Source organism: Panthera leo, chromosome A3 (assembly GCF_018350215.1).
Source record: "Panthera leo isolate Ple1 chromosome A3, P.leo_Ple1_pat1.1, whole genome shotgun sequence".
NCBI lineage: Eukaryota > Metazoa > Chordata > Mammalia > Carnivora > Felidae > Panthera > Panthera leo.
In genome coordinates, this window is record NC_056681.1 from 3,985,641 (window position 1) to 4,272,347 (window position 286,707).

At 51.7% G+C, this 286,707-nt stretch overlaps 2 protein-coding genes, 1 long non-coding RNA gene and 1 pseudogene across 14 annotated transcripts; 2 read left to right on the forward strand and 2 right to left on the reverse strand.

The window, feature by feature from the left end:
• Positions 1 to 59,295: 59,295 nt before the first annotated feature.
• EDN3 (endothelin 3) lies at positions 59,296 to 80,995 on the reverse strand. Of its 5 annotated transcripts, none has more exons than XR_006200330.1 (5): positions 80,727 to 80,920; positions 79,807 to 80,095; positions 64,239 to 64,412; positions 63,208 to 63,301; positions 59,296 to 60,909 (listed from the first exon to the last, which is right to left on the reverse strand). XR_006200330.1 is itself a non-coding variant. In XM_042930522.1 (5 exons), exons 1-5 carry the CDS (start codon positions 80,776 to 80,778, stop codon positions 60,869 to 60,871), a joined length of 630 nt encoding a protein of 209 aa, XP_042786456.1. In that variant the 5' UTR covers positions 80,779 to 80,995; the 3' UTR covers positions 59,296 to 60,868. The 5 variants fall into 5 exon arrangements, 3 of the variants coding, with proteins under 3 accessions (XP_042786456.1, XP_042786454.1, XP_042786455.1); XM_042930522.1 differs by having other exon boundaries at positions 59,296 to 60,905; positions 63,208 to 63,285; positions 80,727 to 80,995; XM_042930520.1 differs by having other exon boundaries at positions 63,208 to 63,285.
• A 331-nt stretch (positions 80,996 to 81,326) lies between these two features.
• On the forward strand, positions 81,327 to 98,192 carry LOC122215348. Its single transcript, XR_006200332.1, has 4 exons — positions 81,327 to 81,866; positions 85,194 to 85,313; positions 85,658 to 89,967; positions 90,721 to 98,192. It is a non-coding gene; the product is annotated as an uncharacterized LOC122215348 (long non-coding RNA).
• A 3,854-nt stretch (positions 98,193 to 102,046) lies between these two features.
• Positions 102,047 to 227,707, reverse strand: ZNF831 (zinc finger protein 831). 8 transcript variants are annotated; one of them, XM_042930525.1, is made up of 8 exons: positions 227,388 to 227,707; positions 226,563 to 226,704; positions 204,060 to 204,144; positions 182,357 to 186,037; positions 181,175 to 181,314; positions 165,124 to 165,275; positions 126,423 to 126,571; positions 121,674 to 125,694 (listed from the first exon to the last, which is right to left on the reverse strand). In XM_042930525.1, the coding sequence occupies exons 4-8, from the start codon at positions 185,999 to 186,001 to the stop codon at positions 124,864 to 124,866; spliced, it is 4,917 nt and encodes a 1,638-aa protein (XP_042786459.1). In that variant the 5' UTR covers positions 186,002 to 186,037; positions 204,060 to 204,144; positions 226,563 to 226,704; positions 227,388 to 227,707; the 3' UTR covers positions 121,674 to 124,863. The 8 variants fall into 8 exon arrangements, 6 of the variants coding, with proteins under 6 accessions (XP_042786459.1, XP_042786460.1, XP_042786458.1 ...); XR_006200333.1 differs by lacking the exons at positions 204,060 to 204,144; positions 226,563 to 226,704; positions 227,388 to 227,707 and adding exons at positions 102,047 to 102,303; positions 211,975 to 212,367 and having other exon boundaries at positions 124,464 to 125,694; XM_042930526.1 differs by lacking the exon at positions 204,060 to 204,144.
• On the forward strand, positions 201,589 to 202,129 carry LOC122215351 (annotated as a pseudogene).
• Positions 227,708 to 286,707: the final 59,000 nt, after the last annotated feature.

The following is a 286,707-nucleotide window of genomic DNA, read 5'->3' on the forward strand; positions in this document are numbered from 1 at the left end:
AGAAAGAGACAGAGAAAGACAGAGAAAGAGACAGAAAGACAAAGAAAGAGACAGAAACACAGAAACAGAGAAAGACAGAGACAGAAAGACAGGGACAGAGAGAGACAGAGACAGAGAAAGAGACAGAGAAAGAGACAGAAAGATAGAGACAGAGACAGAAAGACAGAAACAGAGAAAGACAGAGACAGAAAGACAGAGACAGAGAAAGAGACAGAGACAGAGAAAGAGACAGAGACAGAGAAAGACAAAGACAGAGAGAGACACAGAGAAAGAGACAGAAAGACAGAGACAGAGACAGAAAGACAGAAACAGAGAAAGACAGAGACAGAAAGACAGAGACAGAGAGAAAGACAGAGACAGAGAAAGAGACAGAGACAGAAAGACAGAAACAGAGAAAGACAGAGACAGAAAGACAGAGACAGAGAGAAAGACAGAGACAGAGAAAGAGACAGAGACAGAAAGACAGAAACAGAGAAAGACAGAGACAGAAAGACAGAGACAGAGACAGAAAGACAGAAACAGAGAAAGACAGAGACAGAAAGACAGAGACAGAGAAAGAGACAGAGACAGAGAAAGACAAAGACAGAGAGAGACAGAGACAGAGAAAGACAGAGAAAGAGACAGAAAGACAGAGAAAGAGACAGAGACAGAAAGACAGAAACAGAGAAAGACAGAGACAGAAAGACAGAGACAGAGAGAGACAGAGACAGAGAAAGAGACAGAAAGATAGAGACAGAGACAGAAAGACAGAAACAGAGAAAGACAGAGACAGAAAGACAGAGACAGAGAAAGAGAGACAGAGAAAGACAAAGACAGAGAGAGACAGAGACAGAGAAAGACAGAGAAAGAGACAGAAAGACAGAGACAGAGACAGAAAGACAGAAACAGAGAAAGACAGAGACAGAAAGAGACAGAGAAAGAGACAGAGACAGAGGAAGACAAAGACAAAGAGAGACAGAGACGGAGGAAGACAGAGACAGAGAAAGAGAAAGACAGAGACAGAGATAAAGAGAAAGAAAGAGAGATAGAGAGAGAAAGAGGAAAAGATAGAGAAAGAAAGGGACAAGACAGAGACGAAGACAGAGATATAGACAGAGATAAAGACAGAGACAGAAAAAGAGAGACAAAGAAAGAGACAATGAGAACGACAGAGATAAACAGAGAAATAAAAAGATACAGAAAGAGACACAGAAAGACAGAGATAGAGACACAGAGAAAAAAATAAAGACAGAGGCAGAGAAAGAGACAGAGACAGAGAGACAACAGAGGGACAGAGAGAACAGCAAAGACAGAGACAGAGATAGAGACAAGGAGACAGAGGCACAGATGGAAAGAGACAGAGACAGAGAGAGACAGAGACAGAAAGACAAAGAGAGACGGAGAGAAAAACAGAGACAAAGGCAGAGAAAGAGACAGAAATAAAAAGGCAGAGACAGAAAGAGACGGAGAGGCAGAGAGAGGGGTCTCGCCCGCAGACGGAAATGGACGCACTTCAGCTCGAGAGGGATGCCGGGGGCGGGCGCGAGTCAGGCCTGGTGACCCTCGCTGAGTCCCGCCCGGCCCAGCGCCTGGCTCGGTGTTACCCCCGGGGTTTCTCACGCCCCCCCTCACGGGTCGGAAGCAGGTGCACGCGCGCCAGTGCCTGTCCCCTCCCCCCTCCGTCCCTCGGACCCGGGTCAACGGCCTCTCGTCGCTCTGTCTCCTTCGGGTGGTCACCCCCCAGGAGCAGAGGGCCTGGATGTCCTCGGGGCCCCACGCCTGCACCATCCCCAGTCGAGAGGTCTCAAGTGCACGGAGCCTGAAGGGGACCCAGAGGAACAGTCGTCACCAGTCACTTTAAGGGCCCCGGGAGGGCGGCGAGAGGGCAGGATCCCGCGCCTGGCAATCACTGTTCCCGCCTGGAACATCATGTCGCCCTTAAAGTCCGCAATCGCGGGACAAGGGCGCACCTGCGGGACAAGGGCACCCCCCCACCCCCCCGCCCAGCCCCCTGGGCAGTGGCAGGTGGTTTCTGGCAGCTTCTCCCAGCGGACACACGGAATTCAGGAAGGGCGGTGGGCGCGTGGGGTCCCCAGCAGGCTGCCTGGTTTTCACCCCAGCCGGGGCCGGTGGGGCCGGGTCCGTGGGCCCTGCTCAGGGCTGAGCTCAGGGGCGCTCCCCTCCTTCCCTGGCCGACGGGAGTGAGACTCGGGACCTGTCGGGCCGGGCACAGGTTGTGAGAAACCAACAGAACTCGGCGACGGGCTCACAGCAAGCGCTCAACGAACGGAGGCTTTTTTCATCTGCAATTCTATCACAAGGTGCGGAAATACTGACCATCCACCCGGCACTCGTTCTCCTTTGTCCTTGTGAATAGAGCCCTGATTCTGTGTGACAGTGTGCCCAGCTCCTCAGAGAGAGCCCTGATTCATCTCAGCCGCTGAAAGCCCCTGTCCTTTTTTTTTTTTTTAAATCTTGATTGGTGTAGGGGTGGGCATACGACCTACTTCCAGACAAGGAAATGCAGAAGAACATCTACTAAGGGGCTTCCGGCAGAGAGCGTCACCCCCAGAATAAAGAGAAATTCACTAAAGAGAAGATTCTTTGGCGTCGACCCCCTTCTTTCCTGTTTGGAATATCTCGTAAGACCGTGATGCCTGGAGCTACGGCAGCCCTACTGCGACCATGAGGACGGCAAAGCAGGAAGACGGGCACAGCGTGAGCTGTTGGTTACATCACTGGGCTGCTGCCCATCTCCAGGCGGCCAGTTCTACACAATTCGTCGGTTCCCGCTGTTTGAGTCCCCCCTTGTATCTCCCACGCTTCTGTTCCACTCATGCCACCGCCTACGTGGCCTCTGTGCTGGGCGACCCCCACTTTACACATGAGCAGCGTGGGATGTGATGTGAGAGGCAGAGCCACCCACCCAAGGCCACACTGTCCACAAAATGCAGGACCTCCCCTTGAACCCAGATGTGTCTGTGAGCTTGGGCTTGGGGCTGCCAGGTTTAATGGGGAGGGAAAACGAGGAAAACAGGACAGCCAGTTCAATTAGAATTTCAGATCATAATGTTTTAGTGTAAGTATGTCTCGTGTCGTATTTGGGACACACTCGCACTGTAAAATTATGGTTGTTTTTCTGAAATTCTGATGGAACTATGCCTCCCGCATTCTGCTTGTGAGCCCTACGCACGCTGAACCCGCCACTCTCCTGGAGCGTGATGACAGGAGGGGTCTTGAACATGTTTATCAGCATCAACCAGACGTGGGGAAGAGACCCTTCCCTTCCCGTTGCCTAATTGTATGAGAAGTATTGGAAGCTGGAGGGGACACGTGGGACAGAGGCGGCCTGGGCTGGGAAGAGGGGTGGGCTTCCCGTCTCGTCGCTTGTCGTTTGGACAAGGCTCTGCTCCTCTTGGCCTCAGTTTCTTCATCTGTAAAATGCGGGAGTAGCTCTGACCCAGGGCTGATAGTCACGTGGGCGCGCACGGGAGGTGGTCGAGTGGGGTGTGGGGAGTGCCGCTTCTATGGGTCGCGTGTACACACACATGCACACAAGCCGGCACTCTGCCTTCAGAGCCGAGCCACATGTAGCATGCCTATACCAGTCTCCCTTCCTCCTCTGTCTCCTTTTCCATGCCTGCAAACTGGTGGCTCCTTGGACACTTGACATCCTTTTTGCCAGCTCCTCCAGCCAAGGTCCAGGGCTCCTTCCTCTGCAACCCCCGGCCTCTCCGTTTGCCTCATCCCGGCACCTACCATATTGAATTGGGATCCTGCTCACCTCCCTTCCTCCCAAACCAGACTCTGAGCTCCACAAGAGAGGGACTGTGTCTTAGTCCTCTTTACCCCAGTACCTGACACATGGCAGGTGTCCTATGGGCTTTTCTACTTGAATGAATGAATGAATGAATGACCCAGGGTTCTTGCTGTTGGGGGTATCCAAGCTTCCCAAACTTTTTAAATATCATGGACAACCACCGTCATTGTGCCGGATCCTGTGGGATAAGAGAAGACAAATCCAAGAGATTCCTTTTCTGGAAGAGGAAGCAAGACCCACATCTAAGAAGTGAGAGAGTATCAAGTACTATGTGGTGAAGTCTCGCCTATAGGAGCAGGTGAAATTGGGGATTTGAAGGAGAGAGGCATTGGTGTATGTTGAAGCAGGCAAAGGAAGCCATGTGGAAGGGATGAGAAGACCTAGGACAATGGGCTTTATCTAATAGGGAAGGGTGACCTATCTTTCACAGAGTAGGTGCTCAATAAATAGGAGTTGGTTTGATCCAAAGACCATGTGGATCTGTGCCCAGGAAAATAGTTACTGATATCCTGTTGTCAGCACTTATTTATGGGATAGATGAATGATTGGAGGGATGGATGGATGGATGGATGGATGGATGGATGGATGATTGGATGGATATGTGGATGGATGCATGGATGGATGGATGGATGGATGGATGGATATGTAGATGGATGGATGATTGGATGGATGGATATGTAGATGGATGGATATGTGGATGGATGGATGGATGGATGGATGGATGGATGGATGGATATGTAGATGGATGGATGGATGGATATGTAGATGGATGGATGATTGGATGGATGGATATGTAGATGGATGGATATGTGGATGGATGGATGGATGGATGGATGCATGGATGGATGGATGGATGGATGGATGGATATGTAGATGGATGCATGGACTTGGGATGAAGAGAGGGCATTACAAGTCAGTCCCAGCAAGTCATGGGACAAGGCAAGAGTAGGGAATGTTAGAAGCAAGAGAACGTGGCTCTTCTGGGCTGTCCAAAAAGGAGGGGCCACATAACTCCCTCCCCATATCTCTGTGTCTGGATGGATTGGTGCGGCTAGTGACGTATAGTTCTCTCCCTGATGTAACCAAGTCAGAAGATACCAATCGTTGCCTCGCTGAGGGTTTAGAGCAACCTCCAGCCTGGAGTTAGTTCTCCAGGGGACTCAGATCCATAGAGTCTCTGAATTTCCCCCTTGCAAGTTCTGGGAGCAGGGGCAGGAGTGCTGGCTGCTGGCAGAGTTTTAAGAAGCTTCAGCAAAGCAGAGAAGCATTAATGGACTTTATCACTTTGTCAAGAACTTAAAATTGCAGTCATTTACACGACTTCATTTTAATTGCTGCAATAAATAATTTTTGGTTAATTAGGATGCATAAACTTATATATCATTTATTAACAAAATTAATTCTCAGTAAAAATTGATGTGTTTTGCCTTTGGGCACACTCTGTAGTCTTTGGAAACTCTAAAGAATAAACAATGACACAAATACCAAGAGGAGGCAGCCTACAGACACAACTGAACAGTGTTTCTAACTGAACAGGTGCCTAAGTCTGGCACCGTGTTGGTGCAAAGGAGCCACAAACAGGGGAGAGCAGAGACCCAATGACAGCAAGAACTCTCTTTGGGAGTAACGCAAGGGACCTTGCAGCTGCGTTTGTGTCTTCTTATCATTTGCCAACTGTGTGCCTTTGTGCAAGCTACTTAACCTCTCTGTGCCTCACTTCCTCATCTGCAACACGTGTCCTGATAGGACCTCCCTCATGAAGGTGTTGTTAGGATTTGCAAGAAAAGGACCCCAAGGGACACAAGGGCCTTTCGGTGACTTGGCATCGATTTCTTTCTTCTAGTAACCCAAACCTGCTGTTCCTGGAGGATCTGATTCCCTTTTCTCGGTCTGACTGGGGCTGAGAGCCCAGATCTTTAGGAAGGGGTACCTCTCAACCCTAAATCAGTCAGCATAACCCTGACCACAGTGACCGGCTGAGGGATGACCACGGGACCCAGGCTGCCCAATCAGAGCTAATTCCAAGAATTGCTGGGGAGACAGGGGACATTCTTTTCCACCGGGAGCCTGGGACGTCGGGAGCCACCAGGAGCAGAGTCTCGGCACCAGCGTAAGAAGCAGAGCCAAGAGAGTCCTCCTAGCTCCATGATGACGCTGGAGGTACTGGATCCAGCCACGCCTGAAGGTGGAATGCCCCTCGGTCTTCCAGATATTCGAGCCAGTGACATCCAATCTGGGCTTAAGCTGGTCTGAAGTTTTCTTTCCATGGGCAACCGAAATACTCTTAACCAATAAAAAATACTTAGAACGATGCCAGGTTCGTGGTAGGACTCGATCACTGTCAACTAACCCTACAGGAGGCAAAACAAGCCAACCGTGACTCTTAAAGTAGCTTCCTGTCTATGTAACCTGATGATTCCAGAAGGAGGGAGTGGCCCTGCAGTTCAGGGGGTTTGTGTCAGTTCAGAGCAGTGAAAGGAACGTGAAATAGATGATAATTCAAGGCCCAGTAAAATCAAATGCTGAGCGTGTTGGAAGGTGCCTCCCGAGAGTTATTATTAACAATAATAGTAAACTGATCCAGAGAAAGGAGAGGTTAGAATTGGCTAAGGTGACTGTGGGGACCTTCCTGAAGACGGTGGGCTTCTCGTTCCCTCAGTCAACCATTGCGGTTAAACTTCGTGCTTGGAGCCCCCTGCCTACATACCGCATCCCCAAAACATCGTGGGGAAGAACAATCCCATAAAATAGGTGCCATTTTTTTAATTCCCATTTTATAGATTCAGACACCGAGGCTCCGAGAGGTTAAGTAACCACCATGGGAGTCTACGGGTTGCAAGTAACAGAAAGTCAACTTCAGGGGAGAAATCCATGGCCTCGTGTAACGGAAAAGTCCCTGACACAGAAGTGCCCTGGCTGCAGGCACGTGTGACCCAGCCCTGAACGTCATCGGAACTGGGTCTCTCCACCTTACAGCTCCACTGTCCTCTCTGAGACCTCGTGCCCAGAGGCCACGAGGGCCACCAGAGCTCCAGGTTCGGGCCCTTCGGTGAGTGGCCGGGGAAAGAGGGTTTCTTATACAAGGTTCCCTGAGAGTCCAGGGCGTGAGTCTCAGTGGCCTGGGTGGGGCCAAGGGTCCCCGCTGCCCCCATTACTCCACCTGGGTCTCGTGCCCTCCCGGTTCCAGCTGGTGCCATCAGGCCCATAGCCTGAACCCCATGGATGGAAAGCAGGGGAGAAATAGATCCCAAAGGAAAGCCGAGGAAACGTGGCTGGAAACGTGGCTGGAAGCAGGAAGAGTAGACGTGGGCACCTGTGCCAGCTCAACGCCAGTTCACGCGTGGGGAGGGCCGTGCCCTCTGCTGCTCAGTTGTGCTTGGTCCCCGTGAAGAAGCAAGGGCCGGTCACTGCTTTGCCCCCACAACCGTGCGTCGAGGGACCCCTCCTTAGGTTCAGGCCAGCCTTTCCACTAACAGTGGGGCGCCAAGTCCAATTTGGGTCAGAGGGATGAGGCCATCTCTGGCTCTGACACCCACGGCGGGGAGGAGGTGACGGAAGACGTGGCCCCTCTAACCCCTAACGGCACCGACTGGCAGTGACCTCCGAGATGCCAGCCCTGGCCTGTCTCCTTAGCCCTGAAGTCCACATTCTCAGCATCTGGCTTCCCCTCCCCAGTTCAGGGATTAGGCAAAGCTACTCCCCGGGGCTCTCCCCCGCTGGGGGTCCTAGGGGCTCTCAGACCCAGAAACGGCTCTCAGCGAGGGTGGTGGGAGGTGATGGATGAAGTCCCAGTTTCCTTGTCCCTCTGGGGGCGGCTCTGGGGACCCACTATGACCATCTGCCAGAGTTTCACCTCCCGAGAATGAGTTTTGGCCGCTCACTGCCATGACCTTTCTGCTCTCCTTCCCACTGCTTGTCCATCTGGCTTCTTCCCTTCCCTTTCCTCCCCTTTCCCCTACCCCTCCCCTTCCCCTCCCCCTTCCCTTCCCTTCTCCTGGGGTGATCTCCTGGGGTCACCTTCCAGTCTGGCTGCTCAGCTCAAAGCCTCATCTCCAGATCTGCTCCTGGGAGGTCCCAGTCTCAAGCAGCCAGCTCGTTACTCCCTCCATAGCGAGCTGAACGGTGCCCCCAAAAGATATGCCCACGTTTGAATCCCCGGAATCTGTGAATGTGACATTGTTTGGGAAAAGCATCTTTGCTGATGTAACTAAGCTAATTATCTTGACGTGAGGTCATCCTAGATTATCTGAGTGAACCCTAAACCCCCTGGCAAGTGGCCTCATTAGAGAGAGGCAGAGGGAGGTCCGACGCATGCCAGAGAGGAGAAAGGGATGTGCACAGGGTCACAGCTGCAAACCAAGTGGCCCCTGGGGCCACAGAAGCTGGGGGAGGCAGGAAGGTCCTCCCCTAGAGCCTCCAGAAGGAGCATGGCCCTTCTGACACCTTGGCTTCAGACTTCTGACCTCCCTACTGTGCAAGAATAACTATCTGTTATAAGCTCCTCAGTGTGTGGTCATATGTTGAGGCCGCCCCAGGAAACGAATCTACCTGTCTTGCGGGAGGCTCTACCTCCCCGCCTCCTGGGATAAGGGTCCTGGGGTTACACTGAACTCAGGAGCCTGGACTTTATACTGAGGGGGAGCCCGTGAGCCACTGAGAGGTTGCCAGCAAAGGAGTGATACAGCTGATTGTGCCTTTAAAGGGCCCCTGGTCATTGCGTGGGACGCAGGCTGGGGCTGGGGTGAGCGTGGGCTTTCCGGCTAGGAGCCTAGAACACGGAGTGGTCCCTGACACCCTCGAGCCCTGAAGGCGCACCTCTTGGAGGCAGGCTTTGATGACCCTGTGTCCCAAGCCGCATCTACAGAGTTGGGCACCTGTTCTGGGCCAGCCAGAAGCTTGAGGTAACTGGAATGTTGGCCCCCAGTGGCCCTGAGCAGCCCCTGATAATGACCCCTGTCAAGGAGATGATCTACCCCCACAACTGCTTTGGGGCAGAAGGGCCTGGGGGACAGTTTCCAGAAAACCTGAAACCAAAATGCAAATTCCTTCCCTCACCTTCATCCTGCCCATCATACTTCCCAAGTGATGATCCTTCCGTTGCCCCGGTTCCTGACCCGACTTGCCCGAACCTGGGTGATAGGTCCCCGCCCCACGTGTGCAACTGGGGAGAAAGACAGCACGTCCTTTGTGATGCTGGCACATGTCCTTTTCGTGGAATGTATGGCCTTCCTGTGACCGCCAAGGTGGCCCAACCAACCGGAATGTATCCTTCTTTTACTATTTCAGCCAAGGACTGGTTTCTTTATGTTCCTTATTGTCTTTGATGAAGTTCTTAAGGGATTAGCTCTATCTTCCACCAACTTCAGTGCTTTCCCACCAGAGAAAGAAAAGGAAGGGGTGCCAATGACCTCATTTCCATGGCATTAGTAACTTCGGGGTCGTTTATCAGCTATCCCCGACCTCCCCTTTCCCACCTTCCTATCCCCACCCTCAAGACCCATTAGCGGGAGGGTGGCGCCTGGATGGCTCACTCGGTTGAGAGTCTGACTCTTGATTTGGGCTCAGGTCATGATCTCACAGTTCATAAGTTGGAGCCCCGCATCGAGCTCTGTGATGACAGCACGGAGCCTGCTTGGGATCATCTCTCCCCCTCTCTCTCTCTGCTCCTCCCCTGCTTGCACTCGCTCTCTTGCTCTCTCTCTGTCTCAAAATAAATAAACAAACGTTAAAAAAAAAAAGACCCACTAGGGCAACAGAGGTACCCATGGGCTTCCCCACCGTGTGCCTGGGGTGGAATGAGGGGGTGAGTGGCTGTTGATGGCAGATGTTGTCACGATCTTCTAGAATGCTTCCCCACAGAACTTGGAGCTCTTGGAGCCTCCTTGGTTGCCCCCCCCCCCACCCCACCGAGGTGATGAGCCACTACACGGGGCACACGAACGTTCACCAGATGGGAGGACAGCCCAGCGAGGGAGAGAGAAAAGGGAAACCGTCCATGCAGCAAAGAAGCCAGGCCCAACGAGACTTGCATTCCCAATGGCCGCCACTCCCTCCATCCCCCAGGTCACCTCCAGCTTAAACATCCCTGCTGGTTTTCCAGGAGGAATTAGGAAGATGCATCCTCCTTTTCCACCGACATCAGGCGTCTGGGGACACGACTGCTGTGGGTTTCTTCGGCAGACAAGTGGAGAGAGCCACAGTCAGGCAGCGGAAGAGGCCAGAGGGGCCCGGGGCCAGCATGGAGCTGAGGGTGGGGCTTAGCGCTCTTCTCTGACGCCTGACCCACTGAGGCTGGGTCCAGGCAAAAGAGAGAAAATTGGGGCACGGGGGGTGGAGAATGAAGTAGAAAGGGGTGGACTCCCCCTTTGACCCAGGGCCTGTCCCTGGGCCACTTGCTGCCTCAGTTTCCCCTCTGGGGCTTGAAGGGCCGCCCTTGGTCTGGGTCTGCTAAAGGGTGCTGTTGCATCCGGAAATCGCATACGGAAAACTTGTATTTCCCTTCCAATTCTCTGTCATCTTTCTGATTACGTCCAGAAAAATCTCAGCCTAAAAAATCCTGTGACCCCCCCCAAGGCCCCTAAACCTCCCTTTGGAACAAAGCAGGCCTTAGGCTCAGAGTATTCTTTAGGCGAGGCCTCTAGACAGTTTTAGTAATATTTTTGTTTCCATTTTCTTTCTTTTCATGGTTACCGTCAATTTAATATGGCAAGGAGTAATGATTTTCCACTTCTGTCCCTTTGTAAAGAGATCTATCAGACTTCTTCTAAAAGGGTGAATTGATTTAGGGGCGCCTGGGTGGCTCAGTCGGTTAAGTGTCCCACTTCAGCTCGAGTCACGATCTCGTGGTTCGTGAGTTCAAGCCCCGCGTCGGGCTCTGTGCTGACAGCTCGGAACCTGGAGCCTGTTCGGGTTCTGTGTCTCCTCTCTCTGCCCCTCCCCTGCTCACGCTCTGTCTCTGTCTCTCAAAAATAAATAAATGTAAAAAAAATTTTTTTTAAAGGGTGAATTGATTTGGAAACAAGTTTCAGGAAATCAAATCTCTGGGTGTCAGGGAACAAGGTCAAAAAGTGGGCGCACTTGGGTCCAGTTAGGCGGGCACGGGAGCATGTCTTCCCTAATCTCGGCTCTGGAAATCAGTTCCGGGTCCCAGACGAACACGTGAAGTTGCATAATGGGTGAGCGGGGAGAGATTTTTCAGGTAGACGCCCTCGTAAGGGTGGGGTCAGGAAGAAACACCACATGGTTGAAACAAGACAGGGACTAAGTAACACCACCAGCCTGGAAGAGGGGCCTCAGACCTGGGCTCTGGGCAGGCAAGGACAGGGCTGGTCACATAGCAGGGGGCAATGCTTGCCGGTCCTTAGAAGAAAACTGCCCATCTCTTTGGGTTTTGTCTGCAGCTGCCCCAGGAGTTTGCGCCCAGCCCTCCTTCCTCCGTCCACACAGGCCCTTCTAGAAAGGGAGCCTGCCCTTGGTTCCAGGGTGGCCCATGGCCGTTCCTGTGCCCCTCGTCTCCGCTCCTTACCCCACCACGTTAACACCTCCCTGGACGAGGCAAGCCTGGAGCTGGGTCTGGAGGCCCATAGGGCAGACATCCTAACTGGGGGCAACAGCCTCAGGAAGAGCGCGGGTGTGGCCCCAAGGATGGGGCGGTCTTCAGATTGGAGACAAGATCCTGACTCAAGACGGCCCCTTGGCCAGCCTTCGAGAACCCTCTTGTACCTTCCAATCAATCTTCACGTGGCGGGGACACAGGGGCTGGAGAAGCACGGCCAGTGGCTGGTCAGATTCGCAAACCCACCTTGGCCAAAAGCCTAAGTCCACCTGGAGGCGGATGGAGAGTAGTTTGTGCAGACAAACGTCCACACGCAGACGCACAAACACCCCCCAAGCCCACAGCCCCGTACAGCTGCCCCGAGGGCCCCGGAGTGGAGGACGTTTGGAAAGCAGCCAAGTCAGCGTAGTCCCCTGTTCTTTCTAGAAACTTCAACCACTCACTTCTGCAACCCAGGCGTCTGGTCCATCATTCCGTGCCCTGTGCACGGGCTCTGCTTCCAGAAAGGACCACTTCTGAGCCCTTGATCATCAAACCCCGACCCCCTTGTGCCAGGTTTTTTGATGCAGAGGGCCAGTTACTTGACAAAACATTTAGCAATTAATTTCGTGCCCAAAATGCTGGTCAGTAAATCACGGGGAAGATGGTTCCCAGAACCGTCTGCTTCTCGCCCAGAGAAGGACCAGAACAGCCCCAGCCTTCGGAGCCAAAGCAAGCACGCGGGGAGCTCGATGTCTGTGCTGTGCAACTGTTCCAGACCGCTGTTCCAGCTGCATTCAACCACCCTTCCGTGCAGATACGCACGCACGCACACGTACACACACTTTTTTTTTTTTTCCTCGAAAGAACAGACCATTTACCTCAGAAAATGTTGCAAACCTAATGTGTAACTCCGGGCTGCGGCTGAGCCGGCGGGCACCTGCCGGGAAGGGGCCGGGTGAACAGCTTCGTCCCTCATCGCTTGACTTGATCATTGACTCTCTTAGTGCACTTGGCCATTTGCAGGCCCATCCTCCCTGGGAAGGTGACGCCTGAGCTGTCAGAACTGGGGCCGGAGCGGGGACGGGACGGTGACGGCCCCGCCCGCCGAGCCCCCTCCCTTGCAGGGGACGGAGGGGGGTCCTGGAGCAGAGGTGGGAGGTGGGATCGTTTGCTCTCTGGTCTCTGTCCTGCTCCTAGCTCTGCCCGTGGGGGCTTGTGCCCCCATTCTCGCCCCGTAGCGAGCCTCTCCTCAGAGCCCTGGCCGGTCGCCTGTCCCTGGAACGTCTTCCCAGCGGCAGACGCAGGCCAACCCCCAGGAGCCGGCTACAGACTCAGCCATCTCCGGTTTCCAGGTCCTCAGCCCACAGGCCAGGAGCCAGGAGGGGACCAGAGCGATGGGTGAGGAAGGGGCTATTTCCTCGGGCCGCACGGACACGACCCTGTGCTCAGGTCACAGGGTGCACCCTCTCCACTCCGCTTGGCCTGCCCAGGAAGTGGGCGGGGCAGACACGACCCCTCGTCTCACACAGGGGCCCGGAGACCACCTGGTTAGGGCTCAGCCAGCCTGGAATCTAGCCCAGGCCCCACCCAGAGCACGGGCTCCCAGCCTCCCCGCAAGCTGCCCGCCGTCCCTCATGCTTCCTGTGTCTTGCCCACTCACCCGAATCACAGGTGTGTCCCATGGGCCCCCGTCCTAGTGGGGCTGGATGCCCAGGGAGCAGAGAAGGGTGAGGGAGCACCAGGGGGCCTGAGGCACGAAGGAAGGACCGGCCACGTCTCCCGAACAGAGGGAGCTCCGGTGCCGAGACCCAAGAAGGAAGGGAGCTCAGGGATGTACGGCTCCAGCTCTGGACTCAGCCGGAAGGCTGGGCTAGAAACAGCCTCTCGGGGACGGTGCGCTCCGAACCTGCAGGAGCCCCCACATCTCCCAAACTTGGCTGCCTGCACGCTGCCTCTCCGATCTTACCCCTCCCCTCACTGCGCCCAGGCTGCAATCCACGGGGTCTGTTCCTTCCAATCAGCTCCGGACGAACGGCCTTCCAAAAATGTGACCTGCTCCCAAAAGCAATACTATCCGTGAGACCCCAAGGTGGACACGCCGTAAACATTTTCTAATGCCCACGAAGATCAGGAAACCCACAGCCGCTAAAATAATCGACTTCCGCAGCTTTCCCCTGGAAGTGTCCCCCACCCTGGGGTGTGCAGACCTCGGTGGGTGGTGCCTCTGAAGCCCTTAGCCCAACAGCGGCCGCAGTAGGCGCTTAATAAAGGCGAGTCTTTGCCGTGAGCTTGGCTCCGCGTGGGAAATGTCTTCTCTGGAAGTCTCCCTGTTAGCACATCAGCACTAACGTCAGAGGAAAGAACAGCACCCGGGGCATAGGAGGCACTTGGTAAATACCCGCGGGAAGGAGGGGTGGAGGAGGGAGGCAGAGAGGGAGGACTCCTGTGCGTGGCTGCTCCCGGGTCTGAGTCCACCAGACAGCCCTGGTGAAGGCTGTGTAGGCTCTTCCCGAGGATGCTGAAAAGTGCTTCCCTGCTTTGAGAAGGTCGGATGAGACCATTCGCGTCTCCCGAAGTCATACTAGTATTCTAGAACTCTGGGAAGCGCGAGGTTGGCAGTCTGCATTAATAATGGATGCTGTTAACAGGACCCTGAGTCATTAAGAAAAGGTTAAGCGATGCTGCGCGTGTTCTGTTAAGCAGGGCAGGGGCGCAGCCAGGGAACCTGCAATGTCGTCTGTCGAGCGTGGCTGTGAGGGGGGCGCCCGGGGGCTCGGTCGGTGGAGCGTCCGACTTCGGCTCCGGTCACGATCTCACGGTCCGTGGGTTCGAGCCCCACGTCGGGCTCTGCGCCGACAGCTCGGAGCCCGGAGCCGGCTTCGGATTCTGTGTCTCCCTGTCTCTCTGCCCCTCCCCTGCTCACGCTCTGTCTCTCTCTCTCTCAAAAATAAAAAAACATTTTTAAAAATTAAAAAAAAAAAGAGTGGCTGTGAGGAAGGAAGTCTGGGTGTTCAGTATGGTTTCTGCCGCCCTTAACCGGGAGGCTCCCTTATCCAGAACACTCTGCACCCCAGGAATGCCGTCGCAGAGCCTCTGGACGGTTCTGCCGAGTTCTGACACTCTTTAACCGTGCTTGCTTGAACTATTGATCAAAATCTGCCGCTCCCCTTGTAGTGCATTTTCTCAATAATGCTAATTTTAGTAATTCATTAAGTTAGGCCTGACAATGTGCCTGCATCTAACGTGTGTAATGAGCCAAATCATGAAATTAGATAAAGCATGAGCTCCACGGCGAAACAGGTAATTGGCCAAGCGTCGCCAATCGACTTGGCACAGGGCTGTGAGGACGCGAAACCCCCGCACGTTGAAACCCGCAAAGACCTCGAGCTGCTCCCAACCCGCGTCTCAGAGCCAGAACGAAACTTTCACCATTAGGACAAATGAGTCATCTTGTTTTTGAAGCTCTTTGTGTTAGAAAGACATTCTGCCCCAGACCATCATTATTCATTGCAGAGTTTAATATCCTGAGACATCAGGAGGCTTTCCACAGTATCTAAATGAAATTCTTTCTTCTGAAGCTCAGCTCCATTTCCTTCTGAGCAGATAGCAACCTGCCAGCCACAACTGTCTGTGATAACCGGAGATTCATAGATTTTTCAGGACTATCTGATCCAGACCCCAATTTCTGAAGGAAACCGTGTGCGTAGGTGGGCAGTTGTCTTGTGCAAGGCCACACGGACAGCTGGGCGCAATGCCACCCGTCACCCGCTCCCGCCCCGGATCCGCCCCGTCGCCCACGAGAGGGGATCAGAGGAGTGGGATGGGAGAAAGCCACGGGTGTGTCCTTTGAAGGACCAGAGCAGCTAAGTCACAGGGAAGGAAATGACAGTTGGTGTTGAAAGTATATGAAAGGCTGTCTGGCCTCACTCATAACAAGAGCCAAGCAAACAAGGCGTCGATCAGATTGATGCCATCACAGGTTTTGGCAACGTCTCGCTCTGCTTGGCATGGGGACGTCTGACGCCCTCGGAGGCTGCAACGTCTCAGGCGCCACTGGCAATATCCCTGCAGATTAAAACTGGACACGCTTTTGGGACTTCGTCCCGCGGGCATTGTCCCGCCTCATCCGAAGTCACGAGGAGACCCCAAAACTACAGGTGGGCGGCGATGAGGGGACAGCCGACGAGCGGCGGCTCACTGCACACGGCTCTGAGCCACCCGGGAATGGGTCAGTCCCTCCGCACAGATGTGGAACTGTCTCCCGAACAACTGCTCATGGAGAAAAGCGACGACGAAGGGAAAGTGCATGTGAGACGCAGCTATTTGCATAAAAAGTCAAAGGAGGGTCATTATGCATAAATATGCATGGCATCTGCATATGCATGGAATGTCCCCGGAAGGGTACGCAGGAAAGTGTTGCCCACTGTTGCTTCCGAAGAGGCAGCTGGAGAGCCAGGAGGGGACGGAGACTGATCCTCCTTTGCTCCTTCTGTTGCTTGGAGGCGTGTCTGTGTGTGTGTTGCCTTCTCACGCCTGCAGTATGCACCTCTGTGTGTGTTGACACGTTGTAACGACCAGCGGATCACAGCCTCTAACGCCAGCCAGGCCTGGCTTGCGGGCCAGCTCCACCATTTCACCCTCCTAGCGTCTAGGACTCAGTTTCTCCATCCGTACAATGGGGGGAGCCCCGATCTTGAGAGGCTGCCAAGGCAGGGACACAGCTCCTCGGGGAGCACGTGGGAGCTATGGCTTCCGCAGCCCCCTCTGGAACGACGAGGGGTGATTTTCTTTGCCTGCACAGAGTGTTCCCAGGCAGCTGAGACGCCCCGCACGATCTGATTTCAAGAGGTCAGAAGCAGAACACGCAGCTCTGGTGTGGCCGTGCCTGCTGGACCCGTGGCGCAGGACCTCGGCTGCGCCCCAGGGGCCTCCCGCTCCCCTTTGCCGGCCCCTGAGCTCACCCAGAGACCCCCCTGTCCACATCCCGCTCTTGTTTTCCATGCCCCGACGTTCTTCCCTCTCCGTCTCACGTCTCGCTAGAGACTGGTGCCAGGTTACGGGACACGTAGGAATTCTCGGAAAACCACTGACGGCGGTGGGCAAGGGCACAACCGCTTTGGAAATTCTGACGCCTCCTGATAAAGTTGAACACCCAGGTATCACACGACAGAGCGATTCCGCTCCTAGGAATTTACCCAAGAGGAACGAAAACATCGTTACAACAGGGTTCAGAGCGGCTTTATCCGTAAAAGCCCCAGACTGGAAATGACCCAAATATCTATCAATAGGAACGGGGTAAACAGATCGAGAGACATCCAAGCAATAAAATATATTCACGCAAGAAAAAAAGAACTTCTGATACACACAGCAACACGGACGAGCCTCAAAGCATGATGTCTTGCGAAAGAAGCCGGACGTGAATGCGTACATCTGTGTCATCCCACAAGTCCGAGAACAGCCAAAACACTGATCTCTGGTCCTAGAAATTTGAATATTGTTGCCTCTGGGTCACCAGGGTGGACGTGGGGGGACAGCAATTACCTGGGAGGAGGGAGGGTCACGTTCCGGAATGAAGGAGACGCCCTATGGCTTGATAAGGAAGGTGGCTACGTGGGTGCATACCTATGGGAATTTGGGCTGCTGTACCCTGAAAATGTGAACGTTTTTCTGCGGGTGAATCTACCTCAAACAAGCCAAAAAGATGGGACAAAAAAAAAAAAAAAAAGAAAAGAAAACACAACTCCACATTTCCCAGGGCCGGATTTCTAGCCGGTTTCTCCCTCAGCGTCTCAAGTTTTAAACTGTCCTAACTCCGGATGCAAACACCCTCCCGGCAGGGCCCTCCTGGACCCCAAACGCACACACGTGAGAAGCACATCTCTTAAGCACTCTGCCGCACGAAGAAAGCTGAGAATAATTTAGAGCCATTTCGACGGCGTGCTTGACATGCGTGGAGCTGTTCTGTGCACGTTAACACTTCTGGGTATTTTACGGCCTAATAAGGAGAAAGTTGCGCGTGCCACTTCTTGGCCTCGGAATTGTTGGAGCATTCTGTGAGGCCAAGGAAGATCTGTGTTATCAGCGGTGGAACTTTGTTTGGGGGGGAGAGAGGCACCCCGGAGCCCGCCCGCTGGTCTCATGTTGGGAACAGCCAACCCACCTGGTGGTGATGGCCTAACCAGCTTTCTTGCTCGCACAGCTGCTGTGCTGGGGCCGGGCCTCCGGACAGAGACTCCTCTGCGGACCTGCTGTGTTTGGTCCCCATTTCCGCCAGGAAATGTTGACTTACCCTGCCCCCCTCAGTCTGGCCCAACTCTACGCTGTGTCCCCTCCTTCCCGACAATTCCAAAGGAGCTTCGCAAGCCCTTGCTTTATTAGGCCCTCACGACAGCCCAGGGAGAAGGGGGTCATGAGCTCCTTACGCAGGAAAGAAGGAGGATGCCCTGGAGGTTTCTGTGAGACCCCGCGGTGTTCACAGGCGAGGGCCCTCTGCCTGTCACCTCCCGCCTCATCTCTCTCCGGCCCACTCCCTCTGGCTCTGCGCCCCCAGAAGTCTGCTCAAGTGTCTGCCCCCACATTCTACACTGGCAGAGCCTGTCCAATGTCCTGGACGGTCCACCCTTCAGTGTGAGTGAGTCTCATTACCCCTGCGAGATGCTCACCTCTTTGGACACCGGAGCCTCTGTGTGAGTGATGCAGGCATGTAGTTCAGGGCCGAACCGATCCAGGGGAGGGAGATGATAATACGGATTGACAGACTGATGGCTCGCACCCCATTGGCAATCCGTTTTACAAGACCCCGGGGGCACACACTCTTCCTGATTAGATTTTTGCTCTGTCAATTAAGGATGCTGTGTGTGAGCCTGCTTGTCAGCTAAAGATCAAACTCTAAATAATGTCTAGTGCCTGCCCGGGAACCATGGTTGCTGAGCCCGGATCCCAGGCTGGAGAGGCAAGACTGTGAAATGTCAAACACCCCGTGCAATGCAAACACACTGGGGAGGCTGTGCGTAAATCAGTGAAAAGGACAACCATTAGCATTTGGGTGAAGATAGCATACTCCCGATGTGTGATGGGCTACGAGGTTTCTGCTCAACTGCAAGGTCATTGTGCCTTCATCAATCTATCGACTGTCTCCCCCCACCCCTTCCCCCCCACCCAGAATCAAACAGTCGCATGTGTTACCAAACCGAAAATGCCACAGTAAAATATCTCTAGCACTCAAGTATAACTGCCCAGCTGTCGGCCGGGACGGTTTTGGGGGAGAGGGGGAGGCAGGTGGCTCTGGGATTGTTCCAGGACCCAGTTGTTCCTTGGGTCCTGACCCTGCGCAGAAAGTTTCCAGCAGGTGCTTAGATTGTGAAGTTCAGGGGTTGACAGCCGTCCCCAGGGAGGCCACTTGGCTGGCCACGCCGAGCTGGGACAGCAGACGTGCCCCAGCCAGCTGGGCCTGTCTGCACAGGCAGGGGCGAACCCTCGCTGGGCCACCAGCCCCTGGGGAGGGGTTGTTTGTTATTTTTCTTTCTTGGTCCCTCAAAAGATCCGTATGCTTTGGGGCCCCTGCTGCAGCTGAGCAGAGCAGCCCTTTGAATGGGAAATGAGCCTGGTAGGTTGACGATCAGCCCAGCCCTGCCCCAGACCTGGCTCCCCGCTCATTCCAGCCCAACATCAACCTGAGACCGGGGCAGCCCCAGCCGGTCTATCTGGGCGGGCGCGTCTTTGCCATCACACTAGGCTGGAGCTGCCAGACCCACAGAGGAGCAACAAGAACGTGGCCTTCAAGCAGCCAACATCATTAAGTGATCGAAGGAGTAAATTGGATTCCTGACATGATAAATTAAAAATTATGCTAACTTTTATTTCACAATGCCGACCGTACGAGCAAAACCACATTACAATGCACGGGAGGACGGCGAGGGAGAGGCTGGTCATGAGGTGGGACCCAGTGAGGGAGAGGCAGCAGCTCTCTCCACCCCTCCCCCATGCTGGAAGAAGATTCCAGAAAGTTCTTACCATGCAAATTTCTGACACCGAATGGAAGAGCTAATGTCGACAATGAAACAGAATCTGACTATAAATAACATAAGCTTGTGGGGTGCCTCTCTGGGCTGGAGCTGGAGGCATCTGCCAGGTGGGGGAACATCTGATTGGGATTTCCTGAGTCTCTGGTCCCGGGTGGCGATGTTGGTTGCTCCCTCCCAAATTCTCCCAGAGCCCCCCCCAGTTCCAGGTGGCTGTCTCATGCTCAGAAGTTAGCCTGGGGGGATCCCTGGGGCCCCAAATGATTTCTAAAATAACTTTAATTTGAATTTCTTCCCTACAGGGGTGCCTGGGTGGCTCAGTCGGTTCAGCGTCCGACTTGGGCTCAGGTCATGATCTCGCGGTCCGTGGGTTCGAGCCCCGCGTCGGGCTCTGTGCTGACAGTTCGGAGCCTGGACCCTGCTTCGGATTCCGTGTCTCCCTCTCTCTCTGCCCCTACCCCGCTTGCACTCTGTCTCTGTCTCTCAAAAATGAATAAATATTTAAAAAAAAATTTTTTTAACGAATTTCTTCCCTACATTCCCAGGGTCTTCAATCCGTGGGGATCCGTGGGGATCTCCGGGGTTCCCGCCACCCTTGCTTCCTGCTCTCAAGCCTCGGGGGCTCAGTCCTGGCGGCTGCAGGCTTTCTCGGGAACCCCTGCACCACCGATTGACCTGGCTTTAAGACGGGGTGGCCAGTCGGGGGGTGTGGGCAGGGGGCAGAGACGTGGGGGCAGCCCAGGGGTGAGACAGCCAGCCCTATAGGAACAGAGGGCTCAACTTGGCCGCAGGGCGTGGGGGAAACGGGGCAGGGGCAGCCCAGTTCCAGCCTCGGAGGACGTCTCTGCTTCTCAGAGTAACCGGGCTTTCCTCTTTAAAGTCTTCACCACCATATCGTGTGCACAGAGAGGCACACGCTCCACAGGGTCTCATGCTGCCCCGCCCTGTTCACCAACACCCCCCCCCCCCCCCCCCATCATGAAACCAAACGGCAGAGATCTCAGGAGCCATCTGTCACCAGCCCCTCAGGAAGGGCAGCCACGTCTGACCGAATAGCATCGATTCGCGTTCCCCTTTGGGCGAATTTGTTAAGTGGAACCATTTGGAAAGTTGCTTCTTGAATCTGACTTCTCTCACTCACCGCGGCTGTGGGATCGCTATGTCACGGAAGCCGCAGTGACCGCGTTCCTGTGCGGGATCCCGTCGTGCAGGTGAACCACACCTCATTCATCCAGACCCGTGGGTACCTCCAGGTTGGAGCTCCTGGGGACAATGCTGCTACGAGCATTTAGCGCTCAACCCGTGACAAATGTATGAAGTCACTTCTCTCGGGCGTGGGATACCCGGCCTTGACATTGGGCCGTCCACTGGGCATGTGTGCAGCCGGGAAGATACTCTGGAAGGCTGGCTGGCTCTCATCGTTCAGCCTCCACGTCAACGCCACGTCCCCCACCACCCTCCCCCAGAAGGCCCTCCTCGTCTTGCAGAGCCCTGGGCACAACGTGTGCGCGTACATTTGCCTCCGTGTATTTGTTCGAGGCCCGTCTCCCTCCTGCGTCTTAAGCACCGTGAGGTCAGGAAGCTGGCTCAGCCTTGTTCTCTGCGTTCATCCGCTCCATCCACATTTATTAAGTGCCGGCTGCATGCACGCATGTGCCAGCATCTGTGACTCAGCCCTGAGCAAGACCAAGCCCTCATCCTCATGCAACTTGGATCCCGGTGGTGGAGGGAGATTTTAAGCAGATGGAGACTGTGTCTGTATAGGGAAGGGGGGGAGGGACAGGACCAGGGGTGGGGGCTGGGGTGCAAGAGAAGGAAGGCCAGAGCTGCCACAGTCAGAGAGGGTGAGGGCATGGGACGGAATGAGGGCAGAGATGGGGGTGCTGGTAATGCAGACTCTACAGGCATGTCAGGAGTGCCACTCAGAGGCTGGGGAGGCCCGGAGCCCAGTCCAGTGCTCAGCAGGAGTTTGCTGAGTGAGTGAGCGAGCGAATGAACGAACGAACGAATGAACGAACGCATGCACAAATGAGAAAATGCCCTCCACATTGCCGTATACCCAGGATCTCTTCCCACCTGCCACTCTTGTCCCTTCTGGCAGCTGCAGATTTCGTGGCTTCACCAAAGACATTTGCACGTGGAGGGTCTCTGACCGCCCCTCCCTGCCGCACGGCCCGCCCCACCCCTGCCAACACCTGGCGACAGCCACACGGAGCGGCACTTCCCAGGACGGTGGCACTGATGAGCTCTGCCGGGGACACGCGGAAACGTGTGACTTAGCAGGCACCGCCCCGTGAGGCCGCTGCCCGGGCAAGCCCCTTCCTTTCCAGAGGCCGCCGGGGTCGCCGGGCTCTCGGTCCTCACCATCTATTTTCACTTTCTAAAAACATGTCTGGCACGGCAGCAGGACAGATCCCTGCCGTCAGCACTGAGCCGGCGGCCGTGGCGCTGGGGAGGAGCCCGTGGGTGCCGGGCCTGTGCAAACGGCCACTTTCCATGGGAAAGAGCCCTACAGATTAAACAAAGATGGCTTGTTTTGGCCAAGCAAACTTGGGAGGTGAGGTCTCAGGGTAGCGTACGTCAGGCTTCACAGCTCCAAAACCGAGTTTGTCTCCAGCTAGCTGAGGAAATCCAGGCAGAGGTCAAAATTTGCTTGTTCAGCTGTCTGCAGGCACAGGAGGGAAGGGCTCGGCGCCCTGGGATGGGAGCCAGGGGAGACCAATTTCCCTGCACTGTGGCTTTTCAACGTGGGGATTGAAAACCAGCCCGACGGTTGGTGAGCTGGGAACAAAGGTAGTGTCGTGGGGTGGGGGTGGGGGGGGTCCTCTCTCTTCCTCCAACCAGCTTGTCTCTCTCTTTTTCTTTCAAGAAACAAGCCAGTGGGGAGCATCCCATTCATCAGAGCTTTTACACTTTTAACCAGCCATCTGATCATCTAAACCTCTATCCCGATAACTAGCATTGTGTCTGTCCACGTTTTCAACTTTCCGGAACGTTAGCCACTCGTGCATTTAACCGTCTGTCTGACCACCTGCTGATCCGTCCGCCCCTCCCTCCATCCGTCCGACAGCCGACCGTCCACCGAGACGTGTAACCACCCACACGGCCACCCAGGCCTGCTTCCTACCACTCATCCACCCTACAAACATGTATCTTGCGCCCGTTGTGGACCAGACGCTATTTTAGGGGGTGCAGGGGTGCACAGTACAGACCCGGCCCTCCTGGAGCTTATTTGCTCGTGACAAAATCCAGCGAATATTCAATGACTGCCTATTTCGTGGCTAGGCCTGGACGCACAAAGACAAAAGACCCAGTCTCAGCCCACAGTCCCCGCTCTGGAGGGAGAGACTCAGACGCACAACCGGCAGTCGTCTCGAGGTGCCCAGGGGGCACAGAAACTGTGAGCGTGTCACAGAGGCCGCCTGGCTCCGGCTGGCACGTTCCGGAAAGGCTGCTCGGGCGAAACGATACACAGCTTCCGGATGGTGAGCGGTAGTGACCGCCAGAGAAACCTAGCCTGGCCTGGCTCCCCCACTGCCCGGAACGGCACGTGACACACAGTAGGGGCTCTGTATTCACTCGGGTTGTTCAGTGAAAGTGAGAAAGATGCAGGCTTTTCGGCAACTTTGCCGTCGAGTCACATTTTTAATGGAATGCGAGAATGTTCAGAGGCACCACAGAGGCGCCTGGGTGGCTCAGTCGGTTAAGGGTCCGACTTCGACTCAGGCCATGATCTCACGGTTCGTGAGTTCGAGCCCCGCGTCGGGCTCTGTGCTGACAGCTCGGAGCCTGGAGCCTGCTTCGGATTCCGTGTCTCCCCCTCTCTCTGCGCCTCCCCCTTTTGCACCTGTGTGCTCTCTAAATAAATAAATAAGTAAATAAATAAATAAATAAATAAACAAATAAATAACACTTTTTCAAAAAAGAAAGCACGACAGTTTGTCCCTCTGTAAGATGGGGATGACCATGGCACCTGCCTCGTAGGCTCATGACTAGAATCACAGGTGTCAACCTGGGGATCGTCGGGCACCTTAACAGTGTCCTCGATGCTACTTAATCATTAAGGTTAATGATATTTGGTCACGAATAATATAATTCAGTAATACGACACAATAACGGGCAGTAATACTTGCTCTATTACAAGCACACGGCTGTTCTATTTTATTACCGTCGTGATACACAGCCGTTTATTCCACGATGCTTTTCTGTGCCCAGCTCTGCCAAAGGGGGTTTGCTCAGGGAGCCCGGGGGACGCCCGTGTGCTGCCTTCGGACCATCTCTCCCTCCAGGAGCCTGTCCGACGTGAGGGGGCCCGCGTGGGCCTGGCGCCATGCCCCCGGCAGGTGGGAGGCTGCAGCAGGTGCCTGCCCTTGCCTGCCCACGCGCCTCGGCCCTCGGCCACGGCCACGGCTGCGGGGGGCGGGGGGGTCCTGCTCTCACCTGATGATGCCATCATGCCCGTCGCCCACGCATTTTGCTAAAACCTTCCGGGAAATTGTACTTTTAGCTGAATGACGTCTTGGGGTTAAGAGTTTCCATAACGACTAATGGGCGGCCAGCATGCCTCCGCCGCTGGGCGCCGCCTGCTCTGGACGCGCATGGGCTGCGTTGACCGCAGTTCCCGCGGGCCACTCCGTGCCGGTGGGGACGCGGGGGCAGGCAGGGCTCCGCAGCACCCGGGCGCGTGAGCCTGTCCCCGCTGGGGGGCTGGAAGCCTACAGAGAGCATTCCTGGACCCAAGGTGGAAGGACCACCCGGCTGTCCCTTCATTAGGCGAACAGTGGGGGAAGTTGACAGCACGGGACACAAGTGCATAAATCAATGTGTCAGCACCCCCGCTGGCGTCTCCCTCCGCCCCGCGTTCCACAGTGGGGCGAGGTGGAGAGGTGTCACAAGCAGTGGGAGCCATCGTGTAGGAGAGGGGACCGGCTGTGACCGACGTAGACAGGCCCCCGGCGACCTAGGCTGGTGGTAGTGGCCGGAGGGGGGGGGGGGCGCGGTTCTGGCCAGTTTGGGTCTAGTGTCCTTCACGGAGCCCTCCTGAGCTCGGCTCCCGCCAGAGGGGAGAAGTGTCCCTAAAGTATTTCAAATGCCAGAGATGAACTGGGGGCGGTTCTAAGGGAAGGACTAAGGGCACATCTAAGCCTGGGAAGCGCCCGGCAGATTTCCACGGCCACCGCATGGCCACTCTGCCTGTGACCTCCTCTGTCTTGGGAGCTGCGTGGCCCCAGCCGGAGGAACCAGGCTCTGAGCACGGGTCTCAGCTCCTCGCTCTGGGGCTGTGGTCACCACCCAGGCCAGGTGGCCCCGTCCCTGGACTCAGAGGCCATCCAGCACCTTCCTTTCAGGTCCCGCAGAGGAGAGGGGACACCTGGTGGCACTCCCGCAGGGGAGAGGGGACAGCCTGAGGACCCCACTAATAGCTACGAGAGAACCCTCCCGTGATGATCAACCCCTCGGAGACCTCTGCTCCCTCGTGTGTAAAACGAGGAGCTTGAGAGAGATGAACCCAGACTCACAAAATGTCCCAGCTGCGAAAGGCCCTTCGTGAGCGTCTGGCTCTGCTCCAGTGATCACAAACGCATTTACTCGCTCAGCTGACGTTTCCGAGCACCTACTACGCGCCAGCCAGGGGACTGGGTGTGGCCGTGCAGGAGCGAAGGAGCGTGTCCTAGTCAGGCAGGAGGATCTCACGCAAGTAAACGGAAAGGACAAAACTGCAGACCAGGATAAGGGCCGGGAGGAAAGTGAGGCAGGCAACGCCACGGAAGGGGCCTGTTTCAGACGCTGTGAAGGATGGAAGAAGACGACCGGGTCGGCCGTGGACAGATTCAAGGCAGAGGAAACAGCACGGGCAAAGGCCCTGGGGTGGGAACCGGCTAGGAGAGTACCACCAATTGAAAGAAGGCCAGGGTGGCCTGGCAGGGTCAGGAGGGGGCAGGCAGAGACGAAGGAGGGACGACACTGTGGCCACGGTCCCAGCCCTGGTTTCTCTCCAAGTGAGGTGGGAGCCCCGGAGGAATTCTGAACCTGGTTTAGACTTTAAAGTAGATGTGGGGGCCAGGGAGGCATTGACCCCTGGAGATTGTGAGTCAGTCGGCCCGGGCAGAGACAGGGGTGGACATTTCTGTGGGGTGCGGTGTTTGAGCAAAGGGGACAATTCTGCGGCCTCCAGCCCCTCAGCCGTGGCGATGGGGAAACCGAGGCCCTGGAGGGTCAGCGGCTTTCCCCAAGGCGAGCCGGGGCTGCCGACTTTTCCGCATGTCTTTCAGCACAGCAGCAAACCTGTGCCGACAAGGGCGAGAAACCAGAAGCCAGAAACTTTCTGATCCTCTGCTAATTGTCCCTCGGGCAGAATGGAAGAAAGGAGCTCAGGAAAGGTCGGAGCGGCTGTCAATGAGCAGCACAAAATTGGGCTTATAAAAGGAAAATCAATTTGTGCTCCTTCTCAGGAAGAAGGCCGCATGTGGCCTGAATTACTCCTCTGGCTTATTTGGTTTTGCCTTCAGATCAGAAAATTGTAGTTATTACACCCCCAGGATTGATTGGCGTGGAGGCAGCTTGGGGTCCGCACCTCTGTCTTTGTCTGTCCCGATCCGAATGGTCTCATTTCCTCCCTGGTGGGCCGGGGCATCTCCAGGGTGGTAGGCAGAGAGGGCAAAGGGTTGGGGCCTTCGAGGGGCGGATGGCCCGGCAAATGGCTTTCCTAATGCATCTGTGCCATGATTCTCCGGCCTGACAGGTGCCGACGCACTGCGCGCACAGGGTGTTCAAAGCGGTGTGATCAGAGCGGCCGCTGGCTTCCTGCCCCCGAGGCTGCAGAAAGCTGGCCCCCACCCTCCACCGTGGCGGTAATTGCCCATTGATCCCCTCAAGCCTCAGCAAATAACCCCTAATTCACAATCACCTGAAATGCTATTGATTTTTTTTTTTTTTAATTTAACTTGCAGGAAGTTTCCACCCACGCTGCCACGCAGAGGGAAAGGAACGATTTCAGACTCCCTCCCCAGGGCCATTAAAACACCCCCCAGCCCCCCTCTCCAAAAACATCCCTATCTCCCAAGCACCAAACAAGCATTTTAGTATTATTATTACTATTATTTATTGTAGCTCAATGACCTTTGAAATTCCTAACAACTCCACAAACAAAGGCAAGTCCCTCGCGGGCATTCGTCTTGTTATTAACTTGAAGTCCCGGGACGTGAACAACCACTTTCCTTTCTGTGTGTTGTGGGGACGTGGGCCACGTGGGCCCGATGGCCAGCCGGCCTCCCCCCCACCCCGACTGGATCAGGCAGCCACATGCTTTTGTCCACATGCCCAGACTAGAGACACACGTGGAAATCTCCACCTGTCCCGTCACATCAAGGGCCACGCACAGACAGCAAGAGACGCGGCACCAGGCTTTTTATTAAATCTCCCCCCCCCGCCCCCCCCAGTGCATCAGCTTCAGGGGAGATGAATTAGCAAGGAGATGTTTTACCACCAGCTGCGCACCGGCGGTGTAGTTTTTCAAGGGCTAAATTCACCCACAAGTGAAATCTTCCCTTGTCAGTTATTTCCGCAGTCGGGGGGCACCGGAAGGCCTCGCGGGGCGGGGGTAGGGACGTCGTTTTGGAATCTGATTCTGAGGCATCGTGGCTCAGCCACGGACTAGCTGTTCCACGTCGGGCCAGGCCCTTCAGCCCCTCGACGGTGTGCTTTCCTCACCTCTGAAACAGACGCAACAGCCACAATACTGCGTAAAATCACACACACACACACACACACACACACACAAGCCACACTCACATACACATACATCCACTCACCACTCACACATATACATACACACTGCACACACACACACACGCGCGCAGACACACACATGAACGCACGCACAGATGGAATGTGTAAAACCAGTGACATCTCAGTAAGGGCTGTGGCTTGAACCCGTGTGCCCATGAGATGTCACCACCTGGGAGAAGCGGGGCGAACGGTACCTGGGTCCTTCTCTGTACTATGTTTGCAGTTTCCTGTGAATCCATAATTATTTCAAAAGGCAAAAGCTGTTTTTCTTGAGGCCACAACAATGCCTGCTTCACCAGGTTTGGGACGGGATTCAGAGGGCTAAGTCAGCGCTGGGCACTTAGTGCCGAATCTGGCATCGGTATGTGTTTAACACACGGGATTCACCTTTGACCTATTGATCTATGTATTCAAACCACCAGCAGCTCCTTTTGCCGGAAAATCAGTGGTGTTTGTTGAAAGGGTGTCTGCCGAGCTTGGCGAGAGGGAACCTTTTTTCTCCCGTGACGGCTCATTATCCTCAAGGTTAACTGTCGCTAATCGCACTATTGGATTGCTGGTGGAAGTGTCAACGCAATCCGATCGGCTGTGCTGCATGGTGATTGGCTCCTGGGACGTGGGCTGGATGCGGACCCGCAAAACCAGACCCGAGAAAACTCGGGGCGGTGGGGGGCCGGGGGAGGGGCGGGGGAGGCTGGACCGCTGGTTGGCGTGGTGCTCAGAGTCGTCCGTTTCCCCACCTGCCCTCTAGGACTTGACGTCTCCTCCGAGTTTTTGTAAGGCAAAGTCCCTCCTGGACGCAAATGAGGCTCTGACTTCATTCTGGTTCTTAGGCACAGACATCGCCTGTGGGAAAGACCTCCAGCCTTGCTCCCGGTTCAGTGGTCAGCTGGGGTGTCACAGGCAATGCTATAAACCCTGATCTGGGTGCCAGTCCCGCCACTGCTGTGTGACCTCGTACAGGTTCCTGAACCTCTCTGGGCCTCGGCTTTCTCTTCCACTGACCTTAAAAACACTTGCATGTTAACGCAAGGGGAGACTGGGTGAGGGTTTGACAGAACCCCTCTAGACTAGTTTTATACCTCTCTGTAAGTCGACAATTATCTAAAAATCAAAAGTAAAAATGAACCCAAACCCTTCCTTCAGTCATCCGAGGACTGGAGACGGCAAATGCAAAGTGCTTGGCATGTGCTTGGTGTTCCCCGGCCTCGGTGTGGAAGGAAACGGCCCAGCCATGGCATCTTTTTCCCTTTTTTTCCTATCATCCCCGTGCTGTGACCTATGTCTCAGCTAACCAGACAGATCCAGCTCTGAGGCGGTGATAGCAATGAAGGGAATCGTGGAGGGAAGCACATCCTCGATCCCCTGGCGTTGGGGGGTGGGGGGTCCTCCCCTTGAGATTACAGTCACAACCTTAAAAGCAAGTTCCGGGGCCCCGGGTCCGCAGGCTGGACATACAGCTGCTTCTCACTCTCACCAAGGGTTAGCGGCCACCTTCTCCCCAGCGCCATACAAGGCCAGCTGGCTTAGGACCCATCCTAAGGGCCAGCGAGAATAAAGGAAGGCCCTCCATCTTCCTGTGGCCGATCCTGCAAATCCTCTTTGGCAAGCTCGTCGCGTTGTGTCATTCTGGGAGGCGGGAGAAGGGGAAAACTACCTTCCGTCCATTTCTGCTATTGAAGCAGGGGTCCCTGCTTCTATTTACGGGGAGACTTGGCAATGCAGAGGCAATTCAATTAAACAAAAGCAGGGCACAGGGGAAGTTTGGAAGGAGGGTCGATGGCCAGAATGCTTCGTCCAAATAGAATTCCGTCCCCCACCTGGAGACTGCAGAGAAGCTACGTCCAGCAGGAGATTTACAGCCCCGAGCGTTGCCTCCGCCGGGTAATAAACTGTGTCCTCTAATCAATACAGGCGCTGGGCTGCCCGCCTGCAGCATGGCCGCCCATTCAGCAAAGTCACTGAGTAATGGAAAACGCAATCAAGTTGTATAATGAATCTGGGTAATTGGACGGACTAGGCAGAATGATCCAGCTAAATATATTCAGTCCGGCACATTAATTAAAAGCCTGACACTCCCAGCAGTATCCAAAGCGCCTCATTAATGCTCTTCTGAATCCAAAGGTCAGACACGGTGGATGAGCAACAAAACAGTGCTACCATTGTTCAACTCGGGGGCCTTTGTGATGGGCGCGTCCGTGGGGGCTTGGAGTTACCTGGAGGTCTCGTCTCAGGGGTGCTCCTGGGCACCGTTGGGCCGGCTCAAGAGGTGGGGGGGTGGGGGGCAGGGTGAGTCCTCCTAAGTCAGAGGTCAGCAGGTAAGGGGTCAGATCTAGGCCGTCTGGCTCAGGGCCATAACAAAGTTCTCATTTCATGGAAAAAGAAACAAAGGCATTTTGTGTAAAGCAAAAAAAAAAAAAAAAACAACAAAAAACAAAAAACAAAACAGAAGTGGGGCCCTATAGGAAGGCGAGAAGCTGTGTGTCCTTGGGCAGGTTGCTTTGCCTCTCCGGGCCCCGTTTGCCTGTCTGTTACTGAACAGACCGCCCATGTCTGAGATTCGAAACTGCTTGAGAGAGAAGGCCGTCAAGAGCAGTGGTCCGGCACAGCACCCCTCAACGATTCCGAGGGAACGCGTGCCCAGACGTGACCATTGGGCCTCTGTCCGGAATCTAATAAACTCGCACGTCAAAGATGGCACTTTGCTTCCCTTGACCTTCCTGGAGTAGAGAGCCCTCAGAACTGCTTGCTTCAGTGGGCACGTGGGCACCCTGGGGGCCGGGAGGTGGGCATCGTTTGGATAATTTTTGACATTTGACCCCGGGGTCTTTGGTCCCACCTGTCCCTCCTTGAAGACACGGACAGGTGCTCCTGGGGCTTACCTCATCCCCAGAGAGCCCGGGACTCAGGACCAGCAGAGTCCCACTGCCAGCTGGCCCCAGTGCTTCCCGCCTGGGGGGCCCCGGATCAGCCCCCAGAGTGACCCCATTGCCCAGTGCCACCAGTGACCCCATTGCCCAGATGGGGGGGTCAGAGGCTCAGTCGCGGCAGACAGCAGGACGGCCCATTCCTCCCTGCCAGCCCCGCTCTAGGGGCCCCCACCTTCTCTGGACTCTGTGCCTCCAGGCCCTGAGAGGGCCGCACGCAAAGAATGTACAAGAAATTCCGTTTTTCGGAGAAAAACGGAAGCGAAACGGAAGCCGTGCCAAGAGTCAAGGACCGGCCATCTCCTCTGACGGGTCAGCGATTTAACGCTCTCCTTAACAATCACTGACCTCGCACCCTCTGACTTAGGGACTGCATTCCTAGGAATTCACCCTCCCAACACAGTACGTGTCCACACTGCAAGACTCTTCCCCTGCAGATCTGTCACCGCCATCCACACTCCCAGCTCGGGGGGACCCTGAGAGAAACGAAGGGGTGTGCCACCGTGAGAACTCCACACAAGGGGGCTGATCTGTACTCCTTCGTGCAATGTGCACGTTTCCTGGGTGTGAGCTACAGGCCAGGTGCCGAGCTGGTGACCAGGGCAGAGGGACCTCACCCCGCTAATCCGGACTAATATGGAAAGACGTCTCAGTGGATCCATAGGAGAAAAATCTAGTGACTGGCACACGAGGGGATCTACTTTAGTTGCTATCATGTAAGATACACGTATGTGTGAGTGTATCTGGAAAATGTAACCCTGGGGTAAAGGAGGTGGGAACATGTTTTCTTGTTATTGTGTCTCCTTAATTTGTTTTTGCAGCATCATGAACAGACATTATTCTATAATAAAAAAAAAAGTGAATTTCAGGGCACCTGGGTAGCTCAGTCGGTTAAGCCTCTAACTCTCGGTTTCGGCTCAGGTCATGATCTCACAGTTCATGGGTTCGAGGCCCACATCAGACTCCACGCTGACAGTGCAGAGTCTGCTTGGGATTCTCTCTCTCCCTCTCTCTCTCTCTAGTGTCCCTTCCCCGCTTGCTCTGCCTCTCTCAAAATAAATAAATAAAATTTAAAAAATTAAAAACTTTTTACAAGAGTTTGAATTTCCAACTTCTATGGCCAACTCTGAAGTCAGTGGATGAGGTAGAGTTCTTCCTTGTTCTGGAACAGCCCCCTACCCTCTGGAGCTCTGAGTGAACCACACTCACATCAAAGTTCAGCAGTTGACAAACGGCATCGTTGAGCAGCAAGGGGCTGTTCTGAGCCTGGCTGGCCCTGGAACCCGGACATGTATGACTGACAGGAACATCACACACCTTGCCAAGACCCCGGGGCTGCCTTTTTCCCTCCTTCAGCCTGTTTTGGCCACACGGGCACCCTTTCTGTGTCTGGCTTTGTTCCCTCAACAAATGTTCACTAGGTAAACCAGTGAATTCTGTTTCCATGAGGCTTTGACATGGCTTTGGCTTTGACAAGCTAATGCCATGGGGGAAGTACTGAGTGTCCCTGACATGTAGTACAAGAATGCATGCATGTATGCATCCATCCTTCCACGCACCCATCCATCCATCCATGCATGCATCCTTCCACCCACCTATCCATCCATCCATCCATCCACCCACCCACCTATCCATCCATCCATCCATCCATCCATCCATCCATCCATCCATCCCCCCACCTATCCATCCACCCATCCATCCCTACACCTATCCATCCATCCATCCATCCATCCATCCATCCACCCACCTATCCATCTATCCATCCACCCACCCACCTATCCATCCATCCATCCATCCATCCATCCATCCACCCACCTATCCATCCATCCATCCATCCATCCATCCATCCCTCCACCTATCCATCCACCCATCCATCCCTCCACCTATCCATTCATCCATCCATCCTTCCATCCATCCATCCACCTATCCATCCATCCATCCATCCATCCATCCACCTATCCATCCATCTACCCACCCACCTACCATCCATCCATCTACCCACCTATCCATCCATCCATCCATCTATCCATCCCTCCACTCATCCATCCATCCATCCATCCCTCCACCTATCCATCCATCCACCCACCTACCATCCATCCATCCACCCACCTATCTATCCATCCATCCATCCATCCATCCATATGTATGAAGCTCTTGCTGAGTGCTGGGCACCATGCTGGGTTTAGAGGGCCTGGGCAATTAGTCCATCGCATGGGACTCTCCCCACAGGCTTAAGTTCGACAATGTTGCCAGTCATCAGGAAAGGGGAAGGCTTTCCAAGTACGGTGGGCATTCAGGGAGGGACCCTACCCCCACCTGGCACAAAATAGGCAGGGTTTGAAGGCAAAGGAAGACTGCCAAGGAGCCTGTGGATTTTCATCAGCTTCTTGGGACTGGAATGTAGACTCTGGAGCTGCCTGGATGTCAGTGGGGTTTTCTATCACTGTTTCTGTAGCTTCTCTGCTAACACTGAGTGCGATTCTCCCGGGGAGTGTGGCCCACTCCCTTCTGCCCCGCACAGGCCTTCCGTGCTCCTGACCCCCTGGGCCTCCAGGGCCTCATCTCTACACTGGGGATGGAACAGCTACCGCTTTTGAGCATCACGCGTGTAAGCTGTCTCCTAATCCCGGCCCTACTTTTCCACTGTGGCTCCACCAAGGGGCCCCTGCACAGCCTTCGGGTTTGACCCTCCAGCCCCAGTAAGGAAACTCAGACTCAAAGAAGTCCACGACCGGTCCACGGCCACGCAGCAGCCAAGTGGTAGAGCTGGGATCTGAACGCGGCCCCGTTCGACTTGGACGCCATGCCCTTGACCATCCGCTTCCTCCCGGGACGAGGTGAGGATGTGCTGAGCTGCTGTGCGTGAAGCCAGGGCTTGGGCCAGCCAGGCTCAATTACGGCTTCCTTCCTTCCCTCTGAGGTCCGGCCGGGGGACATGCCTGCCCATGTCCGGTCCGCGTGAAATATGCCACGGACGGCCTCACCCCCAGCTCTGGCCATATCCAGGATGTGACCTCGGGGAACGTGCCCAGAGGGGACCCCCTCCCAAGTTCCACCATAACCCTGGGCAGCGGGTTCCCTGTATTTTCACAAGGGCCCCTGGGGGACCCCACCAGGCAGATGCAGGAGTCACCCCCACTTTTGGAGAATACTCGTAGTATTCCATCACAATCTTATTCCTTAGAGGCTGGGCCCTGGTCCCTGAGAGCAGATGGAGGGAGGGAGAGAGGGAGAGGGAGAAAGGGGGCCGGGACCACGATTGTCCCAAAGATAATGGGAAGTGGAACAGAGGAAGCCTGGTCCTGACTGTGCGCCCCCGACTCTGACTTCCACAGTAGCTGAGTGGGGTTGGGGAGCCCGGCAGGGGTCAAAAAGGCCAAGGCGTATTTCCCTTCTGCTTTCCTGAATCCCAGGAGCCACTTGGCAAATGGCCCTGAGGTTCTCCTGGGCCCATCCCCGAGGCCCTGCAGCCGAGCGATAAACCCGTGACAATGGATGTCCCCTGAGGCCTCCTTCCTTCTTCCCCACATGGACTATTAATAATAATAACACCGAGCATATTACAAATAGTCACTTCCTGAGCTTCTCGTGCCCTGGGTACGGTAATTACTGCACTGAACGCTCACATCAGCCCCGCGGGAGGGGCGATAGGGTCACGTGCACTTTCAGATGTGCAAACTGAGGCTGCTGGCGACCAGGAGTCCGCTGTCCAAGGGCGTCCGCCAGCCGGAGGTGGCAGAGCTGTTGTTCTGGGGCGCAGGGACCCACGGTCTTGCGGCCACTCAGTTCATGCACCTGTTTCAGTTACGTTATTCACCTGACTCCTCCAAGGTGCCAGGTGCGGGCAATGCGGGGGGTTGTCTAAGCTCTCAGCCACGGAAAACCAGCTCCAGTGACCATGGAAAGAAATGACCAGCTATGCTATCAGGGAGGCCACCCATAAGAAGCAAAGGTGTGTGTGGCGGGGGAGGGGGGGGCCCAAGGAGACCTCCGGAGCCTCTAAACCGACCTTGCAAACAAATAGAACCATCCAGAATCCAGTGGGCCAGAGTGAGGTGCAGAGCGACGTCTGCTCTGGGGGAGGGAAAGGAGAAATCTTCCCATCATGTGCGGTTCTATCAGCCCTGCCCTCTTCTCCCGGGAACAAATTATTGATTGCCGACATTATCCCAGCGATACTAGCCCCGAATTCCTTTGCGGATTCAATACTGATGTCACGGTTCAGGGAGATAAACAGCCCTGTCCTTGGGGAGAAAGGCACAGAGCATCAGCCTCTCTTCCGAGGAAAGACTTCCAGACACGTGCCATACTGTTATTGCCACGCTCCGTTAGAGAAAGCAAGTTTAGACGATTCCAGGCCCTCGGGATTATGGAATGCCGCCATAGTTTCGGGGTGAGATAAAGTCATTTTTCTTTTGTTTGTTTCTTTTTTACTCTTAAAATTTCATTTCACACTAGAGTTTCCCACTAGCAGGCTGGATCCAAACTCAACCAGCTGGCACACAGCCCCACCCCACTGCCCCTCTCCCACCCGCCTCCCTCTGCCTCTGCCTCCCACCGTACTTGGGGAATGGGCCCTCTCTCCCCTGCGCCCCCTATGCCCTCTGTTACCACCCTTAATCTGACTGGGTTGAAATGTAGGTATTTATCTTTTCCTACTGTGATTAACAAAGGACTTCTAGAACGATCCCTCTTTTATTCCTAAGGGCTTCGTACAGAGCCTTGTACCATGGTGTTACTCAGTGAACGCAGAATGGCCAGAAGGAAGGATGGAAGGAGAGAAGGCCTGCCGATAATTAAAGCAAAATGCTTATGTCCTAGTGGGCAGATTCCGCATCTCGAAAGTGAAAGCAAGAGTCATATTTTTATTGGGTCTGTTATTACCTCCACTTCACAGATAAGGAGGCTGGGGGCCTGGGGAAGTGAAGTAAAATGGCCCAGTCCCCACAGAGGCTGTCTCCTGAAGGCCAGAGCCCCCAGCCTCGGCCACCTACACGGTGAACAAGAAAGACACTCTGTGTGGTGCTCACATCTCGATGGGGACAGAGGTGGGCCCCAAAGATCCAAGCACATGACTTTCTCACCCGCGAACTATCACTGGGTGAGGACCCCAAAGACCCACGCGCATGACCGCCGCATCGGCCAACTGTCTCTGGGTAAGGGCAACAGAATGGTTAAAGAGTAGCTCGCTGTGGCCGGGGTGCAGGAGAGGACTAGACAGTTCTGGATTCCACTCTCATGATGAGTATTTGCTTTGATTGGCTCAGGGTCACTCTAATAGCTGTGAAACAGTGACCGAGCCCAGTGACTCTGTCAACACTATCCTCCCTTGAAAGGACAGCCCGGATAAGGAATTCCTGTACGAGAACCAAAGACAACTCTGACGTTGCCTCTCTCTCTGCGTCTCCCCGTTCTAGCGGACGTCCGCAGGAGCTGGGTGGTGGCCCGGGTGGCCCGCTGGAGCCACCGGCCCGGAGCCACCAGCCTTGCTCCCCCAACAAAGGGGCTCCCCCAACAAAGTGGTTGTGTCAGCCACGCAGCCGGCGACAAGCCGCCGCGGGGCCCCGGGCGCGCTGCATTACATTTTCATGCCATGATGCCTGGGTTTTGCTACCGACAGCTTTGTTTAGTGACAACGTAGACCCTGGAAAAGGTAAAAGATTCCTCCAGGGCACAATTTTAAGACCCACTAGGAAAAATCTGCAGTGTTTCAATGAAACAAACAGGACCTGGCTTAGTCAACTGCTTATTCACGTTTGTTTTTAACTTGGCGTCCTAGGGCGTCGGGCCCGGTTGGCCGTCTCTTCTTCCAAGCCGCGTGCTTTACAGATGGGGAAGCTGAGGCCGCCCCGGAGCAGCTCTCTCACGGGGAGAACAGGAGAAGCAGAGGAAGGAGGCTAAGGTGGTCCATGCTGATGGGTCACAGTTGGAGGCATCGGGATGAACTCACGTAGAGCCGAATACAGATACACGTGGTTGCGTCTAAACATTTTTCAGACGCGTGTGTGTGCACGCATTGGTCTGCTGTCAGCTGTTACAGCCTAGAAGCCCCACAGCCGGGAGCACACACGCCCAGCACCCAGGGCTCAGTTTCTATCACCATTCTCCAGCAAAAGGACCCGGGGCTTTTTGCAGGAGTAGCTCATTCTGTCAAATGCCCATCGATGGATGAACGGATAAAGAAGATGTGGTCTGTACGTACAATGGAGTATTCCTCGGCAACCGAAAAGAAGGAAATCTTGCCATTGGCAACTACGTGGATGGAAATGGAGGGTGTTATGCTCAGCAAAATTAGAGAAAGACAAGTATCTGAGGACTTCACTCATATGAGGACTTGAAGAGACAAAACAGAGGAACATAAGGGAAGGGGAACAAAAATCATATAAAAACAGGGAGGGGGACGAAACAGAAGAGACTCATAAATACGGGGAACAAACTGAGGGTTGCTGGAGGGGTTGTGGGAGGGGGGGATGGGCTAAAGGGGGAAGGGGCACTAAGGAATCTACTCCTGAAATCATTGTTGCACTAGACGCTTACTAACTTGGATGTCAATTAAACAATTAACTAATTAACTAAAAGAAAAAAAGAAGTAGCCTATTCTGCAAAGGAATATACAAGATGAGCTTGGGGCATCTCCTAGTGCCAGAAAGCAAGGGGATGGTTTAAAAAAACCAACAGGAATGATGACCAGCCGCCGCGACGGGGCCACATCAAAGTGACCCAGGAGCCAGTTTGAGAGCTCCCAGTGGTCGAAGCTGGAATCCGAGTGATAAAATAAATAAAGCGGTATTGGGTTATAACCCAAAGTTAGAATAAATATCCATGAGACCATGCTGATTAAATAGATTATGGGACAAATAAATAAACTGGGGAGGAGAGACAAATCTCCCATGAAGAAGATTCCCAAACGGTCTATGTACCTTCCAGCTTGCGGGAGGTGGAGTGCCCCTCCAGGCCCTACGTGTGGCTTCCACGGTGACTTCCTCCCCAAGAGGACAGCAGGGAAAGGGAGGAAGAACCAGGAGAAATGTCACAGTGGAAAAACCTGCCAAACAGGACCTGAGTCAGGGGGTCAAGGCCAACGTCAACAGCCATCCATCAGGTTGAGAGTGTGGACCCTTGATACAACGTGATGGGACGGGCACCTTCCGTGGACCCCCTGCTCCAAACACCCCCTCGGTCTGGCCACAAGCAGAACATCAGACAGCCCAAGTTGGGGGACATTCTAGAAAACAGCTCACAAGGGAAGTCTCAGCAAGTACCACGGAGAAGAGGTGCCTAAGGAGACGTGACGAGCCGACATCATAAGGTGTCCTAGGGCGCAGGGCGGAACCGGAGGGACCTGAAGGAAGCGTGGACGTCACTGCCTCTGCAAGTGTGATGCTAACAGGGGACACGGGGTGTGGGGTGCACGGGAACGCTCCATGTTTTCATCACGATGATCGTATAAACCTAAAACTGTTCTAAAATAAAAAGGTCATTTTTTAAAAAGTTCCTCCCCTCCCCGTTTTGAGCCAGGAAACTGTAGCATGCTGAATAATGGCCCCCCAAAGATGCCAGGTGCCAATCCCTGGAACCTGTGAATGTGACCTAATTTGGAAAAAAGGCCTCTGCAGAAGCCAGTCAGGAGCTGGAGATAACATCATCCCAGCTCACCCAGGCGGACCCTCGAGCCGTGACAGGCCCCCTCGCACATGGGAGACAGAGGCCAGACCCAGACAGAGGGGCCGTGTGGCCACCGAGGCAGAGGCTGCCGGGACACGAGCCCCAGGATGCCCGGAGCCCCCCCCCCAGAAGCTCAAAGAGGCAGGAAGCCTCCTCCCCTAGAGCCCCCTCGATTTTAAACTTCAGCCCCGGAACTGTGACGGAATCCAGCCCTCCCGATCTAGGCCACCCAGTTTGTGGGGCTTTGTTCCAGGAGCCACGACGAGAAACGGACCCAGCCGACCACCTTGTCCCGGAGCCCCGCCAGGTGACCGCCCTTCAACCCTGACCGTCACCGGGGCGGGGGGGCCCCAGGCGGCCAGCCGCCAGTCGTCTGTCGGTGGATCGGGAGAGGTCCCCAGGGTTCCCGGAGGGGGGTGCTCCGTCGTCGGGGTGCTCAGGGAAGCCGCTCCGTAACAACCAGCAGGGACAGGTTCCAGAGTCCCAGCCAGGCCCCTGCAGACCTGTCCCGTGAGAGGCCACACTTCGTGAGCCACCACTCGGCCCTGCTGTTGCGCCAGGAACACAGCAGCAACGACGTGTACATGAACGGCCGTGGCTGTGTTCCAGCAAAACTTCGTTTGTGGATGCGGAAACGGGGACTTCGTGTCGCCTTTCATGTCATGAAATATTCTTCTTTTTATTTTATTTTATGTTTTTAGTCAACCACTTGAAAGTGTGAAGTGTAGAGCTCACGAGCCTTACAAATACGGGGCAGGGGGCGGGTTTGGCCCGCGGGTTGCAGTTTGCAACCCCCTCCCCCGGCCTCCCCATCACCGCCCATAAAGCCAAGCCCCGTGTGCAAGGATCAGCCCTGAGGTTTGTGTGGCCACGAGAGGACAGAACCGGGAGGCCACCGAGGCGAGGCGGGGTTACAGGCCTCAGCAGTTACTGCCTGGAAACTGGCAAGTGTCCCCCTAAATCTGCCCTTGGGCTTTCTTTCCAGAAGCCCATAAACCAGCATGCAGAAGAATGAGACCCTTTCCGTGAGTCCCACCGCCTTGGACTGTTTGCTAAAAGGGGTGGCAGCAACAAGGGGCCTTTTGCTGTAAGGCTGTGGTTTTGCCCTTGAACTCAGACTCCATTAGGAAAGGCTCACGTCTAAAACCCCATCTGAGGGGCACCTGGGTGGCTCAGTCGGTTGAGCGTCCGACTTCGGCTCAGGTCACGATCTCACGGTTCGTGAGTTCGAGCCCCGCGTCGGGCTCTGCGCTGACAGCTCAGAGCCTGGAACTGCTTTGGATTCTGTGTCTCCCTCTCTCTCTGCTCCTCCCTCGCTCACACGCTGTCTCTCTCACACAAATAAATAAAAACATTAAAATACGAAAAAAGAATTTTAAGATCGTGATAGCAAAGCATTAAACCAAGCGTGGGGTCCTTCTAAGTGAGGTCCCCTGTCGGGGCACAGGTCACAGGCTCGTGCAGCAGCCCCTGCCGGAATGTCTTTGGGCAAGTCCATCTGCCTCCTGGGCCGTCGGTGTCCTCACCTGTGACGGGTGACGCACCGGTCACCTGTGCTGCGGCACAGCTTACCACAGACTGAGCGGCCTGGGGGAACGTGTGGGGTCCCCCCCCCACCGGCGGATCCGCAGCTCAGAAGCCCAGATTTCTCCAGGGTCTCGCCAGGCAGAGATGGAGGGGTCGGCCGGGCCGTGCTCCTTCTAGGAGGCTCCAGCGAGGAATCCGCCCCCACGCTCCTTCTGTTTCTCATGTTTGTAAGAACGAGGCTCCCGTTTCTGTGCTGGCTCTTGGCCCGGGGCCTCTCCCAGCATCCAGAGGCCACCCACGGTTCACGGCCGTGTGGCCCACTCCGTCTCCGAGGCCAGCACCAGAGAGTCTCTCGTGTCAGAACCGTCTCAGGCTTTGGATCCCTCTCACTTCTGTCTCTGACCTCTCGACACAGACTTATCAGGCCCACCAGACACTCTCCCTTGTAACCAACTTGGAGTCAGCGATGGATAGATAGCCTTTCTTATGTCTACAACGTCCCCATGCCAGTGACATCACCTAATCCTGGTGTGACGGATATTACATTCCTGGGTCCCGCCCACACTCAAGGGGAAGGAACTACAAAGAGTGCCATCACAGGGGTCGGGGGTGGGGGGGGGGCATCCTGGGGGCCATGCTAGAATTCGGCCTAGCCCAGGCCCATAAATACGGACTCATCAGGCAGGCGGTGAAGATTAGCGATAACGTATGCATGATGGCTCAATTTATGTGTCAACTTGGCCACGCCGTGGTGCCCAGCTGTTGGGTCAATGCTACCAGATGTTACTGGGAAGGCATATTATGGACACGATGAACATTGACAATCAGTTGATTTTAAGTCAAGGAGATAACCGTCAATAATGTGGGTGAGACTCATCAAATCGGTTGAAGGCCTTAAGAGCAAAAACTGACATTTTCTGAAGAAGGAGGAATTCTTTTTATTTTTTCGTGTTTTCTTTATTTTTGAGAGGCTCAGATGGTGAGCGGGGGAGGGGCAGAGAGAGAGGGAGACACAGAATCCAAAGCAGGCTCCAGGCTCTGAGCTGTCAGCCCAGAGCCCGACGCGGGGCTCGAACTCACAAGCTGCGAGATCATGACCTGAGTTGAAGTCGGATGCTGACAGACCGAGCCGCCCAGGCGCCCCCCGAAGAGGAAGGAATTCTGCCTCAAGACTAACATAGAAATCCTGAGTTTCCCTCCTGCCCTACAGATTTCAGACTTGCCAGTCTCCACAAATGCAGGAGTCAATTCCTTAAAATCTCTCTCTCAATAGATGATAGATAGATGATAGAGATATAGATGTTTCTCTGGAGAACCGTGATGGCACTTGGTACATCGTAGGTGTTCAGTGAATGACTACTACATTGTTTCTAGTGGATTCAGCCAGTATTTATCAAGAGCCTATCACACAACAGCCACTTTGCTAGGTGCCGGGAGGAGGAGGGCTTGGGGTTGACCAGGCCCAACATGGCCCCCATCCCTAACCTCTGCCCTCTGGCTCCCACGCTCGGATGTTCTTGTCTTCCTTCCACGATGGGGACACTAGAGCTGGAAAAGTTAAGTGGCAGCTGCTAGGGCCCCTACGTGACCTGAAGTCCACGGTCTCGGCTGCTATGCCACACTGTCTCCCTGTCATAACTTCCTCTCCCTTCTTCACCTCTCGGGTAAGCGCAGTAACTACCCCACGTCACAGAGGGGAGAGATTCGGACACGTCCCGCAGAGGACACCGGCTCCGGGCCAGGACCCGACTGGCCACACTTCCCCCGGGCCTCCCTCTGCTAAGTAGAGCCTCGGTTCCCGGCGGCAGAGCAGAGAGTCGGGGAAGAGCGTCCGTACCCATTCCACTGAGCCACGCCTTTCCAGAAGCGCGAGGTCCCCCCGGCCATGTGTTTTGCCAGATGAGCTAGAGATGCTCTTGGAATCATCGTCTCTGTTGTGTTCTTCTTGCCTTCCTACAGCCCAATATGCTCATTTCCATGAGCCGGGAGGCCCCCGGGGGTGCTGAGAACAGAGTCTGAGCTCCAAATATGTCTGGATGTTCTCTTGCTGCCCCGTCTGGGAGACGAGGGCCACTGCAGATTTTCTAGGCCACGTGCGGTCATGACACGACGCTTATTTCTCCTGGAAGGTTTTCTAGGTCATTGAGTCAAACCTCCCCTGTTGACTCTGGTTATGTTACTAGGGGACTGGCTCCGCTGGGGGCAGGGCCTGTGTCCCGATCCAACACGTGCCAGTAGCGATGACTTTGGGCAAATCAAGTCTTCTGTCTTGGCCTATTCATCATATGTCAGTAGGCCTCTGCTGCATAACAAAGAGGCCCAAAAGTCAATGGCTTGAAACAAGAAACACATATTATTGTTCATGAGTCTATGGATCAGCCAGTAGTTCTAGAGTCAGCCGGACTCACGGTCCAAGGTCAGCTGCAGTTAGATGGACAGCTTCCCTGATCTTGCCTGGGTTCTCTCACATGTTTGGGGTTGGCTGGCTGTCAGCTGGTCTAGGATGGCCTTGGCTGGGTAACTGGTCTCTCCCACATGGGGTTTCTTATCCCCCAGGGGCTATTCCAGGCTTATTCTACGGCAGCTGGGCAGGATTCCAAGAGAGAGCAGAATCGCACAAGGCCTCCAGATGCCTGGGGCTCCGGGTTGGGACGCCATTGTCACGCTCACTCAGTTGACCAAAGCAAGCCCCCCGCCAGCCCGTATTCAAGAGACAGGGAAGCCTATGTCTTTATGGGACAAGCCACCAAGTCACGTTGCTAATCCAACAAATACACGGTGGGGTTAAGAATTGCAGGGGCGCCTGGGTGGCTCAGTCAGTTAAGCTCAGATCACGATCTCACGGTCCATGAGTTCGAGCCCCGCGTCGGGCTCTGGGCCGACAGCTCGGAGCCTGGAGCCTGCTTCGGATTCTGTGTCTCCCTCTCTCTCTCTGCCCTTCTCTCACTCACGCTCTGTCTCTGTCTCTCAAAAAAAAAAAAATGAATAAACGTTAGAAAAAAATTTAAAAAAAACAACACAATTGCAGACTTTTCTGCAATCACTCCAACCTGGTGGCCACGGGTTTAGCTTGTCTTTTTTTTTTTTTACTATTCAGCATCCAATTCCTCTGCGTCACGTCATCCTTCTGGGGCAAGTCCCTATTTCCCGCCCTTGCACACCCTCAGGTCAGACTGTGAGTGCAGAGTGCTGAGGTCTCTAAGAAGAAGACTCGCGAGCAGGCTGGCTCCTCAGACCCTCCCTCCCCGGGTGACAGATCCCAGAGAGTAACAGAGACTGAAAATGGCTGGATTCACGGAGTCCGGCAGTGATGCTGGTCTAAGTGTTCCTGCTGCCAAGCTGTCCCCACACCTTTTCTGTGCCAGCCTTCGAAAGTGCCTCCCTCTGGCTCTGGGCCAACCCCAGGCCTGGTTGTTCGGCCTCCTCATCCAATCCTTGGGCCCCAATTCCTTAACAGACCTCCCGGGCCCTCTCACCCCACAGTCCGCTCCCCACCCTCCAGCCCACGCGGTCTTCCGGAAGCACAGATCCCGTGATGTTACTCCCCTGCTCTCAGCCCTCCGGCGGCTCCCAGCTCACCCGGAGTCCAGGGTCCTCCCCTTCGGCCTCCAGGCCCCCGTGATGCTGCTGCTGAGCCCCAGTGACCCCTGGCTCGGAGCCGCGGGCCTCCGGTCTCCCTCCCCTTCTCTGCTGAGAACGCCACGCCCCCGAATATTAACGCGCTTCTGGTTTCCGAAGGTGACCGGTGCCGGGGTGGCCTTGGGGTCTTCGTCACCCGTCCGCTGTGGCTGAGCATGCTGTTTTTTCCGGATCCTCAAAGGCTGGGATGAACGGCCCTCAGCAGATACACCTGCACTTCTGGGGGATTCTTCCCGGAACGACCCGCTCGATCCAAGAGCGCATCGACTTCGTGCCCTGGCGCCTGGCCACCCTCCAGAAAGGCGGCTGCCAACATGCCGCTAGGTCTGTGCACTCACCTCCTCACACATCTGCCTACGCCGTGCAGGTGACTCAAGATCCCTGGGATTCTGCCACGTGCTCGACCTTGGTCGCTTTGACCTGAGAGGGGCCTGAGGCTCGAGAAAGGGGCACGTGAAGGCCGCCAGGCTAAGACGGGCTCTGTTGGAGGTGTCGCCGGTGAAGCAAACAGACCCGAAAGGCCGGCCGCATCACCGCCCAGCAAGCGGCAAGGCCTGCGCTCGTGTCAGCAGCTGAGACCCACAGACGGCGCTGGTGCTGAGGCTGGGTTGGAAGGAAAGGGGGGGCTGGAGGCATTCTGAGGTCACCTTCACCCCTCCCTGAGGAATTAGTTCTGGGTCAAGTGCGGTCAGTTTCGCACATCTGGTCTGAGCATATCTTGGTTGTCACCACCAAGGGGTGACCAAACATCCCGTGAGGCCCAGGGCAGCCCCCACGAGGGAGAAAGATCCAGCACAAAATGTCAGTGGTGTCGAGGCTGGGAAACCCCGGTCTAGAAAGGTGGTGGAGAGGTTAAGACCGGGGGCTCAAAGGTCCAAAGTTCAAGTACAGCTTTGACCCCTTCCCTGCCTTTCCTATCTCCTCATCTGCGGGTCGGAGGTCAGCACGGTCCCCGGGATCGCAGTGAGAATTCCGGGGACCGCAGCCGAGGCCTTCACCCGGGGCTGACACGCGGCCCTCAGTAGACCCCGACCTCCATCACCAGAGGCGACGTCGCCAGGCGGAGTGACATCTTGGGGGCAGCGCGGAGCAGATGCCTCGGCTGCCGGCTGACACCCCCAGAGCACCTTGTTCTCATCCATCTGCTGGGGTGTGACTGGGCCCAGACGAGAAGATGCCACACGACACGTCCCAGGCACGGCCACCTGTCAGATGGTGGCCCGCTGGCCCCACGGCTGCCCAGCAGGGCCGTCTTTGACGTATGAACTTGGGCTGCACAACAGCTCAGCTCAGCCCAGAGGCTCCCGCGCTTTCCAGGAGAGAACCTGCATTCCACGTGAACCCCAGTTCAGTGGCGGCCAAGCTCTCCCCACGAGGGACAGGATGGGGTGGGAGACGTCACCGGTCATAAATGTCTCCTGGGGACCAGCTTCCTGGGAGCGTGCTGGTGGCACTGGGAGGGCCCAGCAGCTCCATCCAGCCCCCGGCACCCCTTGCCTAGCTGGGCAACAGTTCCAGTGCCCCAGGGTCTCCAGGGCCCCGTCTGACCCCCGTCCGTGCACCCCTCGTGGAGGACCCGAGTGCCCATTCCAAAGCGTGACCTTGATTGTCACCGTCCTTCAATGCGAAACCAGTCACGACTCCCCCAGGCCTCCAGGGGAAACCCCACCTGCTCTCACGGGGCCCTGCATGACCACAGCGCCTTATCCCCTGTTCCCGGCTGTTCTCAGGTTCCCAGGTTCCCCCGCCCCCCACCCTGCAGACCCGCACCCATGCACAGACACACGCTCACGTGCACTCGCTCACCTGCCCTCGGACACGTCCCTCACGTCCCGCCTCGGGGGCCTGGACGCTGGTCCACAACACACCGTCTGCTCTCACAGCCCCGCCCCTCCCTCTGTCTGAAATGAGCACACCGCCTGGGGCGCACCTTCTGGGGCGCTTTTACCCTTGAGGCCTCTCCAAAGGCCGCCTTCTCCGAGAAGTCTTCCCGATACCTTCCTGCGACACTGGGCTCACCACAGCAACGGGGAGTCTGTGCCGGTCTTCAAAACACTTAGACGGGTTTCCTCACTTGACTCCCGAAAACACCATAGGTGAGGAAATCAGGGCACAGAGAGGTTGAGTAACTTGCCCCAAGTCACAGAGCCAGGTAGCAGGGAGCCCGGATTCGCACCCCAGCCATCCAGCTCTGGGCCCGTAGACTTCACGGGTGCCCCGCACTGCAGTCTCCAGAACGGCCTCGCCCCCCTGGGGCCAGCTCCAGCGCCCCGAGCACCACGCCCTGGAAGGCTGGACCCAGAGGACCAGATTCTAGAAGGCAGGCACCGACCCCAGAGCTGCGCCCAGAGCCCCGTCCCCGCTAGGTTCTGAGTAATTGTTTCCACGTCTGGCCCGTGTGCTCTCCCGAGCTGTGTCAAGGGCCGGCTGGGAGACTCGCTTTTCGTCCGCACCCGTCCCTCCCAGCTGCTCCCCGGAAGACACCCCCAGCCTCGCCACACCAGGTGCAGATCACGCCCCCGCCGAGGCGGAGAGCGCCCCCGAGGGGGCTTCTACTGCAAGGGGTAGGGCGCTGAAGGGCCTCACTTCATAGCAGACCCGCAGAGACTGCAGACGTGGACCCTCCCTCCCCCGCTTCCCCTCTGTCCCCTCCTCGTCCCTTTTCCCGATAACACGTGCCCAGCACGCACTGCTCTGAGCACGTACACGCCTCACCTCCCGCGGCCCTCACAACCCCCCGACGAGAACGTGTCCTTACTGTCCTTACTTCACAGATGGGGAAACCGAGGCAGAGGGCGTCAAAGAGCTCGTGCGCAGTGATCTGGAGGAGTGGGACCAAGCCGCTGAGTCTGCAGAGAGACCACGGTCCTCATGGGCCCCCGGGCACCCTTGCCTTGCCAGTCCCCTGCCTCCATAAAAAGCTTCATTAAGTACATTTTACAACTGTGCTGTTAGTTACAAAGACTAATGTAATCCAGGCTGGGCTTGTTATTAGACATTCGTTATTATTGTGATACTCATGTTTCTTCCCATTTTGCAAGAAGTCATGACACTTTTGCAGGAGCCGGGAAGTGCCGTGGGCCCAGGCCCCGGGGATTCCCGTGTCCCACGGGCAAGCCGGCGCGAAGCTGGCCTTGCCGCCCGGGAGGGGAAGGAGCCCCCTTGAGCTGCCTGAGCACAGTCTCCACCATCTTGGGTGGGGTCAGCTCCTTCTGGCTCTTGCCTCTTTCCGTGGGGGCTGCTGTCCACGCTGCAGCGGGAAGGGAGAGGAGGGGACCCCACCGGGACCCCACCCGCCCTCCTGTACCGTGTCCTCCGGGAAGCCTCGCCGGAGACTCGGCCCCCAACCCAAGGGCGTCAAGCAGTCTGTGAATTCCAGCTGGGGCTTGGCCAGGCCACCATTCACCCACCTAACATTCCAGCAAACACCCGAGACTACCTTTGCAGATAGAAAGAGCCAGAAGGAGCACACCATATTTCTGGTGCCTGGCTGCCAGGCTGATCCCAAGCATTTCTGGACCTTTACGCCACCCCAGACGGTCAGGAGCCCCTCACTTTGGCCAGGACGGTATCCCTGACAGGTTACGCCGTAACAGCCATTTTGTCTGAATTCTGTGTGTTTCTTGAGACTTCAGTCTAACGCCCTGACTTCCAGGTTCACTGAGCTTTGGGAACTTGGTCAAGAATCAAGAATCGGGGGCGCCTGGGTGGCTCAGCCCGTCAAGCATCTAACTTCAGCTCAGGGCATGATCTCACGGTCGGTGAGTTCGAGCCCCGTGTCGGGCTCTGTGCCGACAGCTCGGAGCCTGGAGCCCGCTTCGGATTCTGTGTCTCCCCCTCTCTCTGTTCCTCCCCTGCTCACACTCTGTCTCTCAAAAATAAATACACGTTTAAAAAAAATTAAAGATAAAAAAAAGAATCAAGAGTTGGAGTTGATGGTCTGGGGCTGAGCTCTGAACCACTGCGGACACCCAGAGACGTGCCTGTGGCCGTGCAAGGTCACGTCCAAACTGCCTGTTCCCAGGCCGACCAGAGCCAAACCAGGAGACCACATTTTCTTATTTGTTTGTCACTCCACCAAAACCTAAATTTCCCGACAGCTGTCAGAGAATGTCTCACTTCTTGTTGGAAAACTTAAGGGAAATTTTCATATTATGAATATTATTTAAGCAATGGATTCCCTCCCCCCCCCCCCCCCAGCTATTTTGCTATTTTGAGTAACATTGTGAAGTACACTTTGGTCATCCGAGTTTGAGGTCTGAGCATTTTCAAGTTCCTCAAGAACTCTGACAAACTGTTTACGTGAGGACCTGCTCCGCTTACGCTTCGCCCAGGATGGGAAGAGAATGACAACGCCTCTGTACCGTTGCCAGGTTTGACGACTGCCAAAATGAGTGCTAGCCCTCAGAAACTGCTATTTTTATTTTTCAATTAGGGAATAAAAGGATAAACCACACCAGAGACAGACATCTGTTGGAATCTGAGGAAGTAAATCCCCTCGGTCTAGGATTACCAGATAAAGCACAGGACGTGTAGTTCAATTTGAATTTCAGATAAACAACAAGTAATTTTCAACACGCTGCGTCCCAACTATTGCACGGGATGGAGGTATACTAAAATTCTATTTATTGTTTATGTGGAAACCAAATGGAACTGGGTTTCCTATATTTGTATGCACTAAATCTGGCAACCTAGCCCCAAACTTGCCATCTCCGTTTGTGAGCACTTAGTGGATGCTGAGACCTTCTGAAGAGCTGTCTCTGGGGGCGCCTGGGGGGCTCAGTCGGTAGAGCGGCCGACTTCGGCTCAGGTCACGATCTCCCGGTTCGTGGGTTCGAGCCCCGCGTCGGGCTCTGGGCTGACAGCTCGGAGCCTGGAGCCTGCTTCCGATTCTGTGTCTGTCTGTCTCTCTCTCTCTCTCTCGAAAATAAATAAACATCAAAAAAAAAAAAAAAAAAAAAAAAAGAACTGTCCCTGCATTGACTCATTCCATCCTCAGAAAAACTCAGGACTATTATTGTCGGTATTATTTTACTTACAACAATAAACACTTATCTTAAAAGTTTCTGCGAGTCAGGAATGCAGTCGTGCTAGCTGGGTGGTTCCAGCTGGGGGTCTCAGACCATTGGGAGGAGGCCGCGGGCACGTCCACCGCCCCATTTTACCATTGGACAAACTGAGGCTCAGAGAGATTAAGGAACTGACCAGGGAAGCAGGCGGCAGAGCTGGGGCCGGGAGCCAGGCCGCGTGACTCGGGACCTAAGCCCTTAACTCCTTCTAGGCGTCGCTGTGGCCAAAAAGTATTCCACGGGCATGACAAAGGACCGGGCTGTAACGAGCCACTTGCAATGCCACTGTGAGTGACTTCAAGCCCAACAAAAACCAAGAGAATGTCACCCAGCAGAATTCCGGAAGACCTAGAAAAGGAACCATTGGTAATTACCCTATTAATTTATGGCATCGTAACAGATGTTCTGAAAGGGCACAGGGTTTGTTCCCAACCACAGGTTAGGCCACGTCCCATGCAATCAGGATTATGCTCTTAATTTGCTTTTTCATAGATAATTCGAAGAGAAGACCCAACCCACGCCCTGTCGGAACAATTATAAACTCTAAATTTATGAAGTCCACGTTACTGGGTGTTGACCACATAACTCTGCAGGTGCAGAAAATGTGACGTCAGGGGATGATTTAATTGAGGCATCAGTGAAAACAGCACAAATTCCGCTGTTCCGGGCCTTTTTGGTAATTAACCCCGAGCTTCTGGGAGGTTTCCAGGCTGACCGCCCATCTCTTTAATCCTTTCAACAAACAGCGTCTTTCCGTTTTCTTCCAAGTTCCCCGCAAGTCTGCAGTGAGACAGGGCGGGCCTCCGACGAGGGTGAGAAAATGTGCTAACTGGAACAGGTGGTACCACCTGGGGTTGGCCCCCGTCCCGGGCCCACAGCTGCCGCCCAGCTGCAGAGACCCAAATCCCAAAGTTTGGAGAGGATTTTCCCACCATCTGGGCTCAGGAATTCCCATGCCCGGAAGGTTCCTCCTGAGCCAAAGTGTCCCATTTCAAATGTGACCAGCGTCTAGAGAGGAGCCATTCATAGCCCCTTTCCCTGAGCACATTCTAATCCTCTCCCACCGATGCCCCCACCCCAAGCTGCAATCTGTCTTCTGGCAAAGACTGGCCGTCAGAAGAGGGCTTACAGTCAGTGCCTCATCTACACCCGGCTCAAGAGGCTTGGAACCTCTCCCATAATATTCTGTTGCCCTGTGCTGTCGTCACGTTTTTACCATCCTAACAGAGCAAAGGAACATTTCAAAGTTCTTAGAGAAAGCCTTCTTCCCATCCTTCAGGAGTCTTGGGCTGGTCACCTGTTAGCTATATAATCACCCAGGCATCGGACATGGGACAAGGGATCGGGGAGCTGTTTTGTTCCGAAAGAGATCCCAAGATCCTGGCCATCTTTCCCTTGCCTGCTCTCCATTTCTCTTCTCTTGGAAAAACTGGTCTCACATCATTAGCTTGTTCATCCAACAGACTCCCTGAATTCAGCAGACTTGGTGCCGGGCTCCAGATAGCCAGCCAGAAACCTCCTTGATGGAGGACGCTCAGTGCCGAGCCCTTGACATGTATGACCTCACGGAGACCTTGCGACCCTGTGGGAAGCTCACATCGGCATCTCCAGTTCACAAAGCAGTTAGGACTGGGAGGTTAATTCAAATCAGACAACGAGCAGACAGACAAGAGCGGAGTTACAGCTCCCAGAGCCCGGGCAATCATGCCCTCCGATGAAACTCCAGGCTCGGCCTGTATTCATGGACGCCCCATAGACCAAGGCTGGGAAAGACCATCTCAGCAAACGTGCATCTTGCATCTTTGTTCTTTGGCATGAGGTTGAGACGACTTTGCATTGTATGGCACAGACAGAATTTGGGTCGACCCAAGTATCGTTTCTCGCTAGGGCTAAATGTCTCCGTGAAATAAGAAACACAAATGACAGATTTGCTCTTCAGCTGTGATAAATACCAAACTGTCACCCCCACCCTCCACTTCTCTCTAGAGCCACACTCTTCGCAATGTGATTTTGCGGTCACTGCCTCAAGAAATAGAGTTTAGGGGCTCCTGGGTGGCTCAGTCAGTTAAGCGTCCGACTTCAGCTCAGGTCATGATCTTGCGGTTCGTGGGTTCAGGTCCCACGTTGGGCTCTGTGCTGACAGGTCAGAGCCTGGAGCCTGCTTTCAATTCCGTCTGTCTGTCTCTCTCTCTGCCCCTACCCCACTCATGCTCTTTCTCTCTCAAAAATGAGTAAAAAGAAAGAAAGAAAGAAAGAAAGAGAAAGAAAGAAAGAAAGAAAAAGAAAGAAAGAAAGAAAGAAAGAGAAAGAAGAAAGAAAGAAAGAAAGAAAGAGAAAGAAAAAGAAAAAGAAAGAAAGAAAGAAAGAAAGAAAGAAAGAAAGAAAGAAAGAAATAGAATTCATTGTCACACCCCTTGGATCTGGGCTGCCTTTGCTTTGCTTTGAACAGCAGGATGTGGAGGTGCCTGGGCTCAGGAACCCCACATGCCTGTCCCCTTACCTCCCCATTTTCCTGCTCTGCCACGAGATCAGGCCCAGGCTAGCCTGCTGGGAGACGACGCATCGCACAGGACAGAGCCCAGTGCCTCCAGGCACGGCCATGCCAGACCAGCCAGTCCTGAGCCAACCCTCAGCCGTTCCGCTACGGTCAGCCGCACCTGGCCTGGGGCAGCGGAACCACACAGGTGACCCACAGACCTATGGGAAAAATAAATGGCTACTTTTCGAAGCCACCAAATTTTGAGATGGTCCGCAACGAAGCAATGGCTGCCTGACAGAGAACTCACAAAATCGTCCGGCATGTTGCTTTGTCTCTCAAGACAGGTCACTTGAATTTAGGCAGTACTTGGACCCGTGATAGTCCAGAACCCTCCTGCCAGCTGGAGCCATCTCACCATCAAGGCCATTTTCCTTCCCTACAGGAACACGGCTGTGGCTTAGTAACCTTCCAAGGGCCTATATGTGAGGGTTGAAAAAATCGTCTCTTGGCTGCAAAATAGAGACCAAGGACAAAAACTTGCGAAACGAAATGACAAATACTTTACTAAACGCCTTCCAAACAAACATTATGTCAGCTAGTCAACTGCGACCCTACCATATAAATACGTAATCATGTGAACGATGGTTAACACAACCGAGCAAATGAATGATTTCTTCTTAATGGAGTCCAAACTTTTTTAAAAATCACAAGACAATTCAGATGACCTTTTCCACTTTCCCTGAGCCGGATCGAACATAAATTTCTCAAGCAAAAAAATAATAATAAGCCTCCCAGAAACTTTCACAGAAGAGTCTGGCCCGGGGTGGGCGTGCACTGTTACGTACTCAGGGCACTGCGACCGGAGATCTCTGAAAATCCCAGCGGCCGGGGCCTGCAGGGGGTCTGCAAACAGCTCAGGGACAGCATCCTCACTGCTCAGGTGGACACGGCGAGGACGCCGAGGTGGGCACTCCCCTACGGGCACGGGTCGCACCGTCCTGGGTCGGGGCAGGGGAAGGTAGTGACTCACTGAGATCAGTGCAGGAGCCCCATCCTTGACAGCCCCGTCCTGGAGAGGGACCCTGTTCCCCTTTGCTCCCGCAGTGCCCCCACGTGTCACTGAACTCCTGGGCCAGTGACAGTGGGTGCGCTTGCTTGTCCGATAGACCGCGAGACCCTGGCATGCTCGCTGCGTCTTCGTTCACAGGATGGATGTTTGCCAAATGCAGCCGAGGGCTAGGTGCTTGGCTAAGTACTGAGATTACAGCAGTAAACACGACAGACACCCACACCCTCACGAGGGAGGCGAAGGGAGGAACGGGCACTAAGCAAAAATGACTAAGTTATGGGCAGGACAAGCTATTTACGAATTAACAGTGAGGTCTCGAGCCTTGACCTTCGCCCCCCCTCCGGCTTCTGGTTCTACCAGCTCTGAGGAGGAACCTCCGCCTCTGGGAGGCAGAAAGTGGGGGTAGAGGCTGAGGACAAGAGGCTCTCGGGGCTGAGGGGCGGGGGGCAGCTGGGCTGGTGTCGAGAGAGAAGGTGTCTGGTAAATAGTAGGTTCTTAGGAACTGGTTTTGTGTGTGTGTGTTTAACGCTGACTTAATGTTTATATAAACCAGGACGAAGGGTAAATAAAGCCCCTTAGAACTCATCCTACCCCGTTTCTAAGCTAGGGTCACATTTAAAATGCCTGAGGCAGCATTAGTTACTGAATAACTTTGGAGAAGACTCAATGGCAATTCTGATGTATCCTGGGGTTCCCTTATCTCTAACCTATACCTATAATTAGGGCTCCTTGACCCCAAGGTTAGTCACTTAATTCGTAGGAAAATGTTCCCCCTGGTTTTTGATCCAAGCAACTAAATGCATGAATACTTAAGATATTGAAGGTTCAACTTTGAAACTCTGGACGCCCCGAGCCTGAGTCTGACTGGGATATGGCTGTGGGCGGAGGTTTCCCAGGCGTCCTAGGATGACCCTGACACTCGTCGGCCTTGAACTTGTACTTGCATTGCAATGTGGGAGGCAAGCTCTTCTAACACCGTTTCTGAAAGAACGCACGTTTTCCCTTTGAGTGGTCTCCTTCCCTTATGCTGGACGCTAGGGGTTTCTTGGGCCACGGGGCACGGAGAGAAATAAAGATGCCAGCACGTCTCCTCCAGTGAGAAACACGGGCGGCGTGTGCTGGGAACGAAGTCTCTGAGCAAGCCGGTCAAGACGCCTTTCCTACTGGCAGGCTGGAAATTGATGAAAAGTGATGGTTCCACTTAATTCACTTAATTCAAGGCAGGCATGATGTCTTCATCAACACCCTTGGACTGCCAGGCACCTGAGGTACTTGCTTGTGGGGTTTGCGGCCCAACATCCATTTTCCCTGCTTCTGGGAAGGGCGTCCACACTCCCTTTGGTCCAAGAGCTTTGTGCGTATCTAAGCCCGGGCCCATCCTTGCCCTGTATCGTCCTGGCCCCGTGATTGGTTGGGGGGGAGGTCATGTGACCCAGGTTGGCCCAATCACCATAGAGCCAGGATTTGGTACAGGAGCAACCAGGGACAGAGCTCTGGCTTTTCCCTTGGACTTGAAGCAAAAGAGCTGGTCATTACTAGATTCCTGCTGCTAAGTTAGAAGACAGTGCCCACGGGAGAATTTTTATCCCACGACATGAGCTTCCGGAACGGGAGGGATTTTGCTGAAAGGAAGATGTCTGATTGCGTGAAATCCACGTACAGCCAGTCCTCCCAAGAAGCTGGACCAGAGACAAGGCTCTGTGGGGGTGAGCTCTTCTAGAAGCACAGCTTCCCTGCTCCTCTGTCTCTAGAGTCTGACTTTCTTCAGTGCTCTTTGCAGAAGGGAGAAGAGGGAGCCCTTTCTGAGGTCCTTCACCCCCAACATGTGACCAGCTTGCTCATACCATTCCACTCCTGGGCTCCCGGTGGACAGTCTGTTCCCTACCGAGTCCTGGTCCATCAGATTGGCAGGGCAGTGGGGTCATGTGCTGCCAAATTTGCCACAGCGATCTCATCGGGAGGTGGGATCAAGTTTTTTAAACGGCCTTACAGACCCCCCCCCCCCCCCCCAAGACGCCTGGTGTGCATGGTACAGACCTTGTGTTTCGCATTCTCAGGGAGGAAAAGATTCTCCTCTTGGTAAAAAGATACAAAAGCTATTTTTGTGAGATGGGGCCCCTGAGCTTCCAGAAAATGGCTGCTGTCCTCGACAACCAACCAAAGCAGCCCATGCTGAGAGTAGCTTTGACAGTGACGACAAAGGAACGAACGTATTGCGTTTTTAATGGTTCCCACTGCGCTTCCCAGGGTCAACAAAATTCCCCAAAGAAATCAGTCACCTCCCGGGACCTGATGAGGAGGGGGACTGACCTTTCTCGACAACCTTCGATGGCTCCTGCCTCCTTCCGTTCCAATCTTCCTCCCAGTTGCTGTTTTCCTAATGTCCCAACTCATAAAACCTCTTTATCTCACTTTTTCCCCCCTGGCAGCGTTTCCCACCCTAGTCCCCTCGCTTCTCCAACCCCTGAATAAGTTGTGTCCTTCCTACCTCCTTATTGGCTGTCAACTTTGGGGAAGTCACTTCTCCTTTTTGAGCCTCGGGCAGATTACTTATCTAGCGGTGGAGAAAATAACAACACATTCCTCAAACGTGAGGATTATCTACCACTTTCACACAGCAATCTCCCTTCTAGGAATTATTCCAAGGACAGAGGTGCACGCACTGTGGCCTTGTCCACTGTAGCATCGCTGGTCACAACAAAATATAGAAAGTGACCCAGTTGTCCACCATGGGTGCCCGTTGAATACATCATGGTATGCTCATCTCCTAGACATATTAAGCCAAATAGCAAGGTCAAAAAGAGTGTGGCTTCATGGCATAGTAGAAAATAAATGTTTGGTCTTTGTCCCCAGTGCCTGGAACAGAGCTCCTAAAACTTGAAATTTACTATCTTTTGTATGTTAATGAGAGGACTCATGGGAGGAGGGGAAGACTTCTTCCGGACGGAGGCCCAAGGGCAAGAAAGACCAAGCCAGGATGAAAGGGGGGGAACTTTCAGCTGCACCCCTTGACCTCCAAAGGGAGAGGAGCTGGAGACAGCTCAGTCACCAGCGGGCAGTGATCGAATCACTTGTGTCTACACAATGAACCCTCAATGAAACCCCCTAGGGGGGTCTGGAAGCTTCCGGGTTGGTGACTACATTGATGTGCTGGGCAGGTGTCGGGCTCAGAAAGGGCATGGAAACTCTGTGCCACTCTGCCACCACCTTCCCCTACAACCCACCCCCCCCCCCATCTCGTCCACGTGGCTGTTCCGGAGTTGTGTCCTTGATGAACAAAGCTGTAACGGTAACAGGAGAGCTTTCCTGAGTGCTGGGAATCACTCTACCAAATTATCAAGCCTGATGGGGGGCAAGGATTGTGTGAACCCTCAAACTTGTAGTCAGCGGGGCCGAAGCGTGGGTCACCAGGGGACCCCGCTCGCCCTGGTGTCTGAAGGGGGGGGCAGTCTCATGGGACTGATGGGAGCTCTGACGCTCACTCTGGGTAGAGAGTGTCAGAACTGAATTGGATTGTTGGATATCCAGCTGGTGTTACAGAGTTGGAGAATTGGTGTCAAAAAATGACGCATAGGTGGTATCAGAAAAAAAAAACAAAACAATCACGGTGTGTCGGATGCTAACTTTTGCGGAAGAAAGCAGAGAGAAGCAAGACTGGGTGCTCGTTTTCGCCTGTGTCTTCACAATGAAACGGTGGCAGGTAGACCAGAAAGTAGCCCATGTGACTTTCTAGAGCAGGGTGGGCAGGAAAAGGGGCGGGGGTGATTTGGGGGGTAGTTTTCATTTTTGAATCATGTAAGGGTACCACTTATTAAATGCTTTAATTGTAAAAATCTTCATACAATGATCACGAGCCTTACTTTCGCACTGTGCCTTGCCACTAACTAATTATATACTCGCACAAGTGGGCGCTGTGCACAGAGCTGAGGACTAATGACCAGCGACGTGACCGTGGGCCAGTGACCTCTCTGGGCCTCGCTTTTCTCGATCATCTGTAACATGAGAACGACGACAAGGCCCGCGTCACGGAATGATCGTGAAGATGTAAAACGGGGGCACTTACTTTGGGGCGCCTGGGTGGCTCGGTCGGTTAAGCGTCCGACTCTTGATCTCGGCTCAGGTCACCATCTCGTGGTTCGTGGGGGCCGAGCCCCAAGTCGGGCTCGGTGCTGACAGTGCGGAGCCTGCTTGGGATTCTCTCTCTCTACCTCTCTCTCTGCCCCTCCCCTGCTCATGTTCTCTCCCTCTCAAAATAAATAAATTAAATTAAATTAAATTTTTAAAAAGGTGGCACAGACTTTGAACAAATGGGAGAACGTAGTGTTCGCTGGGGCTCCTCAAGGCACCTTGCACTAGCAGAGTCCCTTAGCAACATCTGCTGAGTCACAGGCAGCCGGTCAGCTTTACGGGATAACGTGCTCTCCGGACGACCTAAAATATAGTCTAATGATAGGTCTGGATTTTCAAAACTACACTCAGACTCACATTAAGAAAGAAAAGAAGAATATCTGATACGCAGGGAAGGGAGAAGCGGAGAAAGGATGTACTTTAAATGCAGTACATATTTTAGCACATACGTGGGTGCCCCGGAGAAGGCAGGACAAGGCAGAGAAGTGGCGTTGGGGAGCAAGCGTTAAAAGGAAGGTTCGGGGGCGCTTGGGTGGCTCCGTCGGTTGGGCGTCCGACTCCGGCTCAGGTCATGATCTCACAGCACGTGGGTTCGAGCCCCGCGTCGGGCTCTGTGCTTAGGATTCTCTCTCCGTCTCTGCCCTTCTCCACCTGCACGCCCGCCCGCGCTCTCTCTCAAAATAAGTGAAGACTTTCAAAAGTACATAAATAAAAGGATTGGGGGATGGCGGTCCCCAGATAGAAGAGTCCGGGCAGCTACTGCTAACTGCTATAAACCGGAGGAAACAAACACGCCCACGGAGACACTTGTTCCGGAAACCGCAAGGCATCGAGGATAAAGAGGAAAAGTCCTGAAGGCCCCAGAGAGAAAAGACGAAGGCCCGGCTCCGGGAGAGCAGTGGGTCTTAGCGAAGACGGCTAGCCGGCCGTGCCTGACCTCAGGAGAGAATGTGTCCCCCAACAGCCGAGGGGACACAGCAGTCAACCTGATACCCTAGCCAAACGAGCACCTAGAAACACCAACATAAAGACACTTGCAGGACGGGGACACAGAAAATGCACGACTCACAGAACTGTCTGTTCTGGGGCCGGGAAGGGAGGAGCCCACTGGCCGAATCCGCCCACCGGCTGTTCCTGGCGTGAAGTTTTTCTGGAACGCGGCCGCGCCCTTCTCTATGGATTACCGATCGTGGTCGTCGCGGTGGCGGAGTGGCGGCCCCAGACGCGTGCGGCCCACAAAGCCAGAGACAGGTACTCTCCAGCCCTCTGGGCCTCGATATTTCCACGGGTGTTTACTCATTCGGATGTACTCCGCGAACACCCACCGTGTGTGCGCCAGACCCGACCCACGGGGAGGCGCACAATGTCCGGTTCCAGCTCCGGGCCCCTCTTTCCTGGGACCCTTTCCTGGGTGTTGGGCAGTTGTGAGCTAGGGGTGTGTCTAAAAACAACAAAGCACAAACCTTCTCCACACTGACACAGTACTGCGTTACGAGACGGTCACCTGTTTCGGAGAGGGGGCTTGTTTGGGACACCTTGGCCTCCTCCATTGATCACCTCACCTGTTGTCATTTACTCAGTACGTCGTTCTGGAACGCTGGGAGGATTAACGACACACGCCTGGCAGAAGCCTAGTTGCAGTCACTCGTTCTGGCCCCTGACGGTTACTAACTCTTAAATTTCCCTGCACTAAATACCACTCAGATCTCAATAATTCCGAGCATTCCTGCCAGCAAGGAAACAAGAAATTGCATGTTCACTGACTGAAGGACCCAAGTGGGTTTATAATGGTCTGAATAACAGGCAGGTGATTTGCTTAAGCTGTGAGATACTTAAGAATTCATATAAAAGAATTTGGAGATTTAGAGAATATATATCTTCTGGGGGTGGGGGGGGGGAATCAACTATCCTGACAATTTCTATAAATCAAATTCTATTACTTTGAGGAACAGTCTGAATTCAAAGATGTGCTTCCATGAGAAACTTTTGGTAAAAACTAGGAGCTAGGGATTAATTCAGGTCAAACGTTGAAGAATCGGAAACTGTATCTTAATGCCTCCTGTGAGTTTAGGATTAAAAAAATTTTTTTACAGGACACCTGGGCGGCTCAGTTAAACGTCCAACGCTTGATCTCAGCTCAGCTTATGAGCTCACAGTTCGTGGGATCAAGCCCCACGTCAGGGTCTGTGCTGACAGCTCGGAGCCTACCTGGGATTCTCCCTTCCTGGCTCTCTGCCCCTCCCCCACTCACGTGCGTGCTCTCGGTCTCTCTCTCTCTCTCTCTCTCTCAAAATAAATGCTCAAACATGTAAAAATGTAAAAACCTTTTTACATAGATTGTTTCTTTCCGTGGACCTCTGGATAAAGCAATGAGGTAGGCAGGCTGGTATTACCATACCCATTCGCTAGACAAGGAAACGGAGGCCCAGTTTAAGGCTGGGCCCTTTGATGATCTGGTGGCAAAGCCAGCTCTCCAGATGCCACCGCCCTCCCTGCTGGCCTCACGGGCGCACGACCTGGCGGGGACGGCCCACGCCTGGCCGGCGCTCCGCCGTCTCAATCTAGAAAAGTCCTCCACTCGTGACCCACGAGCCCGGCGTCTGCCTCCCGCCCTGGGCCCTGCCCACCCCTGGAGCTGGCCCCGCCCCCCACGTCCCGGACTCCCCTCCTCTTCCTCCACCCCGATCCCAGGAGCGCCGGGCAGGCCCGGGCCTCAACCGCTCCCGGCCGAGCTCTCTTCCTGCTTCCCGTGGCGTCTGCAGTCTGGCGGTGGCCAGCGCGACCTCGGGCCCTGCGCGTGCCTCCTGTGGACCCTGGCGGCCCCTCCCGAGCCGCTTCGCATCCTGCGGAAGAAAAATTAGTGCTGATGCCACCGGTTCATCCGAGTCAAAATTCTCCAAAATGAGCTTAATTAAAACGAGAGGCTCTTGGGTTTTCTCAGACTGGATGTGATCAAACCCGCTCAGAACAATGGGTTTCTCACTGCTCTTTAGCTGAGCGTCTGTCCCATTCCCTGCCCCTGGTAGGCGCCAATCCTTGAGGCAAGAGAAAGAGAGAGAGGAAACGGGAGGAAGGAGGGGAAGGGGACAAGAAAATGAAGAAAACCCAAATCCTTCCGGATGCTTCCAACCCCCTCCACCCAAGACGCCCTTGTCGTCCTCAAGGCTTAAAACCATTGCAACCTGGGAGGATATCGAACAAAACGTGGTCACTTGAGCCTACTCGTTCCCACAAACCGTGAGCAGCAAAGCAAAAGGCAATGCCCATCTGAAGGGCTGAGAAGGTCAACTGCAGGTTGCTGACCGTGACCGCTCTGTCCCCGGACTCCTGTGCTGGCATTCCCATGGCCTCTGCGGTGCCACCAAGGTGAACGGGACAGGTGCCAGAGGAAGGAGCCAGTTCTCTCCCTAAGTTTCTCTCTTCCGAAACCGCCTTGGGTTCTCTTCCTCGGATGGTCCCCAAATCCCGCTCCTTCCTTAAAATCCAAGCAGCTCTTGTTTGCCTCCCTCCATAATTGACTTTGGATGGGTTCTACTTCCTGGACTGTAACTCCCTCCATCCTCTCCAGAGGTCCATGAAAAGTTGATGTGTAAGCAGGCATATAACACCAGCGAGAAGAACCCACAAATCAGAGCAAACTTCTAGATTTTTTTTTTTTATTATGCATTTGACAGTTAGTATTTTCTGAGTGTTAGCACAACGGATGAATTTCTCTCCAAGATAGCATCCTGCCACAGAGCCAAACGGTGCCTATGCGTTTTAAAAATGTAACTCAAGCTCTAAGGAATATGCGTTTGGATCCAGAACACAATTTAAAATCTGTCTATATATACACAGCGGCTTTACTTTGAACAGATCCACATAAAGGAATCGAAATAAAGAGTTTCACAATAAATAGTTGCTTCTCTAAACTGTACACAGTCCTGCTAGCAAAGCACTGCCTCCTTTTCCGGGTGATAGGTACTCACTTTTCTATCCGTAAGAGCTCATGAAATAACGCACGCAGAATTTAGCATTTGGTCAAGGCCAACGCTCTGTCGTTCACCACCTTAAATTTCCCCGCGTGGTGACCTGGGCATGCCTCCCATGTGGGTTCTCATCTCTCTGCCAGCTGGGGGCGGGTGGGGTGGGGGGCATCTGCATCAATGACGTTGGCACCAAATACTTTGCCGGATATGCACGGTAATCTTGGGCCGGCCGTAAAAAGCACAGCGGAAACAGATCGCGACCTGCGGGGCGTTACAATCCCCAGTGGTTGCCAATTACACAGATAAATAGGAATTTACATAATTTACAAAGAGTTTGCATTTGTGGCTTATTTTGAAGCCGTTCCCCAAAGATCCACATTTGTTCATGAAAGCGAATATTCTCCCAAATGGCCTAGAGGGGAGGCCGGCGGCTTTTACTGCGGCTCTCTGGGAAGTGCCTGGCCTGCCTGTCCGCAGAGGGCTCAGAAGGTCACCTGATCGAGGACAGGCTCGCGGCCGCACGTGTCGGGGTTCAAAGCCCACACGTACTTGTGTTCTTCTTTCCTCGTCACAAACATCAAGGTTTCTTTTTTCTCTTGTCCTCTCTTTCTCAAAGATACATTCTTCTAGTGGGTACCGTGCACACCTGAAAATCGCTGTCTAAATCCTCCTAGAAGCTTCAAAGTCCTCAACTCCTGCAAAGCTACGCTCCGCATTCAAAATCGACGCCTGGCGCCCTCACTAGCCCACAGCGCGTGCCTTCTGGATGTCAGGACGGGAGCGTCGCATGCTCCCGCCGCATCGGTTATAAGGGGACGCGTGTTTACATTTGCAAAGTCAGCCTGGAGCCCACTTATACTCCAAGAGAAGTCAAAAGCCAGCAAGCGGCTGGATGTGCCACGGCGCTCCAAAAACAATTTCCTGCATGAAACCCGAGCCGCGGACGTCAGGCTCTGGGGCACATCTGGGATCATTTTACCCATTAGAGAAACCGGGTCGTTGGGGCTGGGGCATTCTTGGGTGAGGGGTGTAACTGTTAAGTGTGGACCTTCTGAGTGGGTTTTCCCCCCACCAGGCAAAACTCATTCCTGGTCCTCCAAGAGGCTGGGAACGGGAACTGGGAAGGAGCGGAAACTGAGGCCTCCCAGAAATGGGGTGCTGCTGGCCTGTGTCCGCAGGGGTTCCTGACACAGCAGAGGGGGAGGCAGAGCGCGGGGGGCCCGCCGCCGGGCAAGCACGTGATGCCAGAGGCCTAAGGCCTGCTCGCTTGGTCGGTCCCGGACTTCAGCCTATCTTGGAGAAAGGGGCAAAAGAGAAAAAGAGGTACGTTACGAAGGAGAGCGCTTACCGGCTGGAAAAGGGGACATCTCTCAGCTCCCTCTCCAGCCCTGTCCCCTGCTCTGAAGTGACCCTTCCCACCAGCAATTTCAGAGCCTGCCACCCACCCGGGAAGGTGTGAATGAATCACACCAGCAGAGGCGGCCGCTGGGAGGTGCCCCACAGCCTGGTCCCGTCTTTGATTATCACAAGCTCAGGACGGTGGCAGCTTCCAATCTGAGAATGCTTATCTGGGAATTATTAAGTCGAGTCTTGCAAGAAAGCAGGGACCATGGCTTATAAGAAAAGACTTTTCTTCCCACGTAAAAGCTTCTTATGGGAGCTTTACGTGAATCGTGAAAACCTGGGAAGAGTCTCCTTTCCAGGCCCCAGTGGGGACACGTGTGCGTGCTTCCTCACCTTCTGGACATTCAATGGAACAGTTAAGAGCAGCGACAGCAAAAGCAACTTCACGCTTTTTCCGTGCGGGGCTCTCTGGCCTTCCTTGAACAGACCCAGCATATTCCTACCACAGGACCTTTGCACTTACTGTTCTCCCTCCCTGAACTCTCCTCCCCTTCATCATCCCCCTGGCTCACCCCTTGACTTCCTGCAGATCATTCTGCCAAGGAGACCGCCCTGTCCACCCAATCCCAAACTGCAACCCCCAGCCCTGGCACTTCCTGTCCCGACCCTGCTTTCCTGAGTTACCCACAGTCAACCACGGCCCGGAAGTAGATGTTCCTCCTTCCGACACAGCGTCAGGAGGACAACAGTAACCTCGCGCTGTGTCACAGGCCTGTGTATTCAGCTCACTCACATCTTCACGCAGCATTTTACCACCTCTCCTCGTGACAAGGGGGGTGAGTACAAACCCAACGTTTTGGGAGAGAAAGAGAGACCACACTCACGTGACTTTTATTACAGGAGATTGCCATACTTGTCCTACTTTATGACCAGGTATCATAGTTACTCTCTCCCTGTGCCTGATTTATCAATGCGATGTCCTGATAGAGGTGTGTGTGTGTGTGTGTGTGTGTAGGGAAAAATGCAGGACCTGTGGGCGTGTCCGTGGTTCTGGCCTCCACTGAGGGCTCTAGAACAAAGCCGCCATGGGGGAGGGGGGACGAGTGTTTTTGTCTGCGGTCAGCTCCCCACATTCTGTAAGTTCCGCAAACGCAGCCCCTCCGCCTTGTCCCCTCCCGCGTCCCCGACTTCCAGAGCGCTGCCCGGCATGTCGCAGGTGCACCACACATCTTTGCTGAATGAATGCATGAGTGAATGAATAAATGATGTAAAGGATGGATGGTTTTAATCACAGCCCGTCCTCGCCGAGAGGAGCGTGGGTTTGGGGTGAGGGAGAGAGAACAAAGCAAGAAGAGGCAAAGCAGGGACCAGCTGGGGCCTGACTCACGCTCTCCCGGGGCCTCTCTCTGCCGCCTCGCCCGCCCCCCTCCTCTCCGTTCGTATTACAGATGCTGACGGATCTCTCCGGACGACTAGAAGCGACTGCCGCCGATTTGGAAAGCCTCCTGTATACTGAGCAGGGTTTAATCTCCCCTTGATCAGTCCCTGTAGGAACCCAAGCCACCTCCAGGCTATTATTATGGACATAAATTACTGTCCCATTGCACATGTGTAGGCGAGCCACTAATAACAATTTCTGATTGATAGAATGACAAGTAAACCGAGTCTGGCTGCAGGAAACCCTCAGAATCTCTCGTACAAAAAAGACAAGCAGGTTAAAAAAAAAAATCATAAGCCCGACTGGGGGACATAGACGGTATGCTGCCAGATTTCACCCCCCATCCAGAATCAGCTGCTGAAAACAAGAAATGATTTGGGTGGGGGGTGGGGGGCGGTAAAGACCACACGTTGCTTCGGGAAAAGTGAAACATGGGCCCAGGTAGTTGAGCCTGGGCAGGGAAGGCGGCGGGGCTGGGGGGGGCAGGGAGGTGTCTCCGAGCAGCAGGGGTCAGCAAGCTGTGTCCAGGCCCAGCGAAACCCAGAGCCGGATGTCACTGCTCTAGAGTTACAAGGGAGGCAAGGGGTCAACTCCTGTGACAAGAGCGGCTGGCCGGGGGCAGGGCAATGACAGTGACTGTCCACAGCTTCAGCCTGCTCTGTCCCCAGGGACAGTCTACCAGAGGCCCGGTTCTGTGGGTGCAGCGCCCCACGCGTGGTGGGGCTCCCACCGGCTGCCCTCACAGATCACTCGCCACCCTCACGTCCTCCTTGTCCCCAAGGGTGCGACGCCTCAGAAAGTATCTTCACCTCCTCGGACGCAGGCCTCCATCGGCACCGCCGGCTGGCTGTTCCTCTTCGTCAGGATTTTCTGCTGTCCTTGAGTTCCTGGGGGGAGAGAGAGCTGGTTTGGATGAATCGACCTGTACTTCTGTCTGGCTGGTTTTCGGTCGTCAGATCAGGACCTGCTCTTCCCCACCAACGGGCACGGTAGCACATTCCCCAAAGACCACATCTCAGGCACGGTTTCTGAAGGTTGAGCCCCCGGTGGGTGGATTTCTACCAAAGTAGAGCGTCTACTCCCTCAATTATTCATCAGATGTGAAGGAGTCAAGAAGAAGAACGCAGTTGGCCCCGGGGTTTCCGACAGCGAATCCTGGGTCCCTGACCACTAAGGCCACCACCTGCCTATTGAGCGGACGCCCGTGTCAACGGTCGTCCCACGTCAAACCCGCAGTCTGCCCATTTAGCCGGGTCCACGCCGATTCACAAACCTCTCTCCGGCAGCCAGAGTTAGGGCTACAGGGTCTCAAACTCAAGGAGTCCCCAGAGTGAGGTGATGTGCAAATACAGGTGAATGGGCGCAGCGCATCTCCCTCAGAGGTGAGTGGCTCCCTCAGTTCCAGCCTATACTGGCCAGGAGGGAACACGGGGCCCTCCTGCGACCAGATCGTCCCACCTGCGGCTCTTCGAGAAGCTAAAAATACGCGTGTGGCAAGGGTGGGTAATTCTTCAACGTTTAAATGTTGGCAACTCACTGAGATTTTGGCAAAGCTGCCGTGCGGTCCACAAGTGTGTCTGCAGACCAGACGCGGCCAGGGCCACGTTGCGGGTTCTGTTCTGAAAGGCAGCAAGGGGGCCGGATGCGGTACCCACCCGCCCCCACCCCCAGAGCCAAGGGCACCCACGTGCGGTGTGCAGCCCACTGGACCACACCAGCCAGGGCGCACCCAAGCCCTCCTGCCCCAGGCCCCGCGCCCCGCGCGGCAGTCAGACCCTCCCAGCCTGTTTTCGCCCGGAGCTGCAGCTCCACGGGGGTGAGCGTGACGGGGACGTCGTACCTGCTGACGGCCAGGGTGCGGGTACAGAAGTGCAGGCAGGCGCTGTCCCGACTCCGCACACAAGCGCAGCGCAGCGTCCGCTTGGACGGCTGTGGGCTCTGCGGGAACGGCCCCGCGGACCTCTTGCTCCGGAAGCTTCCTCTGGAGTTGGACAGTCCATAGGGCACGGTCCGTCTGCAAAGGACAGAGCAGCGTCAGGGCCGCGTGTGGACGAGCGCCATGGGCCTCCCCGCTCCGGGGGCATCCGTGGGGGCGGAGCTGGCCAGGGCTGGGAGACCGCGGATCCAGCAAGAGAGGTGGGGTCCAGCGACACCTTGAGAACTGGTGTCCCCGCGGTCCCCCATGCTCTGGGTCTCAGGAAACCTGTGCAGGGAACCTTTCAGCCGTCTTCCCCGAGCCCCCAGCAAGGGGGCTGGGGCCGAGGGGGTAGGGCGGTGGGGGGCGCTGGGGGAGGAGGTGTCGGCGCTCAAGGTGCGCCCCCAGGCCCGGGTCCTTCGAGGGCGGTTCTGGGCTGTCTTCCCGGGCCCGAACCCCAGACACTGACATTCTGGCTGACACACACGCTGGTCTGCCTCATCCTTGGGCGAGCGCCCGGGGCCGGTCATCCATACCAGTAAGAGGCCTGCCCAGCTCCCAGCCCGAGGCCGGCCGTGCCCTGCCCGCCAAACAGCCAATTTCTCGTGTGCACACATCGCCTCGCCGTCTGCATTAACGGGAATACACAAATGTAATTATGGCCATTATGGACACATCCTGGCCTCCAAACACGGGTTTCCTCGAATACACAAACATCAGAGGCAGGGATGGAACTGTCCTTGGGGAAAGGCTTATTTAAAAAATCTCATTTAGAAGTCTGAAAACGTTTACCAGTCTCACTTATGGCTGGAGCTGGACGAGGCTGTCGGTGTCATTTGGAACAATTAACATTTGTCTTTTTCTTATGCTCATCTACATCCAAACCGTCACTCTCCAGAGAAGGGGGAAGACAGCCAGGCGGCAGTGTGGTGGGAAAAATTAAAAGCACATGTTTAACTCATTAGCACCATTGAACGGGACTGGGGGACAAATTGCTAATAACCAGAGAAAGCTCATGTGGTGAAAAGTTACTTTTCCAACAGGGCCTGGTTTTCCAAGATGAGCCACCTTGGTTTCTGTGAGCCCCACAGAGCATCACCAATCACCTGCCTCAAAGGGGATTCTGACATCCTCTCTGGGTTCTCAAAATAAAATCAAATTGGATTTACTTTAATTTGAAACACACATCAACATCATGGAGTCTTTCGGGGTGGTGGGGGCGGAGCGGGGGTGGGAGCGCCCCCTCGCGACCTGATGCTTGGAACCCACATCCCCCCTCTGCTGGGTCGGAGGCCAGAGCAAAGGAGCGCCCCCTCCCCATTCATCTTCTTGTGTCTGTGCTCCGCGCTGTGGCGGGTTCCTTCCCAATGGGTAGAAGGTGGCTGCCTCCTGCCCTCGGTACTGGCTCACAAAATGGAGAAAGCCAGCAGAATCCAGCCCCGTTCTGAGCCGAACCTTTGCCAAAATCCCATTTCTTCTCGGGAGTGGGATGGCAGCACAGCAGAGACTGTCGTGAGGCGGGATCTGGCTAAAGGTATGTTCTTCCGGTAATAGGGCCGCCTTAAATCTCAAAGTGTTGACATTAAACCCGGTCCCCATTTCTTGGTGAAAATTACACACGAGGAATAACAACGCTCCCGTGTTTCCATCAACGGCAAGACTTCCGATTTTGAAATTGCCGTAAGCTGATGGTGCATTTGCGTGTGCACAGCCACTCGACTTCGGCGAAAACACTCCAAAGTGTTTTAAGTAAGGAAACAAGGCGACGCGGTATTTGTTAATAGAGCAAAGCTAAGCGCTTTCCCAGCAGTCAAGTGCAAGGAGCTCGTATGCAAATGAGTCCTTGCAATTTTCAAAGAATGTTCACAGAGAGACACTGCCCCCTCCTCTTCCCCCCGCCCCTATCCTGGGCCTAGAAACCCCTGCTCCAAGCCCTGGGGGTCCAAGCATGCTCCCCCTTCCTGGTTGGCTGGCTGAGCTCCAGGAGGGGTTGGGGAGGGTAGAGGCTGCAGAAACGAAGGGTTTAGAAGGCGGTCCAGACCCCAGAAAAGCCGGCCTCTAACAAGGCTCTAGTTCCAATGGAGGCATGGGCCGACAATCTGAAGGTTTTAAATTAACCTGATAAGCTCTTAAGTAAGACAGTTCTACCTTCCTACCTGAACAAACATGGCTTCAAAACACCCTGGACGTCCGGGCTTGAATTTAGAATCCTGGAGCTGTGTTGGAGCGTGGCCACCCAAGGAGGTTCACACCTTCTCTTCCATCCCGCTCAGTCCCACACCAAGGGGGCCTCATCCACCCCCTGGCCACACTGTGGACCTTGGGGGATGTGCCTGGAGCCCTGTGCCATCCCTGGGTGCCAGACTCCGGAAGATACCCGCACGGGCCCTGGAAGCGGGCTTGGGGACATTTGGGTAAAGGATTCCAGGATCCTGAATACCTGGAACACGGTCTAGAAGGGGTACACGCTTAGTCCCATAGACTCCTCGGATGGGGTAGGAGACATGGCCAGAGGAGGGCCAGAGGCAGCCCTGTAGCCCAGAGGGCCCAGCGCAGGGGACCTGAGGGTCCAGATCTAAAGGTGACTCACCAGCTCCTCAACAGGAGAAGTCTGGTCTCTTCTGCCGTACCTGCCATGGACCCAGCACGAGGCTGAGCAAATGGGAGGAGTTGTGAGAATCCAGTCTGATAAGACAGGATCCTCTCCAACCTAAAAGGTTCAATAACCACAAATTCATTACAAAGAATCTCCAAGATTTGCCAAGCATTATACAAATACGTGTATAATGTGTATGTATTATACATATATATTACGTATAGATATCATACATATATATACAAATTCATGAGAATCTCCAACATTTGTCAAGCATTACATATATACGCGTATAAAACATACGTACGTATATATATGTCCCTAGCATCATTCTAAGTGTGATGGGGATACAGGAAGGTCTTCAGGAGTTCACACGCTCCGGGGCTACGAAACCAGGTCAAGGAGACATTATAAGCCAATATATACGGGTACGTGCCAGGTACACAAAGCACAGAGAAAGCTGAGCTGGTGACTGCATTTTATGTCGTAAAGCACTTACATGATGATCACTCCGCCCTCTTGACAGTTTCCTGACCTACAAAAGGGCTGCTGGACAGACTGAGTGACACGCTGCACTACATAACGAAACAGTCAGCAAAAAGCTAGCAGTAAACTAACGATAGCTCTCATTGTTACTCATCTGGTCTGGGAATTCAAGTGAGTTGTTAGCAGGCAGGAAAATCCCACCCACCCCGCCTGCATTTGAGATGTGTGAGCAAGCAATAAAAACGGGTAAGTAAGGGGGCCAGAGCGCCATAAGGCGCAGCAATGCCGTCCTCTGCCATGCTTCCTTCCGGCCGCTCTGTCCTTCTACACGGCCCGTCCAACAAGCACTTGGGTTTCACTCGTCTCGGTGCCCGTTCGCACTTTTTAACGTTTCTCGAACAGCGAATTGGAAGCACCTAATGGTGGACCGATGAAAATGAAGTCCGCTCGGCTCAGAAACCCTGCCCAGCACCCTCTCTGGCCAATTGCTTTAGCCCACTGCTCAACAGTAGGGTTTGGAGAAGGCGGTTCTTTGCAAAAAGTAGGCAGCTCTTTCCTCTGTTCGGCTTTCGGTTAAAACACAAGAGCTCCACACAAAGGAGACGCAGACGAGAAGATCAATCCAAATGCTCTTAGACAAGACAGAACACCCTTCCGGCGTATCTTCACACGCGGCGTCTCACATGGTGTCTGTCTGTGCAATAAACTGTCCCGCCACCTACGTACATTCATTATTGATGGGGGACGGCGGTGCCAGTGTTATTTATCACGGTGTTCCTTATTTACCACTTTTTCCTAAATGTCATCTACGAATGTTGTCAAATATTAAACTTCCAAATCCCCTGTGCTCATCCTTCACCTGCATAGCGCACGGGAAGCGCTTGATTTTTCTCTGCAAGAAGTTTTTAAAATAAGGAAAATTGCCTTTTTTTTTTTTTTAAAGATTCTGTTTTTAAGTTCAGTGTTGCCTTCTCATATAAATGGATGTGTTATCTCCATCTTTCTGATTAGGAAACTGGCTTCTATACCTGAACTTTAAATTTTGTTTAATGTTTTATTATTTATTTTTTGAGAGAGAGAGAGAGACAGAGCACGAGCAGGGGACGGGCAGAGAGAGAGAGAGACACGGAATCCGAAGCGGGCTCCAGGCTCCGAGCTGTCGGCACAGAGCCCGACGCGGGACTCGAACCCACGAACCGCAAGATCATGACCTGAGCCGCAGTCAGATACTCAACTGACTGAGCCACCCAGGCGCCCCTATACCTGAACTTTAAAGGAGGGATAGAGACATTCGCAGGGGCCAGCCAGAAGCAGCAAAAAGAGATTCACTGACCAAATTCTAATCTCCCAGGAAAGTTTATCAAATTGTCGTTGAAAACCCAGTTTTTTCCCCCCACCCCACTGAGCAGCATTCAGCAAATATCAGACTGGACTGGACTCTGGGTGAACATCCATGAACAAGACAGACAAGACAAAGTGGCCCTGTTCACACACAGCTTTAATCCACCATAGGGGTTGGCAATTTGGCAATTTATGGGTTTCATCCAATCAACAGAGGGTTTTTCTTTTCATTTGACAATTTTTATGAAATTGAACATCCCGATTTCCAGCTTCTCTCAGATAACTAGAGGCTGTATCAACACCAACCCCAATCCCCAACATGGCTCAACCGTCATCACAAGCCTAGTGACAAAGTCAGAGATGGCATGAACGCTCTATTTTGCCCCAATCCCTGCAAACACCTTTCCTTCTGCTCATTTGTGTTACCTGTCCGGCCCTCGTGGGCATCTGAGTCTGGTGGCCTGTCCCATAGCACCGGGTCAGACAGGTCACAGGACACACATGTCACAGAGTGACAAGATCAGCCCTCGACACCATTTTTATAAATAGAGCTGTTTGCAATTTAAAAAGCCCACATTCCAGTCTCTGACACAAACAGATTGTTTTCACTTCCATCGGAATGTCGATTTGAGGCTCTACTTCCTCTGTTCCCATTCTTCCTTCTGAGAGGGGGAGCAAAGGCAGATTCACCCTTGGGCCCAGGGAACATACTGTACAGAAGGTGTGACCCCGCCGGCCGACCCTGCACGGTCATCAGATACCTCCCGCCACTCCCCGGAGAAACCACTTCTCAACCCCAGTGCGCCTTCTAACGACCGCCCTATCTCAGGTCTCCCGAACTTCCTTCCACAGAAGGCGAGTCCCGAGCTTAGGAATGTCTTCTTGGGCAAGGAAGAAAGTGTGACCTACCTTCGCTCACTGCCTTGGTCCCCCTAACCGGGGAGAACTGTGAAGAAAGAACTCTGGACCAGTAAGACAGGAGAGAGTAGCCACGGGCTATGGCCATTCTCGTCCACGAGCACCCAGTGCACCCGCTGAGCCCAAAGGTGAGAAGGCAGGGGGGACGCAAGCCCAGAGACAGGAGGACCCCTCTTAAAGGACTTGAAAGCCTGGAATCCTCTAGAGCCTGAGGCCAAGCTTGGTTGCGTCTGTCTCCTGGAATCTAAGCGCCTACCTTTCCTCTGGGGGATTATCCCTCCCTCCCGTGTGAGGTCTCCCCGAGACCGTCCATCAATGTGCCTCACCTGCCCCTGAGGACTCAGCAGGTGACCCGAGTTGGGCAAATGGGATCCTGTCTCTCCCAAGACGCCCGAGTGGGGCAACACGAGATCGGAAAGCTACCGTTTCCCAGGGGGCCCCACGCTGCCTCGTCCATCCCATTGAGCCCCTGGGCCCGCAGTCCCGGTCCCCCTCCTGCTTCTGACGCTTCTTCTCAGTCCGTGTCCTTCCAATAAATGTCCTTTATGCCACATTAGTCTAGACTAGGTTTCCGTGGCTGGTGACCAGTGACGGCCAGCCGATCCGGAACTCACTTTCTTGCGACTGAAGTGACCATGACCTCTTGGATTCAACAGGAAGACCCGGAGTGTCTCCAGCTGCCGGAAATTTTCTCCGTCGCAACAAAGCACAAACGAGTGGGTTCAGAGTCAGGACAAAACCCAGCAAACTAAGCTGGCTGGAGTCCTTTCCCTCCAGGTGTGCCCACTGTGAAATGTTTGCTTTGAATCACGCCGCGCTTTGGGCAGGTTAAAGCAGGCGGACCACTCACTCTCCTCCGTTTCAAGATGCCCGGAGCCGAGCCCCAGACTCCGCTGACCACCTCGGAAGCCTTCGCCTCCAGCGAATCGATCCCTCGTCCACCCGTCAAATGCTTGTGCAAGTCTGCTGCGGGCCAGGCCTCGTGCCAGACAACCCACAGGGGGCCCTTCCGGCCTCCAGGAAAGAAAACAGACCAGGAAATACAGCTCCTCAGCGACCCTGTTATACAAGCAGAAGATACACATCGTGCCTTCTGGTTCGAAAGGGGACGACACAAATCTTATGCTCACAAACAACGTGAAATGAACGGGCAATCTGTAGCTCTGCTTCCCCTGCAGAAAATCCTTGCATCTCAGCGTCGAAAGACCCCAAGGCGGACCGCCCGCCCGGCCACCAGCCCGTGTGGAGCTTCCTCCTCCCGCAGCCTCGAAAACAGCCAGTGATCCTCCAGTGTTTAGAAATATCAAAAGTCAGCAATGTGCTGTGTGTTGGTGGTTAACTATTTTTTAGGACACTCATCCACCCAAAAAAAAAAAAAAAAAAAAGGTTGAGCTTATCCAGGACTTGGCTGTTTGTTTGGGAGTATTACGAGAATAAGAGACATTTTCAGAGTCTGCGAAGGGCTGACCCCCATCACTAAGACCCAAGAATGATGGTCGATTCTACATCTCTCCTGGCTTCCTTCTTGTCCCTCCTGATCAGAATTAACTGGGCCTCTCCAACCGGAACCACTGATCATTTCTGTCTTGCTCACTTCCGCACACGCGTAGCATCTGGCTCAGCGTGGTGCTCGGTAACACCTCAATTATCTCAGTAATAGGTACGTGTTGAATGAACGGAGGAAGGAAGGCGTGACTTCTAAATGAGCCGTTATTTCTGGGCTACACCCCATCTCCCAAATGTACTGCCTTCTTGGCTGACTTATCGGACTTCTATTGTTGCCCTCAACTGGCCCCTCCTAGAGGGTTTTTTCCTGGAGAGAAGGGGTCTCCGGATTCCTCGAAGTGAAAGATCTATGTCTTGACAAGAGCTCCTGCTGGCCACACCAGTGGCACGATGGAAAAGCCAGTTGCATCAATGGCTGAGGCACCAGAGGGGACTCCAGAGGGTCGCTAGGCTGACCCAGGTTTCTGGTCCAAACGGAAGACTAGCTTACTGAGAGCCCCCGGGGAGTACCTTTCCTCTGAGCCTGAGAAAGGAGAGGGCTGGCTAGACCTCTGGAAATGTCTGTCCATCTCCATACTCCACCTAGAGATCCCCAAACACCTGCATCACCCCGTCTCCAAACAGCATTGGCCGAAGCAGTCCCGACCTTTCACTCCAGCAATAAAACCACAGCTAAATGGCGGGGCGGCAGGGGGGGTGTCCCTGTCCCCCAACAGACTCCAGGGTCTCACCACCACGCGTTGGCCTAGATTGTTTACATGCTCTTGTGTCCTCTTCCCATCTGAACAAGCTGAAAAATAACACCGAAGCCACAGACTTTATCACAGCACCCGCTCCCTGGGACACAGGCACATTCTTCCCAAACACAGCACACACCCACGGAAGGAGATCTGGAGGCACGAGGGGTCCAAGGAAAGGGGAGCAGAAAAATGCTCCGTGCTTATGGTGTGCTGTGAGGTTTTTGAGAGTTACGGCTCAAAACAGAAGTTGGGAAGACAAAGCCTTCCGCTATGTGGGGCACGAAGCCATCTACGGAACCCTGCAGATGTGTGTTTTCCCCTCCATCTCGTATGGCCCGAAAGCGTGCACGTGGGGTTTCCTTCCCCAGCCCCCCGTGACCCTAACGGATTCCGGGGCAAATGTGGGCAATTCCACGTCTGTCTGGCACGGCCTCATTATAAGTTTATGCAAAGCCACACAGATGTGGCTCAAAATAGTTCCCAGCAGTGGAAACAGTGGAGGTAACATAAGGAGCAGATCCTTTTTCAGGGATGGAGGGGTATTCGCAGAGGGATAAAAAAAGAAAATACAGACGCCATCACACATCCCTTTAAAGAATCCACAGTAAGAGAAGACGCTCTTGCTAATTTTCAGGAAACTTCACCGTAAGGATGGAAAATCCGACTGAACAAAGACCTACTCTCCAGCGCAACTACAATAAAGACTCGTTTTCCTCCTGATCTAGTTGTTTGCGTCCTTGGGTCATGTCCTTTTGGTAGCCCTGATCCATCGGCCAGTTATCACAAACTAAGAATAATTGAGTCCCTGTAGAGACACGGGCTTTACCGCCAACCGAGAGCTCAATGTTGGGGTCAGGGCAAGGCGAGTGGGGCAGGCCGGGTAAGCGATGTCCAGTCCTGCCTTTATTACAAATGCTGATACTCTGTTGATCATGAATTTCTTGCTTTGATTTTTTTTTTTTTTAAATACCGCATTAACATTCATTCATCTTTACGACGGACGTTTGGGCACACCTTCAGGGATGTCACCGGCCTCCCCCCATCCTCGACCCTGCTCAACACCCGTGGAAACAGTCCAGGAGAGATACACACACCTCTGCTTTCTCGCTGACTTGCTTCTGACCTTTGGCAGAACTTTTACGCTCCCCGAGGCGTGGGTGGAGCTGTCCCCACCCCCCGCCGGACACACACCCCACCATGGGCCATTTGCACCATTGCCACTTTGGCCTTCGTGCCTCTCAGGGACTCCTGAAATGAATGTTTCCTTCTGTAAACTGCTGGGCTGGGACACAGGGCTCCCCGGCTGCCCCGTTCTGGGGTTACTGTGTGTCGAGGCCTCCTGCCCGGTCGGGCCTGAGCAGCCCATAGAACAAGGGAAGGTCTGCACCTCCCAGCCCTTGGACAAGCTCTCCAAAAGCTCTGGCCTCCCCAGGGCTCCAAGCTGGGGCGGCTGAGAGAGGCAGACAGATACCCCGTCCCGCTGTCCGGACACGCAGCCCTCCCTTGGCAGTAAGACGGCTCTCCCTTCCTGTCCCAAGTAGGGGCAAGAGTGCGCGTGTCCCATTTCAAGGCACCACGTTTCCATCTGACAGGTGACGCAGAAATGAGAGATCATCTCCTGCCGAAGGCGGAGTGCCTCTCGCGCAGGGCCGCCTGGGGGTGTGCGCGGCGGTGCGGCGGGTCCCCGGGGGGCCCGGGCCTGGGCTCTGGAGCAGAAAAGCCGGGCGAGGCCCCAGCACAGCCACAGGGCCTCCTGAAGGAAAGCGCCTTTTGCTTCCCAGCTTCCTTTGTTTTAAATTCTTGCAGGAATAAACCAGACAGGAGATGTCAGAGCCTTTCACCTGCCTTCAGATTTAAGGCCAAGTTCCCAGCTGTGAGGTCCCTTTCATCTAGCAGAAACCCAAATTCGCCCCCCCGGGGTCACACGGGGTCACGCCTTTCCTTCCACACTTTCTTGCTGAAAAGCAAACTGCCCCTCGCCTCGAGCCCCTGTCATCGTGGGGATCTGCTGCGCTTTGACCAAGCCCGTCTCTGCCCCTGCACCCCACCCCCCGGCCTACTCACGCCCACCCCGGGGCACAGAAAGGGGCTCTGGGGCCCAGCGACCCCTACAGTGAGGTCACCCTCCGTGCACCGACCTCTCCAACAAACTGAGGCTTAGCCCCAAGGCCCTCAACTCCTAAAGACGTACCTTGCCGTGAAGTGTCCCCAGGGACACGGTACCTGAACTCAAAACTAGGATCTAAACATTTACCAGATTTCGAAGGAGACAGACACGGTTCCCACGGGGAGAAAGGCTCACAAAGTCAAGCAAAACCGTCAGCGGTTCAAACTCACGTCCAGTCTGGCCGACAGCATCTTCTCTCCCGTGTCCTTCTCGCAGGCGCAAGGCGAATTATTTTCTGTAAACCAGCGCGCAGAGTTACCCCTGGAATCGCTTCCTGGCAGAGCCCCTTCGGCTCCTGGGCAGGGTCGTCCCCGCGGATCAGAGGCCCGGCGTTTACTCGGGCGAGCACAGGAGAACGCGGACAGACCCCTTACGGAGACCTCGCCATGAGGCACTTAACAAACAGGTTCCAAACTGGCCGTTCACATTATCCTGAAATGACAGACCCCGGTGGCTGTCCCCACCTCCCCACTAACGGAGGGGAGCCCCAGGCCAACGCCTACACAGAATGCCAAGCCCCAAACGTTCCAATGATTTACCAAGGGGACAGGGAAGCGAGAGAAAGCAAGGAGGGGCCGAAAGGGCGGAACCAAGTCTCACGGAGCCTGGAATAACCTTTGGCCGGAGTGTCCTTATCAAGCCGCTTATCGGCAGCTGGAGGCAGCCAGGCACACCTTTACCCCCAGCTCTGTCAACCTCGTGCTAACGCAATGCCAGTTAGACCTTCTAGGAGCGCCACTGAGGGCTGGAGATGGTGTGGCTCGCTCAGTGCTAACCCCTCCCCACCCCCCATTCCTAGGCCAGGCAAGACCTGCGGCGGCCGGTCCAAGGAGGTGACCTCAGCCGTACTTGAGCAAGAAGTTTCTGCTCACGGGCGCCCCCCAACCGCAGCGTGGGGCATGGCAGGAGGCACTGGCCGCGGCCTAGAGGTGGTACCGTTATCTTTATGGCGGTGTCTTGGCGATATATTCACTGTATTCCGTGTCCCCTCTCCCTTCTGGCGTCACTGTCACACGTCTTTACACACAGGAGTCGGTCTCTGTCAACGCTGGCCGCCATCGTCGTCGTCTGTGTCGCTGTGATTATCACGACGGCCAGAGACACTCTGACCCTCCGCCTCACCAGCTGCATCCCCACAACAATACGCCCAGTCCCGACTCAGGGGGCGGGCGGTCGCACCGCGGGTGGACAGCGGGCCTCGCATCGGCAGGAGGCTGGGTCCCAAGTGCGTCCATTTCCCTGGGACGGTCTAACGCGTGGGATGCCCCTTCTTGCAAACGTGAACGTGACCTTCTTGAACGACAAAGGAGGCAACGACGAAGGCAGCGTTACCTTTTTGTGCTAAAATACATTAAAATACAAGTTCAAGTGTTTTTTTAATTACCGTCATCATTATCGTTTTTGTTCTACTTCTTTGGGAGAGGAAAAGAACCCAAAATAAACGTCATTCCCGCTAGGCCGAGTCAGCATGGCAGGCTTTGACGCAGCGAGGGTGGCGGGCGGGTCATCTTGTGAGGCCGCCACCCCAGGGTCCCACTGGCGCTGGCACCTTACCCAGGGGGCTCTCAGAGAGGGTCACCACACCCAAGTCAGTCCGCTAGCCAGCCAGGACACAGGGCAGAGTGCCTGCGTCTGGCGCCTTCCCACGAGCAGGGGCCGTAGATCCCAGATTTTCCGCCACAGTCGAGACTGCACACATCCGCACAACCCGCTTCATAAATGCGTTCCCCCTGGTCAGTTCACGCGGCCCAGAGCTGCGTCTGGAAAACACGCTCCCCATCACAGTACACAACGCCTCTCCCTCACTATGTCCTTGGAGCGATTAACAGACGGCAGGTGCCGTCAGTTCTCGGGAACAGAGTGGGAGGAACAGAGGGGTTAATTTTATGTGTCAACTTAGCCAGGCCACCGTACCCTGATACTTGGTCAGGTGCCAGTCTAGATGTTGCCGAGAAGGTATTTGTTTTAGATGTAAGGTTAAGATCCGCAGACTTTGAGCAAAGCAGATTACCCTCCATAATGTGGGTGGGCCTCAACTAATCAGTCGAAGGCCTTAGTGGAAAAAAAACAAAACAGAACAAAACCGGGGTGCCTGACGAGGAAAGAATTCTGCCTCCAGAATGCCTCCTGTGGGCGTACGTGCACGTACTTACACGGACATCTCTACGCACACACACACATGCACACACACACGTGTCCTATTAGTTCTTTCTCTCTGGCAACCCCAGTACAATCCCCCACTGGGCTCGAGGACACTTCTGTTTCTCAAGCACTCGCAGAGGACGGCCCCAGGTGTACATGTGTGTAAGCACACACGCCACTTGCTCACCACCTCTTCCCCCGTTATCTTATTCTTAGCAAGCTTTCCACGATCCTAAGATGGGACGTGTGTTTCTCTGATTTGGAGGTTTTTTTCCTGTTTTTGTGGGCGATGGTGGGATTGTTGGGGGAGGGGCGAAAGCTCCCCGACACGGCCAAGGGGAGTCACGAAGACCACCCTGTGCCGTGGCTCCGCGCCTCCACAAGCCCAGGAAGTGCACCTGCCCAGGACACATTTGGTTCCTCTTTGGGGCCGGCCACACGCTTCCTAGAGGCTGAATGCAAGTCACGGGCCACACCCCCCCGAGAAAATCCACGTTCCCGCACGCGTCTGCTGGGATGCACGGGCCTCTGGAGAGCGTGCACGCACGCTGGAACAAGAAGCCTTGTTTGTGGGAGGAAGCACGGCAGACCCGAACCTCAGTGACGGCGAAGACAGGAAGAAGCGCCAGGCGGCCGGACCTAAGCAAAGCCAACCGGCGGTCCCGAAGGTCTAGCACCCGGCAGAGAGCGCTCGCCGAGCTCGGTCTGCAAGAAGGAAGCCCGTAAAAGTCTGTGGCAGAGCCAGACACCCTCAGCAATTCCACCCGCGAGATGCTCCGCGAACCTGGTCTCTCGAGCCCTCACCGGACGTCGACTTTCCACCGAAGATGCAGAAGGGGCCTCGGCGGTACCTCGCACGGTCCACCTGCAGCTTTCAGGTCCTCGGACACGGCGCGAGCGACCACACTCACGGAACGCCTGCCCATGTCCTCCCGAGGCAGAGAAGGACTGTGGGGTCTGTCTTCGCACAACACGAGGGGCCGCAGGAAGGAAGCCGTCACGCGCCGCGACGTCACCCAAAGTCAAGACTCTCGACGTAGGCATGAAGATCAAGGCCCCCGCGGTTCCCAGCACAGGGGCGAGGCCAGAACGCACATCACACGCGGGAGAAGTTTCCACAGACCGGGAGGGTCTGCCACGGGAGGCGGGGGCAGGAACGGACAGGGACCCGGAAAAGACCTCGCTGCTCCCCACCGTCGCCCCTGTGGCTCAGCTCGGCGACGTGTCCTTCCTCCATCCTCCAAAGGCCCACGTCCCCTGTCCCTAGCCCATTTTCTCACGTTCCCGTCCTGTCCGAGATGTCTATGGACCTGTCTACCAATCTATAGAGTTTTGGAAGGAAAGAAGGGAAGAAAGGGAAGGACAGAGGCGGGCGAGGGGAGTGGTGGGGGAAAGAAGAAAGGACGCAGAGCATCTGGAGAAAGCTTCCCTATGAAAGCGATTTTGCTTGTCTTACTTCAGAGTGCCCATCTGTCTGCTGTCATTTTTTTTGTACACAGAGCTCTCAAACACCATAGTTCATCCTTCTTTCCTAGTGTTCAAAATGAATCGGGGTCAGGAAAGAGGGGAAGAGGTCAAACCGCGAGGGAGGACGCCAGCAAGGCGGCCGCCCTAAAAAATTAAACAAGTCAAAGGCCCACAGCTTCATACGAGACAACTCGGAATTTCGAGACACGGCTGCCAACAGACCAGAGGGCGTTTGCTGAGCCCCTTGGGCGCATTTCAAGCAATCAGGCCTCCAGCCGCGGCCAGGAGCCCGGTGACAAGCAGGGAACGGGGGGAGGTCTCCGAACCCGCTCCTGCCCCCCTCCCTCTCTCCTCTGCCCCAGGCCCGCTGCCCCTAATTCAGTCGACTCTCCTTTCTCCTTCTATATGCACAGCTTGGGCCCCTGGCTAAGGCAAGACGCAGTCCTGTGTTGACTGTCCCGAGTCCTTGATTCTACGAAGATACTCTGGTCACGACGCCAGGAGGGCAGGAATCAGAAAAGACAAGGGCGATGGGGACTGTGAGAAGACGTGACCCCGATCAGTGTCTGCGAACAGGAGGCAACCCGTGGCAGTCCCGTCGGGGACCTCCTCCCCCGCCGCACATCACCTCCAGGTTTCCCACGGGAGGGGGACTGTACAGGGGCCTGACCAGACACAGCCCACCAAGCCAACTCTACCGTTAGGCACGGCTACATGACATGTGGGGCCCAGGATAAAAATGCAAACTCTGGTTTGAACCTCTGGTTCAAAAAGTGTTAAGAATTTCCAGACGGCGTGAAACCGAGCGTGGGTCCTTCTGAGCCTGGGACCCCCGTGTGAGTGTCGAGGTGGTTCAGCGAAGCTGGCCCCGTCTGCCGCTCTGGCATAATGGGGTCACTTTCCAGACCTACCCCGGATGTGCTTAGAGATCCTGTCACCTGGTCTGAAAGCTATTTGACCCCTCAGGTGTACCCTCCTCAGTGCCTCCTTCTGCAGGGGCTCATGAAACGTGGCAGGTGAGCCCATCAAAGCTGTCACCCAGCGTGCTCAGAGGTTGGGGAGGAAGGAAGCCGTGGGGGACATGAATCAGGGTGGCCCCAAACACAGCAGCAAAGTCGCCTTTCCCAGCGAAAGGTCCCCATTCACCACCAGCTCCTCAACAGGAATCCCCAGTAGGGCACCAGCAAGGGTCCCAAGAGATCCCAAGAACACCTGGGGAATCGAACACGGAGTCCCAGATTTCAGAGCTCGGGGGAGACAAAGCCCAGAAGGCAGGTGACCAGAGCAAGGTCAAGCCCTCTTTACTGTCTGTAAGGCGATGTTTCTGCAGAAGGAGATTCCCAAATCGAGTAAGTGAATGGGGGACACTCAAATCCTCCCACGGCAGAGCGCACGCTCTACCCATGGCCTTGGAAGGTGGACTCCAGACCCCAGGACTCCAGGTGGCACTGCCCTGGTCCTACAGTAAGAGTCCCTAGGGGCTGGAGGGGAGACGGGGAGGCCGTCTGTGGCAGTAGGCGGCGGTGGGCGACACTGGGTGACGGAGGCCAGCTTGTGGCAGGACCAGTCAGCACTGCACCCCCAGGAAGAAAGGAGCCTGGTGCCCGTGGAATTTCACCCTGCCTGGGAAGTTTCCACCGGGCCCCGCCAGGCCCACCCCTGCGCTCTCTGGACAGCACGCTGCTTTCAAGGAATTTGAAACCCCTTGGAGCCTGGCAGGGTCGGGGGGCAGGGGCCCCACTTAGCCCCTGGGGCAGGAGATAACTTTCCTCAATCGAAGAAAGACTTCTCAGGTGTCTAATCCCTCTGGCCAGCTCACCTCTCGTGGAGGGAGGGCTCCCCCTTCCACCGGATCAGAAACTCTGAGATTGGGTTTCTTCCCGGCCAGGCCCTCAAAGGGGATAGGAGACACATCCCTGACCTGCAGACCCGGCCTGAGCCGGCGGCGTGGGGGGCAGGGTGGGGGGGCGGCGAGAGCTGGGGGCCGTGCCAGGGCAGGCTCCCGGCTGACCTGGCAGGAATGGGCTAAGGCGCTCCCGGGGGGGGGGGGGGGTGGCGAGGATGTGGGCCGGGCCTGGGAGCCCCCAGCCCTGTCATCACTTCCCACCACCCAGGACCGGGCGGACTCACTCAGGAGTGTTGATCCAGATGATGTCCAGGTGGCAATAGTAGACGCACTCCTTGTCCTTGTAGGTGAAACACGTGCAGCGCCTTGCTCGGCGGTGCACAGGACCCCCCTCGGGTGCCTGTTCCCCAAACCGCCCTGGCTCCTGCTCCTGCCCAGGGCTTCTGGGACTCGGACTCTGCACTGCTGTAGTGGCCACGGGGTCCTCGATGTCCCCCTCGGATCTGGCTGCAGGCGGGGCCCCAGGCACGCCGCTCCTGCCAGCGTCCCCAGGCTGGGGGCGAGGCACCAATCCTGCAGGAGGTAGACGGAGGGGCTCCTGAGCGTGCAGAACCCCCCACCCCCACCCCCGACACACACCCCCACCGTTCCCAAGAGCCTGGGGGAGAGGGACAACCAAACTTGCTGCACTTTCTGTAAAGCCTCCAAGCTCTGCCACATGTTCTGAAAAGTTTGCAAACGCTACGTGCAGTTTCGGAAAAGTTTACGAGTTGCGTGCATGACTCGGGGAAAAGCTTGCAAGCTATTTTCACTTTCCGCAAAGTCCGCAAGGTACTTGCGCCCGTTGAAAACTTTGCAATCGTCTTTGCACAGTTTCTGAACAGTTGGCAAACTTTTTTGAAAAGTTCCCAACTCCGTGGAAACTTCAACCCGGTCCGCGGGGCCGGCCGCATCTCTGGCTTTCCGGTGGGCCGCCACCTCCAGAGGCCCCCCCGGGGGGAGGGGGGGGTCGGTGCCCCGCTCGGCCCCCACCCCCAACCTCCGGCCCCAGCCCGCCCCCGGGCGCCTCCGGGGGTGGGGGGGCGAACCCAGGCAAGGGACCGCTCCCCACCACGCACCCTTCCGCGCGCCCCCCCCCCCACCCGGCCCGGGGGTCCTTTTGTGTGCGCTCGCGCCGGGAGTGGCCCGCGCCCCGCCCGCTTACCTGCGGCGGAGGTCACCGTGAGCCCGAACAGGAGCCACAGCCCCGGCTCCATGAACCCCGATCGGGCGCGGGGCACCGGGCCGGGGGCACGGACGCCTGTGGCCGAGAAAGGGCGCTGGGCCCGGCGCGGCGGCCTCGCCCTCCGGCCGCGGGGTCCGAGGCCGGCGCTCGCTCGCTCGCTGCGCCCCGCGCCCCGCGCCCCGGCCGGGAGTTGGCTGCGCCGCTCACACGCGTCAGAGCGCGCTGCCCATCGCCGCGCCGGGCCGGCTGTGGGCTCGGGCTTTTCTGGCGCCCGCACCACCCCCTCGCCTCCCCGCCCCCCGGAGGGGCTGGGGCTGCCGCGCGGGGCCTTTGAACCCGGGGCGCGCCGGGGGTCGCCTCCCAGCGCCGGGGCGGGGGGCGGGGAGGGGGGCAGCGGGCGGCGCGGCGGCCCGAGGCGCACCCAGCCGGCCGGGGGCGGGGGCGGGGGCGGGGGCGGCGCGCCGGGGGCGGGGGGGGGGGGGGCGCGGCGGGGCCGGGAGGCCGTGCGGCGCACGCTCGCGCACACGCGCGCGTGTGCACACGCACCCGCGCGCGCTCCCCCTGGCCCCCCGCCGCCTCGCTGTCCCGGGACCTGCAGCTCCCACCGCAGAGCGCTGCCGGCGATTAACGGCCGCGCCGGGAGTCTGTTATCTTTTATCTCAGGGTCTCCTGGAGAGCAGCATTTCTCCGTGGTGGCCCAATGACACCTTACCCTGGCACAGACCGTCCTGCCAAGGCCCCGGGTGCACTTTACACTCGTGACTCACGGGCACCGGCAGGCAGCGTCTCCCTGCCTCTCCCGGGAGCTCGGAGCCGGCGGGTGTGGGCGGTGGCAGGGGAGCAAAGTCAACCCAGAGGCAGGTTAGCGGGTCTGGGCGGCCCGGCCTCGCCGGAGGCTCGTCCTGGACCTCCTGCCCGGCGGAGGGCTCCCGGCTTCCCCTCCGTTTCCTCCGAGGGCGTCCAAGTGCAAAGTACTGAGGGCCCTTCCCGCTCACCTGGGCAGCACAGAAGACAGGGCTGCTTTATGTTGCTGTCGCGTACCACCTGCCTGAGACCCGTGCCTGGGCACCCGGGAAGCTCTGACGAAAGAGTCGGGGAGTGAACGAATGAACGGAGCGGGTGAGTGAATGAATGAACGCTTCCCAGGGATTTGGGCCCGACTGCTGACCTCTGAGAACACCTGGACGCCCTTGGAGCCCCTCCCTTACCAGCGTCCCCCCCCCCCCCCCCCCCCCCCCCGCTAGAGGGAGGGACGACACGCAGAGGCAGGGCTCTACCTGGCACTGGGCACCTGTGCTGGACTGGGGTGCCAGGGGACTCCCCGGGGACTCCCTGCATGGCCAGCTCACGGGCCAGGCCACACGGAGGGCACGGGTGGTCTACATAACACACATCCCAGGTCCTCTGACGTTCCCCCCTGGGACTACTCCCCTAACCAGCTGCAAAAGTCACAAGGGTGTCGCGACCTCCACCCGGTTCTCTCTCTCGGGGACACCAGTCCTCTGAACACGGCCACCGTGCTGGGAGGAAGCCCGAACGAGCCCGCACGCAGAGATCACACAGAGCAGCCAACGTGGAGAGAATCTGAGGCCTCACAGCCATGGCCAGTGCCAGCCACGGACACGTGAACGCACGAGCCGAGAGGTGCCCGGAGCCCCAGCCTCCCGGACTGGCCCCAGAGGACCGGCAGAGTGCTGACCCGCGGAACCCACGAGCGCCACAGATGGTCGGTTGTGTGCACCACTCAAAGCTGCAGAATCTGCTGAAGCCCCCAGAACTGAGCTGACACGGGAGCTTCTGGAGCCCACCCCCACCCCTTCCACGCTGCCCCGTCCTTGCGTCCCAGTCAAGGAGTGGGGCGTGGAAGACATCCTGGAGGGTCATTTGTCACCGAACAGGACAGATGCTTCGTGGGGGGCTCTGCTTCAGTGTTTGGGCCCCGTGCTTTGAAAATGAGGGAAACCCAAGGCTAGGGTTATCTTCTGTTCCTGCCGGGCTAGAACGTAGATCGTTTCAGCATCATCCTTTCCTTGGAATTAAAATATCCTTCGTGTACATGGTAAAATGGCTCGGACTGAGGGATGGCTGGAGAAAGGGAAACGAATCCACGAAGCAGCTAAAAAGAGAAAAGGGATAGAAGGTGGTTTCCAGGTGTGCCCGGACCCAGGAGGGGTCAGAGCTGCTCAGACCGCTGGCTGGGTCCACTGCCCTCGGCCGCATGGCCCAAAACCAACCACCGGGGTGGACGTACCAGGCACCCGCACTGTAGGAGACCAGCGTGGCTCCGGCCCTGCCCTTGGAGGCTTCTCATCTACTTGATGGCACAGGAAGTGCAGGGACAGAGAACCAAGGATACAGGGTGCTGAGGCCAGAAGATGCCACGTCAGCTGGATGGTCCGTAGAGGGAGAATTTTAACTGATCCTTAACCAGGTCAGCAACCTGAGCCCCACGATTTGAGCGGGGGCCCACCGTGACAGTCAACCACACATCTGCTCTCCCCAGGGAGAAAGTTCTCCCCTTTTCTGGCCTTCCTCAGCCTTTCTGACTAGTCCCAGGAGAGCACCTCGATCCGGAATGTCTATAACCACTCTCACACAGTCTTCCTTTTGGAGCTGAGAGGCAGAGGCCACAGGCTTAGAGCCCCGGGCAGGCCATAGAATCCACATAGGATCTCTTTCTCACTCTTCTTTTGTTACACCGTGGTAAAATATGTATAACATACGATTTCCCCTCGTAACCATTTTAAGTGCACAGTTCAGTGGTACTAAATGCATTCACATTCTTGTGCAGCTATGGGCTGGGCCCCTCTCCATAGCCCTTGCGTCACGTAAAACTGAAACTCTGTACCTATTAAACACTAACTCCCCGTGTTCTCTCCCCCACGGCAGACAAGCCTTTTGTGTCTGGCTTCTTTCACTTAGCACAATGTCCCCAACGTTCATTCATGCTGTAGCAGGTGTTAGAATGCCCCTCCCTCTGAAGGCTGGATAGTATTCCCTTGGAGGTATAGGCCACACTTGGCTTAGCACCTGTTGATGGACACTGGATTGCTTCCATGTTTTTTTAGCTGTTGGGAATAACGCTGCCATGGATGCGGCTGCGCGAACATCTCTTCCGGACCTTGCTTTCAACCCTTTTGGGCGTGTGCCCGTAGGCGGAGTCCCTGGATGAGATGGTAATTCTGTCTTTAGTGTCTTGAGGAACCTCCATACTGTTTTCCACACTGTCGGCACCGTTTTGCATTCCCACCAAAGCGCACGGGGGTTCCGGTTTCCCCCCGTCCTCGCCAACACTTGTTTCTTCGTTTTTGATTTTTTTTGATAGCAGCCATCCTGATGAGTGTGAGGCAAGGTGGTATCTCACTGTAGTTTTGATTTGCATTTTCCCACATGATGAATGATGTCGACTGAGCATCTCCTCGTGACGTGTCTATTGGCCTTTTGGATGTCTTCTTTGGAGACGTGTCTATCCAAGTTCCATGCCGATGCTTGAATCTGGTTGTTCCTGTTGTTGGACCTAGGATTCGGCGATGTCCTCATTGCACTTACCTTTACCTTTATCTTGTATTTGTGGCAAATGACGCTGGATTTTCCATGTGTGGTGGTGAAGAGAATTCCTTTTGAAATTAATTTACTTAAGTAAAAAAAAAAAGTAACCTGAATTAAAATATGAAGCAGTCATCGTAAAGGTGGTTTGGAGACTTGGCAAGATGATAAAACTGGTTTGCCGATGACTGAAGTCTGGAAAGATCTCATTAAACTAGACAAGGAGGAGGGGCAGGTTGGAGGGGAGAGGGCAGCAGGGGGAGGGCAGAGAGGACAGGGGAAGGAGGATGTGCCCTCGTGGTTTGACGGTGGCCGGGTGTGTGGAGGGAGGAGGGTTTGAGAAAATCAGGAGTGGTCTGTGAGTCAGTACTCTCAAGCTTCCTCATCCTGTTTCTGCTGGATTATCTGTCCACTTAATGGCGCGTTGGTGGATTCCTTAGCCGTAAGCTTGAAGGCCACTGTAGGAACCACTGGTTATTTTTGGCCACCCATCCTTCGTCCATGTGCTCGGTGGGCCTGGGACTCCCAACGCAGGCTTGTGACTGGGATCTGGCCGATCAATGGATCCTGTCTGCTTGGCCACCATGATCAGTTCAGGGCTGGGCAAGGTCAGACGAATCGGTCAATCTCAGGACTTTTGCCAAAACACTTGAGAGAGAAGTTCTCTATTCACTGGGATTGTGGAGGAGAAAGGAATGTACCCGAAGCTACGGGTAGCCACCTTTGCCACCTTGAAGAAAGACCTTGCCTGACGGTGGACCCAACACAGAGGAAAGGGGAGCCAAGAGCTGGAGAGACTGGGTTGGTGTCCTGTTTGGAGCTGGATCTGTCTGGGCCTGAAATCCATACTATCCCTACAGCTTTCACTTGTAACAGCTCATCATGTCTTTTTTGTTTCAGCTTACTTGGGATTCCGTCACTTTCAAAGGAAAAAATAATGCTGGCTGGAACACTACCAGTCCACCCGGACTTCAGGCTAAACAGTGTGCAAGGGAAACGGACAATTCACGTGACTCGATGGTGAGCTGATGGTGAGGGTTTTGATCATGGTGTTGCCCTTGTGACAGCTCAAAACACCTCATACTGTCATTATCCCCATTTTCTTTTTTTTTTTTTTTTTTTTTTTTTTTTTTTTTTTTTCATTATCCCCATTTTCTAGATAAAAAAGGCTCACGCTTACAGAGGCTCAAAAAGGTTAGAGTGACCGGCCCATGGTCACACAGCTATTAAAGTGGCAAAGTCAGGATTCAGATTCAGTATTATCCAATTCCAGGGACGGAGTTCATGGCCATCGGGCAACTGCCTCTCGAACTCCTACCCCGGGTCTATAATCATCCTCACTTTCTCCTGCGTATCGTTGACAGATCGTCACCTCGCCACGCGTCTAGCTTCGTATTCCCGGCCTCTCTGATGGCAGGTCACTCGAAGGACCCTGTTCCCTCTGCAGTGGACACTACTAAGTGGCCCCTCTCCTCCTCCAGTGTCTGCCAACCCTCCCTGGTGGTCTCCACCATGGAGCACGCCCCTGAGGGGAGCGGTGTATCAGGACGCTTCCGGGATCCCGCCAAGTGCAGGGCAGGGTCGTTCCGTTTACTTTCCATCCACTTCTTCCAAGCAGGCAGATACGCAGCTGGATCTTTGAGACTGTACCTCTCACTTGAACTTGGATTCAGAATCCAGCCGTTAAGAATACTGTGACTTATCTAGATAAGCATCGCCTCCAGTTAGCTCTTCATGTGCTTTATGACTCTTTTGAAGATTGTTTTCTTTTAAATTTAGGGGATTTAACTAAGAGTAGCGTAATACGTTATGTAGTTTTCCATTACCCTGGAGTTTCTTCCTCCTGACCAGCCTAACCAGCGGAAGCCTGGACTTGCTCAGAAACCAGATAATTAAGTGCCTTTCTAGAGCATCCAAGCCCTAGCTGGGCACCTCCTTGTCAGCATGGGGCTCATTGTAAGACACCCTGCAGGATGTACGCGGCTCCAACCAGCTTGTGTTAAGAGCGGCATTCATCGCGTATAAAGTTCCCCCTGAAATGAAATGCCCTGCCAACTTGCGCGCGTTGAAGGGCTAAAAGAAAGCGGTTGATCTCATGAAGGAATCTGACAGTGAGTCTAGCAGAACCCGTTTAAAGGAGCTCCCAAATTTTGCCTGCATTTTCCGTGGTGGACGTTTGCCGTTGTTACCCCTTCAACATCCTGTTCCGCCAGGTCTGGACTATATCTTCCCTTGAGAAACTACCTCTCCCCACACTCTGTGCAGCCTGTGTGGGGCTCCAGGGCTAGGCTTATGTCTGTGGACTAAACAGAGCATCACAACACCTTTGAGATAGGCAGACCTCCGGAATAATAAAAATAATACATTTGTGTTGTTTTAAGCCACTGAGTTTGTGGTAATTTGTTCTAGCAGCTAGAGGAAATCAACACAACCTTGAATACGATGATTGGTTGGAGGACGGGGCCGTGAGCCAAGCCCAGCCCCATCAGAGCCAATGAGATTCAGTTCTGGGACTTTGAATGTTTTTTTCCGTGGAGTTGCTGAGCGGACCAGAGGGAAGCCTGAAGGTGCTGGCAGCCATCTTGTCACCACGAGGAAAAAGTCTGTCCAACACAGAGAGAGCAGACGTAGAAAGTAGGAGTAGGGAGCTGAGACTATGGGTGGAGCCCCTGGGTCCAACATGGCACCCAGGACTCTTCAGCTACATCCACCAGTACATTCCCATCTTTGTTTAAGCCAGCTCAACCTAGGTTTCTGCTACCTGTAGCCAAAAGCATCCTGATATTTTGCCTCAACTTATCGCGACCCTGGATGGAGTAGCCTGTCGAGACAGCCGGTGCAGAGATGAGGGGGTCAACAGGTATCATCCGGCGACAGATGCAGCTGCCGATGGTTGTCTCCAGAACAGCAGCAGCACGGGCATGCTCGTTGACCTGGACAGGGGATGGGAAGTGTCACCAAAATAAAGATCTAAAACCTGTCCAGAAGATCTGAGGCTCCACGCTTCTAGCAAGCGAGACACGAGTGCTCATCCAAAACCATTTCTTGTGGCAGCAGAAATACACAGCGTGGAGGGGAGGGAGGGCCGCCCCAACCCTGAAACAGCACGTTGGACCGCCATCAAATGCAATGCCAGCCCGGAGCCCCATGCCACCTGGCACAACAACGTGCCCCAGAGGGACCATTTCCCGAGACAAAGACAGAGTCTCCACCTTCAACATCATCAGCCCTCGGCGGAGGCAGGTTTAGTTTGGGAACCCCCGTCCTACGCGTCGGGACCTGTTTTTCTTCAGCGACGCCTCCAACTCCTACCTCCCCGAGCCCCTCCCAGGAGCCCCCACCTGGACCGCTCACCCATACAAACACGCCCTCTCCACTTATCTCGACATGCGTGCTTTTAACAGGTGCCTTCAGTGCCTGCCGGAGGTGGGAATTTCAGGCATCCTAGTAGATTCGTGGGAGAGATGCTTTTGAGCAAGTTAAGTCAACATGCCACCACGCACCTGCCTGTTTCACCCACCTTGAAGTAGCCTTGACTCTTATCAGAGGAATTCATCGCAAACTGTATCCTTCCTAAGCTCGTAACGTGGTGAGTTCCTGTGTCTGCCCAACGCGGCCAGTCTCTGGATATGGGGAACTTGGTTCCAGCGGCTCTCCAACACCTTGATCCGTTTGCAGAAGAAAAATATTCACGCAAGCACTCTCCTCCGTTCCCTCCACCCCATTTGCATGAATCCTACCCAAAGCCACTTGAAAACCCAAATGCTGCCCCTTCTAGGAAGTTCTCCCTGATTTGCTTGCTTACAGGAAATACCTTCTGACCCTCTTACACCTGTTTATAGCCTCTGAAGACTTGTAGCAACACGTAACGGTAACACTCCTGGGCTCTGGGGCCAGACCTGGCTGGGTGGAAATCCTGGCTATCAGCCTTGCCAGCTGCATGACCTTGGCCAAGTCACTTCACCTCTTTGAGCCTCGGTTGCTTCACTTTTGAAATGGGGATAACCGTAAGAACTACCTAGTAGGGCCAATGCATGGATTAAATGAGGGGATGTAGGGAAACGATTGAATACGGGGCCTGACCCAAAATGAATAAGTATTTAATAAGGGTTACCCGGCTGTAGTAGCAGCTACGGTTAGAGTCGTATGCATAGTGTTCTCTCCTGGTAGATGAGACGTCCTTGGAGGACGATGTGTTTGTCGTCTGCGGCCACGACAGTGTATGTAACAAACATCCCCACACCATAATGATGGCGAGAAAGAGCGTTTGTCCACGAGGCGGCTCTGCGCTCCTGCTGGGCTCGCTGGCAACCAGCTGGCTGCCGGGAGATCCAGGTTGACTTTGGGTGGGAAAAAACTGATCACCGAGCTCTGCCCCGTTTGCTACTCATCCTCTAGCAGCCCAGCCCAGGCGTGTCCTTCCCACGGCAGAGAGAGGGGCCCCAGAGACAGCAAACCCGCCGCACAGACCCTTCGCAGGCCTCTGTCGGTACCACGTCTATGAACATCCCACTGGCCAAGGCAGCTCCCGCAGCCAAGCTCTTGTGACTCGGAGGACACGGCCAGGCTACGGGGTCAAGGGCATGGTAAGGGAGGTATGAAACCCACCACGGCAGGGACCGAAATCCTACAGTAGGCATAAAATGGCACCTCGATCCTGAGGAATCGGTAGGCAACGTTGGTTGACCTGAGCATGAGTTTGGGCCCCAAGGTGCAAAACGTGAGAATCAGCAGCAATTAAAAATAGAGGAATTCATAGAGTACAGGTGATTCATGGTCACTGGGGTCTGAGGAGGGCTTCCTCACCCGGCTAGCTGCATTGCCTTACATGGAAATATTTAAACTTCCACTCCGAGGGTCAGAGGAAAAAATACCTGTTGGATTTGCCTACGTTCTGTGCTGTGTCACACTCTTGCCCTCCTCACCTCGGTCTCCCTCACACCCAGGGACCGTCCGGGCTTGGGGAACAAGTACAGAAACCAAGGGTGAGAGGGACCTGAAAACAGGTAGGGTGAAGGAGCAGAGACGGCCTGGGAGCGGGGAAAGGCAGGACAGAATCTGAAGGCGCCCCCTGATTCCCGAACTTTCCAGAAGTTCAAATAAGGAAGGGATCCCTCAGAACTTCTGGAGTTGTAGCACAGACGCACTTCCTTCGGAAAGAAATTTCACAACCGGGTTTTTAATGAGCTCCACATTTCCTTGTGTAGGCAAGATTTCTTTCTAAAAGGACGAGAGAAGCCGCCTCTGCAGGACATCAGTTGAACAAAGGAGCAAAGCCGTCGAGTCTGGAAGTCATAACTCAAGTTCAGAAATGCAGTGAGGGCAGGATTTGACCTGATACCTTCCCAGAGCCGGAGAGCAGCGAGCAAGCTCTCCTGCCCGAACATGGTGATGGACTGGGGCAAGAGAGGGAAACAGTATGGCCTTTTTTTGTTTTGTTTTAACCGTAGGATGAAACTCTTAGTTTCCAGAGGATGTCAACTGGTGTCACAGTGAAAACACAGTCAAAAGGGTTCTAAGTTTGTTCCTTTCATCATTCAGCAACTATTTGTTAAGCCCCGACCAGGAGCCAGACGGTGCCCCGGACGGTGCCCCAGATGCTGCCGTTGGGACTGCAAACCAGGCGCGAGCTTCCGTGATGCCCACGTGCAATCGGCAGGAAAGACAGTAAACGGTAAAAACACAAATAATTAACTAATGCGATTTGGGGTTGGGACAAGTTCTGTAAGGAAACACGCGTGAAGGGAGAGCTAGAGAGTGACCAGGAGGGCAGGGCAAGGGACCCCACTTTGCACTGAGTGGAGAGGGTGGCACTCTGGGGACAGGCCGGTTAGCGGAAGAGCTGAAGGAGAAGGCCAGCCCCGGACAAAGATGGCGGAGTGTTCTGGACAAAGGGAACCGCGTGCGGGATGAACGTGGGGACAGTGACAAGGCCAGTCCACCGGTCACTCTTCACAGAGTCATCTGACCTCCCTCAGACCCCAGACCAAGACCGGTTGGCTCTCCTGGCCTCTCAGGACTGATCGTTTACAAGATTCTTCAGAACCGCGACAAAATGCCTACTTCCGGGATGGTCCGGTGACCATGATGTTGCTAGAGGGCACTGGCCACGTCTCCCTGTTCAGTGCTGTGACCCCGTACCTGACACTTAGTAGATGCTCCACAGGGACACTCATGCCTTCCCGACACTCTCTCACATCATCCCGACGGCACCCCTACCCAGTGGGTATCACCATTGTCACCATAGCACGGATGAGACCGAGGGAGGAGAAATGACTTGCCAGAGGTCACACAGCTGGGAGGGGGTGGGGTCAGAATTTTAATTCTGGCCTGTCTGACTCTGATTCGTCCAGGGATGGGCACAGGATCCCGTCAGAGCCAATGACATGCCAGGCAACATTTGCCTTCCACTTCATCTTTTTTCTAGAAAGATCTCCACTGGTTGCATCTCCTCTCGTGTTCTCCAATCTTCTCAGTTCCCCGTGGTAGAGAAGCCGTCCCCATTCCCTGCTGTGGCCACCACAGCCCAGAAAGAATGAGATGCCAGGAGACGCTTACAAGTAGGAAAATGATGAGTTGCGTTGGCCTTTTCCTCGAGTTTACGAATAAGTGATCACCTCATGCCAAACGCTCAAGGCAGGTACTGTCGTGTGATAGCTCAGCCCACGAGGGAACAATCCATGGACCACCAGGGACTAGGGAGCAGTGTGCCTGGTGCCTGGGGGTAAGCAGAAGTGAGACACTTGTTTGCACCTTAGAAGCGCGTGATCAGCAGGGGAGATGAGGAAAGGCGGGAAATCGCTAGACCACGATGCGGGGCGGGAGTGACGAGGGGCTCCCGGTGTCCGCGGTCTGTAGGCTGACGCACATCCTGAAGCCGCGAGGCCAAGTGTGAGCGTGGCCTGCGGACCGTGCGGCAGGACGTCACACACGCATCCTTGGGCCCATCGCCGGCACTCCTCTGCCACCACTCACTCAATATCTCTGACCCCACAACGTCTCTCCTCCAAATTTTTGCCTTAGAAAGAGACAATGTCCTTTACACAAACGGAAACCGGTTTCGCGTGCCCTACAGAGAAAGTAACTAGAAAATAACATAAATGCACGTGCAAAACAGCCTGATCAAATGTCTGACCAGAGAGGATTGTGTGCCAAAGGCTCTCAGCTCTTGGCTGGCCCTCTCTTTGTGCAAAAAAAAAAAAAAAAAAAAAAAGCAAACCATCATCAGGGAGGTGTTCAAGGTAAGCTGTCTGCAGAGGGAGCGGGTCCTGGAGGCAGAACCAGGGAGGGGCCTTATGATGGGATTAGTGTCAAGGCCTTGGCCCCATGGCCCCACGCCCCCGGAGCTATCTCCCACACGCACTGGAGCCTGCCTGCGGGAGCTGTGGGCAGGACATCCGTATCCGGTCGGCTTTCGACGCCACTCACCACGCTGGCTGTGAACACCCTGCTCAGCTCTCCAAATCTGTGTCCTCCTTGGAAAAACCGTGACGACAGTGACCCCCAGCCGGCTCACGGGGCTGCTGGGAAGAGTCTAAGTGAGGCGACAATGATACGTACATCTGAACAGCTCTATGCTGGTGACAACTTTGCTGCCATGCTGACGATGACAAGGGTGACCGTGGAGCCCCGCGAGGGGAGTGGCCCACGCTTGCTCTCGGCTTGTGTATCGGGCACTTGGCCTCAGATGCTATGCTTACCCTTTAGCAAGGGAGGCGGCACGAGCCCAACAAAACTAAGGGGACTGATGTGACAATGGCCACAACGTCGAGCTCAGGGTGTTGGGCCAGGACAGTCCAACGGAGCCTGGGAATCAGAGAAAGCCGCCAGAGAAGGAAGGGCCCTGGTGCCTGGGAGGGAAGAGCTGGGAAGAGGGAACATCCCGGCATGCAAATGAGCAGGGCCGGCCAGCCAATGGGAGAGCAGCTCCGAGCACCCGCCCGGGGATCTCCACCCAGCCTCCCTCTGGGCCAAGGCCAGTGGGCCTCCAGGCCTCCCAGCTCTGGTTGACCTGCTTGATCATGGCTGAGGGTGTGGCCAGACCGGGACCTGCGGGCCTTCATTCCAAAGGGCGGCCCCAGGCGCCCAGCGGCTGCCTCCACCCTCCATTCCCATCACCCAGTGAACCTTGCTCCCCCTCCTTGGGCTCCTCACTACCGCACAGCCACAGACCCTACCGCCAGGCACTCCCAGGCACGGACTCAAAAGCAACCCCAGGGTCACTTCTTCTGCAGAGTGTAGGAGTTATTGATAAAAGTTGAAAACTTTGATGTATCATGTCTGCCTCAGGGAGGCTTGGGGCACTTCAGGAGACAGTCTGAAGACAATTCCAGAAGACCGCCCATCTCAAAACCAAGAGCTCTACTTTGGCTCCCCAAATGCATTTGGGACCAGCTTTCCACCACAGTACCGAGTACGAAGCAAACACGGGAGGGATGCCGTTTGCGTGGCCAGAAATGAAACCCAATAGACGGGAGTCAACAGAGTTATCTACAAATCATTGGTTATGATTAATAGCGATCATTTATTGTCTCTGCTGTGTGCCAGGCACCACAGTAATGAGCTCTTTCCCTATCTCATTGCTCTGAACCTCCGGGTCAGCCACGGAGTAGATACCTTTATGATCCCTTTCACCATCTGGGGAACTGAGGCACAGAGATTAGGTAACTTGCCTTAGGTCCTAAAGCTCAAAACAAAGGGAGGCCCTAGGCCAGACTTGAGGTCTGTCTGACACCACACCCAGGCTTCTTATCACGTCCTCACGCTTCCTCGTCTGTGGCAGCACGTCCTTGATGGAAGGGGAGCCCCTTGAGGGTGAGGTCCACGTCATTATCACGTTCATATCCTTAGTGTCTCTCGGTACCTGGTGGGTGTGGACATCCATCCACAGCTCATCAAGCGAGTTTGCTGAACTGAGCTGGCATCCACAAATTGGGAATGAGGAGTGCCTGATTTTGAGATGTGTTCTAATATCTAGGATTCATGTTGAAGAAAGTGGACCCAGCCCCTTCTCTAGGGGAGAAGGCAGGAATCTTCCGGCCTTGCAGACCTGTGTGCCTGTTTCCACCAGGAGCTGACTTGTGTTCGCCATCTTGGGAGCAGAGCCTGGGAACGTGCAAGGCGGGATCGAGAGGACCCTCTGGCAATGCCACCAGACCTCACGAGGAATCTCCAGCTGCCGCCCCCTCCCCAACTCCCGTATTTTCTCAGAAGCAAGGCAGACCACCCAGGGGGAGCCCACAGGGAAAGCGGAGATGCCACTGGTTTCTACGCAGGCCTGAGGGTCCCTCAACTCCCCTGCAGACTGGAGTCTCTCCAGGAGACAGAAGGTGGGTGAGTCACAACTTTAGATCATTCAAAATAACCGTGTCATTTGCCATTGTCGATGGCCTGGTGGTTCATTCAACACCCACGTGTGTGTTCGGCACAGGTGCCCAACCTCGTGGCCCACCCACCTTGGAGTTCCACTGCCTGGGAGAGAATGGCCCTTTATCACTGTGGGCTCGTTAAGCAAGATGATCGGTACTCGAAAGAAGAGAAGAAAGAACAAAGAGAAGGGCCGGGGCCGGGGGTGGAGCGAGGAGCAGACTCGAACACCTGAGCTCGCCGGGCCAGCTGTCAGCATCCAGGCATTGGCGGGTGACGGGGGCACGGGAGAGCCCACGACCAAGCAAGATGGGAACCCCAGACCCCTGAAAAGAGTCTCCAGCCAGAAGAGGAAGGAACACAACAGCAAAGGGCAGAAGCCCTGCCAGCTGCCGGGGTCACGGGGTGCACCGTGAGCACCGTCACAGGCTTGCTGGTGGCCTTGGGCCCCCATGTTTGCCTCTGTAGACAAGGTGAGAAAACAGGAGCCTGCCAGACTGGGGTCTTCTCTGCCTCTTACCCATCCATCCATCCACTTAGCAAATCTACTTATGACCATCCATGACACAGGGACTGTCTCTGGCACTAAGGAACAAAGTCCCAGCCCTCAAGATGCTTACAGTTCTGTTGGGGGAAGATGGAGAATAAAGAACATGGAAGAACATAATTAGACTGTGGAATGAACTGGAAGGAATGGCGGGGCAACCCCGAACAGCCAGGGAGGCCGTTCACATTGGTGCTGGCGGAGACCGCTCTCGGTGGCTGATGTTGGAGTGGACCCCCAGATGGAAGGGTGCCAGATGTTGACGGGTCTGGGTGAAGGGTGTTCCCGGAAAGAAAACAGCCAGTCTGAAGATCCCAGAGGGGTGGAATCGAGCCTGGCACTTGACAAAGAGGAGGACGGAAAGGCTGAAGGATGTGCACTAGGTTTCTGTGGCTGCTGTAACCGATCGTCACAAAATTGGTGGCATGAAAGAAAAGGAATTCATTCTCTCACCATTAGAAGACTGAAATCAAGCTCTGAAGGCGGAGACTCCTTCTGGTGCTTTCTAGATTCTGGAGCTCTGGGTTGGGGTAGTGCAGCCCCCATCAGCCCTCACTCTGACCCCATCCCACCCCACAGCCTCTTCTTCCCCTCTCCTAAGGACAGGAGACATCAGATTTAGGGCCCGCCCTAATCCAGAATAATCTCATCTAACTTAATTATATCTGCAAAGATCCTCCAAATATGGTCTCATTCACGGGTTTCATGTGGACATACGGTTAGGGGAGGGTCACCATTCAACCCACTTACAGTCTGGCGTCTGGCTCCCCAAACTCACATCTGTCCCACGTGCCAAGCACACTCGCCCCACCCCAAATTCCCAAAAGTCTCAACCCATTATGGCTTCAACTCTATGTCCCAAACCTCATCTAAATACCATCTGTTCAAAAGTTCCAGATCTCGTGATCCACATGGTCTACACCAGGGAAGGGTGAGATGTTACCTGTGATCCATCCTGGGGCAAAACTACCTTCCATCTGTAGACGGTACACCGGGAGCCCAGTTACCTGCTCCCTGAATACATACAATGGCGGGACAGGCATGGGGCTGACGCCGCCATGTCACAAGAGAGAGACGGTAAGAAGTACACGGGTGGCTGACTCCACACGGGTTAGAAATCCAGCCGCACCAACCAGTGCCAAAGCAGGTTTCAAGGCCTGAAAATAACCCTCTGTGGATCTGCGTTTGGGCCCTTGAGTGCTCTAGCCGCATGTAGAGAACGGACTGTAAGGACCAAGGTCAGAAGCAGGGAGATCAGTCCGGAAGCTCGTACAGACCAAACAGAACATGCTGGTGGTTTAATCTGGGATCATGGTGGTGGGAACAAAGAATCGTGATCGGAGTTAGAAAATGTTTTGGGGGCAGAGCCGACTGGATTTGGTAGGTGCAGGACCCCCCCCCCCCACGCCTTATCAGTGGGGGATACGTTCCAAGACCCCCAGTGGATCCCTGAAACCACGGACACCCCCAAACCCTACGCCTGCTTTTTCCTACGCACACATACCTACGAGAAAGCGCAACTCACACACAGGCCTGGTCAGAGGTCAACGGCATCGATATGGAGATGGAACAATTACCACAATACCCTGTGATGCCGGTTATGTGAGTGTGGCTTCCCTCTCTCTCTCAGAACAGCCTCTTGTGCCATTCTCCCCTCTTCTTGTGAGGATGTAAGGCGATGAGCTGCCTCCATGGTGACGCGGAGTGAGGTGAGCGACACAGCCCGAGGTTGCGCCCGACCACCCGATGACTGGACGGGGGTTGACCACGAGTCACCGGCCCCGTGAAAAGCGAGACTGTGGATAGGGGGTCGCTGTCCTGAACTTGAGGGGAGACAGAAGACTGTTGGGAAGGAAAGGAAACACCTCCTAGGGTTCTGGCTTGAAACCCAGAGGGGACAGTGTGGGAGGGGTCTGAACCCAGGAAGTTCTGTCTGAGTGAGGGGGGTTCTTCATACACTCTTCGTAGCGGAAACCGGACGGCGGGTGGCCCGTGTGCCCCCAGCTGAGAAGGCCCTTCCCGCAGTGCTCAACTGCTTTGTCTCTCTTACCCCAGCCCTCACCTCTGCTTCCAACTCAAAGCACGCTTCCCACGCACAAGCGCCGGGATGAAAGGGAGAAAAGTTATTCTCGAAGGCTGACCGCGTAACCCAGAGTCCGGAGAGGGCCTCCCTCCAGCTCTAGGCGCCCCCACCCTCTGCACACCCACTGGCGGGAACGCTGCGCTAGGCCAGGGGTCGCGGCGGCCCGTCTCGGAAACCAACCCCCCCACCCCCGACACAGGGCCCAGGCATTGGCTCCGTGACTCCCTTGTTGTCACCAGCCACCATCTCTCAACACCACAGTCATTTACAGCTCGAAACAATCTTGGCATCTGTTAAGATCACTGCTCGGAACAGACTGAAGGACAAAAGGGAGCGACAAATGAAAACCTTTGGGAAAACGGATTAACGAGGCAAAGTACAAATAGTACACATACTTCACACTTTGAGGAGACCAGGAGGGGCTCTGAGCTGCCTGCCTTGCATGCACAACAGCCAGGAGAAGCTGGCATCTACCATATTTGATTTCTTGCTTTCAGTTTTTCCCCAAATGTTCCTCATTGGGGATGCCGGATCACGTAAGTGATCTCAGGGCCGTCCCACAGCAGAACCTTCATGAGATAAACTGAAAATAATGTTTATCACCTTCTGGGTACCTGCTGGGTGTCAGACATTGGCAAGCAGCTTCTCTAATACAGAGCAGTAAGGAAGGTCATTTTATCCCTGTTTACAGATGGGGAAACTGAGGCTCAGAAAGGCTCAGAGAATGAACCACGGTCTCACAAGGGGGATGGTTGGGTCTGGAGATTAGAACTGGGGAGTGGTCAGCTGATAGGTCGCATTTATAGCTTTAGGGATAAGCTCACTTCAGAAGTAAATGTGGATCGAGAAGACCTCTGGAGACTGAGATGTGAGGTGATCCAGGGTTTAGAGCTGGGAAGAGGAAGGCGATCCAGAAGAAGGGACTCAAAAGAGAACCCAGCTGTGTTCCCTACTGGACCACTGTCCCCCACCGATAATGGGGGGAGGGTCCAGAGACCAGTGATCGTCCCCACATTCCCAGCACCATGTGTCTACCAGGCTCACCTGTTTGCTCAACACTTGAGAAGTAATGGGTAGGTGTCTATGGGCCAGAGGAGGAGGCTGGCTATACAAGGTCATTAGAATATTGCATAGTCTGCCTGTCACATGTCCAAGGGCAGCCAGCATCAAGTAGCGATCAAGGTCGACCCACCTACCAGGTCACTCAGGTATATGCACACCTGACTACATCAGTCAGATAATGCCAATAAATAAAAAAAGCAAGGTCCCTAGGCAACACCAAGTTACAAAACACTAAAAAATCTGGGCACTGTCCTGAGAAAGTTTATAATCTAATGGAACAGCTAGACAAGAACCAAAATCACACAGATGCCGTGGAAATGTGGCAAATTCAAATAATGCATAAATACAGAAAAAGTTTCTAATGGCAAGCCTAGGGAAAAAAAACTATTGTATATATACTCAAATGACTTTTGGCAAGGGTGCTAAGACCATTGAACGAGGAAAAAAGTCTTTTCAACAACGCTGGAAAAACGGGATGCAAAAGAATAAAGTTGGACCCTTATGCAACACCATATAATTGTACAAAATTGCACCAAAAATTAACTCAAGATCGTCCAAGGATCCAAATGTAAGAGCTAAAAGTATAAAACTCTTAGAAGAAAACATAAAGGAGACGTTACATACCATTGGGTTTGGCAATGATTTCTTGGATATGACAGCAAAGGCTCGGGCAACAGAGGAAAACAGACAATTTGGACTTCATCAAAATAAAAAAAAAAAATCTGTGCATCAAAGGACACCACCAGCAGAGCAAAAAGGCAGATGCACAGAACACACAGCACAGAAGAAAGGGAGAAAATATTTGCAAGTCACATCTCTGGTTAGAGATTAATATCCAAAATATGCAGAGAATCCTCAACTCAACAATAAAAAAGCAAACAGATTCAAACATAGGCAAAGGACTTGAATAGACATTTCTCCAAAGAAAACATACAAATGACCAACAGGCACATGAAAAGATGCTCAACATTACTGATCACTAGGGAGATGCAAATCAAAATCACAAAATGTCAATCCGTGCCCGTTAGGATGGAAACTATCAGAAAAATACAAAAACAAAAACAAAAACAAAAAAACGGAAAATAAGCATCGAAAGCAGGGATACAAACCCACGTTCATAGTAGCACTTGTTCAGCCAAGGGGTGGAAACAACCCAACTGCCCACTGATGGCTGATGGATGAACAAAACGTGGTCTACACGTATGTACAAAGAAACATTACGCAGCCTAACAGGTGGGTTGGGGGCGTCCTCACACCTGCCACAATGGGGATGAACTATGGGGACGTGGGGCTGAGTGAAATGAGCTAGTCACATCAGGACAAACACCGTGCGATTCTATTCTCATGAATTACTTGGCGTCCTCAAATTCCTGGAGACAAAGAGGGGAATGGTGGGCGCCAGGGGTGGGGTATGGTGGGGGTGGGGTGCTGTGGGGGAAGGGGGTCAGTGTTTAAAGGGGACAGAGTTTCAGTCTGGCAAGTTGAAACAGTTCCAGAGACGGGTGGTGGGGACGGTCCAGTAATGGGAAGGTACTTAAGGCCATGAAACGGTGCACTTAAAAATGGTTCCAACGGTCAATGTTACGTTACGGAGTTCTTACCGCAGTTTAAAGGAATACGTTTTTTTTTAAAGGAGGGGAAAAAAGCTCCGGTCCCCCACAAAACAGCATTCCTGTCGTCACTGGTGGCCAAGCGAGGGGGTCAGAACCCTTTAGTCTACACCAGAAGGGCATAGAGGGAAATCCTGAGTCTTTGCAAAAAGTAATTAGGACACAGGGGTCCTTCCTTCTCTCAGCTCATCTACGACACATAGCTCGTCTGCAGTGACCAGCTCAGAGTCTTTCTCCCTCCCACACTTGACAGAGGCGACAGGGAGGGACAGCACGCGACCCAGGGAGGGGCCCTGAAACACGATCCGCGGCCTGCTGCTGCTATAACGTGGGCGCGAGGTGCCCGGCACAGTGCGGGGCACTTGAACTGTGACAATGACCACCGTTTGGGCGATGTGCGCGGTCAGCTGCGGATTCTCCAAAGGCACCTGCAGGGAGGGTGGAGGGCGGGGATTAAAGATAATAAAGTTTCAAGTGAAAGAGATGCTCTGACTCCCTGATTAAAACAAATAACAGGAGAAGGGACAGGGCAGAGAAGTCAGTGACAATGACATGGAAGGCACGAACCCCGATGTGGCTACAGGCTCAGGGCCAGGACGGGACAGCCAGCATCGGTGCTCCGTAAATGAGGGGCAGAGACAGTCCAGATGCGGCTGCGGCCCCGACGGTCCAGACCACACAATTTTTCTATAGAAGAAACTCTTTCTCTCTCCAGGTGGAACATTGGAAGCCTGGGTCCTGTTGTTTCAATGGCTTCTCAGAGGCCGGCTCCCTGGAGGGGTGATCACTACACAGGGGCGAGGAAGGACTCCCGTGCCCTCCCATGCCTCGGGTAGAGCATCACCCGTGCCAGTCTGTGACCGAGATTCTCGGGCACGGTGCGTCTCGGGTCACCCGAGTTACAATTTTCAAACTTGCCTGGACTTTGAAGACAACCACACTCTTTTTGACCAGTTTCTCTGTCAAAGGGAATTGTAATGTCAGATCCCTCCAGGTAGAGAAATGAAGGCCTCTGTTCCAGTCTGGCCTGTGTTTGGAAAGAGATACGTTATTTAATGACATTTTGGAAAATATTTCAAATTAAAGGATTCTTGTGATGTCCAGACAGAATAAAGAGTAAATTGCCCTACAGAGTTGTCAGTGACAGGAGACAAGTTTATTTGCTATTTGCACAGTGGGTTTGTTTGTTTGTTTGTTTGTCGGCCTTAAATATTTATTCGGCATCAGTCTCTTAGATTTTCTTGAAAAATCAGTTTTGAGATGTGTGTTTACACAGATTCATCCAGGCAGGACCTCTGGATCATCCATCGATTTGATCAAATCAGTTGAAAAACCAAGCACACGGGGCCACTGGCCTTGCTGGTTTTTTGTTTTTCCACATCGGCTAATTAAATTGGTTTCAATGCAATCTTTTTTCTGTGTCACTGAGGAACATATGATTGTCTCCTCTTTTTGCCTGACATATTCTCTTGACCACTGCCCTCCTCCTTCCCCAAAGCCCGTGTGTTTGGGAAAGAGGTGGGGGAAACCCCTAGGAGCTTGTCTCGGTGTGGGGGGGGGGGGTTAAAAACCAGCAAAGCAAGGGGTAATGAAATTAAAGGTGAAACCGAGGCAGAGCACCATCCGCTCTAAGATTTTTCAGTTTGGTGTTTGCCACGGTTACATTTCCCACAACAGAGTTGGGAACTCTGACACTTTTTGTGTGTCCCAGAAAAAGCATTGTGGAAAAAGGTTGTCCCAGGGCAGTGTTGCCTCTTACCTCTGACGAGGTCTTTGTCGACTGGCTGCCTTTGTTCTCCATCACAATAGACTTGTGAATGAGATTTCATGGTTACAAGTAGCCTTGGACACCCAGGGACGCAAGGCACGCAAGGCACGGTTGGGGCTCGGGAGAAAACCCTCACATAAACCGAAGGGGAAGCCAGACTTTGTCTAAATAAGCTTAGGGACAGAACAATTCGGAAACGAGGCGAGACCAATGGTGTAATGCAGAGTAATGAACGTTCAAAGCTGTCCAGATGCAAGAGAGGGGAAGACTGCGTCGTTCGGGGGCCTGGCTGAAGTCAGAGGCCAGTTAGGGGACCGGCCTACGAGGCCCGGTCCCCCCGTCCCCCCCGGCTAACGCGCGCAGAGGCTTTGCCTTCCGAGACCCGTTTCGGAGATTTTTTTCACACCTGCAAAGCAGAGGAAGGGAAAACACGCATTCTAGTGACAGAACCCAATTAATTACAGGATCTGCTACAAACACTCAGCTGCGTAACTTTGACAGAAAGCGAATTTGTCGTCTTGAGAGGAATCTGACATCGTAAATAAATAAGTGTGATTAGGATGATAAGCCAACTCCTACCTACTTGAAACCCCTTCATTATGAAGAGAGAGAAAGTCAGAGACAGGGTGTAAATTTGAGCAAGACGGGGAGTGTGTGGCAAGAAATTAAATGAGCCCCCACCAGGCCAGCGGGTGAGCGGCGGTGACAGGCCGCCTCGGGCCAACGACACAGATTTATCTCCCGGGGTCTCCTGGAGTGTAACCGGCTCGGCTTGGCTGTGGCACCTGCATTTGGAGACGCGAGCCTCGTCTAGACCGTGAGTAACACGGTTCAGTTCGGTTCACCTTATCTCGTTTGAGTTTGTGGCGTTCACCCAGTCCGGGTGCTACTTTTTATTGGAGACGGCCCAAAATTTCCAGAATGAGAAGAGTGTCGACGTCGGTGGTTCTCAGCCGGGGGTGATTTGCCCCCCACCCCGACCCCCAGGGAGCTCTTAGCAGTGTCTGGAGACTTTTGATGGCCGCAGCCTGGGAAAGGGATGTTGGGTGCCGGCCCCGAGTGGGTGTGGAGCCCAGGGATGCTGCTGACGGCCCACAGCGCACACAACAGCCCTCACGGAGACGCACCTAGCCCCAAATGTCAACGTGCCAACGTTGGAAAACCTTGAACCACCGGACGGTACATTCGAAAGCATTCGGTCGGTCTGACAACAAGCCTCTACGGTGCGTTGCTTTGCACACCAGCCTCTGTGTTTAGAAATCAGAGAACTCTTCCGATTACACGAGACAAAACCCAACTCAGATAAGCTCAGACCGGAACTTTCCAGCCCCCGCTGGAACTTTCCATGAACTGAGCACAGCGGGTACCTTCGCACAAACTCTGGCCACACGGACCGAGATGTCTGCAAACAAAACATCGGTACATGCTTTGTCCTTCCGAGGCCACCTGCCTGCCCCAGGCGGACCTTGTTTCTTGTCACTGGGGGTGGACGAGAGGGATTCTTCTGTTGATTCCTCTGTTGTCTTCCAGACTTCCTATAGGACTGGTCGGCATCTCTCCGGGGTTTGGACTCTTCCCTGGAAAAGAGTGATGAAAATAAAGGTCATTTAGACACAGCTGGAGCCTAAGCACGTGCATTGTGCCATATAATGCCACCTTGAGATGTTTCGTGCAGCCCTGCCCGCTGTCAGTGCTGAGACACGTCCGGTAAATTCTGGAGCAGGTACAAATCTAAGGGATTGGGCTGAGCCCAGTGCCGGGCTAGCATCTTCCCCTTGCCCTCAGAAATAAAAGCAATAACTTGTTTTCCCTGGCGTCCATTTTTCACCCATGATCCCAAATGTGCCGAGAGCTCTTTAACAATCAGGACAATACGGTCAAAATATTCTGATTGTTGCAAAAAGCAAACGGCGGACCACACACAAAGCCATCACGGCTTCTTCCTCGACCTAAAACTTACAAACTCATTTGGGGTCAGCGGGACATTCACGGTCACTAAAGAAGCCAAGAATTCCAGTGCCGGGGGAGTTTTTAGAGGTTTCTCCCTAAAGCCAGCAAGCTTTTAGACTTGAAACAAAATTGCTGAACTGTCTCCTGCAAGATGTGCAACAGGGAAGAGACGATGGGCTTAGTCTGGGGGTGTCACATTCACCAGCTTGTGTCCTGGCTGAAAGTTTGTCTTTTAAAACTTGCCTGTTTCTGGGGCGCCGGACGGGGGCTCAGTCGGTTAAGCATCCGACTTCAGCTCAGGTCACGATCTCACAGTTTGTGAGTTCGAGCCCCACACTGGGCTCTGTGCTGACATCACAGAGCCTGCTTCGGATCCTCTGTGCCCCCTTCTCTGCCCCTCCCCCACACTCTGTGTGTGTGTGTGTGTGTGTGTGTGTGTGTGTGTGTGTGCGTGCGCGCGTGCGCACGTGTGCTCGCTGTCTCTCTCAAAAATAAACATTAAAAAAACTGCCTGTTTCTGGTAAAAGATGGAGATTTTCCCTCATTCTGTGCAGCCAGCCACTGGGAGGCACGGGACTTCCATAGTGGTGTTTGTTTCCTGCCCAAAGAGGACGCTGGCCACGGTGTCCCCCGGCGGGCGGGGAGAAACAACAGAAGGACAGATGAGGTCCTTTCAGCCTCTACTTCAAGCCCCTCACTTGTGTTACGCTTCCCCTCTAACGGCACCCGGGATGGGGTTGGTACCTTCGAGTCTCACAACTTTCTAAGACTGAGCTTTTTGAGGACAGGGACATTTTTCGTCTTTGTATCTCTGTGTGCCCAAGGCCAATGGACTCCAATCGAGCACAGCCTGGTGAGAAAGGCCAGCCAACTGTTGCGGTCCCCATTTTACGTACGAGGAGGCCAACAGCGGGCCATCTTGGAGGGATTTCTGAGGCTCCGTGGGAAGTTCATGGAAAAGCTACCACAGTGTTCCTTTGGACACGGGGTTCCCCTGGGAGCTGTTCAGAAAGACTCTCCCCCTTCTCATGGCTCACTGTCCCCACTGCATGCTGAGACGTGGTTCTGTGAGCCTCTGTCCCTTTGTCTGTTGGGCTCTTCATCCCCAGCCAGACACGGCTGTGCTGGTTCATACTCTGGTTTTTCCCACAGAGCCCAGGCACCAGCAGCCACAGCCCTAATTCGGAAACAGCTGAACAAAGCAAAGTGAACAAAGCGTTATGGATTGGGGGTGGAGGCCACTGTCCACACTCTGGACTTGGGGGCCCAGAGGGCAGGCGTCAGGGCCGATTCATCTTTATCTGAAACAGACACACAACCCCACAGAGTGAAAATCCTCCACAACCACTGGCTCCGCTAATCCATCTGTCCAATCGTCGTGCACCTGCTGGGGGTCACGGTTTCTCCCACGCTTCCCGCGAGGGTGTCACCGGACCCTCACAGTGACCCGCGGTGGTCGAGGTCAGTGATGGCGCACGCTCTCGAAAGGATGTGAGGAGAAGAGAGCGCTTCGCCTCTGTGGTCTTCTTCCCCCAAAACCCCAACCGCAGCCTCGTCGGGAGGAAAACACCAGATGAGCCCAAGTGTAGGGACCTTCGCGAAACACCCAACGAGTCCCTCCACACTGTCAGGGTCACCAAAACCGAGGAGTGTCTGGGAAGCCGCACAGCCCTGGAGGAGGCTGGGGAGACATGACAACAAAGTGTCACGTGGTGTTCCGGGTGGGATCCTGGGCCTGAAAAGGGACATTCAGAGAAAAGCAGTGAAATCCGAGTGAACCATGGCGTTTAGTTCCCAGTAACGCACTGACATCGGTATTGCCGTTGCCACGGGCGCGTCGTGGAAAGGGAAGACGGTAAGAATCAGGGAAACCGGGCGACAGGTTTACAGGAATTTCTGCACGCTCTTTGCAGCTTTTCTGTAAATCTAAAACAATGTTCAAATTAAAACAAAAATTACTTACATTTAAAAACTTGCTTAAAAACATAACCCAAATCAGAGTCTCCCGACCTGATTCATCGTTCCGGCGACTCCTCAGACCCTGCTCTAGGCTCCCGTTTACATCACAGAGACCCTCCCAGGGCTCCTGAGAATTAGATCATGGGAGAGGATCTCGAAGGGATAATTTCTCTGCTTGGAAGCATGGGCAAGACCCGATCGCCCCGAGGGGGAGGCGGCCAATGCGTCTGCCAGGTCTGGGTGCTGGGGGCTCGCACAGTAATTGAATTGTTTGAGCGTTCCCAGGGAAAAACACTGCGAGATTGATTTAGAGGGATGTTCCGAGACCTCCTCGGAACCCCTGTAAGTCTCGGATGTCTGAGTAGGTTGAAAAATGGTTCCAATTCAGTGGGGCCCGGGCGGCAGGAAATCATCTGGAGTAACCTCTGACACCATCAAGACACCAAACTTTCTGCCTCTCTCCAGAGTCAAAGGCCCACAGCTGCTTCCAATCAGGAAAAGCAAACTTTCCGTCTCGGAACATCACGCTCTCGCACATTCCCGTTGCCGGCTTCCCCAAGCAAGGCTCCCGCGCCCCAGCGCCAGGGAGGAAACACACACCCTTTCGGGATCCAGACCCCGTGTTCCCTTCCTCCCGCTCTCCTAGCAAACACCACCGCCCTTCTGAGTCCTCGGTGGCCTCGGCATCCCCCACAGGGATTTCCAGGAAGGTATCCTTTCTTCTGGTATTTCCATCTGCCACCGAATTTCCCCCCTTCCGCTGAGGCACATGACTACCAGTGCTGCAAGCAGGCAGTGGGCTGCAAGGGCGCCTGCTGGTTCCACCTTCCCAGCATCCGCGCTCCCTCCCTCCCTTACGAGCTGGGCGCTATGTCCCCAAGCACTGGCTCTTGTCCCCAAGGTTCTGAAAGAAGAGATCCCACCTCCCTCGTCCAGGCCTGGCTTGGTCACGGGGGGGGGGGGGGGGGGCTCAGGGAAGGGAACACAAACTCAGTGAGCGCGACGTAGATTTTGTTCCCAGCAATGGAGAGTCAGTCCTGAGTGGTCTTCACCACAGAGGACGGCTCCTAGGTGGCGCTCCGGGTGGCCTGCACGGCTTTAGGCCAGCACCCCTTCCCCTCTCACAGTGCCCACGCTGGCCAATTAATCATACGACTACATCGCTTATGGTGCCACCTTCCCCCGAGCGAGTCACCGCCAGCTACTCGACACACGTTCCTTCCAGTATGTTCTTCTACGCCCAACTCTCCCACCGTGTTGCTTCTTGCTTATTCTTACAAAAACGCAGGCATCCATAAACACTGTTACATCCTTGCCTTGTAGGACACGGCCGCCCTTCCCTATCACATTTATCCGTCTACTCATTCTTTTCAACGCTGCAGAAATCCACTGAGCGGTTGTACTGTGACTTACTCCACATTGACCTGGTGATGGGCATGTATGTCGTTCCCACTATGTCACTGCTGCAAACAGTACTGCCTTCTCACAGAAATGTCTTGGTGCTCTCATAAACCTGTTTTTATAGGACAGACATCTAGCGGTGAACACGTGACTTGGATGGGAAAGCACGTGATGTCCACACTGGAGATCAACCTCAGTGGCTCCGCTGTGGCTCGCCGTGGCCCTGCTCTCGGTGGCCCCCGCTTGAGCGGGGGACTCATATTTAGTGAGCACCTTCTGGGTGCTGGTCTCCGGTGCACCTCTTAACGTTCAGAAGTTTCTGTGCATTTCATCCTGAGAAGCAGAAACAGTTACTACTTCCACTTCACAAATGAGAAAACGGAATCTTGGGGAAAGTAAGGAATTTGCCCCAAATTGCATAACTGATACACACACACACACGCACACACACACACACACTGGATTTGGCTGCAACCCTGCCTAACTCTGTCACCCTACCTGCTCCCACCCAGTGGCAGTGTCTCTTGCAACTGGGCACAGGTTCCTAGTCTGCTCTGCGTCCTGAACCCTGCTAATGCCATTTCCACAATAATCGATTAGAACTCAGAGCAGCTGGGGTGGGGCTGGATATAAAGCTCTCTTCATCTGGTTTGAATTATTATGAAATCAGGGTTATGTTGATATTTTTCATGCTACGTCCCGGAGGAGAGTGATTATTTTCTTTTATTCATTTATTTTCTGTGTCTATCAGCTTCAGCGACTAAATCCCCCTCAGCATAACCTTCCGGATCTTCCCAGAATTGCACAGGATGAGAAGGCTTTACTGTGTCCTAAGCGAGTCTGCCCAGTAGGGTGGGTCAGGTGGCCCCACAGGCAGAAGGGTGCTTCCAAGGTCTTTGTCTTTTAGGGCTATTTTGTCCATAAACTCTTGGTTTCCTCAGGGAAAACACATTTCTCCAATGCCCCCATTCACAAGCCTACACGGACTCTTTCACAAATGGAACACATCTGCAGCCAAATAAAAGCAAGCTGTGTCTTCCAGGGCTGTGGCCGCCATGTTTCTCAGCCACTGGTCTGACACTAACACACAGTCCGAAACGGCTGAGGACTCTCTCTGTGGATAAACCTGGCTCTTTCCACTCTCACCATTGTTTCCCTCCCCCGGCTTCCCCCAAAGACCTGGCTTAGAATTTCTGCACTGGTGAATGGGTGCAGCAGATGGCTGGGTCACACAGAATGACTGTGAGATCACCTCAATCACCCGTGTCTCTTTAGTGGCACTCAGGGGAGGAGGTGAGTCAGTTAGGGGGGTGAGGAGAGGAAGGTTCTACATCTAGAGAGATAGCCACATCTCCCAATAAATCCTTGCCTGCCGGGAGGGAGGCACTGACAAGTTTAGCAAAAGCATCAAGGACATAACACATAGAAAGGGTTCACCTGGTAAACCCTCCTCCTCCCACCCCCGGGTTTAAAACTTGACCTTCGAATGTATCAGCTAACTAGGAAAACCAGCACATTCCCATGCACAAATGCACTCGGAAACATTTACAGTGACAGCACTGGAAGGTGAGGCAACCTCGAGAGTGGGCAGGTATAGGCAGGTAGGGCCATCATATTAAGTAAACACGTGAGTTAAAAGTGATAGGTACTTTGAGCACTGGGTGTCCTATGTAAGCGATGAACCATGGGAATCTACCCCAAAAACCAAGAGCACACTTTACACACTGTATGTTAACCAATTTGACAATAAATTATATATTTTTTAAAAAAGTGATGGGTAAAGTGAACACCTAACAACATGGATGGATCTTAAGAACATAGGACTTCCTTTTAAAAGGATCAAGAAACAGAACAAGAAATATAACAAGATCATTTGTATAAACTGAAAATACATGCACAAAATTTATTGATGATAATAGAAGTTAGAATAGTGGTTCCCTTGGGGTGCAAGGTGGGGCAATAATTGACTGGGAGGAGAATGGGAGAGGCTTCTGGGTGCTGGAAGCCTTCTGTACCTTGATCTACATGGTGGTTGTAAGTACAGACATATGTGAAGTCCATTGAGCAATACACTTAAGATTTGTACTTACATGTGTATATCATACAAAGCAATAATACATATTTTGCAAATAATACAAAAAGATTAATATATTTGTATGTTGGTCAATGGAGTCGAAGGGAAGGGGAATGGAGTAGGCGGTCAAGGGGATGGATGGCTAGATGGATGGAGGGATGGGTGGGTGGATTAAGAGAAAGATACAGAGATGGATGGATAGATGGGTGGATAGATGAAAGGGAGGATTGATAGAGAAATAAAGGGATGAATGGATGGTGGGCAGATGGATGGACGGATACATAGGTGGATGGATGTGTGGATGGATGGATGGATGGATGGGTGGAAGGATAGGTGGATGTGTGGATGGATGGATGATGGATGGATGGATGGATGGATGATTGATGGGTGGATGGATGTGTGGATGGATGGATGGATGGATAGGTGGATGGATGTGTGGATGGATGGATGGATGAACTGACAGATAAAGCTAGCTGGTGGGAAGGTATAATGTTACCTTCCTTAATCCACCACAGTCGGCACAAGTAGCAGACATCAGAAGCTGACTCCAGCTAGCTTAAGCATTGAAGGAATTGGTCAGAAGGATGTGGGTTAGCTCACAGACCCAGGGAATTGGGCTCAGAAAGCAGGTCAGCCCAAAGGGAGCTAAGAAGCAGCAGAGGGCTAGCCACCGAGACGACCTGGATGCAGGGTCTCAAGCCGGCAGGCTCTAATGGTCCTGGAGACTTTGTGTGTTTCCTCCCAGACTCCAAGTCCCGACTGAGAGCATATGGTTGGTCAAGTGGGGACGTGTGCTGGAGCCAGAGTCGCATGGGGTGGGGAAAAGGACGCAGCATCTCCACTGTTTGCTCCTGAAGTGATGGGGACTTCCCCCAAAGAGAATGGCTGTTCCCGTTCGAAGCACCCACTCCTGTCTCACTGCTCTGACAGCAGAGGAGCAGGGAGAGGAGAAGAGCAGTTCTCCAGGTTCAGGCTAAAAAGGCAGTTCTGACTGGCAAGACCAAGGGCACTTGTGGAATATTAAGGTCTGAGCAAGCGGCAGCCAGGAGCAAAACCGCGGCAATGAAAAGGGCAGAGGCAGGTTCAGAGTGTGTGCTGTTATCTGAGGCTGTCAAACGTAGGATGACCAACCGAGCCGCTCCGCCCAGGACCGAGGGGGATTCTGGACTCTGGCCTTTCAGCTCTCCAACTGGGAAACAGCCAGGCGAACCCGGACACATTGGCCCCCACGGCAAATGGCGCCACCCAGTTGGGACTGGGAGGACGGGGCTCAGAGAAGGCTCAGACTGGACCACTCCCCAAGGTGGGACCTGGATCTCTTGGTTCTGGAAAGCAAGTTCTGACAAGTTTCAGAAGACAATAAAAGAAACGTTAACTATTACTGACTTCCCTCCCCCTCCCCTTACCCCTCCAGGCACTTCGATAGGATCTAGGGTGTTTATCCATGATTTGGGGCCTGACAGTAATGAAGTAAAGTCCCTGTGCTATTCTGCTGGTTCCACCCGGGGCAAAATCTCCATTCCGCGCAGCTATCAAAGTCAAGTCCCTGGGGTGTATGACAGGGCCTCGTAAATTGTAAAGCATTATGCAAATGTAAGTAAGATATTATTATTATCCTGGGTTGCGAAGGTCCCTTGTGGTATTGATGATTTTTTATATGACAAAGATCTATGCTTCTTCTGTGCTGAATTAATAATTCACTTATGCTAATAAAACACAGAAATCCAGTTGCCAGGGTCTCAAAAACAATCTTATTTCTTTCCATGAATTCTAATGTGGCTGGTTTTTTCCCCTCATCTTTTTTTTTTTTTTTTTTTTTTAACTGGCAAATGGAAACAGGTGACTTGCAAAATCTTTGGGGTATTTCGAGCCAAAAGAATAAATGGTCTGTGGATTTAAAGAAAAAGTAAAGAAGGGGAGGAGAAGCATTCCTCTCCACGTGCCTGGCCTCAGAGCATCCTCCGGCTGCCAGCCCTTTGATCAACGACCCACGCTTTTTGGTCAAAGCGCAAGAGAGCTGAGCTGATGTGATGTTTTTTGCCCCTGCCCGTAAATGTACCTGCCTCGTTTGTCCTCCACAAATGTGTGTGGTGGGCCGGCACCACCACCAGGTAAACCACGGACGGTGGGAGGGAACTGCTCCGTGGCTGTTTTCCAAGCTTTCCCCGTGAGCAGACAGACTCTTCCTCTGGGAGCAACTTCTGGCCGCTAGAGATGTTCTAGAAAGGATTCGGGTGTTTCAGGGATGGTCAGAATCTTACTATTCCCCAAAGCCTCGCATCTGGGTTCCAGTGGCCTCCCTCTGCCCATCCCCCTGCGCCCTTGGGGGAAGGGGTGGGGTCATCTGCACAACAGAAGGCCACCATGCTGCTTCGGGCTGTCCACGTGCTCCCGTTTACCTGGAGAACCCTGTGTGAGGCACTGCTATGGGTGCCCTGCCCGAGGAGTGGTAGTGGGAAGTCCCTGGGGGCAGACAGCTGGGTGTATGGAAATGCCAGCTGTGCTGCTCTAATTGTGTGGCCTTGACCTCTCAAGTCCCTTGACCTTCCTGTGCCTCAGTTTCCTCACCTGCAAAATGGGAATGAAAATCGTCCTTGCCCTAGAGGGCTGCAGTGAAAATCAAAGGACTTTCCACAGTGGTGCTCATGGTGTGGTTTGGGGGGCCCCCAGACCCTTTCAAGGGGTTGGACACTATTTTGACAACACAACTCACATTCTGTTGGGCCCACACAGGGGAGTTCTCTGCAGATTATGTGTGGCGTGATATTGCAACAGACGTTAACGGAGATGTGCAAGGGGCGCCCGGGTGGCTCAGTCGGTTGAGTCACAAGAGCCCGTGTGGCTCTTGATTCCAGCTCGGGTCATGATCTCATGGTCGTGGGACCGAGCCCCTGGTGGGCTCTGCACTGAGCGTGGAGCCTGCTTGAGATTCTCTCTCTCTCTCTCTCTCTCTCTCTCTCTCTCTGCCCCTCCCCTGATCATGCTCACTCAAAATAAATAAATACACATTAAAAAGAGAGATGCACAAAAATACAAAACAATGCGCCCCTTTTCCCTAAATACTCTGAAAAATATCACTGGTCTCCATTACAAACTGCATGATGGGTTTTATCATTGCTGTTTTAAAACGAGTTAATAAATAATTCTTCATGTGTCCACTGTTAATTTATCATACAATAAATACTGATTGGTACTGTGTAAAAGGGATCTTGTAACAAAAGCTCTTGAGGTTCTCTGTCATTGTTAAGGCTGTCAAGGAGTCCTGAGACCAGCACTGCAAACACCCGCGAGGCACTCGGCTAACGTAACCAGTCTGAGTGGTGCTTCATACTGTCCCGGTTTTATAGTAGGGGAGACTGAGGCACGGGGGCAGACTCCAAGCCAGACAGAGGTTCCGAGCAAAGGCAGACTCCAGCCCAGGTTTGTCTGAGCCCAAAGCCTGCGTGTTTGGCCAGATGGTGAGCACATTCTCATGCGATTTTCGGTGTTATTTAGCGACTAGTCGACAGTGGCTCTGCACGGAGCGGGCACCCTGGAAAGGCAGAGCGGATGAATGAATCCGTGAGCGAGCCTCCCGGCTTACACAGCATAATGGAACACATCTTGCTTTGAGCCCACCACATGCCAGCCGTGTAGGAGGGCTAAAGCACACTTCCCCAGAGCAGGATCGAGCCTGTCTTGATCTCTGCATCTCCAACGTCCCGCACAAGTGCAGGCGAATGTTGGGGGGGGTCTGTTCTCCACGGGAGGAAAAGACTTTCTTGTTCAAGGAAACCAGCATCCATACTAATAATCAACTCCATCACAAAAACCTTGGCTTTTGTTTGAATACCGGAGGAAAACTGGAAGCTGAAGAACTCGTATCGATTCCGAAAAGCCTTCCTGCGTGTCCCTCATTTTATCTCGACATTAGCGAACTCCTGAAATAATCATTTAAAGTCGAACACCATCTGCCTTTTGTCTCGCTGACTTTCAGGCTAGAAAATGGCTGAATGCATCCAGAGGTATTTCATATTCAAGGCAGATCTGAAATCTATTCAGGCCAGGGCCACTGCAAGGGCTCTGCAGGAAGGAAGAGAACGCGTGCTTCGACAGAGAGCTGACGAGGTGGGGCCCTTGCAGACCCGGGCTCTACAGCCCCAGGGTGCTCACCCCCAACACCCTAATTGCATCATTTTATGGGGTGGTGTGGTTCTTCTCAAGTGCGTCTGCACATGGCTTGCAGCTCCCCATCCACACGAATTCGTCCCTCTGGTACACCAGGCAGTCATTTGAAATTCATATGTATGTAATTGAAAGCTACATTTCCTCCTGCAGTGCAGGAACCCACCAAGCAGTGACCACAGTGGTGATTAATAATATAGCTCCCCCAGCCCCCAGCCCCTAGGTTCAGGGTGGAAGTCAATTAGATTTCCACCTCTAAGTTCTCTGCAGCTCCGAAGCATATTATTTTATTCAATCTGTCAGTAATTTCCAACAATCTGGTTATAAAATCAGAGTACAATCTGTGGGGCTTCCCCCCCCATCCTTCCTCCTATAGGTTCTTTCTCCCCCAGATGAAATAGTGATGAAATCTGCACAATGAGGCTCTGATCCTGGGTTGTGCGCTATCCTTTGCGTGTCCCCGTGTCTGCGGGCTTCTCCTGGCAGAGGGCTGGTCCTTCCCCAGCCCCGTTCACGTCTTGTGGCACACGTGCCCCCCCGGGAGGGGACGGCAGCTTTACTGTCTCTGCCACTGGTGCAGATTGACCTGTCACAGCGTGAGGAGCCTGTGATCCTCTGTAACTCCCCTGCCGGGAAGCATTTCGCTTTGGGTCACGGGCACAGGTCAGGGCGGGGACACGGACAGCGGGGACAACCAGCCCTACCCAGGGGCCCCGTGCCACCTGGAAGCCACCAGTGGTTTAAGAACTTCGATGTTCTTCATTCTCAACGGTTTCCTTAATTAAACACCAATACGCACCTTCTGTTCCCAGGCTCCCATCCCTGGCGCGTCATCTTCTGACACTCAGACGATGACACATTCTGAAGTGCTTCCCCATATCCGACGTGCCCCTTGGCAGATGTGGACCATCTTTGTGAGTGCCGACGACTCACCTACACTGACCCAGGCATTGGTTTTTTAATTGGATGATCTCTGTGGGGGGAGAGCTCAGCTCCTAATTGAAAAGGTTAAGCTTTTCCAACTTTAAAACCTGTGTTAAATAAGGACTCAGCCTGTAGAAGGAATAAAGCGGCCGAGGCAGGTGGGAGAACCCTGAGAAAGACCACAAACCCTCACAGACTGTTCCTCCTCAAGCCCAAAATAGGCTTGTTTTTCAAATGCTTCTCCGCAATTCTCAGTGAAAATGGAATGAGGGATAGAGAGAGAGAGACAGAGGGAGGGAGGGAGAGACAGAGGGAGGGAGGGAGAGACAGAGGGAGAGAGGGAGGGAGAGAGAGAGAAGGAGGGGGAGAGAGAGAAGGAGGGGGAGAGAGAGAAAGAGACGGAGACTCCAAATGTAAGTCCCTTCTGGAATCTTATCGGATTCCAAATGATCTAGACTCTGTTCCTACACAGGTAACACTCCACAAGACATGACACCGGACAGCAGACATTTGGAATCTTCTGGATGTCAGAGCCACCTTTTTCTTTCATCTTTCCAACCAGATGAATGCCAAACTTGCAAGGCGGGTCAAGGTATCCACTCCTTTGTTAGAAAGTTTATGGACGGCGGTTCTCAAATCCTGTGGTCGATTGACCCTTTAAGTATCTCATTCTACAGCCTAGGTTATCCCATGTAGATGGGCTGCTGTGAAAATGACAATGGCCAGGTTCAGTGGGATGACAAAAACCTAAATCAGTCTGTCTGGAACTTTGGGCAGTCCTGCCCGGTCCCCCTTAGGCCACACTGAAAGAAGCCAATTGAATCTTGGGTACCTCGCGTTCTCAAAAACAATACAAACTTTCAGAGCAGGATCGCCATTTACATTTTAAACCAATTTCTAGGGGCGCCTGGGTGGCTCCGTCGGTTAAGCGTCACCCTTCAGCTCAGGTCATGGTCTCGTGGTTGGTGAGTTCGAGCCCCGCGTCGGGCTCTGTGCTGACAGCTGGGAGCCTGGAGCCTGCTTCGGATTCCGTCTCCCTCGCTCTCTGCCCCTCCCCCGCTCGTACTCTTGACTCTCTCTCACTCAGAACAAACAAACATTAAACCAACTTCTAGTTTTCCAGTCCCAGAAGAACCTTCCTACATCCGCAAGCATGGCATGGATTTTCAGGTCATGCTGTTTCCGATCAAAGCACACTGCTTCACTCTGCCCATGGAATCCTCCAGATGCAGCCCTCACCCCACAGTTCCATCCCTGCTTCCCTGTGGCCCACGGGCCTCACCTCTCCTCCTAGTCTCCAGCTCAGAGCTTCCTCCCCCGGGAGCACCGTTCTCCCCATCCCAGGTCAGCCTTCTGGGTTCAGCCCAAAGGCTCCCTGATTCTTTCGGTTCCCCCAGATTCTTCTCTCTTTTCTCAGCTGGCATGGTCCCTTGTTAGCGTTTGTCAAGTTGTAAATAAATAATGGGTGATATTTTGTCTAATGACATCTTCTGTACCAGGCTGTGCTGGGCAGACGGCAGTGGCTCAGTACGTATTTGCTGGGTAGTAAGGAAGGGAGGAAAGGAGGGAGGGAAGGAAGGAGGGAGGACAGTAATGGAGCCTCACTGGAGTTGACACCGTGATGTGCTTCCTAGCCCCCCTCATGAAGGATACCACCCGGCTGCTGGGAGGGCTGTCTGCAGGCAGGGACTGTAGCTGTTGGTCCCTCCAAGGACTGCCTTGGCTCCAGAGAGCCGCCTCTCCCAGGGGCACACCCTTCTCCAGCGCACCCCATGGGTTGGCCAAGGCTCTCTTTGTATCAGAGCTCAGCCCCTCCCTCCGCCCCTTCTGCTTCCCCACACTCCTTTGCACAGGTGTCGCTCATCCCAAGGGCCCTCCCAAAGCGACCTCCAACACTGAACTCCGTTTCAGAGCCTGCTTCCAGGAAAACCGACGTGACACCCTCCTAAACCTCTCCTTGCAAATGGGTGCTCTCCAAAGCCTCGGTCGCCCCAAGCCCTAAAACTCAAGTTCCGGTGGGGAAAATGCCGAGTGATATTCCCCAGCTGTGCCTCGAAGCCGAACCATAAGTCTTGGCAAAAACCTTAGAAGAAATGGCCTTACTGGAACCACCACTGGAATCAGCAGTGAGGCATCTAGAAGTTTCTTTGCCATGACTGAAAGTTATTTTAGAAGTAGAAAAAGTCCCAGAAAGTGTAGCCAGGTACCTGGCAACGTACCAAAAACCCAAGAAATGGTTGTCGAAACAATGAAAGCTCCTTTTTTCCTTGTTCTCTGCTTCTCCCCTAAGAATTTAAAAACCAGAAAAAGATAATAAGACTCACACATTCAGCCCCATGCAGTTATCTCCTCCAAATCACTTGTTTTTAGCACAAAAGGGATAACTACTTATGATGTATTTTTCCATTATTTTCTTTGTGCAGGAGGTTTTTAAATTAATTTATTCTCTCTCTGCATCAGGTTGTCTTATAATCGAAGATGTGAAGTGTTTGTCTTCCAGAGGCTTTCTGGTGATGTCTTTCTCGCTGTTAACATCTTCTTTGTCTATGTTTGTGATCCCTGCCAGACTGCCCACGGAACAGCGACTCAAGTGCATAAATTATGAGACCACATAGGCACCGCTCACATCTCTTTGAGTCTAAATGTCTTAGGAGAGAAGTTTTCTTTTTGCAAAACAAACACAATCAAACCTTAATTAACTGGAATATTTGGGGAATGGGATAGTCTGGATAATTTAATTTTCTGAGTTATTTCCAGCTAACCAGAAATTCGTCAATAGTTTCAAACCCTGATGCAGAGGATCTTTAGAAAATGTATTGTTCTTTCTTTGTGCTTTTTAGTGAGGACGGCAGAACATAATGGAAAATTTTCAGAGGCAGAATGTGATCACGTCACGGCAAGGATGTTGGACGTCAGGGCCGAAGCCCAGGTGTTAGTCACAGCTAACTCTGACTCAAGCCAGGACAAAATCCTCCGGTTCTCAGTTTCCCCTAAAAAGAAGACAGCACGCACCGACAAACCTGCTCATCTTAGTCAAATCTGAAAGCTTCCTGGTGCCTAGATCAGCACCTATCTCTTACTTGCCTTTTGGCTCCGGAGGTCCAAGGGGACTGTTCTAGAGTTTGGGCTGCATTCATCCTCCCCGCGACATCCGAGCTTTTGCTCTAGAAATATTTTTTCAATGTCTACTCCATACTCAAAGATCTGTTCGTGTGGACCGACCTTCCCGTGTCCTGGTTCTTTTTCCTCAAGGTGGAATAAAGAGTAGAAAAAGCAGATGAGGTTTGCGATAAACCCGACCACAGGCGGCAGACGGCCTACTGTGCGCGGACTCTGGAAGCGCGTCCTCGTGTGCCCCTGAAGGTGCAGACGTGATGCTGTGGAAGGGGTGCCGGCCTGCGCCTGGGACACGGAGCCTGCACTCTGCTTCGGGCCCAGTCTCACCAGCACGAGGACCAAACTGTTCTCAGGCCTCTTACGGACTATGTAGCCTCACCGCCTGAGCCCCAGACTCTCAGCCTCGGTGCTCGTGGCTTGGTGGACCGGATGCCGCTCTGTGGGGCCGGCCTGTGCACTGCAGGGTGTCGAAGAGCATTCCCGGCCTCTGCCTACGGAGGCCAGAAGCACCCCTCACCCCAAGTTGTGAGATCAAAACTGGCTCAGACCTTGTCCGATGTTCCCCTCCCTTTGTCCAGCCACCCTCTTTTGAGAACCGCTGCCTTTAAGGGTGATCTCTCCACCTTTCCTGAGAAAAAGAACCCAGGACTGAGATCCCCAAGCGTCAAATGTTTGATGGCTTGTGTCAAGGAAACCGGGTCTAAAACAGTGTCCACCCGCTACCATGGGATCCGAGAAGCCTCCATCCAGAAGTGCTGGGGTACCTGCAAATCAGCGGGTCCGCGTAGCAGGCCCAAGTTGCCACATTCCGCCGGGGGGTCCGGCAACTACACTAACTGAAGCTATCAAGAAAGTGAGGAAACGTGTAAGCCTGAGACGCATGAGCTCACTCAGCAACACTCTGCTTCACGTGAGAACGAAGGTGGCTGCCGTGAAGCAGGGCACATCTTACTGCACAGGACCCCTCTCGCTTTGCTGAGGACGGTAGAAGGAAAACGTACGTTTGCAGGACATGGTTTGAATTAGGGGAAGATACTTTCTCACGCCCCCTTCCGTTTTCTCAGCCCTCAGCACCACCTGATATTACACGGTTTCCCTATTTATCTGTCTGGTTGGTTCATCCATCGACATTCCCTCCGCCCAAACAAAAGCTCCATGGATTCGGCCTGCATTTTTCAGTCCCATATCCTCATATGCCTACTACACGCTTAAGCACTCAATAAATGTTGGGTGAACAAGCAGGATGGAGCAGGTAATGGGAAAGCGTTGCTAAATTCTGAAATGGGGGGACAGAAAGTTCTCCATGTGCTCTCGTTCATCTCTGATAATGAGGCAAGGGGTGGGGCCAAATCACTCATCTTAGAATCTTTCTTTCGGGGTGCCTGGGGGGCTCCGTCGGTCGGGCGTCCGACTTCGGCTCAGGTCACGATCTCACCGTCCGGGGGTTCGAACCCCGCGTCGGGCTCTGTGCTGTCGGCTCGGAGCCTGGAGCCTGCTTCGGATTCTGTCTCCCTCTCTCTCTGCCCCTCCCCCCACTGAAGCTCTGTCCCTGTCTCTCTCAAAAATAAACAAACATTAAAAAAAAAATTAAAAATAAACTTTCTTTCCTCTCCTTGACCAGCAGTGAGCCACTTCATCCACTGACTTAACAAATGTGCACCAATACCCGCTACGAGCCATGCACTGTTCCAGCTACGGAGAACGCCAACATGAAGTCACCATGGGCCCTGCTCCAAGGCGATCCCTCCTGGGCTGTATATGTGGTTATCTCATTTCCTAGCTCACTGGCCCCACTCTACTCAGTTCTCGAACAAGAAGACAACTTTTTGAGTAGGTCCCCAACAAATGACCTCTACGTGAGTGGGGGGCATGGGAGACATAAGGGGAGCAGCCCTCAGAGCACAAACATGTCTGACTGGAACACTAGCCTATAGAAAAAACAAGCCTGAAGAGCCAGCCTTTCATTTGTAATGGTGTTGAGAGGCCTCATTTTTGCTGAATTATATACTCTATTTCACACTACGTACACACAGGACAACTAGATCTCCACTGTGGCCAGAGACAGGACTGGGTCACTCTGTCCCAGAGGCCACATGTACAAAGCCACCAACTTCTTATAGGAATCCATTCACTCATGCATTCATGCAGAAAAACAATTCACTTACTTCGGGGCAGAAATCGCCAAATGCTCAACCATAAAGGGTGTTGAATTTGCCTCTGGGAGGGAGACTGAAAGCAGATGTCCGTCACAGCTGGAGACAAAGGTCCGAGACGCCACAGAGCCAGTCCTTCTGCGTTCAAAGCCCAAACAGCAACAGGCTGCCACCAAGCAGGAGACTGGAAAGCTGCTCTCCTTGATTGCTGGAGCAGCCAAATTCATCTGCTTCAAATCCAGAAGTATGGAAGCAGGTCCTTGAGAGGAACGGATTAGTCCTGGCGGCTCAGCGTGAATCCCTAACTGTGCTTTCCCGTGTACCATTTGGTAGTCACCAACCAACCCATCGACCGACCGACCAACCACCACGACAAAAATGTGTTTATACCACAAGATATCACGTGACTCTTCCTTCGCGACTGAAGCATGGGCTAATCCCTTCCCTTGGAATGGTAGTTACTTACCTATAACGTTTGACTGAAGAAACTTGCGTGATTAACCTACAGTGCTACTTGTGGCCCCAGTTCTATAGGCTTGGAGAAAAAAAATGGGGAAAGAGTTGTGCGTCAGAGGAACTAGAATAACAAAAGTAACGAACGATGCGTGTACCTTTCAGATTCGCTCAATACTTCCCCGGGTGTGAGGGAGATACCGCTGCTGGTAAGAAGATAGTATGTCACGTGGAGGAACAATTTTTAATAGTTTAGTTTAATGCAGATCAGAAAATATACAATACTATCATGAGATTTCACAGATGTGATTATTTAGGGCAGTGATCCCTTCTTTAAGACAGAGGTGACAAAGAAGGTGTGGTATATACACCAGGGAATATTACTCGGCCATAAAAAAGAATGAGATCTTGCCATTTGCAGCAACATGGATGGCCCCAGAGGGCATTATGCTAAGTGAAATAAGTCAGACACAGAAAGACAAATACCTTATGACTTCACTTACATATGGAATCTAAAAAACAAAAATAAACTGACACTCTTAAATACAGAAAACAAACTGGTGGTTGCCAAAGGAGAAGTGGGTAGGGGGGTGGAAGAAAGAAGGGGATCAAGAGGTACAAACTTCCAGTTCGAAAATAGTCACTGACATGAAAAGTACGGCATCGGGAATAGAGTCCACAGGATGATTATAATGTTGTATGGTGACAGATGGGGACTGACTGAACACTGAGAAGTGTTTAAAACTGTTTAATCTCTATGTTGTACACCTAAAACTAACACCACGTTGCATGTCAACTACATTTCTATAAAAAAATTTTTTAATAATAAAGGCATGGGACAAAAAAGACAGATGATTTAAACAAAGGTATCAAGTAAATAATATACCCACATGTGGACACATATGGCAAAAAGCATTAAATGGTTCTCAAATGACTGAAGGTTGGAAATAATGGGCTAATTTATTACTGTTAGAGTCGGAGGAGTTAGAATAAAAGCTCTTCAGATCCATCAATAAGTGTATCTGTGCCTTCTATTTCTCCTTTCCTACTTTCCCTCCCAATCCCTGTGTCTCCGTGGACTTCAAGTGCCTTCAAGAGGTATAGATGTGGAAGACTAGGACTGTGTTGCTATGTAAAATAAGTCTACTTACTCCTGTGAAGAACACATAAACTATCTTCATAAGGAGGTACTGTTTTGACTTATGAATGTTTTCTGTGTTAATGAATACCATTAAATATCCAAGAGACATCAATTCTAAGGGGAAAAGTTCTGGATTATTGCACTGTGGATAGTGCCCTCATGTGGCTTCAAAACTTAGCTACATTTAAGAATTTAAAAACACATTTTTAAGTTAAGAAGTCTAAAATATGGCAGACTACGACAAATGAGCCATGTGGGAAAAGGAAGCAGCACAAGAAAATATGGGGATTCGCCATCACCTAATCCTTTTGTTGAGTGGAATGGGATACCAATATGGCGGACAGGATGTCTGGGTAACTACTTGGGAATAATCAGATATCGAATCCATACAGGATACTGCCTGTGTCGTTTGGGTTAAAATGTTAACAAATCACACGAGACGTTTTTCTTTTCAATTTTATTTTTATCAAAACAAAATAACTTAACCATATAAAGAAGAAGATAAATGTCAACAACCAACCAAGAAGCCAATAGCTTTCCTGATTACGAACAGTCAAAAAGAGTAGCAACTTCTGAACAACTGATTGCATGTAGAAGATTCTGAGTCATCCTCTAGGGCTCCAAGTGACAGAGACCATTTTTCCTGGCTCCTTTTCTTCCAGTGGTGAAGCACCACACTTGAATGTTCCTAGGCTTCTTCAGATCAAATTATACATATGCCCACAGAAGTACAAAGCATGGGAGAAGAGAACTGTACAGGTGCAAATCTAGCACACGAGATTTTCTGGGTCCTGACACCTACAGTTAATGAATTCTGCAAGATAAAGGCAGGAAATTTGTGCTTAAATATCCAGAAACGTAGTGTTTCAAAAGCCAAAGAGGCTCCCTCACAAGAACTATGGGAATCCCAACCGAAGCGAGGAAAAATCCACCAGTTCTGTTTGCTGCGGCTGCAGCAATGTGACCGCCACAGAGCCAGGCGGACCGTTTTCTCCTCACCATATTAAATTATGTCTGGAGAGTTGAGCAGCAGCACATTCCAATAATGATGACAGTTTCCATAACTATGAAAATCTGCTGCACCAGGCAGATTTTGTGCAAGATGCAAATTTCTATGCCGGGGAAAAAAATGAATAATGTGATCATTCTAAGTAATGAATGTAAATGCAAGGAAATTCTTTTTGGCATAAGGCTCCAAGTCGTTCATCTTTCATGCCAAGAACTGTGGTCGCAATGCTTTCTGGCAAGGCTACTCTTCTCAACTGAGCCTTAAAGGAGGGGTTTTAGGAAGGGGAAGTGTAACTCGCCCTCAGTGACCCATCATGCTATTGGCAAGGTTTGATGAGAATCTAAAGGCACCCCTCCGCCATCTTTTTTTTTAATCCCTTGGCAAATGAACCATAGGTTCTCCTGGGTTGTGAGTCAAAGGGATATTAGCTTCATCCAGAATCTCGAAGGTTATGAATGACAGGAGGCATGAGTCGTCCTCCATCGTGCCTTACAACAAGGAGCATCTGGGTTGCCTGTTAAACACCGGGTGACTTTAAGAGTCACTTAACAGTACCGGCTGCCGGGGGTGGGGGGGGGGTGGGGGTGGGGGGGTGGGGGGGGGTGGTGAAACCTCTTTCCTCCACGCATCTTTAACAAGGGGTGTCTGGCCGGGTGTAGGTGAAGCCGCAGAGGTAAGTCTGGTGGTGAGTCTTGAGTATCATGGGTCATGGCACTTGGATACCTTGCCCTGAGACAACAGCAAGGAGTTGAAGGTGCACTTGACTTTAGTCTCTGCCAGAGTCCCTAGAGTTATTCTCTGTGGAAGAAGCTGAGCACCGATTGACTTAAGACCCTGACCCAAAGGTACAATAAAAGTAACAGCCCTGGGGAGAGACAGGAATGCATCCCTGATCTGTAAACTCCAGTTTGCCTTGTTCTCAAGTCAATCTGTTTTACACAGTATGCACTTGAAGAGTAAAAACTGCAGCAGTTATCAATTAATAACATTGAAATTTTATTTTCAATAACCCAAAGCAGTGATACAGATCGCTGATGTTATCCCCAAAAGGTAGCCCCGGTGTTGCATTTCTCTTTATGAAAACCCCATAGGAAAGCTAAGACTTATAAAACCAGAGATTATTGGGGCTTTATAAAAGGATTCTTTATTTGAAAAAAATTGTGTTTTAGGATGATTTCCAATAGCCAATTCCGCTAGAGTCATTCAAAATACTTTGTTGTTGTTGTTTTTTAATCCACTGGAATGTAGCTTTTCACAAATTCAAGCTAACACAAAGTAAGGCGCACTCGCAAACACTGCCACCTGCCAGCTGAATGACCAGCTGACAGGATGGTTTGGCAACCGGCTCACCTTGGGAAGAGACACGAGGAGGCAGAGAGATGGAACCAGTGTTCCGCCATATTTGATCGAGGGTGGGACGTGGCAGCCGCCAATGGTGGCTCTTAGAAGGACAGGGCTTCCGTCACCAGCTGGAGGTCAGTGTGATTTGCAGCTGTGACTTTAATGAGTTAGAACAGCGATCCTGCAGATAGCTTAGCAGCCACCAGGAAAGAAGGATCTGGAAGATGGTTTTCTTCCCCTGACCAGTGCCTCCCCAGACAAAGTACTCAGGCCAGCCTCTAGACATGTTGTCTTCCCCTCACACAGCCGCGTTCTGGTTTTGCTTTTAATCTTTGAATCATCGGCCAGACTTGTACACTGAATGACTGCACCCCCAAAATCTGGAACTCCGGGGGAAAAAAATCGTACGGAGCTTCTCTGAGCTCACGTTCTTTAGGGCAACACTTGGCAGAAGGTGTTCGTGCTTCGGTTCTCCCCGGTCTCCACCCAAATGTCTTGTGTGTGGGACCCCTCCCCATGGGGGCTACCTCTGAGCCCCCGAACCCCCAGAGGTAAAGGAGAGAGAGCTCATCTCCCAAGGAGATCACATAAGCTGGAGATGCATCCAGTTCGTCTGGTCTAACCCTCATTCTCAGCTGGAGAAACTGAGGCACAGAGAGGGCACGTGTCTTACCCAAGATTTCCCAGCTCACTGAGGACAAGGTCAGGCCCTCACTCTCTCTCCCTCCAAGACTCAGACCACTCTCCTAGACCTCCTCTCTCATTACAGGAGCACGGGTAATTCAGAGGGTAGATAATCACCACATCACTTTTGTTTGGCTTAAAAAGTACACGACGAAGAAACAAATAGTACACAAAATGAATGCCTGGCATCCTTTCATCTCCCTTCTTATGTTTTTCCTGGCTGGGCTTGAAATCACTTGGATATTTATGAGCGCACCTGAAATGACCACAGACACGTGCTAAGCCACCAGGGGAAGCTGGTCCTGCATTGAAGTTTTCTATGAATAACCCTAAAATTGGAAAAGTCACATGACGGTCCTTGAAACGACCACCCTCAGGCCCAGGAAAGGACGCGTTAAAGCGTGTTCGCGCCTGTGTGCTGCCGCTTTGGATACGGGATGTCATACAAACATCGTCACAGCGCAGCTAAGCCAAAAGAGCTTGGCTGTGCGTTTCAAATGGTACAAAATCACACCAAAAGAAGGTATAAAATGTTATCGAAATGCAGCAGTATAAATCTCGGTTAAGTTTTTCCTCTCCTCTTTAAGGAGAAGGAGAGGAACACAGTAAAACACAGTAAATCCGAGGCTTTGCTCACTGAGTTGGCTGACGTAGATCAGCTATTCTGTTCTGCACAGGGGTGCGCTGGCTTGGAATACTGGGGAATTTTATCTGTACTGTTCTGACTTGCACAATACAGAGGCTGATTTAATTTGACAGCAAAGTAACACCAAGCCCCCAAAATAAAATTACCGAGATGTAAAACAGCGTCAAAACTCCAATTAGTTTTGTATCCTTGAAGCTTCTGGAGGAAATCTAAAAGGCTCCCGTCACGATGAGCAGGCATCAATTTAAGCTGTACAGATTACTAAAATGTACCCCTCTAATTGAAATTGCTCAGAGCACAATATGACAGAGAGAATCAGAGAAAAATAAGTGAATTTTTCCCCCTCAAAAAATGACTCATTCCAGAGACTGTTCTATCAACTTTTAACACGGCGTTCCTTTGCAAGAGCTAAAAACACCGAGGGTTTCGGAGGCCTCAGCACAAAAGGCACCGGGCCCGAAAGCATGACATACTTTTGCTGTAGGATCGTAGGTAAGCACTGACCACTTGGGTGACATTTAAGGACAATCGGCATTTCACCAGATCATAGGCATTTTGAAGGATATTTACAACTTCCACTAAGGACGCAAGTTATTCTAGCCCAACTTCAGTTTTTTTAATGCATCTCGATTTCGTTTCTAGAGTGAACAGAAGTATCTTGATGCCCACGTCATACCCCACCTCCTCTGCCAAGCTACCCCAGTGACCCAAGCATGCTTACCACCTTTGAAGCAAACCCTCAGCTTACTGATGGAGGAAGTCGGCCGACTCGAGTCTATGGGTTCACTTATACGTAAACGAGTCGACTGTGACTGTGGCTCTCCTGGTTAATGCCACGTGACTGGAAGAGGCAGCGGGGGCCAATGCAGAGGACGCGGCTGGGAGTCCAGCACAGTCACCGTGCGCCAGGCGTTCTTAGGCTCTGCTCCATTGCGACCCCTGCCCTGCCCGGCGCCTGGTATACCGCCGGGGGATCTGGGGAAGGGAGGCTGGAGCCGGCTGGGGATGTCTTGCAAAGATCCCCAAATGGCTCTCCTAACATGGAGGTGCTTGGCGAAACAGAATTCAGCCTTCCTGCCAGCCCGACAGCATGCGGTCTCTGACTGCAGACATCAGAAGCCTCACATCTCTATCACTAACCGGTCCTCATCATCGCTGCTGGTGTCGCTGACCTCCACTCGCGTCTGCTTCCTGAGTCCTTCCAGGCCCCGCCTCTTGACAGTTTTCGAAGGGGCTTCAGGGGATTCTCTGGGCTGCCCTGGCTTAGAAGGAACCACACACTCCTTTAGGGAAGTTAATCCAGAGACTTGACATTTCCCACTCTCATTTCCTAAAGGAGGGCAGGGGACCACCATTTCCCCACCCCCATACTGTCCCCCAGTGGGAAAAAATGTCTTGTGTTCTCCTTCCTCTTGGTATGAACTGGCTGAACCTGGTGCTGGCATTTCCAGATGAGTCTTTCCAGTTGACCCCAACAGAAGCAAACCTGACCTTCTTTGCCCACATGAAGGTTTCCCTGGCAAGACTGATGGTGACACGGCCGCGGCGATAGCCTTTCTATCTGGGGGACTTTGCGTCAGAGCCTCCCCTGCCGCTCTGTGGTCCTGTGGCTCCGCGCTGTGAAGTCCCAGGGTTGTGTGACCTACTCTCTCCCCCAGAGCACAGATGGCAGGCACAGAGGTAGCAACATCCTGGCGGAGAGGGGTTCCTCTGGACCCAAGGGAAGAAGGCTCTTGAGTATCTGAGAAAATGTACGGTTTCAGATCCACCGAGACTTGCTCCCGGGTGGGCGGAGGGCGTGTCTCCGGCGTTCCCACGCCAGGACCTCTGCCTTGAGACAGAAGGCTGTCAGTAGTCATGGCCACGCAGGAGTCAGAGCGCTCAGACGGTCCCGACCCGGAGGCAGTGTTCTGCGTGCAGCGGTCACCACGCCCACTGGGAGGTGCCGAAATCTGCAGGAAAGTGCAAAGGAAAACAAATGGGGGGGGGGGGGGGCGGTGGTTAATTGGTACAAACAAAAACAAAAGCTTGTGGTCAGAAACGTGGTCCTCAATGAAACTAGGTCCTGAGTTCCTAATGATTCTTTATCGAGCGTGAACTTCAATAGGATGTCCTCAATCAGTTCCCATTAATAACTAATTGGTGCAGTAACTCGAGTAAAACTCCCTGTTGACACAAAACAGGTCGCTGAGATTGCTGTGTGTTATCTGACTTTGTGAGAAACCACATCACTCCAGTCCCTCTCCAGTCCTGCACATCCAATTTTAAGCTACCACTGCTCGTGAGGTAGATGTGCTATTTCATAGCACCCTGTACTTAGGTTTTTCCACAGGAGCATTTCTAGAAGTGTGGTCTGGATTAGCATCTTTGTGCCTTGCAGCCCACGGCCCTCCCAACCTTGCCTGGCGGTGACGTCATGTCACGGAGATGCCCACAGCGCGACAGCTTCTCTACCCTCTTCAAGTACAAATTCAAAAGCATATTTAGGATTTTTAGTGATGGCCCCGTTCTTTCAGTGCCTGGTGTCTGGAGGTGTTTGTGTACCTGCCAGACTTTGTGTGCCGGGCAGCGGGGCGAGCTCTGCCACACGGGATGCCAGCAACCAGGGAAGGAGAGCCATTCATCGACACGACCGATGGACAGAGTGAGCTCAGAACCACGGTCCCCCCTTCACGGTTACCTGGTCCATTTCACTGCCGGCCCTCGAACTGGTGCTGGGAGAGAAGCTTCCGGAAGCTGGTCTGGGGACATCCTCCTCCTCCTCTCCGTGCCCACAACAAACAGGCGATTCTGAGGCGGTGCGAGATGGCTCCCCTCGCAGATTTAGACCTAAAATGGGGAGGTACATTTATAGACACCGGAAAACATCAGCGAATGGTGATTCCCCAGGACTCTGCCTTCATCACCCACTCTGATGAGCTCGTCAACCCTCATCCCCCACAATGTGTGCAGGAACGTTGACCTTGAGGCACTTCACACAAACAGAAGGTCTAAGCAATGGCAAAACCAACTCCCAAGGCAGAAAAATCCCCAAACTATATATATATGTATATATGTGTGTATATATATATACACACATATATACATATATATGTATTTCACGTGTCTTTCTTCTATCAGAGCCGTCTTCCTGGCCACGTTTGTTCAGGCTCACTTCAGACTGGCTTGAAGTCTCTGGCCATGCATCCGGGGTCAAGGGTAGAAATCTCCATCTATATGGTGTATGAGGTTCTGTGTCCATCTGAGCACTGGGCAGCAGGAAAGCAAGGTCGGTTTTGGTGCTGCTGTTGTCGTGAGATGGTTATTGCTGTGATCTGGGTGGGGAAAGGGGCACAAAGATGGGGCCTTGATAACATCTGCAAAACAGCAGCTCCCTTGCAAGGGCCTCACCCTTACTCTCTCCTCTGTCTGCTATGTTGGCCTGGGATACGGGTCAAAAGGACCACAGAATCGCAGGCAGGATGGCTTACAACATGAGACGAGATCAGAAAAAAATTCCAGAATGGCTGGGCCACCAGACAGAAACATGTGATTCACTTTCCAATTTGCTTCCATTTTATTTAAGTTATATAGGCACAGAGTTTCAAAAAGTTGAATCTGTCAACTTACTAAGAAAAACAGCAACGCCTGCCCACCCACTCACCTTTTCCCACTTTGCATTCTTCTGATATTTATCTCCCTCGCTTTTAACAACATGCTTCATAGCACCACTTCGTGATTTCTTTTTTCCAGTTTGGAGGACAGTCTGTGATTTCTCCCAGGGGGACAGGAGCGTCGATCCCTTCCTCCAGCCCCCTCGGTCCAGAACCTTCATGCCCCGCCACGTAGGCACACTTGCCACCCCGTCTCAACAGTTACATAACTATGACGTTATAGTTTCGTTTAGGAGAACATTCGGTGTTCACATGCTCGGGACCATGTCTCTCACTGCCGAGCCACGTCATGTACTGTGATGACAACGCCTTGCTGGCCAACACGGTTTTCCCTGGAGTCAATAATTACCTTGTTTTTTAAATTGTGCTCAGTTTTCTGTAGACCCACTACTAAAACCTTCCTCCTACCTCCTTCTCAATTGTCTACGGGTTTCATTTCCTTTCCTTGGAAAGATCTCTCTGGAAATTCTCTGAAATGCCTACAGGGGACTGCTGCTCCCCGGGCCCAATGTGTGGCTATGCCCCAGGACCCCCTTTCATGCCACTGTGGCAATTCTCCTCACCTCCTTGGTTCCTGGGGCCCCACACTTCTTTTTCCTTGCTTTCCTAATGCAACCCTCCCTGCATCTTCAGGAGAAAGGATGCGTGAAATAAAATTGTTTAGACTTTAATCTGCCACTTGTTTGGATACAGCATTTTGAATTAGAATTCATTATCTTTCAGAACCCAAGACACGGCTCCACTGAATTCTAGTCGTTAAGAAGTCTGGAGCCAACCTGATTTATGATTCATGATCCTTTGGGCAAAACCTTTTTGTTTTTCGTCTCTCTGGAAACTCCTAGACTCTTCTTTGTTCAGTGTCTCTATGGAACTGGCTCTATTTTCATTCATTGTTTGGGCATTCAACGTGACCTTTCATTCTGAATCCTGTCCTTCGGTTTGGGGAAAATGAGTTGCTATTTCTTTGATATTTATTCTCCTTCTGTTTCATCTTTTCTCTGTTTCTAGAACTGTTCTTGGTGAGTTATTGGGTTTCCTTGTCTAACCCTCCTTTCTCTTCTCTTTTCTCTCTTTCCTAGCTGTCTTTTTATTTTACTTTTGGGAGAATTCCTTCAACTTTCTATTCCAACTCATAATTTTCTATTTCGATCATGTTTTTTAATTTCTAAGAGCCCATCATGACTCCCTTCTGTAGATTTAATTTCTAAGAGCCCATTATGACTCCCTTCTGTAGAGAGCCCTGTTATCACTTCAGAGCTCCAGGGTCTTCCGTTGTATCACTGGCAAAATTAATGACGACTTGCTGTCCCTGCTGTTAATGCTGAAGTTTGCTTCTCCACACATAGTCTCTCTCTCCCAAGTTCCTTTTGTTCTCATTTGTTTTTATCTTTCTCTTTCACGTGAAAGACTTTCCTGAGGTATCCGGCAATCTTAATACCTGTCCACGTTCAGAAAACAGGCGCTCGACAACTGATTGGGAGCTCTTTACATGTGCAATTTGTCAGCTGGGGCCGCCCTGCAGGGTCATCTGGTCGCCGCATTCGAGCGGGAAACCCTAAAGGAATTCTCTGGGTCTTCCGAACTCTCGGGTTGGCTTCTATGCAGGGAGTCCTCCAAGCTCCTGCCTAAAAAGTACAGACCTACCTCTTCTATCTCGAGGGGTAGGCCACTAGATTATCAAGCACATTGATCCTGAGCAAATCAACTTGGAAAATCTATAGGAAAGTACAGCGGCTTGGGGAAGGAAGCAGTAATTTTTCCCGTAATACAATTTTCACGGGAGCACCCGACACAGAACCAGGCTTTTGGCATTCCATTCGTTTGCTCCACAAACACGTCTTGTGCCCATTCGATGAAGCGGGCACCACGCTGCTCAACCCCGAAGCACTGGAGAGCCGGGCCAAGGCGCCCTGGCCCCCAACAGCCTCCGCTCCGACGGGGAAGAGAAACGACAAGTCAACTGGTAATTTACAGTTGTGCCGGGGGGTCAGGAAAGAAATGAACACAGGGTGGGGATGTCACAGACAGTAAATACAACCAGGTGGCTGTGACAGTGACTGGCAGTAAACAGGGGAGGCAAGCACGTTCCAGAGAGTCACGGTAAACGGGGGTCTTACGGAGAGTCTCAGACAATGGCGGCACACTACAGACAGTGGTGGGCGGGTGACTGTTCCACGTGACTGCGGAAGGCCTCTCTGAAATGAAACCTGGGGACAAGGAAGAACCAGCCCTCGGAGGCCATGTGGGGTGAGGAAGGAAGCCCGAGGGATTAAGGAACCAGCTGGGAGGGCACCCTGGAGGAAGGGTGGTGGGCAGGGGGCAGGAGGCAAAGTGAGGGTGGGGAAGCCACCGGGGCTCAGGTCTCGTGGGGCGCAGGCAGCCGCGTGGAGGGGTTCAGATGTCATTCCACATCCGCCGTGAAGAAACCAACGTGGCTACTGTGCGGACAGTAGAGCTCGCTGGGGTAATCCAGCTGCCAGAAGAGATGGCTAGCAAAAGCAGTGGAAATTGAAGCGGAGAAGACGGATGGATCCAAGCTAGATTTTCATTCTCCCCCAAGAAGAATCACCGAAGGATAATAACGATGATAAACGTTCCTCTAGCCCTGTACTTTACCAAAGCATAAGCACCCCACCGTAAGTGGATTAAGCTGTGTCCCCACAGTGACAAAACAACGAGGCAATTCATTCAATTCAATGAAGAAGGAAAACCAATTAGTATAGAGAAAATAATCAGATTGGCCAAATGTCTTCTCAGCAGGTTGTGTGGGTTCTGAAGCTTAGCGGAAAGGCCGTGTGCGCGTTCGACCGATGCTTTCTGACTCATCCGAGAAAGCGAAGGAAGAAAATCCATTGATTTAATTTGCTTTTGACCTCCGGTCTACGGAGAAAAGTCGGTTATCTTTAATAATTGTGAAAAATGCCCAAATAATGTCACTGAAGTGTGTTAAACTAATTTGGATTATTGAAGAAGGAGGCTAACTTGCTTTTAAACGCATGGCCCTTTCCAAAAAGTAAGTAGCGCCCTGGCCAAATGTTAAAGCACAGAATGTAATCCTGTTGAGGGCACAGCGTCGCTCTGTGAATCACTTCCTCCATCTTCCGAAATTATGGACTCCTCTGTCTTAACGCAATCTTCAGAAACCCGACCGCTCTTGCACGATCACATGAATCTCCTTAAGAAACCACCTCTCATCTGAGCTCTGTGTGCCGTTCTGTTCTCCCCCTTGATTAAAGGCTGTGCTTTTAATAATTTCCCTCAGAAATAATTGCCAAGCCACGGTGAGAGGAAGAGACTGCTTAAAAACGTTGTAGCAAATTTAAATTTAGCCATCTTGAAAAGGCTACCAGAAACTGTAAAATAATTAGGAAGAAAATGGAGTGAAGCAGCCGGATGAAACTCACAACAGAAGCGTAGACCTCTTTAGTGCCAACCCTCTTCCCACTGCCTCAGTTCCTGGGCTTTATTAAAAAAATGCCAATAGACATATGACTTAAATATCATTATCTGAAAACGGAAGTAATTTGAGGCATTTCCTTCGGTTCCCCCAATACACCAAAAATTCCATTAATCTGGAGTCCAAAGGCTCTGAAATTGTACCTAAGGAAGGGCTGAAAATGCGTCTATCATGGTGGCCTTCTAAGCAAGCTAGATGCATCATCGAGAACACAGAAGTGATCTCCTAGACTATTAACTGATCTGAGATTGAACTGTCGAGAAGCGTACCTGCCACTGAAGGACGCACGATGCGTTAGCAATTAAAATTTGCAGTTACTGGACAAAAGCTGGGCAGAACTCTAAAAGCAATCACTAAATGGGCAGATACTTGCTCATTTATTCAAATATTTGTTGAGCCCACTTTTCTGGAGTCTGTATTTGTCAAGCCCATTTAGGAGCCCAAAATTTTAAGCCTAAATGGTCAGTGAGCCTGTGTTTACGGAGTCCCGAGTACAGCCAGTACTCTGTGCCAAGAACTGTGCCGAACACAGGCAATTAATCCAGTGGCAAACGAGGCGGACGCCTCGTGGAAATTACAGTCTGATGGGGGAGCAATTCAGCCAGCAAATAATGACACAGAAAATTCACCAAGAAAATGCAGTCAACACTATGAAGGGAAAAGTGGAAGGAGCCATGAGGTGGTGAAAACGGAGCCCTGACCCCACCCAGACCTATGGAGAAGACCAGAACCACACACACTGTGAGACTGTTGCGACAATGCACCTGCCGAGGCTGGTTTTCTCTCTACAAAGTCACAATCATTCACTCATGTAATTATTCGGCCACTATCTTCTAAGTCTCTATTTCATGCCGCACGCTGCACTAAAATTTTTTTGCAAGCAAATTCACCCGCTTCCGTCCATCCTACTACAATTTTGGTTTCTAAGGGAAAGAGAAGAGAAAAGATCTTGCCGAGGATGATGGAAGACAGGACTTCTTCCTCTCAGGCAGAGCCTGGAGGATGTCGATTCCAATCAGAAAATGATCATGAGCCCGTGGGCGGCGGGCGGCAGCCCGAGACCTCGGTTCCACAGGCAGGGGGATGGCGTGAGGGAGAACCACAGAAACATCTTCATCAAGTAGAGCCTTGGTATCTCTGCCATGCTAACGCAATCTGTTCAAAGTCTGCCTCTAACTAATCACAAACACATCTTTTATTTCAGAAACCACTTTTCTTCGTGGTTTTCATCTCTTTTCTATTTCTTTGATGAAAGGCAATCAGGGCGACAGTCCTTCCCACGCAGAAATTGTGGGAAATACACTAAAACTGTGTTCAGTGCAAAGTGAGGTTCAAAATCTTGCTTTCAGTTAAAAGTTCTGTGGTGTCCAGGTAAGAGCGTGACTTTAAGATGCCCGGCAAAAGCAGGATTATGAAATCACATAAGGAGAAAAGACGACTATGAAAGAAGTGCCACTGGAAATGTTACAAATGCCAAGGCCGCCCCTCACCAATCTACTTCATGTGTCATTATTCCAGAATCTTCTTGTGGCTAAATGAGAATTATCTACGCAGGTCTCTTCTCTAGGACATTCGCCAGATACGCCCTCAGCATCCTCTCTTTTCTTCTCCAGATTTACGCCTTAGAATGAAGGAGACACTCTTCTGTTTCCACGATTTCGGAGCGCTAAGACCTAACTAATAGCTTTCGGGAAAGAATTAATACGTCTCTATTAATTCTAATGGGAAAAGATGTAGAGAAGTCATTAGCTCCTGTCAGAGAAGGGGAGCGAAGGCATGGGGAGAAGGGCCCTGGAGAGACTCCTCCCCAGCCCTACCGTGTCTTCCTGACACGTTCGGAGGGGGACCCGGGTGAGGACGGGAGGGGGGGAGGTTAGCTGCCGAGGCCCCATGGTGAACCCACCGAGGGAAACTATCGCCGAGAGCCCGAGTGAACACAGGCAACAGCTACCTTCATTCCGGGGATCTGTGCAGCCTCTCCACACGCTGGTTAGAAATTGTACCTTTTATGTGTGTGTAATTAGGTAAAGCTTTTACTTCGGAAACTACCTGTAATCACAGTGTCTCTACATTTCTGTTCCTGAGATGAAAGCAATGTGTTTTGATCACTTGCTCCTCTCAGACATTTTCTCCAAACTCGGTGCATGGGGCTGGTATGAAACATTTCAGGGACTCTAAAGCTGGGTCGTGGGCAGAACTCAACAATGTGCCTTCACAGAGTAAGATGTTAGGCCCACGGAATATAGAAACGTAATGAAAATGGCCCGGGACCACTCTGAAAAGTTTACGTCAAAACTGCCCCAGGAAAATGGGTTTTGTGGACCTGTCTAAAGCAGTGATTCTCAACACGGCTGCTTAACGCTGGCCAGTGCACAGGATGGCCCCACAGGGAGGGACCTGGCCCACAGGTCAGCAGATTCACGGCACAGACACCCTGCTTTAAACCAAGGTCATGACCTCAAACGCTATAGGGGCCGGGCAAATAACATAAACGAGACAAGTTGTCAGGGGCCGGGGACCGTGGGGAACGGAGGGACGCCCAGGTTCCAGCACGCAGCCGACCCTGAGCTCCACCAACTGAGACCATGAAGAACCCAAGGATCCGGTCGGTCACATCTGTCCATTTTCCAAGAGAAACCAGAAATGTCGATTCCATGTGTTTTTAAACACGGATGATGAATCGCTTTCAAACAATAACACGGTGCTAACCGACGTGCCCGTAGCCTGAATTTGGCCAGGGAGGGGGTCAGTTTGTGACCCCCTGTTAGTTTATGAAGCTTAATAATCCGCCCACAGTGAGGGTTAAGACTTTAGGCCTTACCCAGGCCTCACTCTTACAGAAGCGAAGTTTCTGTTAAAAACAAAAAATGCCGTTGAAAACTATGGAAGAGTAAACATGTTTTTGCCAAGTGCTCTGGTGGTGTCTTACGCAGTGAAACATGTAATTATGAAACACGTTGATCCACGTTTTGGGAAACTGACCCAGAATGTCTCCTGCAGCAAAAGAGCTGGGGTAGAAAAACAATAGCAATCGACAGGAACACAGGAACATCCACGGACACAGCCAGGGCTGGAGAGAAAAAAATTGCGGTGCAGCTAAACCATGGGATTTTATGCCATTATTAAAATGATCTATCGCTCTTCTATCTGTCTTTCTACGACACTGGCCTAGAATTTTACACAACATATAAGAAGAGAAGTCGCAGATTTTTACATATGGGATGATTCTATTTGTGTAAAAAAAAAAAAACAAAAACAAAAACAAAACCAGAGACCAACACGGTCTGTTCATGCTTATATGCATGTGTAGGTGGGGGCGCAAGGAACATCAGCTGGCCTCTGGCTGCCGCCGGGGGTCATGAGGCTGGGGACCGTCAAACCTCCCTCGGACATGTGGACGTCGCTTTCTTTGTTGCAACAGGCATGGGATGGCTTTATTCATTTGAAAGAAAAATCAGAAACAAATAATGACACTGGCCCCCAAATTCAGGCTGAAAGTCATAAGGAAAAGCCCCCGGGTGTGCCCGGCGTGTCCAGGCAAAGCTAAGGGTCGGGTCGGTTCAGTCAGAACACCCCGCTTAGACGGGGATCTGAAGCCTCGCACTCTGGTATGTACTGAAAGTTCTGCTTCTCAGCCAGAGAACAGACGAGACTTGCCAAAGGAGAGAAAAATACATTTTTCCATCTCTAACCAAATCTGCAGCCTTTCTGTACTCTCCTAATTTTTTTCTGAAATCTTGCCTCTTCCGAGCAATCATTTCTCAAGTTTTTTTTTTTTTTTTTTTTTTTTCCAGAAACCACTTTTCTCTGTGGTTCAAATTTCTCTTCTCTTTCTCTGATGAGAGGCAATCAGTTTGAGAACACTTCACTTACCATTTTCTCCAGAAAAAAAAAAAACAAAAAAAAAACCAACACATTTAGTGGGAAAGTATGCTTAAAATCTTTTGGTAGGTTGAAACTTGAATCACGCTCAGACAATAAGAGAATGCTCTAAAATGAAGAGAGGACAAATTGTAGGGAGGAAGGAAAACTAAGTGGAGAACAAAAAAATTGCTAATGTTATTTGAATTATTTAGTGCCAAAATTTAGTCAAGAAAATTCACTTTACGGACCATTACCTTCAAAGTTTCTTAACTCTAAATGAAACTGTAGAGAAAGAAGTTCAGACTTGGGAATATAATTGATGTGTTTAAGCAATTGTCTTTTCATTTCTTAAGATTTACACCCCGGAGAAGGAGGTGTTATCCTGTTTCAAGCAATTCTGTAAGCAGTATTACTTAACTAATGGCTTTAGGAAAAGAATATCTCCCCATTAATTCTGACAGGAAAAATAATGGTACAGAGCCATTAGCTCCCGTCAGAGAGGCAGAGAGGGAGTTCGCGGATGAGGGAACCCTGGAGTTCAGGCTGCCATTTTGTTTCTCCGAGGAAAACACTCTGAGGTGATTTGTGACAGAGGGAGCAGGGCACGAGTGACACCACGGGAGCCCCACCCCTCCCACTCCACTCACGGCAGACTAACAAAAGTTTAAAGGCTAAAAGGGGGGCGGGAATCTACTCTACTTCATTTCAGAGAATTACATCACCATCCTCACATAATATTTAGCCATCTACCCCTCCAACATGATTAGGTAAACCTTTTATCTCACAAAGTACCTGTCAGAGAGGTTCTCTTTACCTTTTCCATTTTTTTTTTTCAACGAAAGACAGCTGCTTTGATAACCGTTACCCTCGGAGGCATTTTCCCTAAACTATGTCAGTGATTAAAAAAAAAAAAAAAAAAAAAAAAACTAGTTAAAATCTTTCAGTCACTTAAAAGCTTGGTTATGTGCAGAATTCAAAAGAAGAGATTCTGGTGAGAAAGGAAGTAGAGGAGACAAAGAGAATAGAGGGGCTCCCTCACCCTGCAATTAAATGCGGGTTTACTGTCAATGATTTAGAAGCTCAATTCTACCTAGTGGTTGCGACGTACGCAGAGCTGAAGAGAAGAAAATTAGGACATAATTACACAATGATTGGCATTGTGGTGAGTGCCAGAAAGGAGAGGAGTTCTGAATCATACCACAAGGACACCTCATCTGGCTTGAGACTCAGGAGTGACCGGCCGAAGGACCCACTAAAATGTCACCGCACAAAACCATCCAAGGAGCCAATGTGATCGAGAAGCCTCAGCCTGGTTCTTCAGACAGAATGTGGCTGGGGGATAGGAAAGCAGAGGGACACAAAGATACATTTATCGAAAATCTGACTACAAGCCCAAGTGTTTCCCTCTCCTAATGCAATTTTCTAAAAGTTTGCCTCTTCCAAGTAATCATATATTTTACTGCAGAAACTACTTTTCTTAGTGGTACTCATTTCTGTTTCTTTGATGAAAGGCAATCAATTTAAGATGTTCCTCTCAGAGAATGTTTCTTTCCCTGGAAGATGTTTAGCGGAAAGTCATGTTGAAAATCAATCCTTAAGTTGAAAGTTTATGCCCAGACCATAATCCCGTCCCTAAAATTCAGAGAGCAAATGTGGACAGTGAGGTGAAGTCGGGGGAAATACAATCACTGGAAATACCATTTGAAATCTATAACGCCAAGACTGAAAGTCAAGAGTATCTACTCTTCGAACTATGATTTTCAACACTTCTCATTACTAAATGAGTCCATAAAAGACAGTTCATTTCTCGAAATATAACTGAGGTATTTGAGAGCTCATTTTTCCCCAGGATTTGCATCCTTAAAAAGAAGAAACTGATCCATTTCGGTGATAATAGCTGGGAAGAAAAATCTTCCCTTTTCTACTTCATTAATCCTGAGAAGGCGGAAAAATGGACTAATGTCAAACTCGAAACAAAGACAAGAAAGAAAATACTGGAGTTGGCCTCATCGGCTTTGGCTTTCCAACCACCCTAGGAAAGAAAACGTTCTCGGCCCAGTCTCGGAGAAAAGATAAATGTCCAGGGAGAATCTAGCTCTTTCTTCAACCCTAAACTGTAGATGAGTAAAAGTCAACTGGACCAGAAACCCAGGAAAAGAGGAGGAGGGAACACTTCCCTGTTTTCCTCGCACAGTCAGATACTCTCTACCTCGTGTGGTGCTTAGGTAATTTCTTCCTTGGGAACACCTGTCAGTGTGGTTCTCTCTGCTTTCTTGAGGAAGGGTGGGTGTTTGTTTGGAAAGCTGGAAACCCTCTTCCACTCAGATACTTTTTCTAGACAACACTAGTGGAAGAGCCTGTTTAAGATACTCCAGTAACGTAAAATCTTGGAATTCAATAGCATTTCTTACATGCTATTTAAGAGTAAGAGGACCGGGAAAGAAGAACAGTGGCCCCCAAACACTCCTGAAAGACTTTCGTACCAAAATTTACTCAAGAAGGTGTGGTTTTCTTCACGATGGAAGAACCTGGGCCGGGTGGACTAGGCCGTCATTGCAAGACTTTCAATGTGGCTTCTCTTTTCTCAAGATCTCCACCTCCGAAGAAAGAGGACTTCTGTAACTGTGATCCTGTAGCAATGCGGCTCCAGTAGCGTTCTCTGAGCCAAAGCCTCTGCGTGATTTCTACGGATCATGACAGAGAAATAAAAGGGGATGAGTTCTTTCAGACCAAAGCGGGGAACGAAGGATGAAATGGGACCTGTCCTGCTTCTGAAGGCCACGGACACTGGCACTTAACTGTTCCCTGTGCCGCGGAAGCTCAGACGCAGGCAACAAAGGGAGGAGGAGGAAAAACAGGAAGACGTGGGCCAAATTCTCACAGAATTCTATGAAATCACTCTTTTGTCCTCATACCAGCTTTAGAAATCCTGCCTTTTGTGATGTGGAACTTGAGGTACAGGATTTTTTCTTTCTACTTCAGCAACTGCCTCCCAGACTCAGAGTAGCGTCTTTATCCTCTCTAAAACCTAATCAGTCTGCAAATTCAAAAGCTCCAGTACACAAGCAAGCAAAAGCTTACCTAAGAATACAGGTAAGACCCCCGAGGCGACAGTAAGGAAAGACAAGAGACTACAAAAGAGAGAATACTGCCTCAGAAGTCATTTTTAATCCCAACGAATCAAGAAATCAAATTTCTCGATTTTTTTTTTTTTTTCTGAGAGTAGCAGTTGACGTGTTGGAACCATCTAGAAGGTCCAAGCTTTTAGACATTTAAAAAAATCTTTACACCTTTCCTGAAGACTTCTACTCCACCACCCCCCAAAAGAGGCATCTATTTTGCAGTCCTAAAGCAACATCGGGAAGGAAATCCATGGTCTGACAGAAAATGGAAGGCGCCCTTTGACTCTCGTCTGGAAAAGAGTGCAAGCAACATCGCACCCAGACATTCCACCTGGAGGGGGGGTGGAGGGTGGAGTGGGAGATGAAGCTTGAGGCAGACACACAATTCCTCACAAACGACCTTACAGGGGCCGAGGGGGCGTGGGGCAAGAACGGAATTTAAGCCACGCAAACAATCTTTAGGAACCCTTGCCTTGGAGCAGCTCCCAGGATGCTCCCTGGTGGCGGTCTTGGGCAGGCTTGGGGTGGGGGCACCGGCGCCCCTTATCACACAGCTGTCCACTCGCTCATTTTCTCGGAGAAAAGTCAGCTAGGCTGGTTAAGAGCAGCTCTCCGGAATTTTCTCCCAATAGAAAACTCACTTACGTACGGAAAATGAAGGTCCCGCGACAGGAAACTCAAGGTGGGGGGGGGTGGGGGGCGCAGGGTGCAAACTGCCACCGAAGCCATTGCCATTAAAAAATCATTCAGGAACTCCTCTTGACTTGTCTTTAAAAATATGTTATTACCAAATTCAAATCAGAGACAGAGTAACACAGCTCAAATTATCATGGGGTAAACTAACATAATGGCTCTGAAATAAAGTAGTTTACACTGTTTCTGCGAATGCTGACAGGAAAATAATGAGAAAATTGCACGAGCGTCCATCAAAGACGGAGGGCGGGAAGCGCCGAGAGCGGGTTCTGGGAGACCTGCTCCCTCGGGCCCCTCGCGAGAAGTTGAGAAAAAGGGAGGAGAGAGCAGGACAAAGTGGCAAGTGGGCTTCAACCCCAAAGGATGCCGGTGCGCAGAAAGAGAGCGCCACGGCAGCCTGCCACGGAAAGAAATACTCATAATCATGGAATCCCACACACTCTCACCCTGAAGAGGGCTCAACTTCTCTACGCAAAGGCAACCTTGAAAACTTCTCTTTCGAGAGGTCATCGGCCCATTTGACCTCAAATATTCCTCTCCTACAGGAGAAAACAAGGCTATCTACCCATTTCCCTTGCAGAGTATCCTCCACTGCTGTATTCGTGGGGAGCGCCCGTGAACGAAGTACACTTCATTACTATGAAAGTTCTCTCGGGGAGAGGAATCCACACCCGGCCTCTAATAAACACGAGGGGGAGAGGACGAGACGAGGCGAAGCAGCATGAGGTGCGTAATAAAACTGAAAACAGGCTGTAGCGCGGAAGTGTACCCTGGACGTAAGATCGCAGCTCGCCGCCCATTACAGCTTCCCGATTACAGATTACAGCTTCTCCGAGCACATTTTCTCCGCCAGAATGCAGCAGCTCTGATGCTCTCTTCCTCACGAATTTCAAAGAGAAGAGAAAATGAACCCCTTTCCCTCCACGAGTTAGCTCTGAAAAGAAAAGGGAATGAAGGTGGCCTTTCACCACCGGTGAGGTAGTGGGCGAAGGCCCCGGCAAGCCCCTCCACCCGTCTGCCCTTCGGCTGTGGTGTGGGGCGGGGAGGCCTCAGGCCCCGGGAAGAAGGAAACCCCTCGCGTTTGAGCCAAGGGCCCAGAGGGAAGATGGGCAGGGACACTCGGAGGGACGCCGGCGGGTCCAGACGCCCGGTGACTGGAACCAGCCTCCCATCCCTCTGAAGAGACAATCCAGTGACGGTGTCACAGTCCGGAAATCAACCCGGCCACAAGAAGGGCCCCAGGGAAAACCGGGCAGGAATGAGCAGGAACCCCCAAAGTGATTTGAAAGAAAGTTCAGGGTAAATTTTGAAACACGTGGAGCCCCCCAGGGAGGTCTAAGCCAGAAAGGCTGCTCTGAGGGTCTTAGGGACAGTTGCCAGATAAAACGTGGCCGCCCGCTTAAGTTTAAATCTCAGGTCAGCAAGGAATCATTTTTAGCGTTAAGTATGTCTTCTACAACGTTTGGGGCACACTCAGCTGAAAAAGAAGATATCATTATCCGAAATTCAACTTCAACTGGGTGCCCCGTATTTCCATTGGCTCACTCTGGCCACCCCGCCTTAGGGTGCAGGGAAAGGGGGAGCTGGCGGGGGGGCCGGCTGTGCTCAGAAAAGTCGGACATCTGACTGAAGGTACCAGGTTGGGCAGGTGACCTCGGCCCCTGACCGGCTCCAGGCACCGCCCTGGAAGGCTGCGGGGTCTGGACGGGGCGATTGTTATCAAGCAAGACATCTCGTGACGGGGCCCCTCACAAAGGCCCTGACAGTCAGACGGCCCCGACTGGTCTTGATGGAGACACGGCTCACAGGCCCTCCAAAACACTCAGGAGCCAAGCCCACAGGCAAAGGGCAAAGCAGGGGCCGGCGTGGACAGCCAGCCAGCATCCTGCAGCCCATCCCCTGTTTTCAAGACATTTTTAACGCCACCATGAAGAGACGACCTTCAGGCTATTCTGGAAAATTATCAGGCTCTCTGATGTCATTAGTTCTCCCACTTCTGTGGATACAAGGACCCAAGGTTATTTGTTTTTCTCCCCAAAAGGTCCCCTAACCCATACCCACTAGAAAAGGCCTTCGGGTATAGTCTGTTATCAGGAAGGTTCTTTTCTGGGTGAGAAGCCTCAGCTAGCCTCTAACGGCAAGGACGCGCACCGCGGAAATGGCCTGATGCAGATAATAACACCGGAAAGGAGCATTAGGTGGAAATGCATTCTGAAGTTCCGCGTGAGGCGGCCACACTCCACCAATTGCAGGTTCGGGGACATTTTCTAGACGAGAGTTCTGTTATGCTCGTAACTTCTCCCTCAAGGGTTTTCACACACAGGGAGGGGAGAGAGAGACAAAGAATAAGCCCCTTTTTCTTCTCCTTTGAAGCCAGGAGGGAAAAAACTAGGGCAGACCCTCAGCCGTTACTGGTGGAGTCGCCAATGGCATCCACTTCAGAAAAGGACAAGGGTTGGCTTTGTTTCTGCCAAAAAAAACCCACGTCTCTTTCCCCCAGAGGGCAGAGGGCTCCTGAGAAAACGATCCCCTGTCCAGAGGAAGGGACTCTGCCCTCAAGGGGGGCTCCCTGAAGGGACAAGTCAACAGCCCGGGAAGATGCTTGTGTTTTCATTTCCCTTCTCCACCTGCCAGAGGACAGAGAAGAAAGAAAAAGGACAAAATGAAATGTTTGGTCCAAATGCTCACTTTTGGGTTCGTCGTCGGTTACGTACAGCAACGTCAGGAAAACGTCTGGGGGCTGCAGGGGACCTGGGACAGGCCCAGAAGGAGAAACGAATTTACGGGGACTTCAAGTGGACCCAGAAGGCCACAATACAGAGACAGAAAGTACCGGACTGACGGATGGCCAGGCCGAAAAATCAGTACCCTATATCCTTCCTGTCAGTTCAAGACATTTTTATTTAACCTCACTATGCAAAACCAGCCTTCAAAAATTCTGTTTCAGAAAATTATTAGTGTATTTACCTCAGAAATCTCTCTCCCCCATATATGAGGCCCCAAGGCTACCCATTTTTCTCACTGAACGTCGCCTTCCTTGCCTGCCTTGTGCTCCCTGCAAGAGAATCAGACGTGTGCTCCACGATCGGGAGGGTCACTGAGGCACAGAAGGCTCTGCCCACCTGCTCGTAAACTCAGGGAGCAGAGATGGGAGTCGGTGAAATAGCACAGGGTAAATGATAAAAGTTAAAGCAGGTTTCAGTGCAGAAACGTACCCCATGGTTCTCCGTTTTTTCTGGTTGGTGTCTCTCCTCTGATTACAGGCCTTGCATACATTTTCTCAGTGAGGGTTCTATGCAGTCCACACCACCCATTTTCAAGGAAAATAAAAGTAATTTACTTCTCCAGTAATGTTTGGGTTCAGGTAGAGACTGCACGAGTCTTGTAACTGAAGGAAAGCTGTGCAAGAGCAGGGGAGCAGAGGCTGGACGCTTGTGGGAGACAGAAGCCAAGTTCCTACAGGGAAGAAGTCAGAGGGTGGGCACACGGGTGACCTTGCCATGGAGGGCCTGCCAGACCTCAAGCCAGAGAGGGTCAAGGGCAACATCAACTGAGGTTAAGTCGGGCTGAGAGCCTGCATTCTTGGTACAATAGGTCAAAGAGGGCACTCTACCCCTGGAGTCTTGCTCCCCAAACCATTACCCCAAACTAATCACGGGGAAAACATCCGATAAATCCCAAAACAGGGACATCCTACTGTTAATACACCTGGCCGGTTCTCCTCCAAACTGTCAAGGTCATCACAGACAAGGAGAGTCTGGGAGACCGTCAGAGCCAAGGGGAGCCTAAGGAGACAGGATGATAAATGCCACGTGGTGTCCCGGGTGGGATTCTGGGCCTGAACAAGAACATGAGGGGGAAAACATAGGGAAATCTGAATAAACTGTAAAATTCAGTTATTAATTCTTTACCCATAGTTAATGTATGGTTAGCTGTAACAAATATGCCATATTAATATAAAAAATTAAAAACAGGGGAAACTGGGTGTGGGTTATATGGACCTCTCTGAGCTATCTTAACCACTTTTCTGTAAATCCAAAACTATTCTAAAATAAAAGGTTTACTGGGGGAGAAGGCCAATGGGCCAGGTGCTATTCGAAGGACTGTGCACACATGTCTCCTGGGGGCAGAGCTTTGTGGCTCTGTGGAAGCCCTTTGTGGAAGGGGGTGGTGTCCCCCTTCTGTTGCTCTAGATGTCTCAAGACCTAGACAAAATCTAAGAACCTTCTAGAAGCCTACACCTTCTCCCTTACTCTCCAGGACCCGTATGACACAATGCAGCTCTTCTGAGAGGTGACCGTGGGGCCTCTTTCCTCCCAGATGGGCCCTGAAGCAAACCTAGGCCTTGCCCCCCGTTCTCCTCTCCAACCACTTTCCTCGACGGAATTCGGGGTACTGTGTCATCCAGACAAACTGCCTCATTGGCAGGCCTCACGCAAATGAAAACGTGGGCTCTTGTGCAAAATGATGGAGACCTTCAAGCCTCACGGCAGAGCCTGGACCACGGCATGGGTCACGCATGGGTCCAGACCCCCGGATGAGCTCTACTCTCAGGAAGAAACACGAGAGCCCACGGTCGGGTCCACGTCCCTGCTATGCACATTCCCCCCACAGCACCAGACGGGCTCGAAGGCAAACGCTGGGAGGAGACCCCCCGGCCACGATGGCAGCTCACGGAGATGGACAGGCACGGCCTATGCCCGGGGGGGAGGGGAAGGCGACCGCCAGTGAGCCCCGCATGGCATAGCTGTGAGGACGGCCGTCCGCTCTCGCCTCCATGCAGAGGTCCTGCGCCTCTCTGTGCCCCAGTGTCCTCGCCTGTGCGATGGGATGATCCCAGCCCGTCCTGCGAGGGTGGCGGAGAGGCTTCAGCGAGCTGCTAACACGAGCGCCACGCTCAGGCTGCAAACGTGTGGGGTCCTACTGCCCTCAGCGCTGCCCCTACCGCCACCGCTGTGACGTCTGGGTGTCGACCGGCTCACTGCTCTGGCCTGGACCCATCCCCATTCCAGTACAGTCAGCTCCGTGAGGGACAGGCCCTGCTCTGTCCTGATTGTAGCTTTTTCTGGCACCTAAAACACTGTGAGTGGCGCATAATAGGTGCTCAAGAAACAATCTGTTGAATGAACTCAGTGAAGACCAGTCTGAGTCCAAACCCCAACCATATGCCGCTTTTCCACCTCACTCCTCGAGATCACAAATAACAATCTTTACAGAGCCTTTCCCCTTTGATGAGACTGCAGATCCCGGGGAGGCTCATCAAGGGTTAACTAAGTGTCCAACATCCTGGGGGGCTGGAAGGGGGGTCCTGCAGCGGGGGCGGACCCCAGGGAGAACTCACAGTTGGACAGGCTTTCCAGAAAATCTCTTCTGATTAATGTGCCATTCTTCCCTCCCACCCCCACGAGTGAGATCAATAATGATTTGACTCTGCTCTGCTATTCTCACTGATTATAATCATATTTAAAAACCCTGATCATTTTCTTAAACTCCATTTAGTGTCAATTTGCATTCATCAAGGGTTTTTCTTTAAAGGGGTAGTTCTCTTTAACGGCGAACTCTGAATTTCGAAGGTAACGGGCCCTGTGCCTGAAGGGAGTCTGAGGAAGGAGATGAAAGGCACCCATGTTTTCGGCCATGTCTCCGCAAGGAGCCTCACCCTGCAGGGATGCACAGTGTCCCGGGTTACGAGCCAGTGCACGTCTGCGTGTCCCACAGCGTTTCTCCCCTCCCAGTTACACAGATATCGATGCTCTTTTTAGGGGGCATATGGGTACAGCCATGAGCTGTCCCTGGGCCATCGGTGGAAGCCCCGGGAAGGGACAGGAGAATACGTACACACAATGGGACGCTGCGTGTAAATAGCTGCAAGGTATTTTTACCACTCTTAGCTACTGCGGAAGCTCACCATGTAATGTGAGATTTCTTCAGCGGGCGATGGTGGGAAGCAGCGAGGACCAAATGGAAATGACAAAGATGAAGCCAGCCACCATCGGTTGCGGTGCCTCGAATCTCGGGGACAAAGGAGGAAAATGTGTGCCTGGTTTTACCATCCGGGGGGGGGGGGGGGGCGGGGCACACAAAAGAGGTTCAAAACAGAAGCGTCTGAAAGTAGAAGGGCTCAGGAAAGAAAGACACATGCCCAAGCTTATCAACATGAATGTAGCTGTTTATTTAAAAAAAAAATTTTTTAATGTTTATTTATTTTTGAGACAGAGAGAGACAGAGCATGAACAGGGGAGGGTCACAGAGAGAGGGAGACACAGAATCTGAAACAGGCTCCGGGCTCTGAGCTGTCAGCACAGAGCCCGATGCGGGGCTCGAACCCATGGACTGCGAGATCATGACCTGAGCCGAAGTCGGACGCTCAACCGACTGAGCCACCCAGGCACCCCTTTTTTTTTTTTTTAATGTTTATTTATTTTTGAGACAGAGAGAGACAGAGCATGAACAGGGGAGGGTCAGAGAGAGAGGGAGTGAATGTAGCTGTTTAGTAACAAGACCCTTGAAGCGGGATCACCTGCCTTGTGCGGATAAACAGACAAAAATGTGCTCTTCTCCAATGAGGATTTCAAAGTTCTAGCTGTGTTTTTTTTTTCTAATTTGACTCATTTTTGCGACAGAGAATACAATCATGAACACGATTTTACTGCTGCCTAGAGAGGCACATGGTCAGGGCCCAGAGAGAAATCGAACCATGTGAACGGTATCTGGAAAAAGGCATTATTGCACGAATGCTAACTGAAATGTTTCCTTCTAAGGAAGAGATTTCTGGACTTCCAGCCTGTCTGCATCTCGAGCTCATGTGGCGGAGCGTGTGCGTCGCCTCCTTATTTCTGTTCCTTTTTCTCGGGAGTGAGAACCCACTTTCTAGCTGAGGCGTGTTACCACTCTGCTTAAAAACTCCATTTTTCAGTTTTTCTTGCAGACAAGTAGGACCAGGTAATTAAGTTCTGGCCAAAAAGATGTGAGAAGACATGATCTACGGAATGTGTAAACCATGTTCTTAAAGGGAGGGTGGATACTCTCTCCTTCCTCTCTCCCCTTTTCTCTTGGCTGGAATGCAGACCTAATGGCAGGAGTTAGAGCAGCCATCCTGTACTGCAGCAACAGGAAAACTGATGGCAAGGAGAGCAGAGCAACAGGACAGAAGGAACCTGGTCCCCACCACACTCCGGAGCCATCATACCAGACCAGGGTACCTACCCCGACAGCTGTCTGTAAGAGAAGTAAACTATGTCTCTTTGAAAGTCATGGCTACTTTCAGCATTCATGAGAGAAGCCAAAGCCTTATTGTGCCTGATACCATGGTAATGAAAACTACTATACTGCAAGAGTCTCAACTTCAGCCTCTTTTTTTTTTTTTAATTTTTTTTATGGATCAGCCTGTTTCTTAAAACTCTGATTATCCACACACGACCTTGCTCAGTACAAACGCCATGTCTGCTGACTGCTAAAAGTATTAAGCCTTTATCATTTTGCCATATTTGAAAATTACGTGGACCAGGAATCAGCAAGCTACAGCCTGCAGGCCAGTCCGGCCCTCCACCCATTTTTATAAATAAAGTTTTATCGGAACACAGCCATGCCCATTTTTTTACCTCCTACGTTTCACGGTACTTTCCAGATGTCACATCTGAATCAAGCGAGCCCGGTTGCTCGCACTTGAGCTCCTTGGCTGAACACTCAGAGGGTGTGCTATCTAAGGACCAAAGAAGTCACCTGAGTGTAAGAGGGGCTCCCCCAAATTCATCCTTCAGAGAAGATGGAGCTGCCTCATAATCAAATCCTTACCAAGAGTCCCATTTTAAGAGGAACTCTCCCAATTACTGCATTCTGAACTACAAAATACCGTTTAGGAAGGTACGCTGGCCTGAAAAGAGCCCAGTCTGTGCCCGTTTGGGTCCCTGACAGACATCACCTGATAAGATCAGTGTTAGAGGTGATGGGAGGGGGACTTTAATTCAGTCATCATTCTTGGGCACTTGGGACACAGTTATAAGCACTGACTGTTGTTGTAAATAAGTCTCTTGAGGACTGCCTCAAAAAGCGAAATAGGCCGCGACTCTTTGGTGCAAATTACAAACGGCCATCTACCAAGAGGAATGGAAGTGACAGTCTGAAAACAGCCGTGGGCAAACTGCTATGACAGCATTGCACTCAGACTCTAGAAATACTAAGTCTCCAAGAGCCGAGATGGAAGTGAAGGCACTGTGCTCTGAAAACTTGGATGACTCAGGCAGGTGGCTCTTGTGGTGACAAAGGCCATACAGAGGAGCACGCTGCAAGTCTGGCTAGAACGGCCTCGGGAAATGGAAGCCGGGAGCACAAGATTGCTAAATTAACAGTTGATGTGACGGGCGATTTTACAGGGTGGACGCCACTAGGTTTAAATTGAATATTGTCAGTAGACATTTGCCTACTTCATCCGTATCTCTGTTTATCGTATTTCGGGTTGGCCCCCAAACTCCTTCTGATCTTTGTGTTGAGAAGAGAGGGGTAGCCTTAGAGTAGGGGGGAAGGGGTGAGCAGCTCCATTACAGGGTTTGTAGGTAACCGTTATCTCGGGTTCTCGTGGAAGCGATTCATGGAGTTGGAGAAGTGGGCAGGAGTCAGACAGAAGTGGGATTTCTGGAGAAGTCCAGCCCTTGCCTGACCCCACGTGAGGCTCTGCAGTGAGTGCTGCTTTGCACAGTATGCCCCGGCCAGGGGTGAAGGACTGGGCGGGAGGAGGGGGGGGGGGTCCTACCCTGCATCGGTCAGTGTCGCGTGTTATGTTGATGGCGAGGGGGTCGCATCAGCCAAGGGCGATCCTTTGGAGAAGGGCACGGGTGAGGGCCGGAAGCAGCTGAAACCCACGACAGCTAGCACGGGGGTGCCTGGCCGGAAAGGGGATCTGGGCAGGGCACCGACAGCGCCCGCCTCAGCTGCGACACCGTCAACCTGCAGCAGCCCGCAGGGAGAACAAACCTGACCGCCAGGTTCTGAGTTCCCGCACCCAGGAGCAAGAGACGCCGTGACTGACATCTGTCGTTCGGAGCCAGTTCATCCACCTGGATTCTCCATCGGGGAACATCGCTTCTCGGCAGAAGTGGGCTGGCTTACGATCACCTGTCCCCTCCCCAGGTATGGGCACATTCTACCCATCTGACCGAACAGAAGGTTCAGGACTAGGCACATGACCCCAGGAACTGTGAGCCACGCCAAAACATTCTCCTGACTCGTGCAGACCTCCGCACCTTCCTCGTGCCCCAGAGAAAGAGAGGGGTGGGGGCCAGGAATACCTGCCCACCCTGAACTCCCCCTTAACCATATTGAAGGTGGGATTACAGATTTCCTTAACGTTACCTAACGACAGATTTAAAATTCAAACCTTGATTGTCTGCTCCCACCCCTGGAAAACCATCTAATGTGTTTGCATAAGAGACGCAATCATGGCTTTGATGAAAGAAGCCAGTCTTTTTCATAAAGAGACATTTCCAACAGACATTGATTAATCTAGTTTCCCATTCTTCTAAGCAAAATAATAGAGAAATCATCATTTTCTTCCTTATCTAACTACACAGATGACTGCTTCGTGACTCCTCAAATTTATTGAGTAGCAACACCGGAAGAAATATGAAGGAGAAATATGTCCTGTGTCCTCAGAAGCATCGAGATCCTCAAGGTGTCAGGACCAAAGCAAGCACTGCTAAGCCAGCTGAGGACCATCTAAGGAAAGGTGGGGATCGGTAAACACAAAATCAGAACGAGCCTCCTCCTCCTCAAGGAGACTTCCAGAACAAACGGAGGGAGCTAAGCAGGTTTTCTCAGCTTGAATGCAGAATGGCTTAAAACTCACTAAAAATGTTCCCCATTTGTTAATTAGACAAAGAAAAAAACGATATTTATGCACTGATCTAGAATGAAACATTACTTAAATGAATCCAAATTAGTGGAAATTAAAGACCATGCAGAATGTAAAAGGCAAAGCGGATCGAGATTAATAAATGGGAATGAAGTGCGCTCCTCCCCCCCCCCCCCCCCCCCACTGAGCGGGAGTGGGTCCGCAGAGGGGAAAAGCGGGGCGGGGACCCCACAGCAGACGCAGGAAGCAGTTTCAAAAGGGAAATCGTTGTTTTCACACGAAAACATACAAAACCAATTTCTTCTGAACCACTAACGTGGGGATTTGTAGAAATCAGTAACATAGTATATTTAATCCAGTTGAACGGAGATAAATGGGACTAGGGGTCTTCGGTTCTCAGGAGTCACCGCCAACGCTTTTTGGAATCGCTGTAGCATGTTTCTGTTGTTGTTTTCTCTATTAAACTGGGAAAAGCCTGAAAGTCTCAACACTCTCCCCACTTAGGAGACAGGGGGAACGCAGTGAAGCGTGTTGATCTGCCCTTGGGGAAACCATGTCGGATGCAGACGCTGTGGGTGCTCAGTAAACAGCCAGGATGGCACGGACGCCTGGGTGAAGGGAACTACGTCTGCCAGGGCTGGAACAGGCACAGAGCACAGTCGGACTGATCACAGCCACAGGGCAGCAAGAGCAGAGGGCAACTGGCCACACCATCAGGGCAGAAGGGCACGGTCTCAGGAAGGGACAAAGGAAACCCAGAGGGGACTACGGGCAGAAGCGCGGCCCCCGGCTCCCGCTCTCCTGGTGCAGGGGGGTGCCGCTCTGCCCCCCGCACCCAGAATACGGGAGAAGCCAGCCTGGGAGCAGATGGCAACAAACCACAGACAGAAGCCAAGGTGAGCCTCGGAGCACCGAGGCTGAAAGGTGTCTGGGCTGGTGAAAAGCACACACCTGTCGGGAGGGGAGCACAGGGTCTCCAGGGACAAGGACAGGAGGTCATGCCATCACATGTCCACTGTGGCTTCCGGAGATCTCATGTTCTTGTACTCACAGGGGGATGGGGGGGGGGGGGCACGTCTCCAGGATCCACTCACCCCAATGGAAGCGTGACCACAGGGGCTTCAGCATCTGGCTCAACCACCCTGGATGCGGGGGCAGTAGATGGCGGCCAGCACCCGCTCTTCCTCCTTCTTCTCCCTCTTCCTCCTAGCAGCCTGTACGGCAAAGGTCTCAAACTACCGGACTACGTTTGGGGTCCAGACCAGTGTGTGTGTGCATGGGTTTGAATGTGAATTCGCTACCATCAGGTAAAAATTGGGAGATTTTATTTAATGGGAAATTCTGTGTCTCTGTCTTCTCTACAGATTAATAATAAGGAGCTGGCATGCTCACCATACAACATGACGCTAAGCTCCATTTTAAATTATGGGGGATTAAGTTATATATTATAAGTACTAAATTTTAAATTCGAATACATGATACAAATGATAACCCAACAGCTAGCAAACAGCAACTGCTATTATCAGCTTCATGTTCCGGATGGGGAAACTGAGGTGTGGAGTTGCTGAGACCCAGCCCTGACACCACACAGCTCCGGGTGGTGGCCACCAATCGTGAGCCAGGGCGAGTCCCACCCCCCCCCCCCCCCGCCCCCAGGCTACCCTCCGGATGGCTGTGACCCGGTGGCCCCTGCCAGCCAGGCTGCTGCAGCCTCTCTTCTAGATGTTTGCCTTTAACATTTTTACATGTGCTTTTTAAAAACGTGGCCAATTCTGAACGAGAGGCTGGTGTGCTTCTTAGTTGGGGAGGAGAGAAATGTCTCCTCGTTGGCAGAGAGAGACCCGGAGGTCCTGCTCAGTATGGAGACAGGGAGCTTGACCCGGCAGAAGCCTGGGTTCTCCATCACATGCCTCAGGATGGTGCTTGAGCCTGGAAAAGGTCCTTGAGGGCCCCGCGTGGTCCTTCCCATCTCTTACCCCCATCTTCGCATGTTCCTCCTCCTCTCCTCCCCTCTCTGTCCCTCCTGTTCTCAGCCACGGCTTCCACCTCCTCTCCTCTGCAATCATTTCTCATGTGTGCAATCGTCTGCACACATGCACAGCACTTATGTGCGAGAAACACAACTAGGGGTCTTCCTGCTCTGACAAAGGCAGGGGTCCAGCCTGTTTCCGGAAGCAGCAGGGCTTCTGTCTCTAAACCCTGCTCTCCCTTCTTTTGGCTGCAGCCTTGCACATTTCAGCCACCTGAACCACTAAGAGCACAAGACAAACTTGTGCCCAGGGCCCCCCCTGGTATTCAGAGCAGCCCCCCGCGTGCCCAGGCCCCCAGGCGAGGTGAGGTCGGGTCCACGTCCAGACCCACATCCAGACCCACGTCCAGACCCGACATCAGGCGCCCAGGCAGAAGGGGACAGAGCTCAGCTGCTGGCGGTGCCTGCCTGCTCCTCGCAGACCAGCGCTAGGGGGCTCCCTTGAAGTTTGGAAGACGATTTCACATCAAATAAAAAGTCGTGCTTCGCTTTTTCCGGGTAATAAATTCGCAGAGCTTGTTTTTCACCCCCACCAGAGGTTAAAATAGTTTCATAAAAAGTTTTGGTAAATTCATGGGTAACTTTTGAGGTTATGTGAGGCTGTTGTCAAAAGAAAAAAAAAAAAGAAGGGAAAAGAAAAAAAAAAACAGAGCCTTTTCTCTCTGCTCATGTAAGAACCCGAATCACGGAGCCCGAGAGGGCGGATGTGAGGCGGGGGGGGGCTTTGGGCTTTCTTGCTCCCTCTAGAAGCGTCCACGCAGAGACATGGTGCCCCCTGCCCTCTAATGCCAATCAGTGAGGGGGGCGGGGGGGGGGTGTGGAGAGGCAGGAAATTAGCTGAGCTCATCCTGCACCGTGGCTCATGCTGCCGACAGCCCCTCCCTGCCCAGACTGCCCATCCGAGGCTACCCGTGCCACCTTCCTGATCTTTCCACTGCTCTCACCCACAGCCTGGGGTAAGGGCTGGCCGGGGCTTTTGCACCCATTTCTTCCTGGCAGGTAGTCAGGAGTAAAGCAAAAGTTCCAGTCCCTGAGTAGGGGTTAAAAAGAATAAGAACTTTATCGGATTCATGAGAAATCAAAGGAGACAAGAGGAGGCAGAAGGGAAACAGCGCAGTTAAGGGAGGGGGCGTCGCACATTAACTATGATTCAGAGACTCAAATGCACTGAGTTCATTTTTCAATCTGCCTTTAGCTAGGGGAAAAAAAATAAGGAAATTATAGAAAATTGAGAAACAAACATCTCCGAGAGTGCTGTGCACCCGGGGGTGCTTAATGAACACTTAATAATTTCAAACGCTGGTACTTAGAAAAATGGCTTTTGTCCATTCCCGGCACGCCAGGTGCCTCGTAGCAAAAAAGGGAGAGCTGGAAATGACTGAAAATGATCACTAATGTCTATGTGGAGGGGGCACAAAAATTACTTTTTCACATCTCTGGAAGTTAAGGAAATAAACAAGCCAAAATTTTAAGAGTTTTAGCAAAGGAAAAACCTCGGAATTGAATTTGCGTGTCTTTTTCTCAACGTGTGCACTTGGGCAGGACTCCTAATTGGGATGGAGAACAGCCACCACGTCCCCCTGCCGACCCCACAGGGCCGCATTGAAACTCAGATGGGGAAAAACACTCGGAGGAAACTCTCCAAAGGCTCGAGCAGAAAGCAGTGCTCGTTGTTGGAACAGATTTCCTATGCTCCCTGCCAGCATCCAACGTTGGGGTGAAGGCCAGATCCCTAAGCAGAACCTGGGGCTGCCAGGGAGGCCTGAGACGGGGTGGGGCTGGGGCATCGAGGATTATCCCCATCCTTCTACCTTCTCCGCCTTCAAGGGTCTTGCCGGGAGGTGGGGGGGGGGGGGTCACCTATGCAGCCACGTGGCACAAATTAAATTGCCCCCACGATCTCCCCAAAGGCCAGTGAAATTCACCATTCATGGACTCATTTCTTTGACTCGTAGATGTCTTCTCCAGACCTGGGGTGAAGAGTCAGCCCCCCACAGAGGCCCCCACTGTCAGTCGTGATAGCCACCACACCCACAAAGTCCTTTATGGTTGACAAAGCACTTTCTACTCATCATCTCAGGTAGCTTGAGCCTCTCAACTGCCCAATGGGAAGATTCCTAGACTGGCTCGAGGGGGATTTCAAGGGCCAGGTGAAATGAATCAGTATAGGTGAACGCCTCTGAGACCCATCTACACCCCCATTTTACAGATGAGGATGTGAAACAAAGACAAGGGATGACCCTTGCCCAAGAAGGTAGTAAGAGGGAAAGTCAGGACTCAAACAAATTCTTCTCAATCTAAAACCAAAATTTCTTCCCCAGTACCAGTCTTGGGCTAAAAAAAGGCTAAGAAGGGGGCAGTACTGGGATTACGGGCTTTCTAAGGTCTATTACAAGGTGGCTGGGCAAGACGAGATGTCTAATGTAAGAGGGTACCTGTACACATGGATCCAATGAAAACAGAACTGTGCTCTCAAATTCTAGCTAGATTTCAAACCTAACCTCTCTCTGCCTAAAAGGGAGATTAGGAAAGAGTGGTCAGGCAGGTGTTAAAGGCAGAGTAGCATCAAAACCAGACTTTCTCCATATGTAATCAAGAGCCTTAAAGGGGAATGAAGAACAGAATTACTTCCTCATTATGATCTGATACATTCTAATGTTAGTCTACATGTCACTCGTGATTACCTCTCCTCTAGGCTCACCGTTCGTGCCACCATTCTGCCTCAACTTGCCACTAACACCCTGGTTAGAATGAATCCCCCGGGCTCACCTGTCTCCAAAACCAAAACCTGTCTCCTGAAGACCAGGTGTGGAGGTGGGGAGGGGACGACCCACCAGGGTGAGCCCCAAATCCTTGCTGATTGTGCACCCCCTCTGGAGGTCTGCTGGACACCAACACCAGAGATCATCACTTCTCATTCTGCCTCAGCCTCTGATTCCATTTGGCTACTGGCTTCAGCATTACACGTAGAAAATTCTAGAACAAGACTCAGATTCCTTTTGGGGGCTCTTCCAACTCAAAGTTAAGAACGGTTTTCAGGAGGTCCTTCAAAAGCAGAACAGTCTCCATTTCAGGTTTGGGACTGAAGGTATGTCTATCTCTCTCTCTCTCTCAAACCCTTAGTATAAACACACGTTTACCTTGCAAATACCCATATTTCAACTTCTCTTTAAGTGACTCTGTCATCCTGCCCTCCCACCTCCCCAACGGAACCAGCCAGGAGTGCACTAGCCATTTTTGCCTTCCCACCTTCTGTTGGCGCAGAAATCAGAATTCAGAACGTGTCGCTCCGTTTCTACAGGAATCTATTAGTGACTGCCAAGGGAAACACTTAGCATTTTAGATAAATAAGTAAATAGTAGTTAAGTGCTGTGCACCTCCATTTCCAGCAGTTGAGTGTATATGGCAACATTTCTTTATGATGCAAGGAGGGGAAAAAAGGTCTGCCGTCCCTCCCCTCTGCAGTGGGGGCCCGGGGCCGAGGGGCCCTCGGGATGGGCGTCGGAAGCAACGCGGCCCCTCCTCGTCATGTTCCTGTTTATGCTAGCCTCCTCTCCCTTCTCGCTCCAGCCGGCCTTGTCAGAGTCCCTCATTTGGAAGCTTAATCATATCAGCGAGCTTACCGCATTGCATTTGTAATGACTTGTTTACCAGTCTGTGCCGGCTCCCTCTGCCAGACTGGGCTCTCCCTAAGGACAAGGGCCGCGTCATGCTATCTGCCTCTCTTCCTGCTCCCACACACTGCCTGGCACAGAGCAGGCCCCTGTAATCGCATGTGAACCCGAGGCTGCGTGACTCTAACCTATGCCACAAAGGTGTCTCCGTTCACCAGTCCCTAAGCTCCCCAAGAAGAGGGCACACGGCATCGCCTGCCTCTCCCCTCTCCAGGGGCACACGGGGGCTCCACTGCTCACAAACATACCCCGCGCTGCGTTAAACCATGAGTGAGATGGTATGATTCGGACGTCTGTAGAGTTTACCTGCCTTGCCCTCTCTTCTCTGGAGGAACCAGCTCCCCTTCACCCTTAGCTGCCCTGGCAAAGGAGGCCCTGCCCATCCCTCTGCACAAGGACAGGTGAATGATCCACACCTGAATCCCCAGTGATCGGTTCAGGAGACACAGGGCCCCAACCAGGCCAGCAAGATTCGGTCTGGGGACTCGGGCCGGGAGTGAGGCAGAGAACGTGGACAGGCCGGGCAGGGCCCAGAGGAGCCGATGCTGATGACCCAGAGAAAAGAGGGGCCGAGTGATGGAGAGAAACCGCGTCCTGATGGCAACGGCGGTACCTATGGACCCAGCCAGGCCTGCGGCCATTGTCTTACGTGACATGATGTTTTTGTCCAGGCCAGTTTCAACTGGGTCCCTTTTCCCTACATGCAGAGTCCTTCCTACAACCGAACGTGGAGAGAGCATGGAGGTCCGGTGGCCACATTTCAGAATAAGACAGCCGTGGTGCTGTCCGGGGATAACAGAAGCTTGCAAAGAGGAACTCTGCCACTATATTGGCAGGTGCAGCTCTGTGAGCCTTCTCATTTTATCCTGGGAGTCTGGTCTGTGGCCCAAATCCCACACCAAGCCAGAAAGGGCCGAGAAATCCGTCTCTCGGGCTCCTGTTTATAATGCAGCGCAAAGACGCTGCTCGGCCTCTCACCAAAGCCTCACATATTACTGTTTGCTCTCTTGAGCTCCCCGGCGGCCTGAGCTTTCTGGGAGGCAGCTGAGTAACGCTTAGGGCCCAGCAGCCTGCAAATCAATTAATCTCTTCTGCAAATTGCTAACCGGGTCTAATGAATTGGCGAGGCACAGAGGAAGTCCTGCGTGGCTCTGTGTCCTTTGCAGTGACAGAGCTCTCTTGGAGCAGACTGAGACGTCATGCCTTGACTGAGGAACAGATCTATTAATATTTGGAGAGAACATCAAATTGTACCCGGTGGACTTAAAGTTGAGTCAAGAGAAACTCACTTCTCTGTGATTTAAAACAAAAACAAAGACAGTCTTCTCATCCCTCCATGTTTTTCCCCATTGGATAAGGCCAGCCTTCCGTGTGGTCTGTCTGGGCAAGGCCCCCCCCACCCCCCGTCCCCCCAGTCCCCAGTGGGCTGCCGGGTGGGGTGGGAAGGCCATGCTGTCCACGGGCACCGGAGGCAGCATCTTTTATGCATCCGAGGCACTTTTTTAAAACTTGGAGAAGGTCAAGAAAAGAAGACAAACTCTAAAATGCTACAGGTGGGAATGTAAACTGGGAAGCAGCCCGGAAAGATCAAAAATGTGCCACGTGGCCCCCAGAGGCCCAGGGATTCCTCTTCTCAGCTCTCCCTAGAGAAACGCTCGGCTCGGGCTGAGGAACTAGGGACAGCACGTCCCAGGGGAGTGACGCAACAGTGAAATGCTGACCGTGCCAGACTCCCCCTGATTAGAGCGGCTCCGTAACTCTGAGTGCTCCCACCCAGAGAGGCTCTATCCCCATCTGCAAGGTTGAGATAGGTCTCTCTGGATTTACTAACAGTGTGGAAAGCTATGGAATGTGGCCGAGTAAAACAAGCAAGTTGCACAACGAGATACGCATGTGGCCGTTATGTCAACCACGCACACAGGCACACGCACGCCCAACGGTCTGGCAGATTCCCTCGGAACAGCCGTTTCATCCGCGGCGGAACTGGCAACGGGGGTGGTGGCCACAGTGCACACCAGCCTTTTCCACCACACTTTTTATGTGTTAAAGGAAGCATCAGACACATAACCAAAAACTAATAGTTCACTATTTCGTACCTCTAGGTGGAACATCGATTTTCCCCAGCTCTTTTTAAACACAAACGTGCCCAGCCCGTCTCCAGGGCCTTCCAGTCTGTTGTGTCCCAGTGTCCACTCCATCTGCCACAATCCTTGCTCCGCTCTGTGCCTGGAGCGATCTTTTTAGCACCCCCAGGGGACGGTCTCCCCACTGCCCTCCTCCCTGCACCCAAATCCTTCAGCAGCGCCCCATCTCCCTTGGAAGCAAGATCAAGCCCCTTCCCCAATGTCTGCAAAGCCCCGAAGAGTGCCCGGCCTCTCGCTGCACCTGGGCTCAGGGCCTTTCTCACCACCCCTTTCCTCGGCAGGTCGCGTGCCACAGCAGCTTCCGCGTCGCTGTCTGGGAGTCTCAGAAATGGAGTGTGAGGCTGCCCGGGAGGCCTCTGGCAACCCCTGTCCCCTACCCCCCAACGAGGAGGAGAAGGTAGAGGCTTCAAGGAAGGTCTGTGTAGGTGGGTCATCCCATGGCCTCTGCAGCCAACTCTGTCGAATGCAGAGTTTAAGTCTATACAAGTCAAGGCCTTGTAAAAGTTAAAGAAACACTAGACTAGGATGACACGAGTGGATGTTGGTGGGGGGGGGGGGGGGGGTCCTTCCCTTTGTCAAGAAAAGGGCATTGCAGCCCACAAAGTCCCAGGGAGGGGCGACTCACAGCTTGGAGACAAGTAAAACTGAATCACACAGTGAGAGAGCGGTGCCCTTATAATCTCTCTGACCAAGGAAGGAAGAAAGTCTCAACCGGGTGCTAATGTATTTCTAATGCCCCTCAAGACGTCACGGTCTCTTTCCAGCAGAGGGGCTCTTCCCAGGGCTCGTGGCCTTCTGCCCACAGCAGGCTGGAGCCGGGCTCTATTTACCATGACACATTAGTGTTTTCATTCTGCAGTGCTCTCTCAACGGCATACGATGTTGGCTTCCCAACGGTTTCTCTTCAAAAGGAACGTATTTGTGTTTCTTCTGAGTTTCAAGGACAACAAGAGCAAACGTTCACAGGGGTGATGTACAGACGTGACGTTTCTGAAGGTGGCACATGAGTTCTGAGACTTTAGGAGACACTGTTGACCACCAGCTTCACCATCCGGGCGGCCTTCCGCAGAAGGAGCCCCTTTTCACTAGTTTGCTGGAGGGATTAAAAGTGGCCGGGCCTCCGACGCTGAACGTGCCTTCTGGGTTTTCTCACTGGGATGGTTTCTGAAGTCTCGGTGTGAAACGCGGCCCCGAACTTCACCGTGCTTACGGCCATAGGCATGCTGGCTGCAGGAAACTGCAAAACCATAAACACCATGTAGTTCTTAGAGCTCAATAAAACATCTCCCTCCATCGATGTGACTTGGGATGTGTCACCCGGGCACAGGGCCACGCTCAGCTCCTCTTCGGTGTCCCAATTTTAGCCTGTGTTCCGGCAGGAGCAGCACCACTGCCAACACGCCCAGCAAAACCCAAAGAATTACCCTCAACCACATCAGCGTTCTCCATTCCAGCCCACAAAGTGCATTTCTCAGGAAATCTGCAAGAGCACTCGATAGCACGGGATGCTCTGATGTACCCCAGCTTCGGAGGAAACAGAACGGGTCTCAGTTAATGGAGCAGGCCCTCTGAACACAAAGGAGTCCAACAATAAATAATAATAACAAAGGCTGATATGTCGGCGGCTAGAGAGAAAGGGATGTGCATATAAACACAGAAACAGGGCGAACCTAATTATGAGATTCGTTTCTGCAACCCAGGGGCAGGAAGTGTGATATTAGAACAGTAATAGGGTGGCAGGCTCATGGGTTTTAAGCTCCCAGAGACTCCAAAGTCCCACTTGAGATGCAAACAGAATTCAATGATGTTGTGTTCGTCTCCACTGCAACCCCCCACCCCCCGCCCCGCTTCGCCAATTCTGAAAAGAAAAGTATTCATTTCAGGGCAGTGACCTCATCAGGAGAAACGTATCAGGAATTGTGTAACCACAACAAAAGAGAATCGGGAGCTGCTTTCACTCAGGTGGTGTCATCCATTCTGTAGGGACATGTGGGTTTTTCACCTGCTTTTTCTGATGGAAAAACAGCCTTCGAGTGCAAGCATGTGCACGCACCTGCAAAGCTTCTCTTCTTAAGTGAGACCCCAACGCGGGAGGCGAAGAGTAGAGAAGCCATTCTTGTGACAGGGGTCGGTGGCGAACCTCCCCCTACACGAGAAGAGATGGTCTCTTGCTGTCCTACACCATCGGGTTCACGGTGGCACGGAGTAACTGCCCCTCCCTAAGTCCCGAGCTGGCACCAGACAAAGGACACCACCCTCCGCCCCCACAGCAGGGCCCCGTCACACATTTCACCTACGCTCAGGATTGTGAAACACTGCTCCCCACACCGCCCAGAAGGCACAACGCCAGGATCTTAATCCCCACCACGACAAACCGACCCATGAAGATGTCATAGCGGTCTTAGAGGCTTAATGCTAAAACCAAACGGCGAACGCTGTGTGGCAAAGCAGGGACACCATATCCTCACCGGCTCCTTAGACAGCTGGCTGTTCATCTTCAAACAGCCCGTGCAGACAGCCTGCCTCTCTTCTCGCCTTCCTGGACCTCAGTGGTGCTCAAACACCTCGTGCGTGAGAACTTCTGCTCTGAGTTCCAGACAACAACACATTCTTGTAATTCATCTACAAAGTTTTCAAAGATAATTTTGACCACAGACTGTTTTGACCCAAGTGCTGGCTTTGGAAGTAAATCTCCCCGGTTAAGACTTAGTCCTATCTGTGGTGTCACAGAGGTTAAAAGACATCAAAGTGAACATCTTCAGGTTCAAAGTCACCATCCCTTCCTCTCCAGAGCTTTCATCTTGTACAAATGACGTGGCATCACACAGACAGATAATCCTTAAGGTTGAAGGCAGTGGTGCCACAAAACTGAGTCCAGCAAGGGTAGGGGAAGCTGGAAGTTGCTTTTTTAGATGAAAAGGTTTCTTTTATGAAGAAAATAACAAGTTTCCTTTGTTCCGCTTAGCTCACTGCCATCCAAACCAGACACCCTCTGGACTCTTCTGTTGTTGACGCCTCTCCAAAACACAATCAGACGTGAACTCTGCAGATTGCCTGCGCCTTCCTTCGTTCTCCAAGAAGTTTTGGGGGCTGATTTGGATCAACCTTTCAACGGGGCTGAGCCCCAAGGAGACCTCCTTCTGCTTGTTCGGTGGTTCGTTCAACAAACACCTACTAAGAACCCAACGCTACGTGAGGCACTGAGGCAAAGGCCGAGATGACCCATCAGCTTGGGAAACGGGGCCCCGATTAACTCCAGTCACTGCCACTGGGGAAAGATCACCTAAGATGAATTCATTCACCAAAGGGACGAAAACTTCATAGCAAATAGTGGGGAATTAAGGGCTTTGAGAATTTCTCTTGCAACCAAAAGCTATGAAGATAAGCTGATGAACCTACAAAGATAAAATAAAAATAAACCTTCAAGGTGAGGGGTTGTAACAGCAAACTGGGAGCTAACTGCTAAAATCAACTAAGGTTAATCAAGTGCTGATGGGGTCAGAGTACATTTTTACACAAAACTGTACAGCAGACCGATGGGCTAGTCTTGAGTTTACGTTTCCTCTCACAGGACGATCAAGAGGGCCTCCCCACCCCCCAAATGTTCTAGGGCTTCCTCCGTTTTCCCAAGGCCTTCTCTTCACTCCCTGGTATGTACCTCACTCTGTTGGAACTACCTCCTCGGTTTCCTCTTGCTCATTTGTCATCTAGTCAGATTCTGTCGGCGAGTTTCAACCAACCCAGTGGTCACTTCCATTGGCGTCATGAAAGGCTGCGTCCTGAGCGTGATGTGTGGTTTCACTTGGCAACCCATTCACGTTATATTGTGAAAATTCTTCTGAAGGGCAGGGATGAGAGCTAACGGTGAGGAGAGAGGGACAGAGAGAAAGTGGTGTTGACAAGGGGTCTAAGTTTATAAGCAATTTATTGGAGAAGGGTTTCATCCTGTGATAATGGTCGTCTCCCCAGGCAACCTCTGAACTGAGGCGTCCCATAAAGAAAGTTTGGATTACAAGGTCTTTCCTCAAGTAGATGTGCACTCTTCTTGGGATATTCGTGCAAATCCTTTCCATGAGGAGCCCTGAGTTTCTAAGATTAACCCCACCTAACATCACAGCTCCACCTTGATCCTGAAGTAAACGTGACTGAAGAAGTTCTCTGAGGAAAGCGTGAAACTCCTGCCCACTGACAGTCACGTTTAGCCGGGCTGTCTGGTAACCTGTTGCCACTTGGTATTTAAAAAGAAACTTCCAGCCTCCCCCGTCCCCTTGCTGGAAACCTGGATGGGACAGACCACTGAATTCAGGTTTCAAAAAAAGACTCCGTTCTCAGGAGGGTCTCAAAGACTCCAATCACTCTAAAAATTTATAAATTAGGTCTTTATCCTTCATAACTCCTCTGGCCTTCTGCTTGCAGATGACTTCACTGCCAAGCCATCTGTTAATTCCAGTGATTAGTACCAAGCTATCAGAATAGTTTACAGAGGAGGGAAATTAAGCATCCTTTAAAAAAATATTTTTCAAAAACATTCTCTTCCTCTCCTCTTCATAAGTTGTTGACAGGAAGATTCGCCAAAAATGAAGAAGAGGAAGAGTCAGTTACAGCATCTTATTTCAGCCCGTGGACACAAGTATTCTTGCCTACTTAATTTAAGAGGTTTCACTGATTCCAGTTGACCTACAAGGATCAGGACCAAAGATTTTCCCTACCTTTTAATTGGGAAATTCCGCCCCCCCCCCCCGCCCCAAAGACCCTTTCCAATTTCTTTGTTGGGTTTCATCAAGTCCCCCCAAGTTACAGCCCCTCAGGCACCCAAACTAGATGATTCTATCGCTGTCCCGCCACGGAAAACAGGTCCTCCTTCCCCCTGGACCCTGCAAAAACAAAAACCAAAACCACGTACACAGCTGCATGCATTCACGAGCACCACTGGTGCACACACACACGCACACACACGCACAGACATGGCGAGGTCAGCTCCCTCACTTAGAAGCCAGCCCTGATCTCTCCATGCGGGGCCTGCCAGGTCAAAGGATGGGAGAAAGCTATTTGTCCCTGGTGGACGACCTAGGCCCATCGTCAGGCTCCTATGAAGTCACGGTACTTTTCTTCAAACACCCAACACTCAGAGAGCCTGTCGCTCCTCTGTGAAATGCCGGTATGAGCAAGTGGTGGCAAAAAAATTCCCAAGCCCCTTTGATTTCCAGGAGGTATTGATTTTAGTGCACTCGCCACCCTCCAACTCAACGTTGTCCAGCACGACCTGTCCAGCCCACGCTTGCTGCTTTACCCAACCAGCCATCCCTGTTCACACTCTGACACTTCAATGAGGGACAGGGGGCGATTAATACTCCCTGGGCAAACGCTCAGCCCACATCCCGCAGACTCACACCTGCTCTTAACGGACATCCACCACATTCTTCCTAATTGCAGGGGAGGGAGCCCTCTGAAAACGGGCACCAGTGACCCAGGCCTCTGGCTCAATCCACTTCTCAAATAATAAACACGAAAGCATTTGTCACCACTCTGGGCTATCGCTGGGACATCATAATACCTCTGTGTGGGCTACGTCCCGGGGTGGGGGGGGTCTTAAATATGAATGGCCCCTCATTTCTTAGCTCCCCATTTAGACTTTGTTTCTGACGGTGTGTGTGTGTGTGTGTGTGTGTGTGTGTGTGTGTGTGTGTGTGCGCGCGCGCGCATGTGTGTTTACCCATCATTCATTGTGCCCCAGTTTGTTCTGAAGCTTTGGTATGAAAAGCTCACGCCGAGATAAGAAGTATACAGAAGTGGGATTTCTCCCAACATGGAGAGAGTCTCGAGATCCCCTCCGGGAGCCCATACGGATAGCAACAGACCCTTCCCCCCAGGATGAGAGAAGCTTTCAAAGGGAAGGAGGAGTAAAAGGGACAATGAAAGGTCAGACGCTTCCCAACTGGTGTCCCTGCTCACACTGGGGCCCCCAGGGTCACCATGAGCACGCTGGGTACGTGTGCAAATTAGGAGGAGGCACCCATTTCCGCTGGTGGACTATGACAGGGAGGGAGAGGGGAGCCGGGGCTCCCTGCTTTGGTCTGACAGCCCCACAGAGTGCAAGGCTGGGCAAACCGGGCAGCTGGACTGCTGGCCCTGCTGGCACAGTCCCCGCGGCCCTACACAGAGGGCCTGCCCGCGCCCTCCCCAGCCTGCCCCTGGGCTTCTCCCTAAAGAGGAGCCGATGGGTCCCCTGGCCCGACACACCCGTCCTGGTATTGAAGCCACTTGGAGCCGCTTGGACGACTGTTCCGCCAAGTGGGGAACAGGCCCGGCCGCTGGTGGGCTGCACGACTCCCTCTTCACGACTATGCGCCAGTTTGGTTTACAAAAGACCGTTCCTGCCTCAACTCTTCGCACACAATAAGAGCACAGTAGATGTGCGTCCCTCGACACCGAATGTCCACACGTGCCACTCCTTTTTTTTCACCTAGAAACACATTTTAAGGTCGCTTCCGTTGGCTCACAGACGGGGGGAGAATCGTAGAAGCCAAGCGGTTCAACGATGGCCCCCAAAATGGTACGTCCGAGCCCTAACTGCCCAACACGTGACTATGACCTGACTTGGACAGAGTCTTTGTGGGTATAATTAAATTGAGACTCTCAGAGTGAGATCACCCTGGATTTGGGAGCGGCCCTAAACCCCACAACAGGTATACTTACAGGGGGATGACACGGGCGGCGGGGGGGTGGGGAACCTGATCCACAGAAACGCAGGGGAGAAGCCCAGGTGTCGACAGAAGCAGAGGCTGGACAGACACAGCCAGGGGACGCCTGAGCCACCAGAAGCTGGAAGAGGCAGGAAGGCTCGTCCCCTCCAGCCTTTGGAGAGAGTGTGAGGCAACCGGCCTCCACAACCGTGAGAAAATTAATCTTTGTCGTTTTAAACCATCAAGTTTGTGGCGATTTTTTCAGGTGGTGCCCAAGTGAGGCACCGCCCCAGTGACCGTCTCCCGCCTCCCACCGGGGCCCGGCGCGCACTGGCCCATCTGGGCTGTCTACCCTCTCGGGAGTCTGCGTTCTTGCCCCCGAGCCCGTCCTCACCACCCGCCAGTCCAGAAAGCTTCTGTTCTACTCTCCCTACATCTGCGTTTCCGGACGAAACCCCTTGTCTCTCAAGAAAACTCCCCCAACGCTGACCTTGTCCTGTGCAGACAACGAAAACACCTATCACCGCATGCCCCACGCTCACTGGGCACTCAGCCCACGCCGGTTCTCACGGAGGTAGGCTTGTCGTGCCTGGCAGATAATGACAAGCGGCATTTATCAGCCGCCGTGGGAGCGGCACGGTGCCCAGTGGATCCTCGTGTGGAGCCACTGGGTAGGTAAAGCCTTCGTCGACGGCCTAGCTGTGCGGGCACAGACCCCCAGTGTGATCCGAGCGAAGGGCGAACAGCTAGTGTGTGTGTCGTCACCCGTCACCACGGCAGGGACCGCTGTCCTCTTCAGGGCAGCATGCGCGCACTGCTCAGCGGCATAAACGTGGCACCGGGTGTGAGTCTCCCGCGGCAGCCCGGTTTCGCCGTCTTTAAGGTGCTGGGAGACCGCTGGTGGGAACGTTCTGCAGTCTGGGATAACTGGCAGAGTTCCAGGGGGTTCTGGTGGGTTCTGCGGGGGGGGGTGGGGGGGGGGGGTGGAGTACCACACAACCAAATCCCTCCGGGCAGTTCCCCGGGCTGCATTGATGGAGGAGGAAAGTAATGGAGTTGGGGATGTGGACATCCACTGGAAGAAAGGGTAAAGCTGGGCAACCTGGGGCATTCCACCTACCGCCCCGCCCCCACCCCCTCCCACCCAGCCTTTCCCACCTGATTTTAACCCTTGATGTTCCATAGCAAAGACAATGTATTTCCTGGCCAACCGGTGGAACAAATACTTACCTCGATTTAAATTCTCACCAAGAAAAAAAAATAAATTCTCACCAAGAAACAAGCCACAAGGAACCCTTGTCCTGGCCTACGGGAGAGGACTTTGGGGTCTGGGGGGTGGGGAGGGGGGGTGGGGGGGAGGAGGGGAGCACGAAAGAGCCACCCGCCTGCAGGGGGCACTGGTGCTACACAAAGGTGGAGGGGGAGGTGCCCCAGCCAACTCTCCCCAGGGACCAAAACCTCAGCCATCAGACACAGCCCAGGGTCAGCCTTTGAGCCAAAGAGACAATAACCAGCCACAAAAGGATGGTAATTCAGTCACTGCTGGCCAGATGGGACCCTGCAACCTTTCCACAGACGACCTTCATTTTTCCCAGTCGACACCTTGCAAACAAGACTAAGGCCGGGCGCGTTATTGCTGGGGAGGGGGAGAGAGGAGGGGGAACGGAGGTCCAGAGAAGCCGAGTGATTTGCCCTGATTGCCCAGTGATTACGGCTTAAAATAGTCCTTTTTCCAGGAAGCACCGCCCATTAGTTCATCCTTGGTTTGTTTCTGGGCATGACGAGGCGCCTCTGACGGCTTGCGTGTGAGCAGCTCTCGTGCGTCGTCGCCGCTCATCTTTCTAGTTCACATGGCCGCGCAAGCCCCCCGTGGACCCACCGCAAAGAATCGAGTGGACTTCCGTCTCAAAGACGGGGTCCCCAAGAGTTCGGACTCACGTTTTCGAGGTCCCGGGAGAATCTGCACGCAGCGCAGGGCCCGGCACACCTGGCCAGCGCTGAAGGATGTGTGCCCACTTCTCAATATCTCAGTGTTCTCCCCGCTACTTTGGGGTCACGGTGACTACCCCCAGTTGTCACACTTGAGTCCTCACACCTTCAGGGCTCTCGAGGGCACAGCTGGCTGGCTGTTGCCCACCCTGCATCCCCAGCATCTGACGAGAGGCCTGGGCCCTTGCTGTGCCCAGTTGGGACTCACCTCCAAGGAGAACATTACCTGCCGTTTCTGAAGAAGGCTTCCTGGGGGTCCTGCGTGGGCCCAGGCCCTCGAGTGGGGGGAGGTGGCGGTCTTTCCTCAGCACCCTGGGTGGCCTGTGCAGTCCGCCTCCTCTCAGCTGAACGCGGCTCTGTAAGAAACCCCCTCTGCGCCTGTGGGACAGAGAAGCACACGTGTGGTGAACAGTCTTGAGACCGTGTGCCCGGAAGCCCACGCACAGACACTGATAAAGGCGACGCTCAGACAATGAACCCCAAGTCCCCGTGGGGCGCCTGGGAGAACACAAGGCCTCCACCTCTGAGCAGCCTGTCAGCTCGGAAACTCCTCGTCCTTCCTCCCACCGTCTCCCCCGCTATGACACGGGGCTAGATTGTTGTAGGGACTAAATGAGATAGTGCTTACGAAATTCTTTCCATGTGACTTAGCACAGAGCAAATGCTCAGCGAAGGTTAGCGGCTGTGTAATTAAACACCGAATCACATGGGCTTGACTGCCTAATAGGCAAGCTTCTCAATACAATTTCCTGCAATGACAGAAACGTTCTAGAATCCGCACTGACCAGTAGAGTGGCCACGCAGCACGGGCGGCTACTGAGCATTTGAAATGTAGTTAGTGTTTCTGAGGAACTCACGTTTACATTTTATTTCATTTTAATGAATTTAAATCACCACGTGTGGCAAACGGCTACTGCCTTGGACACTGTGGGCTCAGAGGGTCTACTTTGGAAACATGGGCATCGTAGACTTGCCATGCGGAGAAGCCCTTCCAGGGGTCTCATCCCCAGAAACAGTATTCACATCCCAGTGGGAGGACATGACAAGGGTTGAGAAAGAAAATACTAGGGCTTACACTTATTTGTATCTAGACTTTCTTGGATCTACAGCTGTATGCCCTTTTTAATATACATAATACATTAGTGGAGTAAAATGAACATGTAATTCCTAGGTAAACAATCGTGCATTTATTAGGCTACGCAACCAAAAGCAGACCAGCGAGCTGGTCCCGTGCCACCATTTTGCAGGCAAAAGAACCAAGACGCAGAGCAGCTGCCGTGTTGCCCTATGACACGCAAGACCGCGTAGCCAAGTGGGGCCAGACCCTTGACCCGGTGGCCCGCACCATTTCGCCCAGGCCGCCATCAGCGGTCAGCTCTTCGAAAAGACCTTCGCACTGCCTCTCCCTGCCCACTTAAGTAACAAGGACAGCCTCTCTTTTACAAGCCTCAGTTTACAAGAACCCTACTCCCAGACACTCTTCAGTCTGGGGCGAAGGTGAGGCGACCTGCTTGGCCATTTTCCTTTCTCATCTGTCTGAGCCGCTGCCAGCTTCCAGCTGCAATCCCCTAATCATCAGCGCCGCTCACAGAATTTTAAGTAAGATCTGCAGAATGCTGTATTCTCTTAGGAGCTGATTTTTATGGCACCAACAACGAGAAAGTGACTTTTTGTTCATCTTTCTGCAGTCTACGCGTTTGGGAGAGGCTCGGCTACCTCCCTGGCCTTGGACAGGAGCTGTCATCCCCCAGGGGGCCCTGCCTTGTTCTCTGAAGCAGTCGCCCCCGCTTGTCAAGACCACAGGCTCCTGGAAGAGCTATCTGAGCCAGGGTGGGGAGCTAATCACAAGCCCCAGGACCAGTCAGGGCTCCTGCTGGGCCCAGACAGAGAGTGATTTCAAAGTGTAGAGACAAAGGGAGGGAGGAGGGTGGGGCGATGCGGGAGAATTCTTCTCTGTGTGCTGTGGGTCACCTTTACCCCAAGCCAGTGGGTGACTGCCACAAGCCTGCAGACGTTAAGAAAGGCACAGTTTGAACTGCAGAGAGGTTTTGCTTTCGGAAAACGGCCTAGTGAGGGACTGCAGTCAATGAAAATAACTAGGAGACTGAAGAGTCCCAGCCCCTGAACCCAGCTCTCATTAAGGTGGAATCTGGGCCCCCTTTGGCCCTCATGGGACTGCCTTTGGAGCAGTATTTGATTTGGTCACGGTCACGGGTCTGCTTCTCCCGCCCCTGGGCTCTCTCAGAACGTTCTGTGTGCAGCCCCTCGTGGAGCGCCGTCCTCTGGGCACGGACACACCGGGTGTGGCGGGGGGGCAAGCCTGCACCATCACCCAGGCCTCCTGCAGTTTAGCGGATGCCACGAATGCCCGTCTCGACCGCCTCCCCCCACCGCTCCAGATGCTGGGGTGTTGGCTGCTGGTGACTCACATCTACCCCCTTCTCGAGAGGACTGCCCTTGGCTGACGGGAGCCATCTTGCCTAGAGAAACCTGGGAGAGCTTGCACACACCCCAGGAAGGGCCCCTGGCCACTGGCAGCTGCAGGGGGTGATAGCTCGGCCCCTGTGTCCCGTGGTGGCCACTCTCTAGGGCATTCCACACTCCAGAGCTCCCCGTGGGATCAGGCAGGACTGGACACTCAATGCCACACCCCGCTTAGTCCTTCCCTTGCCCTGGTCTGCTTCTCTCACTCCTGAGAGCCCTCCCTCCGCAAATCACCTGTCCAGGAATGCCCATCTCGGGCTCTGCTTCTAGGGAGCCCAACCCCAGACACATGATTCGCATGTTTCCCGTCTCCTCTAACCCCCATTTGCCTATTTTCCCCCCAGAGACGCTCACTCAGATACGTCTGACAAACATCCTTGGATACGTGAGGATCCTTACAAATACGTGGTGTCACTTTTGCGCGTGACATTGTCCCACAAAGCCATGCTTTTTCTGTGGTTTTACTCAAGGCTACCTTTTTACATCCTATCTAGGTTTCTGTATTTACGTCTAATTTGCTGTTAGCTGACCTGCAGAGTGGTTTACAGGGTTTTTAATAAGCTGCCACTTAAGGTCCAGATTTTAAATTGAATTCCTATATTCAGTGTACCCTCTGCCCTCTTGGTCTCTCCAGAGGTCTGCCTTCAAGAGCCACCATTACTGACACACGAGATCGGCACAACGTTTTTGTTTATAGGCCTCAAGGAAAACTCAGAAAAAAAAGCCTTCTTGCCCCGCATCCGCTCCAGCGGGGACACCGGTGCCTGGTTGGCCAAGGTCAAGAGCTCAGGGGACACCAGTTTTAACTAGAGTTCAGTGAGAAGCTCTCCAAAGGAGGCCGGGTGAGGTTTTTGAGGCCGGCTGAAAGCCACCGGCCACCCTGCCTCCTCCAACCACACCCTCCCCACCCCACACACACTCACTGCCCCTTTGATCAGCCAAGTCTGAGGGGCGGAAGGCGGGTCCGAGGAGAGGGTCTTACACGTTTATCCCGGGGGGTGGGGGGAACATGTGCTGTCATATCATCCCTTTCGTTTCATCCCACAGGGAACGAAGCAAAGCGACCGGAAGTGGAGGCAAGCAGACCTCAGTGGCCCGCTAAGCAGAACACCGTGGTCAAAGCTTCCGGGGCCTTGGTGACTGTGACACAGGGTCTCAGCCAGGTGTGGTGGCAGCCACCACACCTCGTTTGTGTCTCCACCTCACCTCAGAGACCGTGCCATCACTCCTGAGAGCCCTCCCTCGTTGACCAAGGAAACTCGGTCGGCACTGAAGTGAGCAGGCCCCCGCCTCGGACAAATAAACGCCCGCTTTACTAGGAAAAATGTCATTCTCGGCGTCCGGTTTTCTCTCTGCCCCGCACCTTTGATGACTCACATGTACCTTGGGGTCTGCAGTGCACGCCTCCCCCAGATGACCCCCAATGCCTTCCTCGCTCACGCCGACCCACTCGGGACTTGACAGCTCATTGTTCCGTTTGGCAGAAGCTTCACAGAACAAGCGTTTCGTGCTTCATACGGCACTGGCCACGGTTACAAATTAATCAATAAAATCCAATTCCATGGTCCAGCACTCGCTTTGGGCACGGCGGAGGCGCGGTCTGTGGGCACTCTGGATCTCTATGCCTCTGGTTAATGTCAGGGCAATTAGGCATCCAAGTACGAACTTGCTACATTTTTCCATTTCCACTCTGAAAACAGATCCTGCATTTTCTAATCTCTGTCCTTTAGCTCATGGACTTTCCTTAATGAAAACAACCTCTTCCATTACAGTGTGGTATTTGAAGTAGGGAACAAACAAAGAGACAAATGACATCTAATGGAGGACCCAGAGATGAACTGCAGGTAGGAGTGGGAAGTTAAAATACAGCAAATAGGTGAGAAAAAAAAGGGGGGGGGAATCAATCCGGAGGTCTGAAAGCTTTTTATATAAAGGTCCAGATAGTAAATATTTTAGATTTTGCCGACCACATACCATCTCACCACATATTCTTTACATATGTAACCTTTTAAAAACGTAAAAACCACGTCTAGCTCTCAAGGGCATACAAAAACAGGTCAAAAGTCGAGTTTGACCCATGGTCCATAGTTCTCTATATGGACAAAAGTAAAAATAAATCCTTCCTTACATTGATATGTATATAGAGAGAACACAGGGGAATATATTTCTGTGTTTGTGCTCATCTTGAGAGCATTTGCCAAACAAACCAGGTGAGCTTGATCTTGTGTTTTTATTTTTTAATTTTTTTTTTAACACTTATTTATTTTTGGGACAGAGAGAGACAGTGCACGAACGGGGGAGGGGCAGAGAGAGAGGGAGAGACAGAATCCGAAGCAGGCTCCAGGCTCCAGCCCAGAGCCCGACGCGGGGCTCGAACTCATGGACCGTGAGATTGTGACCTGAGCTGAAGTCGGACGCTTAACCGACTGAGCCACCCAGGCACCCCTTGATCTTGGTTTTTATGGTCTGGGGAAGGGGGGCGGTAGAGGGAGCAGGATTCAAACCCAAACCCAGAACCTACCCTGGGGACCCTAGAGGCACCCAACGTCTGTACTCCTGCAAAAACTGAGACCTCAGAGGGCCGTACCCTTGATACAAGGGTGAATTAGAAATAAACACTCTATCCCCACCACCTTCCCCGGGGGACACTGAAAAACTCCACTCTTATCACTAAGTGACTAAGTGAAGGGGGCAAAAGTCTCTTCCGTTAATTTTATAACAATAAGACAATCTTTTCATGGGTTTGCAATCTGAATTCACAGTACACATGACACAAAAAAGCCTAAAACTAAGAATTTTACTTAAAGTAGTGCCCAGTACATGCCTTCAGGCACCTAGTGGGTGGATGGGTGGGGGGGCATTACTGGAGAAACCTACCTCCAACCCAAGTCCCAAAGTTCCAGAAATCTCAGCTCACCATCAAAAATCCAAAAACAAATAAGGAAATAAGTTCCTGCAAGTGAGAATTAATACCTAAAACAGAGTCAGACGTGCCACAACTTTCTATGCTGGCATTATCAGATGTAAAAAATTAAGTGTGTTTTTAGAAAAGGTTGAAAATAAGAGCAAAGATTATAGAATTTAAAAAAAAAAAACTAAAATTCATATGGAACCATAAGAGACTCCAAATAACCAGAGCAATCTTGAGCAAGAACAAAAGAACAGGCAGCATCACACTTACTGGCTTTAAAATATATTACAAAGCTACAGTCATAAAAATATCATGGCACTGGCATAAAAATGGATACATCAACTAATGGAACATAACAGAATGCAATAAAGAGCCCAGAAATAAACCCACACGTCTATTGTAAGCTGATTTTCAACAAAAGCAGCAAGAACATACAATGGGAAAATGAGTCTCTTCACAAAATAGGGCCAGGAAAACTGGATGTCCACATGCAAAACAGTGAAATTGGACCCTTACTTTATATCATATACAAAAATCCAATCAAAATGGTTTAAAGACTTAAACTGCAACTGTAACACTCTTAAAAGAAAAACAAAGGGGGAAATCTTGATATTGGCCTTGGCAATGATTTCTTGGATGTGATATCAAAGGCAACAAAAACAAAAATCACCAGCTGGGACCACATCAAACTAAAAAGCTTCTGCACAGCAAAGAAAACCATCAACAAAATGAAAAGGCAACCTACAGAATGGGAGAAAATATTTGCAAACCATATATTTGAGAAGAGGTTAATACCCAAAATATATAAGGAACTTCTGCAACTCAATGGCAAAAAAAAAAAAAAAAAAAAAAAAAATGCCCAACTTAAAAAAAACAGGTAAACAGCCTGTTATGTATGTCAACCACAGCCTGGGTGACTCAGTCAGTTAAGCTCAGGTCATGATCTCACAGCTCATGAGTTCAAGCCCTGTGTCGTGCTGTATGCTGACAGCTCAGAACCTGGAACCTGCTTTTGGATGCTGTGTCTCCCTCTCTTTCTGCCCCTCCCCCACTTGCACTCTGTGTGTTTCTCTCTCTCAAAAATAAATAAACATTAAAAAAACTTTTTTAAAATGGGTAAAATGAGTAGACCTTTCTCCATAGAAAATCTAGAAATGTCAGAAGACATATGAAAAGGTGCTCAATATCACTGATCATCAGGGAAATGCAGATCAAAACCACAATGAAAGACCACCTCACACCTGCTAAGATGTCTATTATCAAAAAAAATAATAAAAATAAAAGATAGTAAGTATTGACAAGGATGTGGAGAAAAATGAATCCTTGTACTATGTTGGCGGGAGTTAGTACATCCACCATGGAGAGCAGTACAGAGGTTCCTCAAAAAATTAATACTAGACCTACCCCATGACCCAGCAATCACACTCTTGGGTATATACCCAAACAAACTGAAATGAGGACCTCAGAGAGGTAACTGCACACGTCTGTTCACTGCAGTACTGTTTACAACAGCCAAGATATGGAACCACGCCAAATGTCCATCAATGGATGAATGGATAAAGGTGTGGGATACACAATGGAATACTCCTCAGCCTTAAAGAAACAAGGAAGTCTTGCCATTTGCTGCAACACGGATGAACCTGAAAGATGCTACGCAAAGTAACGTAAGCCAGATACAGAAGAATAAACAGTGCATGACCCCAAGTATCTCAGAAATCTAACACAGCCAAACTGATCAAAACAGAAAGGAGAGTGCTGGCTGCCAGGGATTGGAGGGAGGGGGAATCAAGGAGGTGCTGATCAAAGGGTAACACAGTTTCACTGTGTGAAAGATGAATGAATCCTAGGGAACTACCATATGCCACAGGGCACATAGTCAACAGTGCTGGATTATGTACTTAAAAATTTAAGAAGGTAGATCGTATGTCAATGTTCTTACCCCCCCCAAAAAGGAAAGAAACTTCTAGAAATTACAGATAAGTTAAAGACATCATATGTGGGCATGGTTTCAGGGTGTACACTTAACCTTCAAACTCATCAACATGTATACATTAAATATGTCAAGCTTTTACATATGTCAATCATAGCTCAGTAAAGAAAAGACTAGAGAGCAAGAGACTATAAAAAACGATCAAGCAGGTCTGAAAAATAATTAAGTGGAACTTCTTGGAAATAAAGCATAATATACACTAACAATTAAATTCAACACTCGACAGATCAGTAAAAGTTGGGGGGCAGGGGGACAATTAACAGGCTGTTGCAACAGTCCAGGGGCTTTTTCTTCTGACCAAGATGGTTTAACAGCAGCGAGATTTATCCTCCCAAAAAAACAAAACAAAACAAAACAAAACAAAAAAAACAGGCAAATGAATAAAACAATGGTTTTCGAGACATGAGTCAAGTAATGAAGGCAGCATCCCCTGAGAGCAGAGAAACAAATGAGGCGAACTTTGTAACTGCTCAGCTTACTGGCGAAGAAATTTACCAGGTTCAGCACCATCTGCTGAAAAGACTGTACTTTCCTCCCTGAATTGCCTTTGAACCTTTGCTGAAAATCAATTGACCAAATACATGGGGCCTATTTCTATACTCTCTAACCCATTCCATTGATCTATTTGTCCACTATGATGCAAATACCATTCTGCCTTGGATATCTTAGCTTCACAGTGAGTCTTCAAGTCAGGCGGTGTAGTGGTGACAGTGTTGTGCTGCCTCAAAACAGACAGACGAACACACAGTACTGAAACAATTACACGTCCACGTGCAAAGATAAGAGATTTCCCCTGTCACATGACACAGAAGAATTAGGTGAAAATGGGCGGCAGACTTGAGTGTTAAACCTAAAAGCAGAAAACATTAGAAGAAAACGTAGGAGAAAAACATGGATTAGGCAAAGATTTTTGTAGCGATGACACCAAAAGCATAATCCAGAAAGAATGGTAGGTGGACTTCATCAAAATTAAAAATATATGCTCTTCGAGAGACACTGTTCAGAGAGTTAAAAAAAAAAAAGGGGGGGGGTGCGCTTGGGTGGCTCAGTCGATTTTAAGTGTCTGACCTCAGCTCAGGTCATGATCTCACAGTTTGTGAGTTCGAGCCCCACATCGGGCTCTGTGCTAACAGCACGGAGCCTGGAGCCTGCTTCCCGATTCTGTGTCTCCTCCTCTCTCTACCCCTCCCAGGCTCGTGCTCTGTCTCTCAATAATAAATAAATGTCAAAAAAAATTAAAAAAAAAAAAAAAAAAAAAACAAGGCACAGACTGGAAGAAAATATTTACAAGTCACATATCTGATGCAGGACTTACAACCAGAATATGTAAAGAATTCTCAAAACTCAACAATAAGAAAACAACCCATTTTTATGATGGCCAAAGGACTCGGACAGATACTTCACCGAAGAAGAAACATGGAAGACAAGCCCGTGAAAAGATGCTTGATGTCTTAGTCAGGAGGGAAGTGCAAATTCCAGCTTGTGAGACGCCGCCACGCATCTAGTAAAACGACTGAAGTGAAAAACAGGGCCACACGAAGGGTCGGCAAGGCCGTGGAAAGACGGGAAGTTTCACGTGGCTAGTGAGGGCGTGAAATAACGCGGCCGCTTCGGAAAATGTTTTGGCAGCTTACCATGAATCACACATCTCCCATATGAGCTAGACAGTCCACTCTTCGATATCACTCAAGGGCATGTAAAGTGTACATCCATACAGGTAAGAGTCTGTTCCTTTGACTTTTTTCTTCTTTGTTTGTTCATTTCAGGTGTGGGGGGGGGAGTGATGGTGAAACAGGTGCAGGGGATAAAGAGCACTCTTACCCTGATGAGCACTGAGTAACCTATAAAGTGGGGAACCAGTAGATTGTATACCTGAAACTAATATAACACGGTGTTAATTATACTTGAACAACAAAAATAACCAGTTCAAAATTTTAAAAAACGAAATATATATCCACAAAGACCTGCGTATGGGTATTTATAGTTTTTATGTGTCACAGCCTCAAACTGAAACAAACCATGAATGTCTACCGACAATGAAATGTATCAATTGTGACATATCCACTGGATGGCTTAGTACTTAGCGATAAGAAGGAACGAATTGATACACATGACGTGGATGAACCTCAAAATCATCGTGCTGAGTGAAAAAAAAGTCAGCCCCCCCACCCCACCCCCACACACAAAAAAGAGCACATATTGTGTGATTCCGTTCCTATAAAATTTTAGAAGAAGGGAACTACTCCATGGTTCCAGAAAGCACATCAAGGGCTGTCTGGGGAGGGGAGGATGGCCGGAGGGAAGACGCATGGAAATTTGAGGGATTTTTGATACATTCATTATTCTGATTGTGTTGTTGGGTTTCACAGGTGTATACACACACCAAAACTTACCAAATTTTACACTTTAAATATGCGTAACATTGAAATTCAATATACCTTAATAGAGCTTAAAAAAATAACTTAGGGGGTTGAGAAAATTCATAAAATTTTAAAGACAGCATCTAGATTTTCACACAGAAAGACAAGGTTGTTGAAAACAGAGGTTAAGACACGTAAAAGAGAAGATCTAAGATACGTTATTTCAGGGTTCCAGAAAGAGAAGACAGAGAACAGGGTAGAGACAATGTTTGAAGAATGAAGGCAGAGAATTTTCTAGGTAGACATCAATCCACAAATCACAAAAGCCCAAGGGACTCCTAATGGAATAAATAATAGTAACATATACCTTTATACATCAAAGTAAAACAATGGAACACCAAAAATTAAAAGAAGATCTTAAAAGTAGCCGGAGATAAGAGACCAGAGAGGAGTACACGAATAGCTGACTTCTCCGTCACAAAATGGAAGCCAAAAGACAGTGCGGTGAGAGCTCTGATGTACGAAGAGCAAATGACCGTCAACCTAAGGTTGTACACCCAGAAAAAACAGTTTTCAACAAGGATGAAATACATGTACTTTCAGATTAATGAGAACTGAGATTCTTCTGCTCTAAAGGAAGTTTTCAGAAATATGTTTCAGACAGAAGAACGGTCCCAGAAGATCTGACATGTGAGAAAGAATGAAGGGGCAAGACATTTGCAATTATGTGGGTAAAACATATATAAATGGGCTTTTAAAAGACAGAAAATAGATGTGGGAAAATATCTGCAGTGTGTGTAATGGCAAAACACACGTACAAACCTAGGATATATACAGAATCCTACAAAGTCTGGATGCGCAAAGCATAAAAGCAAGCTAATAACAAACATCAGTAGGAATATGGGAGCAGAGCCAACCTTCACTTACACCTGGAGGAAATGTAAATTAACACACCCACTCTGGAGAGTGATTCAGTGATAACGTGTGAAGTTGAAAATGTGATTACCTTATAACCCAACAATTCCACTTTGGAGTGTATTCTTGGAAAACTTCTTGCATTGTGCTTAAGGAGGCATGCATACACATTCATTCGCTGCAAAGTTAGCAAAAAAAAAAAAAAAAAAAAAAAAAAAAAAAAAAAAAAAAAAATATATATATATATATATATATATATATATATATATTTGGAAACCATTTAAATGCCCACAAATAGGGGAACGGACAATAAAATGCGTCATACTCATGCAAGGGAGCACACTATAGCACTTACAATGAATGAATTTGGTCCAACATGGCTGGATCTTCAAAAAGACAACACTGAGTTATAAAGCAAACTGAAGAATGATAAATTCGGTATGATGTTTATACACACCCCCAAGGGGCGCTTGGGTGGCTCAGTCAGTTAAGCATCTGACTTCAGCTCAGGTCATGGTCTTGTAGTTCATGAGTTCGAGCCCCGGGTCGGGCTCTGGGCTGACGGCTCAGTCTGGAGCCTGCTTCCGATTCTGTGTCTCCCTCTCTCTCTGCCCCTCCCCCGCTCATGCGCTGTCTCTGTCTCAGAAATAAATAAACATTAAAAAAAATTTTTTAAATAAACATTAAAAAAATATAAAGACACAAAACAATCACATGTATTATTAGTGTATACACCGATTTGTAAAATATGAAGACACAGATCGAAACAATCAGTGCCAAATATGTAAACCTACAAAATTATCTTGTTTCGTTTCATTTTACACAATATATAGTATACAAACTAATATTTTATTTTTCAGAGGCTCAGAAACAAATATGACAAAATATTAATATTTGTTAATTCTGGGCCATTACCTAGCAGTCTGTTATATATTTTTCTGAACTTTTCTGCATTTTCAAATGTTTTCAAAAAAAAAAAAAAAAAGGAGTAAAAGAGAATAGATACTCTGCGACACGAATTCCACCATTTGCTGTGACCTAGGGCCAATGGGGAATCCCTGCTACAGTGTTTCGTTTTCTGGTGAAACGTAAGACAACTGAAGTAAAATGGGAGTGTGAATGAGAAAACAGACCCCTTTCCTGAGAACCCGTGAGCGGACGAACGACAGAGACGTTCGCGTACACCCACGTACGTGAGCGGGTAGACACGTACGTCCACGGATGCATACGTGCATATATACGGTCATACACATGTGGCTGGACAGACAGATGGACAGGTGGACGGTGTGGAATAATGACCCCTCCCTAAAAGACGCCCATATGCTAATCCCCAGAGCTGTGAGTAGGTTACCTTCCATGGTAAAAGGGACTTTGTGAATGTGATTAAGGGCACAGACCCCATGATGACGAGGACGTCCTGGATTAGCCAGGTAAACCCAGCCTAACCACGTGAGTCCTTAAAAATGAAAGAGAGGCAGAAGGTCAGAGAAATGAAGCTGGACAGGAAGGAGCAGGTGCCTGAAGGGTGAAAAGGGACCCAGCCCGCCCTTGCCGGTTCAGGACACACACGAGGGGCCACCAGCCACGGAGCAAAATTCTGCCAACAACGCAAATGAGTAGGAAGCCCATTCTCCACGGGAGCCTCCAGAAGGAACGCGGCCCTGCTGGCACCTTGATCTTGTCAGGTGACCCCTTAATGAGCTCTGACCTACAGAACTTTGAAATAATACACTGGGGTTGTTTATAAACGCATCTACGTTAAACTGGTGGTTTGCTATAGCAGCAACAGAGACGGTAGCCAGGTAGGTGGGTAGGCAGACAGCCCAAGCAACCCTTCATCAAATTAGCTTTTCGTTTGGTTATCTGCAAAGTAAGTGTATGCAAATCCTATGTTACTATTAACTTCTGTTACAAATTCGCCCTAAGTTACTATGTGAGAGACGGACAGATTTCAATACATTGAAGACAAAACACGAGCTCTGTGCGTGGCTTCCAGAACAGTGAGCTGAAGCACCTCTAGGCACCACCTTTCAGCATTTTCCCCACACCAGCACCGAGAGCGAGCGCCGATCCGGGTCTCTGAAGCTGGACCAAATAGGAGAGAGAAGCAGCACATTTCTCCAAAAAGCTCTATCATCTAACGATGCCACCCACCACCAGAAAATGGATTGAGTTTGACACCTTATGCGAGTCAAACGAATTGGTCATCTCCTTGATCAGATCTTTGCAGGCCAAGTGCCATTGAATCAGTGGCTTCATAAGAAACTTGCCTTTAGAAGGAACTTTCTTAGAAGGCGAGCATCATATTCCCCTCCGAACACCTCCCCAGACATGCGTGTCCTTCACTAAGAGGACCATTCGTCATGAATGATCTGATGCAACGCACTGGGTCAGAAAAGTCAACTGGTTTCAACTCTAATTCCATTAGCTGGGTGAGCCGGGGAAAGCTGGGCCTGGCAGACACAGCCTGGGGTGATCCTGTAGGTCATGCCTTTGTGTAATCCTCTCCTCTTGAGGATTTGCTGATGCAATTAAAGTTTCCAATCAAAAGGCAGATTATCCTGGGTGGGCCTGACCTAATCAGGCAAGCCCTTCAGAAGCTCTGGAAGTCAGAGACAAGGCAGCAGAGGCACATTCTGTCTCCACTGCTGGTCTTTAAGAAACAAGCTACCACAAGGGGCACCTGGGTGGCTGAGCCAGCTAAGCATCTCTTAGTTTCAGCTCAGGTCATGATCTCACGGTTTGTGAGTTCGAGCCCCGAGTCGGGCTCTGTGCTGACAGTGTGGAGCCTGCTTGGGATTCTCTCTCTCCCTCTCTCTCTGCCCCTCCCCCACTCACACGGTGTCTCTCTCAGACAAATAAACAAACTTTAAAAAAAAAAAAAAAGCAGCAGGAAGCTACCATGAATTCTATGCCTCAAAAAAACGAATTCTGCCAACAGACTGTGAAGGCAATGAAACCAGATGACGGGAGGGGGGACCACTGAAGTACAGAGGTCGAGGAGGTCCCACTGTGATAGCGAGGTTTTCCCGGGGCGGGGGGGGGGGGGGGGGGGGGAGCCAGCTATGTGAACAGCCACAGGTGAGCTCTGCAGGAGGAGGTGGGGAGGGGGGGGTCTGCAAGTGCCAAGCCCCGAAGCTGACATGAACTCAGGACAGTTGTAAGCCAAAAAAGGCACGAATGACAAATGAATCACGGTTGCCCAATAAATGCTCAATGGACATAAAAATTTCAGTGGCCCCATTCTCACTTCACCCAGTCAGGGGCTCCAGGACAGAGCTGCCCAGTCTGAATTCAGACCCGTCCTGGTTCTACGCTGGGGCCAATGCCCCCTCGCCTTGCCACCCACAGGCTCTTGCCGAGAAGCTCGCTGGCTGGGGAGGCGGTCTTTTGCCCCCCCCCCCCCACCAGGCCGCACGTTAAGACCAAGGTTTGCAAACTCGAACGTCACACGACAGGGAGAGGTGGGGCCTGAGCAAGCTGGGGAGCACGGGCGCTGCCCACGAGGCGGTCACTCTCAGCTCCCGCCAGCTGCTGCCATGCAAGAAGGAGGGCCTGGCGTCCCCAGGGCTTCAGATGTTTCAAGACAAGCTGGAAATCCAGATTTTTCTGTGAACTCTCCTGGTATTCATTTGGCTACTAAGAGCCAAGACTTTTAGATACGGTCAGGCCTAACAAGATTCCCACACGGGCCATGTGTGGCCCAGGAGGTGCTGGGACACCTCTCCGGGCCTCCCGGGGCGTGGGCCTGGCACCAGCAGCCGCGCTGGGAAGGGTTCCTGCGTGGCCTCCACCTGCGGCACCCGGCACCTGGCAGGTACACGGTGCTGAGCTGTTGCATTGGGTGGGGTCCCGGGAGGTGGGAGTGGCTAACAGGCACGCATGCTCGGCCCTCTCCCCACGACTCCCAGGCCGTGACTGACACCCAGAAACAGGCTTGGCGGCTGTCACTCCGTGTAACCTAGCACTCCTTCCAGGTCAGTCCAACGTGGGAGATACCGCTGGAGGGACGAGGCCACATGCCAGTGTCCCTGTGCTCCCAGAATCCACGGGCAGCTACTCTTCGGTCTGGCTAGCGTTCATTCGGTCTGAAAAGGGCACCCAAATATTCCCCGAGGGAGCCATCCCTCCCCCACTCTGCACGGTTCAGGGGTGCGGGGTAGGGCCGGATGTCCCCGTGACACAGAGCAATCCTTCTTCCGTTTGGCGACGAACAGGTGGGCTGAAACGTGGCTTGGGGCAACACTAGCGTGGCTCCTCCAAGAGTGCTCCCTGGGCCGGCACCCTTAGCATCACCTGGGAGCCCGTGGGAAACGCCAGCTCAGGCCCCAGACCTGAGGACTGTGACTCAGCATCACAAGAAAACCCAGAAAACTCCAGGTGACTGTCAGGGCCACCCCAGGGTGTGGAGTGCAGAGCAACCGGGCCCTGGGGGAAGACTTGCTGATTCACATCTGGGTCCGTGAGGCCACATCTGGCCACCTGATCTGTCTGCGTCTCGGGCTCCTCGGGAGGAAAATGGGGCGGGGTCATTACACGGCACCCGGGGCACAGCAAGCCCTCAGCCGCGTCAGCCCTGGACACGCGGGCCTGGCAGACAGCTGAGCCGGGGCCCCATCTCCAGGCACGTCCAGAGGACGTGTCTTCTCCAGCCGCCGAGGTTCTGAGCAGCTAGCTGCAGGGAAGAATTCGGACCCTGCCCGGCCTCTTGAAGAGTATCTCGGGTTTGGGTCAAATACTGACAATGGGGGCAGAAGGTGGGAGCCTTCCAGGGAGGGGAGAATAGGGGGCCAAGACGCGGTGGGGGATTTGGGAAAGCAGCCGGGACCTGGGTTCGGAGGGTGAATTTGAGAATGGGAGAGGGGGAGGAGGCTCAAAGTCACCGTGAGCGGGACAGGAGGCCATGGGAAAAATCAGACAACAGCTTCTCGGGTGGCACGGAGGGGCTGGGGCCTGGCTAAAGAGGGGCCTTTCCCCCTTGTCCACAGTGGGTAGAGGGTTTGGAGCAAAGGGGCGAGACCATCAGAGAACGGTGTGATGAAAGAGTGTGTTAGTAAAAACCTGTGCGTCCCATTTGCTGTCAGGAGATGCTGTGTGTGCACACACACCACAGGGAAAAGTCTGGAAGGGAGCGCCCCACGCACCAGTGGCATCACCCCGAGCACGAGGACTAGGATGCTTTCTCATCTCCTCTTTGCTCGTCTGTATTTCCCAATTTTTCTGCAAAGGACACGCACCGCTTGCATAAATAAAAAAAGCAATAAAAGCTGTAAATAATTAATGCACTCTCTCCTCAGGACTTAAGCCAGTGGATGTGTTTTCAACTCAGTTATTTCAAATATTTATTGGACTCCTGGCCTTGGAATGTCTGGCTCTCCAAAGAAACACACGATCCGATCGGGGGTAGGGGGGCTGTGCAGACGGGCTGATGGAGAACCAACTGACTCCTTTACCCACGGACCTCCAGACCCTCACTCCCACACACAAGCCCTTCCTCTGCAGCACACGGACAGCTCTGGAACCCCGCGAAGGTCTTCCCGGGAGTCAGTGAAACCGCCCCTCGCAGCTCCAGACACGCTGGGCACGTGTGAGACGCACAGTGGGTCACACACCCTACCTTCTGGAGCGGACGCTCAGCCTCTTCTGTTTGCCACTCCCCCGAAACAGCCTTGCCTTCCTCCAAGGCGGTCCTTTCTTCCATTCAGGCTCAGACACCCGCTCCTGGGACACCATCCCTGAGGCCACTGGGCAGAAGAGCTGAAAATACCCGGCACGTTGGCATCATACTGCTGAGAGCCCTACGGTGCTAACTGGGGGCCCAGGGGACACCGTGGCGGCCCTGCCCCCACCCCCAACTCCATCCATCTCTCTAGGAACCCCTGCATCCCGTGCCTAATTGCCTGGCGGAGGAAGGAAGGCCAAACTGGGTCTTGGACCCGGCACATTCTTTATTAATCGCCATTCTCGGGATCAAGAGCAGCCTGGGGCGCTCTGGAGTCCAGGCACTGTTCCGCACGGCTACACCAGAACCGAGGCTTCAGGACACTCTCCGGCTGCCCTGGCCCAAGATATCTCAGGGCAGGACATAACCCAGACACATGGATGCGCTCTTCAGTTGGGACCACACACCTACCACTTAGGTACCAGGTGGACACTCTACAGCACTCAGCCCCCTTCCCTTTTAGCCACTGCTCCCGGGAAACTCAGACGCAAGTTGAATCTGATCATAGTAATTGTTTCCCCAGTCCCCAGTACGGTAACTCTGTTTTTTTTTAAGTAATCTCTGCATCCAATGTGGGGCTTAAACCCACAACCCCAAGATCGAGAGTCACATGCTCTACCGCCTGAACCAGCCAGGCACCCCAACAACTCTCTCCTTTTAAGAGATGGGGTTTCACCTGGAATCTATCTCTCGGTAAGAGTTTCTGGTTTACAATCTTAGGTTACCCAGAGAACTCTCTCCTCGGCAGGGTTTCATTTCACTTTTTGCTGCTGCTACCAGGAAGCTCAGAGTAAAATTTAAGGTCTAGTGATGAAAAGTATCTCATCCAGGGTCTTGGGTGAAGTAATTCTTTCCCTTGACATTTCTGTTTGCATGAGTCTGTTTTTTGTGTTGCATTGTTCAGCCCTTGTCCTATCTCGCCCTGTATGTGACAGCTCAGCCTCCTCTGGGAGCAGACGGCAGGTGTTACAAGGCTGGCTTCCCGCTCCCTCTCCTTCACTACAAGTGCCGCCTGCCAAGCACGCTCCCCCAGCCCCAGGGCCCTGGGCAAGGTTGGGGGGGGGGGGGGAGGGTTACCTTTGCTGTCCGCACCTGCCCTCCTTCTCCCAGGGCCGTCCTCGTCCGTCCTCCCACCACCGTCCTGCTCAGGGGCCGGGCATCTGGACCCTCGTCCCGGGCGCTGCCACCAAGGAAGTGCAGAGCCAAGTAGACAGAAGCGGTCGTTTCCTTCTGCTCTGTGGGCAGAGGCAGGCTTCGGCTCAGGCAACACCACGTGAGTCGGGGCTCAGCCCTCAAGGATGGGAAGGGGCCCTGGGCCCTGGTGCTCCGCAGGGTTTCTGAGTGGGTACACGAGGCCAGCTGGGGCCAGCCCGGGGACGTGGGGGCCGTGGGGAAGCAGCAGCAGGAACTGAGCCCGGCCAGAGGCCCTGAGGGGAGGTTTTCCGGGGCGTTCTCGGGAGGTCCGCCCAACTCCCTGCCGAGGGCACAGGGACTCAGGACACCCCCAGAGGGCCCGGCCCCCACTGAAGTGCTACCCACTTCAGTGCAGAGGTGTCGGGGCTCAGGGGCCCCACTCTTCTGGGTGGCACACGCTGGGGTGGGCAGGAAGGAGGTCGTCTCCCTGGAGGCACCGGAGGATGAGCCAGGGGACGGCCCTGCTGCTGGGGTGTCGGCATCCAAGTCTGGCTTCTCCTCTCCCTGCACCCCCTTTCTCCTACCCCAGTGCCTGGACCAGCCGGGATCCTCCTCGAAGGTGTCTGCTCCACTGGAGGCCAAGCCCGTGGCCGGGCAGGGGGGCAGGCGGGTCCCCGGCCCTGGCCCAACAACGGAGGGCTGTTCCTCTGGCCACCCTCTCCTGCAGAGAGGGTCCTGGCCTGGTCTGGGACCCTGGGCGGTGGGAGGTGGGGGGCAGGCCTCACCCTGAGGCAGCCTGAGCAGGTACTTGGGGGGAAAGGCAGCGTCTGCCGGGGCAGTGAGGACGCCGGGGGCCTGGGGCTGCGTGGCCAGCTGGGGGTGACGTCCAGGGGACACAGCTGCAGGACACGGGTCCTGTAGGACCTGCCTCAGGGCCACAGATGGAACAGCAGAGGAGACACCACAAACTTCCGACGGCTTTGCTGGCTCCCCAGCCCTGCCCCCCGCCACGCCATCAGCACTCCCGCGCGGCTCTCCCGGCTTGTCCCCAGGATCACCGTCCTGGTTGTGAGATGGCGGGGAGGTGGCCTGCCCGGGGCCACTCGGGGTCTCTCCTTCTGCTCCCACGGGCTCTGGCGGCTCCTGGCAGCTCAGCTTCTCGACCTTCAGCTTCTTTCTCTCCGATGGGAGCTTGTCCTCTGAAGGCTGGGGCTCCCCAGTGCCACCGCTGGGTTGCCTCGACACCGTTGGGGCCTGCTGGCAGGTCTCCTTGCCGCCCCCACCACGGGTGCCTCCTTCCAGGTTAGGGTCTGCCGAAACCGGCATGGGAGCCTCTAGGTTACCTCCCTTGAGGGGACCAGGTGCTACGGGCTGCTGAGTCCCCAGCTCCAGCCTCCCATCTGGAGGAAGCAGAGGGCTCTTGCTGCCCGAACAGGGGGGTTCTCTGCAGCTGAGGGCGGAGGCTAAGGTGGCCCTGTTCACCCTGGGCTGGTCCCTGCCTCCTGCTCTGGCCGCCGTCTCCCCCTCCGTGGCTGGATCCGTCACCGGGAAGCCCTCCTGGGCCAGTGGACGTCCCCAAGGCCCCGGCTGGGTCCCCACAGACACATCTCCAAGGACAGGGGTCCGCCCGCCCTGCGATGGGGCTGTGCCCTCGTCCCCTGCTACCTCTCCCTGGAGAGGACGACCTAGCTCTGCCCCACTCCCCACCGTCCCCTCCCGTGCCTTCTTGCCTCCGTGGTAGCTGGTTTTCATTTTCTGGTAGATTCTCTTGAATGTCTCTTTCCCATACACCTGCCACTTGTCCTGGGAGAACATCTTCAGCGGCCTCTGGCCGCACTTCTTCCCGGCTGCTCCGCCCCTGCTGGCCGCCCCCTCCCCCGCAGCCGCTCTGCTTCCATCCAGGTCCTCCGTGGGGGCCGGGCCGTCTCCGGTGAGGGGACGCGGCAGGTCCTCCACGGCCGCCTGTCTGACCAGGGCCCGGGGGTGACCGCCGGGGACGTCCGCCGGCCGGGCAGGGGCGGGCCTGGGGCTCGGAGGCTTCTGCTTCCGGGGACCGGCGTGCCGCGGGTCCGGCGGCTCCTGCCACGTTCCCGCGCCCTCGACGAAGGGCAGCGAGTTGCTCCTGGTGACGGGCACGCACGCCACGGTGGAGGAGAGCTGGGTGGGGACGGAGTGGAAGAAGACTGGGCGCGCCTTGTCGGGGGGCGTGAAGGTAGAGCGGGCCGGGCCCAGGGCGGCGGGCTTCCTCCGGCCGGGGGGCAGCGCCCGGATGTCGAAGTGGAAGGAGTCCTTGTAGGTGTAGGGCACGGGCAGGTCGATGCTGCCCTGCTTGCACAGGACCGTCTTGCGGGGCCGCACGTTGTCCAGCTGGGAGTCGTCCACCACGGCCTGGTTGTGAGAGATGAGCCAGGCGATGCGCTGCTCCAGCTGCCGCTCCAGCCGCGGGCCCGGGGCCGCCTCCCCCTCCGACGGGCCTCGCGGGGGGCTGCCGGGGGCCGGCGGCTGCTCCGCGCTGTCCGAGCGGGACAGGTAGCCCGAGTCTGTGCTCTCACACTTCCTCAGCCGGCCCTCCGGGGCCCCGACGTCCCGGGCTTTCTCCGAGGACGGCGCCGCCTGCTGCCGCGGGGCGCGCGGCGGGCCGGCGGTCGGGGACGGCTGCTCCGGCGACTTCCGCCTCGGCTGGGTGCCGCCGGCCAGGGTGCGCGCGGGGGCGGCCGCGTGGGCAGAGTCCACGGGGGTCTCTCTGTCGGCTGGTGCGGACCCCGGACGGGGAACGGCTCCCAACTTCAGACCCAGGGTCTTAGCGACAGAGGACGGGTGCGTGGCTGGCACCGGGCAGCGCCCGGCACCCTGGGCGCCCGGAGAGAGGGGCCTCCCGGGTCGGCTCTGGCTCCAGCCGTCCCCTGCGCCCGCTGCCCTGGAGCTCTCTCCGGCCCCGGCCCCCTCCTCCGGGAGGCCGCCGCCCCCTCCCTCAGACTCGGAAGACAGCCGGGAGTGGCTGAGGTGCGTCTGGGTGCGCCTGTGCTTGTACAGGTTGCTCTGGGTCTTAAAGGCGATGCCGCAGGTGGCACACGGGAAGGGCCTCTCGCCCGTGTGGGACCGGATGTGCTTCTCCAGAACGCTGGGCTTCAGGCAGTCGCGGCCACAGTGTGGGCAGAGGTACTTGCCGGCGTTCCGCACCTTCCCCGGGCTGCCCAGCGTGGGCCCCAGGCCCGGCGACAGGACGGGCAGCGTGCCCACGATGTTCACGGTGAGGGTCGGGGCCGCCGGCTTCCCCGCCTGGGTGGGGCCGGGGCCCTCGGGCTGCAGCAGGGGGCTGAGGATAAAGGGTCCGCCGCCCCCATCCAGACTGCTCGTCACCAGGGGGGCGCGTGGCTGGAGGCCCCCCGGGGGCCCCGTGTGGTACAGCGGGATGGGCAGGGCCTTCAGGAACACGGCGGGGGCCAGACCCTGCTCCGCTGACAGAATGACGGGGCCCAGGGTCAGGTGAGGCGAGACCTGCCCACCTGAGGCTCCCGGATGTCCAGGGGCAGGGGCTGGCTGGTCCCGGGCAGGCGAGGCAGGGCGAGTGAGTTCTGGCACCTCCATCCTGCATCATCCGGGTGGCCCAGGATGCCTGGCGACCTGTGGGCAACAACCAAACTTTACCATGGTACCTCTCTTCTCTGATCGTGCAGTAAACTCTTCCCTGCCCCCACCAGGCGCGCCGTCACCCCACTGAAGCCCGGGAACAACCCCCCTAGGGAAGCACCGTCATCCCCACGTTACGAAAGGGGAGACAGAGGCTCCAAGAGCGGAAGCGACTTCACAGGGAGCTGACACATGGCAAAGCAGGATCCGGACCTAGGTCTGTCTGCATCCTGTCTATTTCACATGCCGAAAGGGAACTCTTGACTCCCGCCCCCTACCCAGGCCCACGGCAGTCTTGTCACTGTCACTCCCAACACCCAGCACAGGGCCCTGTGCAGAGGGGACACTCAGAAAATGCGCTGACTTCATGAGAAAGAAAAGTTCACGCTGGGACTCAGTTTCCAGACCTGTAAAACGGGCAGAGAGTCGGCACTGCCCTCGGACCCTTTTCACCCTGGGGTTCTGAGTCCCTGCTGTTGGAAGAGGGCAGAAAGTTAGAACGCTGACCTGGGAGAGCCTAACAGATTCAGCAAATGAAAACACAAGATCCCAACTAAATGAATTTCAGAGAAACAATGCATAATTCTTTAGTAGAAGTCTACCCCAATCTCGCATGGGTCACGCTTATACTAAAAATTATGGGTTATCTACCTGAAATCCAAATGTCGCTGAGCATCCAGTATTTTATCCGGTTACCCAACCAGGATAAGGGGCACGTTCTCAACCTCAGGATCAGGCTTGGGTCTCTGCTCACAGGTGGGGCTTCCAAAACCCCTCCACACCAGCTGGGACATGATCAGTTCCCTCTGAGCCAGAAGGAAGAGCTGGGCAAATGTGGAGGCAAGACAGGCAGAGAGACCCAGCCACGTTCTTTGAACCAGGGGAGGGGGAAAGTCAGATTCAACGGCAGGAGGGTGGATGAGCCCATGGCTACAGGAGCAGGGGTCTTCAGATGCTCCTTGCCCAGACACTCACTCCCCAGGAGCTCTGTAAGCACACTGTGGTCATCCCCCAGCTGGGCTCCTTAAGAAAAACAAATACAAACTCCTGCCTTTTGCAGCAAGCAGGTAAGGTGGAAATAGTGGCTGAAACCATTTCGTATTGGCTCATATCAGCTCACACTGCCTCCTGAGAGCTGATTTTCAGGAATTGTGCAAGCCGGTTGTTAAACACGGCCATTATTAACAGTTAAATTACATAAACTTATAATAAGGTATGTTAAAAACAAAGATATACTACTGGATGGTCACATGTAGAAGAATGAAGTAGAACTCCCTATCTCACATCAACTGAAAATCGATCAAAGACCTACATGTGATAACTGAAACTACAAAACTCTTAGAGGAAAACACAGGACTAAATCTTCATGACCTTTGATCCGGCAGTGGATTCTTAGATATGACACCAAAAGCATGAGTGATTTAAAAAAAAAAAAAAAAACACCTTTTTAAATCAATTTTATATAATTGTATACTAAACTTTCTTAAAATATAATTTTATACCAACTTTTTACATTGTTTTTTTACCAAAATTAAACTTCTGAGCGTCAAAGGACACTATCAAGAAAGTGAAAAGACAGCTCACAGAACGGGAGAACGTACTTGCAAATCATACGTCTGGTCCATGCAGAATAAAGAACCCTTACAACTCAATACCAAAAGAACTACCAAGACAACTGAAAAATGAGCAAAGGACTTGAACACCCACTTCTCCAAGGAAGATTTACAAACAGCCAAAAGCACGTGCATGGATGCTAAACACTACCAGTCATTAGGGGAAAAAAAGCGTACATCAAAACCCCGATGAGACATGACCTCACAGCAGCTAGCATGGCTAGAGAACTGGAAGTGACAGGTGTCAGTGAGGATGCCGGGAAGTGAGGACACACGAGCACGGCTTACGGGAATGTAAGAATGCGAGCCACAATTCGGAGGCTCCTCAAAAAGTGAAACTTGGGATACCGTATGACCCAGCAAGTCCACTTCTGGGCATATAATACCCCCAAGGAACTAAAGAGAGGAGCTCAAATGAAAATTTGTATGTGAATGTTTACAGCAGCACATTTCGAAACAGCCAAAAGGCAGAAACAGCCCAGGTGTCCACTGATGGATGAACAGGTGACCAAAACGCGACATACCCAGACAAGGAGGCCCCCTTCGGCCACAGCAAGGAAGGCAGTGCTGAAACACACCGCAACGTGGACGAGCCACGAACACACACGCCAAGTGCAAGAAGCCAGACCTGAGAGGTCACGTAGCGTACGATTCCGTTCGCGTGAAAAACCCGGATGGGGCACATTCATAGACACAGAAAGCAGATTACGATGATGGCCAGGGATGGAGAGAGAGAATGAGGGGTGACCGCTTGATCAGGTTCAGGGCTTCCTTGGCAGGGATGAAAATGTTCTGGCAGTGGATGTACTTCATGCTGCCCAAATGTCCACTTTAAAATAGTGAAAATGGGGCGCCTGGGGGGCTCAGTCGGTTCAGCGTCCGACTTCGGCTCAGGTCACGATCTCGCGGTGAGTTCGAGCCCCGCGTCGGGCTCTGTGCTGACAGCTCGGAGCCTGGAGCCGGCTTCAGACTCTGTGTCTCCCTGTTTCTCTGCCCCTCCCCTGCTCACCCTCTGTCTCTCTCTCTCTCTCTCTCAAAAATAAATAAACATTAAAAAAAAAATAATAAAGTAAAATAGTGAAAATGGTTGGGATGAGCACTGAGTGTTGTATGGAAACCAACCTGACAATAAATTTCATATTCATAAATAAATAAATAAATAGTGAAAATGGGGAGTATGGGGCTACGTGAATTTTACCTCCCTAAAAAAGGTACTAAATACTTGAAGCTCGTCACTTGCCAATTATTTGATTCCATCTTACCATTCTCGGTGCCCTCGGGGTCATTCTCGCTGCATTGGCATCGTGGACACGCCACACAACGGTGTGGCACTCCACGCTGCCGTCACTTCCCACCCGTCACGTTCATAGCTTGGGACTGGCTGTGCTGGGGGTGTTCACACCACAGGAATCGGCCAACGCCGTCAGACTCCTTTGTGACGTGAAACCAGCCCTCCAGGTCGCTGCCCCTCGAATGGCTCTTGCGCCACTGTCTCCCCTGCGGCAAAGCATCTGGCGCGATATAATTTTTTCGGGAAAGGTTCAAAGACGAGAGTCTGTAGAGATCAGGAGGGGGTCCTGGAATTCCTTGGTGCTGATGCCGACGGGAGACAATGGCTGACCTCGAGGGGCCGCAGCCTTTCTGCTAGCTGAGGAATTTCGAGGTGCTCCCCCTGGGAACCATGGGAACTGAGTGTCGGTCCCTGCTTCCTCGGCTGGTGGGCACATTAGCCCGAGACCCAGACCCCTCGGCGCTGAGAAGAGGCCACTCGGGCAGAGCTACAGGGAGGACCGTCCGAAACGCTGTCTGTGAGAACGCTGGGCGCCGTGCCAGGCGTGGGGGAAGGGCCCACTCATCCGGGTTTCCAAAGATACGCCTCGACAGCTTGAACTATCAACTAGTGAGTCTCTTCCCTCATCGGTCAGCAGGCCCCATTCCCTGCTTCTGAGAAGAGATGCTGTGTCATGTTGGGTTCCCCCCAAAAAGATGCCATTGCCAGGATTCTATTTGGGAGGTGACCCCAGGGGTCACTCACAGGGGAGAGAAAAAGATGGGGTGAAGGAGCCTATAAAGTGTCATGGGGCAGCCAGAGCGTGACTCGACGAGGGAACGATGGGAGATCACACAGAACACACGCCTCGGCGGCCCCACAGGGCGAGAAGGCCGCTCGTGCATGGAAGGTCTTCCCGGGAGCAACGAGATGTTGGCTGTGCCACTGGCCCGGTGCACACACTGAGCAGCCCTAGGGCCCCAGAAAGCCAGCAGGCCCACAGTGTCCGTGGACCGGCTCCTACGTGGCAAGTGCAGGGGGAGATGGGCGGGCAGGGCTCTTGCTGGAGTTGCTGCAGCAGAAACAGAGTAAAGCCTTCTGGATTCCAGAGCTTGAACCCTAAGAAGGAAATCCATTTCCCAACCCTCAGTTCTGACGGTCCCCAAGTTGGGAAGAGATGGGAAGGAGGAGGAGTGGGAAGGAAAGGAGGAGGTCCCCCAGAGTCGGCTTCAGGGTGAGTTGGGCGGAGGGGTGACCTGGACCCCACCCTCTAAGGCCTTCAGGGGAGAGCCCAGGACGGAACACAAAGCACCCACTGTGCGAGTCCAGGCAGGCAAGACGGAGGAGGCCCACGGGGTTCCCGCACCCCAGGGTGAGTACCAGAGCCTGAGACGGGCCCCGGAGGGACCAGGAAAACTCAGGTTGCGTCCCGGGGGGCCTGCCTGGGGAGCTGAGGGCTGAGCATCACCTTGAGCATGGCCCCCGACATCGGCCCTCCCTCGGCGGAAAGAGAAAAGCGGCCTCGGTGGGGAGGTGCCGGGCTTCAAAACAGAAACCCCAGAAAAAGAGGTCTCCATTTCTGATACACCTGCCACGACGATTATTTTGCTCTCTGCGCAGCCTGTTCCGTGATCACAGCAAAATCGACGCCTTTTAGGAGCAGCTGATCCCGGCCGGCAAGATAATGAGCCAACCGACACCCTCCTCCAGGGAGACCTCAAAGGGCCACCACTAACTTTTCTCACTCCGAACCGAGGTGGTAGCAGGTCATACGATTCCCGCTGGACTAATGGGGAAGTTGAGGCACAAGGTGGGGAAGGCTCTGGGAAGACCAGCCGGTTGGTAAGACTCGCGGCCAGGGGCTCGCCTCCTTGCCCTCCTCAGGGTCCGCCACGTGGAGAGTGTGAAGGACCCCTCGCCTCCTCCATTCTGCCACGTGCACGGCCCCCCACCTCCTCCGAGCCCCCCGGGCCAGTAATGTTGCTGTGAGCGTGCAGCTTTACAGGGAGGTGAACGGAGAGGAGGGAGAAATTTGCAGGAAAGAAGGGACGATTTTCCAAAGCCAACCCATCAAGGGACCTGGGCAAAGAAAGAGCACGGAAATGCCACCAAGGTTCTAAAACTTCATGTTGGGACGCTGAAAGAGAAGACCACACAGAAATGTACCCCAAATGTATTGCCCCAAACGCTGAACTTTTGGGGAAGAATGTGGGGCTGGGTCTGTTTGAGCTGCGAGTTTCCCAACCCCCAGGTGCCAGTCGTTGTGCCGCGTGGGGACTCCTCAGACCCTGACCTCCTCCCCACCCCTGGATAACCGGGGTTTGCTGGAATACGGTCGCTTTGTTGTTGTTGTTTTTAAGTTTGTCTTTTTTTTTAAGTTTATTTATTTCAGTAATCTCCACACCCAACTCAGCTCCAAGATCAAGAGTTCCATGACATGCTCTTCTGACTGAGCCACCAGGTGCCCCTGGAATACGGCTGCTTTCAAAGGGGGACCGTGTGTTCAACAATGTGAATGTACTCGGTGCCTCTGAACTGCACACTTAGGAATGGTTAAAAGGGTAAACTGTATGTTATGTGTATCAACTTTTAGAAAGTGAAAAAAAAAAAAAATGCTGCTGGGGAGACTAGATCATTACCCTGTAAGCCACGACTTGTCACTCATACAAAAACGTGCCCGTGAATGTTTCCAGCGACTCTAATTCTGACTGCTAACACCAGCCAAGCTGTCCTTTAGCAGGCAAATGGAAACTGTGCCCCATCTGACGATGGAATGTTGACCACCGCTAAGAAGAAACGCGACCAAGCCACGAAGAGACACGGAGGAACCGTAAATGTATGTTACTGAGTGGAAGCAGCCAGCCTGAAAAGGCCACAGCCTGTATGACCCCGTGAGACATTCTGGAAAGGACAAGACTCTGGAGACAGTAAAAAGACCAGTGGCTGCTGGGGCCTGGTGGGGAGGAAGGAGGGACGTCCTGGTGGAGCACAGAGGATGTTTAGGGCAGCGAAACGCTTCTGTTTAACACTGCAGGTGGATGCGTTATCACTACACGTGTGTCCAAACCCACCGAATGTGCAACGCCAGGAGGGAGCCCAATGGAAACCGTGAGCTTCAGTTAATAATAACGGATTAATACCGGCCGATCGGCTGTAACAACAGCCACACGCATGCAAGACGGCCAACACAGGCAGAAGTGGATGGGGGCTAAGGGTGTGCACTCTTCGGGGGCCCTCTGTACTTTCCCCTCGTTCTTCTAAAAACCCAAAACTGCTCTAAAGAAGCAAAGTCTGGGGGCGCCTCGGGGGCTCAGCCAGTTAAGCATCCAACTCTTGATTTCAACTCGGGTCCTGATCTCACGATGCATGAGATTGAGCCCCATGCTGCGCTCTGCGTGGACAGCGTGGAGCCTGCTTGGGATTCTCTCTCTCTCTCTCTCTCTCTCTCTCTCTCTCTCTGCCTCTACCCCATTCACGCTCTCTCTCACAAAATAAATAAACTTTAAAAAAAGTAAAGTCCATTAATTTTTAAAATTAAAACCGAAACAATTTTTAAAAAGACACGTGAAAAGACGTTTACCCTCACCAGCCAAGGAATGCAAGGTGGGTACCATGATGCCATGCTTTGCCCGTCAGAGTAAAAAACATAAATAAGTAAGTAAGTTCTTGTCCTAACTGGAGGAGAAAAAAAGAAGATCGTTTTTGTCCTTAGAGCTATTATTAAAATAAATACGTAACGATCTTTTTAAAAGTGTATCTGTGGGGCCCCGATATGACCCTGCACACTTGAATGTACAGCCCCATACTTCGGGGGATGCACCTCCAATTTAAGACCTTGACCTGGGACACCTTCAGCCAGACCTTCCAGAGAAACCGGACCTTCTTCCCTCTGCCCCGTGGCCCCAGTGGAGTAGCCTCTGGTGAGGACTGCAGGTGAGAGCAGGGACGGGGGAGAGTCAGGCCGGGACTGGCTCCGAGGGTGCCCTGTCCCAGGCGCCAGGCAGCATCTCTGCCCGGCTCTCCCGGGGCCCTGGGGTCCCTAGGCTGAAGAAGGACCGCCTCCCAGGCTCGAGTCCCAGTTCTGCCACTCGGCCGCTGGATGGCTTGGGCAAGCTCCTCTAACGTTAGGCTCTCATTTGTAAAATGGGGAGAACCAAGGAGGATAAAGGAGATGCTACCTACAGGCTCTTATCACAGCACAAGCACAAAAGGGGAACAATCCACTGACAGTTATTGGCCTGTTTCTCTCTCTCTTCCTTTTCCAAGTTAATCCAGTTCGCCCTCATCAGCCTGAGGCATCTATCTGCCCAAAGAGCCGAGCATTTCTACAGGTTTGTATCAGGCACACCTGAGCCTCCTTTAGTGCCTGCCGTGTGCCTGTCGCCAGCACCCGAGTGCTTTACGTGGGCTGAGTCGCCCAATCCACACCAGGCTGCCCCTCTGGAAGGCGATGCTGCTCTTCCAGGGGAGGGGGCCCCGAGGGAGGGAAACATTTGCCCAAGGGCAAGCTGCTGGGAGACATATTCCCTCCTAAAGGAAGACAGACAGCGAAACAAGGTAAGATTCAGCTTCCCAAATGCAAATCAGGATTTCTGGAAAGACCATCATCTCCAGAGGAGATGTTGTTGACAGTGAAGGTTCTTCACAATTACCTTCTGTCTTTATTAGACATCCTGGACCCCAAGGTGAGAGGACTTGTACCGGAAGGTGCGTGGGCACTAAATCCAATGACCAGTGCCCACGTGAGAAGGGGGACGATGCAGAGACAGCCACGTGAAGGCCACGGGCCCAGGCAGGCAAAGACGAGGGTTGTGCTCACAAGCCCAGGAGCACCTGGAGCCAGCAGAAGGTGCCAGAAGCCGGAGGGGGCGTCCCGAGAGCCTGCAGAGCGAGCCCAGCCCTGCCCACACCTGGATTCCGGACCCCCGGCCTCCAGACCAGGGGAGGTCACAGTGCTGCTCTCAACCTCCCAGTGTCGGGGACTTGGCCACCGCAGCCCCAGGACACTCATACAGGAAACACACGAAAAGCCTCCAATTTTCCTGGCCCTGGAAGACGGTGAGGAGGGCACGGGCCCAGCACAGAAAGGCAGGCAGGACGGGAGAAGGTGTAAGCCCGGGCGACCCCGGGCTGCCCCCCATTTCCCAGAGGAGGCCATGGCAGGACACGGCCCGAGCAAAGCAAGGCTGGGCAGAGGGAGGCCCCGGGGCTGAGCTGTCCTGAGCTGCCACAGGGTCCTCTTGCGGGCTGGACGGGGTCTGGTGTGGGGCTCACAGAGTGCTGGGAAGGGGGCGCCTGGAAGGCAGACTCACTCTGTAATGAACCCCCCTCCCCCAAACAGGCCGAGGGGACCACCAGACAACACCCGGAGCCACTGCAGGGGGTGGCGGGGGAGGACACGAGGTGAGGGGACACCGGGGAGACCAGACATTTAATCTTCTCTGCCGAGGGGTGAGAAAGGGGGCTGGGGAGGCAAGGTTCAAATCCTGCCCTGCACCTACCTGTTGGTGCCGTGACCCCAGACGATCCGCACCGCCTCCTCGGGACTCAGTTTCCTCATCGTTGACACGGGGAAATAGCGGTACCTCCCCCACGTGAGAGTTAAGCGGGTTGGAAGCATGCCTGGCCTAAAGTACCAGCTCGACAATCAGCAAGCCCACGTTAACTCTTCTTCCGGCCTCCGCTAGCCAGGAGCAGGGCTTGAGGGAAGAGCCGGTCAAGCGGAGGCAGAGTGAAAGAGCCCTCTGCTCTTTGTGCGTCCCACTCACAGAATGAGTTACGTTTTCTCCTGCCGCGAAAGTGTCTCCGAGTCATTCCAGGTAGTGGCTGTATACTGTCAACCATTGACCCAGTGTCCCGAGCACCGCCCGGCACGTGCTAGGCCTTCCATAAGTGACTGGTGAGTGAATGAAGTGCAGGGTTGGAAAAGACCGCCAAGAGATGGCCGAACTTGGGTGAAGAGCTGTGTCAGCCCCGCGGCAGATTCAGGGGCCCATCCAGGGACTGCCCACCCCGTGCCCCCTCCCCCCCAGAAAAGAAGTCAACGGTAAGCGCTGCGTAGTGAAACCAGACGGCGCTGCCGGCTCCCGTCTCCCCACGCGGTCCGCTCTGAGGAGGGGGTGCGACCCGGGTCCGCGAAACTCCGGTCTCAGGAGATTGATTCCTCCTGCGACTCGGGCCAAGCCACGCTGTTCCAGTCTTTCACCTGTCACAAACTCCCAAAGGTTTCTACAGTGGAGCCACGACACGCAGTGAGGCTGAACAAAACGAAAATAATGACTTCAATCTCTTGGCAATGGCCCCTAGAGGTCAACTCCATAAGCAAATACCAGCCTCAAAGCCCACTTGATTCCCGCCGTGAGCAGTTCGCTGCTGAGCGCGATGCCAGAGCCGGCAGTGTTTTTCCTACACGTGTACTGAACACACAAGGCCCCTACTGCATGTGTTGATTCAACATGGAAATAGGACAAGTTTCAGCACCAAAGGAAAAACTGGCTGAGGTTGAGGAATACAGTTAGGGGCTGCAAAAACTACAGTCCTTCACACCTCCCTATTTCCACAGACTTTGAAAGGGAGGCTTTGCAGGGTCCCCTAGGTGGCTCAGTCAGTTAAGTATCTGACTTTGGCTCAGGTCATGATCCCGTGGTTGGTGAGTTCCAGCCCCACGTCGGGCTCCGTGCTGACAGCTCAAAGCCTGGAGCCTGCATTGGATTCTGTGTCTCCCTCTCTCTCTGCCCCTCCCCTACTTGTGCTCTGTCTCTCTCTCTGTCAAAAATAAACATTTAAAAAACTTAAAAAGAAAGAAAGAAAGAAAGAAAGAAAGAAAGAAAGAAAGAAAGAAAGAAAACAGAAAAGAAAAGAAAAGAAAAGAAAAGAAAAGAAAAGAGAAAAGAAAAGAAAAGGGAGACTTTGCTGCCCTTCCCATCATGATCTGGAGACTTTTCATCTACCCCTCGACCCTGGGTGATACAGTGGCATTAGTGACAGTGAGCTGGTTCCAAGCCCGGCACTCAAGAGCTCTGCATGCTTCAGCTCTGCTTCGGCCTTGGAAGCAAGCCCACGCTAGCCGCCTGGAGGATGAGCGACCATGTGGAGCTGAGACAAGCCATCCCGGGGAGGCCACCTTAGTCCGACCAGCCCCCTGTAACAGAGCTGGCGGCTGCCCACGGGCACATGAGTAAGCCCAGCCAAGACAAGGCCCGCTCAGCGGAGCCTGGCCTAAAACACTGACCCATAGCATCGTTAGCTAAATAAATGGTTGTCATTTTAAGCCGCTATGTTTTGGGCTGTTCGATAAGAAGAGCTAACTGAATAGTATGATATCAACATGGTACCTAAAAGAATTTTAAGGGTAATTTTGACCAGTGGTGATTTTTGCCTTACGACATCCCTCACATGCAGTGACTCCATGATAACCCACGTTTCTGGGGACACGCTGCTCTCGTAGGCAACCGCATCAGCATCGAAAGGGTCAGAATTGATTAGCTCCTCTGGCAATGGCATCGTACTTTCTATTTTCTTCAAATATCGAAAGGTCTTGACGCAGAGTTTCCTCAGCTTCCCTTTGTGAACCTTTGGTCACCCTCCCAGGCTAAGTTAGCATCGATGACGGCCTCTGTGTCTGACCTCCGCCATCTGTTTTCTCACCCATTTCTTTGAAGAGCCTAGACAGCTCATAAATTAGCATTTTAACCCACAGCAAGATTATCTTCCACTGTTTCTTACCGCAACCCAGCTCAAGTACTCACATGCTTTTTGACATCCATTTGAGATCAAAACTGTTTGTTGGAATGCAAAAGAGGCGGCCAGGAGAGAGGCCAGTGGACACACAGAACCCTCACTGGCCGACAGAGCTGGCAGGATGGATCTCCCATTCTCCCTGGCTGAGAAAACCGTATATTCTGCCACACTGGGTCTCATCAGCCAGACACTGTGCCAAAATGATCAGGACATTCGCATTAACAAAGCACTTGGCTTATTTAGCAAAATATTTGAAACGGAAAGTGGTAAAACCAGCACCGTTCAGGAAGACATCAAGTAGAGTATTTCTGTTTAGTTTCCACCTATTGAAAATTCATTTTCTCATCCACTCAAATGTTTATGGAGCACCTACTCTGGGTCAGATACTATTTCGTGTGTTGGTCTCTCTTATGATACACCCCTACACAGACAGGTAAGAGAGTTCTTTGAAATAAATTATACAATATACCAGAAAATAATAAGTGTTACGGAAAAAAACAGAGCATGGTAAGGAAGGGGAGGGGTGAGGTGGGGAGAGGAGCCAGGCAGGGAGGGAGGGGTGTCGTTGTAAATGGGATGAGTCAGGTGAGACCCACCTAGAAGGTGAGAACACAGGAAGCTAGCGATGGAGCGAGCCACACTGCTATCGGGGGGAAGAGGTTGCAGGCAGCAGGAACGGCCAGTGCCAAGGTCCTGGCGTGGGAATGTCTGGTCCACATCTGGGAATGTACCGTGAGACATGATATGCTAAGAGAGAAGGCAATACATTCACAGAGGCCAACCTGCCCAACTATATTTTGTGATTCTTTTGGGGGAACTCCATTTCCCTGGGCCTTTGTTTCCTCAACTGCAAAAGGGGGAGAAAGACATCTAGGTACAAACTCGTAGCTACAGAGGCACCGTTCTTGCTTAAATGACAAGAGGCGTGTCCTTAGCACCGCTGTCACCGTCACTCTCCTCCATGGCAGACGGAGAAGGCGCAGCTGGACGCTCTCTTGCCGACTGGGAGAAGGGGATCACCCAAGGGGGGACCCTGCCTCCCCGGGACCACCTCCCTTTTCCACACACACGACCGCGAAGGTCACCTTGGCCTGCTCCCACACCCCCCAAGGCCAGCTCTCGCCACTGCAGGCCTGGCCACGCTAGAGGCCGATCGTGACCCCTCGCGGCTCAGAACGCATGCGATAAAAGGGTACAGAACACCATAATTCATGATTGCCTGACAGGCTATAAACAGATTTGTGTGTTTACGGTATGAAACAGCATAATTCAGAATACGGTATTGGTGATGCTTATTGTTTTATATAATTACATTAATTAGGCAGCAAAACAGCAAACAGATGGCAGGGCTGAATTCAAAGCAGGATAAGACAGAGAGCCCCAGATATTGATGGGATTCAGAGGATTACAGGAGTAACCCCTACCTTCTCAACCGCCCACTCAGGGAATGCAGCACACAGCTGGGCATTCTTGGTACGTGTGCACCCTGTGTGCACGGACCACGACGCACAGATCTGCATTACAGGGGCCTGCGGGCTCTGCTCGTTAAAGGCATGTCGATTGGGACCCACAAAGATGACCCTCTGGCTGCCAGGTGTGGGGCTCCTTAAACCTCTCCTCCATCTTCTGGTGGTGCCAGCCGGCACAGAGTTCTGTTTTCTAATGAAGTTACGATTCAGGGGCGCCTGGGGGGCCCGGTCAGTTACACATCCGATTTTTGACCTCGGCTCAGGTCATCTCACGATTCGTGGCATCGAGCCCCGCGTCGGGCTCTGCACTGACACCATGGAGCCTGCTTGGGATTCTCTGTCTCCCCCTCCCTTCCCATCTCCTGCCCACTCTCTCAAAATAAATAAATAAACTTAAAAAAAAAAAGTTTAGGGGCACACGGGTGGCTCAGTCAGTCAAGCATCTGACTTCGGCTCAGATCACGATCTCACGGTCTGTGAGTTCGAGCCCCGCGTCGGGCTCTGTGCTGACACCTCAGAGCCTAGAGCCTGGAGCCTGTTTGGGATTCTGTGTCTCCCTCTCTCTCTGCCCCTCCGCCATTTGCGTGTGTGTGCATGCGCTCTCTCTCTCTCTCTCAAAACTAAACATTTAAAAAAAGTTTAACGAAGCTACAACTTACATACAGTATGGTTCCCCTTTCTAGCGTGTGGCTCTGTGAATCTGGATAAGCAGACACAGCTGCATAGCCACCAACCAAACTGGGGTCCAGAAAACCTCCACCTCCCAGGTACCCCACACCTCTTCTGATCAGCCCCTTCGCCTCCCCCAGTCTGGCAACCACAGACCCAGTTCCGCCCCTACTGTTCTGCCTTTTCCAGATGTCACATAAATGGACTTACAGACCGTGTAACTTTTCTAACCTTCCACGACACCCCTGAGATCCGTTCGTGGTGCTGCACGTTTCGTTAGTTCACCCTCGTTGCTGCTGAGCAGTACTCCAGTATGTGGAGGTGACCTACTTTAGTTACTTCCCCTCCTTGCCAGGCGGTGTCTGAGGAGGCCTGGGAGGGACAGTCAGGACATTCGCTGCTGCCTGACAGCAACAAGGCCACCCTTGCCCCCGGGAGCAGTGGAAGGCACGTGGGGAGCAGGAACGGGCATCGTGGCTCCCCAGGCATCACTCTCTCCCGGGGAGTTACCCAGGGTGGCCTGGTGGGGAGCCACCCCCTCCCCAAGGAGCAATGAGAAGCTCCCCCCTGGGGGGTCAAGCCTCTACCCACCCACTTCCCCTGCTGAGCAAGGTCAAACGGGAGGCTTGATCAATCCAGGCTCTCATAACACAGCACCCAAGATGTCCAAGTTTCAACCAAAACTCATTTGTCATATCAAGAAAAAGTCCACAGATGTCAACACCAAGATGCAAGAAACGTTGGAATTAGCTGACAAAGATTTTAGAGCAGCCGTCATCAAAATGTCTCAATGAACACTTATGAATATGCTTGAAACAAATTTTAGAAAGTAGAAAGTTTCAGGAAAAAAACAACCAAACGGAAATTTTAGAACTGAAAAATGCTATAACAAAAATTTTTTTAATGTTGTGGATGGCATTAAAGTGTCAATACTATCCAAATAAATCTACACAGTCAATGCAATCCCTATCAAAATAACACCAGGGACACCTGGGTGGCTCAGTCTGTTAAGCATCCCACTTTGGCTCGGGGCATAATCTCATAGTTCATGCGTTCATGGGTTCAAGGCCCACATCGGGCTCTACACTGACAGTGCAGAACTCTCTCTCTCTCTCTCTCTGCCTCCCCCCACTTGTGCTCTTTCTCTCTTTCAAAATAAAATTAAACTTAAAAAAATAATAATAATAACAACACCAGCATTCTCCACAGAGCTAGAACAAGCAATCCTAAAATTTGTATGGAACCAAAAAAGACCCGGAATAGCCAAAGTAATGTTGAAAAGGAAAACCCAAGCCGGGGGCATCACAATTCCAGACTTAAAGCTGTATTACAAAGCTGTAATCATCAAGACAGTATGGCACAGGCTCAAAAACAGACACATAAATCAATGGAATAGAATAAAGAACCCAGAAATGGCCCCACAAATGTATGGCCAACTAATCTTTGACAAAGCAGGAAAGGGTATCCTATGGAAAAAAGACAGTCTCTTCAACAAATGGTGCTGGGAGAATTGGACAGCAACATGCAGAAGAATGAAACTAGACCACTTTCTTACAACCTACACAAAAATAAATTCAAAATGCATGAAAGACATAAATGTGAGACAGAAAACCATCAAAATCCTACAGGAGAAAACAGGCACCAACCTCTTTGACCTTGGCCACAGCAACTTCTTACCTGACGTGTCTCCAGAGGTAAGGGAGATAAAAGTGAAAATGACCTATTGGGGTCCCATCAAGGTAAAAAGCTTCTACCCAGCAAAGGAAACAATCAATAAAACTAAAAGGCAACCAACGGAATGGGAGAAGATATTTGCAAATGGCATACTGGATAAAGGGTTAGCATCAAAAATTTATAAATAACTTACCAAACCGAACACCCAAAAATAAATAATCCAGTGCAGAAATGGGCAGAAGACATGAATAGACAGTTTTCCAAAGAAGACATCCAGATGGCCGATAGGCACATGAAAAGAGGCTCAATATCATTCATCATCAGAGAAATACAAATCAAAACTACAATGAGATACCACCTCACACCTGCCAGAATGGCTAAAGTTAACAACTCAGGAACAACAGATGTTGGTGAGGATGCAGAGAAAGGAGAACCCTTTTGCACTATTGGTGGGAATGCAAACTGGTGCAGCCACTCTGGAAAACAGTATGAAGGTTCCTCAAAAAATTATAAATAGAATGATCTTATATCCAGCAATTGCACTACTAGATATTTATCTAAAGGATACAAAAATGCTGATTCGAAGGGGCACATGCACACCAACGTTTATAGCAGCAGCATCAATAATAGTCTAATTATGGAAAGAGCCCAAATGTCCATCAACTAATGAATGGATAAAGATGTGATGTCACACACACAATGGAATACTACTTGGAGATGAAAAAGAATGAAATCTCGCATTTGTGACAACACAGACGGAACTAGAAGGCATTATGCTAAGCGAAATAAGTCAGATACAGGATTTCACTCATAGGTGGAATTTGAGAAATACAACAGATGAACATAGGGGAGGGAAAGGAAAAATAAGACAAAAACAGAGAGGGTGGAAACCCATAAGAGACTCTCGAATACAGAGAATCAACTGAAGGTTGCTGGAGGGAAGGTGGGTGGGGGGATGGGTTAACTGGGTGATGGGCATTAAGGAGGGCACTTTCGGGGATGAGCACTGGGTGTCATATGTAAGAGACGAATCACTGGGTTCTACTCCTGAAGCCAAGACCACACTGTATGTTAACTAACTTGAATTTAAAATAAAAAATAAAAGACCTCTGCGGCTAGCAAGCACCCCGGAAGCAGCCCCATCTCAGGGTCATGAAGGCAAGTAAGATGGCGTCTGCCAGCAGGGTGGTTCAGTCAGTCAAGCCACATACTCCATGAATAAGGAGTGTCTCCTGACAGAAGAGACGATCCTAAACCCAGTGAATCAGAAGTTTTGGGATCAGCAGGACTACCAGCTCGCTCTTCTTCACTTTCGTCATAGCATTCGAAGGGAAGGAAATCACCAGATTTGCTGATGCATCAGGGTCCGCCAGACACCGCAGAAATAATAAAAACGTTACCTCAGAAATACAGAAGGAAGCTTGTGTCTCAAGAAGAAATTGAATTTACCCAACGCAGAGGTCCAGAATAATCACTGACGGTGTGGCTGCTATTTGTCATCATTCAAAAGAATAGTCTTTACAATGAAGGACTTCTAAAATGGCACATGAGAAATTATACATTAAACAACTTGAAGAAATGTTCTATAAAAAAAATGAAATAGAAAATTTAGGTGGACACTTGTATCTCCTAATATATGTATGTTGGTCAGTTTTTCCACAAGCTTACCTGATTGTTAATGTAGTTATTGAAGTACACATTTTTTAAATGTAAAGTAAATAAAATAAAATAATAATAAAAAAAAAACCTCTGTGGATGGGCTCAACAGAATGGAAGAGACACAAAAAGAATGAATGAATTTGAAGACAAAATAATAGATTCCCAGTCTACTACAGATGAAAAAAAGGCTGAAAAAATGAACAGAGCCTCAGGAATCTGGGGGACTAATGAAACACATAACATTCATGTCATGAGAGTCCTGGTAGGGGAGTGGGCTCACACAGCATTTAAATAATGGCTGCAAACTTGAATTTGGCAAAAGACCTAAAAACCTACAGATTTGGGAAACTAGTGAATCCGAAATAGGACAAAGCCAAAGAAATCCTAACCAAAATATATCAAAGTCAAACTTCTGAATTCTAAAGACAAAAGAAAAAAGGATCTTGAAAGCAATGAGAAAAAAGTCACACCTTAGGGGAAAAACCACTCTAATGACAGCAAAGTTCTCATCAGAAACTTGGGAGGACAGAAGGAAATGGCACATTCCAAAAGGGCTAAAATGAAAGAATGTCAACCCAAATTCTATATCCAGAAAAAAAAAAATCCTTCTTCAATGAAGGGACAATCTAGACATCTTCAAATAAAAGAAAACAAAGATAATGTCACCCCAGACCCATCCTAAAGGAAGAGTTAAAGGACGTTCTCTAAACAGAAAGGAAATAATGAAAGAAGGAAAACCTGGAGCATCGAGAAGGAAAAACATGAACAGAAAGAGTAAAAATATAGACAAATACAGTAGTTCCTTCAGAACTTTTTAAACGATGGTGGATGGTTAAGACAAAAATAAAACCGTCTGATACGGTTCTAGATGTACGTAGAGTCTAGATGACCGTAAGCGGGGGAAGGGAGGAAGGTAAAGCTTCTACACTTCGTTCCAAATGGCGAAATAGTAACACCCACGGACTGTGATGAATTACAGGTCTACTCTGTGATACAGAGAGCAATCGTATAATCAATATGGGGATATCCAACAGAGTCTGCCTGAACCATGGGCCACAACTGTGGTCTCCCTGCAACCAACCATACAGCCTCGGATTGGAAATGACGTGTCTGCAGCCTTCTTGACGGGAACTAGGGCCCTGGCAGTAAGAGTACAGCCCATCTGAGCCTGGGGGTTCAAAGTTCCTGCTCCCTCGGCAAGCCCTACTTCCCACCACACAGCCCAGGAGCTCTGAAGACCTCTGGCTCCGATGGTGTCCAAGCTCCCAGTGCGCCCCCACATCTCCCGCTTCCTGCCTGCCCTCCAGGGTATTATCTACTCTGGACAAGCTCCAGTCTGGCTAAACCAACCAACTTCTCTGCTGTTCAGTGGTAAAACCACAGCTTCTCCAATGAGGTCCCAAGCCCTTCCACGTATGCCTTCTCTTGGGTACTATTCTCTCTCGACCCTAGGGTACTGCACAGAGTTTCCTTGTATCTTATAGCTGCCCTTTCACTACAGTGAATCATTCTGATGTTAAACTTCCACAGTGTGACCTACTAGGTTTTCTACTTCCCGATTAGATACAGACTACTACAGAATTCTAGGAGTGGTCCCGGAAGAGAGACCCCTAAAGATGGGATCCAGGGATGGGTCCGGTCGTGTTCCTGGACTTGAGTGTAATGCTGAGCTCCCTGCCAATGAGGACTGTGCTGCTTGTAACCCATGACGTACAACAGCATCACAATCAATCAAGCCGCCATCTGTGGTTGGTTGTGACGAAGTACCACTGGAACACGTGCCTCGGGAGCCCAAGTCGCTTCCGCTCTTGCCGCGTGGCAGCAATGACGACCGCACGGGCTGTGGTGCGGGATGAGTTTTTCTGAGTGCCCTCGAGTGCTTACAGAAAGAAAGTGACAAACTCAGGTCTGTTAACTCCCACCTCGAGTCACGGTCTGAGAATCAGACAGCTTCCATGACAGCCCTGAACGAATCTCTCATTTCTTGTAGCCACAGGACTGACATTGCTGAAAATCAAACACAAAATGTCACGGTGTGAGTTGCTGAGTTAAAATGGCAGTTGAATTCACAGTCTTGCCAGGTTTCTCCTGTGAAAATCAGGGCATTAATGGGGGTGGGGGGAGAATGAGATCCTGAAACATAGAAGAAGGGCATCAGGAAACTGCCAACGTTGGCACGCAGGTCATTCTGAGCCTTTCTTACCAGCAGCAACAGATTCCCCTCCAGTGTCCAAGAAGACCCGTCTCTGACAGCTTAAAAACACTGTGATACCCTCATTTGGGACAGATACCTTGAAAGGGGTTCCTCCTTCTTCTCCAAACCCACCCAACCACCCTGTTGCCAGTAGACCCCTAACTAGAATCAAGTCTCTGCGCGACCCGGGCGACGGGTATACACTACGACCCAGGAAGAAACAGCTTTTCCACCAAAAGAGCTGGAGGCCTTTGCTAATACACCCTGGAAGAAACATGGGGTACATATAGGTGGGAATAGAGTCTAAGGTCATTGAGAAACACCTTAGTGAGGGGCCACTTGCACCCCTGAAAACCTCTGTGGCTGCTCTTTTTTCAGGCCAAGTATGACTGGGCGGGATGCCACCCTTGAGATGGGCTCCCTGATTTCACTGTGATGTGTGAATCCTGGCATAGCAGAGGCTAAGTGGCAGCACTTAAGTATCAAAGGCAAAGTGGGCACGTCAACCACATGGCAGTAGGGGCCTACCAGTAGCCAGAATGCTCTGGGTCGCAGAGACCTTTAGCCGGAGCTGACTGAGACTGACTCCCGGGGAGCGGAAAAGGTCATCAGCCTGCTAGGACACTGCCTGACCCACGCAGCGAGAAACACGCTAAGTGTGGTGCAAACGACCGGACTTGAGTCACCAAATGGAGAATCAGAGCCCTTCAGCCAGTTTTCAGACCCAATTCAGTAGTTCACAGACCAGAGGCCCCTGAATGACACGGGCGTCGGGTCCTACGGCCACCCAGACACGCTGTCGATTTCCCTCCTAGCCTTCCCCAGAGGGACCCTTGGCCACACACCACACACTCGAGTGGCTGTAGTTTGAGGAAAAAGTAAATACTGGAACTTCTTAGGGACTACTAGATACACCAAAGGTAAAGGACCCAGAGCTAGCTGAGGTCCTGCCCTGAGGGCAAGGAAACTCAGGACCGGACAGCTCGAGAAAGCCACAGACGGGGACTACAATCTCCCGGCCAAATGCAGAAATGAGGACTGGAATAGCTTTGCGTGTGATCTCTATGCATGCTGTATGGTTGAGTTTGTTTACATATACTAATCGCTCTCTACTTTTCTCCTTCCTCATATTTTTAGATTTTATACATGAGTTACTGAAGGTTAAGTTTACAACTTAGTCTTAGAGAATATACAGGAAGCCCTTGACTGAATTTGACGAGTAATTACTATAGCCCATGACGGATTAAATGACTGGCTGTTCTCATTTTGAAAAAGAGTTAAAATTTCTTCACTTGTAAGGAGGAAAGATGTATCTCGTTAGGCAGAAAATATAGCGCCTTTTCATAGTTTCAAGGAAGTCCCAACACGTATATGGAAGCTGAGGGGCCACAGGGATAGACCATGTCAGTTATGAATTTATTGCATCTCAGCTCTCAATGCACCTCCAACAAATGCTGTACGATAAACAATGCAATTCCTTTAAGTTTTTAAAGTAGGCACAATGTTAAGGGTGACTGCAGGAAGGAGAGGCTTCCTGCAATTTTCAGCGGGGGCCAAGGAGAAGGTCAGTGGTGTGGCTGTGAGGACATCTGCTAGAGCCTGCCCCCTGCCAAAGTCCCCAGATGCTACTCCCTCTGCAATCTTGCAGCCTCGGGCCGGTGCTAAGCTGTCTACGGCCCCGCCCACGAAAACCGAAGCTTCTTCCCAGCCTGCCGATGGCCAGAGAGTCGCGTGGCCGCTGAGCCCCTGCTGCATCCTGTGCACAGCGCACCTCTGGTTGGGGCGCCCACAGAGAACCACTCCGCCTCCCACCCATGCAGACCATTAGCTCCAAAGGCCTCCGTTCCCCCCGGTGCCCAGATTCCCAACATACACCCATGTCTCCTGTTGTCCGTCACCCGCTTACCGCCTACGTTCTAGAATGTGGTCCACTGTTCACCCAGCAACTCCAGGCGAGCTCCGGTCTGGCTAAGCCAGCCAGCTTCTCCGCTGCTCGAGAGCCAAGCTATAGCCTCTCCAATGAGGCACGAACCTCTTCCAAGTCCGTCCTTCCTCTCAACCCTAAAGTACCCCGTAAAGTTTCCTTACATCTTACAGCCACTCTCTACAGTTATTAGTACTCATCTGAACCTTCTCTTGTTTAACCCACTGTGTGATTTCTACTTCCTGATGGGACCCAGAATGCTGCTCCTAGAGAGGTCCTCTCCCAGGCCGTAACACAAACCTTAGCAAACTGAAACAACTGAAATCATACAGCGTGTGTTCTCTGCTCAGAATGAAGTCAAATTGGAAGTCAACAACAGAAAGATAACAGGAAAATCTCCGAACGCTTGGAACGAATCAGCATACCACAAAGTAACCCACGTGTTCCAAGAGGAAGTGTCAAGGGTAACATCAACAACAACAAACACCGAATGAATGGCAGTGAAAATACTCAGAATGTGTGGGATGCAGCTAACACAGTGCTGAGGGGGAAATGTTGAGCACTAAAGGCTTATGTTAGAAAAGAGAGAGCACCACAAAGCAATAATTTAAACTCCTACTTCAAAAAGCTAGTGAAAGAAAAGCATAACAAACCCAAAGAAGGCAGAAGGAAGGAAATGATAAGGAAAATTGAAGAAATAAATAAAGTTGGAAGAGAAAAATAATAAAGGGAATGAATGGAAACGCTTATGCTTTCAGCAGGTCAATAAAATTGATCTTTAGAATCTCTACAAAGCCTGGGGCGCCTGGGGGGCTCGGTCGGCTGAGCGTCCAACTCTGGCTCAGGTCGTGACCACACAGTTTGTGAGTTCGAGCCCCATGTCGGGCTCTGTGCTGACAGCTCAGAGGCCTGGAGGCTGCTTCAGATTCTGTGTCTCCTTCTCTCTGCCCCTCCCCAGCTCACGCACGCTCTCTCTCCTTCTCTCTCTCAAAAATAAACATTTAAAAAAAATTTTTTTTAAAGAATCTCTACAAAGACTGAAAAAGGAAAAATAAGAGAAGGCACGAATTACCAGTATCAGGAGACTAGCAGGGATATGACTACAGACCCGGTGGGTATCACATGGATAAAGGGGAATTCTGTGAATAAATGTGATAGTCATATGAACATGATAACCTAGATACAATGGACAAATTCCTCAAAAAGCACTAACTACCACAATTCACCAATTATGAAACAGCTCATTTGTAGAGCCCTCTATTAAGCAGCCTGAATTTGTAATTTTAAAACTCCAAGGAAAGAAGTCTCCAGGCCCCGATGGTTTCACTGAAGAATTCTACACAACGTTTAAAAAAAGAATTAACACGAATTCTATATAACCTCTTCCAGAAAACAGAAAAGGGGAGAACACTTCCTAATTAATTGCATGAATCTGGCCATCATCCGGACACCAAAACCAGAGACGGTACAAAAAAGAAAACTACAGTGCAATATCTCTCACGAATGCAGATGGGAGAAAAATATTAGCAAACACATTTACGATGTGAGAAGAATCATGTATCATGGCCAAGGGTTGCCCAGCGATGGATCAGGGTAATCCACCGCCTTAACGGCATAAAGGAGAAAAATCACACGACTGTATCAAGTGCTGCAGGAAAAGCTTTTGACAAAAGTCAAAACCTACTTGTGATAAAATCTCTCAGAAAAGAGAAACAGGGGGAAAGTTTCTCAACTTGATGAAAAGTATCTACAGAACATCTACAGCCAATATTACACTTACTGGTAAAAAAAAAAAAAAAAAAAGAAAAAAAAGAAAAGAAAAGAAAAGAAAAGAAAAGAAAAGAAAAGAAAAGAAAAGAAAAGAAACACTTCCTCCTGAAGATCGAGAACAAGAGAAAGACGTCTCCCTTTGAGCTCTTATTCAACATAGTTCTGGAAGTTCCAGACAGTGCGATAAAGCAAGAAAGGAAATGAAAGACAGACGGGTAGAGAAGAAGAAGAAAACTGTCCTTTTTGCAGATGACACGATTGTCTATGTAGAGAACCCCAAGAAATCTACAAAAAAAAATTCCTAGAATAAATAAGTTCATCAAAGTCACATGATACAAGTTCAACATACAAAAGTCAGTTCCAGTTTTCTTACTAGCAATGAACAACTGGAAACCAAAGCTTAGAACACAATGCCATTTATAAACACTCAAAGAAAAAGGAAATGCTTAGGTATTAATCTAATGAAGCTCATACAGGCCGTATATGCTGAAAAGTGTAAAACACTGATGAAGAACTCAGTGTAAGAACGCGTGAACAGAAAGAGACACTGTGTCCGTGGACCGGAAAACTGACCTTAGTAAAGAACGTCCGTTCTCTCCAGACTACTACGTAGGCTGAACTCAGTTCCTATCAAAATCCCAGTACGATTTCGTGTGGGCGTAGATTATTCTAAAATTTACATTGAAAGGTAAAATAACTGGAATACCTCAGCATTTGGAAAAGGATAATAAAATAGAAAGAATCAAACCAGTCTACCTGACTTGGAAAACCTATTACACAGCACGGTAATCAAGACTGTGTCGTATTAGCTGAGGAACAGACACACAGATCAACAGAACAGAATTTTCTTTAAAAAAAAAAGAAACAAAACAGAAATAGAACCACACGTAAATGCCCAACTGATTTTGAACAAAGGTTCAAAGGCAATTTAGCGAGGAGTGTGTAACCTTTTCAGCAAATGACACTGGGGCAACTGACACCCACAGGGCACAAAAAATACAGGTCAGCCTAGACCTCATACCTTGCTTCAGCAAATATTAACTCAAAATGGGAAACAGACCTGAATGTAAAATGTAAAACCATCAGGCTCTAGGAAAAAACAGGGGAGAAAAATCTTCAGGATTGAGGGCAGAGGAAAGAGTTTTCAGACCCGGCACCAAGGGCGCAGGCCGTAGGAGGGAAACTGATCAACAGGTCTCATCGAAATGAAAACTATCTGCTCTGTGAAAGTCCCTCCTGATAAGACAGTGAAAACAGTACCTACACACCCACAAGCTCATGAAAAAACATCCAACATTATTAGCTTTAGCCATCAGAGAAACGCAAATTCAAACCACAGTGACACAGTGACATATCACTGCACATCTATCAGGATGGCAAAAAGCACGACAACATCCGACGTCGGCGAGGATGTGGAAGTTATTGGATACAGTGGCCGTGTGAACAAGGAGTAGCACAGCCATTCTGGAAAAGAGTTTGGCAGTTTCAAAAAAAACAAAAACAAAAACAAATGTAAACATGCGACTACCATTCAGTCCACACCTCCTGGGCATTTATCCCAGAGAAATGAAAAGTTACGTCCACACAAAAGCCCGTACATGAGTGTCCACAGCAGCTCTCTTTGTAAGAGCAAACGACGGGAAGCGGCCCAGATATCCTTCAACAGATGACTTGAAACCAACTATGGTGCATCCGTATCGTAGGCTACTCAACAGTAAGAAGGGACAAGCTATGGATACACAGAGCAACTGGAACACCCCTGCAGAGAATTACACAGGGCGAAAAAAGTCAATCCCTAAAGGCTACACACCGTGCGACTCTATTCATGTGATCCCCCCCCCTTTTTTTTAATATAATTTATTGTCAGACTGGCTTACCTACAACACCCTCAGGTAACACACTTGAATTGATAAATTATACAACTGGAGTCCAGGCTGATGGTTCCGGGGAGTGAAGAGGAGGAAGGCAGGAGAAAAGTGAGCATGACCACAAGGGGTACCTGTGATTTACAAGATCTCCATCAGGGGAAAGTGAGTAAAAGGTGAGATCTTTCTGGATTATTTCTTACAACCGCATGAGAATCTACAGTGACCTCAACACAAAGACTAATTTATTAAAATAAGAAATAGTAAGTAAGTAAATAAAAAGAGAACTGAAACAGGAACCACCTTTCCAGTGTAGGAGTCAGTGTATTTAACGCAGCACCTGTAGTTTCCCTAAAACCGTGTCCCCAGCTTGGAGCGCCACAGGGCCCCCCTGGCAGAAACGGACTCAACGCACAGCACTTTCCTTGACGCGGGCTTCTCTGTATCGACCTCTTTTCTTTACATGCCCTTCTATTCGAAGGACATCGTACATCGCGACCAGAGATGGAAAGGCTCCACCGTGGCTTTGAACACAAAGCGGTCCTCCTGAAACTACAGCTGGAGCAATGAAGGTCTGCAAAAGCCCCTCCCTCGGTTGCCAGCCAGAGCGGAGACAAGGCTTCCTCCGGACGCCCCGAGCGGGCTCTGCGGAAATCCCCGAATGCGGCCGTCCCGGGGCAGCTCGGCCGTGGCCGTGGCACCATGTCCAGAGGGGCGGCGTGAGCGCCGGAACGCCCGGAGTCCAGACACAGAGCGTGCCTTTGAGGCGGCCGCGACCCACAAACTCTGTGACTTTGATAAGCCACCCACCCTCTCCAAGCCGAGCGCTCCTGATCTCGGAAGTGGGGCTCGTGTCCGCTTTTTCAGAAAATCGGACAACACAGTAGATGTGATGTGTGTGTGCACGGCAGGTGCTCCGCCTGTTAGGTTCCCCCCCCCCTTAATCAAACAGACCTCCCACCCCCCTTCCGCAAGCTCGGTTCTCTGCGTCCATGTGTATGACCTCTACCAGGAGAAGGGTCCCTGCCTGGTACCTAGTCGGCTCTTGGAGTGGCCACCAGGCAGTGATCATTTAGGCTCTTCTGGGTGACCCTGCTCACACGGACCTCCCCCTCCGGGACCGTGCCCCTCCCCTGACTTCCCAGCAGAAGTACAATGGGGGAAGCACACCTTCACTCCTCGGCTTCTCAGAATCTCCCCCCAGCCCCCAAGATCGCTGCAGAACCACACACCCGCTCTAATTAACATCAGCCTCGCGACCCTAAATGCCTGCTCGTATCTCTGGGGCAGGAGAATTAGGCACGTTATTTTAAACCGGCCCTGACGTTTATTCTGTTTTTCCCAGCCAGCCGACACTATCGTTCTTCTAGCTTGCATCCTGCCCCTCGCTGCATTCTGGCCGATAACATCTCTGGTTTCATTCTTACAGAAAGATTTGCTACGGGAACAGAGAAGCACGCTACCTCTCAGAGCACGGTCCCATGCCTTATCTGACAGACCCTCCAGCTCTCAGCTATTTTGGACACTGGGAAGCCAAGTATGTGTCTAAGTACGTGGACCAGGGTCCGTGGTCCCTTGTAAATCTCACTGAAAAATGCTACCCTTGGGTGATCGGGAGACTCTCTATAAATAGGATTGTATCAAATACCTAAATATTTATAGTGTCCTGTACACTCAGTCTTTCAAACTCTTGGGCTCACGTAACTAATATTTCTGAACCATTCACACTGTCATTTTAATTAGATCTAGCAATGGGGAAAAACTGCTTACAAAGCCACAAATCGCCTTATAGGTTTAGTCTGCCTTTTTTGTTTAATCGAACATGGGCTGTGGACCTGGTTTCTGACAGCCATTATGAACTGCAGTAAATATTTTGACAAATAGCAACAGTGCTGTTAGGCGCACGAGAGAATGACTGAACCGGGTCAGACCCGGTTTTATGTAGTATTTCTTCTTAACTGCGTGCTTGAAGATAAAGACATCATTAAGAACACAGGGTACAAAAAAAAAGTTTGGTTTTTTTGGTTGTTTTTTTTTTAAGCTTCCATTTTCTACATGCTTATCCCATAGGGCATGTCACATACCTTTACGAAGAGTGACGATCTTTGGCCAATGATGCTCCGACTCAAACACGAGTGACCTAGCCGGAAACCGAGAAGACACCCGTGGTTCCAGAAAAGACGTGTGCGCTGGCCACCCCAAGAAGCCAGGGGTTCACGCGCCTTCCTCCCACTGCGTGTAGGGAGTTTGTGACTCTTTGCTGAGAAGGTGTCTGAGACATCTTCCACCGGTCCCCACTCTGCAGGCAGCATCTCGAAGGTCACAGGGAGAGAGAGATGCTCCCTATGTCTTAGAAAATAAAGCAAAAGAGGATGGCTCCCCCATTGCTTGGCCTTTGAATCAACTCTGTGTTTAACTGAGAAAAAGTACCATTTTGAGCAGCATGGAGGAGACTGAAGCAGAGATGAAACCCAGGCTGGCTCAGAAATAGGAAGTACACTATTTTCTATACATCACTTAATGTCACAGTGGCGGCCCTTAGAAAACAGGAAGAGATAGACACAGATAGGGGAAAAAACAGAGCCACAGCTCACGTCTAGCAATTGTGACTATTGATCTAACAACCCATAAACAGAGACGGCTGCCAGAAAGGGAGGTACACGGCCCACTGCATCACACGTTCTGGGTAGGCTGGGGAGACATGGAGCCAGGGTGGCCCTTTTCCTGGGTGTGGCCTTGGAAAGAGCATCTGCAGGGCCTCTCCGTGCACGCCTGGAGGGTCCCCAGGGCCCAGAACGAGCATTCCCACTGCAGGTGATGATGGCAGGAGACCTCACAAGGATCTCTGTGATGCTGTCTCTATTTACAACTTGGATATTTTGTTCCACGTGGAACTGCATTCTTTTTTATTTTTAACATACTGCAGTAACTGTGATCCTGATGGCTGCGTTTTGGGTCCCCTTAAGTTGTGCACCCACAGTGAGCCCCCCTCTCTCCCCACGACTTTGGAAGGAGCAAACGTGAGGGTGATGGAGAGAGAAAAATACAGTTGTCTGAGTGGTGGAGCCTGACAGGCAAAATGGGGCACACTATTGGAAAGACGTGCATTGAGGGGAGAGACAGGACAGACCAGATGCCACACGGCCATACAGGCTGGGGGCATAGTAACACCTTTAAGCTGGTTTCCTATTGCTTTGCCAGTTTTTCACTGGAGAGAGGATGCTTCTTTGCCCACTTTGCCATCAGTAATATCTAGCTGGTCATGTTCAGCTAGGTTCGGTTTGGGAAGGGGGAGAGTTTCATCTGGCTGAGTGATCTAGGCTTTGGAAGAACCAAATTGTGCAGATTCACAGGGCGTCGACTCCCCACCCCTGCCCCCCCTCCCCCAGCATCAACGAGCAGGCACGCACGTCACTGGCTATGCCAGAGGCCACAGGAAATGTGAAGGTGAAAATGGGAAAGTGACCGACGCAGAGCCAGCTCTGATGCAAGTGGTCCACGCAAGCGAGACGGAACTCAGCCTGAGGCCACACTTCAGTGTCCCCTGCCCTCCTCTGGGACCCCCAGAAATCTCCACAACCCAGCAAACAAGGAGTAAATACCTGCCTAGCACTGACCCCATCCGTTCTGATTTATTGGTGCTTGCACTTCTTCTGTCATTAAATAATGAAAGAAACACCCCTGGCCACATCAGACATGTAAACAGAGCCTTGCTGGAGCCCCGAGGAAGAGGGTTTCTGGAGGCTTCCTGGAGGAAATGACAGATGAGCTGGGCATTGCAGGATGTGTATAAGTTTGATAGGTAGAGGGGCAGCAGGAGGCAAGCTGGGAGGAGACAACTTGTGAGTGCCCTTTTCCCCCCGGGGAGGGAACCCGGCAGCCGTGGGCGAGTGGGAGCGGGTCTTCCTGGGAACACAAGCTGGCCAGAGCCGACGACACACCCAAGCACTCACCCAAGCGGCAGACACGGGCCTCGCCTGCGGTGGGGAGGGCCCCGGCAGCTTGGGCACTGTGGGAAAGGAGGGACCGAAACAGAAAAGGCTGAGGTGGCTCCCTGGGCCGCTGCCACCCCCATTCTCTGAGGGGCCTGGGCCAGATGTGGCCCCAGGTGTGGCTAAGGAGATCCTCAAGAACAAATCCACCTCTATATCCTCCAGAAGGACATAGAGCCTTTTTCCTCCAAAGTTACAGTCTGAACAGACTTCATTGAGATACACAAATGAAGAAGCTTCCTATACAAGAACTCAAACATTGTTTAAAAACAGTAACAACAACAACAAAAACCTTTGGAGTTGATTTTAGGTAAACACATCGAGGAGGAACAGATGAACAGAATGCGGTGCATGCATCCAAAGGAATATCATTAGGCAACAGAAAGGAAATGAAGCCCTGAGACCCGCCAGCACGTGGGTGACCCATGAAAATGCGACGCTAAGGGTGAGAAGCCAGACACAGAAGGCCACAAGTTGTAGGCTTCCATTTATAGGAAATGTCCAGAATAGGCAACTCTGTAGAGAGAGAGAGAGTGGATTTGTGGTTGCCAAGGGCTGGGGGAGTGGGGGGGGGGGGGGGGGGTGGGGCTGCTCATTGGTACAGAGTTTATTTGGGGGGTTCTGAAAATCTTCTGGAACTAGACCATAGCGGTGACTGCACAACTCTGTGAATATGTGAAAAACCACTCCATCATCTACTTTCGGAGGACGGATTTCATGGTAGGCGACTTGCACCTCAACGTAGAGCCATGACGTATGTAGGTCAAGCTTCCAGAGCAGGTGCAACCGATAACCACTGAGCTCAGCGTTGGCAATAGTCACCCAAAACAAAGGAACGTGATTTCCAAAGAATGGTGACCTTGCTTTCTCCAACCTCTTTTTTTCCCCCAGGGAAACAAAAAAAGATCTATCGCTCCCTCGCCAGGGCAACACCCCAGTCCTCGGTGCCTCATCTTTACAACACAGCTACCTCGTGCAGTTACAAGCAGCGGTGGCAGCAAAACCAGAAGACCTCAGACATCCCAGGGATCCCGGTGACAACAGGCGTGAAGAGTCACACACACACACGTTCCTATTGAGAAGCCACAGCCAGAAAGGACAGAACGGTCCGCTGCCTTTGAGGTTTGGTCTCGGGACCTTCCCCAGGCCCCCCGACTGCGCAGTCCCGCGGCAGAAAGAGGAAGGGAGAGTCACAGGCTGCAGCCAGTCCCCCTCTTACAACTCTGCACACAGCCACCTGTCACCCCAGACTTTCCGGGGACTGGCCCAGCCTCCTCGCAAAGAAGCAATTCTCGCTGCCTCATGAGTCAACAGTGGCTGCCAGACTCTCTCTCCCAGGCTGGTCCCCAGGTGCTGTCCCCGTCCCCGCATCCTGCCACCTGCCTTTCTCGGCCCCAACTCCAGTGGCGCTCTTCAAAGCGCTCAGTAGACCTGGAACAGCGCCATGGTCCCCAAAGAGTATGTGTTGAATAAATGAATGAGAACGGGTGGATATGTTTGTTTCCCCACGACGCACGAAGAACCCAGGCCAAACAAGGCCAAGCGAGACGGACGCCATCCCTTCCCGAGGTGGACCCTCCTAGCGCACGCCCAGTTCTGTGTGGGCACCCCTTCTCCCGCCAGGCGTCCCGCGTGTCTCAAACACTTCATCTCTGCGCGATGCGGGCACAGGATCAGCCCTCTGTCCACGTCCGCAGGGCGATAAACCCTATCAAACCCCTGGCTCCCCAGGCCAAACCCAGACCGCGTGCCGGGAGGCTTACAAACCTACAAACCAGGGGACCCTGCCTGACAGGGAAAGCCTGGGGGGGGGGGGGCAGGCCCACCCTCCAAGCAGAGGCAGCTCTGGGGACTTTGCAGCACGGTGCCTTGGGGACACGCGCACTCGGGTGTGCATTTAAGCCTATTCCTCTCTGGGTTCCGGTCCCCTTAGCGTCCCCCACACACTCTCCTCACTGTCAGAAGAGGTTTGTAATCACAGCCCGTGTGATGGGAAACGAGGTGTGCCTGCCGAGCCCCTTCGGAGAGGAGCACTCCACAGATGTGTGACCCCGAGCCAAGGGCCGCCGTTCCCGTTTCTGTGCAGAGAGAAAAGTGCCCCCCCCCCCGAAAGGGTAATTGCACGAGTGCCCCATGCAATTATCTGTCTGCACGTCCTCGGGGCCACTTAAACAATGTTTTTATTTAAAATATGATGCATCCAGCCAGCTTTTGATTATCCATGGTAATGGGGGTCAAGGATCAGCTGAATAATTGAAATGGAAACTTTATTCCCACCGAGAGTGTTGCTCTCCCCCACCTCCTTCCTTCCTTCCGCTGAGGAGAGTGGCGCTGTGGGATCGTGGAAGGGGCGCTGGGCTGGGAGGTCCAGCCCAGCCCCGGCCCAGACTTCGTGACTGCCTTTCTGGGGGGCGGGGGCCAACGCCCTTCCCTTCAGGGGCACCGTGACAGGAAGGGGCCGGTCCCCCGCGGCCCTCATCACCAGGCCGCGCGTGATCTTTGTAGTTAGAACACGTGTCTTCAGATGCACCTGCTTTCACCACGTACCGTGCCCCCGAGCCGTGTTATCGCCATTACGGTCATAATAACCGATGCGGCCCTCAGACACGTTTATGACGTCCGTGAAGATAACTCCCTAGTGTTACAAGTTTTTAAAAGGCTCCGTCCAGAGAGACTAGCAGCACTTCACTGAGATGACGTCCCTCTGACTCACAAGATGCTCTCCCCCAAAGCGTCCGCTCCCCGCGCGGCGAAGGCTCTTTGGGAACACGGGCCCCCCTTCCCTGCCCCTTTCCGGAACAGCTCCCATCGCGCTGATGGAGACGGTCCACGCAGCCGGCTCGCGCCTCGCCCCGGTGACTGCGGCGTCGGGGGAAAGGTACAAAGCCTCCCAGGGCCCATTACACCCGATGTTCTCCGCGGTAATTGCCTGCCGCAAACCATCGCCCCTGGCTGCCTGAGTGACAGACGAAGAGCGAGGGGAAGGCAGGGCGTTTTGTTTCCCTACAAATTGTATCCCTATTTAGGAAGGCGCACCTGGCTATCAGACTTTTAATCACAGAGCATAAAACTGAAATCATTTCCAGCACCTGAAGTGATTTCATTGGCGTCACCCAGTTTTTGTGGATTAAGTTTTTAGAGCAGAAAGAAAAAGCCTTACACTCCAACGATAACAAGAAAAACTGGTTTCTTCCCCCACCCCCACATCCCAAAAGTTTCTTACGTAAGGACTTTGGGTTTTATTTTTCTTTCTTTAAGGAGAAGAGTTCACTGGTCCAGATGGGAAACAAAATGGCAGGGTTGAGACCCCCACCCCACTCCGCCCCACCCCTTGGGAGACTGGCTAATCAGTGTCTTCTGGATGTATTTACAAAAACAATATGTTTAAACATTTCAATAAACAGATTAAAACACAGATTTGTATACTAGCCTCTGCCAGCTACTTCTCCAAGCCAAGAATCCTTTTGTCCTTATGAAACCACATGATGATTGTTCCTCGAATCCAAGTCCCGGCCTGAGAGGCCCTGGACCTTCCTGGAGATTTGGTTTTCTCTTCTTCCTCTCGGTGGCCTCTGATCTCACGTTCTGGCTTTACTTCCCACTGTTCTACCCCCTGGGTGTGTTCTTACCATAAGTTCCCCCAAAGCCCTTTTGGAAGGAAGAAGAGCTCAAGTTGTAAGCCACCCAATTTCCCTCCAAAGCCAGAGTTCAGAGTGCCGTCCACATCCAGAGGGAAGAGACGGCATGACCTCGATGTCACGCTTCCGGCGGCACGGGGACCTCCAGCTCCCAGCAGGACCTGCCTTTAAGCGCTGGGAACTTCTGGGACTTTGGTTGAGCCCCAGGAGAAACACACAACTCACCCAGACCTTCCTGGGGTTGTCTATCACTTGCTGCCCTCCAGGAGAGAGCTTCTGTAGCACATCTGTCAAGACCAGGCTCTGAAGATAAAGTCTTCCCAAGTGGGAGAATTGGCCCCTTCGCTCAGGTTCCCCAACCCATCCCCCACCATTCCCGAAGGACGAGGGCTCCTGGAATTTAGACTTAAAGCTACTGCAGGGATCACGTGACCCCGCAACACCAAGTACAGGGGCGTATCCCCTCCCCGACAACACCCATGGCTACTTGGTCACGGTGCTCTTCCCCACAGAGCCAGGCATCAGAAGCCCCTTTGCCCGGACCTCCAGCCAGATTCGGTACTCGAGCTAAAGCCGATCTGCCACCCGCCTCGTTTTAAAGATCACAGAAGGGGGACCAGAACCCGCCTCTCGCCAGAGCCCACGCCACTACCCGTGATGCCGAGCTCTGGCTGTCACGAATTCTGTCCTGGTGTAACCTGCACGTGTGTGTAGACACAGACACACGCTCACACGATGCACACGTGTGCCCAGCCTTGCCTGTTTTCCTGACCGCTAAAAGGTGTCCTGGCTTCGTGCAGTCTGTTCACTTCCCGCTGCCTTGAGAGGGTTTGGGCTTCACCGACATGCTCTTCATCTTTCCTGTGATGCATAATCAAGATAACTGGGGAGAAAATACGGGTAAATTCCAAACAGGCAGATACTAGCCCAAAAGAGCAATGAAAAATGAAGACATTGCCCCCCCCCAGGTGTCTGGGGATTTGCATTCAACAGGTACACATTCACCAAATATTTCTTGAGTACCAGCCAGGTTCTAAAGTCTGTTCTAGGTCAGAGGATCAGGGGAGAAGAAGACAGAGAAGGTCCCTGCCCTCGTGAGGCCGACAGCATAGTGAGAGAGAGAATCATAACTAAGAAAACACATAAAGGAGTGGGGTAATTTCCGAGAAAAATAAGTGTATTGAAGACAGAAAAATGGAATGGGTTGATGAGGGGTGAGAGAAAGGGAAGGGGGAGCATCCTTGGGAAGAGACCTGTAATATAAGAAAGATTCAGCTATGACGAAACACGAGCGCAACGGGTTCCAGACAGAGGGATCACTACGTACAAAGGCTCCGGGGCAAGCACTCCATTGGCAGGTTAAGGCCGGCAGAAGGCCAAGGGCATACGGAGTAATAATAGCAAAGAGGAGAGAGCAGGATGACAGGGCAGAGGGCGGGCAGACAACGGACGATGCAGAGCTTTTTAGGCCACAGGAGAAATTGTATTGTAAGAAAAGATCAGACGAGGTGTGAAGGTGGGGAGAGCAGCCGAGAGAAACAGCAGGGTCAGAACAGAGGAAGGAACTTTTCACAGAGTCTGGAGAAGGGAAACACCGCGTGAGAGAGAGCGAATGGAAGAAGAAGAAATCTGACATGTGCTGCTGTGGAGCATACGGGACCCCCCAGGGGCCGAAACAAAACTCCTAGCAAAGGACGTGCGCTACCGAATCACTTACTGTTTTCCGCCCTGAACCTGGCACTCGTCAAGCTGCTCGGAGACGAGACCACACGGGTGCCCATTCGAAAGGGGCCGCACACGCCTTCTACGGGATTTAGCCGCGTGTGTGAACATGCAGAGGTGCATCCTCAGAGAAGCCCAGCTCTGGGTGCACGCCTCCCTGTCCCTGAGCGGGGAAAAATGGATCCAGGCTGTTTAAATGCTGTGTCCTCCACAAGGCATGACCCAACTCGCTCGGGCAGCGGGGACCCCCTCCCCTTCCAGGGCCCCGTGGCAGCTTCCACCTCCTGCCTCCCGCCCCCCGCTCCCAGCACAGTGTACCGCAAGGACCACCGGACACGACACTTTCTCTCACTACACTATGCCCTCCTTGAAAAGATGGACACAAATCTAACTTTCTGGGCCCAGCCCCAAGTAGGTGCTTCATAAGTAACTGCTGAACAAGGCCTCGGCCGCCTTGGGAGGGCAAATGTCACCTGTGGCTTTTTCAAGGGAGTTCGCCGCAGCGCGAAGCCACGGGGCGGTAGTTCCCTCTGTGAGGCTGGTCTGGCCCGCAGAGTCCCTGTCCCTCGGCAGCTCAGCACGGCGGGGACACCCCATCTCTGACCTGCCCCCCACGGGGACAGGCAGGCATGTCCCGCCAGCCTCCCAATCAGGTCCCGGCAGCTGGGAGACCCAAGCCGCCCGGACAGCATTCGGCACAGTGACGCTCTTCACCTCGCGGCCTCCCCGGGAAGCCCAGCCCGTGCAGATGCGCCTGGTCCCGTGAGGACAAACGGGAAGCGGCCCTGACCTCCTCCAGAGGCAGCCAGCGGATCCTGAGCGCGCTGAACATCTTGCAGACTCCTTCCTGTTCCCCTCGGGTCCAGCCGCGCAGAACGTGGCACGGCGGGGAAGAACTCCGAGCCAGCGGGCCAGCAGCCGACACACGCGTTCTCCCAAGGAAGGTGGCGGGGAGGCCAGGGGAGGGGGGACCTCAGGAACGGGGTCGGTGCAGACGCCACTCCAGGCACCAAGCAGGTTGGGGACGACGAGGGCAGCCAGGAAGGATTTGTGGTCCGGTCGTGGGGCCACGGCTGGCGCAAGCCAGTACCTACCTTCCCCCTTGTCCCTCACAGACCCGCTCTCCACTCCACGGCCAGAGGGACAGCCCCCAAACACACGGTTACACCCAGCACCTCACACCAGTGACAACCCCTTGGGGGTCCCGTAACTCCGTGATCTGCTCAGCCTGCACGACCCGCGGGGCCCCGGCCTCTGTCGCCTCTGGAGTCCCTCCCCAAAGCCCGCATCCTGTTCCTGCGTCCCAGCGGCACTGGCCTCGCCACGGCTCACACTCCAGCCCCGTCAGGACCGGGCCCCACGGCCAGAACTCCTTCCTTTCCCCCTTGCCTCACCGTCCCCGCGAGGCCTTCATCTGTCAGCCCGTCCCCAGCCCCCAGGGCAGCCTTCTGAGATGCCCGCTCCAAGGCCAAGTCGGACCTCCGGACTCACCACGGTTGTCACGGAACGTTACAGGTGTCATGGCTTGCTCGTGACGCAAACCCCACAGGCCGGGGACCTTTCTACCTTGTCGCCAGCTCCGAGGCTGCCGCCCGGCAGGAGTGAAAGAGTGGACAAGCCCTCCCCCCAAACGGAACAGCTCAGGACACCACCACCCCCCCCCACCGGTGCCCTGTGCTCCTGCTCGCACCTGCTCCGCCAGCCTGGCGTTCCCAAAGCTTACTGTTGATCCCAACGCTTGGTTCTCTGGACGCCGGGACCTTCAAAGGTCAGAGTCACACATTTTCTACCGCCGGACCTCTTGCGGCCCCCAGCGCACAGCAAAGACTAATAACAGCCAACACTGGTGGGGGGACAGGCCAGCCACACCTCCGAGCCACGACGGGGGGCAGGCGGTCACTACGCACGCCCGCTTTACAGAAGAGGAGAGGGAGGTTCACACAGGTGGGGCAGCTTGGAGCCAACCACTCGGCCCGTCGCCAGCAAAGACGCCATTCAGACCCAGGCTACCGGCCCCACCAGCACGTGTCCCCACGACACCGAGCTCCCTGCTTCAGCTAACAAGAGAGACGGGCGACCCCCTCTCCGTCAGCAGCCCCTGTGCTCAGACCCCGTCTCGGAGAACGCCTCCCAGTGCCCCCGATGTCCGAGGCCAGCCGTCTTAACTCTGAGAATACGAATCCCAGACCATCTCAGTTCATTTGACGCAAACCCCCACCCAGAACTTTTCAAGACGGCGCTCCCTCTTCAGAAAGTCCGTGCCCAGGATCGAGGTCTGAATACTGTCTTTGATTCAGCGGGCAGTGATGCACCTGGCTGGGCGGCGGGCCGCAGGAGCCTGGGGCATCTGGGGGTGAGCTCGGCCGGGTGTCTCCTCAGTCGTGGGCAAGCCACCTTACTCGTCAAAGCCTCGGTGTATCCGCCTGCCTGTCAAGCGGGGACAATCATCATCACACAGGCACTCGGGAGAATCAGGTACGAGGCGCTCGCCACGGGACAGGCCGACCTCCGGGCAGACGTCACGGGCGCGTGACGGTTGCAGTTACTGTCCTCAGTAGCATCCAGAGCCGGCCATCTCAGCACAAGGGTGCCCAGAGAAAGGGGCTGCCTCCCGCCTCAGGAGAGGTCACCCCAGGAGACGGGAGCCACGCAGCCTGCGTGCACAGCTCAAGGCGGCAAAGTCACGCACATGTCAACACGCCTCCTCCAGCCCCACACATCCACCTCCACGCCAGCCCCCTCGCGTCTTCATCCGCACAGAGAGAGCACGTGTGTGCACTCGCTCACGCACACACACACACACACACACGCCTCCTGTCCCGGCCCACGTGCGCCTGGGGACGTGGACCTCGCCAGGGGCCCAGCAGCGCTCAGCCGGGTACACCTGGCCTGCCAGAAACCCAGGGTGGCAGGGGCTGTGCTGGCGGGGGGCGGGGGGGGGGGTCCCCATCAGGTAGGTGAGCCTGCGAGGGGGCCAAAGTATTTGCATATAATTTGCACGTATTGACACAGCCTTCCCATCTCTGCACAGAGCACTCCCAAGCTAACCTGTCATTACTGCTCCTCTGAAGCCTGGTTTCTCTCAGTGATTCGTGCTGCTTACCACCCACTACTAGAAAGTACTATGTGGTGAGACGGGCCAAGAGCTGACTCTGAGCTCCCAGCAAGTCACACCCGCCTCCCTGGGCCTCAGTGTCTCCCCGCGAACGACCGATAAAACGGCACCCCTCCAGCGGGCGCGCCCAACGAGCCCTTCCCGCACAGAAAACGTTGGCATCTGCCTGGTGCCGAGCACCTGCCAGAGTGCGACGGGCCACCTTGCTATTATCGGAGGGCCGGGGGGAAGTCTGGGTGGAGAAGCGGGCCCCACGTTCTTCCCGGATGCAGTTTCGGGGTCTCGGATGCTGGGCCCCCTGTGCCCCTATGGTCGCGAGATGTAGCAAATATATACAAATGCGGGTGCCAAGTTAAATGTGAATTTCAAAGAAACGATGAATAAAACATTAGTGTGAGCATGTCCCGTGCAGTACTGAGGACACATTTATACCAAAAGCAAGACAAAAACGTTATCTGGCTGCATACCCGGAATTCACATTGTAACTGGGGATCCTGTCGTTTTATGTGACCACGCCACCGGGACTCGATGCCCACCGGCTTCCACTGCTCCTAACGCTCTCTTTTCTCACGGCTTCCACCCACACCCAGAGAACACGGACCTGATTTCCTAAGTGCCCGGCTTCCCAGTGTAGGACAGGGAGCGCAGAGGTTACACGTGAGGTGAACTGAAAATTGCTGAGAGAGGGAGGGAGGGACGTGTGTTTCCTAACTTAGTTAAAAATCTAAAATCTGTTCCTCTTTGGTTTCTGCGAGGAGCCCGGTGGTTGTCGCTGCGAACGTGAGGCGACGCTTCCTGTGGCGAAGGGTACGTGTGTTTGCATCAACAGGGCCCGTTTCTAGGGTTCCTCTCAGGATGTGAGGCCCGTGGCAGGTCGCAGAGGAAGAGGGAGGGCCCGTGGGCAGGGGCCGCTGGGGAGGGAGGCTCTCCCTCTGGGGGCTCCCAGGAGAGCCCCGCCCCACACGGGTAAGAGCCTCCTCCCCCGAGCCCCTTGCCCAGCTTCCCCATCACACACCAGTCGCCTGGGACCCTCTGCAGAGCACAGGGGTGAGCACGTGCCCAATTCCTTATTCACGCGGGGGGTGGGTAGCCGTGGCAGGGAAGGGACACGGCTCGGGGAGTCCAACCTCTGACCGGGAGTCACCGTCAAGCGCGGAAGGCACAAACACAAAATGTGCACAGAGCACTGCACCCGGGGCGCTGCAGGCTGACCCTCCAGTGGACTCAGCTCGGGCTTCTCCAGCCGGGACACCTGTCCTTCTGGAATGGGCGAAGGGCCACGGAAGGACCACCTATTGACCCTACAGGTGAACACGGGCCACGCTTGGGAGTGACCATTTTCCTTCCGGATTTCTTTTTTTTAGCGGCGAGTGTGACTTCACAGTACGATCAATGGATGCTCTATGGAGTGCAATGCAGATGTTTCATATTTTTAAGATAAAAACACTAAAAATAAAAGGGGAACGTTGAAGTTTCCTCCTCCTTAAAGCAGTGATGGGAGAGCACACCAGCCTCACGGGCCCCTGGCAAGGATGAAAGGGAGAAATGCAGGTAAAGCCTTTCCCTGACACAGCACGAGGCAGGACCAGGACCTTCTCTAGTTGGGACTTTCATCACCACTGAGACAGGGTTCAAGGATTACGATCTCATCTGATCTCGTATATCGGTCCTCCCCGCGCATAAAGAGATCACAAAGCAATCAAAGAACTCTATAGGCTTTGGGCACCAGAGGAAGATCTCCTTTGATTTCTAATGGCATCCTCAAGTCAGGTCTCAAAAGTCTGAAAGCCACCTGCCTTATCTGACATGCTGAGATGGCCCTCAGCTTGTACAGCCATGGCCACGGACACGGCTGGCCTGAAAGGGGCCAGAGATCCTTATTACCAATAGAGAGATGATTCTTTGCCTCCCGCTTCGTGACCTCTCACCATGGCTGAACACAGGTGTCCCCAGCCCAGAATAACCCAGCGTTGCCTGCTCAGGATGCCAGGACAGAGATGCCCTGGTGAAGGATGTGGCCAGCAGCATTCAAGGGGCATGGGGTGGTCAGGAGGGCCAAGGCACTTAACTGAGACTGGGGGGCCCAAGACCCTTGAATCAGCTGTCTGGGTGGAGGGATGGAAGGGGTGGGGCCTCAGGGCATGACACCCAAGGTCAGTGCCCTGCTTCCTCATACCCTCTGACCCGTGCTCTTCAACTTCAGAAATTCAGTTGGCACCTCTTCTTCAGGACTGAAAACTGACTTGGCCAGGGCTCATCTGCACTCCGTTTCTACACTCAACACAGAGGCCAGCCCCATGCCCTGGGAACTCTCCCAGCCTGCTCGGAAGAGATCGTCCACGCTCCTGTCTTGGATGGGCCAACCAGAAGTGAACTGTAAACTAAACGAAGACCTACACAGGCCGTGACAAGTGGCACTGAACCATTAGCAGCTGGCGACGCGGTCTGACTCTAGGACAGCAGGAGAACAGTCTGAATAACGTCAGAGAACAGAAGGCGGGTCTCTTGTGATTAGGGCCCCTGATGTACTCCCACTTTCTTATTGACCGGATCATCGTTGCAAAGATACAGAAACAGTTGTCCCCACAGCTCCACTACCGTTTGGCCTTCCACCTCTCATTCTTGCCTCTGACTCAAGCTGGCTGCTGTCCTGTTGTCACCTCGGAAAGCAAGGTGCCACGCCCATGCTAAGTCCTACATTTAAACTGCTCGTCAGGTTTACAGCCTCAGCTCTGAAACACCAACAGGCTTTTTCAGGGTAATTAGCTTCACACACATGCGACCGTGCCAACATGCGATCAACCTAGCCCCAAAATTAGTTCCTGCTAAAATATTACACTGTGTCTAAACTACATCGGGAAGATGTTCCTCGGTCATGAAATCTGCTCTATCAAAATCAGCCTTGTTTGGAGATCGGGGACCTCGCTCTTCTTCTCTGGGGTGGCAGAGTTGTTTCCAAAGCCAGTTTTGTTTATGTAAGCTATGATCCAATATCGTTTTTCTTCCCCCCCCCCAATTTCAGCTCGTACAGCCTTTCCTTTTGGAAAAACAAAGCATGGCAAAATCACAACTCTCTCTTGGCCAGTGGCCAGACCTCCAAGGGCTGGAGCCAAGAGATTAACGGATACGCCCAGAGAGGGCAAGGTCAGAGAGCAGAACATTCTGGACACGTGTGTGTCGGAGACAGACTCGTAGGACCGGAGGGCGCCCATACACGAGGGCCGGCGTCTCCCGCTTTGAATGACATGCTAAGGCCCTTCTGAACCAGTGGGTGAAACATGCCTGTGACACTAATTAATGCCAGGCAAAATGTAACAGCAGATCTTGAAAACTAAAAATAGGTCTATTCCAACTGATTCATCCCCTGACTGCACAGAATTCGGAGTTTTTTCATCTGTTTCTCTCCTACGTGTACGTTAGATTATGGCCTCTTTTCTCTCCCTCCATCTTTGTTGTTGTTCTTCTATTTCTCTCCTTCGTGTTGTGTGGTTCAAACCTTCCAGAAGAGATGTCCCCACTTGGCTACCCTCCGGCCCACAAACATGCTTAATAAGCAAGGAAATCATCTCTTTTCCTGGCTCACATGGCTGGGAGCTATGTAATTTGTCCTTAATATTTTCCATGCGGATGTTTCTACCCTGTTGCATCACACACAGAACTCTATAGCTTTGTTTCCGATTACAGTCCCTTCTATTTTAAACTTTGTTGATTTCTACTGGGAAGGAAGCCTATTTCGTACAGATTAGCTGGACAGCTGGGTCTGATTGCTTCTGATGACTGGGCTTGGGGCCACCGGGGAAACAGGTTTCCCAAAGCCCCTTGCATGGAGCCCCATTCCACACGGCCCCAAAAGAATGGGGTCAGCGCTCGCTTCGGGGAGGAAGGGTTAGCAGCCTCAGGTGGAAATCAACAGGTCAAGCCAAAGGCGGGTTCAGACCTTATTCCACAGCTCAGGCTTGGGAGGCTGTGCTGGAAAGTGGAGGAGGGGGGAATCAGAAGCCCCCTGGTTCAAAAGCTCTCACAGGGACCTGACTGGGGGCTTGTGTCAGAGAGAACTATGTGTGCTTGGAAGGAAGCATCCATCATGCTTGCCTGATATAATCACTCGGGAGGCAACAGACAAGGCTCAAGGATTAAGGTCCCTTCATCTGGCCTTGCATCCCAGACCTCCAGGTGCATAAAGAAATCACAAAGACCTCTCTCACCTTCACGTGCTCAGTCCACAGGCAGGTGGGGGCTGCCGCGCTCTCCGGAAAACCGGTGGCTCCGATGAGGCAGGAGTATTCTCCCTGCTCGTCCCATCTCTGCCTTGCTTCTCTCTATGCCTTCTCTAGAGAAAACCGAGTGCTGGAAATTTAAAAAAAAAAAAAAAAAAAATCGTGTGTGTGGAGGGTGGTGGGTGTCGGGGGTGCCGGGGCGGTGGTGGGGGTGGCAGAGGGACACCGGGGGGTAGGTGTGCAGCCTGCCCTGGTGTGGGTTCGGGTTTAATGGCCGACGCTGGTGATACGGTTTGCCTGCTGAAGCTCAGTGCCACTGCAGCTCTGTGTGTGGGCGGCGGCAGCTACACGTCTGGGTTTCAAACCATTACACTGAACATTTGCAAACAGATAAAAAAACAAAACCATCCGGTACAAATGGAAACTTCTGTTTTCCCTTCTCTTCCTGCGTTCTAGCCCCTTTCACCTCTCCCCCGGAGGAGGAGGAGGAGGAGGAGGAGGAGGAGGAGGAGGAGGGGGAGGAGATGGAGGAGGAGGAGGAGATGGAGGAGGAGGGGGAGGAGGGTGGGCGCGTCGCCCTCTGGGCTCCCCCGCAACCCCCGGCCCCGGCTCCTGCGGCCACACCGCTCACTGCCACGGCCACTGACATGGACAGGCGCGTCAGGTCGTCCAGACTTAGCGCCACGGCTTGGGGAAGGCTTCCTCTTCTCCAGGGTCCTGCTCAGAATCCAGCCTCTTGGGAGCCACCAAACCCAAGGGGCGTTGGGGTCTCCATACTGGGTCCCTTCTTAACCCTCCTGGTCTCAAAGCTACCTTAAGAACTGGCCAACGAGGGGGAATCAGGTGCGCCTTCCCATCCGGACGACACTCTCCCCGAAGAATATCGCGTGAGCGGCGACGCGAAGGTACGCCGTGAAAAGAAAACGGGTCCTGTGGTCAAAAGACTTTGGCAACTGTTGTATCCGGTGTTGTCCTGTGAGAGTCACGGAGCACATTAGCAGCTAAAGGCTCTGAGAAGTCCTGCAATTCAGAACCCCGTTCCACTTGTTCAATCCAGCGTTTCCAAAGCGTGAGTGAGGTTAGCCCCCACGGGGCACCTGGGCCCTGAAGAGCAGCGCCAGCCATCACGACACGCGCACGCGCCCGTCCCCACACCACGAACGCACACGCACGCAAAGGCGGTGAGCGACGCATGCGCGCGCGTGCGCGCGCGCACCGCGCACGCGCACTCCCGCCCGCCCACCCCGCCGTGGAGCCGTCGCCCGAGTCCACTACCTGCGCGGGAAGGGAAGCCGGCGGAGGGAGACGCTGAGGGGGCGGCGTCACGGTGCACGGGGTGAGGTCGCGCGGCACGCGGTGAGCGGTGAGCCCGAGGCCGCGGTTCCAGCGGGACGGGGGACACACGAGGAGTGCAGAATGTTCTCCGGGGGCCCGGGGGCGCCGTCGGCGGCTTAGCCCCCAGCCCGGTGGCTCCACTCCCGCCCCTCCCGCCCAGGGGCACAGCCACGCGAGCTCACGGGGCGCTGTGGGGCACGCGCCCCCGACTGGCTTGAGAGCCCCCGGCGCGCCGTCCCCTGCCGGGCGGTGCGAAAAGCGGACCCGTCGTCTGATCCTCGGGAGCCTGAGGCTTCGGAGGCGGAAGAACAGAACATGAAACCCTTAACCTCCAGGAGGCAACTTTGCCGAATGGAGACGTTCACGCTGGAAATGGGCAGCAGGACAGGCAGCGGGACGCAGAATAGGGGACAGGAGAGGAAGAGGTGGCGCGCTCTGCTGGATTGGGGGCTGCCGTGCCCCCCCCCACCCTGTGCCAGCAGATACCCGCCCCACGGTCCCCCGTTGATGGGCCTTGAGCCTCAGCCGCCTCCTCTAAAAACAGTTTTTAACCAAGGATAATTTTGACACCCCCCCCCCCCAGGGGACATTTGGCAAGGTCTGAGGACATTTGTGGTTGTCGCAACGGGGGTGTAGTGCTATTGGCACCCAGTGGGTAGCATCCAGGGATACTGCTAAACGCCGCCAGGAGAGAATGATCCAGCTCAAATGTCCGTAGTGCAGCAGAAGCTGAGAATCCTGTCCAAGTGGACCCTCCGGTTCCCCGCGGTGGGGCTCAAATGAGACACCGCATGGGATTCGGACTAAACCAGACGGCAAGTACAGTATGTTTGACAAGAAGAACTTGCGAATCATATAGATGGCAGTTCATTTCTTATTGGGCAACAAGATAAAGAGTAGAGTGAAAGCTCTCTGCTTCAGACCAAGACGAGAGAGAGCCTGCCTGCCCTACAAACACTCCACATTACATGATCAAAAAAATAAATAAATAAGAAAAGAAATGCCTCCTCTTGCTTAAGTACACCAGAGAACTTGAACTCTGTGTGAACAAAGTGAAATGGGTGTAGAAAGGCTTTAAAAAGCTTGCAAGCACTTCGATGGATAATCATTGGTAATTAGAGCATTTTATAAAATCCATTAAAGAGGCTTTAAACAAAGCTGAAATTATTTGTTGACCTTTCTTCTGAAGGAGGGTAACAGTCGTGCTGACAACACTAATGTGTCCGGCCTGGTTGGGGGTTTTCTTTTGAAGAAATCTTCAGCCAGGCTTGCAGTACGGTCCGCAGGACGTGGCAGATGATTAGAGACCAGCAAAAAGAGAAAGTGAAATTAAAGTTCAGACTCCTGTTCCAGCTGACTTCCCAGAGGCAAAAAGAAAAGCTGACCAGGCCTCACTCTGGGCCCCCATTCAGTGGGACCCTGAGGCAGGACTCAGGGTCCAGACCCTGGAAACGGTTTTCTCCTGGCCAGCGGCAAAGTCCCAGGTGGGTGTGAAACCAGGAGAGGCAGGTAGGGCCGGGCCGGCTGTGATGGGAGTGAAGGAAGACAGGGTGTGTTCGAGGCAATCAGTGCAGAGACCAGCGCCCTTGCAAAGAGGCTTTCGAGGAAGGAATGACCAGCCAAGTTTCTGACGTGGACAGTGCACTGGGCCCACACGAGCCAGTTACATCAGCTTCCTACAGGAGCCAAAACAGAGAGCAAGGCCAGGCCGTTAGTTTTGACTTTCCCATGCCTTCCTCATTCACCTGTCTGCTTGCTAACCAAGACAAGCAATAGTCACGCATTCGAGGGCTTCCTGTGCCAGCACTTTGCTTGGCCCTACGAACAAAACAGTGAAGGAAAAGCAAAGCACAGCCCGTCCCTGCCTTCATGGGGCTCAGAGTCAGAGGGAGTAGAAAAGGAAAAAAAAAAAAAAAAATCAAATAATTATGAAAAAAAAAAAAAAACGTCCAATTCATTCAGTTAGTCATCGGCTAAGAATCTGAACCTGTACTCTATACTAGGCCCTGTTCAAGGAGAAAAAAAAAAATGCATGAGCAAATTACTATCAAAAACTACAATGAAGACAACAATGTGATGAAAATCTACCTGAAAAGAGTAATGCTCATCAGGAGCTCTAAAGCCAAGGCCACCTCTCTTTGTTAAAAGCAGATAAGAGGGCCTAAGTGTTAAGCACCTACCCGCCTAGGCTAGGCTAACTTCTCATTTTGGCAGTGCATCATTATTCAGCTCCAGGTTCTGTGCCACCCACAGTTTCTATGAACCCCAAGCTTTGGAAACCCTCCCTTAAGCATGGAGGCATTGTTGAAGAAGAGTATCTAGACCATCCCAACCATGGACTTGAGGTCTTACCAAGGGAAGAGGACTGTTCAGGACCTAGGACAGCTCTGGAGTGCCTGGTTGTCTAGTTCCCCACCTTCCCTGGGTGCTGCCAGGCCAGAGGAGGCACACCAGTGCTTCCACCATGGCGGACAGGATAACCTTTATACAGGTGTCTACGGCTTTCTGTGTGCCTCACTCCCTCGTGTCTCTGCTTTTTCATGGCTTTCACCCTATTCCCACTGCCAATTCCTGACTCTTTCCACCTGACACTCAAGTAGAACAAGGGAGAAACTGGTTCATTTAGTCTATACAGGGCCTCACAGTTGGTCAGAGCTTGATCTTTGGGTTAACCCAGAAGCTGCAAGCCATCTTACAGAGAACTGCTGGGCAGCCAGTCAGCCACTGCTGAGCCAGCCCTAGACAAGGGACAGGGTTTCTCCAAAGGGCACAGCTAGCATTCCATGGAGAGCCTCCCTCCCAATACAGTGGTGCTAGGAGATGAGGGTCTGGACCAACCTGGTGGTCCAAGAGATCATTTCACATGACTTACAAATGAATATTTTAAATTGCAGTAGATATATTTTTATTCTGATGTCACTTAGTATGTCTGTAGCTAAAAGATCAAACTTGTGTTTCCCTTTTCAATAGATTTTAATAGCTAACTTAGAAGTATTAATTTTATTCGAAGACTTATATGGAAATCTCAATGAACCAGAATATCTAAAATGATTTTGAAAAAGGAGAATAAAGTCAGAGGAATCATACTATCTAATTTTAAGACTTATTATATAGCTACAGTAATCAAGACAGTGTGTTATTGATGGAGATAAACACATAGATCAATAGAACAGAATAAAGAACCCAGAAATAGACCCACACAAACATGCTTGACTGATTCTGGCAAAGGTGCAAAAGCAATTTAATGAAGGAAGGATAATCTTTTCAACAAATGATGCTGAGCAATTGCATGTCTTGGGCAAAAAGAAAAAATCTATGCTAAACCTCACACCTTAGACAAAAAGGAACTTGGAATGGATTGTAGATTTAAATGTCAAACATAAAACCATAAAGGTTCTAGAAAAGAGGCACCTGGATGGCTCAGACAGTTAAGCATCCAACTCTTGATCTTGGCTCAGGTCATAATTTCATGGTTCGTGGGTTTGAGCCTGTGTCGGGCTCTGTGCTGACTACACAGAGCCTGCTTGGGATTTTCCCTCTCTTTCTCTCTGTCTCTCTCTCTCTCTCCCTCTCTCTCTGCCTTTCCCCCACCCACTCACTCTCTTTCTCAAAATAAATGAACTTTAAAAAATAAAAAAATTTTAGAATAAAATATGGGAGAAAAGCCTCAGGACCAAAGGTGAAGGCAAAAAGTTCTTAGATATGACACCAAAAATGCAATTCATAAAAGAAAAAAATGAATAAATTAGACTATTAAAATTAAATATTTTGCTCTGCAAAAGACTCTCAAGAGGATGAAAAAGAAGCTTTATTGAACACATGATGTTGGAACAACTGGATATCCACATGCAAAAAAATTTTTTTAATGAATCCAGACACGGACCTTACACTCTTCACAAAAATTAACTCAAAGTGAATCATTGACCTAAATGCAAAATGCAAAACTATAAAACTCCAGGAAGATAACATAGGAGAACACCTAGATGACCTTGGGGCTGGCAATGACCTTGTAGATAAAACACCAAAGTCACCATCCATGACAGAAATAGCCAATCAGCTAGACTTTGTTAAAATTAAAAACATTTTAATTAAAAACTTTTGCTCTGTGGAAGACAGTGTAAAGGGAATGAGGAAATAAGCTACAGATGGGGAGAAAATATTTGTGAAAGACATCTGATAAAGACTGTTATCCAAAACATACAAAGAGCTCTTAAAATTCAACAGTAAGAAAGCAAACAACCCAGTTAAAAAATGAGCTAAAGACCGTAATACACACCTCACCAAAGAAGATATACGGGTGGCAAGTAGGCATATTAGAAGATGCTCAACATCATATGTCAATAGGTAATTGCAAATTAAAACCATGAGATGCTACTGCATACGTATTAGAATGGCCAAAACCTGGAACACTGCCAACACCAAAGGCTGGTGAGGAACTCTCATTCATTGCTGGTGGGAACACAATGACAGTGTCTTATGATATTAAACATACTCTTGCAAATAATCCAGCAATCATGGTCCTTAGTGTTTACCCAAAGGAGCTGAAAACTTATGCCCACAAAAAAACCTGCACAGATATTTATAGCAGCTTTATTCATAATCGCTAAAACTTGGAAGCAACCAAGATGTCCTTCAGTAAGCGAATGAATAAAGAAGCCATAGTCCATCCAGACAATGGAATATTACTCAGTGCTAACAAGAAATGAGCTTCAAGCCATGAAAAGACATGGAAGAAACTGAAACACGTTACTAAGTGAAAGAAGCCAATCTGAAAAGGCTACCCACTGTATGATTCCAACTATATGACATTCTGGAAATGGCAAAACTATTATACATTTGTCCAAACCAATAGGATGCACACCACCAAGAGTGACCTTATTTTAAACTATAGACTTTAAGTGATGATGATGTATCAGTGTGCATTCATCAGTTGTAACAAATGGCCCCTTCTGGTGCGGAGTATTGATAGTGGGGAAGGTCAGGCCGATGTGGGGGCCAGGAGTATGTGGGAAATCTTTGTACTTTCAATTTTGATGTGAACCTTAAACTACTCTAAATTATCTATTTTTTAAACATTGGAAAGAATATTTGCAAATAATATATTGAATAAAAGACTAGCATCTAGAATATATAAAGAACTCTCAAAATTGAATGGTTAAAAAAAATCCAGTCAGAAAATGGACATCAGACATGAACAGGTGCTCCACCAAGAGGACAAACAGATGGTCTAAAAGCACATGAGAAGACACTCAACACCATCAGGAAACACAGACTAAAACCATCACTGCATACCTATCAGAGTAGCTAAAATTAAAAAAAACCAACAATACCAAATACTGGCAGAGATGCAGATAAACTAGGTCACCCACACGTGATCACCCACATGAGAAATTGGACACTCTGAAAAACATCCTGGTGGCTTCTTTTTTTTTTTTTTTTTTTTTTTACGTTTATTTATTTTTGAGACAGAGAGAGACAGAGCATGAATGGGGGAGGGGCAGAGAGAGAGGGAGACACAGAAACTGAAACAGGCTCCAGGCTCCGAGCCATCAGCCCAGAGCCCGACGCGGGGCCCGAACTCACGGACCGCGAGATCATGACCTGAGCTGAAGCCGGACGCTCAACCGACTGAGCCACCCAGGCGCCCCATCCTGGTGGCTTCTTATGGAAATAAACATACATTTATTAGACAATTTGGCAATTGCACATTTGGGAATTTATCCCTGAGAAATGAAAACTTATTTTCACATACAAACCTCTATGTGCATGTTGATAGGTACTTTATTTGCAACAGCCAACAACTGGAAACAACCCAAATGTCCTTCAACAGGTAAGTGATTCAACAAACTCTGGTGCATCTACAACATGGAATACTATTAAGCAAAACAAACAAACAGACCTGATTCACACAACTTGGATGAATCTCAAGAGCATTGTGCTGAGGACAAAAGGCCAATAATATGTACCATAGGATTCAATTTTTATGTAATACTCTCAAAATGACAAAATTATAGAGATGGAGAACATGATTGCCAGCGAAGGGGTGTGTTAGGGGAAAACAGTGAAGTGAGATCATAAAGGGGCCGCACAGGCAGCTGTATCTTGATAGTGTCTACATAGGATAAAGTTGCACAGACTTACACACACTCACACAAGTGCATGTGAATGCTGGTGGAATCTGAATGAGGTCTGCAGCATAATTAATTGCATTGTACAATGTCAGTTCTTACTTCTGATATTGTACAGAGTTATTAAGATGTTGTCATTGAAACTGGATGAAGGGTCAACAGCACTTCTCTCTACTATTTTTGAGTCTATAATTATTGAAAAAAAAGGCTTCAAAAGAAAAATATTAATTAAATACAAGTACAGGTAATTCATGAATTCAGCAGAATAACTGTGGTTGGTAACACAGACCTGCCCAAGTTTCAGGGGTGGACGTTCCTCTGGTGTCGAAAGGCCTGGTGCCACCCAGGGAAGGTCAGAAGCAAGACTGGCTCTTCTCCACTCAGGGCTGGGCAAATTTAAAATTACAGGGGCCTCGGATTCCAAATGAGCCAACTTTCTAAGTGGCCAGAGGCCTTCTTTAAGTTCAACTGAAATTGAATTGAATGACACAGCAGATGTCTTTGTGATAAGAGCAGCCTCCGACAGAAATACCACATTTCATCAACTCTAAGACACACAATGGCAAGAAGCACCATTATTTTTTGTTCCGCTATGAAAGAAAAATAAGCTGCCAATTAAACCGTGACACAATGCTTTCTTATCACTTAGAATTTTTAATTTTACTTATTGAAAGGGTTCTTTGAGACTTAATTAGACAGATTTTTATCACATATTACTATTGTGCATACATAAAAATGAAAATACAAGGGAAATAAATTGGTTGTTATTCCTCAAACTTCTTTATACTGAGTCCAACTCTTCTGAATCACTTTTCAACTCAGGCTCATCAATGTCTGGGTTTTTTCCACACTCTCTCATCCTCTGTGCATTCATCCATAGCGCTGATGATGTAGCATTTCTTTAAAGAACTCATAAAAGGATTAAAAGTCATGAGCACAGGGCTCTCAGCAGACTTTAGAGTTATATACAGTTTTTCTGCCTCAGTTCCCACTTCAGCAGTGTTGCTAAACAGGAATGATTTGCTCAAATCATTCACTGCGTTCCTACAACCGTGACATTCATAGAGGTTATAACAGGGCTCACTGTCCAATCCAGGATCTTCCAGTATGCTGACACTGGTCAGTTCCATATCAGTTACATGTGTTCACTGCAGAAAGGAATGCTAGGCTTGGATTCTAGGCTTTTTGAGGTTCATGCATGCACGGACAATTTGACCATGTCGTGGCCTTCATGACATACTATGGACCCTAAGATCCATTCTAATTTCAGAAATAATATTTGTGGAAAAATATTCATCACAGAAATAATGAAATGCAAGTGCATAAATAAAATAATGTCAGGTGGCCTTAAGTGCTATGAAGAAAATGAAGCAGGGAAATGTGATCAACAGTGGCTGCGGGGGAGGTGGACAAAGAGAACCTTTCTGAGGACAGGATACTTGAGAAGAGTCTGAAAAGTAAGAAGTCTTCAGCCAAAGGAAAATCAGAAGGAAGTGTCCCTGATGGTGTCTGCCCGAGACGTTAGATTATGCTGCAAGACAAAACAACCCCGAGGTCTCAGTGGCATAAAACAATAAAATAAAAATTTGTTTCTAATTTATACTTCTTGTGCAAAAGCGAGTATTCTGAGGTATCTTTCTCACTTCAAGATCTGAGGTTGATGGAGAAGCCACTGGCTGGAAATCTCCAGTTGCCATGGCAAAGAGAAAGGGAGGGGGTCAATCCCAAACAGGTTGTGAAACCTACCCACCAGCGACACGTGTCCATCTGCCCGCGTTACTTTAGTGACAGCAAGTTACTAGGGCTGCCTAACTTCCAGGGGCTGGGCAGTGGAGTGCAATCTACCGCATGCCTATGAGAAGAGTCGAACAGATTTAGGGAACAGCGGTAATGATCACACAGGCAGAGAGAAAAGCAAGCACAAATGCACTGAGGTGCAAAGAAGCATGGTTTGGGAGGTGGGGGATAGAGGTAGAAGGTCAATGTGACTGGAGAAGGGTGGAAGGGGGGACAAGGTGACAGAAGAAGACAACACCCTATAGATTGGAGAGACCTGTCCTAGAACCCAACCGTGCTCTAGAAATCTCTATTTCATCTTATGACCTCCAATGCCTGGAGACAGAATTAAACAACCAATTGTGTAATGAGGTGGTTGAATTACACCTAATTTCCACAAATGCTTTTGTTGAGCAAACATTGTAATGCCAGAATGTGGTTTTCAATCATTTAATTAGTCTTCCAAAATGCTCCAAAATCGGTGTTAATCACAGTTTTAAAATAATACATTTAATGTGTCCTTAAATACTTTAGTGTGTCTCAGCGTTAATCCCATAATTAAATACGTTGAGTAATTGATACATATTTAACACCTGCCACTTGGAATTTTGAAAATAATGCATTTCTGAAAGCAGGTAGCCAATGGGGAAAGCCCATCGGGCTTAGCAATTTTCTTTGGGATGACCAGGGACGGAGGGGCCTGGCTCTCAGAACCGGGGGTATATGCAGAGATGAGGCAAGCATTCAAAGGAAGGGCTTGGGGCTTGGTGCAGTGTCACAGCCTATCTTAGAATAACAATGCTGCACCCAGGGGAACCTACGGGCACTGCCGGGCCCCTCCGCCTGGCGCTGGGTGCCTACAAATGCTCCGTGGACACTGCTCCCATCCGTCTGGAGACTCTGTGGCCATGTTGATGATGCTGTCAAAAACCAAAGGTTGCAAACCACAGGTGGACTGTATCCTCACAACCCCACTCAACACAAGAACACCTGCCCAGCCCCTGCCTGACTGCTGCTAAAGGAAATGTCAAGGGGGGGCTGGGAGCTGATGGGAGTGCCAGGTTTGATACCCCCATAAAGTCTGAGCCACCAAGAGAACCCGAGAAGGCTGAGTTTGAGGTTGACCGCCCCTTACGGCCCAGAGACATCAAGACACATCTCTGCTCTCCCAATTCATCCTAGCTTCACCAGAGAACAGAAATAAAGAGGGGGGTTATCACGTCCAATAGAAAACTGTGGTCGAACACACAAGATATTTTTACCTTGTATACTGTGCTTCATTGATTCACCCCAGAAGAGGGTTTATTGGGAGCATCTAAAAGGCATATTAGCTGTATGACAAGTCAACAATCTGGATATTGCTGTTTGAGAGTGAAAGTTTTCACTTTTGTCCTAGAGAACCAAAAAGCAGAGTGGCATAAGCAAGACGAAGGTCTATTTTTCCGCTAGGTGACAAACCTGACACTGGCTGGCACATCCAGAGTCAACAACCCACGCTGCTTCTAACTGGTTGGTCCACCCCCCCCCCCGGCAGATGCCCTGCCCACGCAATCCAAGATGGTGCACCACCTCTTTTCACGATGGGCGAAGGGGTGGGGTCTGGGCACACCCCTCCCCTATATGGGCTTGACATGGAAAGTGTATAACTCATTTCCCTTCACAGCTCTTTGGCCAGGAGTTAGTCATAAGGCCATTTCGAGCTGCAAGAGAAGACAGAAAGTTTTATTTTTATCTGGGTGACCAGGTGTACAGCTATGAGACAGAAAGGAAAAGTGATGTAGTGGGCAACTTGCGAGCCTTGGCATGTTGCCCTCCGGGGGTTTGGAGTCTGCCGGGGGAAGAAAAGCATATGGCCCAATTCCAACATCTCATCCTAGAATGGGCCAAACACCTGTTAGGGTGGAAACTCACAGGAGGGGGTAGTTTGGGGACCAAACTCAAGAGGGAGCTACAGTATCTACCGCAAAGGATAGTTATGGGCTTAACATGAACTCAAGAGTGCAGAGACAAGCTGGGTGGTAGAAGGCAGCATGGGCTCCACAGTCACAGAACAGAGCTTGAGCCCTGCCCCACCACTTACTTTCTGGGTGACGGTGAAGGAAGAATTCTAAAGGTCTCCCCCAGGATTCCCAGCCGCTGATTACTCAATCAAACACAAGAGCAGGTACAGCTGCAAATGGCCTTGGCAGACGGCATTAATATTGCTAAGTCTGCTGAGACTGTAAAGATAGGGAGAGTATTCTGGGTTATCCAGGTGATGCCAATGTAACCACATGAGCCCTTCAAAGTAGGAGAGGAAGGCAGAGGTGCAGGGGGATAAGAAGGCAAACGATAAGGCAGTAGGAAGGGAAAAGAGGTTTGAAGCACGAGAACGACCCACCTGCCAATGCCGGCATGAAGGGGGCCATGAACCAGAGGGTGCGGGTGGCCTCCCGAAGCTGAGAATGTTCCCCAGCCCCAATGACTAAGGACAGGACCTCAGCCCTACACCCACGTGGAACTGAATTCTGCCAACAGCCTTAACGAGCTTAAAAGTGGGATCTTCCCCAGACAAGAATGCAGCCCTGCTCACCCCTGGATTTCGGCATCCTGGGACTAGGAGCAGAGGACCAGCAGAGCCCAACAGACTATGAGGCAACAGCTGGATGCCGCTTTAAGCTGATAAACATGTGGTCATTTGCTATGGCAGCAGTAGGAAACAAGGCCGGCGACCTTGGGCAAATCCCTTCTCTGTGGCCTGTTTTCCTCTTGGGTCAACAGAATAGCAGTCACTCCTGAGGGCTTGTATGCGGCTGAAAGGAGGCAATCCAGATGGCTGGTATACAAGAGATGGTCAACAAATGCTCCTGCTATAACACGGATGGTTGCTATTCCCACCTCAGAGATCCCCAGGCCATCGAGACACAGAAGGAAATGGGCACTTCCCATGCACAGTCTCACCCAACCCTATAAGGCAGCTACTTTTATTGGCCCACTTGCAAAGATGAAACCGAAGCACTGAGAGATTAAGTGATTTTCTCAAGGCAAAACAGGTAATAAGAAACAAAGCTGAGATTCCGCCCAAGCCATGGGGCTCTAGAGCTCTGAGGGGAGGGAGCCAGATGCTCCCATCCCAGCTCCGTTGTGCGTGCAGATGAGCAAAGAGAGGCCAGGAGCCAGTCTGCAGGGAGCCAACCTCCACACGAACAGCAGGTCTTGGGTTGAAACACAGATGACCACCTGTCTTCTGGGCATGCCTACAATGGAGCCAGTGGTTTTCTCTCATCCTTCCTGGGTTGTAGGGAGGCCTAGGTTCTTTCTGCTCAGCTTCCAAGAGTAGTCTGCCTGAACAGAAAGGTCATAACTTCCATCCTTTAAAGGCCAAAAGAGAGACAAGTAGACAAAAAGCCCAATAGACTTCCTCCATTATTCAGCCATCATTGGGCTCCTTCTGGATGCTGGGCCAGCACCGTTCTTGGTGCTGGGTTACATCACTGAGCAAGCTGGGCACATTCCCAGCATGAGGGTTAAGACAAGAAGCAAGTAACTAACCAAGTGAGCAAATTTGATCATGATGGAGAGAAGGGGCTCTTCAGGCCTGTGTCTGTTGGTTGCTGGTGCCACTACCCTCTGTCCACAGTTCAGTAAGATGCTGGGCATCACTGTCCATGTTGGAAGAGTCGGGGTGGTCCCCAGGATAGAGAAGCTGGCACAGAGCTCACCCAGAGACATACCCAAGGCATCCCCTGGAAACAAGGAGGAGAGTCTGGGCTGCCATCTGTCCCCATATCGGGGCACTGATCTTCCCTGACGACGGTCAGTGACCACCACTTCATGAGGGACAGACAAAATTCGGGAACCTGAGAATGAGCTAATAGAAGTCAAGCAGAACCTAATGGAGGAGGAGGAGGAGCCATGAGGTCTCCGTGCAGGGCCAGCCCTGGCCACCAGGCTGCCTCCCCTCTCCAGGCCCCAATTTCTAAGCTTTAGATGAAAGAACAAAGGGAGATGAGCCGTCAAGTCTCCTCCCAGCTCCCGGTCTCGAACATGTGCTCGTCCCTCCCTCCCTCAACCAGTCTTGGTCCGCCTCTGCTGTGCGCGCACCCCTGCATTCATAACTATGAATTGATGCTTTCGGTTCCCTCTTCCTGCTTGGCAACTGTCAAACCGAGCCACACATAGGGCCACTGGGCTCACCCATGGGCAGGGCTGTCTGGTTCTGCATGGAGGTGCCTGTGTGCAGATCGGCATTAGCATACGTTGCTTTAAATCATCTCAAAAATTGACTTTGGGCAAGCGCTTGACAGGTGAGCTGTGTTTTCCTACTAGAAAACAAGCAGAGCAACAACCCAAGGTGACCCCACAGAAGTCATGTGGGACCAGAGGTTGAATAGGCCCTAACAGATCAGTTGAGAAGCTTCCAGCTGCGGTCAACGGCATAAGGGGCCCCTGTCAGGCCCTGGGAACCTCAGCAGAGCAGAACCTCCACGTGGCGGGGTTTTCGCCTGGCTCGCTGGGCCCCACAAGGCTGGAGAGAGAGCCCATCGCCCCCAACTGGCTCACCTTCTTCCCGGCAAGGCATTCTTGAGGTGGAGTGCAGGGTTTACAGAGGATTTGAGTTAATTCACCAGTTGAGCAATCCAGTGGTTTACAGAGAAGTATGAAAAGAACAAAGAGGCCAGAGGAGGCAAAGATGTTTCCAGAAAATGTCCAAGGAGCATATGAAAAGATGCTTCACCTCCAGAAAAGAATCAAGAGGAAAGCTAGTGAAAAATGAGATCACAACAAGGGCGAGTATCACCGACATTTGACACAGGTGTTCTCCAACCGCCCCCCCCATGACGGGCGTGTAAAATGGTCAACTTTTTGGAGTCCAGCCTGGCACAACCAGCACAGCAATTAATCACCTGGGAATTTTTTTTGCCTGGCAACATAATCAGACAAATTCACAATATATGTGTACGAGGCGGTCTATTGAAGCAAGAAAGGCCCCCCACCAAATAAAAAATGCTTAAATCCCCAACGAAAGAGACTTGGCCAGTTAGATGAAGGGACATCCACACAACGAAATGCAGCACAGTCATTTAAAAGGCTGGTATAACTTTACATTTTTTGACTTAGAGAGACGTCTCCATCGCATTATTGGGTGGAAAAATAGCAAGTTCCAGAAGAGCACACTGTGAGGTTCCCATTTATGCGAAATGGCTCGTACAATGGGGCGTTTGTGTGCACAGCGCAGCGAGAGGCAGCAGAAGACCGACCACAATGTTACCCCTCCGTGGAGGGAACTGGAGGGATTTTAATTTTCATCTTTATGCCTTCCTGTGTGGTTTGAATTCTTTACAATCATCATGTATCATTTTTATAATCAGGAAGAAAAAGTACAATAAAAACGGTTTCCATTTTTAAAAGAGAGCGAATTCAATGAGGCACAAAGAGTGCAGGTGTTCTGAAGGCCCTCACCATGCCTGGGTGGGAAATAAATCTGCCGGGCGCCCCAGAGAGCGAGGGCTCGGCAAGGCCGTCCCTGCCCACGGCAACGCGTGTGGTTTCGGAGACCTCCCGCTGATGCGCTCACCGCCACCCCACTGGCAAGTTCTCATCCGTGCCACGGAACAGGCCTCCCTTCTTTTCCCCAGGGTCCTGCAGGGACTCCAACGCCCACTAGGGATGCTGTCCGGGGTGCAGGAAGCCAGGGGGGCTGGGGCTTGTGGAGGCAGGTACGCTGGCCGGCCGTGTACCACTGAGTGATGGACCCCGCCCCCTCTTCTGTCCAGCGAGGTGCAGCAGTGCTAGCCTTACGGGGACCCCCTGAGCCGACGCACGTGGGGGCCGAGCACAGCAGCCAGACGGCCTGGACTTCACAGAGGGAACAAGGAAGTATGAATCCTCCTCGTTGCTGGAGGTTCCTGCCGTCCGGAGGAGCCTAGACTCTGGCTGGAGACAAACTTTAAGTACCTGATGACCTTGGGCATCGGTGGTCAGGTTGCTGAGCATGAGAAGGGAAGCCTCTGCCGACCCCAGACCGGGAAATGCCCCAAGATGCTGGCAGGTTCGCACTGGGAGGACAGCATTTCTTTACCCACTGTCCTGCACCAAAAAAAAACACATTTTATTTTGTTTAATGTTTATTTTATTTTTGAGAGAGAGAGAGAGAGAGACAGCACAAGCGGGGGAGGGGCAGAGAGAGAGGGAGACAGAATCCGAAGCAGGCTCCAGGCCCCGAGCTGTCAGCACAGAGCCTGACGCGGGGCTCGAACTCACAAACCGCGAGATCGTGACCTGAACCGAAGTCGGACGCTGAACCGACTGAGCCACCCAGGCGCCCCAGGAAACATTTTAAATGGAGGCCCGTTCAGAAGCAGCTCATGCTTGCTGAACACCTGCTGTGCACCACACGCTTTCACACTTACTTCTTTTGGGCCCCATGACAACCTGATAAGAGTGTTACCAGCCCTCATGGCAGATGAGGAAGCCACAGCAGACAGAGCTCAGTGACAGTGTGAGTCTACTCACACTGTGAGTAGACGTCAGAGACAGGACACCGGGTCCCGAGTTTCAAAAGCAGAGATTTGGAAAACCACCCCTGAATTCCTGAGCCTCCTGCCTCAGAACTGCCTGTAACCCCCAAAACACCAAGGTCACGGATGCTTCCACACCCCGAGTGAATTTGGGGCATCTATTCTTTCTGGGTTAATCCTGCTACCCGTGGCTTCCAACACCACGGACAAGCTCTACGTGAAAGCACCTTGCATTTCAAAGGTGTTCTTGTGCATTCGGCAGGGCTCATTCAAGTACATAAACATCCACAGGGCACATGTGTGACACCCGTCTCATACATCAGGAGAGGACAGGAGCAAAAGGCCCCCGTTTCCCAGCACTCACCCACTGACAGGCAGAAGGGAAGGTGATGCGTCAGGTGACTGCCTGGAACGCCAGGGCCAGAACGGTTCAGCAGTTCAGAGCATCCTAGAAACTGAGGGGGCCTTTCACACTTCAAAACCCACACATCACCCAACAGCCATGATGGTTCACATCCTGTTGGAAAAACACAAACAGGGAAGGAGCTCGTAGGCTACCTGGCATCCTAACGGCCTTCCTCTCCCGTGACAGCAAATGCTGGGTACTTCTGCATCCTGATAGCGTTGGAGTCACATGAATGCACGTGTGATGACATTGCGTAGAACTATACACACGCACGCACACACAAGTGCACGCAAACACAGGTGATACCTCAGGAAGGTTGGCAGCATGTTAACGGGATGGTGCAGAAGTCGGATTCCCGGTTTGGATAAGTGCTATGGCCCCACAAGGTGCCATCGTTGGGGGAAGCTGCGTGAAGGGTCCACAGGAACTCTCTGTACTATTTTCATAACTTTTCGTGGGTCTAAAATTATTTCAAATTTTAGAAATTTCAGTTTTCTAAAATACATCCAGTACAAAAATGCTGATTCGAAGGGGCGCATGCACCCCAATGATTATAGCAGCGCTATCGACAACAGCCAAATTATGGGAAAAGCCCAAATGTCCATTGACTGGTGAATGGATAAAGAAGATGTGGTGGGGCGCCTGGGTGGCGCAGTCGGTTGGGCGTCCGACTTCAGCCAGGTCACGATCTCAAGCTCCGTGAGTTCGAGCCCCGCGTCGGGCTCTGGGCTGATGGCTCAGAGCCTGGAGCCTGCTTCCGATTCTGTGTCTCCCTCTCTCTCTGTCCCTCCCCCGTTCATGCTCTGTCTCTCTCTGTCCCAAAAATAAATAAACGTTGAAAAAAAAATTAAAAAAAAAAAAAAGAAGATGTGGTGTATATATATTCGATGGAATATTACCTGGCAATTGAAAAGAATGAAATCTTGCCATTTGCAACAACATGGCTGGAACTAGAGTGTATTATGCTAAGTGAAGTAAGTCAGTCAGAGAAAGACAAATATCATACGACTTCACTCATATGTGCAATTTAAGAAACACAACAGATGAACATAGGGAAAGGGAAGGAAAAATAAGATTAAAACAGATAGGAAGGCAAACCATAAGAGACTCTTAAATACAGAGAACAAACTGAGGGTTGTTGGAGGGGAGGTGGGTCAGGGGGATGGGCTGAGTGGGGGATGGGCATTAAGGAGGGAACTTGTTGGGACGAGCACTGGGTGTCGTTATGCAAGTGATGAGCCACTGAATTCTACTCCTGAAACCATTGTTACACTATATGTTCATTAACCTGGATTAAAATAAAATTTAAAAAATAAATGCATCCATCCATCCAGGATCTGACCGCTTCTCCCAACTTCCCAGTCTGAGCTGCACCACCCCTTACCTGGTCGCCCTGCTTTGTACCTTTGCAGTACTCCCCAGGGGCCACCAACAGCTTAGGTGGACTGAAGGCCAGGTGCACCTGGCCTTATGTGGCCGCAGCCTTATGCGGTCTCCTTGCCAAACCTTCTGCTCATCTGCTCCCCATCATCCACATGGCCCCCTTGGTTTCGCAACATCAGGACATGATCAGGCCCGGCTCTCCTGTGGCCACTGCCTTCTCCTCTTCCGGGTCACAGAGACCACCTCTTCGGAGAGGACACCCCTGACCCTTCATCTATAGGACCCCTTCTGGGCCTGACAGGGGAGGGCCATGGGACTTTCTACAGTGGTGGAATTGTACCCGGGTCAAGGTGATACGGGTGCATATGCTGGCCAAAGCTCACCAAGTGAGCGGGTTGGATGTGTGCAGTTTACCTGATGATTACACCTGATGAAAAATGCAATCACAGGAGCACCTGGGTGGCTCAGCCGGTTGAACACCAGACTTTGGCTTAGATTATGATCTCATGGGTCGTGGGTTCAAGCCCTGCATCAGGCTCTGTGCTGATGGCTCAGAGCCTGGAGCCTGCTGCAGATTCTGTGTCTCTCTCTTTTCTCTCTGTCCCTCCTCTGTTCATGCTCTGTCTCTCTCTGAAAACAAATAAATAAAACATTTTTAAAAATTCAGTCACAGTATTAAAGACCCCTGCCCATTGTGACTGTTCTAGCACCTTATTTATTTTCTTCATGGCACTCGTTATTTTCCGTAATCATCTTTTCACGTATATGTTTACTTGTTTATCATCTGTTCCCTGACACACACATGCACACACACACACCATCAGAAGCCCTCCACGGGAGGTGAAGCACAGGCCTCCAGGACAGCGGGAGCCAGGTCTGACCTATCACTCTGCATGCCCAGCACCCAGCTCAGGTCCTTGCCGGACACGGTGAATAAACATCTGCCTGGCTTATCTCACCACAGATGCACTGTGCAGTGAGCTCGCCAGGAAGGATCTCAGATCTTTTCCACTCTGATCCTCCCGAAAGCCCTCTTCTTGTGTCTTGGCCAACTCAGTCCAAATGCAAGAACTGACTGGCTCGTTTGATGAGTACTGAATGAGCGCTGTGGGGTGCAGCAGTGACCAAAACAGCCAAAGCCCGATGCTCGAGGGTCATCCGTTCTGGAGGGTGACAGACACTCAACACCTTGATGTCGCACAAGCCAGGAGATGAAAACTTCCCAGCAGAAAAATAAAGTCGGAACATCTGGGTAGAGATCCCATAAAGGGATGAGTAAAGCCAGGCACACACCTGAGGGAAGCAAGTTCCAAAAACGGAGGAAAGCAAGTGTTGATGGTCTGAGTTGAAGCATGTTGTTTGTTGGGACAACCCAAGTGGGGGAACAGGAATGTGGGGTCTCAAGGTCATAATGAGGACTTGGGACTGTACTCTGAGTAAGAGAAAATCCTAGGGAGGCTCAACCGGACAGTGCAGTGATCTGACTGAGGCTCTCACAGGATCCCGTGGACTGCTTGGGAAAGGGACACAAGGGCAGGGGGAGAGGTGAGGTGGGGGGGTCACCACCCAGGGCACACGAGAGGGCAGCTCAGACCTAGTAGGTTGCCATGGAGGTGTTAAGACCCCAACTCTAACTCTTAAATACTGAGAACAAACTGAGGGTTGATGGGGGGTGGGGGAGAGGGGAAAGTGGGGGATGGGCATCGAGGAGGGCACCTGTTGGGATGAGCACTGGGTGTTATATGGAAGCCAATTTGACAACAAATTATATTTAATAAAAAAATAAAATAAAGGCTATTTTAATATTTTAGCCATTTCAGCCCCTAAAAAGAAAAAAAACAAAGACCCCAACTCTACTTCAACTGAAGCATCCACAGGATGGATTCCATGGAGCGTGTGAGGTAAAGAGAGGAGTCAAAGCTCCAGGAGTTCTGCCCAGAGCAAGAAGAAGAAAGGAGTTGGCACGTCTCAAGAATAACTGAAGTTTAGCCCACCTGGGGAGCAGCATCCTCAGACGGGGAATCAAGAAGCTAGGGATAGCTGGCAGTGAGGGGGGACAGTCGTCCCGTGGCTGCCAAGCCATGGGTACAAATACAAGCAGCACCATGTGGCCCACATACAGCACCTCACCTAGTAGAGAGTCAGGGATGCCAACAGCAGAGACCAGAAGACCGGAAGCATCCAGCAAAGAGCCCTGAGACGGAGCAACCAATGTGGCTGGCAGACCACCAGGAAAGAGCTGACCCCAGAGGACAAAGAAAGTGTTTCCAGAAAAAAAAGAGGGATAGACCACGTCCCGCTGCTGGCTGAAGGCAGAACGTGGAGCTGGGCCGCCTGGGGCCCCAGTGAGCGTGAAAGGAGCCGTATCTATGGGGCGTGGGAGGAAGGCTGAATTTCAGGGGGTCTGAAGGAAAATGGCGGCCAGATGCAAATGGGAGCAGTCCACTCTTTGAAAACATTCCAGGTAAAGGGGGGCAGAGAAATGGGATGGTGGTGAAGGGAAACGCGGGGTCGAGATGAGCCCTTTTTTCAAGATGACGGAAAGAGCATCAAGGTATACACACCTCGTGGGGAAGGAGGATCACCATCCCGGGAGAGGGGACACAGGCAGCAGTCGGGTGCGCACGCGCACAAGGGGAGGGTAGCTGACAGGGGAACACAGAACGCTTCCGAAATTGCATTTCCTAAAGAAATTCATTACTTTCCAGCATGGGTAATGATTAAAAGTAACTTCTAACAAAGTGTGCTCCGCCAGCCAGGGACATGTGCATAAGGGACACTCAATAAATATTTGTTGATGGATTGATTTTCAAGTACGGTTCCCGCTGAACTTGAACACACGAGGTTCATTTATAATTGGAAGCATCTCGTTACATCCACCTAGTGAGCCAAAGTCCTTAAAAACAGTTTGCTCTCCATCATGCTCCCGCTCCAGCCAGCCCTCAGCCTGGCCCCAATTTAAATTATCACTTCAAAATTGGTGAGGCCTGAATTAATGAGATTTTACTGCACTCACGGCTTTAGATTAAAATCAATGCTGTGCCCGAACGCGAGTCGATGAAAAATGGCTGCAGAAAGCAGAAACTAATAAACAGCTCACATTTTTCTGGGAGACGCCGGCCAAGGCTCTCTATCTTCCTGACCGGCTCCCCCGCGCCTCGGCTTACCTGAGACAGCACATCTGAACCCACAGACCCAACACCTCTTTCTTTGTCTTGGGGGCAAATCCAAAGGCCTTTTCGGTTGGGCCTGCTGAACAAAAAGCATACCCGTTAGGGCGGGGGCCTCTCAGACTTCAGGGTGAGTACAAATGGCCTGGGGTCACTCTCGGAGGATCAGGGCACTTAGGACGCACTCATATGCAAGTAACAGCAGCTGGCACTTCAGAACGGCTGAGACGGTAAGTCGGTATTTGGTTATCTCCAGTGACCAGAGGCCCTGCAGCCGGGCAGGGCCGGGGACAGCAAATCCAGGGGCTCTGCGTCTCCAAGCAGGGACCTGAGTCCCTTCCCTCCGATCTTGCACCCCCGGCACACAAGCTCTGTCCTCAGGCTGTCACTGTCACAAGATGGCCGGTGCCAACCCAGGTGTCACATCCAGTCCCGACAACGTCCAGCCAAAACAAAGAGCTATTTCTCCCTGAGTCTCTTTTTTTTTTTTTTTAATTTTTAAAAAAAATTGTTTAACGTTTATTGATTATTGAGAGACAGAGAGACACAGAGCGTGAGCAGGGGAGGGGCAGAGAGAGCGGGAGACGCAGAATCCGAAGCAGGCTCCAGGCTCCGAGCCGTCAGCACAGAGCCCGACGCGGGGCTCGAACCCACAAACCGCGAGATCATGACCTGAGGCGAAGTCGGTCACCCAACCGACTGAGCCACCCGGGCGCCCCTTTTCTTCATTTTTTAAAGTTCCTTTATTTATTTTTGAGAGAGACAGAGACAGCGCAAGTGGGGGGAGGGGCAGATAGAGAAGGAGAGAGAGAATCCCAAGCAGGTTCCGCAACAGCCTGATGTGGGGCTTAAACCCACGAAACCGCAAGATCAAGACCTGAGCTGAAACCAAGAGTCAGACGTTTAACCGACTGAGCCACCCGGGCGCCCGTGTGCCTGAGTCTCTTTTCAAGAGGAGCCTTTTCCAGAAGCCCCCCAGCAGACGCCATGTAGTGCCTCGTCGGCCAGGCCTGAGACACCTGCTCGCCCCAAAGCTTGCACTGGACAGAGGAGTAGGATTGCCAAGGCTGACTGACTCTGGTCAGAGTTTAACCCCTGCGTGAGGACGGGGACACGCCCCCGGCTTGGAAGAGGGTGGGCGCCTCCACCAAAGAGCTCCCGCCAGCGAGGGTGAGGAGTGGTGGGCACCAGTGCCAGCTACAGGCCCGGCCATCACACGCCAGACTGAGCCTTGCCAAAGAGCCCCCCCCCTTATGCGGGAGGAAGCTGGGGTTCGGAGGGAGGTCACTTGCCCTGAGCCCCGGCTTCTGACTCCAAGCTCGCTGTCACCGCGTGTGACTTCCTCCTTGGCCTGATGGGAGGCCCAGTGGAAGGGGAGAAGGCTCCCAGACATGCTGTCCCCAGGGAGGCCTCTTTTCTTTGCCGACGGCGCCTGAGCGGTGACCCCGGAGGCTGACGTTACAGAGCACAAACACAGACAGCCCTGTGTCTGCCTCCCCCTCAGAGCCTTGCGAGAAGCAGCAGCCATGGGAGGAAAGTTTATTTTTCCTGAGCTGTTGGAGGATCACCTGACGTTGCCACCAACACCGAGTATTTTGCATCCGACGCCCTCCGGGCCTCGTCCCCACACCTGAACCAACACAGCCGACCTTCGCGGGGAGTGGACGTGTGCTCTCCGGGCAGAAGGGGGGGGTCTGTGCCTCCCGCTGTCGTGAGCCCTGGCTAAGCTGGTGAGAAGTCAGACTTCAATATCCTTTCAACTGGCACCCACTTCAAAGAAGCTTTGCGGAGCCTCTTAATCTGGTTTATGTTCTGGGAATGAGAAGCCTGATCAGAACTCAGAAGTGCTCTGTGAGCAAATGCCCAGATCACAGACACTCGTCGGAGAGCAAGATGCCTCTGCGGCCGGCTGACCCCGGGGCGTGCGGGAAGTCCGCTGCCCTCCCGGGAACTAGTGGGGAGCCCCCTCCCCTCCTCCCGTGCGGACCCTGCCATCGAATCCCCACTCATCGCCGCCTTCTAACCTCTCCCTCCGTGCTGGGGTTGTCAAACACGAGGGCTGCTGATTTGATCCGCAAGCCCACCCTCCCCCCAAATGACGCCCACCAGATAGGCTCTTCTTCCACACCGGCTCAGCAGGCCTGTGGGCCGGTGGACCTCGGCGGGCCCCTCCTCTCCACTGTGACACCAGGCCACGCAAAGAGGCCCTTCCCCGTCCCTTAACACAACTTACTTAGGGGCGCCTGGGTGGCTCAGTCGGTTAAGTGTCCGACTTCGGCTCAGGTCATGATCTCACTGCTCATGAGTTTGAGCCCCGTGTCAGGCTCTATGCTGACGGCTCAGAGCCTGAAGGCTGCTTTAGATTCTGTCTCCCTTTCTGCCCATCCCTGCTTTGCACTCTGTCTCTCAAAAATAAATAAACGTTAAAAAAAAAAATGAAAAAGCAAAACAAAAAACTTCTTACTTAGCTGGAATTGTTTAGGTGGGACAGGGCGTTCAGGTCTGAAGCGGGCCTCTCAACACGTGGGTGATATTTGCCATATGTGAGATTTCCACGCGTGGCTGGGCGATTCTCTGGGGTTGGGGAGGGCGGGTTGTACCAGGGGAGCCGGGCTACAGCCCTCGGGCGCACGGAAGCTTCCTGGGGCCTTCGGGCCATGCCTCCTTGACAAGGTGAGACCATAAAGCTATATCATCCTCCCATTCGCCCGGCTGGGCTGCCGTGAGGAGGAAATGAGAGCGGCTTGGACGAGAATGAGCTGTGACATCCAACTATGGGAGGCAGAAAATGACAGTGGGCCTTGTAACAGGCACCATCAAGCCTCCCAGGGAAGATTCTGGGTCCTGTTGGGCCTCCCCGGTGTTATTTCCGTGACTCTGCATAGCAGAGACAGAGGAACACGATTATAGCAAAAAATCAGAGCGAGCCGCTCATTGCAAACCCACTGCAGGCCAGACGCTGTGCTTTTCGTGCGTGAGCTCACTGGGCCGTCCCCACCTTTGAGGCTGACATCGTTATGAGCCCCCCTTGCAGCAAGGGTCTGAGGGGTCCGCTGGCTCAGGTACCAAGATGCAGCTAGTAGCTGGGGTCACGAGCACTTTCACCCGGGGCTGGCTGATCCCCCCACCTCCCCCCCTGGCGTGGAGCCGTCCCCCGCCGCACTAGGACCAGAATCCTAGCTCCGTGGGTGACCTGTAGCTGCCCGGCCCTCTCTGGGCCTCGGTTTTCCTCTTTGCAGAAGGGAGAAAATGAGCCAGGGAGCCGACGCTCCGAGTCCCCTCCCAGCTCGGGCGAACTCTAATTCTCGGAATGAAACTTGGTTGAGAGCAAATTGCAAACTCTCTAAGGCAGCACTTAGTGACTGTGCTGCCTGCTGCTTCTTGGCTGTGCAATTTCCTGCCGCTGCAGGGACGGGCCGCGAACAGAGAAGGCCTTCCTGTTCCTCACTTTACAGCCCCCGATTCAAGCAGCGTGGCTTCTAATAGACTGACGACTCCATGGAGGCAAGTTGCTGTTTGGCGGGGGAAGCTTTTTCAGGCTAATGTCCCCCCCTCCTCCTGCTTCCTCGTATTTTCTCCCATTCCCCCCCACCCCAGTCTTTGCCTTACCAGCCTCAGATTTTCAAACCTGTTGTCAAGGCAACACTAGGTTTCTCTCTCTGCACTCCAGTGTCTCAATGGGGGTATCCATAGCAACAAGAATACCTTGCACTTTCAAAGTCAGTGACCTCCCAAAGCTTCGTGGGACTTGTGGAGATAAATTATGTTTAGACCACTTTTTACCACGGCAACCCATTTAGTACCTAAACCAGCCCAACCAATGATGTCTGTACCAGTTAGCTTCTGCCGTGTAACAAATAACCCTATGGCTTAAAGCAGCAGGCGTTTATCAGTGCTCTAAAGGCTACCCGGGAGTTCTCCCCATCTCAACTGGGCTCACTCTCCCGTCTGCAGGAAGCTGCAGGTGGGTGGGCACACAGCCTGCTTGTCTTGGCTGAGCTCTTGAACTTCTTTGGGGGTCATCTGGCCACAGACTGGATCAGGACAGGCTCAGATGGGAAAGGATTCCCCTTCTGAGGTACAGGGAGGTAGACAGGGAGAGACCAGAAGCCTACAAGGACTCTTGAGGCTGGCATGAGATCACTTCTACAACATTCCATCGGCCAAAGCAAGTCTCAGGCCAGGCACAAGGGGCAAAGAACTAGACTTTACCTTTTGACGGGAGGGACTGAAAAGCCACATCACAAAGAGCGTGGGTGGGTGGGGAGGGAGGGGTGGAGAACTGTGACCATTTGTGCAAACAATCGACCACATTTCTTGTGGAGAGATTCAGGCACCACTTACATATGATCTGGGCTTTGACAGCTAAGAAGTGGCCTTAGCACAGAAGGAATGGATCCCTTGGAATTCCCCGGGGTCTCCCGGCCCTTCTGGAAGCCGCCCCAGACTCCCGCTCCTCGCAGACATCTGTAGCTATAGCACTGCTTCCATCTGTGCATGTTATCAGTTCGCTTGATCCCCACAGGCGGAGAATACAGGATGCCCCAGCAGAAAAGAGAGACCCTGCCCCCAGAGAAAGGGACCTGAGTGCTGGACAGTCAAAATCAACAGATGACTATGGCCAACCCCAGCCAGCCTCCACCGGCCAACAAGCAGGAATCTGTGCTGGGTCAACAGTCGGCAATTTAGCAAGAGTGATGGAGTAGTTTCTCGCTGGGTAAAACCTTCTCCCCCTGGCTTCTCACCAGGTAAAACCTTCTCCCCTCTCTCTGGCAGGCTTCAGAGCTCAAGCAAAACTATTTTAAAAAACAAACCCTTAGAAATCTCAGCTTGCCTAACCTTAGACCAGGAAAACACAAGCACTTTCCACTCTGCTGCAGGATTCTGCATCAGTCCTGAGGCTGGCAAAGTATGCCGTGCTCCAGAGGGGTCCGGAATGAAGGGTCACGGCGCATGTGGGGTTCGCCAACAGCCCGACAAAATTGGTGAAAAAGCCCTTCTGATGAGTGCTCACCACATGCCCAGAGCTGCCCTCACACAACAAACGTTAGCTTCCCATTCCTCAAGATTCTTTTGGGGGTAAGTGACCCAAGTGCCCCCACCCCAGACTGGCTAACTTCCAAAGGAATTCATCAAGCCGGGGAGTAAGGTCGGGCTCAAGCTGGTCAGCTCAGATGTGGCCAGGCTGGGGTTTCAGCAGCCACATCTCTCTCTGTCCCGCTGATCAAGGGCAAGATCCTTCCAAACACGACCTGATTTGTGAGACGTCTCAGCCCCGCAGTAGAAACCCCAACGTCTTTCATCGTGCCAGGGACCTAGCAGGCACCTTGAAAGAGAACTAGTGAACAAACCATCATGCAAAAAGAAATCTCTCGAGCATCAGAACTTCCTGGGCAACGTGGTATTTTTCCACTGTCACCTTGAAGACTGTCTCACCTGCTCACAGCTCCAGCAGGGGAGAATGAGGACAGCTGTACCAGAGGCCCAGACCCCTCCTCTTGAGCTCTCCTCAGAGGCCAGGGGAGAGTTAATGTTCTTCTCAGAGAGATACGACCTCACGCCGGTCAGAGTGGCTAAAATGAACAAATCGGGAGACTCTAGATGCTGGCGAGGATGTGGAGAAACGGGAACCCTCTTGCCTTGTTGGTGGGAATGCAAACTGGTGCTGTCGCTCTGGAAAACAGTGTGGAGGTTCCTCCAAAAATTCAAAATAGATCTACCCTAGGACCCAGCAGTAGCACTGCTAGGAATTTACCCAAGGGATACAGGAGTGCTGACGCACAGGGGCCCTTGTACCCCAATGTTTATAGCAACACTTTCAACAATAGCCAAATTATGGAAAGAGCCTAAATGTCCATTGACTGACGAATGGATAAAGAAGATGTGGTTTAAATACGCAATGGAATACTACGTGGCAATGAGAAAGAATGAAATCCGGCCATTTGTAGCAACGTGGATGGAACTGGAGGGTATTATGCTGAGTGAAATAAGCCAGGCGGAGAAAGACAGATATCATATGTTTTCATTCATATGTGGATTCTGAGAAACTCAACAGAAGACCAGGGGGGAGGGGAAGGGGGGAAAAAGTTACAGAGAGGGAGGGAGGCAAACCATAAGAGATTCTTAAGGACTGAAAACAAACTAAGGCTTGTTGATGGGGGGTGGGTGATGGGCATGGAGGAGGGCGCCTGTTGGGATGAGCACTGGGTGTTGTATGGAAGCCAATTTGTCGATAATTATATTTAAAAAAATGAAAAATAAAAAACTTTCTTCTCAGAGCTGGGATCCACCTGTGCGGTCCCCCATCCCCTGCTGCCTGCTCTCCGTGAGTCAGCGGATTAGGTTTTTCTCCACCATTTGACCTTCAAAACGCAAAAGTGCAGTGTCGCCTTTCAGAATAAGCCATGTGCTCCGGCTTGAATCCCCCGGTGATTCATCCGCTTTAAAATTCCCGCTTTCCTCCCCACTCCTGGAAATGTCAGGAGCATCCTGTCACCACCTAATCAATTCCCTAATCCCCGGTCGGAAAATCTATTCTTTAAAAGGCGGTTGCTTGAAACAGGAGAAAAAGGAACAGCATGAGTGTGGAGTCATGACAGCCTGCACGGGGAAAAAAGCCAAAGACAGGTGATTGATGGCGCTTTCTGGACACTTTCTTTTGATTATTGTTTAAGGGAACTTGCAAAACGCATCCAGGAGCAGTGACGATTAATTCACGTTATCTCACTCCTGTGTGGAAAGCAGTGGCTGGAAACTGTCACCCAAAACAACCCCCGCACGGCTTCGATTCTTATCCCGGACGTAATAAGAGAAATCGTAGTCTGATCTTTATTAATAAAGCAGCTTTTTATGAAATGTACTTCAGCTCCGCAAGTTCAATGACTACCAAGTCAACCAAAAAGCAATGTGTCGCAATTGATTTATCTCCTGTATTTTTAATGCGTTTGGATCATTTTCTAATTCACAAATGTGCTGATTTTCAATAACAGTGTTCCATTTTGGGGCAAATTTAATATGAGGAAATTGGGCTGATAAAAGAAAGTCTGAGGCCCTGTAACCTCCTGGGCCAGGGAGGATGTTCTTGACTACCTCTGTAAATTGTGGCTTTGAACCCAGCTGAAAGCTCTTCCTCCCCAGAGGCTTTGTTTGTTTGTGTTGTTTGGTTGTTTGTTTGTTTGTTTTGTGCTATTGATAGAGTTGATGTTCTACAAGACAGTTGTGAAATCTGCACATTCGTGAATTAAATGGTGTCTGTAGAACAGCCAAGATATTTATCTCCAAGTTCCTAGTTGGCCCTGACCACATCCCCAGCCAAGTGTTTCCAACACAAAGCAGGCTGTCGATAGCAACTGAATGAATGAAATCTACTTAAAAATGCTCCTGTCGTATCATAATAAGTAGTCCTTGAATTGATAAATCAGGGTAATCCCCAACTCTCCATGCTGAGTTTTCCTGTCAGGCTACAGGGAGAGATCCGGGCATTGGCTTGAGCCAGAAGACAGACCCTTGGCACATTATAAAGCACTCCCGGGGTGCCTGAGTGCCTCAGTTAAGAGTCTGACTTGGGCTCAGGTCATGATCTCATAGTCCGTGAGTTCAATCCCTGCATCGGGCTCTGTGCTGACAGCTCGGAGCCTGGAGCCTGTTTCTGATTCTGCGTCTCCCTCTCTCTCTGCTCCTCCCTGGCTTGTGCTCTGCCTCTCAAAAAATAAATAAACATTAGGGGCACCTGGGTGGCTCAGTTGGACAAGCGTCCACTTTGGCTCAGGTCACGATCTCACAGTTTGTGAGTTTGAGCCCCGCATCGGGCTCTGTGCTGACAGCTCAGAGCCTGGATCCTGCTTCAGATTCTGTGTATCTCTCTGTCTCTCTCTCTCTCTCTCTGTCTCTCTGCCCCTCTCCTGGCTCGTACTCCGTCTCTCTCTCAAAAATAAACATCAAAAAAATTAAACATTAAAAAAACATTTTAAGTGCTTCCATTAAACACCTTCTCTGTATTTCTCAAAATACTACTCTCTATATGTCAACATATTGGGTGAAAGTAATCGCTTGAGGGCATCAGTTTTTGAGGCAGGGCCGGGATCAGGGCCGGATGGATGGAGAGCCTCTCCATCTGTCCTCATCACTTACGTCATAAATATTTTGGTGTGCGTTTCTTTCTCATTGTACTCAATGTTCTCTAGACTGAATAGGGGTCCAAATCCTAAACTCGGCAACATAATGACTTTAAAGAAGCCTGCGCTCCAATTTTCCTTTCATCTGTCTGTGCTCTCTTGCCCCACAGAGCGCTGACACTTCAGCACCAAGAAAGCCCAACGTCATTGTTCTTCCGGTTAGAACAGAAAGCCTCTTACCGGTCCCCTGAAGGCGAGGACACTCTCCCATCTGAGCACCCACTCAGAAAGCTTCAGGCCATGTGGAGGTCCAACATCCTCTGAGGCTGTTCCGGAAGGAAAGTAGCCTCTTGGTGGAATGTGGTCATCGAACCTGGATGTGGCCCAGAGCTATGACTATTTACCGGCAGTTACCAGCCAACTCGAGGATGATTTTCCCTGGGTTGCAGACGCCCTGGGATGGCAGAGTGGCTCCCGCCACCGGAAGAAGCGTATCTTGACATTTCCCCCCTTTCTAAAACAGGTGGAGGGGCGGGATGTTAGAGGGGGTAAGGCCCTCGAATATCCCGATAGCGATGGGATCTCGGCTCCTGGCAAGAAGTCACATCCCCTGTGAGTCAGCGCGGAAACAGAACAGCGCAGGAGTGGAGGTCACCCACTTGAATAACCCACAGAGTGAGGGAACGGCGGGGCAGAGGGGGGGTGTTGTTAGGGTGTGAGGACACTGGCCCTTTGTACAGACTCTCAGGAACATCTCAGCCACTTGTAAGGGGGAACTTGACCCCCTGCCACTCAGCAGGGCGAACCTTGGAAAGATGCCCACCCCCCCCAGCCAAGGCTTCCGCCAATCCTCTGTTTCCGGAAGGTACTCAAGCCCACTCCAGCCTCTTTCTTCCCCGCAAGTAAATGAATTTAAAAGGCTGAAGGTGCATTATCTCTACTAACAACAAAGACTTGGGTTTTTATCTGTTGTCAAGGCAACGCTAGCAGTTTTCTCCCCGGCTTCTTAATGCCTGGGTTTATGTTTCCATGGTTACCAGAAGTCCCTAGGTCTTCAAGGTAACACAAACTGGTCTACCAAAACTTTCAGGGTTGGGATCGTGGCTGTTGGCGAAAACCGTGCCCGCGGGCGTTGTAGACACCTGTATCTATTCTTCCTCGCCCCGGGGGCCGGGTTCCAGCTCCCCTTCCTGTTCTTGCTTGTCCTTTGCACCCCAGAGTGGCTCCCTTCAGGACCTCTCGGGCCACCGCAAGAATCCGAGAAGTGAAAAGTTAGTGGACCCGGGGAATGGAGATCCCTCGAACCACCAGACTGAATTTGCTAGATCCACGGCTGCCAAAGGAAGAGTTACCCTTTGGGGCTGGACGCGGCAGTGACCTGAGGACAGGAGAGCTGGAGAAACCCTCGGATGTCTGGAGCTACCGGGGCCCCTCGCCCCCAGCTTGGTAACGTCAGTTTCTAGGACCCAGGAATTAGTGCTTCCTCAGGAGTAACTCACATCGGACTGACCTCAGGATGTTTGTACAACCGTGCCTACAGCGTTTCATCTAAGCCACTGGATGGATAAATCATTTCTTTACATCACTCTGTGACAGCGCTGGCCTTTCCCAAGGTTTCATTCCCTTGGGAATGTTCTGGCAAATAGTTGGATACTGTTGATCAGAGCATTAGAAGTAAAATGGTGTGTGGGTGTGGGTGTGGGTGTGCACACGCACGTGGGAGTGTGCCTGGTAGGGCGTGGGTGGGACCTAACATAATGAATCCGTAACATTGTCAGAGAAAGAGAGATGTGGCCAGGCTGAGAAACCCAGACAGGAACCCTGAATTGGGGCAATAGAGCCCCATTATGAAGCTCCTCCTTGTCGACATCAACGCCCTTAACAGTGGCGTATTGCCTCCCATCCATCTGAAGAAGGCACCGGCAGGTGATGTTGGGACACAAAGACAGGAGTCCCAAACGTATTAGTTTGTCAAGGCCAGCACAGCAAATACCACAACAGTGGGGCTTCCGCGACCGAAGTTCATTCTCTCGCTCTTGTGGAGGCTACAAGTCCAAAGTCAAAGTGCTGGCAGGGCCCTGTTCCTTCCCAGGGCTATGGGCAACCATCCTGTTCCACGTCCGTCTCCCAGCTTCAGAAGGTCGCTGGCCATCTTTGGTGCTCCTTGGCTTGTGGCGGCTTCACCCCCATCCCTGTCCCCGCGGTCGCGTGGCCTTCCTCCCTGCACGTCTCCGTCTCTGCGTCTCATCCTCTCTCCCAAGGACGACACCAGTCACATTGGATTCAGGGCCTGGCCTGCTCCGGCGTGACCCCATCTTAACTCTGCATCTGCAATGACCCTATTTCCCAATAAGGTCACGTTCGAAGGTTCAGGGAAGGACGTGAAGTTTGGAGGGACACCGTCCAGGCAAGTGCAGGGATCAAGGCTATCGGCCAGGGAATTAGCCGTGTCTCCACAAGGTCTCGGCCGAGCTGACCCTTCCTCCGGGAAACCTCCTCTGACTTCCCCAAGGCCGAGGGAGCTGCCCCTCTTACGAGGCCTCAGAGCACGCTGTTTTTCCCAGCATGGCGGCTGTCCTATGATTGTCCATTGGCTTGTCTAAATTGCTCACGGGCCAGAGGGCAGGGAGCTCCGTGTGGCCCTCTCCCTGTCCTCCACTCCTTGGGGTCAGGCCTCAGTGAATGTCACTTGCCACTGGCTTTAAGTGACTCTTGAGTGGGCTGACACATACGGGGACGTATTTCCTCGCCCAGGAGGAAGTCCAGAGGTGGGTCAGCAGCAGGCTCAGGAAGTCAGGGCTTGGGCTTTGCCGGTGCCCTCCTCATGGGTTAGCTTCAGTTTCAGGCGAGGAGCAAGATGGTGACCTCGGTTCTAGATGAGCAGTTTTCCAGAAGGATATTTCCCAGGCTCTTCTGTTGTGCCAGGATGGGTCACACGTCCTTTGGGCAGCCAGGTGCTGGAAAGGCTTGGCTTGAATTCCTCTAGGCTGTGAGGAAAGGATCTGTTCCGGGCCTCCATCCTTGGCTTGCAGACAGCCATCTTCATTTCACAGGGCATTCTCCCCGTATACCTACTGGGGTCCAGATTTCTCTCCTTTATAAAGATACCAATCATATGGATTAGGGGCCCACCCTCCTCCAGCATGACCTCATCTTAACCGATGACAGCTGCAATGACCCTATTTCCAAACAAGGTCACATTCTAAGGTACTGAGCGTTAGGATTTCAACACATGAACTTGAGGGACACAATTCCATCCATGACACCAACCTTGACATTTTGGAGGAAGAGATGGCACCTTCTACTCATCTGCTTACGGTTGGGCTCGAACCATATGCCAGGCATTGGGCCAAACCCTTGACAACATCCGCTATCCCGTGTCCTTTTACAGAGAAACAACTGTGGCTGAGTCATTTCTCTAATGTCATGTAACTAACAAGTAGCAGACCCACGTGTCGAACCTGACTTCGGGGCACGAAAAGCCAGCCGATGTTATCAAACGACACTGGATACAGGAGAGCATGACAAAGGACCAAAATGGAAATTCACTAGGGACAAGTTGTTTCAGGGGAAGGCTTCACAGAGGAGGTGAGATCTGGGTGGGGCCTTAGAGAAAAGCAAAGCAAAGTTTCTGTGCGCCAGAACTAAGCCAAGGAAGTACAACAATGAGCTACAATTTGTTTCAATTATAAAAAGACTCTTTTCCGTTATTTTTAAACTTTTATTGTGGAAGTGATCAGGCACACGCCAAAGCTGAGAGAATGATGTAACAAATCTCCCTGTACGCACCACCCAGACTCTGTGATTTTCAGTATTCTGCCAATCTGTTTTGTCTACTGTTGTTTTTTTCTGGACTCGTGGAGGCAAGTCCCAGAGAGGATATTATTTTACCTATCCATCCTGTTAGATTACGTCTTTATCAGCTGAAGACACTTTTTTACGTAACCACGGTTCCGCTCTCACAGCCAAAGATATTAACGAGATTATCATCGAATATCCAAGCAGCCACGTTTTTCTCATTATCTCAAACGTTCCTTTCTTTCCACAGCTCACTTACTGCATGAGGTTGCACACACAGGGTACGTCGTGCATCTGACTGACACGTCTTTTACATTTCTTTTAATCGGGAGATCTCTCCTCCCCTCTCCCCCTGCCTTGTTTTTTATTCTTTGCTATATCCTTGTTAAAGAAACCATTTGTCCTACGAGAAGTCACACATTCTGGGCTTGGTGGTCACTTCCTGGAGGCGTGACCCCTCCTGCTCCTGGAGACGAGTCGTCAGCTCTAGAGGCCCGATTAATCTTTTTTAAAAAGGGAAAAATAACCATGAGTTCATACTGATATTTCCAATTCCAGTATTAAGATGATAGAGTTTTACTTTACTTTTAAACTGAAAGTCTTGCTTCCTGGGGCGCCCGGGTGGCTCAGTTGGTTGAGCATCCGACTTCGCCTCAGGTCATGATCTCACAGCTCGTGAGTTCGAGCCCCGCGTCGGGCTCTGTGCCGACAGCTCACAGCCTGGAGCCTGCTTCTGCTTCTGTGTCTCCCTCTCTCTCTGCCCCTAACCCACTCACATTCTGTTTCTGTGTCTCTCAAAAATAAATAAACATTAAAAAAAATTAAAAAAAAAAAAAGAAAGCCTTGCTTCCTAAAGATATTGACATAATTGTCCTTTGCTTTAACTCGCATTATCCTTGCAATAGTACCAATATTGTTACTGGAAATAAGACTTTTGAAAACGAGTTAAGACTTATTTACTATTCCTTTTATCCTTAGGACATATTCCACTAGGGACAGAGAGTCCAAAGGCTGCTTTAAAATCATTTCAAATAATTCTTTTGGTGTGTGTTGTTGGGCACCAGTTTGATATTCCTTAGATTTATGTATTTCCATTTGTTTTTAATTTTTTGGGGTTTGTATTTATTTATTTATTTATTTATTTGCTTGGTTTTTTTTTTTAAAGTTCATCTGGAGAGAGAGAGAGAGCGTGTGTGTGCGTGACCAGGGGCCGGGCAGAGAGAGGGGGAGAGAGACAGAGACAGAGAGAGAGAGAGAGAGAGAAAGAGAATCCCAAGCAGGCTCCGAGCTTTTTCTGCCCAGAGCCCAACACGGGGTTCCGTCTTACAAAGTGTGAGATCACGACCTGAGCCAAAATCAAGACTCAGACATTTAACCAACGGAGCCACCCAGGCACCCCTGTTTTTGTTTTCAATTATGTGAAATACTTGCAAGATGGCCAAATCAAGTCTATACGATAAAGTAGGTCCTCACAAGGGTCATGCACGTTTCTGTCTCTCACCCAGATTCCCATAGTAAGTCGTTTTTGGTTTATTTTTTCATTCTTTCTTTTGTTTTTTGGTTTTTTTTTTTTCTGAAAATTAAAGTACATACGTACCTGTTCTCCCCCTTCCTACATAAAAAGCAGAACACTGTGAATGCTATTCTGCACCTTGGGGTTTTTCCACTCACCGTATACTGGAAGTCATTCCATGACTATGTATATAGTCAGTATACAGATAAAGACACATAACGATGCTCATTATTTTGTTTGTACAACGGCATCGCACTCTACCGTCCGGACTTATCCTAGCTTGTTCAGCAAGTCTGTTGCTGTCCACTACCACCCGTTTGTCCTTACAAATAACACGTCAAAAGTGGCTGTGTCTCGTGAGAAAAACACACATTTCCATTGCTTAGTGTATGGTCAAACTGAAGCAGGCTAGCAAGCTGGAAGAACTACTCCAGTTTGGGCCACGAAAATGTTACCGTTTGGACAAACTGGAGAGGCGATCGATGAGAGGCTGCATGATTTCAAGAAGCAGCTCGGGTGGTGGTCTAGCTCAGACCCTGCTCGCACCCCGACCCAGCCGAGGGGCTCTGGGCAGGTGCCGCGCCTTCCCGCGCCTCCAGCCCAGCACGCGTGGCACAGACGAGGAGCCCGCGTAGGAACAGCGCATTTTCTGTCCAGATTAAACGAGGCGTCCTAGGAGTCGTCCATAACACGCGCTGGGTGCTTGGCAAACTTACCTATTACCGTCATCATTTTTGCTTCCTAAAAACAAAACTAGGAGGCTACAGATGAAGCGGGTGGCTGTTCCAAACAGGGGAAGGGCAGGCACACCTGGGGTGCCATCCGGTCAACACCTCACCCCCCTCAGCTGGCTGAAAGGCCTCAGGTAGGGGTACAAGATGGATGGATACATGCCCCCCAAAGGGGACTTCATCTGCCCTTACTCTGGAAGCAGAAACACTACCGACACTTGTTTATTCTGGCAGGAGCGCGTCTAAATAAAGATAGAGCTTGTCCTGCGATTTCTTAGTTTTCATAACACCAGGGCCCCCCAGTCCCCGCACCCCTTCTTTTGCTATCCAGTCACAGCCAAAATCCCGAGTTACTGAGGGCATCTGTCTGTCCCCTGACCAGCTTTCGGGCCAAGCCACCCTCATTCGGACCCTCGGTGGAACCTGTTCACCCACAACCCTGACCTCCCAGAAGCCTGGGAGCCCTCGCTCGGGCATATGTGACTTCCCAAGAAAGAAGCTGGTTCCTGCCAAGAAAGAACATCAAGTCATTACCTCAGCTGACCTCCATGAGAGCTGGCATGAAGGAGCAGTCATCAGGCGAGTCTGGCCCAAGGTAGAGGAAACATGTTTCCATGGGTTCTTCTGATCCTACGAAATGCCTCCGGGGCTTTGAGCCGGCTCTTTGGAGTTTTCAAAGTCATGCACTGTAAAGGCCACTGCAAGCAGAGCTCTGCCCCAGGCCCAAAGGAAAGACAGCAAAGCAACAAGAACGAGTATATTTATTCACACAGTGAAGTGTTCCTGTTGGTTGAATCCCCAAACATCTGCCCACACTTAGAGGATTAGTCCAAACCAGGCCTTTCCAGCAACTGGTTGACCAAAGGACATGTGACCCAACCTGGCATAACAGGAGAACCTGGGAAATATCCTTCTGGAAAACTGCTCATCTAGAACCGAGGCCGCCATCTTGCTCCTCGCCTGAAACTGAAGCTAACCCATGAGGAGGGGACAGGCAAAGCCCAAGCCCTGACTTCCTGAGCCTGCTGTCGACCCACCTCTGGACTTCCTCCTGGGTGAGGAAATATGTCCCCGTATGTGTCAGCCCACTCAAGAGTCACTTAAAGCCAGTGGCAAGTGACATTCACTGAGGCCTGACCCCAAGGAGTGGAGGACAGGGAGAGGGCCACGCGGAACTCCCTGCCCTCTGGCCCGTGAGCAATTTAGACAAGCCAATGGACAATCATAGGACAGCCGCCATGCTGGGAAAAACAGCGTGCCCTGAGGCCTCGTAAGAGGGGCAGCTCCCTCGGCCTTGGGGAAGTCAGAGGAGGTTTCCCGGAGGAAGGGTCAGCTCGGCCGAGACCTTGTGGAGACACGGCTAATTGCCTGGCCGATAGCCTTGATCCCTGCACTTGCCTGGACGGTGTCCCTCCAAACTTCACGTCCTTCCCTGAACCTTCGAACGTGACCTTATTGGGAAATAGGGTCATTGCAGATGCAGAGTTAAGATGGGGTCACGCCGGAGCAGGCCAGGCCCTGAATCCAATGTGACTGGTGTCGTCCTTGGGAGAGGGGAAGAGACGCAGAGACGGAGACGTGCAGGGAGGAAGGCCACGCGACCGCGGGGACAGGGATGGGGGTGAAGCCGCCACAAGCCAAGGAGCACCAAAGATGGCCAGCGACCTTCTGAAGCTGGGAGACGGACGTGGAACAGGACGGTTGCCCGTAGCCCTGGGAAGGAACAGGGCCCTGCCAGCACTTTGACTTTGGACTTGTAGCCTCCACAAGAGCGAGAGACTGAACTTCGGTCGCGGAAGCCCCACTGTTGTGGTATTTGCTGTGCTGGCCTTGACAAACTAATACAGTCCCCTTCGTTGTAACACAACAGTATGTGGGGCAGAGGAGGGAGGAAAGACCGTGTGCCCGTCTGAAAAACAAACACATTTCCCAGGTTTCCCCGCAGCGAGAGGCAGTCACGGGGCCCGGCTCTGGCCAGGAGACACAAGCCACGGTCGCCGGGTGATGTCCAGGACGTCCCGTGCCTTTGCTCTGCGCCCTTTCCCCTTCTTACTGCCTGAAGCAAACGCCTGGTGCCTCCAGCCGCAGCGGGCCTCATGGGACACCCTGGGAGGAGAGGTCAAGAGTTCTGCCGTGACCTTGGGCCTCATGTCCTTGGGCAGCCGCACCTTCCTGAAACGTCTCTGGCATCTCACGCCAGAGAGAAGTCAGCCCCTACCGTGCGCAGGCTGCTCTCCTGTGTGGATGTCTGTCACCTGCGGTCGGCTCAAACCCTAAGTGGTACACGCCCAGCACGAAACAGGCAGGCCGATGACGCACGAGGGGAGGGGACTGCGAGCGAAGAATCCTGGAAGAGCTGGCACGACGCGACCAAGGTGTTCAGACTGATGGACACAGGTGGAAAGGGGCTGAGGCCGGAGAGGCCAGCGAGGGCCGGACAGCGGAGGCCGGTAGCCATCGCTGGAGGTGCTCACCCTTCCCTGGGATGCTCCGTGCCCCGGGCCCAACCCAGCTTCAGCTTGCGCCGTCCCCTGTCGGGGGCCGTCTCTCGCCACTGAGACCCACTCTGCCTCCCCACAGCAGGCCACTTCCAAGGTGCGGGTCCCCTAACCCGACCCCACAGGTGTAACAAGCTGGGTCGTGCCCTCATGCATGTCCTGGGGCTGCTGAAACCAATGTCCGCGAACGGGGAGCTTGAAACAGCGGAAACCTACTCGTTCCCGGTCCTGGAGGCCAGAAGTCTGACATCTGGGCCCCGGGAGGCCACGCTCCCTCTGGAGGCCCTTGGGGAGGACCCTCTACCCTTTCCAGCTTCTGGGGGCTCCCGGGGCTCCTTGGCGTGCCAATGCACATCTCTTCTGTGGTCACATGGCCTTATGTCCTGTGTCCCTGTATGTCAAATCTCAGTCTTCTCTTATAGAGACACCTGCCATTGGATTTAGGGCCCACCCTAAATCCAGGATGATCTCATCTCAAGAACCCTAACTTAGTTACATCGGCAATGAACTCATTTAGAAACAAGGTAGGGGCGCCTGGGTGGCTCAGTTGGTTCAGCATCCGACTCGATTTGAGCTCATGATCTCACAGTTTGTGGGATCGGGCCCCGAGTCAGGCTCCACGGTGACAGCACAGAGCCTGCTTGGGATTCTCTCTCTCCCTCTCTCTCTGCCCCTTCCCTGCTCACACTCTCCCTCTCTCCCAAAATAAATAAATAAATTTTTTAAAAAATAATAATAATTTGGAAATAAGGTCACACTCGTAGGAAGTGGATATTAGGATGTGGATGTATCATTTGGGGGGACGCAATTCAACCCCCTGCACACCCTTCTTCCCCACACTAATACGCTCACCTCCCAAATAGGCTACTTATACCCAAATCCTCACCTTGGCCTCAACTCTGGGGGAACCCACACCTGCGCAAGAAGCTGGAACATCACGGAGATAGTAGAGAAGTTGAATGTCTCTTCAGAGAGAAAAGACGTGGCCGTGTGGACAGCAAAACCTGCTGAGAACCACAAATTAAAAATTATGAAAACCTAGGACATTCCATGTATGAACACGGTTGACCAGGCCTCCCCACTGTTATATGTTTAAGCCGCGCTCTGACCGATAGGTCACACTTAACGTCGGGGTATGTGTGTGTTTGTGTGTGTGTGTGTGTGTGTGTGTGTGTGTTTTCATAGCCACTGTTTATGAAACATTCTCACGCATATAACCTCATCAATCCTTATAGCAGCTCTGAGAAGCTTGCCTGCTGTTTATACCCAGACACTCCCCAAAAGATCTGAGTTGACTTACGATTAGGGGCATGGAGGGTGCCAACCCATACGCCAAAGAGCAATGTAAAAACACGAGAAGGGGAGGAGCGAGGCCGGCAGCAGATGTCAAAGTACAACGACGGCTCTGGAAAACTAGATCAGTGCAACACAAAGGACTTTCTCTAGTCTTCCTGGAAACCACGGCAAAAGGAGAAACACAATTGTAATTGCCATAGAGCTCTCATTGTCTAAAGAAGAAAAAATATATATGTTTGCCAAGAAAAGCAAACTTCGTCCAATGCTCAACTTTAAAGAGACTTTTATCCCAAGGGCTCTGTCTGAATAAGGGGCAAAGAACAACCTAACGGATGGTTTTCCTGACAGCGGTTTCTCAGAAAATGGCCATTTCTTCTATCGACCGTGGATAAAAGCGCAGAGCGTGATACTAAATCGCGGTCTCAGCCTGCACCTTTCTGGTGATCTGGCCCGGAGGAGGGCCGGAGCTCTCGGATCGGATTGGAGAGAGCAGCAGCCAGTATGTCCCTGGAGGTCGGCTTAGCTGGGCTCCGGGTAGGCGGTGGAGCCTCGGAGAGCTCCGTCTGTGCCCCCCCTGCCCCAGTCTGGGCTGCTTCTTCAGAGTATACCTCATGCTCCAGACCAGGGGTTCTCAGATGTGATGGGTCTATCCAACCTGTTCTTTGCTTAGAGGAAACGGAATAGTTTCCAACTTCTTTTGCCAAATACACGCGCGCGCGCACACACACACACACACACACCCCAAATGCCCCATATGCTCTATTGTCACCGTTATTTCTTTAAAAGGGGGACAGTTTGGGGCGCCTGGGTGGCTCAGTCGGTTAAGCGTCCGACCTCAGCTCAGGTCACGATCTCGCGGTCTGTGAGTTCGAGCCCCGCGTCGGGCTCTGGGCTGATGGCTCAGAGCCTGGAGCCTGCTTCCCATTCTGTGTCTCCCTCTCTCTCTCTGCCCCGCCCCGTTCATGCTCTCTCTCTGTCTCAAAAATAAATAAACATTAAAAAAAGAAAAATTTAAAAAAAATAAATAAATAAAATAAAAGGGGGACAGTTTGATGACAAGAATTCAGATATCTCTTTAAATTGAATAAATCCAGTTTAATGGAAAACCCATGACCTTGAACTTTTGTTTTGCCTTGTTTCACCGTGGACGTGAGAACTTGGTCTTGGGCCAACGTTTACAAGGCCCTGACCCCGTGCCTGGCTAAAGACGACAAGGCTGGCAATTGATTGAGATCGTGTCAAAGGGTCCCGGGTCCACAGGGGGTATGGCCCCAGTGACCTCTCTCGGTAGCCCTGTCTTTGTGAAATCCTCTCCCCTTGAGACCTGTAATTTGCTTCTAACCCACAGCACACGGCCAAGATGATGGGAGTTCACTCCCCTGCTTGGGTTATGTTATGGAAGGCCCATCCTCACAGACCAGAGAGAAAGACCCCCTTGCCTCCTTGATAGAGCAAGCAACCATGTGGGGGAAGCCCGCGTGGCAGGTGGTTTCGTTTCTTAGGGCAACCATGACAAAATACCTCTAGCAACAGAAATTTAGTGATGTCCAAATTTCCCCTGCTCATAAGGACACGGTCATTTTGAATTAGGGCCCAGGCTATGTGGGACCTGGTCTTAACTTAATCGTCCGCAGTTGCGTATTTCCAGGTAAGGTCCCATTCATAGTTACTGGAGGACTGAGATTTGGGGGACACGATTCAACCCGTATCTGCAAGGGGGCATCTTCGAGGACCTGAGGGCACCCTCCAGCCGGCAGCCAGCAAAAGGCTGGGGCCTCAGTTCTACCACCACGAGGAAATGGGTTCTGAATTCTGCCAAACGCCATGCGAGCGTGCAAGGAGAGCCCAAACTCCAGAGGAAAACACAGCTCCCCCAACTACTTGAAACGCAGCCACGCGAGACCCCAGGCAGAGGGCCCGGTGAGCCATGCCCAGACCCCCGACCTGCAGAAACCGTGAGACTACAAATGCGGGTATGGTATTGAGCCCTTGGACACGCGGTAATTTGCCACACGGCACGGACAGCTAACGCAAGGGGAGTGTCTGGCATCCTTGGGAGAAGAGCCGCCATGTCGGATGCCCATGGGGAGTCCGTCTAAAGCCTTCCTTCTGGGATGTGGGTCGACGTGTCAGCAACCGTAACTAGTAGGTGGGCCACAACTGTCTCCGCTTCACCCCCTTCCCAAACCCTGGGGTGGAGAGAACCCAGATCTCACACTTACCCACGGTGCTTCTGACCTTAATGACAAGCATAGAACCTTTCGGAGTAGAAGTTTGATCCGTGTCTGGTGGACGGAGTTCAGTTCCGCTCCAGAAGGGGTTTGGGCAAACGAGGATCTAGGGCGCACGGCAGGAACAGCATTCTCCTCTTGAGAGTAAGGGGAGGCTTGTATCTCCAAAGACGTTGGCACATCGCTGGAGCATCTTCTGGACCAGTGGATGGAAAGAAGTTGAGTCTAATCAGGGACGCCGGGGAAAGCAGACGAGGGCTGTGGCATTTCAGGTCACCGCCGATCCGCCCCAGACACGAGGTATGATTTCACTGCCTCTGAGGTTTCCAAACTGCTGCTTAGCACCGTGATGCCTTCACCCTAAGCCTCCAAAACCCCGGGGAAATAACAATAACCAAAGAGACAAAAAAGAAACTAAGCCGACAGTACATCAAATAAAACTATAACAGAAGGTTTGCGATAAGCCCCAGAGAGAAGCGGAGGCCAGGAGGAAGCCAAAACCCCTTGACTAATCGTAGCTGCCACATGCCCTCGGTAAGGCGGCTGTCCCAGAGCACGTGTCCACCCAGCAGCTTAGAACGCTCCGCTGTTCAGAACCAAATCTCCGCATCGCGCATAGAGCCTGGCAGCCCAGGGTCTGGGCCAGGCAGCGTTTCACCTCTGCCCCGTTGGGACGGCGAGACGCCGGAGGCCTGCCAAGGAAGGGGCCGGCCAGGGCTGGGATGCTCTTGGGAAGGACACTGGGGGCCTCCATGGGGTTCCACGTGAGAAAGCGCGCGGGGAGCGGCGGCAGGGGGCTGGGGAGAGGCACACCTTCCCGCCTCTGTAGTCTCCAGGGCCCCGAGGCCCGGCCTGCTGCTCTACCCAGGCGGCTTTGCAGCCTTGTTCCTTTACTATAATGGGCTCCTGAAGAAAACACATACAAGTATAATGCTCTCCGTTAGGACCAAGTTAGACATTATCCAGCAGAACATTGTAATAAAGACAGGGATTATTTCCACGCTAAAGAAAACTTCAAAAGGTTACATTCACAGCCGCAGGTACTTCCTGTAGGGCGTGATTGGCAGGTCGGTTTTCACTTTTAATCGAGTTGGAATAGGAGATGCAGAAAAGAGGGGGCCGAAGAGAAGTTGCAGAGAAGTAACAGAGAGGCACGGGACTGGAGCGAAACGGAGCAGGCCGTTTCTCCGTGGCGCCGACATTGACGTCTGTTGCACGTGGCCGTCCTGTGCCTTGTAGGATGTCGGGTGGCACCCCGGTCCTCTGTCCGCCAGCTGCCGGACGCCGCCTCCCCGGAGCTGTGACGACCAAAAATGTCTCCAGATGCTGCCAGATGTCTCCTGGGGGGGGGGGGGGGGCGGAATTGGCATTGGCTGAGAAGCAACCGTCTCTGTTATTTACCAGCCATCTGACCCCCAGCAAACCCTTTCCCTTCCCATCTCGTTTTTCTCGTTGGAAAGAGAGCCTCATCGCAGCCCTGGGCTTTGGGCCTTCAAGGTCAAACAAGATCACGATGGGAAATCACTTTCAAAGCTGTGAAGTTCTATATCCACAGAGGTTGGGGGGCGGGGTCTGTCACCTGTCCCCTGGAAAGTTTTTCGTAACTAGACTTTTTCATTTTTTTTTTAATTTTTTTAACGTTTTTTTATTTATTTTTGAGACAGAGAGAGACAGAGCATGAATGGGGAGGGGCAGGGAGAGAGGGAGACACAGAATCGGAAGCAGGCTCCAGGCTCTGAGCCATCAGCCCAGAGCCTGACGCGGGGCTCGAACTCATGGACCGCGAGATCATGACCTGAGCCGAAGTCGGACGCTCAACCAACTGAGCCACCCAGGCGCCCCTAGACTTTTTCATTTTTATCCTAGAAGCAAACATGAGTTTCTAGAGGAGATCACAGTCATTACTTACAGCAATAAATGTCCAGAGTCCCGCGCCCAATGCCCCGAGGAACCCAAGGAGAACCAGATGTCCCTGTGTATATCTGGGGGTCTGTACTGCAGGGCAGGAGCCCCCAAATCGTGAATCTGTAGGACTTTTTAGACAGAGGCAACACTCTGACCCCCTCCCCTCTGAGAGAGAACCTCTGCTCCCTAACGTCTTATGATCCTTTGGAATATAAATAATTCCTTTAGAAATAGGAAGAAGGAAGTCCTTACCCCAAAATATAAGTACTTGGCCCTGGGGGTGAAAGATTTTTTTCCCAGCTTTTTAGAGATATCATTGATATAGAACGTTGTCTAAATTTAAGGTGTACAATACGGTGTTTTGACACACATACGCATCATGAAACGGATGTCACAATAAGCTTGGTTAACACACTAATCACCTCACACAGCTGCATAAAAAAGGCGTGTACGGTGAGAACATTTAGGATGTCCTGTCTCAGCAACTTTCAAACACGCAAGATGATACTGTTCACTACGGTCCCCACGCCACACATCGGATCTCCAGGACTTCATCGTCTTATAACTAGAAGTTTGTCCTCCTTGACCAACATCACTCTGTTGTCCCCACCCCCCAGGCTCTGACAACCACCAACTGATTCTCTGTTTCTGTGAGTTTGACTTGTTCAGATCCCACATATAAGAGAAATCACACAGTATTTGTCTTCCTCTGCCTGACTTCTTTCACTTAGCATGATGCCCTCAAGGCTCATCCATGTTGTCGCAAACGGTAAGATTTCTTCCTTTTTTACGGTTGAGTAATATTCTATTGTGTCTATATACCACACCTTCCTTACCCACTCATCCGTCAGCAGACACTTAGATTGTTTCTGCGCCATAAATGTTGGAGTTACAAATGCACTTATCCCATCCCAGGGAAAAATCTCTTTGGCTGTTACGTTCAGTTTGCCACTGGTTTGTTGAGGATTTTTGTGTCTCTATTTATCCAGGGTACTAGCCTGTTGTTTTCTTTGCTTGCTGTGTCCTTCTCTGGTTTTGTTATCAGGGGAATGCTAGGCTCATCAAATGAGTTTAAAAGGGTTCCCTCCTCTTTCAAGTTTTGGGAGGGTTTGAGAAGAATTCGTGTTAATTCTTCTTTAAATGTTTGGTAGAGTTCGCCAGCAAAGCCGTCTGGTCCTGGACTTTCTCTTGTTGGGAGATGTCATTCTTGGCAGGTTTTAACGTTTCTAGGAACTTACCCATTTCTTTCTAGGTGGTCCCATTTGCTGTCATAGAATTGTCCCAAGTGTCTTCCAATCCTTTATGTTTCTGTGGCATCCATTGTAGTGTTCCTCTCTCATTGATAATGTCATTTATTTACTCCTCTCCTTGTTTATTGTTAGCCTAGCTAACCATTTGTCAACCTCATTTCCATGCTCAAAAAACCAACTCGTGGTTTCATTGTTTTTTTTCTATTGTCTCTCTAGTCACTATTTATTTCTGCTCAAATATTTACTATTTCTTTCCTTCTGCTAACTTTGAGCTTACTTGGCTCTTCTTTTTCTCATTCCTTGAGGTATAAAGTTGCTTATTTGAGATCTTCCTTTTTTTCTTCATGTAGGCACGTACGGCCATAGACTGTCCTCTTAGAAGTGCTTTTTGGCATCCCGTAGGTTTTGGTGTGTCGTGTTACCATTTTCCTTCATCTCAAGATCTCCTCTCTGATCTCCCTCTTGGTTTCTTCTTTGACCCATTGGTTGTTCAAGTGTTAATTTCCCTGTATTTGTGAATGTTCCAGTTTTCCTCCCATTATTGATTTCTAGTTTCATACCACCATGATCAGAAAAGACACTTGATATCTTGATATCTTGGTGGTACTCGATCACCCTTCTTAAATTTGTTAAGATATGTTTTGTGGCCCAACATAGGATTTATCCTGGAGACTGTGCCAGGTGTGCTTGCGAAGCATGTATATTCTGATGACGATGGACAGGATGTTCTGTATGTGTCTGGTAGGGCCATCTGGTCTATGGTGTTGATTTCAATGCCTTTTTAATGGGGGACAGTGGCTCCAGGTTGAATGCCCTTTAACTTCCAAAGCTTATTTGTCAGTCCAGAGGCCAGTCACGTTTGCTCAGATAGCTCTGTGTACAAACATGGAAATACTTCTTGATGATGACACCTACACCAAAAATATAGACATCTTCTTTGGTGCCTCCCTCTCCTTCATCCCTCCATTCAACTGGGCCCACGGTCTGTTCATCCAACCTCAAAGCATCTTTTGTATCTGTCTATCGTACCCCATCCCCAGACACTTCCTTAGTTGGGCTTCCGCCTTTTCCCCTGCACCAACCACCTACAATGACATCCTACCCTCTTGTTGACCCCTCTCCCCTTGTTTAATCCATTAGCCACCAAGGATCACGTTCACCATTTTCTGAGACTCCCCACTGCCCTTATCGACGTTGACCTGCCACGCAGGAAACGTACCAACGGTACTACTCGAGGTAGTTTTACATGGCACGCAGATAAAGAATGTTTTTTCATGGTTGTGTTTTTCTTTAACCCGCTTGTCACTTCCATGACAGGTAATCCTGATCTTCCACTCGCGGCTGTGCTGTGACACTTCCTTTTGAAAATAAATGCCAAAAGGTGAGCTTGCTCAGATAGACATTCTAAACAAATAATCACATGGAAATTTTGTAATTTCTACAAATACGGCAAAATATGTAGACGACTGAAGTTCGGTGATCATCAACCTACAATCAAGGGCAGAAACACTTGGAAAGTCCTTCATGATCTAGTGCTTTCCTTCTTCCCTGACCTCATCTCCTGCCACTCTCGGCTCATTGCCATTCATCAGCTTCCCACACGTTCCTCACTTCACATAAGGGGATACTTGGGGTGCTCTTCTATTCAAGAAGCTCTCTGCCTCCCTGCTTTATTATAATGGGCTCCTGAAAAGAATGGATGTGAATAGTATGTATCACTACCAAAAACTGACTTGTAAATGTCTGCATTTATCTGTTTCCCATCTTCCCCACTAGAATGTAAGTGCTATGTCAGCAGACACCAAGTCTTTTCTCAGGGGTACTGAAGCCCCAGTACCCGGAAACATGCCTGGCACAGAAGAGGTACACATTCCATGTGGAATCCTCTTGGACTTGTAGCTCGCAACCATGCCAAGCCACTCCCCATGGGTATGGCAGTTGCAAGTGTCATTTCCTCCGCCTAGCATGCCCCCACTTTACCCTTCTGGAAAATTCCTGCTCATTCTTCAAGATCTTTTTCCGACATCACCTCCCCTGTGAAGCTTCACAGTTAGGTGAGGGACTTCCCTAACACCTTGAATACACCTAATGGTGATAAAAACAACAGCCACGATTTGCCAAGCAGGAATGATGCACTAAGCATTCAGTTAAGTGTTTTACATGCAGTAACTCATTTAACCCTCACAGTTGAAATTGGAGCTGTAACTATCCCCACGTTACAGGTGAGAATTCTGCGACTCCGAGAGGTGAAATCGCAGGCCCAGGACCACAAAGATATTAATGATACAGCCAGGAACTGAAGCTTCAGGTCAGATCAGGCCTTGGTTTTCACAGTTACCCACAGAGGTAACTGTTTTTCCATACCACCAACCACCTTGGCCAATACAGTGCCATAGGGTAATCACTGGTTTACTTCTCTGGGTTCACTTTTCTGTTGTATACGGTTCCCTTTTCTGTTCCCTGTACAACAGAAATCCCCCCCGAGTCAGGAGCCTTGTGTTACCCCTATCCGTCACCTTACCGCTAAGATAGGGGCTGGTGCACACGAGACAGTCAATTAATGCTTGTGGGGCAATTAATTTTTGGATGATGACATCTCCTTGAGATTTCTTTTCTCATTTCGAAAACCAATATCAGCTTACAACTGAACCAAAACCAAAAACGTTCAGCAAGTACATTTATAACCGCATGAGCAGAGAGTTCTCAAAGTTGTTTGCCGTCCCTGATTTCATCCAAGGACGTCAAACGCTGAGAATGTAAATGGCGTCTGGGTCGAAGTCAGACAGGAGGATTCACTGGACTGAGGATGACAGACAGACAAGCAAAAACAACAACAAAATATAATCTGTCCCCAAGCACGGCATCCAAAATCAGACAGGAAAGGATTAAGTTTTACAGTTGACTTACCCGCCCAGAAATTCAGCCCCTAGCTGAACAGAAAGAAGAAACCAGGCTATTTACTCCTAAATATTTTTTAAAGACCAGATTTTCATCCTATAAAGTATGGCAAGAAAAGATAACAAGTTGATTTTCCACTCTGGTAACTGAATTTGGAAGGAAGGAAACATTTATTTTTATCGGTTTCCCATTCGCTCACGATCATGCTTTTGAAGCCGATGGTAGGAGCTTTATAGATACCCAGTCACGAGGCAACAGCGTGTCCCTGGTCACCATCAAAACGCCACGTGAAAATTACAGTTATCCCGTCTGCAGAATTGATATCACCTTGCCTCCAGAGAGCTCTAGGCAGTACTCAAATTACATTTAAACACCAAATTAAAATTTTAACTATAAAAAATAAGGGGATAAACAAGAGAGAATCATATTATAATATTATATTGGTAAAAATATGTCTGGGAGAGGGGAGTGGATTTTCCATGTCGCCACTATGCTCAATGCCATGTCCTTTCCACGGAGCTACAGGAAGCATAGCGTTCATTCAGCATCTATCTTCATCAGTGCCCTGGTCTCTCACTAACATTGATGAAGGACCCATGGATACCGGCCACTCTCCAAGTCAAGTCGCTAGGGAATAAGTTCCTGCACAAGTTTTTCTAATAGTGACTGATGCAGGCCTCCAATTTCCCATTTTCCAAAGGACATTCGAAATGGGAATAGAAAAAGGCATCTGGCCAAGTTGAGAATAGGCCAGCCACTGACTTCCCTTGTCATCCAGATGTTCTGGTTTGCGGGGCCAACGCCTTGCTGGACAGTCGTGCTGGAGAGGGGGGTTCCCTCGTCCTTCTCAAGACCACCCTCCCCTTCCCTCCTTCTTGCAGCACCTCTTTCCTTCCCCAAAGGCAGAGGCTGCAGAACTCTCTCAAGCTACTGAGGTTTTTTAAGCAGTACTGGAAAAGATTGAAGGACACGTTTAAAAGAGAGTTTGGTCTCAGGGCTGATTTATGTAAAATAATAAATGGTGCCACTTGGCTGTTTATAGAGTTAGAGATAAAATTAGATTCTAGATAATCCCTTCTTGTGCACATGGGGTAACTCTGATGGGTTACTGCCTTCATATGACTTAGAAAAACAGTGGCTCATGGAAATTTACAAGGGGCTCCTTGAGAACACATTTCACAGCCACATCCAATAATTCAGAAGGGTATCTTGGGTCCCCAAAATGACTCAAATTTAATTTGGGAATGATACTTGAAAAGAGTAAGCTGATTAAAAGTATGAAGTAGTTAACAATTTTAAAAAGTTACTTCACTCTCCGCGGCCAGGCAGAAAGCATTTCTATCCAATTTTCCCCCGGTCTCACCTCCACGGACACATTCTTAGTCTGGCCACTCTTTGAAAAATGAGCAAGGAATGATTCTGGGAATTGGACAGTTGAACATTTCCTCAACTGGCCAAGAAAAAAAGGTATTTGGATGTTAGAGCGTTCATGCCCTTGACCTTGACAGTTTTACTTTTTTTTATAAGAAGATGGAAATCAGGCAGGCCTGAGTGTCAATATCTACATAGGCCTTAAAGTCTTCTTGACGTGGATATTAGTTACCCTCTGGCAACAGCCAGCGGTGTTGAGTCCATTCATGTGTGTGACAAATACTGATTAGGTAACTGCTCTTTCCTTGGTACTTTCCTAGTGCTAGAGGTATAACTGGAGATCAACAGCAGTCCATGCTCAAAATCAGCCCATAAAGGAGAATGCAAAGTGCTCTTATGGGGGAAAAGTAGAGGGATGAGTAAGTTTATAGCTACACTGAGACCCGAAGGGAGGATAAGCTTGCCAGACAAAATTCTTGGTGTAGAAGTGGTGGGAGGGTGTCGGTAGTACTAATGGAGGGTGAATTTCAGGCAGAAAACCAGGGAGATGTAGATGGCTGAACTGGAAAGTGGGAGGGGGAGAAGCATGGTCAGTGAGACTGAAGGGGCAAGGAGGAGCCGGTTGATAAAAATCCTGCCAGCCGGTCATATGCGGGAACTTGAACTTCATGGAAACAATGCCAGGTGACTCTATCAGATGTACGCTTTAGAAAGAGCACCCTCTGGAATGCAGATTGGTTGCTGTCATGCAGCTCAGACTGAAAAGTGAAGGCCGTTCCAATCGTCCAGGTCACCTAGACCAGGATGGGAGACAAGTGGGGAGGCTCCCGTGCTCCCTAGAAGGCACAGTCCACAGAACTGCTGATTGACTGGACAAAGAGATGGAAGGAAATGGAGAGCGAAGAAGACGCCCGGGGCTTGGCCCCAACGAGTGGAGGAGGGATTTACTGAGGCCAGCACACAAGAGAGGCAGGTGTCGGCGTCTGTCCCGAGACCAGATGTTCACAGGACAGAGCTAGGTGAAGTTGTTCCAGCAGGGGCCTACTGCAAGTGATGGGAGTCCCTGGCCCTCCCTCCAGCCCTGGGAGAGGAGGCTAAACTATTAGACAGGTAACTTCTAAGGCAACTCTTTTCCAAAAACTACAAGTCTCCTGGAAATACCAGAGCTTCCAGAAAAAAAATCCACGTAAGGCAGCAGCTGCCTGTGCGTGCGTGGGGAGAGTAAGGAGGCGGGGCCTCACGCTCGGGGGTGGGACTTCCGTTGAGACCGGAAGAAGCCTTCCTCTACCTGGAGATGGGCTACATGGAGCCTGCTGGCTCCCCTGAGTCTCTGATGGGGGACGGGACGTGGCCTTGTCTGCTTCCCAGAATTTGGAGCGATTACAGTGAACGTTAAGAGGTTCTACATAGCCTCCTTCCTCTGTGGCCCTGAATCTGAGGGAGGGGAGGCAGTGTGTGAATGTGTTGGCAGCTGTGCAGGTCCCTGGAGTCTCATGCCAACGCCCCCTCCAACTCTTCTGCTCACCCTGGAGCTTATCAGCCCTCAAGGGCCCCATGCTTCTTCCCCGGAAAGCTCCTGGCTTCATGCTTGCTCTCCAGCCTCTAGGCCAACACGGAATACCAAAAACTCAATGCGGGCCATACAAGCAATTCTAGATCTTCTAATAAATACATCTTTTAGCGTGACATTTTTAATGGGATATTCGTGTTACCAATGTATTTTTTTTATGTATGCCACTGGATCCAAAAGTTTTCTTTAACTATCAAGATATTTACTTAGAAGTACACGTTATTGTCTGCCATCGTATGCTCTATGTACAATTTTTGCTATGACTCTTATCCTGGAGTATTTATTTGCATTTTATTTCTCTTGTGTGCATGTGAAATCTTCAAAACCAAATGTGCCTATCACACCTAAAGCACGTCTCAGTTTGCACTACCCACAACCCAAGGGCTCAAAAGCCACATGGGGCTAGAGGATGCCGTGATGGACAGCCCAGTGCTAGACCATCCTGGGCAGTGGAAAGTGCTAGGTGAGTGTGCAGATTCCCAGGCTTTGCTCCCGGTAGCAGCACCTACTACCTCAGGCTCCTTACTTAACGTCTCCTGCCTCAGTTTCTTGCTGTGAAATGGGAATCATAATGCTAGACTCTGAATGTCTGTGTTCCCCCCAAATTCATATGTTGAAACCTAAGCCCCCAGGGTCTTTAGGGAGTGACAGGGTCTTGAAGGGGGAGTCCTCAAGAAAGGGATTTGTGCCCCTAGAAAGGAGGCTCCAATTTGCAAAACGTGGATGGAACTAGAGGGCCTTATGCTAAGCGAAATTAGTCAGAGAAAGACAAATGTCCTATGATTTCACTCGTATGTGGAATTTAAGATATAAGACAGATGAACGTAGGGGAAGGGAAGCAAAAACAAGATAAAAACAGTGAGGGGGACAAAACATAAAAGACTCTTAAATATGGAGAAGAAGCTAGGTAAGGGTTGCCGGAGGGGTTGTGAGTGGGAGGATGGCTAAATGGGCAAGGGACACCGAGGAAGACACTTGTTGGGATGAGCACTGGGTGTTATACCAGGGGACGAATCGCTGGATTCTACTCCTGAAATCATTATTGCACTAGATGCTAACCAACTTGCGTGTAAGTTTAAAACTAAATTAATTGGTTTTAAAGAAGGAAAAGAAAAGAAAAGAGGTTCCAGAGAGCTCCCTTGTCCCTCCCCAGCCGGTGAGGACACCGTGAGAAGCCTGAAGTCTGCAACCCAGAAGAGGGCTTTCACCAGAAGGCAACCATGCTGACACCTTGATCTCGAACTTCCCAGCCTCTAGGACTGGGAGATAAATCTCTGCTGTTTATAAGCCATCCAGTGTGTGGTGCTCTCAGTTTGTTACAGTGGCCCAAATGGACGGAGACAGAGGATAACCAGTAGGGCTGTCGAGAGAAATAAATTAGGAATTATATGTAAAGTGTTTGGAACAGAGTCTGCCGTAGTACGCTCCATGTAAATTTTTGCCAGTACTCTTATCCCAAGTCACACAGCTTCCAAAAAGGTTGATCTGACAAAGCTGGAAAACCATCCACTGGATTTCCACTTAGAAGTTCCTGGTGACCTACCAAGAGCACCCGATTTGAACGTGATGAGAACCAAAAGCGTCCGTTCAGTAGGAGTGTGGGCGCGGTGAGGAAGTGAAGATCTCCAATTTCACTTCACGCCCACGGTTCCCTTCAAACCCAAATCGGAAGCACCCTGTGGGCACCTGCCACGAATGGCACACTTGCAGCTCTCCCAAGTGCCCATCACCATAGGGTCCAAATGCAACTGGTGAAGGCCAGCGAAGCCGTGAGCAGACTTGAGAGCACCAAGAAAGAGAAAAAGCAAACAAGGGGACCTTCAGGCATGGCCACATTCACATAATAAGAGGAGGGAAAAGGGATGGGGGAGGAGAGGGGGAGGAGAGAGAGAGGAAGTAGAGGGATGACTGAATAAGGAGGTATCATTCCCACTGCTAAGCCCTGGCTCTCCGTGGCCTATGGCTTCTCTGCCCAGTGCATCTAAGAAAAGATTTAATAATCTTAGAAATGCCTACCTTGTCATTGTAAATAATTTTAAATTTACATACAAGTGCAAGAACAGTGCAAGGAGCTCCCAGTAGCCTTCACCCGATGTCACAAGTTGCTATCAGTTTGCTGTGTTCACTTTATCGTTCTCCGTCTGCCTAAAACACTTGAGATTAAAGTGTGTACATCATATCCCTCTACCCTGAACACCTCCGTGTATGTTTTCTGAGAAAAAGGACATTCTCTAATATAATGACAAGGCAGTGGTTACATTCAGAAACTTTCACGTCGATAAAATACTCTCATCTAATCTACAGGTAGAAGTGGGGTGAAAGACACAGTGGAGGTCAAGGGCAAATGAGGAGTGACGTGTCGCTCCGTATTTCACAAGCAACTTTTTCCTGGCCTGGGATCCAATCCAAAGTCATGCCTTGCATGTAGTTGTCCATATATATATATATTTTTAAATAAATAAATAAATAAATAAATAAATAACATTTAAACTTAATTTTAAAAAAAGAACAAAGAAAGGAGACCAGATACCCTAACTCCTTACCATGTCTGTGAAACTCACAAGGCAAGGCATTCTCCTTGAGCTTGGAAGGCTTCACGTCCCTCGGCACTGGCCGGACGTCCGGGTTGTGACTTCAGCTGTGGTTGTTGTGTTCCTAGACGGCGCTCTTCGACTGCCCTCTGCCTTGACCCTTGTGAATGTGTTGCAAGTAACACGGTAGAGGGAACCAAAACAACTTTAAAAACAAAGACTGCGTCTACTGCCTCACGGTCAACACAGGTCTAAGAGTGTTCCAAAGCCAGGTCATCCGAGGTGGGTAGAGAGAAGTGCATTGACTGCCAGGGACAAAGCCAATCCCCAACGCTGGGCGTGAAGCCTCAAGAGAGGCAGTGAGGACGAAAGCAAACAAGAGGTGAACAACACCTGTCTCCTCTCCGCATTGTCTGAAGCCGTGAGAACGCTCCAAGAACGTCCCAGAACCAAGCCACCCAAAGCCTAACGGAGCGGGGAGACACCAAGGGCCACCAAAAGGCATGAGGTCCAGCTGACAGCAGGAAAGCGACAAGAGTTGGAAACGGTGGACTCCAGGGGCAGGGACAAGTGAGAATATCCATCTTTGCCCATGAGCTTGGCTCACCCAAGCAAGGCTCTGGAGGTCACTCAAGACAAGTCTCCCCCCCAAAATGAGGGTTTTCACAGGTCAAAGATGGACCGAAATTAAGAAAAAATGAAACAAGAGTGACTATAGAGAGATGGATAGTCTTTCTTTCTTTCTTTCTTTCTTTCTTTCTTTCAGCACCTGGGTGGCTGAGTCGGCTGGGCGTCCGGCTTCGGCTCAGGTCGTGAGTGATCTCGCGGTCCGTGAGTTCGAGCCCCGTGTCAGGCTCTGTGCTGACAGCTCAGAGCCTGAAGCCTACTTCGGATTCTGTGTCTCCCTCTCTCTCTGCCCCTTCCCCGTTCACACTCTGTCTCCCTCTCAAAACAAAATAAAAACATTTAAAAAATTAAATTAAAAAAAAAAAACAAAAAACAAGTTTCTTAGTTGAATCCTGAGTCCGGGAATCTTAACCAACTAAAACGGCCCCCCGGGGAAATCTTAGAAACGAGGCGCCCCCTGGTGGTCCTCTTGACCAGGGACAATGGCCCGTTCCAGAGCATTCTACCCACCTACTGAATTGCCCCCAAGCAATTCATATTATCTCTTTTTATTCAATTACGTTTTGATCATTGAAATTATTTTCATCTTAACCCTGATGATCAGTATCTTTCATTTCAGAGAATCTTATTACATACTTATCACAATTGCAACCCAAGTTCAGCAACTGGTACTATGACCTGTGGAATTAAAATTTCAGTTCTTTACCACGAGTTTCTCATAAGAGAAAAAAAAAATTTTTTTTTTAAGCAAGAGAATGCAAGCCCACCTCCCACACAGTGTAGGACTTCTCACATTTTATTTCCATTAACGTTGCCATGAAACCTTCGACGGGAACATCTCCTTCAGAGAAAAGGATACGTTCCTAGGGAGGTTAATCACTTCCTATCACTCTCGGGCATTATCTCAGCAGCCTTAAGGTAGTCTGCAGCTCCAGATAGTATCTCATTATTTATCTTATCCATTGTATCTACTAATTATTCTCTGCCTCATTTACTTTTATGAAAATAACTTGCAGAGTATTTAGTCCTGATGAGCGATTTTGCTTATTTGCTTTTGAGCATTGATCAGCCACAGGGTCTAAAATAAACATGTAATCTATTTTGAACGTAGAAAAGTAAAGAGAAGCAAAATTAATGAATTTGCCAATTCACCACCATCAGTGAATCTTAAAGTACATATGGATTATCACGATTCTGAATGATTCCACGAGCTACGGGTCAGCAAACATTTGTGTAAAGGGCCAGAGAAGAAATATCCTAGATTTCACAGGCCACATGGTCTCTGCCGGAACTACTAGACCCGGCTGTTGTAACACAAAAGCTTCCCAAGACACAATGTGAACAAATACATGGGGCTGTATTCCAATAAAACTTTATTTACAAAACCAAGTGGTGGGCCACATTTGGCTTGCAGGCCATAATTTGCTCACCCCTCCTGAGTGAGCAGTTTTTTTCCATCAGTGCCTTCCATTTCCAAAAACATTTGTAGAATATACAGGCTAAGAATGTCTAGTAGTAACATGGAATTCACTCTTCTATTCCTACCCTACTATTTACTTGGTGCTTTCTTGATTATTTACTAAAAATATTTGTAAAAAATGAATTAAATCTTGAAATTATGGTTGCATCTGAATAAGTCACATCGGTCACATACCTTGTCATATGGTACGTAAGTCACCTTTATAACTGATTAACAAAAATTTACCCATTTTTGTGGTTGATATCTGGCTAGCCTCTGAACACACATTAAAATGATGAAAATATCATTCTCTTTTACTCAGGGGAATTCTTACTCTCCCAGGCGTAGTCTGGTCATTATTTCAAAGTTTTAGACAAGTACGTGTTTTTTGTATTTTCATCCTAATGTCTGTCTTGTTCTGTATAAAACCCTCTAAAGAATTGTACAAATTTTATTAGGAGGCTTATAAGCTTTCTGGCTAATAAATGCATACATTATTCACATTTAATGCAATTAGTGTTTTGAAGGAAGTGCTGTAAAATCAGATTTAGTGTTTTTATGCTATTTAAAATTTGTTTTTTATCCATTTCATGACACCAGAAATCGAGTGTCTTATTTTTTAATGCAGCTTATGTAGATAATGTTGTTTTAAAATTGGCTGGAGGATAAACCCCCCCCCAAAAAAATCAAGATTTGTGTCTTTTGATTTCCCTTTTTTAGCATTAGGTTAATGGATTTTCACTGAATCTTCATTTATGTGGAATATTTTCATTTTGAACCCTGCTTTTCCCTCCCAATAAATCGGAATGTCTCTATTTTGAACTCATGCACTACAAAGTGACCCGCTTTCTTTACGAATCTGGCAAGTGGAGCAGGGAAGTGATTTATGCATCAAGCAGATTCCTTTCTGATGCAATGGTGCAGTCACTCTGCCCCCAGGAAAGTTCCATCTTGCTGCTCTTGGACCAGACAGTGGTCAACTGTGGTACAACGACAGCCACTGGGGATCTAGACGACACCAGCATAGAGTATCCTGTTCCAAGGGTTCTTGTTTTCAACATCAGTGATACCTCGCTGGAAGGACTTTGGAAATGAAGTGAATAGGAGAAAAAGGTAATTTGCCCCATCCGTTACAAGGCAGGCCCATACATCTGCTGTAGGTCAGAATTTTATTTTCAACATGTACCTGTAACTTGTAAAGCTGATTGTGCACCCCATGAATGTCCTACAGCAGGAAAGGAGTTCTGGAACCTCCCATGTGTTCATCGCTACATAGCAACTAGTCTTTGACACGTAGAGTTAAAGGGGGGTGATTGGTGGGTCAGTTCAGTATTCCGAGGACAACCTAAAAGGAAGGTTAAAATCTAATAAGAAGCTGGCATTTGCCGTAGGTCCCTTTACGTCTCGGTGTCCAGAATCAGTTTCATAACCGGCAACAGCCATGGGTGCCACCAAGAGACACAATAATGTCTGCCACGGGAGACACGGACCAAACTCTGCCATTTGGTTTATTCTGCTTCTCGGCCATCAGAGCAAAGATTTTTCCACTTCCTTTTGAAATGCCTTACGAACGTGCAGTGAGATGAATTGATATATTGCCTGGAAAGGAACACTAAAAATTGTAGCTGTTTCATTTGGGTTTGTTTTTTTTGTTTTGTTTTGTTTTGTTTTTTATTTTTTTTAACGTTTATTTATTTTTGGGACAGAGAGAGACAGAGCATGAACGGGGGAGGGGCAGAAAGAGAGGGAGACACAGAATCGGAAGCAGGCTCCAGGCTCCGAGCCATCAGCCCAGAGCCCGACGTGGGGCTTGAACTCACGGACCGCGAGATCATGACCTGAGCTGAAGTTGGATGCTCAACCGACTGAGCCACCCAAGCGCCCCGGGTTTGTTTTTTTTTTAATAGTATGAGACCTGTTGGGCGCACGGCTGCAAATGCACACGCTCCTGCTGGGCCGGGCGCTTCTTCAGGCCACCATCTCTGCCAACACCAGCCTGGAAAGCCTGCCGGGGCCTCGGCCCCTCTTCTCTCAAGACAGGCATTGGTGGGGCGCCTGGGTGGCTCGGTCGGTTAAGCATCCGACTTCGGTTCAGGTCATGATCTCACAGTCCGTGGGTTTGAGCCCCGCGTCGGGCTCTGTGCTGACAGCTCAGAGCCTGGAGCCTGTTTCAGATTCTGTGTCTCCCTCTCTCTGTGACCCTCCCCCGTTCATGCTCTGTCTCTCTCTGTCTCAAAAATAAATAAACGTTAAGAAAAATTTAAAAAAAAAAAAAAAAAAAGACAGGCATTGGTTTGGGCTGAGATGTGGCACCCTCTAGCCAGTCTCCAGCATTGCAGGTGAAGCGATGAACGGTGCATTTTTTGAAAAACATTGAGTCTTCAGTTCTTGAAACAAGGAAATACGCTCCCAGCTTCAATATCGTCCTGTGTCCCCTGGTCTACACCCGACCTTCGTGAGGTTCGTCATGTCCTATATCATCTCTCCCATTATTTACTTCACGTTTCCCCATAGTGGACTTCACTGATTTTACCGAAATGGATTTATTTTGAAAGGAAACTACCATGGATGGAAAATCCAGTAGTATCCACCCGGGACGGAAAGTTGCCGTGGGAGATGCCTGAGTGACTGCGGGGTGTACGTGCCCATCGAATCTACTCTGAAGTTTTCCTACCCATTTCATCTCCCATCTTGCCCCAGATCACGTTGCCTGAGCTTTGACGAAGATGGAAACATCCTACAGTGATGATTAGAAGCCACCATTTGAGCTGTGCTCTCTGGGGTCCTCATCACTCTCCTCTCCCCCCCTCACCCTTGGCAAGCAGATGTAGCCTCCAGGTGTTACTATCTATGCCCTCAAGCAAGTTATTTAAACCTCTTGGACTTCGATTTTCTCATCTGTAAAGTGGGGACCGTAATGGTTGACAGATCCATGGACCATTCCAAGAAGGGAATCACTTGGTGCATACAGAGTGCTCAGAACAGGGCCCGGAATTTGGTAGATGTTCACCGTTAGCTCGCATCCCCCCGGCCATCTTGTAATGTGCAAGCCTGTATGGCCAGTGCTCGACCCTGGGCACCTCCCTGGAATAGACTAGATACTCCTCAAATCCTTGTTAAGTGAAGTGGCTGGACATCAGCCTCTGCTAATGAAAAAGAAAACCAGACATGATCACAGGGGAATCTGCACGATAACAATCAGTAACATCTAGACCAATAAGTGTCGATACAGGCAGAAGCTTCGAGAGTTGTAGCAACTCTGTACGCGAGGAAAAATTGAAATTTTCAAAACACACTGAAAGAGCTCTTTCTGTCACAGAATAGTTTAGTCTTTCTTTTTACGATGCAATTGCTAGTCGTGTGATTTCCCTGTTTCGTGTTTGCATTTTTATCAAATTTTCTTAAAGCATGAAAATGTAGATATTTTCGTTTGGGTAGCTTTCTTTTTTTTTTCAATGTTTTTTTTTTTTATTTATTTTTGGGACAGAGAGAGACAGAGCATGAACGGGGGAGGGGCAGAGAGAGAGGGAGACACAGAATCGGAAACAGGCTCCAGGCTCCGAGCCATCAGCCCAGAGCCCGACGCGGGGCTCAAACTCACGGACCGCGAGATCGTGACCTGGCTGAAGTCGGACGCTTAACCGACTGCGCCACCCAGGCGCCCCTGGGTAGCTTTCTTTTAACCGCAATGCGAAACAGTGGTAGAAAAATGGTAAAGTGTCATATTTTATTTCACCCTGGTTAAATTGATCACAGTTTTATATGCTTTACGAATAACAGAACAAGCTCTCTTAATGATGTTAAGTCAATTACATTTTTATTAAAAGAATATTTAAATGCAGCATGTGGGTTTATTTTCTTGATGTGCTATTTCTTATAAGTATATTTCTTCTGAGTGCTTTCAAAAGGCATGTAACTCTGTTGTGTTACTATAATTGCCTCAATATTATCTCAACTAAAAGGTTTAAGTCTTCGAGCGGAAGTACAGTGCAGCACTGTGGAGATCCTAACTTGTTTGTTCAGCATGATATATCCCGCTTTTTCACTGTGTTATTATGTGTCACGAGACATAATTTGCTCAGTAATACAAATGAGCTCATGGAAAAAATCATGCCCGTCAGTACTGTTTTATGGAGGCGCTCTGTGAGTCCTGGCCCCAATCCTAATGTTTGACTCCTATTTTTGTTATGTTACCTGTACATTTTTCTTTAAGTAGGCTCCACTCCCAGCGTGGACCCCAATGAGGGGCTTGACCTGAACTCACGACCCTGAGATCAAGACCTGAGCTGAGATCAAGAGTCAGACATTTAACCGACTGAGCCACTCAGGCACCCCTCTTTTTTTTTTAATGGTTTAAGTGGTCTCTTCTTTTTTTTTCCTAAGAAGGTCTGTACCCAACATGGAGCTCGAACTTATGACCCCCCAGATCAAGAGTCTCATACTCCACTGCCTGAGCCAGCCAGGCGCCCCCATACATTTTTTTCTTAATCCAAAGTATTACATGGTAATTATGAGATATTTGGAAATACAGATAAGAATTAAATCAACCATAATCCCACCACATAATCCTCTAAATCCACCACCAAGAATCATCGCTGTCAGTGTTTTTGTGTATTATCATATATTATATATATAAATTATATATATATATATTAGCAAGTACAATTAATTCCTATACCCACTGTTTTCTTACCTACTTTTCATTTATTTTTTCTGACTAGATATATGGTGAACATTCTCACTTATCATGAGATATTCTTCTCCATCGCCTTTTTTTTGTTCTTACTGAGGAAAAATTCACATAACATAAAGTTAACGGTTAAGCATTTTAAAGTGAGCGATTCGATGGCATTCAGTACAATCACGGTGTGGCGCAACCATCATTTCTGTCCAGTTCCAGACCATTTCCATCACCCCAGAGGAAACCTGAACCTTTGATCAATCACCCCCATTCCCTCTTTCTGTCAACGCCTGGTAACCATTAGTCTGTTCTCTGTCTCTATGGATTCACCTCTTCCAAATATTTCATGTCAACATGTGACCTCTTGGGGTGCCTGGGGGGGCTCGGTCGGTTGAGCGTCCGGCCTCAGCTCAAGTTACGATCTCGCAGTTCGTGGATTCAAGCCCCGTGTCGGGCTTCGTGCTGCTGACGGCTCGGAGCCTGGAGCCTACTTCGGATTCTGTGTCTCCCTCTCTCTCTGCCTCTCCCCCACTCGTGCTCTGTCTCTCTCTCTCTTGAAAATAAAATAAACATTGAAATTTAAAAATATACATATGTGATCTTTTGTGTCCGGCTGCTTGCGCTGAGAATCATGTCTTTGAGGTTCGTGCACGTCATATTGAGGGTCGACCTTTCATTCCCCTTGACAGCTGAACAGTGCCCCACTGGAGGGCTAGACCACACTCTGTGTGTCCATTCTTCTGTCTGTGGACCCTTGGGTTGTTCCCCCCCCCCTTCTGGCAATTGCGGGTCGTGCTGGACAGGCGTATTCTAGAACAGAATTACTGGGCTGTAGGTTAATTCTGTGTTTAACTTTGTAAAGAACCACCAAACTGTTCTTCACCGCGGCAGACGCATTTTACATTCCCCACTAGCAATATTTGAGGATTCCAATTTCTCCAGTCCTTCCCCAATCTCGCTCT

Bases quoted from the DNA above. Each gene is read 5' to 3' on its own strand.
- ZNF831 (XM_042930526.1), bottom strand. From the start codon at position 186,001: ATGGAGGTGCCAGAACTCACTCGCCCTGCCTCGCCTGCCCGGGACCAG. The intron at 165,276-181,174 runs GTAGGGTGTGTG...TCTGTCCCACAG, and splicing joins CTGAGCGTCCGCTCCAGAAG to GCGCAGAGGGGGTTTCTTAC. The intron at 126,572-165,123 runs GTAATGTTCTCC...TCCCCATTTTAG, and splicing joins GCCTTCTTCAGAAACGGCAG to GTCTAAATCTGCGAGGGGAG.
- EDN3 (XM_042930522.1), bottom strand. From the start codon at position 80,778: ATGGAGCCGGGGCTGTGGCTCCTGTTCGGGCTCACGGTGACCTCCGCC. The intron at 63,286-64,238 runs GTACGACGTCCC...CTCTCCCCCCAG, and splicing joins CGCACCCTGGCCGTCAGCAG to GAACTCAAGGACAGCAGAAA. The intron at 60,906-63,207 runs GTGAAGATACTT...TCTCCAAGATAG, and splicing joins GGAGGCCTGCGTCCGAGGAG to GCTGAAGTCCGGGACCGACC.